Here is a 223,501-nt window from a genome sequence, read left to right on the forward strand (position 1 = left end):
ATTGACAATCCTAGATAAGCCATCAGTTACTTATCTTTCAGCCTGAACTGAGGAAACCACAGCCACAGATTGCCTCCAGAGATAGGGAGGAGTACACATGGCTATCTTGAAATCTCAGTCACCAAGAAGCAAGAAACAGATAAATCTGGGAACCTGGCCAGCTCAGGCTGTCAGGCAAGCGTAGACCTTACGGAAGCCACGAGCCCCCAAACCCACGGAAAGACAGTTGCCTTAACTCAGGTCTTCTGGTCTCATTGCCTTTTCAATATAACATATACTATCTCTATCAGAAACGGGGAATTCTTTTTTCTTTTTTTTTTGAGAGGAGTCACACTGTCGCCAGGCTGAAGTGCAGTGGCGCGATCTCGGCTCACTGCAACCTCTGCCTCCCGGATTCAAGCAATTCTCTTGCCTCAGCCTCCCAAGTAGATGGGACTACAAGTGTGCGCCACCATGCCCAGCTAATTTTTGTATTTTTAGAGACGGGATTTCACCATGTTGGCCAGGAGAGTCTCAATCTCTTGACCTTATGATCCATCCTCCTCGGCCTCCCAAAGTGCTAGGATTACAGGCATGAGCCACTGTGCCCAGCCAAGAAACGGGGAGTTCTTTTTACCCTTTATTGTATCCTTTGTTTCCTGATCCTCACTTTCTTAATTTATTCATCAAGCAGGTATCTGTTGAACATTTTCTTTTTTTTTTTTTTTGAGACGGAGTCTTGCTCTGCCACCCAGGCTGGAGTGCAGTGTTGTGATCTCAGCTCACTGCAACCTCCGCCTCCTGGGTCCAAGCGATTCTCCTGCTGTAGCCTCCCAAGTAGCTGGTATTACAGGCGTGCACCACCACAACCGGCTAGTTTTTGTACTTTTAGTAGAGACGGGGTTTCACCATGTTGGCCATGCTGATCTTGAATTCCTGACCTCAAGGGATCCACCTACCTTGGCCTCCCAAAGTGTTGGGATTACAGGGATAAGCCACCGGGCCCAGCCATGAGCATTTTCCTTGTTTGTTTTCAGACGGGGTCTCCCTCTGTCACCCAGGCTAGAGTGCAGTGGCATGATAATTGTGGCTCACTGCAGCCCCAACCTCCTGGGCTCAAGCAGTCTTCCCGCCTCAGCCTCCTAAGTAGCTGGGACTACCGGTGTGTGCCACCACGCCCAGCTAATTATTTTTTTTTTGTAATTTTAGTATTTTTTTTTGTTTTTGAGACAGGGTCTTGTTCTGTCACCCAGACTACAATATAATGGCATGATCATGTTCACTGCATCCTCAGCCTCCCAAGCTCAAGTGATCCTTCCACCTCAGCTTCCCAAAGTGCTGGGATTACAGGTGTCAGCCCTGCACCTGGGCTGTTGAGAATTTGTTCTTTTATTATTATTATTATTATTATTATTATTATTATTATTATTATTATTTGAGATGGAGTGTTTCACTCTTGTTGCCCAGGCTGCTGTGCAATGGCATGATCTCAGCTCTGCAACCTCTGCCTCCCGGGTTCAAGTGATTCTCCTGCCTCAGCCTCCCCAAGTAACTAGGATTACAGGCGCCTGCCACCACGCCCAGCTAGTTTTTGTATTTTTAGTAGAGAGAGATTTCACCATGTTGACCAGGCTAGTCTCGAACTCCTGACTTCAGGTGATTGCCTGCCTCGGCCTCCCAAGTGCAACCATGAAAAGAGGACTCTAAGTGTTCCAAAATCAGACATTAATAACTAGTTCAAGATTCTAAGGAGGTGGGAATAAGCATTCAAAATGAAGGCCTGCTAGGCATGGTGGCTCACACCTACCTGTAATCCCAGCACTTTGGGAGGCCGAGGCGGGTGGATCACCTGAGGTCAGGCCTTTACTAAAAATACAAAAATTGGCTGGGCATAATGGTGCAACCTATAGTCCCAGTTACTCAGGAGGCTTACGCGGGAAGATCACTTGAAAGCGGCAAGTGGAGGTTGCAGTGAGCTGAGATTATGCCACTGCACTCCAGCCTGGGTGACAGAGTGAGATCCTGTCTCAGAAAAATAAAAAAATTAAAAAATTTAAAAAAAAAGGGGGTCAGGCGCAGTGGCTCATGGATGTAATCCCAGCTACTCGGAGGCTGAGGCAGGAGAACTTCTTGAACCCAGGAGGTGGAGGTTGCAGCTCCGAGCAGAGATCACGCCGCTGCACTCCAGCCTGGGCAACAGAGCGAGACTCGGTCTAAAAAAAAAAAAAAAAACAGTGCCTATCAAAGACTCAGTGTTGCAGGGTGGGCGCAGTGGCTCACGCCTGTAATCCCAGCCCTTTGGGAGGCCAAGGCGGGCAGATGACAAGGTCAAGAGATCGAGACCATCCTGGCCAACACGGTGAAACCCCGTCTCTACTAAAAATACAAAAATTAGCTGGGCGTGGTGGCGTGCGCCTGTAATCCCAGCTACTCAGGAGGCTGAGGCAGGAGAATCGCTTGAACCCAGGAGGCAGAGGTTGCAGTGAGCCGAGATTGCGCCAGGGCACTCCAGTCTGGCGACAGAGCAAGACTCTGTCTCCAAAAAAAAAAGACTCAGTGTTGCTCTCTGTTGCTGACAAGTTGGACATTCAGGGGCAGCAGTAGCTGGATGTACCTTGGTGAGTGGGAGTCCATGCTACTGAGCTCACATGGAACCTGCATGTCTGCTGCTATGGCTGCTCTGTTCACGTGCCCAGAATGTCGGGTCAGGAGGAGCTAGAGGCTAGCTCATGTGAATTGGCTGTGTCATTTTGCTTACTTGGTTGCTCAGTGCCTCTTCTATGGTGGAGGCTTTCTGGAGGGCATTATTAAGAGATACAAAAATCTTTATATATTGTACTCACCCCCACACGTTCATCCACATGCCTCTACTCCAGGCCAGGCCATTGGACTTTGTCCAGGAATCTGTATATATTCTCATCTTACATACAAAGTGGAATGACTAAGAGCACAGCCAGCATTTCCACTAGTTTGGAAAAGTTTTCACTCTCCACCATCTTTCAGAACCACATTTGCATTCTTTAGGTCTGTAATGGTGGCTCTAATCTTCACCAATCCCCATCCTCCCAATGGAACATTTTTTTTTTGTGATTAGTTATCATGAGCTTATTATAAAAGAGAGATATGGAGGCCAGGTGCGGTGGCTTACGCCTGTAATCCCAGCACTTTGGGAGGCCGAGGTGGGTGGATCACGAGGTCAGCAGATCGAGGCCATCCTGGCTAACATGGTGAAACCCTGTCTCTACTAAAAATACAAAAAATTAGCTGGGCGTGGTGGCAGGCACCTGTGGTCCCAGCTACTTGGGAGGCTGAGGCAGAACGGAGAACGGCGTGAACCCGGGAGGTGGAGACTGCAGTGAGCCGAGATTGCGCCACTGCACTCCAGCCTGGGCGACAGAGCGAGACTCTGTCACAAAAAAAAAAAAAGAAAAAGAAAAAAGAGAGAGAGATGGAAATTATTTACATGATGAAAGATTTCAGCTGGGTGCGGTGACTCACGCCTGCAATCCCAGCACTTTGAGAAAGATTTCAGAACTTCAGTGGAATGGGCAGCTTCATGTTGCTGCCATTTTCAATAGTGTCTTATTTCAGTCTACATACTTTCCAAGAATGTCACCATCTCTAAATAGGAAATAATCCTTGTCATCTAGAATTACTTTGGTGCCTCCATGTTCTGGGAGAAGAACTTTATCTCCAACTTTCATGCTAACTGGTTGAATCTCTCCACCTTTTCCTTTAGAACCCGATCCAACAGCGACTACTATTGCTTGCAATACTTTTCCTTGAGATTTTTCTGGAAGCATAATGCCTCCTCTGGTTACAGTTTCAGCAGCGCTCCTTTCAACCAGTACTCGCTCAAAGAGTGGAAGAAACTTTCTTTTTATTTATTTATTTTTTTTGAGACAGAGTCTCGCTCTGTCGCCCAGGCTGGAGTGCAGTCCTGCGATCTCGGCTCACTGCAAGCTCCACCTCCCGGGTTCACGCCATCCTCCTGCCTCAGCCTCCCGAGTAGCTGGGACTACAGGCACACGCTGCCACGCCTGGCTAATTTTTTGTATTTTTAGTAGAGACAGGGTTTCACCGTGTTAGCCAGGATGGTCTCGATATCCTGACCTTGTGATCCGCCCGCCTCTGCCTCCCAAAGTGCTGGGATTACAGGCGTGAGCCACAGCACCTGGCCGAGTGGAAGAAACTTTCTAAACGCCTGTCCTGCCATGACTCCCTCCACCTCAGACTTGTACTCTCGGAACACTGTTTTTGTTTTTTTTGTTTTTTTTTTTTGAGATGAAGTCTCGCTCTTGTTCCCCAGGCTGGAGTGCGATGGCGCGATCTCGGCTCACTGCAACCTCTGCCACCCGGGTTCAAGCGATTCTCCTGCCTCAGCCTCCTGAGTAGCTGGGATTACAGGAGCCTGCCACCACGCCCAGCTAATTTTTGTATTTTTAGTAGAGACGGGGGTTTCACCATGTTGGCCAGGCTGGTCTTGGACTTCTGACGTCAGGTGATCTGCCCACTTTGGCCTCCCAAAGTGCTGGGATTACAGCCACTGAGCCTGGCCTTGGAACATTGTTTTTAACGTACAATCTTAGCCACGGGTAGGGAGCAATTTCACAGATTTACATCTGGCCTTTCCTGCCCATGATAGTCCCTGCCCCACAGGCCAGAAATACAATGTGGGGTTATTCCAGGTCATTTCCAGTTATACATTTGGGGACTATGTAAATCTCTGGGTGGGTCCACACATCCAGTGAGCTGAGAGCCATACCTTACCACTTTAGGCAGGAGTCCATTTATTACCTGGCCCCTACAGGCCAGGGGGCTATAATGATGTTTTTGGCCTCTAATGATTGATTTCACCTTGAAGTCTGTGTCCGATAGTCTTGAAAATGTTCGGTTACTTCCCTTTTGCCAATGTACAGTCACCCAAGTAAGTAGCCACAAGTTCCTCTGGGGAAGGCCTGAGGGCCCTTGTGCCATGGTACGGCTGCCATGGTGTTGTAGGGTCTTTGGTGTTAGGCTCCTGGCCACCACTTTCATCAATGGATTCTGGATCTGAAAATTGGCTCAGATTGGGCAGGGAGCAGTGGCTCACACCTGTAATCCCAGCACTTTGGGAGGCTGAGGTGGGCGGATCATGAGGTCAAGAGATTAAGACCATCCTGGCCAACATGGTGAAGCCCCGTCTCTACTAAAAATACGAAAATTAGCTGGGTGTGGTGGCACATGCCTGTAGTACTAGCTACTCAGGAGGGTGACGCAGGAGAATTGCTTGAACTTGGGAAGTGGAGGTTGCAGTGAGCCAAGATCACACCTCTGCACTCTAGCCTGGGTGACCGAGTGAGACTCCATCTCAAAAAAAAAAGCCTCAGCTCTAGAAGCTGGGCAAAGGAGCATGACTTATTGGGGGTGACCACCCTTAGCCTCCTGTTCCTCCATTCTTGTGGACCTTATTGGCTATAGATGTTGAATAGTTCCCTTGCTGGTCTTGGGTGATGTTATCCTTTATTAACCATCTCTATACTCCCCGCTGGTCAAGACCCCTTGGTCGCTATTTTCTTATTATTTTTTGAGATGGAGTCTTGCTCTGTCACCCAGGCTGGAGTGCAGTGGCACAATCTCGGCTCACTGCAACCTCTGCCTCCCGGGTTCAAGAGATTCTCCGGCCTCAGCCTCTCGAATAGCTGGGACTACAGGCGTGTGCCACCACGCCCAGCTAATTTTTGTGTTTTTAGTAGAGACAGGGTTTTACCATGTTGGCCAGGCTGGTCTTGAACTCCTGACCTCAAGTGATCCTCCTGCCTCGGCCTCCCAAAGTGCTAGAATTATAGGTATGAGCCACCGCATCTGGCCCTTGGTCATCACCTTTGATCTTGCTGGTAATGGTGGTAATTGTGGTCTCCTGGCTTCTGGCACTTAAACATTGCCACCGGGTCTTTATTATTCTGGGGCCCTAGTCAGCCCCGTCTTACCACCTGTTTTCTTGGAACACTCCTGGCACTACTTGTGTGAGTCCAGGTCTGCCAGGAAGCAGACAACAAAAGGGGATTACCTATGCAAGAAATTTATTAGGGGCAACAGTTGTAGGAAAAATGAGGTGGCTGAGAGAGCCATGTGACCATGATGCTGGTCCAACACTGTGTGAAGTACAGAGGGAGGGAAGGAAGGACGGGAGGATTCGGTGGAAACATCTAAGACTCAACTTAAACTGAAATTCATTTCTAAGAAAGTCAGCCAAGGTCCGGCACGGTGGCTGACGCCTGTAATCCCAGCACTTTGGGAGGCCAAGGCAGGCAGATCACCTGAGGTCGAGAGTTCGAGACCAGCCTGACCAACATGGAGAAACCCCGTCTCTACTAAAAACACACAAAAAATTATCCGGGCATGGTGGTGCATACCTGTATTCCCAGCTACTCGGGAGGCTGAGGCAGGAGAATCACTTGAACCCAGAAGGCGGAGGTTGCAGTGAGCCAAGATCTCCAGCCTGGGCAATAAGACCAAAACTCCGTCTCCAAAAAAAAAAAAAAAAAAAGAAAGTTGGCCAAGGCCATAGGATAGTCCTCATGCAAAAGTTACCTGTCACTGAGTCTTCCAGAAATGGGCCTGCGTCAGTAGCCCTATCACTCTTAGTCAAGACTAGGAGGATCCTTGGGATGAATGCAGTTGTAGATTTCAGTGCTCAGCAGATCAAACAGAGGTCAATCATGTTCCCCACAGCTGGAGATCTGAGAGGCTCATTTTCAAGGTCACCACATCTGAGTAACTTCTTTAACTAGAGAATCTCTTTCATATAAAAGGCATAGCATGGCTGGGCGTGGTGGCTCACGCCTGTAATCCCAGCACTTTGGGAGGCCAAGGCGAGCAGATCACCTGAGGTCAGGAGGTGAAGACTGGCCTGGCTGACATGGTAAAGCCCAGTCTCTACTAAAAATACAAAAATTAGCCGGGTGCAGTGGCTCATGCCTGTAATTCCAGCACTTTGGGAGGCTAAGCGGGGCAGATCATGAGGTCAGGAAATCGAGACCATCCTGGCTAACATGGTGAAACCCTGTCTCTACTAAAAATACAAAAATTAGCTGGGCGTGGTGGCAGGCGCCTGTAATCCCAGCTAATTGGGAGGCTGAGGTACAAGAATCGCTTGAACCCAGGAGTCGGAGGTTGCAGTGAGCCAAGATCGCGCCACTGCACTCCAGCCTGGCAGGAGTGAGACTCCATCTAAAAAAAAAAACAAAAAAAATTAGCCAGGTGCGATGGCATGCGCCTGTAATCCCAGCTACTCGGGAGGCTGAGGCAGAAGAATCACTTGAACCTGGGAGGCAGAGGTTGCAGTGAGCCAAGATCATGCCACTGCACTCCAGCCTGGGTGACAAAGTGAGACTCAGTCTCAGGGAAGAAAAAGAAATTGTTTAGACTACTAAGCTAGGACATTGGTGACTTCATATTGACAAGACTTAAGGGATTAAAAATGAAATAACAGGCCAGGCGTGGTGGCTCATGCCTGTAATTCCAGCACTTTGGGAGGCTGAGGCAGTGGATCACTTGAGGCCAGGAATTTGAGACCACCCTGGCCAACATGGCGAAACCCCGTCCCTACTAAAAATATAAAAAAATTAGCTGGGCATGGTGGTGTATACCTGTAGTCACAGCTACTTGGGAGGCTGAAGTGGGAGGATCACTTGAGCCTGGGAGGCAGAGGTTACAGCAAGCCGAGATTACACCACTGCACTCCAGCCTGGGTGACAGAGTGAGACCCCATTTCAATTAAAAAAAAAAAAAAAGAGTAACAAGTAACATATTTCTAGACACCCCCACATTATCCAGCTAAGAGACCTGAACTTGTCTGTCACAGCAACCTCAGTGACTGTCTAGACGAGAATCTAAGACTCCTGGAGAAGAAAAACTCACCCAGCATTCTGATCTGTAGACAGTAGAGACCGGACTGTAGTTTGAATATTACTTCCTTTATGGCAATTTGCCAGTTTGCAGGAATATCATGTCTTTTGGAGAGGGTCTCAATCAGAGAAACAAATGTTAGCATTTGATATTTCGTTTACTTCCTTGACTCAAGGGCAAGTGACTCCTGTGAGCTGAGGGGGTAGCATACTGTTTGCCTAGTGAAATACCATCTCTCTATCTCAAGTCAGGACATCATCTTCAAGAGAGGAACTGGGGTCATCGCTAACTCTGGAGCTTCCACTGGGGTACAAGTGAGGTGTCAGAACTTCACTGAGCTTAGATTCCGTGGCAATTTCCCATCTTCCCCCCTACCCTGTCACCCTTTCTCATGTTAGGCCCTCATTGTTTCCCATATGTTCCTGCACAATCTAACCAGCAATTTTTTGTACCAGGCTTATGAGAAAGGAGGAAGCCACATCATCACTCAACACCCCCTCCATAGCTCAAGCCTGGGAATTCCCCTGGACCCTCCTGGAGGCACTCTTTTTAACTCTGGTGACATTTCTCTTAAATGGGAGGGTCTACAGGCATTGGAGTTTGAAGGCAGAGCATAACCATTTATCCAGGGCAGGCATCCCCTTCTTTATTCCAGGAAATAAGTGGCCTGCCAACTTCCCACTTACAACTTTCATTAACCAGCAGCTTATCCAACTGTTGGCAGCTCACACAGAGCTGGCTTAGGTAACAAAAGTGCCAGTTTTTTGTTTTTGTTTTCTTTTTTTGAGACAGTCTTGCTCTGTTGCCCAGGCTGGAGGGCAGTGGTACAGTCTAGGGTCACTGCAACCTCTGCCTCCCAGGTTCAAGCAATTCTCCTGCCTCAGCCTCCCAAGTAGCTGGGATTACAGGTGCCTGCCACCACGCCTGGCTAATTTTTTGTATTTTTAGTAGAGACGAGGTTTCACCATGTTGGCCGCGCTGGTTTTGAACTCCTGACCTCGTGATCCACCTGCCTTGACCTCCCAAAGTGCTGGGATTACAGACGTGAGCCATCGTGCCCGGCCATTTTTTTTTTTTTTTTAACCCAAGCATCTGTTCAGTGATGTCCTGAACTTTGTTTCCCCCTCAGCCTTCAACTCTCCCTTTATCCAAATCCAGATATTTAAGTTGGTACCTATGTTCAGCCTCTAAGGAAGCCTTTCTGCTGGGTGTCTGTAACTGGATAAACCTGTTATTACTCCTCAGGGACCAGCGTGGGTTCATGGCACTCCTCACATCTCGACAGTAGACTCCTTATTCAGCTGGCCCTGCACCCTGCTTTCTAGAGCAAGCCCAACAGCTCCTCCACCTTCCTCCTCTCTTCAGCTGACCTTTCCGATGACCACTGCTGGGCAGTTCTAGCCCATGTGTCATAGCCTCTTCTATGAACCCGTTTTTTCTTCTATTGGACAGTGGGGTTCCCAGCCTCAGCACCCAGAAAACTACTTGAAGACTGTAGTGCCACATCATGAGTATGACTGTCTGCTTTGTTGTAATTTTCAATGCAGAAGAAATAATTTGTGGGGGCTTAGCCTAGGGTGTTCTGGAGACAGAGCTATGAAGAGTGAAAATGAGCTTTCACCCAGGCTCTCCAACTCCTGCTTTGCTGTTGGTAACACAAAGTATAGACTGGGAAGACGAGGACATATAAAATTTAATTAAATACCATCTGTCATTTTCCTTTATTAGGATTTTTTCTTTTTTTTTTTTTTGAGGTGAAGTCTTGCTCCCGTTGCGCAGGCTGGAGTGCAGTGGCGCGATCTTGGCTCACTGCAACCTCCACCTCCCAGGTTCAAGAAGAAGCTGGGGCTGGGTGTGGTGGCTCACGCCTGTAATCCCAGCACCTTGGGAGGCCAAGGCGGGCAGATCACGAGGTCAGGAGATCGAGACCATCCTGGCTAACACGGTGAAACCCCATCTCTACTAAAAATACAAAAAAATTAGCCGAGTGTGGTGGCAGGCGCCTGTAGTCCCAGTTACTCAAGAGGCTGAGGCAGGAGAATGGCGTGAAGCCGGGAGGCAGAGCTTGCAGTGAGCTGAGATCGTGCCACTGCACTCGAGCCTGGGAGACAGAGCAAGACTCCGTCTAAAAAAAAAAAAAAAGAAGCTGGGATTACAGGTTTACGCCACCATGCCTGGATCATTTTTGTATTTTTAGTAGAGACAGGGTTTCACCATGTTAGCCATGCTGGTCTCGAACTCCTGACCTCAGGTGATCCATCCTCTTTGGCCTCCCAAAGTGCTGGGATTACAGGCATGAGCCACTGCACCCAAGCTTTATTAGTATTTTTAACCTGTTTCTTCCCCCGTAAGATAGAATAATAATATGTATTCCATAACATTAAGAATTACTTATTAGTAATATATATTTACTAAGATGTTACTTAATATATTAGTAAACCATAAAGAGATAAAACAGAGAGTGTTACCAACAAACATAAGTTGACTAAGAACAAGGACAAACAAATGTCTATTTTTAGAATTTTGGCCAGACATGGTGGCTCATGCCTGCAATCCCAATGCTTTGGGAGGCTGAGGCGGGAGGACTGCTTGAACTAGAAGTTTGAATCCAGTTGGGCAACAAAGCAAGACCCCCGTCTCTACCAAGAAAAAAAAAGCAAAAAAAAAAAAAAATTGGCTGGGCACAGTGGTCCACAACTACAGTCCCAGTTACTTAGGAGGTTGAGGAGACAGGATTACCTGAGCCCAGAAGTTTGAGGATGCAGTCGAGATAGGATAGTGCCACTGCACTCTAGCCTGGGTGACAGTGAGACCCCGTTTCTTAAAAAAATTTTTTTTCAGAATTTCACTTATAGTCAATCACTGACACGGAAAACAAAAAAAGGGTACTGTGAAAAACAAAAACAATGGTGTTGGGTTTTGTAATTTGGGGTTCACTTCTATCCTAGGACCTCTGTCATTTTCCCTTAGAGCACCAGGCTCCATGAAGTTAGTAAGCTTATACCTATGGATTCAGTTCTCCTGGAATCCAGTATACTCCATTTGCTGTTCAGCTGGAAACTGGAAAACATTTTCAGCCTTTCCAGCCTAATTCCAGAGCACCATGATTTATGGCAACGAAGATTCTTGAACTCAAACAGAACAAAGAAACTGAGGCAGGTGGCCAGAACTGTACTGAGCAGGAACCCTGAAACCCATACTTGCCCATTGCTGCTGCCACGGTCAGAAGTGCCACCAATGACTAAAAGAAATAAAGGGAACAAAAGTCCTCTCCTCCTCTCTCTTCCTCCCACTTTAAAGTCTCCTGGATTCAAAGAAACTAGCAGGAAGCCAGCAGACAAGTCTGGGAAATGTAGATCCCTAGATCTGAGAGTAAATAGACATAAGACCAGGACATTTTTTTTTTTTTTTTTTGAGACGGAGTCTCACTCTGTCACCCAGGCTGGAGTACAGTGGTGCAATCTCAGCTAACTGCAACCTCTGCCTCGCGGGTTCAAGCAATTCCCCTGCCTCAGCCCCCTGAGTAACAGGTGTCCGCCACTACGACCAGCTAATTTTTATATCATTTAGTAGAGATGAGGTTTCACCTTGTTGGCCAGACTGACCTTGAACTTCTGACCTCAGGTGATCTGCCCACCTTGGCCTCCCAAAGTGCTGGGATTACAGGCGTGAGCCACACGGCCAGGGCACAGGGTTCTTAAGAGGCAAACACATCGCTTTCCACTGGCAACAGCAAAACAGAACCGCAAGCTAAAGCCTCAACCACTTCATTTGTGTGAAAAAGAGAAAATCTATGGCTGGGTGAGGTGGCTCATGCCTGTAATCCCAGCACTTTGGGAGGCTGTCAAGATGGACAAATCACTTGAGGTCAGGAGTTGGAGACCAGCCTGGCCAACATGGTAAAACCCCGTCTCTACTAAAAATAGACAAATAAGCCAGGCATGGTTGCAGGCGCCTGTAACTCCCAGGTACTGGAGAGGAATGAGGCAGGGGAATCGCTTGAACCCGGGAGGCAGAGGTTGCAGTGAGCTGAGATTGAACCAGTGCACTCCAGCCTGGGACAACAGAGTGAGATTCAGTTAAAAAAAAAAAAAAAAAAAAAGGCCGGGTGCGGTAGCTCACGCCTGTAATCCCAGCACTTTGGGAGGCTGAAGCAGGCAGATCACAAGGTCAGAAGTTTGAGACCAGCCTGACCAACATGCTGAAACCCGTCTCTACTAAAAATACAAAAATTAGCCGAGCATGATGGCGCACACCTGTAATCTCAGCTACTCAGGAGGCTGAGACAGGAGAATCTCTTGAACCTAGGAGGCGGAGTTTGCAGTGAGCCAAGATGGCGCCACTGCACTCCAGCTAGGGCTACAGAGCAAGATTCCGTCTCAAAAAACAAACAAACGAACAAACCCGAGAAATCTACCAGGTTGGGATTATATCCCTCTCCCAAGAGGCAGACATGTTCCTGCCTCTAGAAGTGAAAGAGACAAAAGGCACTAGGAGCCATTATACATAGCAAATTCTTTATTTTCATATTAACAGTAAAACATAAAACAGAAACATTAAAACAGGGCATAAACAGAGTTCCCATGGCCCTGTTTTCAAAGCAGGGGCAAGAATACATACAATGACAAGACATTTTGAGTTCGTTTAACTCCAAATCCTCAAGTGGGGAAAAAAACTTAGAGGTAGTGACAAAGGAATATGGTGGGGCAGAGACTGGTGGAGCCCAGAAGACTAAAGCCTGGATTTATAAATGTGATGTCCTACAACGGGGACTGGGAATGGCATCAGGGTTTTTTTTTGTTTGTTTGTTTTTTTTGAGATGGAGTCTTGCTCTGTCACCGAGGCTGGAGTGCAGTGGCGCGATCTCGACTCACTGCAACCTCTGCCTCCCAGGGTTCAAGCAATTCTCCTGCCTCAGCCTCCCAAGTAGCTGGGACTACAGGCATGCGCACCACTGCACCCAGTTAATTTTTGTATTTTTAGTAGAGATGGGGTTTCACCATGTTGGTCAGGCTGGACAAGGCTTTTTTTCTTTGGAGAAATCACTCACGATCGTATGAATTTGCTTCCAAAACATCCAAATTTAATGTACTAATGCAAGGACTGGTAAGACTTAAGATTCACATAACGTCCCTCATAGTTAAGTCTCTTGCTTCCTACTATTAGTGGAATCAATCAGCATCAGGTACTTCAAAGAAAGTCAAATCCTAAGCCTGCCCAGGCCCAAAGACAAAGCCAGCCAGGACCTGACCACCTGTATCCTCTTGGTGGCAATCTGCTGAAGCCAGATGAGTTCTGCTTTTTAATTCCAATCCTATTCTGCCACTGAAACTAGGCCTGGGCAACCACTCTTAATCATTAACATATCAAAAGGAGTATCTCCTCTGAGAAAAGAGCTTTTCTCAGGTTCTAGAAGCTAGCTTTTACAAAAGACGTCTTCAAATAGGGGCCGGGTGCAGTGGCTCACGCCTATAATTTTGGCACTTTAGGAGGCTGAGGTGGGAGGATTGCTTGAGGCCAGGAGTCCAAGACCAGCCTGGACAACGTAGTGAAACATCTATTTCTACAAAAAAATTTAAAAAAGGAAAAAATTATGTCCTAAAATATTAAAGGGTCATTAAAAGGCACAACTAGAACTTGGAACTCTGGGGAAATCTAGTGCAACAACCCCTTGCCGGAGAGAAAGATCCTAGAAACAGCTCTTGAATTGACAGGTCAGAAGTGTTTTATAATAAAAACGATAACAACTCTTCAATAATCATTTGAGAAAATCAGACTGTTAAGCCATTTTCTCCCATGAACAGGACACTGACCTGCCCACATCTTGAAGCATATTCTGTTGTGGAAGTGGGTTGGCAAAGTAGTCTGAGGCAAGGCAAAGAAATACAAACTGAGCCCTAGAAAAGGTTAGGGAGGCAAATCAAAGGAAACTGGAATCAAACATCAGCTTCACATGGGGAAGGCTTTAACTGGATAACTGGAATGTATAAAGAACACTTAAGAACAGCCCCTCAGTCTGAGGAATTGGCTTTATTTAGATAGGAACTCTCAAAATGGGAGACAAGTTCTTCTCATGTTTTCAATAGCAGTCTGAATAGCTTTTGTAAATTCTCTTATGTCTTTTCTCCTGATCTCTGACACTAGGGGAGACTCAAGTAAAAGCTTTGACCTATCACTCATCTTTTCCTGGCAAGAGATAGTGTTCTTCAAAGCACTAGCTTGGATAAAACCAATCCTGAGATCCTAAGCTGGCTAGAAAAAACAAAATCTTCCCCACCGCTCAAACAACTGGCCTCTTTCCTTACCTTTCGCAAAGCAATGAACTTAATGCACTAGGCATTAGCAAAGGGAATCGTTCACTAGCTGCTTCCATCACTGGGCCTGCCAATGTCCCAGCACTTCACACCTGGAACACAAGTGTTATTGCCACAAAGCACACCCAGGTGTGCTATCACACACTTGTGTGGAGATGAGACAAGTTACTAAAAGATTGTCAGCCTTCAAGGTCAGAAATAAACCGGACACAAGGTTCTACAGTGCCCTCTTGTGTTCAACTGAATAATACTCTTTTACATCTACGTTGCATCAAATCAGTACCAAGACGATGGTTAGTCCCTTCAAGGATACTTAAGTGACAGGACAACTCAGATGGGATGTCATATTCCCCAGAAAATGCTTGATGCCCACTCACATCCTAGATGATGAGAGGACACTCTCTAAGGTCCAGAAAGTCACACAGAAAATAAAGAAAATAAGAATTTCCAACATACAATAATGGTTAATGAAGGCTTTAAACCCAAGAAATGGATAATGTAGATAAAGTACCCATCAATTACTCTTTTAGTGGACATAACAGATACACAATCTGTAGTGTCTCAGTGACCTAGGGTCCTAGAATCATACTAATGCAAACAAACCATGATTCCCAATGTTCTAGACTGCAGACAATAAACAGGGATCTTGCTTGGGGCTGCTAGGCGCTAGCAAACAACATCTAACCAGCAGCATGCCTTCAAGGTTTCGAGACCACAGTCACTCCCACTTATAGATGTGGACCATCTTCTCTGTTAAGGTAGCCAAGTAGCTGTTACGGTTCACCTCAAATGGGCAGATGTCCAACACAGGCTGATCGGTCTGTAGGTCCTGGAGCAACGAGCCACTGGCAGCATCCCACAGCTAAAGAACACAAGCAGAGGGAAGGGTCAGGAGTCAGTCAGTACACGAAGGGACTTCCATTCTTCATCATCTAACAAGTCTGAAAGGCTGCAGAGAGAACACTACCTGGAGAGCAAAGCAGGCTGTCCCTAACCTTTGCAAGGTTGTTCAAAGTCAGCACACCTGACATAGTTCAGGTACAGCCTCACCTACTGTAATCAGCAATTAGTCTACCTGTAAGTGGACCTGAAATAAAGCCCAGCTTCCATTCATTCAATGTGCCAGCCTCTTCTAGGGACAGAAGGGTCAATAAGATAAAGTCCCTGTCTTTGCCCTCATGGAACTCACCCTTTTTTTTCTTTGAGACGGAGTCTCACTCTTGTCACCCAGGCTGCAGTGCAGTGGCACGATCTTGGCTTACTGCAACATCTGCCTCCTGGGTTCCAGCGATTCTCATGCCTCAGCCTCCCAAGTAGCTGGGATTACAGACATCCACCACCACGCCCGGCTAATTTTCTTGTATTTTTGGTAGAGATGGGTTTCACCATGTTGGCCAGGCTGGTCTAGAACTCCTGACCTCAGGTGATCCACCCACCTTGGCCTCCCAAAGTGCTGGGATTACAGGCGTGAGCCACCGCGTCTGGCCTCTAAAAATTTATTATTGGCCAGGCATGGTGTCTCACACCTGTAATTCCAACACTTTGGGAGTCTGAGATGGGAGGACAGCTTGAGGATAGGAGATTGAGACCAGCTGGGGCAATACAGCAAGAATCCAATCTCTACAAGAAAAAATTAGCCAGGTGTAGTGGTGCATGCCCGCAGTCCCAGCTACTCAAGAGGCTGAAGGAGGATTGCTTAAGCTGAGGAGTTTGAGGCTACAGTGAACCATGATTGCACTACTGCACTCCAGCCTGGACCGAGTAAGATACTGTCACTTAAAAACAAACAAACAAACAAACAAAAAGAAATGAAAAATATTTTGAAGTATTAAAAAGTAGAGCTAGCCGGGCATGGTGGCACACACCCATAGTTCCAGCTACTTGGGAGGCTGAAGCACAAGAATCACTTGAACCCAGGAGGTGGAGGTTGTAGTAAGCCAAGATTGCACCTCTGCACTCCAGCCTGGGCAACAGAGCAAGACCCTGTCTCAAAAAAAAAAAAAAGTAGAGAGGGACAGAAAAAAAAAGGTAGAGAGCACGGTGGCTCATGCTTGTAATCTTAGTAGTCTGTGAGGCTGAGGTGAGAAGACTGCTTGAGCCCAGGAGTTTGAGACCAGCCTGGGAAACATGGCAAAACCCTGTCTCTACTAAAAATACACAAATTAGCCGGGTATGGTTGGTGTGCACCCAGCTACTTGGGAAGCTGAGGCACAAGAATTGCTTGAACCTGGGAGGTGGAGGTGGCAGTGAGCCGAGATTGCGCCTCTGCACTCCAGCCTGGGTAACAGAGCGAGACCGTCTCAAGAAAAAAAAAAAAAGGACAGACCAGGCGCAATGGCTCACGCCTATAATCCAACCTTTTTTCTTCTGCCATTGACTTGTTGTGGAAGCCAGATCAGCTGTCTTATAGAACGCCCACAACCCGGACTTGTGTATATGCTTTCTGTGCTATCATTAAACTTGTTCTCCTCTATTCCCTGCAACTCCAGTCAATGAAAGTTAGCGCTAGCTTCTAGAGTGGCACTATACAATATGGTGGCCTCTAGTCACACAAGTTTATATTTAACTTGATTAAAATTAAACATTAAGTTCTTCCTTGGCACTAAGCACACTTTAAGTGCTCATGTGACTAGTGTGACTGTACTGGACAGTGCTACTCTAGGCCTTAATCAGACTCAGGTTCAAGAACATCTCAGCTGGGTGCAATGGCTCACGCCTCTAATCCCAGCACTTTGGGAGGCCAAGGCCGGCAGATCACTTGAGGTCAGGAGTTCCAGACCAGCCTGGCCAACACGGTGAAACCCTGTCTCTACTAAAAATACAAAAATCAGTCGGGCATGGTGGTGGGGTGCCTGTAATCCCAGCTACTCAGGAGGCTGAGGCAGGAGAATCACTTGAACCCAAGAAATAGAGGTTGCAGCAGTTCAGTCAAGATCTACAAAGCAATACGGAAAGCACGACTCATGGAAACCAAGCAATCTCACATACACACATATGCGGATATGTGGGATTACAGAGCAGAACTTACACTTTTTTGCTATATGAGCTTCTGTAAAAAAAGTTCATGTTTTCCCTTACCAATATTTTAAGCAAAACTACTTTTTATATGAAAGTAAAAAAGTAACAGGCTCACCAGGGCAGAATTTGCTGCTTCATCCCCAGTACACACCAGGATGTTGCCATCATTCTCTGGGCTTTGGAAAATGGCATTTTTGGTCAATAGTTTGCAAGTAGGTCCTCCAAAAAATGTATGTACAGGCTGGCAGGAGCAGATTGGATTTCCAGTGTCATCCAGTCGGTAGGACATTTCCATCAGCACACTTCGTATGGTGGTGTGATTTTTATCTATGGGACAGAGAAATCAGTGCTGCACCATGGGGACGCTACACAAAAAATTAACCAAGTACCCAAACCTCACACGCTTACAACCTAGTTGGATGGAAAAGCCATAAATGCATTAAACCATCAAGAACAGTTACAAAACAAATGAAAGAACAATATCACAGCATCAATGAAATTTAGAACCGTAGGCTAGCATCAGTGAAATTTAGAACCATAGGCTAGGAATCAAGTTATCTACAATAGCTTTTTGCTTAAGAGAAAAACAATTCTGTGAGTTGTCTGTTTTAGTAAAATCAGTCTCCTGCCAGACCTCTGCTAGGGGATTTCTCTCTCAAGAATTCTCAGTAAAAGGTTTTTCCCTTCCCCCAGTGAGAACCTCATTAGCCCCTGGGACTGCACATTTTTATAAAGTGAAAGCATGCTATTACAGAAAGGGAAACATGTATCTGAAATTCTGCTGGGAGGCAAACAAAAGCAAGATAACAAAATAGGACCCCCAGGCTTTGTACACCAGTCACAACAAATCACAGTCTTGGAGACAGCCGAGCTGTGGGATGATGAAGAGCCAAAGGGTCTGAAGTGGTACTGGGATGTTTCTCAGCTCAAACAAAACTTAAAAACATGAGTAGACCCACCCACAACTAGCAGAAGTGTGAGCATTTAATGACTAACTCTGACTATACATCTGCCTGACTGTTACAAATGTGTTTAATACAGTTGTTACCTCAGCATCTGTTTTTAGGGCTAGCATAAATTATTTGAAACCCAGATGTACCCTGTCAACTTTGGCCTAGTTAAAACATCCCTTCCCTGAGCAGAGGTTTGAAATATAGCCCACTTGTCCCTCCCCTCCACCCCTACCCCACCCCTAAGGGAGCAGGCCTGTCCTGGATGGCTCCCCCTTCTTCCCATTGGCCCCTGAAGCATGCTGCCCTCTTCTCTGTGGGATCTGTCAAGTAAGCTGATTCCGTTATTTCCTGTGTTTTGTGCACTGCCTCCTTTGTGTCTCACCTGACCAACACACCTGAACCTAACTTGTTTCCTAGTCAGGGCTCTTCTAGAGAGTCACTATCTCAAGGGAAATGAACTAGACACAGTTCAGACAAGAGCCACAAGGGTACCTGCCAGTACAAACAAGTTTCCTGTGAGAGGGACATCTGGTCATGGGTCAGGCAGGCATTAGGCCATCTGCCAGGACAGAGGAGTATCCTGTGAAAGGCAAACTATGAACACCCACAACGAACTCCCTAGTGTTTGGCAGGACAGGGCTAGAGTTTATAGCCACTCTCCTGACAGAGACCTCAAGACCAAATTAGAAAGAAAAAACCTAGAACACTGACCATCAGTACAGTTTACCAGGAATTTAGATTCATGCCGCTTAGCCTAGAAAGAACCTGTGAATGAAGCACAGTCTGCTGTTATGCGTTCCACCTCTGATTCCAGAGGCAGAGATGTTCAGCTGGCTGGGCACACACAGCCACTGTTGTCCATTTCAGTATGCCAGCCGGGCTACTACATGGCTGCCCTAATCTGGGCCTTTCTCTCAGGGGAAGTAAGAGGCAGGCAGAAGATACGAAAGTGATCTCAAGGTGGCTCAATGACCTAGAGCTGGCCCCCTTGTTCCACTACTGTTCTAAACTGTAGGGGCTCCTAAGTGGCTAATTCACTTCCAGGAGTACCTGGCAGAATATGCTCCAGTCCTCACACGTAAGGAGCAGGGAGGCAGGCTCTGTGGGGGAGCTTGGAGCCACCATACTCCCTGTAGTAGCAAGAGCTACAACACACCTCGTTAGCCTGTGAGCGGTACCACAGCCACCCAAAGGGTAGGATCAAACCCTCCTTCCCTTTTCTCTACCACTGTGCTCCCAAATAAGCTATGGGAGACCCCAGCACTACTTACCAGGCCTGTAGGTCACAAGACAGTGCCGGGAGCTGTTCTCTGTCTGAAAGTCTATGCAGCCCCCTGGCTCCAAGGGCAGCACATGAGGCCAATGAGAAAAGTCCATTTTCTGTTCCCAGAATGAAGCATCCTCCAAGGTTCCAGCCAGCACCCCACCATATGGAAATGCAGCTGAGGCAGCTCTGGGCATGTATGACAGGGAGACCAGTGGGCATCTGAAAGGAAAGTAAGGAAACTGTATCTCACACTCCAAAACTCGGACGGCTCCAGACCCCACTACCAGACCTCAAGCACATTCCCACCTCTGCAGAGGAGGTTAAACGCCTTTAGTCACTATCCTCTGATATCTGATAAAAATTATCAACCCTCTCTGTAGAAACAAAAGGACATACATATAATATTCTGCAACTAATTTCAGGTGAGATACCAGATGCTCTAAAAGAAAAGGAAAAAAAGAACTAGGAAATTTAAGGGATACAAGATCACAATTACTATGAAGCTTGACTGATGTGAAGCTTCTGGAAATGGGTTTAGCCACATAAGAAAAGTCAGAAAAGAAACAAAGCTTATATACATAACAAAATAAAGATCCCAAGTTGTAGTTGACAGACCCCACAATTAAAATACAGCTAAAAGCAGCTACATTTTAATTCAGAAACAGGACTGTTTTAGGTTTTCTAAATTTCCTTCTGCAAGCATATGACCAGGACTATGCGCCAAGAATTCTCTCAGAAATATCATCCTTCCGACTGTGTTCCTATCAACTCATTTCTGCTATGAAGTCGTTCGTGCCAAAGTTGCCAAAGTGTCTACTTTGCCTGTTTTATTTTCCCTGTCACAATAAAGGTAATCAAAGTAAACAAAAATAAAAATGAACATTACATACAAATATTCTTTCCTTGCTATTTTAAAACTTGCTGTGTTTGGCTGGGCATGGTGGCTCACGCCTGTAATCCCAGCACTTCGGGAAGCCGAGGTGGGAGAATCACTTGAGGTCACCGGTTTGAGACCAGCCTGGCCAATATGGTGAAACCCCATCTCTACTAAAAATACAAAAGTTAGTCAGGTGTGGTGGCACACGCGTATAGTCCCAGCTACTCGGGAGGTGGAGGATGCAGTGATCCAAGACTGTGCCACTGCACTCCAGCCTGGGTGACAGAGTGAGACACCATCTTAAAAAAACAAAACAAAACAAAAAAACCACTACCACCAACAAAAAAAAAAAACCTTGCCATATTTTACTGTCTACTCTATTTGGGCCTAGGTTTCAGTAAAGAATTATTACTTTAGTGGTATCTTTATGTTTGGCTCTCCTTGCTCTTTTTAATATATCCAGTTGGAAACATAAATTATCTGTTAAGATACTTCAGATTTTGGCCAGGTCACAGACCCTACTCCCTTTTTGATAACTTTATACCTACAGGGCAGCTCAACACATTCTAAGACAGAGTGGTGCTGGTGGCCATCCATCCTCAGAACTTGGGCTCACTTTATAAACTTCTCAATCTCATAACTGGATTAAATGATAAATAATAATAATATGGTATCTTCAAACAAGTTGGTTTAGCTTTGGATTAGGGAAGTTTTAAATCACTTTTGATTAGGTTACCCTTAACTGATCTCTTCCTATGTGCTAGACATGTGGCTATTTTTTTTTTTCTTGAGATGGCGTCTCACTCTGTTGCCCAGACTGGAGTGCAACGGCGCAATCTCGGCTCACCGCAACCTCCGCCTCCGAGGCTCAATAGATTCTTCTGCCTCGGCCTTCTGAGTAGCTGGGATTACAGGCGTGTGCCACCACGCATGGCTAACATTTTTTTGTATTTTCAGTAGAGACGGGGTTTTACCACGTTGGTCAGGCTGGTCTCGAATTCCTGACCTCCTGATCTGTCCGCCTCGTCTTCCCAAAGTGCTGGGATTACAGGCGTAAGCCACCGCACCCAGCGACATGTGGCTATTAAAGCAAGTCTACATTGACCAGATTTTACAGATTAAGCTCACAGTGGGCCAAGAAAATACAACTAAGGTCACACAACTTCTAAGTAGTGGAGCTGGGTTCTGAATATAGATCTGACTCTATTTTGCCATGTTAGATGATTACTATGAACCTGGCTATACTTGTACCAGAACTCTCCATCATATGAAATAGCATGAATACAAACTCTTATTAATAAGAATGTTATTGATTCTGAAGTGAGATCAAGTGGATCTTCAAAAAATTTGTGAGGATTTCTGACTAACTGTGGAACACCCACTGAAGAGACGATTAACACAATAATAAGCCAAGAGAAAGCTGCTACCACCAGGAAAAGAGTGAGTGGCTCCCTACCTGGCTTTCTGAGCTACTAACTCCTGCACATGACTGCTCGTGTTTCGCACGTCATATACCAGAATTGAACCATTGGCCAGTCCAGCATAGATGTAGTTAGCCTCATCAAGACACCAGCAACAGCTCCAGACAGGACGTCCAGCATTATAAGTCTGGACCACGGTATTTGTCTCCAGGCTGTGGAGTTACAAAAGACTTTTACAACTGCATTAAGAAAATCAAATACATGACAAAGATGTAAAGATTATCATTTAAATGATCATTAATCCTTACTGAGAACACACTCATACTCCCAAACTATCTGGATTCCCTATTTTTTCTAGAATCTGCCCAGGTAACTCCTTTAAATTCCATAACATTTGTTTTGGGGGCCACAGGTTTTCCTCTTGAGTTCTAAGGAAATAAAATAATAAATTAAAAGGGCTGGACATGGTGGCTCATGCCTGTAATCCCAGCACTTTGGGATTCTGAGGCAGACAGATCACTTGAGGTCAGGAGTTTGAGACCAGCCTGGCCAACATGGCGAAACTAAAATACAAAAATTAGCCAGGTGTGGTGGCATGCACCTGTAATCCCAGCTACTCGGGAGGCTGAGGCAGGAGAATCACTTGAACCCTGGGATGCGGAAGTTGCAGTGAGCTAAGATCATGCCACTGTACTCCAGCCTGGGTGACAGAGTGAGACTCTCTCTCTCTCTCAAAAATAAATAAATAATAACCCAACCAACACTCTGGTATGTAACATTTTTCTACCTTATTTTTAAAACAATACTTATAAAGGCACGGAGCACACTCACATCTGGTTCACAGTACTCACAGAGCATGTGACAGATAAAACGCTGTGACTAAGGGTATAAAAGAAGTCATCATGGTACTCAAGGGCAGTGAGTGCTTGGTGAACATCTCTGTTACACAGAATTATCCAGGTAACAGACCAGGACCAGGAGTAAACAGTACCAACCTGGTATGGCGACTCTGATGTCAGGCACCAAAGCTTCCTCCATCCTGTCATTCCACAAACTTTAAAGACGGGGTTTCACCATGTTGGCCAGGCTGGTCTCAAACCCCTGACCTCAGCTGATTGCCTGCCTCGGCCTCACAAAGCGCTAGGATTACAGGCGTGAGCCACCACGCCTGGTCTCCACCAACTTTAGAGTTTTATTCTCATCTCCTTAAAATATACTTAAGACATATTTTGTAATATACATAGTTTCAAAGAAACAGGAAACATACAGTTTTGTAACCTTCTGTGCCCACTTCTAAAAGCAATATATTTTAAATGGATCTCAGAAGACACAGTCTCAGACCAAAAAAAACAGAGCTAAGGTCGGCTGGGCGCAGTGGCTCACGCCTGTAATCCCAGCACTTCAGGAGGCCGAGGCGGGCGGATCATGAGGTCAGGAGATTGAGCCCATCCTGGCTAACACAGTGAAACCCCGTCTCTACTACAAAAATAGAAAATATTAGCCAGGCATGGTTGCAGGCGCCTGTAGTCCTAGCTACTCGGGAGGCTGAGGCAGGAGAATGGCCTGAACCCGGAAGGTGGAGCTTGCAGTGAGCCGAGATCCCACCAGTGCACTCCAGCCTGGGTGACAGAGCGAGACTCCATCTCAAAAAAACAAAACAAAACAAAACAACAACAACAACAAAAAACAGAGCTAAGGTCATCATAACACCGATACGAATTCCATGCTACTCAACACCAAAGAGCCCAGTCTCCACCTACTTCCCCAAATCACTCACCTGGTCAGTTTAATAGTGTTGTCTAGGGAAGCAGAGAGTAGCAAGCCTCTGAGGTAACTGCTAAACGCCAGTCCACGGATCTGTTTGCCATGCATCGGAATGTACTGACTGCTCTTCATGTTGGCAGTACTCAACATCTTAACACCAAAGCCTGAAAAAGGCAAAATAGTATGAAATAGATCACTGAAAGTGAACCTAGGGCAATTCAAACTAGTTTTTCAAGTAGCTCCTTCGTCCACCTTTCTTGGCGTATAAGTCCTTGGGAACCAGCTGGTCAAACAAAAATTCTCTAGTGTTACAATTTATTCATTTATTTTTGAGAGTTGGCCAGGCTGGAATGCAGTGGCGTAACCTCAGCTCACTACAACTTCTGCCTCCCGGTGATCTGCTCGCCTCAGCCTCCCAAAGTGCTGGGATTACAGGCATGAGCCACCACACCTGGCCTATGATTCATTTAAAAAAGTACAACCCAGGCCAGGCATGGTGTCTCACCTCTGTAATCCCAGCACTTTGGGAGGCCGAGACAGGTGGATTACCTGAGGTCAGGAGTTCAAGACAAGCCTGGCCAACACAGTGAAACCCTGTCTCTACTAAAACACAAAAAATTAGCCAGGCGTGGTGGCAAGTTCCTGTAATCCCAGCTATTCAGGAGGCTGAGGCAGGAGAATCGCTTGAACCCAGGAGGCGGAGGTTGTAGTGAGACAAGATTGCACCACTACACTCCAGCGTGGGCAACCAGAGCAAAACTCCGTCTCAGAAAAAAAAAAAAAAGAAAAGAAAAAAAAGTACAACCCATGCTTGCTTCATGACAATGAAGAGAAGAAGAAAAAAAAAAAGAAAAAGTATAACCTACTCCAAACATCCAGGTAAATGGATAAACAAACCTACTGTATAAACATGTGATGGAATACCACCCGTTAAAAAGGAATTAACTACTAATATATACAATAAAAAATTATGCAGCGAGAAAGAAGTCAGACCAAAAAATGGTAACACTATATAATTCCATTTATGTAAAATTCTAGAAAATGCAAACTCATCTGTAGTGACAAAAAGCAGTGACTGCTGGGGATGGGAGAGGAGGGAGGGGCAGGTGAGATTATCAAAGGCCATAGGGAAACTTTTGCGGTAATACATATGTTCATGGCCAAGCATGGTAGCTCGCGCCTGTAATCCCAGCACTTTGGGAGGCTGAGGTGGGTGGCTCGCTTGAGATCATGAGTTCGAGACCAGCCTGGGCAATATGGTGAAACCCTGTTGCTACAAAAAATATGAGAATTAGCTGGGCGTAGTGGGGCGAGCCTGTAGTCCCAGTTACTCAAGAGGCTGAGGTGGAAGGATGACTTGAGCCCAGGAGGCGGAGGTTGTAATGAGCTGAGATCACACCCCTCCCTGCATTCCAGCCCGGGAGATCACACCCCTCCCTGCATCCAGCCTGGAAGACAGAACTAGATCTTCTGTCAAAAAAAAAAAAAATTAAAGTTATCTTGATTGTAGTCATGGTTTCAGGGGTGTATTACATATGTTAAAAGTCATCAAATTGTATACTTTAAATATGTAGTTTACTCTCTGTCAATTCTACTTCAATAAAGCTGTTGAGAGACAGAATATTTCACCAGAACCACAGACACTCCAGATGCAGAAGGAATAGTGAACAATAGAGAATGAAAATAAATAATTTGTCAGTCAAGATATGTCACATCTGTCTGAAATGAAATGAAACAGATGACATTTCAAGTACCCACATTACTGAAGTGGGGGGAAAATAACCAACAAAAACCAATAACCTTTTAAAACTTCTTGTTACTCTGTTCTCTTACTAGGCTATGATAACATTTATTTTTTACTAAGTACTTTATATATATATATATATATATTTTGAGACAAGGCCTCACTCTGTCACCCATGCTAAGGTGCAGTGGCACCATCATGGCTCACAATAGCCTCGATCTCCTAGGCTCAAGCGATCCTCCCAACTCAGCCTCCCAAGTAGCTGGGACCAGAGAGGTGTGCCACCACACCAAGCTAGTTAAGAAAAATTTTTTTTATAGCGATGGAGTCTCACTATGTTGCCCAGACTGGTCTCATACTCCTGGGCCCAAACGATCCTCCCGCCTTGGCCTCCCAAAGTGCTGGGATTACAGTCATGAGCCACTGTGCCCACTTGAGTTAAATTCTTTAAAAATACGTCAAATCCTAGATTCAAGATAGCTTCAGCTTCTCCAGGGAACCAAGCACGTGGCTTACTGTACTTTCTTCTAGCAGAATTAAGACAGCCAGAGAGGAAAAAAAAAGGGGGGAAGGGGGGCGCAGGTATAGGCTTTAAATCAACAAGGTGGCCAGGCATGGTGGCTCATGCCTGTAATCCCAGTACTTTCGGAGGCTGAGATGGGTGAATCACCTGAGGTCAGGAGTTGGAGACCAGCCTGACCAAAATGTTAAAACCCCATTTCAAATACAAAAATTAACTAGGCATAGCCGGGCGCGGTGGCTCACGCCTGTAATCCCAGCACTTTGGGAGGCCGAGGCGGGCGGATCATGAGGTCAGGAGATTGAGACCATCCTGGCTAACACGGTGAAACTCCGTCTCTTCTAAAAATACAAAAAATTAGCTGGGTGTGGTGGCGGGCGCCTGTAGTCCCAGCTACTCAGGAGGCTGAGGCAGAATGGCATGAACCCGAGAGGTGGAGCTTGCAGTGAGCCGAGATAGAGACAGCGCCACTGCAGTCCGGCCTAGGCGAAAGAGCGAGACTCCATCTCAAAAAAATAAAAAAAATAAAAAATAAAAAAAAAAATTAACTAGGCATGGTGGCATGCACCCGTAGTCTCAACTACTTGGGAGGCTGAGGCAGGAGAATCTCTTGAATCCAGGAGGCAGAGGTTGCAGTGAGCTGAGATCAGGCCACTGCACTCCAGCCTGCGCAAAAGAGTGAGACTCCATCTCAAAAGAAAAAAAAAAAATCAACAAGGTAACAGAAATACACACCGAGTTAATCATTAAGGGGAACAAGGACAAATCAACACCAGCACACTATCAAGCGGACTGGAATGGACACGTTAAGAAAAAAAGAACAGAACACATTCCCAATTTGGGGAACATTAGGAAATAGCTATTTTTCCAATTTGTTGGTTTTATTTGATGATAAATCTTTTTATTAAAAACTTAGATGGGATAAAGGAACATTATATAACCATGCTAAAGCAAAGGGGTCTTGCAGTTGGCAGAAATCTTATGCTAAAGACAGCAGAAAGAAACATCTGCAAGATTTAGAAATGATTTAATTGAGCATTTGAAAAGACTTGGTTTTCAACATTTAGAAAACCTAAAATTAAGCTTAAAAACACAAAACATGTTGAGAGAAAATTAACCTAGTATTAATAAAATAATCAATTTACTCCCTAAATTCTCTTATTTGGAAATTGTTAACTTGAACACTATTGTAAGTAAATATTAAATTTTGTTTCACCTTGAATTAACCCTTAGGGCTGTGTTTTGTCAAACATTTCCAGTCTAAAATGCATCTGTAAGTTGAGGACATATAAGTCCTTCTTGGACTATATCAGTAACCTACACTTCCAAGGACCTCACCATCTGCTTTATCATGGTTATCAGTATTTCTACCCTCTTGGTTAATAAATTTACAGAATGAAGTCAACAGACAGTAAAGACATCTTTGCAGCACCCTGGGGTACTTGCATTAACAAGGAACTAATAGGGAAAGGTGATTTGGTAACCTTTGAGTCTTGAATTTTCCAAAAGGCAAGGAAATAAATATATGGAGTCTAATAAAGAACATGAAAGCTGAGGTTCTAGACTCTTTACCTGGAAGAAAAGAGGCCTGAGGAGAAGGCTGTGATATCACCAGGCAGCTCAGAGCATCACAGTATGCCATGATCCGGCAGTTTCCTGCCTGAGATACTGTGAAGGTCTTTTGGAAGTGGTACTTGTGCTTGTGCTGGCCCTGGCTGGAGGGTGAGCAGCTCAGGACCCATGCTTGGGAGCCCCTGGGTTGCTGTAAATTCTGACTTTGATGTGACGTAAGTTTTTGCAAGTCCTAAAATGAAAAAGATTTTATAAATACAAAGCTTTTTAATTTGATATTCCCCTCAAATACAATTCCTTGATCTTTTACAGGAAGATTTTTTATCCATTATATGAAAGTGTTAACATGAATCCTAGAGAACTGCAGAGTTTTTGTTTTTTTTTTTAAGACGGAGTCTCACTCTGTCACCCAGGCTGGAGTGCAGTGGGACCATGTTGGCTCACTGCAACCTCCATCTCCTGGGTTCAAGCACTTCTGCCTCAGCCTCCTGAGTAGCTGGGATTACATGCACCCACTACCATGCCCGGCTAATTTTTAAATATTTTTAGTAGAGATGGGGTTTTACCACGTTGGCCGGGCTGGTCTTGAACTCCTGACCTCAGGTGATCCACCCGCCTCGGCCGCCCAAAGTGCTGGGATTACAGGCGTGAGCCACCGCGCCCGGCCAGAACTGCTGAGTTTTTACAGTATTTCAACAAGCAAGTGAAATAAGGAGAGCACAGAATCATAATATGAGGGTTGAAAGTCCTTAATGGTGGTTTCGTTTAAAGTCCTTTAAAAAAAAAAAAAAAAAAAAAAACAACTTAAAAGGAGACAGGGTCTCACTCTGTCATCCATGGCATCCAGGCTGGAGTGCAGTAGTGCGATCACAGCTCATTGTAACCTTCAAACTCCTGGTAAAGCCCTCATTTTACTAGTAGATTTAGGAAGGTAAAATTACTTAAACAAGTTTGGAATTCTTGGTTGGCTATTTAATTTTTTCTAAAATTCAGATTGTAAGGCCAGGTGCAGTGCTCACGCCTGTAATCCCAGCACTTTGGGAAGCCAAGGCAGGCGGATCACCTGAAGTCAGGTGTTCAAGACTAGCCTGGCCATCATGGTGAAACCCTGTCTCTACTAAAAGTACAAAAATTAGCTGGGCATGGTGGTGGGCTCCTGTAATCCCAGCACCTCGAGATGCTGAGGCTGAGGCAGGAGAACCGCTTGAACCCAGGAGACAGAGGTTGCAGTGAGCCGAGATCACATCACTGCACTCCAGCCTAGGTGACAGAGTGAGACTCTGCCTCAAAAAAATAAAAAATAAAATTCAGACTATAGTAGACCTCATCATAAAGTGTGTAGTAAGTTTTGAACAGATGCCCTAATCAGAAATAAAATAAGGAGTTGGTCATGTTCATTTCCTAAACAACTTGGCAAATCCTATTTGTTTCTGAGATGAACATAACTAACATTAGCTTCCTCTTCCATTCCTATTCCAAAAGTTCTTTGGATTAGAAAGGACAAACGTACCTGAACACGCCTTTGAAGCCTAGTGCACTTATCAGTGAGGACCTGCAGTTGGAGTCGGCACTGTGCTGATTCTAACTCGGCCTGTTTCCTTAGCATCTGTTCCTTCAGTAGGGAACTAGAGGGGGAAAGCCAGCAACAAGTGGGGATTAGGAAGGCTACAGAAGACTTCCCATCCAGGTGGCAGAGTTAAGTTCATGCTATGATGCACGTTCTTTGCTGTAAATATGTTATGATAGTGAATAAAATATAAAAAGAGAAAAATCTCTCCAGAAACAGGTTTTAGGGTAAGCAGGGAGTGATGGTCAGGAATTTGACTATTACTAGAAAATGGGGACTAAAAATGCCACAGGCAAAACGAGAGAACAGAGCTAATCTAGTGTTCAGCTACGGCAAATTGTAAAAGATTAAACTGACATGTTAAAAGGCCAAGGTTACTGGATTAAAAAGGAAACAGTAAGCTGTTGGTTGTTCATGAGATACTCAAATAATATAACCCAAAAAAGAATCTGAAGTTAAAAAGAGCAAAAGTAGACATCAAGCAAATATTAACAAAGGAAAGACCAATTAGAATTAAGGAAAAAGCATAAATAGGCATAACGAGGAACAATGTATCATAAAAGGACACATTCACCAAGAATAACAAATATATATTTGTATGTACCTAAAAACAGTCTCAAAATATGAAATGCAAAGACAGAATTCCACTCCAGTAAGATATGCAAGAAAAAGATGAAAATTGGAAAAGATAAAGCTGCCCTTATTAATTTTTATGGCAAATTTAAGAGAACCCCCAAAACAATTACAGTTTAGCAACGCTGCTGGACTCAAGACCAAAAAAATTAGATCAACAGCAGTCCTCATCAGATAACTGATTAGTAAATGTAATTTAAAAAATTCATTCACAACAATTTTAACAGCAATCTAGAAATACAGTCATGTGCAGCTTAATGATGTGGGCATGTTCTGAGAAACATGTTGTTAGGTGATTTCGTCATGTAAACATTACAGAATGTACTTACAGAAACCTACACAGTATAGCCTACTACACACCTAAGCTATATACTGTTGCTCCCAGGCTACAAACTTGTATAGTATGTTACCATAATGAATACTATAGGCAATGGTACTATAATGGTATTTATGTATCTAAACATAGAAAAGGTAATGCATTGAGCTAAGACTTTTTTTTTTTTTTTTTTTTTAGCCCGAGTCTCACTCCATTGCCTAGGCTGCAGAGCAGTGGCGTGATCCAGGCTCACGGCTACCTCCGCCCCCCGGGTTCAAGAGATTTCTTGCCTCAGCCTCCCAAGTAGCTGAGATGACCGGCACCTGCCAACACACCCAGCTAATTTTTGTATTTTTAGTAGAGACAGGGTTTCACCATGTTGCCCAGGCTGGTCTCAAACTCCTGGCCTCAAGTGATCCACCTGCCTCAGCCTCCCAAAGTGCTGGGATTACAGGTGTGAGCTACTACACCCAGTGCGCTAAGCCATTTCAATGATTACAACATCACTTACGCAACAGAATTTTCAGCTCCATTATAATCTTATGGGGCCACCATCGTATATGCAATCTGTCATTGACCCAAAGGTCATTATGCAGCACGTGACTGTAAAGTAAAAGGCTAGGCAGGATCTTTATGAAGCAAAATACACTTGTGAAAGACACAAGAAAACAGTGAACAAATGGAAGGATATTACATAATGTTCATGACTGAAAAGACTATCACAAAGATGGTACTTCTCAAGTTACCCTATAATAATTTTTAATGCAATTTCAATCAAGATCCCAAAGGTGTTTTTCATGGAACTTAACAAATTAATTTTAAAAAATTAATATGAAGAACAATGCCAAAAATAGCAAAAAAATACTTTTGCAGAACAAAATGGGGGAACATATATTAAAGCTACAATAAATTATAGCTTGGAATATGTGAGAAAGAATTAACAAAAAGACTGTGGAACAAAAGAGTACAGTGTCTCCTTATCTAGTTTCATTTTCCATGGTTTCTGATATCTGTGATCAACCACAACCTACAAATATCGAGATATGTTGAGAGAGAGATGGAGACCACACTCACATAACTTACTATAGTATACTGGTATAATTGCTCTATTTTATTATTTATTATTGTTAATCTCTTACTGTTCCTAATTTATAAATTATCCTTTAGGTTTGTATGTATAAGAAAAAACATACTACGGTTTCAGGCATTCACTGGGGGCTCTTGAAATGTATTCCTTGTGGCTAAGGGGGGACTACTGTAGCCCATTCATACATGGAAACTTAATTTTTTTTTTTTTTTTTGAAACAGTCTTGCTCTGTTGCCCAGGTTGGAGTGCAGTGGCGTGATCTTGGCTCACTGCAACCTCCGCCTCCTCCCGAGTTCAAGCGATTCTTCTGACTCAGCATCCTGAGTAGCTGGGATTACAGGTGTGTGCCACCACGCCCAGCTAATTTTTGTATTCTTAGTAGAGACACGGTTTCATCATGTTGGTCAGGCTGGTCTCGAACTTCCGACCTTGTGATCCGCCCACCTCAGCCTCCCAAAGTGCTGGGATTACAGGCGTGAGCCAATGCGCCCGCCCGGAAACTTAATTAAGGATAGAAGTAGCAATGAAAATTTGTACAGAAAAATATACTATTTAGTAAATTATAAGTCAGGTGTGGTGGCATGCGCCTGTACTCCCAGCTACTCAGGATGCTGAGGTTGGAGGACTGCTTGAGCCTAGGAATCTGATGGCGCCACTGCACTCTGGCCTTTGTGATAGAGCAAGACCCTGTCTTTAAAAAAAATTTTTTGGCCAGGCGCAGTGGCTCATGCCTGTAATCCCAGCACTCTGGGAGGCCGAGGTGAGTGGATCACGAGGTCAGGAGTTCAAGACCATCCTGGCCAAGATGGTGAAACCCCGTCTCTACTAAAAATACAAAAAATTAGCCAGGCGTGGTGGCGGGTGCCTGTAGTCTCAGCTACTCGTAAGGCTGAGGCAGGAGAATCACTTAAACCCGGGAGGTGGAGGTTGTAGTGAGCTGAGATCACGCCACTGCACTCCAGCCTGGGCGACAGAGCGAGACTCTGTCTCAAAATAAATAAAATTCACAAAGGTATGAAAAAATGAGAAATCTCTCCTTTTTTTTTAAACAAGAAAAGTTTAAGTTAGAAAAGTAATTTGACAATATTTAGGTAAAGCTGAAATTAAATGTGCCCTATAATAAAGCAATTCCATTGCTAGACCTCTCTGCAGCATGGCTAATATTAACAAGTGGAGACAACCTAAATGTCTACCAATGTAAAACACAAACAGATAATTTTTTTTTTTTTTGAAGACAGAGTTTCGCCATTGTTGCCCAAGCAGGAGTGCAATGGTGCGACCTCGGCTCACCACAACCTCTGCCCCCTGGGTTCAAGCTATCCTCCTGCCTCAGTCTCCCGAGTAGCTGGGACTACAGGTGCGTGCCACCATGCCCGGCTAATTTTTGTATTTTTAGTAGAAATGGGGTTTCACCATGTTGGCCAGGCTGGTCTCCAACTCCTGACCTCAGATGATCCGCCCACCTCAGCCCCTCAAAGTGCTGGGATTATAGGTGTGAGCCACCACGCCTGGCCTAAACAGATTAATTTTGACTAGAGAACTAGAATATTATCAAGAAATTGAAATGAAAAAAACTAGAGTCCCATGTATCAACTAGGATATACTCCCAAAGCATAAAATTAAGCAAAAAAGCAAGCTACAGAAGAAAAAGTTATAATCTAACATAACATTTGCATACAGTATAAAAACTTTCTGGCCGGGTGCAGTGCCTCACGCCTGTAATCTCAGCACTTTGGGAGTCCAAGGCAGGCTGATCACGAGGTCAGGAGTTCCAGACCAGCCTGGCCAACACGGTGAAACCCTGTCTCTACTAAAAATACAAAAAAAATTAGCTGGGCATGGTGAAAGGCGCCTGTAATCCCGGCTACTTGGGAGACTGAGGCAGGAGAATTGCTTGAACCTGGGAGGCGGGAAGTTGTAGTGAGCCAAGATTGCACCATTGCAATCCAGCCTGGGCAACAAGAGCAAAACTCCGTCTCCAAAAAAAAAAAAAAAAAAAAAAAAAACCAAAGAAACCAAAAACCAAAACAAAACTTTCTATATCATACTATGTATAATTTACAAATACATATATAGCTAATCAAATACATAATAACTCTTGGGAATGCTGAACACCTAATTCATGAAAGTAGTTCTCTATGGAATTAAGAACTTAGTTCACAGGAAGACTTCTAGTGTACCTTTTTAAATTTGACACAGAGTCTTGCTCTGTTGCCCAGGCTGGAGTGCAGTGGCGCAATCTCAGCTTACAGTAACCTCCGCCTCCCAGGTTCAAGCGATTCTCGTGCCTCAGCCTCCCGAGTTGCTGGCATTACAGGCACGCACCACCACATCCGGATAATTTTTTGTATTTTTAGTAAAGATGGGGTTTTGCCATGCTGCTCAGGCTGGTCTCAAACTCCTGAGCTCAGGCGATCTGCCTGCCTCAGCCTCCCAGAGTGCTAGGATTTCAGGTGTGAGCCACTGTGCCTGGCCCTTCTACTGAATCTATAATTAACTTCTTCTTCTTTAAAATTTTCTTTCCTTTTTTTCCTTCTTGACCTGGTCAACAGATTTATCTTTATTTTTTTGAGACAGGTTCTTACTCTGTCACCCAGGCTAGAGTGCAGTGGCATGACCATAGCTCACTGCAGCCACAACCTCCTGGGCTCAAGAAATCCTCTCTCCTGAGTAGCTGAGACTACAGGTGTGTACCACTACACACGGATAATTTTTTTCATTTTTATTAGAAACAAGGTCTCACAATGTTGCCCATGCTGCTCTCAAACTCCTGGTCTCAAGCAATCCTCCTGCCTCGGCCTTCCAAAGTGCTGGGATTACAGGCATGAGCCACTACACCCAGCCTATTTATTTTCAAAAAGGCTCAAAGCAATATGGCAAAACATTAAGATTTGATAAAATTGGGTAAAAGGCTGTTCGTTTTATTAGTCTGTATCGGCATTTTGAAACTCTTCACTTTTTCTAATGAGGCTGGAGAGTATACTAATTCCTTATTGTAATCAGTGAATTGTTTTTAAATATAATCACCCATTACAGCCACACGTATAGATTTTGCCTTTTCAACAAAATTCCTCTCTGTACACATCTTCCATTATTTAAAAACGCTACAAGTGAGCATTGGTTGGACCAAATGAGTAAAAACAAGGAAGAAAACTAAAATAATCTGTACAGTGACTACCTATAGAGCTTTTTTTCTTTCTTTTAAAAAAAATTTTAAATACAGATAGGATCTATGTTGGCCAGGTTGGTCTTGAACTCCTGGTCTTAAGCAATCCTTTTGCCTTGGCCTCCCAAAGTGCTGGGATTACAAGAGTGAGCCACCGCACCAGCCTTACTTTTTTTCTAGTTCACAAAAATGCAATCATACTAATAACATGCTTCCACAGGACAACATATGCACATTTCAACATTGTATTCTGTTCATGCATACACCACCGTTCATTCAACTAAGCAATCCCCTTGCCTTAGATTTTTAACAATGCTAAATGAAGTTTCATTAAGTAAATCTTGGTACACAGCCTTCAATGTTTCTTTAGAATGCCTGAACAATTACTAGATCAAAGGCTTTAGAGACACATTTCCAAGGATGTCTCAAAATGATTTTGCCTGTGTACATCCAAACCAGTAAAGTGTGAACCCATGTCACTGTACCTCTCTCTCAATGGTGTGTATGTTCTTTAATATTTTTGAAGCATATACTGAGTGGTGTTACTAGCAACTGTTTTTTTTTTTTTTTTTTTTTTTTGAGACGGAGTCTTGCTCTGTCGCCCAGGCTGGAGTGCAGTGGTGCAATTTCGGCTCACTGCAAGCTCTGCCTCACGGGTTCACGCCATTCTCCTGTCTCAGCCTCCTCAGTAGCTGGGATTACAGGCGTCCGCCACTATGCCCGGCTAATTTTTTTGTATTTTTTAGTAGAGACGGGGTTTCACCGTGTTAGCCAGGATGGTCTTGATCTCCTGACCTTGTGATCTGCCCACCTTGGCCTCCCAAAGTGCTGGGATTACAGGCGTGAGCCACCATGCCCGGCCCTAGCAACTGTTTTGTGCTTCCGAAATCCTGGTAATTTTTTACATTGCACTGCATGTGCAAAGCTTCACTTATGAGTTTTCTGTATGGAGAACTGCTGTGGCGGGGGGTGGTCAGGGATATGAGAAGCAAAAATGGCAACAGAAGTAATGTGCCAGATCCTTGTGTTTAATGCTCTACATAAGGCAAACGATGCAGACTTCCTTAAGAAGATGATCAGACATGAATTATAAATAACAGTGTAAGACAGACTGCCAATGATCCCCAGAGATCCCAAGTCACAGGTCAAGTAAAACCTCACTACGAGTGACTCATAACTTCTTTTTCAGATGTGCCTACAATGAACCAAAAGGGAACATTCCAGCCAGGCATACTCTTACCACCTACCTTTTCATGCGCTCCTGTTCACTAGTGTCCAAAGCTCTCAGGGTTCGGGCATAAAGGACGACAATGTCACTGTGCCTGGCTTTCTTGTTGCACTAAAGAACCCAATAGGACATAATTAGAGTGGTTCTAGGAATCTGCCTGACTTAACATGTTAATGTGTCCTTACCTATGGTCCTTACCTGGGGACATTTTCGTACTTGTCCTTTAAGCCACGTGGAAATGCACCTATACCCAAAGAGATGCCCACAGCGTAATGCTGAGAGCCGGTGGTCCCCAGCATTGGTCCACTGTTCCAGACATATTGTACAAGTGTCCCCTTCTTCCTCATCCATAGAAGCAGAAGGTAGCAGAGGCTCAGACTTCTGGGGAGATGGCTAGATGGAAAGCAGAATATATTCAAATTAGAGAAAATGTAAAATCAATCTTGAAGAAGATGTGCAACTAAGAAATTAACAGAAGTGCAAAAAAAATGATACAATCAAAAGGGCTACAGAACACTTGTAACACCTATGAATCACTTGTCATTCTTTCTAGAATGCAATGTCACAAAATATAAGCTATGAAAACTATACTACTCTTAAATCTTATAAAATTCTTGGATACTTTTTCCTTCACTCAAAGGAAGAAAAGCAGCTATCCATATAAAGAATAGCAGCTATAAAATATTTAACTCATGTGTACCAGAGGGCAAAAAAAGAAAACAAAGGATACAAATGCTTACAAGAAAACACAATGGTCAATAAGTGTTTGCTTATAATTAAAGAAATGCAAATTAAAGAGACCATTTTTCATCTATCAGACTGGTATAAATTGATGTCTGATGACACCAAGCACTGTTGTGGGTAAATGAGATATGGACATGCTTATATACTGTTGCCTTAAATGTAAAGTGGCACACATTTCTGGAGCACCATTTGGCATTATCCATGAAAATTAAAACACATATATCTTTCCTTTGGCATAGCAATCTCTCTGCTAGAGATACCTCATGGATATATAGTCATGCATTGCTTGACAATGGGAATACATTCTGAGAAATGCGTCTTTAGGCGATTTCGTCATTGAATGATCCCAGAGGTACTTAAATAAACCTAGACGGTGTAAACTATTACATACTTAGACAACAAACCTGTATAGGATGTTACTGTACCAAATACTGTAGGCAACTGTAGCACAGTGGTGGGTTTCACCATGTTGGCCGGGCTGGTCCCGAACTCCTGACCTCAAGTGATCCGCCCGCCTTGGTCTCCCAAAGTGCTGGGATTATAAGTGTGAGCCACTGCGCCCAGCCTGGTATTATCATCTAATGGGACAACCATCATACATGTGGTCTGTCATAGACTGAACTATTATGCAGCCCATGATCATAGTCACAAATATTTTCTTTTTTTTTTTTTTTTTTTTTTTTTGAGACAGACTCTCGCTCTGTCGCCCAGGCTGGAGTGTAGCGGCAGAATCTCGGCTCACTGCAAGTTCCGCCTCCTGGGTTCACACCATTCTCTTGCCTCAGCCTCCTGAGTAGCTGGGACTACAGGCGCCTGCCACCAAGCCCGATTTTGTGTATTTTTAGTAGAGACGGGGTTTCACCGTGTTAGTTAGGATGGTCTCGATCTCCTGACCTCGCGATCCGTCCGCCTTGGCCTCCCAAAGTGCAGGGATTACAGACGTGAGCCACCATGCCCAGCCAGTCACAAATATATTCTAAGATAATTATATAAGATTGTTCCAAGCAGGCCAGGTGTAGTAATCACACCTACAGTCCCAGCTTATTGGGAGGCCAAGGCAGGAGGATTCCTTGAGCTCAGGAGTTTGAAACCAGACTGGACAACATAGCAAGACCTTGTCCCTGTTAAAAATTTAAAAAATTAGCCATGTGTGGTGGCACATGCCTGCAGTCCCAAGTAGTCAGGAGGCTGAGGTAGAAGCATCACCTGAGCCCGGGATATTGAGGCTGCAGTGAGCTATGATTGTGCCACTGCACTCCAGCATGAGGGACAGAATGAGACCCTGTCTCAAAAAAGTTCAGTGTAGCATGATTTATATAAAGAAAAAAAATATTATTACCCTCCCAAGTAGTTGAGACAACACAGGCGTGTGCCACCATACACCAACCATGCTTTACATGATAAGAAAAAGAATTAATTCGCTGGGCGCAGTGGCTCACACCTGTAATCCTAGCACTTTGGGAGGCCAAGGCAGGCGGATCATGAAGTCAGGAGATCGAGACCATCCTGGCTGACATGGTGAAACCTCGTCTCTACTAAAATACAAAAAATTAGCCAGGCATGACGGCGTGTGCCTGTAGTTCCAGCTACTCGGGAGACTGAGGCAGGGGAATCGCTTGAACTCAGGAGGTGGAAAGAAAAGAATTAACTCAAAATTTATTTGTATGATGGAATGCCACGTAGCTATTAATAAGAACAAGATGAGACCAGGCATGGTGGCTCACGCCTGTAATCCCAGCACTTTGGGAGCCCGAAGCGGGCGGATCACCAGGTCAGGAGATCAAGACCATCCTGGCTAACACGGTGAAACCCCGTCTCAACAACAACAACAACAACAACAACAACAACAAAATTAGCCAGGTGTGGTGGCAGGCGCCTGTAGTCCCAGCTACCGGGAGGCTGAGGCAGGAGAATGGTGTGAACCTGGGAGGCGGAGCCTGCAGTGAGCCGAGATCATGCCACTGCACTCCAGCCTGGGTGACAGAGCGACACTCGTCTCAAAAAAAAAAAAAGATTCAATTTTATGTACTGATAACAGAAAGCTCTCCAAGATGTACTAAGCTGGGAAAAATGAGCCAGACTCAAATAAAAACACAAAGAGCACATAGAAATATGCAAAAAATGTTAAATGATGTTTTGACATTGGAAGAATTCACAGCAGATGTAAATTACTCATACTGAGGACAATGATGTATAGGTGTTATTTTTATTTTTTTTTTGACATGGAGTCTTGGTCTGTTACCCAGGCTGGAGTGCAATGGCACAATCTCGGCTCACCACAACCTCCGCCTCTCAGATTCAAGTGACTCTCCTGCCTCAGCTTCCCGAGTAGCTGGGACTATAGGCACGCACCACCATATCCGGCTAATTTTTGTATTTTTAGTAGAGATGGGGTTTCACCCTGTTGGCCAGGCTGGTCTCAAACTCCTGTGCTCAGGTGACTCACCCACCTTGACTTCCCACAGTGCTGGGATTACAGGTGTGAGCCACTGCGCCCGGCCAACATTATTATTACTATTCTTTGAGATGAAGTCGTGCTCCGTCTCCCAAGCTAGAGCGCAGTGACGCTATTTGGGCTCACTGCAACTTCTGCCTCCCAGGTTCAAGCGATTCTCCTATCTCAGCCTCCTGAGTAGCTGGGATTATATGCGCCTGCCAACATACCCAGCTAATCTTTGCATTTTTACTAGGGATGGGGTTTCGCCATGTTGGCCAGGCTGGTCTTGAACTCCTGACCTCAGGTGATCCGCCCGCCTTGGCCTCCAACAGTGCTGGGATTATAGGCATGGGCCACCGCGCCCAGCCCATTATTTTTAAAAATAAAAATTATCACCTACTAACCATATTCTGCCTGATTTTTTTTTAATTTTAATTTTTTTATTGAGACAGGGTCTCACTCTGCTGCCATGGAGTGCAGTGGTGCAATCATGGCTCACTGAAGCCTTGACCTCCCAGGCTCAAGTAATCCTGTCTCAGACTCCCTAAGTAGCTAGGACTATAGGCGCATGCCACCACACCTGGCGAATGTGCTTAATAATTTATAAAGCACATTTATGTCTATTTTTTCAACTGATACTTAACCTTGTTGGCTAGACAGGACAGGTTATCCTCAATACTCCTCCCTCCCCATTTTTAAATCTAAGAGACAGCAGTCACACAAATAATGAGTAACTGGGATAGGATCCACACCTGGACCTCTTGCCTACAAAGCCTGCAAGCTTCCCATTTTAACCTGCAGCCCCACTTTGGTTAGAGACTAGGTTTCACCATGTTGGCCAGGCTGGTCTCAAACTCCCTACTTCAGGTGATCCACCCGCCTTGGCCTCCCAAAGTGCTGGGATTACAGGTGTAAGCCACCGTGCCCAGCCAAAAACCCAAACCTTTTATTTAAAAGGATATTCAGAGGCCAGGAACGGTGGCTCACACCTATAATCCCAGCACTTTGGGAGGCCGAGGTGGGTGGATCACAAGGTCAGGAGTTTGAGACCAGCCTGGCCAGTATGGTGAAACCCCGTCTCTAACTTAAAAGACAAAAATTAGCTGGGCGGGGTGGCGTGTGCCTGTAGTCCCAGCTGCTCGGGAGGCTGAGGTAGGAGAATTGCTTAAACACGGGAGGCAGAGGTTATTGTGGTGAGCTGAGATCGCACCACCGCACTCCACCCTGGGCAACAGAGTGAGACTCCGTCTCAAAAAAAAAGAAAAAAAAGGGGATATTCAGGTTGGGCATGGTGGCTCATGACTACAATCTCAATGGTTTGGGAGGCCGAGGCAGGACGATACCTTGAGCCCAGGAGTTCGAAACCAACTGGGTAATATAGTGAGACTCTGTCTACAAAAAATAAAAAATGTAGCCGAGTGTGGTGGCATTACCTGTAGTTCCAGCTATTCAGGAGGCTGAAGTGGGAGGATCCTTTGAGCCCAGGAGTTTGAAACTGCAGTGAGTTATGACTGCACCACTGCACTCTAGCCTGGGTGAGAGTGAGACCTAGTCTCTAAAAATAAATAAATAAATAAATAGATTTTTTTAAAATGATGTTCATATTACCTGTTTGGGGAGGGTCTTGCCTCCATCGATACATGTAACTTCTTGCTCTGCTGAGACACCTGCTAGTTGCTCTGCCAAGTCATTTCCAGAAATGACAGGAGAGGTAAAATACAAAATAAGATATGTCAGGTATGAGAAGCTAGCAGGAGAGAGCCTGACTCACTACAGCTTCCCATTTCTAACTGACAGTGTTCCTGCAAAAAGGATGACAACTTCCCCAGGTACCATCAGTGAATTTATTTTTAAAAATTTAGTTTGAATATTCTCAAACATACATAAAAGTACACAGAACAGTATAGTTAAGCCACAAGTACCCATCACTCAATTTAAAAAATAATCAATATTTTGCCAATCTTGTTCCACCTAAGCCCCCATTCCATTATTTTCTTTTGGTTGGAATACTTAACAAACCTTAAAATGTCATTATACTTGCAAAAACTTCTGCAACACTGATAAGAATTCTTTTTTTATATAAACACTGTGTAATTATTATACCTAACAATATTAACAATAATCCTCCAATACCACTAAATATCCAGGCATCCAGTTCATATTCAAAATTTCCCAATAGTTTTAAAGCTGCTCTTTGCAGATTTATTGCAATCAGAATCCAAAAAAAGTCTCCATAATGAGCTTGTGATGTCTCTTAAGTCTTTTTCATTTTATTACAATTCCCCCTCACCCATTTTTTTCCCCTCTGTTTGTCATTGATTTGTCAGGTCATTTGTCTAATGAAATGTCCTACACATCCTGGATTTGGCTGACTGCTTCTTCATGAAATTAACTTTTATATATAATAAATTGAGCATTGTGCAACCACCACCATAACCCAATTTAAAATATTTCTATCAGCCCACAAAGATCCTTTATGCCCATTTAGAGTCAATCCACATTTGCATCTGCAGCCCTGGGCAACCACTAATATTATCTCTGTAGACTTGCCTTTTCTGGACATTTTATGTAAGTGGAATCATAAACTATGTTGGTTTACTGTTACATAAAACATTAAAAATTGTCCCCACTGATTTGAGATATTCCCTTCACAATATGTTAAATTTCCATATATATTTAGGTCTAGAAAGATGTTCCATTTGTAGACTGTTCTACATTTTTAATTTAAATGATTACATCTCTGAGGTATTATTTATCTTGTTCCTCCACCCCCGTTTCTACAAACTATGCAAACTGGTTGTTAGAAAACAGTCTTGAGTAGATTCAGGGCTTTTTTTTTTTTTTGGCAATGGGGGTGGGGGGCTGGTGTGTGTGTGTATACAGTACTTCCTAAGTGGCATGAGTATTTCTGATTGCAGCACATTAGAGGCACATATGGTCTTGCTGTCCTATTTTTTTAAGATGCTAAGATTGACCAATGGGTTCAGGTGGTATCACCCTGGTCCCTGTATTAAAAGGAATCCCATCAACCCTGCAACCTAATGGTTTTAGGATCCACTGATGATCTTTGCCTAGATATATAATTTAATTGGGGGTCACAAAATGATGACTTTTCTATCGTTCCTGCTGCAATTAGCTGAAATTTTTCTATTAAAAAAACCTTCAAGCCTGGACAACATAGGGAGACCCCACAGCTACAAAAAATTAGCCAGGTGTGGAGGCATGCACATGTAGTCCTAGCTACTCAGGTGGCTGAGGCGGGAGGATCGCTTGAGCCTGGGAGGTCAAGGCTGCGGTGAGCTGTGATCGTGCCACTGCACTCCAACCTGGGGGACAGAGTGTAACCCTGTCTCAAAAAAAACAAATGAAAAAAAAAACAACAAAAAAACCCACTTCATCAACTATCTGATTGTCCAAAATACAGTTTATACAGGAAGGCAAAATATTAATATATTCCTGACCCTTTATTTACTAGTTTTTGGAGTAATTAGTTGGGGTTCTAACAACTTACGATAGTGATAAATGAGGTTTTGGAAAATTATATAAATATGAACTTAAAGATTTTCATTGATTTATTATATTTCAATTCATAATCCAAGAATATTCTTTCAGTGGTAAAATATACTGAAAGAGCGCCCTCTGGGGATCAGAAAGTTTTTAACATAAGCAGGACATCTACTTTAGGGGTCTCTGCCTACGACTATTAAATAAAGTTCCACTTGCATAACACATAACATTATACTAGGACTTGAAAGTGTCAGCCTAGACAGGGTGCTGAATTTACAAAACTTTTCTTTTAAATAAAGAATCTAGGCCGGGTGCAGTGGCTCATGTCTGTAATCCCAGCACTTTGGGAGGCTGAGGTAGGTGGATCTCTTGAGCTCAGGAGTTTATGACCAGCCGGGGCAACATGGAAAAACTCTGTCTCTACAAAAAATTTAAAAAATTAGCCAGGTGTGGTGGTGTGTGCCTGTAGTCCCAGTTAGTGGGGAGGCTGAGGTGGGAGGATGGCTTGAGCCCAAGAAGCGGAAGTTGCAGTAAGCTGAGATTGTTGTCGCTGCACTCCAGTTGTCACTGGGGGACAGAGCCAGACCTTGCCTCAAAAAAGAAAAAAAAGAATCTACTTTCTCAGATGTCTGAAGAAGTGAAAGAGAATACAAAATGCCACTACAAAGTGACTAACTCACTGGGTCACAAATTACATTAAGCTGTAAGTCAGATCAAATCCTCTCTACATAATTATGGCCAGTGAAGGCTCTATACTATAAAACAGGAATCCACAACATTTAGGGGAGAAAAGGGAAAGTGTCAAAGCACAAATCTAGTTTCTAGCCTTCCGAAATTTAAGCTTCATGGATGTTAGCCTTGTGAGTCCAAACCTGGGTAAAATACTGACCTTCTAAAATGACAGCTCCAGATTCCTCTGCCTGGTCAACAACCCCTCCATACTCTGCAGAGCTGTCACTGTCAGAATCAGAACTACTAGACACCTGCAACTCTTCAGATACAGGATTCCTAGTCTCTGAATCATAAGTGGTAGCTGGCAAGTCAGGCTGGGTCCTGCTCACCTGAAAGTAAGCATCCAATGGTGCTCTCAACCTATGTACACAGAAAGACAACGGAATTATAGTACAATGAACTATCATCACAAAAACAATCTATAGTGATTTGAAGTAAATCCTATCACTTCAACCCATCTCCAGGCCATTAAATGCTGCCTTTGAAAGCTGAAGCAGGTATAGCAGATAAGGGGGGGAGACTGGCCTCCTAGATATTATTTTTTACCACTCAACCACTGCTACATTAGCCCACAAAGGAGCTTGATCCTTCCGTTAAAAGCTAATTCTATTTTACTGGCATCTGGCCATATTGTCAGTATCTTTAAAGGACAAACTCAGCAATCTGTATGCTGGTATTAGGTGGCTGAAAAGGGAGGGTTAGCAAGAAGAAAAAGGGCTTTGTTGCCCAAATATGGCCTCATGGGATTTTGCTATTGCAGTCACCCAGACCAAGGTATTTTGGAGTACAGTACAGGGTCTGGCTTCTGTAATTTCTTCATCTCTCATTTTAGGATAGTATTTTTCTTTTAAAATTTAAATAATGTTAGTTTTAAGATAAAAAACATAAATGATAATATGGCATCAAACAAAATAACTTAGAATGATGAGAAGACCTGGGGCCAAATCTAACACTCCAAATATATCTTGGCTGGCTGAGTTTAAAATAACCACTACTGTACCTCAGTTTCTCTAACTCCTGGAATAACAAGGCATACTCCAGTTTGAGCTGAGGAGTTTGAGGCCACTTTTGTCACAGAATTAATGAAACTTTATATTTAGTAGAGACAGGGTCTTACAATGTTGGCCAAGCTGGTCTCCAACTCCTGACCTCAAATGATCCACCCACCTTGGCCTCCCAAAATGCTGGAATTGCAGGCATGAGCCACCACACCCAGACAAATTAATAAAACCTTATACTAAAAACCAGGAGTTCCTGAGGAAGGATCTAGGGACACACACACACAGACACATTAGGCTAGCTGCGATGACTCATGTCTGTAATCCTAGCACTTTGGGAGGCCAAGGTGGGTAAACTGCTTGTGCCTAGGAGTTCGAGACCAGCCTGATTAACATGGTGAAACCCCATCTCTACAAAAAATACACAATATAGCCAGGCATGGTGGTGTGCTCCTGTAGTTCCAGCTACTTGGGAGGCCAAGGTGGGAGGATGGCTTGAGCCTGGGAGATTGAGGCTGCAGTGAGCCATGATGGTGCCCATACTCCAGCCTGGGTATCAGAGTGAGACTTGTCTCAACAACAAAAAAACAAAAAAATGACACCCAAAAAACTTGGGAGGCTGAGGCAGGAGGATCACTTGAGCCCGAGAGTTTGAGGCCACAGAGAGTGAGCGAGCTATGGTTGTGCTACTGCACTCCAGCCTAGGTGGCAAGAGAGAGACTCCATCTTCAAAAAAAAAAAGAAGAAGAAAAAATAAAAATTTAAAAAATGGCTGAGTTTGGTGGCTTACGCCTATAATCCCAGCACTCTGGAAAGCCAAGGCAGGAGGATTGCTTGAGGCCAGAAGTTTGAGACCAGACTAGCCAACAAAGTAAGACACCATCTCTATTAAAAAAAAATTTAAAACAAAAGGGCAACTAAGTATTACTGACAGGTGACCTACTAGAAGTTTTAATAATTATGACATTAAATAAAATATTGATTATTACCCAGAAACATTGTTGAGGACTGCTTACACAGAAAAATTTTATTCCTAATAGTTTGGCTGCAATTTATTGATGAATTAGGGCTTTGACTAAATGCTAACTAGAACAAAATAAACACTACTCAGTGTCCAACTCAATAGACAGAAGATTTTTTGACCTCTTAAAAAAAGAAATGTCAGTAAACCAAAAGGAGAAATAGCAATCAAGTTGCTTTTCTTTTTTGGAAATTGAGATATAATATACTATAAAATCCACAATTTAAAAGTGTTCAATTCAGTGTTGTTTTTTTTTAGCATAACCACAAGGTTATGTAATCATAATCATAACCATTATCTGGTTCCAAAACATTTTTGTCACACCTAAAAGGGACCCTGTATCCACAAGCAGTCATTTCCCCTCCTATTTGGTAGTCATGTCCTCTCTTTCATTCTTCATTTTAGTATTTTGAGTCTTCTCTATTTCTTGGTTGGTCTAGCTAAAAGTCTGTCAATTTTGTTGATCTTTTAGAAGAACCAACTTTTTGATTCGTTCATTTTCTCTCATTTTTCTATTCTCTATTTCATTTATTTATATGCTAACCTTTATTATTTCTTTCTGTCTGCCTGTGTTGGGTTTTGTTTGTTCCTCTGTTATTTAGGAGTGTGTTATGTAATTTTTACAAGTTTGGTGTGCAAGAATCACACCCATATAAGATGGTGAACTTAATCAGTAAATGTTGTGTATGTTGACTGCTCCACCCACCAGCCATTCCCCTCCCTCCCTCTCCTTGGGATTCCTTATTCCCTGAGACAAAACAATACTGAAATTAGGCCAGTTAGTAACTCTACAATGGCCTCTAAGTGTTCAAATTAAGGGAAGAGTCAGGCATCTCTCACTTTAAATCACTAAGCTAAAGTGATTAAGCTTAGTGAGGAAGGCATGTCAAAAGCTGGGATAGGCCAGAAGCCAGGCCTTTTGCACCAAACAGCCAAGTGGTGAATGCAAAGGAAAAGTTTCTGAAGAAAATTAAGCGCTACAACAGCGAATACATGAATGATAAGACAGCCTTATTGCTGATATGGAGACAGTTTTAGTGGTCTGGAAAGAAGATCAAACCAGCCACAACATTCCCTTAAGTGAATCCCTAATCCAGAGGAAGGCCCCAACTCTCTTTAATTCTGTGAAAGCTGAGAAGTGAGGAAGCTGCAGGAAGTTGGAAGAAAGCAGAGGCTGGTTCATGAGGTTTAAGAAAAGATACTGTCTCCATAAAGTGCATGAAGCAGCAGCAAGCGCTGACATTGAAACTGTACCAAGTTATCCAGAATATCTAGCTAAGACAATTGATGAAAGTATCTACACTAAAAAGATTCTCAGTGTAGATGAAACACCCCTCTATTGGAAGATGCCACGTAGGACTTTTGCAGCTACAGAGAAGTCAATGCCTGGCTTCAAGGCTCAAAGGACAGGCTGACTCTCTTGTTAGGGGATAATGCTGCTGGTGACTTCAGTTGAAGCCGATGCTCTTTTTTTTTGAGACAGAGTCTCACTTTGTCGCCCAGGTTAGAGTGCAGTGGCGTGATCTCGGCTCACTGCAAGCTCTGCCTCCCGGGTTCACGCCATTCTCCTGCCTCAGCCTCCCGAGTAGCTGGGACTACAGGCACCCGCCACCACGCCTGGCTAATTTTTTTTTTTTTTGTATTTTTAGTAGAGATGAGGTTTCACCCTGTTAGCCAGGATGGTCTCGATCTCCTGACCTCGTGATTCGCCCGCCTCGGCCTCCCAAAGTCCTGGGATTACAGGCATGAGCCACCATGCCCAGCTGAAGCCGATGCTCTTTTACTGTTCTGAAAATCCTAGGGTGCTTGAAAATTATGCTAAATTTATTCTGTCTGTGCTCTCTCTCTTTTTTTTTGAGATGGAGTCTCGCTCTGTCACCCAGGCTGCAGTGCAGTGGCGCCTGGCTAATTTGTTGTATTTTTAGTGGAGACGGGGTTTCACCGTGTTAGCCAGGATGGTCTCACCCATCTCCTGACCTCGTGATCTGCCCACCTCGGCCTCCCAAAGTGCTGGGATTACAGGCGTGAGCCACCACACCCGGCCTATGTCTGTGCTCTCTAAATGGAACTACAAAGCCTGGATAACAGCTTATCTGTTTAGAGTATGTCTTACAACTTATGCCCACTGTTGAAACCTACTATTCAGAAAAAAGGATTCCTTTAAATATATTACTGCTCATTGACAATGCACCCAGTAAACCAAGAGCTCTGAAGGTGATTAATGTTATTTTCATGTCTGTTAATATAACATATTCTGCAGCCCAACTTTCAAGACTTATTATTTAAGAAATAAGGCCAGACACAGTGGCTCACACCTGTAATCTCAGTACTTTAATGAAATAACATCTCTACAAAAAACAGAAAAAATTAGCTGGGTGTGGCGGCTTGTGCCTTTAGTCCCAGCTACTCTGTAGGCTGAGGCAGGAGGATCGAGGATCACCTGAGCCCGGGGAGGTTGAGGCTGCAGTGAGCCATGATCACACCACTGTACTCCAGCCTGGGCAACAGAGTGAGACCTTGTCTTGCCAAAAAAAAAAAAAAAAAAAAAAAGAAAAGAAAAGAAATATTTTGTTGTGACTCTTAGCTGTGGGGAAAAGCTTTTTTTATTTTATTTTTTTTAATTTCTTAAGATGATAGCTGCCAGTGATTCCTCTAATGGATCTGGACAAAGTAAATTGAAAACCTTGAAATGATCCACCATTCTTTTTTTTTCTTTTTGGAGACAGGGTCTGGCTCTGTCACCCAGGCTGGAGTGCAGTGGCATGATATTGGCTCATTGGAACCTTTCACCCCAACCTCCTAAGTAGCTGGGACTACAGGCATGCACACCATGCCCAGCTAATTTTTGTATTTTTTTGTAGAGACAAGGTTTCAACATGTTGGCCAGGTTGGTCTTGAACTCCTGAGCTCAGGCAATCTGCCTGCTTCAGCCCCCCAAAGTGCTGGGATTATAGGCATGAGCCACTGTGCCTTGGGGATCCACCATCCTTGATGCCCCTAAGAACATTCATGATTCATGGGAGGAGGCCAAAATATCAACATTATCAGGAATTTAGAAGAAGTTGATGTCAACTCTTATGGATGACTTTTGCCGGGCTCAAGACTTCAGTTAAGAAAGTAACTGCAGATGTGCTAGAAACAGCAAGAGAACTAGACTTAGAAGATGTGACTGAATTGATCTCATTCCTAGATTTTCCTTTCCTTCTTATTGGTTAGTTTATTGCTTATCCCACTGAATATCCATTACCTCAGGCAGGCCCCAGGGAAAATGATTTAGGCTTTTCACACTCTGCATTGCTCAGAGTCAAGAGTAGTCTTGCAAATGGGGTTTTCCAGAGAACCACCAACAGGTCATATAAAGATAATTCTCTGGGAATGAGGCTTTGAAGGTGCTCCAATCCCTCTGGTGCCTGCCAGGCTGTTGGTTTTTACTATGATTACAGGCAGATGCTTTTCACAACTATCAAGGAGCTGGAGAAGGTGACAAGAATAAGGAATGCCATAGAGCTCAATGAGATTCGGCTGTTTTTCTTTAATAATCACTCCCTGGATTGCTATAAGCATTTGGTCAGTTTCCTGAATTATGAAAAAGTTGATCCTGACAAATTCTGCCAGTTGTTTCACTACTTCCATGGAGATAATTCTCTGTGGTCCTTACTCTGCCATTTTCACTGACATCACCCAGGTTTTCTTTTTCTTTTTTTTTTTTTTTGAGACGGAGTCTCGCTCTGCGGCCCAGGCTGGAGTGTAGTGGCGCAATCTCGGCTCACTGCAACATCCACCTCCCGGGTTCAAGCGATTCTCCTGCCTCAGTCTCCTGAGCAGCTGGGATTATGGGCACCCGCCACCACACCCGACTAATTTTTGTATTTTTAGTAGACAGGGTTTCACCATGTTGGCCAGGCTGGTCTCGAACTCGTGACCTCAGGTGATTCGCCTGCCTCAGCCTCCCAAAATGCTGCGATTACAGGTGTGAGCCACTGCGCCTAGCCAGGTTTTCTTTTTAGACAGTGCTAAGCAAGTTTACCAACTCCATTTCTTGAGATTCTAAGTGAACAGCAGCTATAGCTACCATGAGACTAAACACATAAGAAAAGCATTTCATAAGAAGATTTAATCAAATACATACTAGAGTTAGGGTGTTGACACGTATATCAATAGAATTCTACATAGAACCCAGTAAAAAAGTGATAGACGATTAAAAAAAATCACTCTTTAATATTGCTTTTATGTAGCAAAGAATTTCCAAAGTCAGGCAAGAACACAGGAAAGGGGAACTGTGAAAACCAACAGGAAGCAGTGCTAGGGTTTCTCTTTGGGAGCACAGATTTAGAACCCAAGAAATTCTCCTCCTTCCCTGCACTTACCAACTTTGAATTTTGCTCCTTCCCTACTCTCTGTAGTCCTAGACTCCGTATGCTCCAGGAAAACAATATTGTGATCTGTGTTATTCACCAATATATCTAGGGCAAAGTTTAGTCTCTCACACAGAGGAGTGTTATCAATATTTGATGAATGAGTGATGACCCCCACTGCCAGAATGAAACCGCCCCAAACAAATCAGAAAGGAGTTTGTGACCTCAGCTAAGCCTGTTGGGAAGAATAAGCTCACTACTTAGCTTTCCATAGCTTTGGCTTCTTGGCTGACTGTGAGTCAAAAGCTGTTCACCTTGGCCCAGGCTTTCAACACCTGGCCCAGGGACAGTCTGTCAGATGAGTAAATGTCAAACACCACACTGAGAAATTCATCTCAAGAAATTCAGAAGTTATAAGCGATTAGTCCTGGGAAAGGTCATACTTCAGGGAAAAAAGTTTTAATCACATTTACCTGGCTCCAGAACTGATGTAATTTCCACTGAACTGCACACTTCCTGACCGTTTAGGTTATTCCCTTTGTGGAGACAGATTATGGCTGCCAAATAGCTTGACTGACATCTTTCAACATTTAAATTCTGTATAACTCATTCCCTGAGCAGATTCTATAATTTTTTTTTTTTTTTTTTGAGACAGAGAGTCACTCTTGTCACCCAGGCTGGATTACAGTGACAAGATCTTGGCTCACTGCAAGCTCCGCCTCCTAGGTTCAAGGAATTCTCATGCCTTAACCTCCCAAGTAGCTGGGACCACAGGTGTGTGCCACCACGCCCGGCTAATTTTTTGTATTTTTAGTAGAGATGGGGTTTCACCATGTTGGCCTCGAACTCCTGGCCTAAAGGGATCCGCCTGCCTTGGCCGCTCAAAGTTCTGAGATTACAGGCGTGAGCCACTATGCCCAGCCACATCAAGCAATTTTCTCACTAGAGTTTGGCTTCTGTTTGGCTCTCTAGTGGTTCTGTTTTTCTTTGTAAGTTGGCATCTGGTTTATAAGTGTCACCCTTAAGTTGGTTAATACAAGTCACTGTGCTTGACCAAGAGGAATCCACTCTGCGTCCCCCAACAAGAATGAGTGCATGGATAAGCAAGACTGAGGACTTGCAAGAGGCCTCCTGACAGTCAGCCAGCTCCTGGAAACACCACTCACAACTCTCAACCATGGAAAGTTAGCCCATTTACTTTGGGAGGGTCCCCAAATTACACCATAAGGTGCCTTCACCTATAACACAAATGTATGAAATCTTACCCTGCCTTTATAACGTGAGTAATGACATCTTAAAACAACAGACTATAGCCAAGCCTGCTGGTGCACGCCTGCAATCCCAGCTACTTAGGAGGCTGAGGCACAAGAATCGCTTGAACCCGGGAGCCAGAGGTCCTGGTGAGCTGATACTGCGCCACTGCACTCCAGCCTGAGTGACAGAGCAAGACTCTTGTCTTAAAAACAAAAAAAAAACCCAGAGTAATATGCATTTGCAACTCTTGTCAACACAGAACTAGGCATCTGTCATCCTTGATGGGCACTACAGACACTGGAGCCACAGTCATGGCAAGCCCCAACATTAAAATCAGCAGGATCCATGAAAAAGAATGCTGAATCCAGATACAGAAGGCACAATTCCAATTCCAGCCTTATCACAACCAAATCACAAATTATCCCATCAGCTTCCTCATTTGTAAAACATGGGTAATAGATGACCTAGCTACCACTTTTTAGTATCATCTCAATATTTTCACAGTGTTAGAAAACATCGGCATGGTTGCGTATGCCTGTAGTCCCAGTTAATCATCAAGAGGCTGAGGTAGGAAGATCGCCTAAGCCTGGGGAGGTCGAGGCTGCAGTGAGCTGTGATTGCACCACTGCACTCCAGCCTGGGGAGCACAGTGAGACCCTGTCTCAAAAATAACAATAATAAAAACAAGAAGAAAGAGAAAACAAAGGGATTTCGTCGAAGCTTCCTCCATCTGCCTATGTAGAAAACAGGGCAGATCCAGGCTCCAATATCAGTGCTAACTCCTCTATTCTATAGTTATGAGACCCTGAACAAAGCCCTCTCTGAGCGGAGATCGCACCACTGCGCTCCAGCCTGGGCGACAGAGTGAGACTCCATCTCAAAACAAAACAAAACCAAAAACAGACAGGTTTAATTAGTTAGGTGTGGTGGCACGCGCCTGTAATGCCAGGTACTGGGGAAGCTGAGGCAGGAGAATCGCTTGAATCTGGGAGATGGAGGTTGCAGTGAGCAAAGATTGTGCCACGGGAATCCAGCCTGGACGACAGAGTGAGACGCTGTCTCAAAAACAAAAACAAAAAACCAAAAAACGGACAGGGTATAGGCAATTGTTATTCTTCATAATAACCCTGTCAAGACTTGACAGCTAAGCCCTTCAAGAGGCAAGTTCAAACCAAGACTATGAAAGAAAATTAATTAATTGTGCCCCCAGGTGGAATGCCAGTGAATAATGAATTTGGGTGAGTAGAGACTTGCAAGTGAAGAAAGAATTTTTGGTGTACAAGACACAATCTGAACAACAGCCAATCTCTACAGAGATTGCCAACAAACTACCACCTAGTTTTCAAGGCACAACAGTTTAACTTATCCCTTCATTACTTTGTGAAGTAAGGCAAGCACTTTTATTTCCACCTATGAGGAACTGGGGGTCAGAAGTTACCTGACTTGCCAAAAGTCACACTGTCAGTCCTTGAATGGCAGAGCCTCAGTTTCATAATTTCTAGTACAGCAATGATCACAGACTTATCCATATATTTATTTACCTGGCACTGTCTGTCCTCTGAGACCCTCCGGCTCTTGCCCTCCGTGAAGCAGATACCCTCCTTCTTGTTCTCATTGGCCCTACACTGTGGTTTGAAGATGAAGGTCTCAGGAATTCCAGCATGCCATGAAGTCTCTGCAGTCCGCTGATGAAGTTGGTCATTGAATGCAACGAAGATGCTGGGATGGTGTGATTACCATCAGATCCCTGCCTATGTTGTTCTGAAGTTCTTGGATTGATGTTCTCCACAGTGTCTTCTCCCAAGACCTCCACTTCTGTCAGGTCAACAGACAGTTGCGGAGCAGGCTGGAGCAGGGGTGGTGTCGCTTGGCTGCTGATCACCTCAGCAGGAGCTGGCTGGAGGATGGATGGTACCCCCTGGCTGCTGACCACATCAGCAGGAACAGGCTGGAGGAGGGCTGGTCCCCCTTGGCTGCTGGCCATGCCAGCAGGAGCTGGCTGTTGTTCGGCATGATTTAACTGCACCTGAACATCATATTCCATTGCTTCATGAGCCATCACTAGAGAAACAGTATTTGTAAAAAGTATTAATAAAATAGATAAAACATGCTATGTAGGTGACAGAATCATATTTAATCTTTCTGATTTTATGTTTAATATCATTCTTAGCAAGACTGAGAAGCTTCAAGAGAAGATTTTAACTACTTAAGTCAGAAGTGTTTGGTAATGGACTTTCCTCTCTATAACAAGCATTTATAACCAGTTTTCCGGTTTGCCCTTAGAAAACATGAAGTCCTGTGATCATAGTAGTATCTTCCAAAATAGAAAGATCTATAAACCAAGGAGATTAAACTACTGGGTCTAAAAGTAATCTCTCAGACACTTTGCAGTTCTCTCAAGCTGAATATGGACATTCACCAAAATCAAATGCATATAATGCAGTATCTAATTTTAGCAGGCAATATTAATCTTTCACAGCATCAACAGTTACAAGGGATAAATAGAGAAAGGACATTTTTTACACTTGCAAAATTAACTGTTACTAACTCAAAATGGAAACTTACCTAATGTTTCCAAAAAGGCTGAGCAAACTTTATCCTATCCCTTTCATTATTTTTGTTTTCCATCTCTAATTCCATCATGTTAGCGTATTCAACAAATATTTATTAAGCACCTATGTTCTTTTCATGTTTCCTATCTTTAATTCCATTGTATCAGTTTGAAAACTACCACCTAGTTTTTAAACTAAAAAAAAAAATTTTTTTTTGTTATATAGATGAAGGCTTCCTATGTTGCCCAAACTGGTCTTGAATGCCTGGCCTTACCTCCTCATGCATCAGGACAACAGGACTGAGCCACTGTGCCTCCCTACCACCTAGTTTTTAAAGTACATCAGTATAACTTATCCCCTTAATTACTTTGTGAAGTAAGGCACGTGCTTTTATTTTCATCTGACTTATGAGGAAATGGGGGTTCAACTAATAGTTATTAAGCACCTGTTATGCAGACAAGACACCCTAGAGGCAAAAACAGATAAGACCCCATGTATCAGAGTTTAGATTCTAGCAAGTAAGATGTCAATAAACAAATACATGAAAAAAATTATAGATTATGATGTTTGGGGTTGAGGAGACAAAGAGGACCAACTAAGACACAATTGTGAGGGAAGTACTCTTTTAAAGAGTGAAAATTGGGCTGAGGCATGAAGGATTAAAAGCAGCTGGCTATGCAAAGAGCCAAGAAGAGTCTCAGAAGGAAATCAGTGCATAGGTCCCTGATGAGCATGGGTTTCACTGATGAACAGGACACCATTATTAAAGGGCCTATGGGCCTTGGTAAGGAGTTTCTTCTATGTTAGGAATGCACTGTAGGGGTGCAAGAGCATAAGCTAGGTGACCAGTGTAGAGGCTATTGTGGGAGTCCAGACCAGAGGTCAGAGAGACCTAGGCAAGAGTGGTAGCAGTGGAGATGAAAACAAACAGACAGCTTTAAGAATCTTCAGAATGGTCATGCTTCTTTTTTTTTTTTTTTGAGATGGAGTCTCGCTCTGTTGCCCAGGCTGGAGTGCAGTGGCGCGATCTCGGCTCACTGCAAGCTCCGCCTCCCGGGTTCACGCCATTCTCCTGCCTCAGCCTCCCGAGTAGCTGGGATTACAGGTGCCTGCCACCACGCCTGGCTAATTTTTTGTATTTTTAGTACAGCCGGGGTTTCACTGTGTTAGCCAGGATGGTCTCGATCCCCTGACCTGGTGATCTGCCAGCCTCAGCCTCCCAAAGTGCTCGGATTATAGGCATGAGCCACCGCGCCCGGCCAATACTCATGTTTCTTAAAATCATCAAAGCAGATTAAACCACCTGAGGAACAGAATGACAGAAGAGGGCTGAAGACTAAAGTCAGAGACACTACTGTTAAAAGTACAACAGAGTAAAAGAAGCCAGTTAAGGAAGATTATAAAGTAGGAGGAAACATGGGAATGTGGTGTCTTGGAAAAACAATGTTTCAAGGAAGGAACAATTGAGTGTCAAGTGCTACTGGGGGGAAGAACGGCCGCTAGATTTGGCAACATGAGGATGACAGGTGACCTAAAAAAGCAGTTTCCCTGAAGTGGTGGGGTCAGAGGCCAGACTGGTGCAGGCTGAATAAATGGAAGGAATTCTAATAAACATAGTGGACGAAGTACATATATGTATCTTTCTCTCTCCACTCCAGTCATTCCTAAAACCCACGAACATGACCCCCACAACCTGAGACATTTTTTTAAGAAAGGATAAATTAACCAGGACGACACAAATGCAAACAGGGTATGATATGCAAACCAGTTTTTTAAGGCCATAAAGGAGAAACTGATGATTGATGACTGCTTAGCAGAGCCAAAAGATAAAACTCAAAGCCTGCAAAGGGCACAGTGGTTGGGGTGAGGTGTGTTATTGAGAAGCAAGCTGATTCCCACTAAAGGGACTGTAAAAACCAGGTACCACAAAAGGCAATATTGAAAGATGGCGCTAAAAGAGAAGGGCTGGTTAAAAGCCAGTAAAGCAGTTAGCTTGACTCCTACTCAAACACCAGCCAGCTAAAACAAAACACAGAACAAAGCCCTTCTCCCCCTATGCACGAGAAAACTGGAGGTTTGAACCACACAGGCTTACACTCAGGATGGAGAGTGGCACAGTACTGAAAATAAGTGGGAAAGAAAGTCTGCAAACTGAACAATGTGAGATACTTCAAGTTTTAAACATTTTTTGTATAGATGGGGTTTCCCACGTTGCCTAGGCTGGTCTTCAACTCCTCGGCTCAAGCAACCCTTCTGCCTCAGCCTCCCAAAGTGCTGGGATTACAGGAGTGAGCTACTGCAGCTGCCTAACTAAAAGCTTTTAATGTTTCTAGGGTACAACGACAGTCTCCCAAGAATTGTGTGTCAGAACATAAGGCCCAAGCTACTTCTAGATGTACTCAAGAGACATTAAGCAACTCAGCCTTCAGGAAGACAAAGGGGAGAAATGGACTAAAAAGAGCAGAATCTAGGGGGCCGCACTGTCTACTCCCATATGGTTATTTAAATTAAATAAAAATCAAATTCGGCCAGGAGCTGTGGCCCACGCCTATAATCCCAGCACTTTGGGAGACTGAGGCAGGTAGCTGGAGACCAGGAGTTGGAGACCAGCCTGGGCAACACGGCAAAACCCCGTCTCTACAAAAAATACAAAAAAATTAGCCAGCCGTGATGGTGTGCACCTGTGGTCCTAGCTACTTGGGAGGCTGAGGCAGGAGAACCCCTTGAACCCGGAGAGTGGAGGTTACATTGAGCCGAGATCACGCCACTGCACTCCAGACCGGGAGAGAGAGTAAGACTCCGTCTAAAAAAAGAAAAAAGAAAGAAATAAAATAAGTTCCTTTGTCGTGCAGGTCACATTTCAACTGCTAGAAACACACATAGGGCGGGTGACTCCCATACTGGACAGCAGAAATACAGAACACTTTTCTCGTCGCACAAAGTTCTATGGAACGGTGCAGTTCTGGAGCTGAAGCTTCCTAACCACTGTAGGCCAGTCGGAGGTGCCTAGAACGAGAGACCATGGGCTGGGCACCCCAAACCTTGAGGATGTCACACAAACGCTGTTTTTTATGTGTGCTGTGAGCGGTGCTTAAAATGTCAACCTCAGACTTGTCATCTTTGTTACTCAGGTTTCAATCAATGGCCACAACAGGCAGGACGAAAGCCCCTCAATTAAAGGTTGAGAAGAGGTGGGCGGGGGAAGTGTTCAAATCTTTGCTCTGGCCGGTGCAGAGGGTCACGCCTGTGATCCCTGGACACTGAAATGCCCAGGCGGATGGATCACTTACGCTCTGGTGTTCCAGACCAGCTTGGGCAACACAGTGAAATTCCCATCTCTACCAAAAAAGAAAAATAGAACAGGTCAGGCGCGGTGGCTCACACCTGTAATCCCAGCACTTTGGGAAGCCGAGGGCAGACCACTTGAGGTCGGAGTCCCAGAATGGCCAATATGGTGAAACCCCGTCTCCACTAAAAATACAAAAACTACCCGGGTGTGGTGGCGCATGCCTGTAATCCCAGCTACTTGGGAGGCTGAGGCAGGAGAATCGCTTGAACCCGGGAGGCAGAGGTTGCAGTGAGCCGAGATCGCACCACTGCACTCCAGCAGGGGCAACAAAGCGAGACTCTATCTCAAAAAAAGAAAGAAAAAAGAAAAATAAAACAATGAGCCGGGCGTGGTGGCGCGCACCTGTGGTCCCAGCTATTGCGGGAAGCCGAGGTGGGAGGATCCCTGGGGCCCGGGAGTTCGAGACTGCAGTGAGCTCTTCCAGCCTGGGTGCAACAGGGAGACTTTTCTTTCTTTCTTTCTTTCTTTTTTTGAGATGGAGTTTCACTCTTGTTGCCCAGGCTGGAGTGCAATGGCGTGATCTCAGCTCACTGCAACCTCGGCCTCCCGGGTTCAAGCGATTCTCCTGCCTCAGCCTCCCGAGTAGCTGGGAAATGGGGTTTCTCCATGTTGGTCAGGCTGGTCTCGAACTCCTGGCCTCAGGTGATCCGACTGCCTCGGCCTCCCAAAGTGCTGGGATTACAGGCCTGAGCCACCGCTTTTCTCTTTATAACACCTTTTTCTCTTTATAACAGGAAAAAGGGAGGAAGAGAGAGGGAGAGGGAGAGGCGGAGGGGGAAGAGGAGGGAGAGGGAGACGGGAGGGGAAGGGAGAGAGGGAAAGAAGGAAATTAAATCCCTGTTCTTTTACTACATGGGGAAAGAAAGACATAGATAGATTAGATAGACAGATTAGATAGATAGATAGATAGATAGATAGATAGATAGATAGATTGATTAGATACATAGATATTAAATCCCTGTTCTTTTACTACATGGGGAAACTTTGGGCGGGTTTCCTAAACTCGGCTCAACTTGTTCTCCTGTAAAACAGGGATAATACAAGTCTTTACTCCACAGTTTCCGTGATGAAATTAAAAATGAAGTTCTTCCATCAACTTTAAAGTGATGAAGTAATCGGCGCTCAGAGCGGGCGCAGGCAACGCCGCTGAGGAGCCCGAGGCTAGGCTCTCGGGGGAAGGGCCGGGCGACCTCCCACCCCGGCCAGGGCAGGCCCCGCAGCAGCGAACTCGGCTCCTTCAGTGATCGCCCCGAGCTCTCGCCTGCCCAGCCCCCACGCCCAGCAACCCAGATACGCGCGGGGGTTCGGGCTCCTTAGCCCCGACCACTGGCGCCGCCCCGAGGGCCCGAATCCCCTCAGGCCGCCGGGTTCCAAGCCCGCGTGCAGCCCACCTCGTGGGGTGTCTCCTGAATCCCAATCCAGGAATCAGGCGTGGGGAGGTTTATCCCGAAGCTAGAGGCCCAAGGCCTGAGGAGAAGCAACACCCCTCCTCACCTGAAACCAGCAGGCCGCGGCCGGGCTCGCGAGCCCGCCGAAGACTCGGTAGTTACCTCGGCCGCACTCCGAATGCACCTACGCCAACTGCCACTTCCGGAGCCGCTCAAGCTCCCGCCAGAGCCGCCGGCAGGCATGCTCCTATTGGACAGAAGCCCTACGCTGTGGCCAATACCCACTCTTCTTCTTCAATGGGTCCCCCGATAGCTGAAGCAGCGGTGCTCTCATTGGCTGGTAGTTCGTCCTGACGAGGCGGGACCGCGCTTGAGGAAGCCTCCTACAATTGGCAGGAATCTACGTCCGTCACCTTGCACCCGCCCCGGAAAAAATGGGAGGTTTTTTTGTTTTTTTTTTGTTTGGTTTTTTTTTTTTTTTTTAGCGCGTTTTATTTGAACTTTCTGGCGGGAGAAAGTTATATGATTTCTCGGTCCATTTTGGAATGGGGATGATGATATTAAAACTGACTCCTGCTGCTTATCCCTAACGCTTTAGTGAAGGAGTTATCTGTATCCAAAGGATAGCAGCTAATCGAATAATTTCAAAATATTTCAATATTTTGAATTTCGGAGCCTGTAAAGAGGCGTAGGACAGTCCAGTTCATATGTATCCTCTCATGGGGTTGAAGAGCTCACGCAAAATACTTTGCCTACATAATCTCTTCAATCTCAAACCGCTGCAAGGGATCTGAGCTACTGAACAGTCTCAAATCACTTGTTAGGGCCGCCGCTCGCCGCCAGCGCCAAAAGAAAGGGGCCCCCGGAATTCTCCAGCTACGTACGAGGAGCGCGAGCCCACAGCCGTCTCGGCTCCGAGCCCGCCGCCGGCAGGAAAGCCACAAAGAAAACTGATAAACCCAGACAAGATGATAAAGACGATCTAGATGTAACAGAACTCACTAATGAAGATCCTTTGGATCAGCTTGTGAAATACGGAGTGAATTGTGGTCCTATTGTGGGAACAACCAGGAAGCTGTATGAGAAATAGCTTTTGAAACTGAGGGAGCAAGGAACAGAATCAAGATCGTCTCCTTCAGCAACAATTTCTTCTTCAGCAGAAAATACAAGGCAGAATGGAAGTAATGATTCTGACAGATATGGTGAAAATGAAGAAGACTCTAAATTGGGCTCAAGTTTGAGAAGAGAGAACCGCTAAACAGGGGAGTAAAGACTCCAGTAACCCTCAAGCAAAGAAGAGTTGAGCACAAGGAGAGCTATTCTCAAGCTGGAATAACTGGGACTGAATGGACAAGTGGATCTTCAAAAGGCGGACCTCTGCAGGCATTATTAACTAGGGAATCTACAAGAGGGTCAAGAAGAACTCCAAGCAAAAGGGTGCACGCTTCAGAATATTTTCGTATAGATGGAGCAGTAATTTCAGCGAGTACTCCCATAGCTGAAACTATAATTGCTTCAAACAACGAATCCTTAATTGTCAATAGGGTGACTGGAAATTTCAAGCATGCATTTCCTATTCTGCCAGTCACTGAATTCTCAGACATACCCAGAAGAACACCAAAGAAACCATTGACAAGAGCTGAAGTGGGAGAAAAAAAACACAGGAAAGAAGAGTAGAAAGGGATATTCTTAAGGAAATGTTCCCCTATGAAGCAACTACACCAACAAGAATTAGTGCTAGTTGCCGCAGAACAATCAAAGGAGCTGCAGGCCGGCCATTAGAACTCAGTGATTTGAGGATGGAGGAGTCGTTTTCATCTACATATGTTCCTAAGTATGTTCCCTTGGCAGACGTCAAGTGAGAAAATACAAAAAAAAGGGACGCTCCATTCCTGTATGGATAAAAATTTTGCTGTTTGTTGTTGTGGCAGTTTTTTTGTGTGTGTTTGGTCTATCAAGCTATGGAAACCAACCATGTAAATCCCTTCTCTAATATTCTTCCTGATGACTCTAGAAAACCCAACTGAATGGTATCTCTTTGGCACATTCAACTTGGTCTTGTATTTTTAGTAACTGTGTTGAAGAACATTCGTGTACGCTTTTTGACTCCAAGAACTAAAAATAATGTGATTTTGCCTCAATAAACGTAGTATTCCATTGGAAAGCAAACAAAAGATATATGAATGGACTTTATTAAAATGTTTTTGAACTTTGGACTAGTAGGAGATCACTTTGTGCCATATGAATAATCTTTTTTAGCTCTAGAACTTTTTTTTTTTTAGACAGGGTCTCGCTCTGTTGCCCAGGCTGGAGTGCAATGGCATGATTTCGGCTCACTGCAACCTCCACCTCCTGGGTTCAAGTGATTCTCCTGCCTCAGCCTCCTGAGTAGCTGGGATCACAGGCACGTGCCACTACGCCCACCTAATTTTTGTATTTTTAGTAGCGGTGGGGTTTCACTATGTTGGCCAGGCTGGTCCTGAACTCCTGACCTCAGGTGATCCACCCGCCTTGGCCTCCCAAAGTGCTGGGATTATAGGCGTGAGCCACCGCGCCCGGCCATAATGTTCATGATCTTGATAGAGTTTGGATTACTCATATGTATGCATTTGTCAAAACTCATCAAATGCTATCTTTAAGATTTGTGCATTTCACACAAATTTTTCACAGCAAAAACTTACCTTCCCACCCCCCCGCCAAAAAAAAGCTCATAGAGAGATAAACTCCAGTTAATGGCATAAATGCTGAAGTGTTTAGGAATGAAGTGCATAAAAAATCAGGATGAATTAATGGCTAGAAAGAGGCACAAGCAGATAAATAGGTATGTGATAAAACAAATATAATAAATTGTTAGTTGTAGAATTTAGGTGGTAGGTATATGGTTGTTCAGAGTACAATTGTACTGACTTTTCTGTGTATCTGGAAATTTTCATACATAAGTGTTGGGAAAAATCAGGTACAGGGCCTTGGAAGGCATCCTGTGCAAGTAAAAGGCCCTGAAGATTAAGCTTTATCAGGCTTATAGTAAATTCACCTATAATAATTGTGGGTCTGCCAGAGTATGAATAATTCATCTACCAGGGAGAATTTTCACTGTAACTCCTACAGTAAATAGAACAAATGATTTTAAAGATGAAAACAGTGGCTGGGCATGGTGGCTCATGCCTGTAATCCCAGCACTTTGGGAGGACAAGGTGGGCGGATCCCTTGAGGTCAGGAGTTCCAGACCAGCAGACCCTGCCTCTGAAAAAAAAGAAAAAAGAAAAAAGGAAGGAAGGAAAATAGTAAAATAGTAATACCTGCCAGTAAGTTCTACAAAATAATCATATTAAGTTTATATTCTTCTGCATTTTTTATTTATAGAAAAAAACCATGTTCTAGGTTTTAAAAAAATCAAGGATAAGTAAAAGATAAAAACATAAGGCCGAGTGTGGTGGCTTATGCCTGTAATCCCAGCACTTTGGGAGGCCAAGGTGGGAGTATCACTTGCGCCCAGAAGTTCAAGACTAGCCTAGGCAACACAGTGAAACCCTGTCTCATAATAATAATAATAATAGTAATAGAAATCAGCCATAATTTTCTTCACCAGAGATGATTACTAGAATACAAGACCCAAATGTATTTTTATTGCTGTCTTCTCAGTGATTGAAACAATGGACAGCACATTTGCTGTTGAATGATTTAGAATGAGTTCTGAAAAAAATGTAACTTTAAAGACAGGGATTAGTGTATCCTAGGCAAAGCACACACCATGAACAAAGGTATAAGATCTAAAATGAGACCAGGTGTGGTGGCTCATGTCTGTAACCCCAGCACTTTGGGAGGCCGAGGTGGGCAGATCACTTGAGGTCAGGAGTTCGAGACCAGCCTGACCAACATGGTGAAATGCTGTCTCTACTAAAAATACAAAAATTAGCCAGGTGTGGTGGCACACACCTGTAATCCCAGACACTTGGGAGGCTGAGACAGGAGAATCGCTTGAACCTGCAAGGCGGAGGTTGCAGTGAGCCGAGATTGCGCCACTGCACTCCAGCCTGGCCAACAAGAGTGAAACTCTAGGCCGGGCGCGGTGGCTCACACCTGTAATCCCAGCACTTCAGGAGGCCGAGGCGGGTGGATCACCTGAGGTCAGGAGTTCGAGACCAGCCTGACCAACATGGTGAAACCCCCATCTCTACTAAAAAATACAAAAAGTTAGCCGGGTGTGATGGTGAGCACCTGTAATCCCAACTACTTAGGAGGCTGAGGCAGGAGAATCGCTTGAACCCAGGAGGCAGAGGTTCCAGTGAGCCAAGATTGCACCACTGCACTCCAGCCTGGGCGTGACAGAGCAAGACTCCGTCTTAAAAAAAGAAATCTAGAATGAAAGCACCACAAACATGGGTTTGAGTCTGGCAGGGATTAAAATCTGGCAGCTCCTATGTGGACATATTTTGTTTGTCTTATCAGCATTAAAATAATTTTTTTTTTGAGACAGGGTCTCACTCTGTCACTCAGGCTGGAGTGCAGTGGTGCAATCATGCCTCACTGCAACCTCCGCCTCCCAGGTTCAAACGATTCTCATGCCTCAGCCTCCCGAGTAGCTGGGATTACAGGCATGTGGCAGCCACACCCAGCTAATTTTTGTATTTTTAGTAGAAACAGGGCTTCACCATGTTGGCAAGGCTGGTCTCGAACTCCTGACCTCAGATGATCCTCCCGCCTGGGCCTCCCAAAGCGCTGGGATTTCAGGCATGAGTCACCGTGCCCAGCCTAAAATAATTTTTAATGAGATACTGACCTTTAAAAATAAGGACATCACAGAAAAATCCAACTTTCTAGCTCTTTTGACAAAATGGAAAGCTCTAGAAATGTTGGGATCCCATTCTATGTGACAAAGTATAGACTGGAGTTGAGGAGACGCTGTTCTTGCTCATCTGCCCACTGAAGCCCCCTCCAGGTTCAAATCATTCATTTAGTTTCCTTCCTAGGCCCTATGGGTATTAGAGTTTGCAATCTCTGGTAGGAGAACTCTGGCATCTGATTGGAAAGTCAGGTTGGAAAGTATGGTATGGGGGATATCCATAAGGCTATGGATATCCAAATAGGAAGTTTGTACTTGATTCCTTGGGCAAGAGGAAGAATTGAACAGTTTCTGCCTAGTTACTTCTGTTGTGTAAAAAACCACCACAAAACTTAGTGTTAAGACAACAGTAATTTATTTAGCTCCTGATTGTGTGAATGGGCAATTTGGGCTGGGATCTGCTTGAGTGGTTCTTCTGGTCTTGATTGGCCTCATTCATGTGTTAGCTGCCATGTTGGTTGGGCTAGTATGACTTCAGCTAGGAAAGCATGTTTCTGCTTCATGTGGTCTCTCATTCTCCAGCATGCTCACTCAACATGTTCATGGCTGGGTAAGGTTCCAACAGACATTTATAAGGCCTCTTGAAACCTAGGCTTGGAACTGGCATACAGTCACTTCTTCCACATTCTATTGATCAAATCAAGTCACAGTGCCAGCCCAGATTCAAATGGTGGGGAAAGAGACTTCATTTATGGAAGGGAGGAGCTGCAAATTTCATTGCCAAGAGGTGTGGATACCCAGAAAGATACATTTGACAAACCATCTATCAAAGTTACTGTCAGAGGTATGTTTTTGGAAATATCATTTGGAGTGGGATGTGTCCTGTATGACTGGAATCGTTTTCTATTTGTAACAGAGAAGCGTGCCCACTCCTTGCACCCATAGATAACCCAATGCCGAAGGATATGAGAGAGAGAGATGTCCAGTTTGTGCCTCTCCCAGCTTCTTGTCCAGAGACTCCTTGGTTTAGATTTTGATACACTACTTAGAAAAGGTGGAGAGTTTCTTTAAGATTTCTGTGGATGAATGAACAGAAAATTAGACCAGGGTAGGCAGCTGAGAGCCAAGTTAGAAACACAAAGACATTTCTACATTGCACAGTCATTTAGAAACTGCATTCCCCCTGGTCTGGCTGGTGCCTGAACCACCATCAGCACTCACACATTTGGGATATAAAGTTCTCTTACTTGATCAACTTTTAAAACACAAACACCTCACAGGAGGGGGTAAACTCACATCTTAGTATGAATTACTCTCTGGTGTTAGATTCCTTAATACTAGGAGGACCCTAGGTTGTAAGGGAGCTTGGTAGAAGAAGAAAGAAGACAGAGGAGAGAGTGTAGTGGAGGACAGCATTGTATAAATCACTGTTGGCTTCTCATCCACCCCAAAGACCAATTTTTCAGAACACATCATTAAGTCTGCGCTTCTGCTCTGTGGTGGTGAAGAGAAAGTTTCAGACAGAAACTATGCCGTGACTTTGATTCTTCATTCTGAAAGGTAGGGATGTGGATGAAGGGAGAGGAGAGATGACAGATGAGACCCTCTCAGGTAGTGTGAGAGGTTTTCCCAACAGACCATCTGTGAGAAGGCCTTGAAGAACAGTCCTCATGCTCAAGACTTCTGTAAGCAGACAGAACATCCTTGGAAGCTGCCTCAAAAGTCTGGACTCATGGCTCTTTAGTTCCTTCTTCTTTTCTTTCTTTCTCTTTTGAGACAGAGTCTTGCTCTGTCACCCAGGCTGGAGTACAGTGGCGCGATCTTGGCTCACTGCAACCTTTGCCTCTGGGGTTCAAGCAATTCTCCTGCCTCAGCTTCCTGAGTAGTTGGGATTACCGGTGTGTGCCACTATGCCCAGCTATTTTTTGTATTTTTAGTAGAGATAGGGTTTCACCATGTTGGCCAGGCTGGTGTTGAACTCCTGACCACAAGTGATCTGCCTGCCTCAGCCTCCCAAAGTGCTGAGATTACAGGTGTGAGCCACTGCACCCGGCCCCTTCTCTCTTTTGTCTGGGCTTTGTGGAAAGTCTGGGAGATTTAGGTCTAGGGTATGAGAGAGAGATGCTTCCAGGGAGGGAGACAGTGTAAGGAAGCTATGGAGAAGCAGCTGATGACATGGTGAGATAAAAGTCTGCATCGAGGAAATAATCCCAAGGATGCTGAAAAAAGGAAGGAAGGCAGACAAGGAGGGAGGAAAAAAGGAGAAAGATAGTCAAAAATAAAACAAGAGAGAGGAAAAAGAAGAGAGATAGAAAGACAAAAAGACAACAAGATAATGCTGCTGTGGTGGTGCCTGTTGTCCTAGCTACTCTAGAGACTAAGGCAGGAGGATCACTTGAGCCCAGGAGTTTGAGGCTATAGAGTGCCATGATCCTACCTGTCAATAGCCACTGCACTCTGGCCTGGGCAACATAATGAGACCTCCTCTCTAAAAAAAAAAAAAAAAAAAACCATAAATAGGCAGACAGATAAATAAAGGAAGGAAATAGGCAGGAAGAAAGTAATCTGCCTTTCCAACCCACTTTGGATAAAACAATGCCCTCTGGAAGCCCTTACACTATTGACATTGGGGCTGCCAGAGAGTTCTTTGTGTGGTGGGCTGTCCTATGCGTTGTAGGATGTTGAATAGCATTCTTTTTTTTTTTTTTTTGAGATGGAGTCTTGCCCTGTTGTCCAGGCTGGAGCGCAGTGGCGTGATCCTGACTCTGCAACCTCTGCCTCCTGGGTTCAAGTGATTCTCTTGCCTCAGCCTCCTGAGTAGCTGGGACTACAGGCATGCGCCAATATACTTGGCTAATTTTTGGGTTTTTAATAGAGACGAGGTTTCATCATGCTGGCCAGGGTGGTCTCAAACTCCTGAGCTCAGGCGATCCACCCACCTTGGCCTCGCAAAATGTTGGGATTATAGGCATGAGCCACCGCGCCTGGCCAACATTTTTTTTTTTGAGACGGAGTCTTGTTTTGTCACCCAGGCTGGAGTGCAGTGGTACAGTGGCGTGATCTTGGCTCACTGCAACCTCCCAGTTTCAAGAGATTCTCATGCCTCAGCCTCCTGAGTAGCTGGGATTACAGGCATGTACCACCATGGCTAGCTAATTTTAGTAGAGATGAGGTTTCACCATGTTGGCCAGGCTGGTCTCAAACTCCTAACCTCAAGTGATCTGCCCATCTCAGCCTCCCAAAGGGCTAGAATTACAGGCATGAGCAACCGCACCCAGCCATCATCCTTGGCCTTTATTCACTAGATGACAGTAGCACACTCCATCCTACCTCCCTGGCCTTATGACAAACAACAATGTTTCAGACATCACTAAATGTTCCCCGGATAAAACCACCCCTCGTTGTAAACTACTGCCTTGGAGCTGGTGAAAAGGAAATCTTTCACAAGTGTGAAATAATGATGGGGCTCACGCTCTTTACACCAGAAAGAACCCTACCATCCACAGAGGGCCGCACAGAGGGATCATGGGCCCGGCACTCATCAATGATCTCCCGCAGCTCTGAAGGGCAGTCTTCACCCAGTGGCTCCTGCTGCCGCTTCACAGCCACCAGCTTGCGGATCTTCTCAGAATTACAGCCTGGAAATGATAGCATGAGAGCCTCAAAAAATTGCTCCGCTACTCGTACATCTCTCTGGATGCTGATGGCTGGCATCAGAACTAGGGACTCTGAGTATGGAAACAACAAGAACTTCCAACGATTCCACTGACCAGCCCAGGCAGTTCCCACATTAAACAACAAATTGCCAGGGGCAGCACTGATGGGGAATTTCTGGTCTACTGGAAGGGGACCCAACCTCACCACTGGCTGAGCCAGTCTTCACATTCTTCACCTTGAAACGGGATATCTCCAGTGGCGATTTCCCAGAGGACGATTCCAAAGCTAAAAGAAAACCAAGAAACTGAACAACCATAACTAGTCTCCCCTTTCCCCTGTCCCTCTAGCCACTGCCAGAAAACTCAGTGAATTTTTTGATTACTACCCAATTTCATTCAACAGAGTTGAGTTTAGGTGGTCCTTGGAGGAGTTTGATTTGGGTTTTCCTATTATGCACATCTGAGTTAGAATCTGTACCAGAACGTGAGTGTACCTGTATATTTCAGACTTTACATCATATTGATAAAATACATCTTCCAGTTCCTGAGGTGAGAGATATGCTGTAGATTTGACTCTGTCTGTCTTTTCTCTCGTAGTTCCCAAACTCATGGAAGTCTGTGTTTTCCTCAACTCAAATCCTGCAAGCTAGATAGAGAGGCAACTTAGAAAGAAACAAGCAAGATCTTGGGTAGAGGAGTAAAGGGCAGGGATTGTTGCTACACACAATTGCCAGGGAATTGTCTTTTACCTTAGGGATTTATTTCCTGTCGTGACTTCTGTCTGTGTGGCTACTTTATTGGTTAACATTATGGGTTCAACTTATCACAGTGCAGTGACCAAGAGAAACACAAAGAGATTTCTTCTGTATAAAATGGGGCGATGACAGGGGGGATTACTTGAGATAATGGTTATAAAGCACCAGTAAGACCTGCTAAGTTGTAGTTGTTGCCAGTATGACTATGTTAAAATGTAGGGGTTTCTCAGTTGAGGACTGAACTCCACTCAGTGAGAGTGGAGAGGGGTCATAGAGCCACTGCCTGGCTCGCCTTTTCCCAAAGAAGCAGATGGAAAAATGGCATGGGGGCATCCCCTCTGTGCTATCTGACTTTATGGGGGGTCAGCCTGATCCTTTGGCTTTGGCGTGACGAGTGTGAGTCATCCCCCCAGGCCTGCGCGGTCACCTGGTGTTCTTAAAGAAACTGTAGCACAATCATGACAGCATATGTTCTTGTCCCATGCACACCTGCCATTGACACCATTGGTGTGCTGAAGGCTGCCAGCCCCAAACTCAGCCAGGTACCCAAATCTAGGGGCAATGTGAGAAAAGGGATAAGGCACTTAGATGGCTCATCCCCCTTTCATTCATTCATTCATTCATTTGCTCACACGTTTCCTGAGCACTGACATTCTCTTACATCTAGCGCCGTATGGGATACCAGGGATGAAAGGTGGAATAGCGCATCTTATAGTCAGGCTGCATGAAGAGCGTGAGAGTAGTAGAAACAGTGTTTTGGGAGTACTTATATCACCATCGCAGAGGGGGAAAGGCATCTGAAAGGCAAAAAAGGCCTGTCTGCTATTATTTGAGGGCTGTCTCTGACACTCGTAGGACTGGAAGAAAGAAAACCGTCTATGGATGACAAAGAAAACTGCTAAAATTCTTTTAGCATTTGGGAATTGTGGACACTGAGTTCACAAAATCTTTTCCTCTTCTGTATGAAAATCTGACTTCCAGTGAACTTCTTAGCTCTGTTCCCCTGGAAATCTGATACAGGTAGACTGTCACCTATGGCTCTTAGTAACATTGCTGATGATGAAAATAAAAATGACTGCTGATTGTTAGATTGCTTCTGGGCAGGATCAAGGGGGTAACAGGACTACACAGTAAACAGCTGATGGGAATGCTTTGTAGCAAATTTTTCTTATTTATTTATTTATTTATTTATTTTTTGAGACGGAGTCTCACTCTGTCGCCCAGGTTGGAGAGCAGTGGTGCAATCTCAGCTCACTGCAAGTTCTGCCTCCTGGGTTCATGCCATTCTCCTGCCTCAGCCTCCGGAGTAGCTGGGACTACAGGCACCTGCCACCACGCCTGGCCAATTTTTTGTATTGTTTAGTAGAGACAGGGTTTCACTGTGTTAGCCAGGATGGTCTCGATCTCCTAACCTCATGATCCACCTGCCTTGGCCTCCCAAAGTGCTGGGATTACAGGTGTGAGCCACCGCGCCCAGCCTCTTTTTTATTTTTTGAGACAGGGTCTCATTCTGTTGCCCAGGCTAGGGTATACAGTGGCGTAAACATAGCTCCCTGCAGCCTTGACCTCCTGGGCTCTAGGCATCCTCCTCCTGCCTCACTCTCCTGAGTAGCTGGAATTACAGGTGTGCACCACCATGACTGGCTGATTTTTAAATTTTTTGAAGAGGGGGAGGTCTCACTGTGTTGCCAAGGCTGGTCTTGAACTCTTGGGCTCAAAGTGATCCTCCTGCCTTCCCTTCCAAAGTGCGGGGATTACAGGCATAAGCCACCATGCCTGGCCATGTAGCAGCTCTTTTCTTTTCTTTTTTCTTTTTTTTTGGAGATGGAGTTTTGCTGTTGTTGCCCGGGCTGGAGTTCAACCACGCGATCTCGGCTCACTGCAAACCTCTGCCTCCCGGGTTCAAGTGATTCTCCTGCCTCAGCCTCCTTAGGAGCTGGGACTAGAGGCGTGCGCCACCACACCCGGCTAATTTTTTGTATTTTTAGTAGAGACAGTGTTTCACTATGTTGGCCAGGCTAGTCTTGAACTCCTGACCTCAGGTGATCCACCCGCCTTAGCCTCCCTAAGTGTTGGGATTACAGGCGTGAGCCACCATACCCAGATGTGGCAGCTCTTAAAACAGCAACTCACATGTCACTTGCAGAAACACTGGAAGGCATGCCTGCAGAGTTGTTACCAGAGATGCTGACTCCTGCAGGTCATGGGCTTCTAAGCCTGGATGACCCACACCCACCTAATGGGAGCCTCTTTCTCCAGCACCTGTGGCTCTGACAAAGAGAGTATCTCCTGGATGACTGCGAGGACTCACCCTGGAGGGAAAGGTTTGGCGCTGCTGACATCCTTCTAAGTAACTGAATGACAAGTGTGGCCTAGACCTGTCCTGTGAGTCTGAGTCCTTAAACCTAACAAGATCCCCCATTGTATGTTGTAGGGACATAGAAGTGGTGTCCAGGCATCTAAGGGGAAATGACTTGTAGCCCATCCCTGCTAAATGGGCAGTGAGGGAAGGCAGTCATCAGAACAGGCGGCATAGATGGAGACTGTTGTGTGGTGGGCACACAGAAAGTTGAAGTTAGTTCTGAAACTAAAAAACTAAAATTGAACTCAGTTCTAAAACCAAGGCAAGGCCGGGCATGGTGGCTCATGCCTGTAATCCCAGCACTTTGGGAGGCCCAGGTGGGCGGATCACTTGAGGCCAGGAGTTCAAAACCAGCTGGCCAACATGGTGAAACCCTGTCTCTACTAAAAATGCAAAAATTAGTCAGGAGTGGTGGTGCATGGCTGTAATCCCAGCTACTTGGGAGGCTGAGGCAGGAGAATCGCTTGAACCTGGGAAGCAGAGGTTGCAGCGGGGCGATCTCGCTCACTGCCCTCCAGCTTGGGTGACAGAAAGAGACTCTGTCTCTAAATAAATAAATAAATAAACTAAGACAAGAATCAAGCCTTTCTGAGACACTCGTGCCCCTCTCATAGCACCAGTCATGCAGGTTTGACCCAAAGCGCCCCCGCAAGGCACACTCACCTTCACTTGGTAGCCTTGAGTTACCAGGAAGTTTGAGCTTCTGATTTTTCCGTGGAGTTCAGGTGCTTCTGAATGGTGTAGCCTGACACAGCCAAAGGCGGGGAGCATAAGTACCTTTGCCCAAACTTTCTTTGGGGGACTGACAATCATAACTGGGCTGATGAGGCTGGACAGTACCATGGGTGCCTGTCCACAGTTACACAGGAAAAACTGGGATGTAGAGGCAAGGTTTGAGAATCACAAGCCGTGAGTATAGAACAGAGATGAGATTCATAGCACAAGGGGGCATGACAGCCCTTATGAAGTGCATGCAATCGGGCATCAGGGGTGCCTTTAGGTAGAGAAGGACAACGTTGCCTCTGTGTTGCTTTGCCTGGGAAGTGCTGGGCAGATCCGAGAGCTCAGAGGCATGGCTGGGTGGCTGGACCTTGCTGGGACCCTTCAGGTCAAAGCAGAATGTGAAGCTGGGGTCCCGCTGACTTCCAGACAAGGGCTTTGGTTTCACAAAGCCCCTGCGTCCCAGGTTGGGTTGCACTCATGGTGTCTGCCTGAGCTCAGATTCTCCCAGAAGCAGATCATGAGCCATGATTTGGGCACGAGGGATTTGTATCAAGAAGGTGCTCCCTTGACCAGGCATGGTGGCTTGCGCTTATAATCCCCACACTTTGGGAGACCAAGGTGGATGGATCACTTGAGGTCAGGAGTTTGAGACCAGCTTCGCCAACATGGTGAAACATCATCTCTACTATTAATAAAAATACAAAAAAATAGCTGGGCGTGGTGGCATGTGCCTGTAATTCCAGCTATTCAGGATGCTAAAGCATGAGAATCACTTGCACCCAGGAGGTGGAGTTTGCAGTGAGCCGAGATCACGCCACTATACTCCAGCCTGGGCAGCAAAATGAGGCTCTGTCTCAAAAAAAAAATAACTCCAAAAGTCCCCCAAACAAACAAAAAGAAGGTGCTCCCAGGAGAAATGGTTGAGGGAGTACAGGAAGTAGGATGGCGAAGGAGAAGAAATCAAGCAAGAGGTTGATTTCAGGTGAAATCCCAGGCTCAGGTGGTCTCGCGGAGACCTGTGGGCACAATTACACCTCAGAGTGTGTCCCACAGGAAGCAAAGGAACTGGACTTTTATACTTACACCAGTCAGTGGTTATGGACTGTGTTGGGGAGGGCAGGGACAGATGGATATAAAACTCGTGGGCACTTTCAGCTGTCTATAAGGGTGAAAGGGCTCCAGTGCCCACAGGCAATCCTCTGAAGATTGCAGCTGTGAACTTTCAGCAGCAAAGCATGCCGAGAGGGGGATGGGTAAATAGAGCTGGTAAAAAGGATCAGAGGTCATTTGGAGGGGATATTAACAGTGTCCCCTACAACATCCAAAAATACTTCTCCTTAAACTCACTAGTTTAGGGAGTTGAGAAGAAACAAACTTAATTTCAAATTAATAGCTAAGACAGTGTTTCCAAAAGTGTGGGATAAGGTGGTATGCAAGATTATATAAAGGGAAAATTACTCTCCTTTCAGTTTGCTCCAGTCTTTCTGATTACATCAAGAAGAAAGTCTGCGTTTGGTATTTTTTTTTTGTTTTTTTGTTTTTGTTTTTTGTTTTTTGTTTTTTTATGAGACGGAGTCTCGCTCTGTCGCCCAGGCTGGAGTGCAGTGGCACAATCTCAGCTCACTGCAACCTCTGCCTCCCAGGTTCAAGCGATTCTCCTGCCTCAGCCTTACGAGTAGCTGGGACTATAGGTGCGTGCCATCACGCCCAGCTAATTTTTGTATTTTTAGGAGAGACGAGGTTTCACCGTGTTGGGCAGGATGCTCTTGATCTCTTTACCTTGTGATCTGTCCGCCTCAGCCTCCCAAAGTGCTGGGATTATAGACGTGAGCTACTGCGCCCAGCCTTGGTGTTGGGTATCCTTAACTCTGCCAATATCTCCAATATCTCCATTGTACAAAGAGAATGTGGGTTGGATCACAGAGCTTCTGGCAGGCAGCCTCATCCAGCCAGAATTTAATTACATTGTTTTGGTTTCATTTGTGGTTACCTATTTTTGGCAAGTGACACTGGTTTTCAATTTATGGTAGTAAGAGAAAGTGTCCTTTTTAAAAGCTTTATTTCAATTATTATTATTATTTTTTGAGATGGAGTCTTGCTTTGTCGCCCAGCCTGGAGTGCAGTGGTACGATATCAGTTCATTGAAACCTCCGCCTCCTGGGTTCAAGTGATTCTTGTCCCTCAAGCCTCCTGAGTAGCTGAGATTACAGGCCTGTGGCACCATGCTGGGCTAATTTCTGTATTTTTAGTAAAAACAGGGTTTCGCCACGTTGGCCAGGCTAGTCTCCAACTCCTGACCTCAAGTGATCCACCTGCCTTGGCCTCTCAAAGTGCTGGGATTATGGGCGTGAGCCACTGGGCCAGGCCTTTATTCCGATTTTTAAAAAGTGAGTCAATGTAATGAAAAATGTTAAGTAAATAACACTGGTAGTAGTATAGTTAAAACCCTGCAGATGGTTTGTGAGTGACTAACCTTTGGGGACCCTTGGGACTAAGAATCCATAGATTCTGCAGGTGAGAATAGGTAGAGTTGCCAAATAAAACACAAGACACGGCCGGGCGCGGTGGCTCACACTTGTAATCCCAGCACTTTGGGAGGCCGAGACAGGTGGATCATGAGGTCAGGAGATCGATACCATCCTGGCTAACATGGTGAAACCCCGTCTCTAATAAAAATACAAAAAAATTAGCCAGGCGTAGTGGCAGGCACCTGTAGTCCCAGCTACTCGGGAGGCTAAGGCAGGAGAATGGCATGAACCTGGGAGGCAGAGGTTGCAGTGAGCCGAGATCGTGCCACTGCACTCCAGCCTGGGCAACAGAGGGAGACTCCATCTCAAGAAGAAAAAAAAAGAAAAGAAAAAAACACAAGACACTCCATTAAATTTGAGTTTCTGATAAGCAATGAATATATAGATTCACGTACACGCATATATATATGTACAAGCATGCCCACAAATTGTATAGGACATAGTTGTACTAAAAATAAATGTTTATCCAAAATTTGAGACTGGGTGCAGTGACTCATGCCTGTAATCCCAGCACTTTGGAAAGCTGAGGCAGGAGGATTGCTTGAGCCCAGTAGTTCGAGACCAGCCTAGGCAGCATGGCAAAACCTTATCTCTACAAAAAATATATATAAAAAAAAAACTGGCTGAGTGTAGTGGTGTGCGCCTGTAGTCCCAGCTTCTCAGGAGGCTAAGGTAGGAGAATCCCTTCAGCTCGGGAGGTTAAGTGATCTGTGATCATATCAGTGCACTCCAGTCTGGGCAAGAGAGTGAGACTCTGTCTCAAAACATAAAATAAAATTTGATATTTTTGATATTTAGTATAAGTATATACCATGCAATGTTTAGGATGCACTTATACTAAAAAATGATTCATTACTTTCCTAACGTTCAAATTTAACTGGATATGTTCATTTTTATGCTAAATCTGTCCACTCCAAAATTAGGGCTCATCCAACTCTATAAGTGCAGTGTGGACATCAATTTCAACCGTCAGTTCTGGGAGCTGGTGTTCCCTGGGTTAAGCCTCTTTCCTCCCTCCTATCTGTAATCAGAGTAAATAGTAAAACAGTGTATGGGAGGGAGACTGTCTGGGGCGTCTGGCCTGTTCTCTCACCATCTCTGGGAGTATCAGGAGTGTGGACAGACCCATCCAACCCTTAGTGGCGCCTTTTCACCCCGTCTTACCGGTATAGGCCTCGGGCTGCCCCCAGGACTAGGACCATGCGCTTGCCAAGTGTGAGGTCTTTTTCCCTATCCAACAGCTCCCTCAGGGTCCCGAGTTCACAGTACTCCATGACAATGGAGAATTGAGGCGGAGTCACTGGTGGAAAGGAGCCAGACACTATGAGGACCCGCCCTACTTGAAGCTTCCCATGTCTGCAGCCCACCTCTCCCAGCCTCGGTACAGATACAGACTTGGCTCTGCTGAGTCCCATTTCTCCCCCAATCCTCAGCCCACAGTTTTGGTCCCCGGCCTCCTTGAATGGACCAAATATGCCCAGAATTCCCATCCTCTTCTCCATAATACTTGGCTTGTCGTAATTCTACCTTAAAAAAAAAATTGGCTGGGTGCGTTGGCTCATGCCTGTAATCCCAGCACTTTGGGAGACCAATGTGGGTGGAACACAAGGTCAGGAGTTTGAGATCAGCCTGGCCTACGTGGTGAAACCATGTCTCTACTAAAAATACAAAAATTAGCTGGGTGTGGTGGCAGGTGCGTGTAATCCCATCTACTTGGGAGGCTGAGGCAGGAGAATCACTTGAAGCTGCGTGGCAGAGATTGCACCACTGCACTCCAGCCTGGGCAACAGAGTGACACTACATCTCAAAAAAAAAAAAAAAATGTTCTGCCAGGTGTGGTGACTCACGCCTGTAATCCTGGCTCTTTGGGAGGCTGAGGCTGGTGGATCACTTGAGGCCAGGAGTTCGAGACCAGCCTGGCCAACATGATGAAACCTCGTCTCTATGAAAAATGCAAAAATTAGCCAGGTGTGGTGGGACATGCCTGTAGTCCCAGCTATTAGGGAGGCTGAGGCAGGAGAATTGCTTGAACCTCGGAGGTGGAAGCTGCAGTAAGCATATTGTACCACCGCACTCCAGCCTGAGTGACAGAATGAGACTCTGTCTCAAAAAAAAAAAAAAAAAATTCTTTTTCTTTTTCTTTTTTAACTTCTATCTCCCTTTCTTGGTATAATTCAAAATTTTCTTGAGCAGTTATTTGGCGAATGTCTTCCTCACTCAACTGGATTCCCAAGAAGGCAGGAAATGTGTCTGTCTTGTTCACATGGGTGCTCACAAGAAGCTTCGTACATCTGTGTGGGAGGAATGAGTAGGGCACACATGGCAGGGGCGGGTGAGGACTCAGACAAGAAGTCGACTTCCCCATTCATGGGCCTGAGCTGCAAAACTGACATGTGACTGAGCCAGGCACCTCAGCGGTCCCCAAGGAGAACAAACGTTGCTGAACATTTGTCTTTATTTTTTATTTTTTAATTTTTTTGAGACAGAGTCTAGCTCTGTCACCCAGGCTGGAGTGCAGTGGCATGATATTGGCTCACTGCAACCTCCGCCTCCCAGGTTCACGCAATTCTCCTGCCTCAGCCTCCCGAGTAGCTGGGACTACAGGCACCCACCACCACGCCCAGTTAATTTTTATATTTTTAGTAGAGACAGGGTTTTATCATGTTGGCCAGGCTGGTCTCAAACTCCTGACCTCAGGTGATCCACCTACCTTGGCCTCCCAAAGTGCTGGGATTACAGATGTGAGCCACCGTGCCTGGCCTACGTTTCCCTTTAGATTGGGATTCCACACTCTGAAATCAAGTTGGCCTGAGGCTGTGGAGCAACTTCCAAAGGGGATAAGACAGGAGTTGCTCTGTCCAATCTCTAGGCAAGACGGCAGCAAAACATGACCAGCAGGAGGGGTCATTCCATGAGAGAAAATGCAGTCACATTGGGAAAAAAAGAAAAAAAAAAAAAAAAAAAGAGCCTGTCACATAAGGCTCTTGGTAGAGGGGTAAAGTAATGGTTTTTTTTTTTGTTTGTTTGAGACAGAGTCTCACTCTGTCACCCAGGCTGGAGTGCAGTGGCATGATCTCGGCTCACTGCAAACTCCGCCTCCCAGGTTCAAGCAATTCTCCTGCCTCAGCCTCCCGAGTAGCTGGGACTAGAGGCATGTGCCACCACATCCGGCTAATTTTTTGTATTTTTAGTAGAGACGGGGTTTCATCATGTTGGCCAGGACGGTCTCAAGCTCCTGACCTTGTGATCCACCCACCTCAGCCTCCCTAAGTGCTGCTGAGCCACAGCGCCTGGCCAGGTAAGTTAATTTTGCTTTTAGATTTGTTCTATACTAATGATGACCAAGGGTGTTTTCCTTCTTTGGGTCAGACAGCTTTATAATTTATTTTTATTTTTGAGACGGAGTCTTGCTCTGTTGCCCAGGCTGGAATGCAATGGTGCACCCTCAGCTCACTGCAACCTCCGCTTCCCAGGTTCAAGCAATTCTCCCACCTCAGCCTCCCGAGTAGCTGGGACTACAGATGCCTGCCACCAGACCCAGCTAATTTTTGTATTTTAGTAGAGATGGGGTTTCACCATGTTGGCTGGGCTGGTCTTGAACTCCTGACCTCAAGTGACCTGCCTGTCTCGGCTTACCAAAGTGCTGGGATTACAGGTGTGAGCCACTGCACCTGGCAGCTTTATAATGTTTTAGAGCAACAAGATGCACCCCTCTTCCAGGCTGGCATCTAAACATGCACCCCCTTATTTCCCAGTGGGCTGAAAGGAGAAGATGTGGCCATGTTAGTGCAAACCACCCCTCAGCCTTCAGCCCTGCCCTCCTGAAAGAAGATGAGAACATGCATCTTGGGATGAAAAAAAAAAAATTAACATTGATAATAATCACACTTTGTGGATTCCACCCTTTGTGATGTTCTTTAAAAAAATGCAACACATTAAAACACAGGAGGTGTGTTCTAGGCCATCCAAAGCTTGACCAATCCTAGAAGCATTCCTTACCTGTTTCATCAATGCAAATCCCAAATATACGCAGGATGTTGGGAGATTCGAATTTCTTCATGGTTTTGATCTCCTTATTGAAAGTCTGCCTCACTATTCTATAAGGATTAAAGAGAGAAATCAGGATTTCAGAACTGGAAGGTTCCTTAGAGAACATTCAGTGTGGTGACCCTCTGTGTATGTGGGGGCGGGGGTATCAGCATCTGGGGTGAGAACTGGTGCCAGGATGAACTCAGCTACTGATAACAACATGTGGAACCCCTCAGGTGCCTGTGGCAGCACAATTAGTCCCTCGGGGTCTGTCAGATATTAATGGGACTTGCTAATATCTTTTCAGTAGTTCAAATAGTCTGATAGAATTGTATTTTTATGACCTACAGGGCTTTACTAGGCAAACTAAAAAGTCAAGTATTTGTTACTGTTTTTAGGCTGTAACCTGTTGTTTAGCATATACTCTGACAGATTGTGGTGTGTGTCTTTTTTTTTTTTTTGGAGACAGGGTCTTGCTTTGTCACCCAGGCTGGAGTGCAGTGGTGCGATCTTGGCTCACTGCAGCCTCCACCTCCCAGGTTGAAGCAATTCTCATGCCTCAGCCACCTGAGTAGCTGGAACTACAGGTGCGTGCCACCATGCTTGGCTAATTTTTGTATTTTTTTTGCAGAGACATGATTTCACCATGTTGGCCAGGCTGGTGTCAAACTCCTGGCCTCAAGTGATTTGCCTGCCTACGCCTCCCAAAGTGCTGGGATTTCAGGTGTGAGTCACCGTGCCCAGCCCGTGGTGTGTGTCTTTGATGAATAAAAATAATGATACTAGGCCGGGCGTGGTGGCTCATGCCTGTAATCCCAGCACTTTGGGAGGCCGAGGCAGGTGGATCACAAGGTCAGGAGTTCGAGACAATCCTGCCGAACATGGTGAAACCCCGTCTCTACTAAAAATACAAAAAAATTAGCTGGGTGTGGTGGCGGGCGCCTGTAGCCCCAGCTACTTGGGAGGCTGAGGCAGGAGAACGGCGTGAACCCAGGAGGTGGAGCTTGCAGTGAGCCGAGATCACACCATTGCACTCCAGCCTGGGTGACAGAACGAGACTACGTCTCCACACACACACAAAAAAAGATATTTATTAAGTGAAATCTTATAACCAAAATTCCTTCCAAAACGTGGGCCTTAAAAAATGTAGGCAGGTAAATTATTAAAGAGGATCACTGGAACCACCAACTCAATCCAATCTGTTCATTCACTCTGAGTCTTAGACTCAAAGGGCAAAGGAGGCTTGTCCAAGGTCTGTCAGAGAATCAGGGCAGGTTCAGAGCCTATAAAAATCAATTGTATTTCTATCTGCTAGCAATTAACAATCAAAAGATTAAATTAAAAATTTTCATTTCCAATAGCATAAAGAGAATAAAATACTTAGGAATAAATTTACAAAAGAAGTGCAAGTCTCACCCTGAAAATTTTGTACCTAAATTGTTGAAAGAATTTTGTTTTGTTTTGTTTGTTTGTTTTTTGAGATGGAGCCTCACTTTTGTCGCCCAGGCTGAGTGCAATGGCATGATCTCGGCTCACTGCAACCTCTGCCTCCTGGGTTCAAGCAATTCTCCTGCCTCAGCCTCCCGAATAGCTGGGATTACAGGCGCTTGCTACCATGCCCGGCTAATTTTTGTATTTATAGTAGAGGCGGGGTTTCACCATGTTGGCCAGACTAGTCTCGAACTCCTGACCTCAGGTGATCCTCCTGCCTCAGCCTCCCAAAGTGCTGGGATTATAGGCATAACTCACTGCACCCAGCAAGAAATTTTAAAAGATCTAAATAAATGGAAACACGTCCCATGTTCTTGAATAGGAAGACTTTATACCATTAAGATGGTAACATTTTCCAAATTGACCTACAGGTTCAATGCAATCCTTACCCGATTTGTAGTTGGCTTAAAAAAAAAAAGCAAAAACAAAAACTGAAATTGACAAGATATTCCTAAAATTTGTGTGGAAATGAAAGGAATTCAGGATAGCCAAGACAGTCTTGCAAAAGAAGAACAAAGCTGGAAGACTTATACTTCTCAATTTCAAAACTTATCACAAGGTTACAGTAATGAAGACAGTATAGTGCTATCATAAGACTAGACAAACAGATCAATGGAATAGAATTGGGGGTCCGGAAATAAACTCATACATATAAAGCCAGTTGATTTTTCACAGTTTTTTTTTTTGGAACTTGCTCTGTCACCCAGGCTGGAGTGCAGCGATGCAATTTCTGCTCACTGCAATACCTGCCTTCTGGGTTCAAGAGATTCTACTGCCTCAGCCTCCCAAGTAGCTGGGACTACAGGTGCCTGCCACCACGCCTGGCTATTTTTTTTTGCGATGGAGTCTTGCTCTGTCAAGCAGGCTGGAGTGCAGTGGCGTGATCTCAGGTCACTGCAAGCTCTGCCTCTCAGGTTCACACCATTCTCCTGCCTCAGCCTCCTGAGTAGCTGGGACTACAGGTGCCCGCCACCACACCTGGCTAATTTTTTGTATTTTTAGTAGAGACGGGTTTCACCATATTAGCCAGGATGGTCTTGATCTCCTGACCTGGTGATCTGCCCGCCCTGGCCTCCCAAAGTGCTAGGATTACAGTCGTGAGCCACTGCGCCCAGCCAACGCCCGGCTAATTTTTGTATTTTTAGTGGAGATGGGGTTTCGCCATGTTGGCTAGGCTGGTCTCAAACTCCTGACCTCAAGTGATCCACCTGCCTCGGCCTCCCAAAGTGCTAGGATTACAGATGTGAGCTGCAGTGCCAGGCCAGCACAGTCTTTTAAACAAATGGCTCTGGGACATGTGAATATCAACATGCAGAAAAATGAAGTTGAATGACTACCTTATACAATACACCAAAATTAACTCTAACTTCGGAAACCTAAATATAAGAGCCAAAAACTATAAACTCTTAGAAGAAAACACAGGAGGGCCAGGTGCAGTGGCTCAAGCCTGTAATCCCAGCAGTTTGGGAGGCCAAGGTGGGTGGATTGCTTGAGGTTAGGAGTTTCAGACCAGCCTGGCCAACATGGTGAAACCCTGTCACCACTAAAAATACAAAAATTAACTGGGCCTGGTGGTGCATGCCTGTAGTTCCAGCTACTCGGGAGGCTGAGGCATGAGAATTGCTTGAACCTAGGAGATGGAGGTTGCAGTGACTGATATCACACCACTACACTCCAGCCTGGGTGACAGAGCAAGACTCCATCTCAAACAGAACAAAACAAAAAACCCCCAAAACCTGTACATGAATGTACACAGAAACATTATTCATAATAATCAAAAAGTGGAAAAAACACAAGGTCCTTCAATTGATTAATGGATAAGTAGGATATCCATACAACAGACTATCATTCAGCCATAAAAAGGAATGAAGAAATGATACTTGCTATAATATAGATGAACCTTGAAAATATCATGCTAAGTGAAAGAAGCCAGACTCAACAGGCCACATATTGTATTATTCCATTTACATTGAAGATTCAGAAAAGGCAAATCTATAGAGACAGAAGGTAGGACTGTTGCCTGGGCTCAGGATGGTGGTGATAGGGGTGAAAGAGGAATGACTGCTAGTGGGTATAGGGTTTCTCCTTCCTTCCTTCCTTTTTTCTTTTTTTTTTCTTTTTTTTTTTTGTTGGAGTCTTGCTCTGTTACCCAGGCTGGAGTGCAGTGGCACGATCTCAGCTCACTGCAACCTTGGCCTCCAAGGTTCAAGTGATTCTCCTGCCTCAGCCTCCCAAGTAGCTGGGATTATAGGCTCATGCCACCATGCCCAGCTAATTTTTGTATTTTTTAGTAGAGACGGGGTTTCACCATGTTGGCCAGGCTGGTCTTGAACTCCTGACCTCAGGTGATCTGCCCTCCTTGGCCTCCCAAAGTGCTGGGATTACAGGCGTGAGCCACTGCACCTGGCCTGTAAATATATTTAAAGCCATTAAATTGTACATTTTAAATAGGTAAATCTTACGGTATGTAAAATATATCTCAATAAAACTGTTAAAAATACAGTCTCAATGAAAATCTTGATGTGTATTTTGAGGAGTGTGATAAAACTTTCTTTGATATTTATTCAGCTAAGTCAACCTGAAAAAGAAGAATCAAGAGGAGGAAGTTCTTTACCAGATATCGAAATTTACTGCAAAGTCATATGAAAAAAACAGTAACAGTGTGTTACTGGTACAAAAACAGACAAATTGATCAGTGGGAAAGATTAGACAGATCAGAGTCAGATCTATGTCTATATAAAAACTTAATATACAATAAATATGGTACCACAAATCAACAGGGAAAAGACAGACGACTTAATAGATGGTATAGAGAAAACTGACTTACTATGTGGCTAAAAATAAAAGTTGACCCTACATAACGTCACATACAAAGGTGGATTCTAGTAGGATTAAAACCTAAATATAAAAAATAAAACTGGAAAGTTAAGAGAGGAAAATATAGAATGCCTTTAAGATCTAGAGGTGGAGCAGGACACCTCCAGAGCACAAATAAAAAGCTTGCAATGTCTAAAGCTGACAAGTGCTTTATTTCCACAATATACAAAGATTTACAAACAGACAAGACAAAAGCAGCAACCGTGATGGAAAAAAGGGCAGAGGATATGAACAGGCAATTTATGGAAGAGAAAACCCAAATAACTAAAACATGTAAATAAGGGCTTGAATTCATTAGTAAAAACAGAAATGCAAGTTCAAATAACTACAAGATATTGATCACTTTATAACTATAAAGATGAAAGTAATCAGAAAGCTGGATAACACTAAGGGTTGGTGAGGTTGCTTGTGGGAGTGTAGGCATAGACACTGTTCTGAAGAGTTGCCTGGTAGTACTTAGTCACTTAATATACACATATCCCATGGCCCATCATTTTCTCTCCTGGTGCTATATCCTGAAGGATTCTTATACAGGTCCCTAAAGGGAAACTAAGTATGGCATCTTTTTGGTGGGGAAAAGTTGGAAGCTGACTAGGTTCCATCACTGGAAAAAAAAAGAGACAAAATATATGGCTCACGCCTGTTATCCCAACATTTTGGAAGGCTGAGGCAGAAGGCGCTTGAGTCCAGGAGTTCCAGACAAGCCTGGGCAGCACAGTGGGTCCCTGTCTCTACAAAAAATTTAAATATTAGACAAGAATGGTGGTGCACACCTGCAGTCCCAGCTACTTGGGAGGCTGAGGTGTGAGGATTGCTGGAGCCCAGGAGGTTAAGGCTGCAATGAGCTATGATCTCACCACTGCACTCCAGCCTGGACAACAGAGTGAGACCTTGTCTCAAAAAAAAAAAAAAAAAAAAAAAAAAAAAGGCAAAATGTGGATCTTCACCATGGATGGCAGACAGAAATTAAGGAGTCCAGATATGGAACACGTTTCATGATGTTGAGTGAAAAAAGTGAGGAAAGGAGGCAACAGACACGTAACTCTACCAGTTGTGAACATGAAAAATGTATGCATACATTTTACAAGAACACATACAAACAAAACACACTAGAACTACTGTCTGTGGAGGGGATGAGCAACTGGGAAACAAGGTTGGAAGGGAAAGTTGTTTTTTTTTTTTAAATATATATGTGGACAAAGGAGAGAAGACCTAGAACTGAGGTGGAAAGATGTATTTAAGTCAAGACTCTGCTCCTTAACAGTGGAGAGCACATAATTTAACCCTTTAGGGCCCAGGCTTCCTCATCTAAAAATGGAGACGATATCCCTCTCTCCTTGGAGAGTTAGAGTAAGTATTGGTACACACGAGAGAACCACACAAAACAACTTACGCAATGCTGCCAGCCTGGAGTTTTTTGAATACTTTTATGGCCACTGGAGCTCTGTGGTATTCTCCTTTATAAAGTGTGCTGACTTCATTTTCCCTTAGCAGAATCCACGGGGATCCTGAAAGCTGCTCCTTCTTGATCTCCTTGATTTGCTCTTGCGGGATCTCCTGCATGCATTTTGGTGGTAAATCTGACCTCACCCCCGAGAGGAAAGAAGACAAAAGAGTCAATGAGCAGAGGAAGGGGTCCTAAGGGAGGTGGCATATTTGTGATGTGTGAGTGGGAAGCTCTACTACATGAACCAGAGCTGGTGGTGGCTGGGGCTTCTGATGGACTCAGCCCAAGGGAGCGGCTCCCGTGCCTCTGAGTGACCAGTAGAGACACAGCTGGACAGTTAACAGAATGTGTCATCCACTTCCTTTCCCTCCTCTTCAAATCCCGCCTGTCCCTCCAGCCTTAACCCTCATCCAGACTCATCTCTCTCATCCTGGAAGGATGTCTATTCCTGTTACCCAGAGCTTGGCACTTGAGCATCTGGCATCTGGCGTAGTCATTTCAGATCTAGTAGTTAGGGACATAGTTCAAGCTCAGTAACCTTGCTGTTGTGTGTTCACTGTCTGTCTTTCCTCTTTCCTCCTCCACCCCGTGAGCTCCTGGAAGGCAGTGTCCTTCTCTGCATCTTAGTTACCTCTTTGCATGGCCTCTGGCATAAACCAGATACTCACAGTTTTGTTGAATGAATGAATGAGTGGGCATTTTAAATTTGATTTGAATTTCTTCTTGGAAATTCAGCAACTGAACTGAAGCTTTGATTCTATTCATAGAGGTTTTTAAGTACTTTGACAGCTGCTAGAAGGTATCTTACTGGTCAAGAAGCTCTCTCCACATGTTATTCCATGGACAGAAGCCTGGGCTAGCCATGAATGGATCCCCAAACCTGTGGGCTGCTTCCAGCCATCCAGCACAGAAAATGGACAAATGCAGGGGTAGCGGGAGGCTGGGGTCCCAGTAAACTGATGACTTCTAGTTTGGGGGCCATCAGAAACAGCAGGGCACATGATAACTTACACTGCCTCAAAGTTTCCTTGATTTCTTTCATGTTGATTTCTAATCGTCTCAGTGAAGCTTCTATTTTTTCATTATCTGCAGGAAAAAAGGGCAGTATATGCTCAAAATAGATATTAAAATCACACGCCAATCAAAACTAAAATGCTAATTAAAACTGTTGAGATATCATTTTTTACCTATCATATTCATTATGGTAGGGATTACTACTGATCACCAATATTCAGATTTCTACTTCTGAGCACATAGGAAATGCATTAAAGCATGGCTGGGTAACTTGCTTTGGCTAAGAAATGAAGAAAAGAGATGTCTGTCACTTCCCAGAGGGAGCATTTAACTGACTCTGCATAAGGTTCCAACCTGGCTGCTTTGGAAGTGAGGAAAGTTTGCGTCAACGCAGAAGTGCTATACTATTGAAAGTATCCTGGAAGGAGGACATTCACCTTGGAGAGTCCCCTGGACTTTGCCTGAATGAGAAATAAACTTGTTTCTTTAGAACACTGAGTTGTTGTTTTTTAAACCACAGCATAATCAAATCAATCCTGATTTATATACTCAGAAACATGTTTGAAAATTTATAACACACTATTTACAGTGGTCAGCCATCCCTGTCTGCCCAGGACTGAGGAGCTCTGGGGACATGAAACCCTGACTACTAAAAGTGGGAAAGTCTCTTATGGGAAAAGTATAGAGAAGCAGATAACTCATGCATAGTTGGTAGAAGTAATATCTGTGCAACTTCTATCAAAATTTGAAATGCCTACAGTCTTTGACCTAGTGATTTTACCTAGCAATTCCACTTCTGGGAATTTCTCATAAAGATATCTTGAAATAGGCCAGGCGTGGTGGCTCATGCCTGTAATCCTAGCACTTTGGGAGGCCGAGTCAGGCAGATCACTTGAGGTCAGGAGTTTGAGACCAGCCTGGCCAAACTGGTCAGTAGAGATAGTGAAACCCCGTCTCTACTAAAAATACAAAAATTAGCCGGGTGTGGTGGCACATGCCTGTAATCCCAACTACTGGGGTGACTGAGGCACAAGAATCACTTGAACCCAGGAAGCAGAGGTTGCAGTGAGCCAAGATCGTGTCACTGCACTCCAGCAAGACTCTGTCTCAAAAAAAAAAAAAAAGAAAAGAAAAAAGAAAGAAAGAAAGAAAGAAAAGAAAAAAAAAGTTCTGGTGATGGATGGTCGCGATGGTTTCAGAACCATGTGAATATACTTGATGCCACTGAACTGGCATCTAAAAATGGTTGAAATGGTAAATTTTTTTTTTTTTTTTTTTGAGACGGAATCTCTCTGTCGCCCAGGCTGGAGTGCAGTGGAGCGATCTCAGCTCACTGCAGGCTCCGCCCCGCGGGGTTCACGCCATTCCCCCGCCTCAGCCTCCCGAGTAGCTGGGACTACAGGCGCCCACCACCTCGCCCGTCTAATTTTTTGTATTTTCAGTAGAGACGGGGTTTCACCGTGTTAGCCAGGATGGTCTCAATCTCCTGACCTCATGATCCGCCCGCCTCGGCCTCCCAAAGTGCTGGGATTACAGGCGTGAGCCACCCCGCCTGGCCGAAATGGTAAATTTTATGTTATGTATATTTTATCACAAAAAATGGGAAAAAATGATGGGTGTATGTATTGGGTTGTTTTTGAATTTGTGTGCTGCTAGTATGATCATAAAACAAAACAAAACAGTAGGGTAGATGCCAAGTAGGAAAACAAGCTATATAATTCAATGGATATTTACATGGGAGGATATTTAAGATTATTTAATGAGAAAAGAAGAAATAGAACAATGTGCTTGGCATGATGCTGACTGTGTGACAACAACAATAAAATATATATACTTAAATCTCCAGAAGGGTATTCAAGAAACTGGTAGATTGTGTGATTGTATCTCAGATTTTGATAAAGGTTGCACAAATATCCTACCAACAATGGATGAGATTATCATTTTGTCTATATGGTTTCCATCAGACTTCCCCAGTTTTAGTACTGAAGGTCTCATGTCCTCAGAAAGGGAAACAGGGGCCCCTGAGGTCAAGGAGGGAGATTTACTTCTCACGCCGGCCCCCTCCATCCTTTGTTTTTGGAGACAGGATCTCGCTCTGTCGCCCAGGCTGCAGTGCAATGGAGAAATCGTGGCTCACTGCAGCCTCGACCTCCTAGGTGCCTGTAATCCCAGCACTTTGGGAGGCTGAGGCAAGAGGATCACTTGAGGCCAGGAGTTCTACACCAGCCTGGGCAACATAGTGAGACTCTCTAACTACAAAAAATAAAATAAAAATTAGCTGGGCATTGTGGCGTGCACACCTATAGTACCAGCCACTCGGGAGCCTGAGGTGGGAGGATCACTTGAACCTGAGGCTGCAGTGAGCTATGATTGTGCCGCCGTCCTCTAGCCCGTGCAACAGAGACCCTGTCTCAAAAAATGAAACAAAACAAAACAAAACTCCTCTTCAACGCTGGCTTGCCCAAATTTCACCAGCCCCCACCATATATCTGGGCCAAAGGATGTTAGGAGTTTTGTTTGTTTGTTTGTTTGTTTGTTTGTTTTCTGAGGCAGAGTCTCGCTCTGTCGCCCAGGCTGGAGTGCAGTGGCGCGATCTCAGCTCACTGCAAGCTCTGCCTCCCGGGTTCACGCTGTTCTCCTGCCTCAGCCTCCCGAGTAGCTGGGACTACAGGCGCCCGCCACCATGCCCGGCTAATTTTTTGTATTTTTAGTAGAGACGGGGTTTCACCGTGTTAGCCAGGATGGTCTCAGTCTCCTGACCTAGTGATCAGCCCGCCTCGGCCTCCCAAAGTGCTGGGATTACAGGCGAGAGCCATCGCGCCCAGCTAGGAGTTTTGAGGTACAAGTATATTACAACTGCTCAAACTTCATCATTGCTGCTCCTTTGGTAAATTAAAGTGAGACTAAAATGCATTCAACTGCACTCCCACTCCCCACCAAAGACCCAGCTTGCCTCTTCTTAGCATCTGGAAAGCTCGCCTGTCTTCGTCTGCATCCTGCTGATCTTCCTGTGCCCAGGACGCTCCTTGGCTTATGGGTGAAACAGGCATGCGTTGCTCAACCTGAAGTAACAGCGAGAGCTCCTTCCAGACATCACTCAGCTTCCTGTTCACGTCCTTGAAGAGTATTTTGTCCTGGCTTGCTGTTAGAAACCTGCAGATATTGGATCTATTGCTGAACTTTTCTATCTCCCCATTAGCCTCCTCCAGGGCAGCCTTGAAGCGGTTCATGGCTGTGGTTAACTTCTCAGAGGGCACGCTCCTCTTTCCTTGGTCCTGGAGCATCTCCAGAGGCTTGATCAGGCCGAGGACGCGGTGGCCCAGGCGCCGGCACTGTTTCTTGCAGTATTTCATCTCTTCACACCGTTTGTGGATGACCTGGCCAAGGGTGATAATATGCTTCAAATTTTCCATGCCTGGAAGAAATGAATGGAATTTGGTGAAATCCCCAAATCTCCTGCATATTCACTACTTGGCTAAGAAAGAATCAAAGCGGTCTGTGACTTAAATGCCTGAGGAGGTCTCCCCAGCATTTTCATGCAAGATAGAGATGGTTTGCTACCCACCAAAATCTGTTCTGCCCTTGCACAATAATAGAGTTGTAGCTGGGAAGAGCTGGTCCAGCCGGAACTACATCTCCCAGCCTTCCTTGCAACTTGATGTGGCCATGTGACTAGTTCTCACCAATGGGGTTTAAGTGCATGTGACCTGCTCTACTTCGGACTGGGGCAGCTGTGCCGCCTCCTCACACTCTCCCTTGGTTGGCTGGATGCGTGGGGTGAAGCGGCCCTGGGGTGGTGGAGCCCCAAGAAGAGTCCTGAGTCCCTGGATAATCACTTGGAGGAGAGCTGCCCACAGACCTGGAACGTCTGTCATGGACTGTTAAGTGATCAAGGAATAAACTTGTATTGCATGTAAACCGTTAATATTTTCAGGTTGATATGTTTATATCAGTTTCGTCTATTACAGATATATCCTGCTAAAGCATAGAGGTTTCAGGGGCCAGGCGGGTAATTCAAATGAGTGAAGTGAGCTGAGGTAGTCTTTACTGCCACAGATAAATATGTTTCTTTCTGTTTTTTTTTAAAACATGTGGACTATCTTTCATTTTTCCTACAAAAAATTGTTCAGTTTCTTCCTACAGTCCTTTAAGAAAAATGCAGCTGGGCGAGGTGGCTCCCACCGATAATCCCAGCACTTTGAGAGGAAGAGACAGGAGGATTGCTTGAGGCCAGGAGTTCCAGACCAGTCTGGACAGCAAAGTGAGACCCTTTCTCTACAAAAATAAAAAAAATAAAATAAAATAAAATGAAATAAATAAAATATAAAATTGGCTGGGCGCGGTGACTCACGCCAGTAATCCCAGCACTTTGGAAGGCTGAGGTGGGCGGATCACTTGAGGTCAGGAGTTGGAAACCAGCCTGGCCAACATGGTGAAACCCCGTCTCTACTAAAAATACAAAAATTAGCTAGGTGTGGTGGTGCATGCCTGTAATCCCAGCTACTCGGAGGGCTAAGCCAGGAGAATTGCTTGAACCCAGGGGGTGGAGGTTGCACCATCTCAAAAAAATGTAATACATTACATATATATAGTAATATATATAATATTACATATATATAGTAATATATATGTAATATTACATATATAGTAATACATATATATAATATTACATATATATAGTAATACATATATATAATATTACATATATATTATATATATAAGTTAGCCTGGTGTGGTGGCACACACCCGTAGTCTCAGCTACCTGGGAAGTTGAGATAGGAGGATTCCTTGAGTCCAGGAGGTTGAGGCTGCAGTGCCAGCTTCCTACTCTTAACCTCTCTCTCTTCTCTGAACATGAGTGAGGAAGCACAGAGCCCTGATCCTAAAGCTTGGAATGAGGCTAACCTGAGCATGGTAGAATGGAAAGGGAGAAAGAATCTGAGTCTTTGATGACAACATTGAGCCACTGGTTTGAACTGACATGAAGTGTACCCCATCCCCTAACTGCAGGTTTCATGAACCAATAACCTCCCTGATTGTTTAAGGCAGTTTGAATCATGTTTGCTTTATTTGCAACTGAAGCCGACTGCGTTCAGCAATGAATGATGATAATAATTATGACACTAGATCTCTCAATTCACCTACTACATCCTAAGTGCTTTGGAACCCCCAGCTCTCCATGGTTATTTTCATTTAACAGATGAAGATACCATCTGGGCACAGTAGTTCATACCCGTAATCCCAACATTTTGGGAGGTAGAGGTGGGAAGATTGCTTGAGGCCAGGAGTTCCATTCTGGGCAACACAGCGAGACCCATCTCTACTAAAAATACAAAAATTAGCTGGGACCTGTAGTCCCAGCTACTCAGGAGGCTGAGGCGGGAGAATCGCTTGAGCCTGGGAGGTTGAGGCTGCAGTGAGCTATGATGACACCACTGCACTCCAGCCAGGGAAACAGAGAGACCCTGTCTCGAAAAAACAAACAGGTGAAAAGTGAAGATGCTGCGGTTCAGGGAGGTTGCATTCAAATAATCACAAGGCCATGGAACCAGTTTTCAAAGTATTTAAAATAAAGTTAGGGTAGGGTGTCATGACTCAAACCTGTAATCCCAGCACTTTGTGAGGCTGAGGCCAGGGGATCGTATGAGCCTGAGTTCGAGACCAGCCTGGGCAACATGGTGAAACCCTGTCTCTACAAAAAAATACAAAAATTTGCTGGATGTGGTGGTGCTTGCCTGTAGTCCCAGCTACTCTGGAGCCTGAGGAGGGAGAATTGATTGAGGCTGGGAGGTCGAGGCTGCAGTGAGCCATGATTGTGCCACTGACTCCATTCCAGCATGGGCAACAGAATGAGACAGTGTCTCAAAAACACCACCACCACCACCACTAACAAACGACAACAAAAAACAAAGTTAGTTTTTTTTTTTTTAACAGCTCAGTGAAATAGGTAGGTTAAGTATTATCGCCAGTTTATGGATTAATTAGCAGCTTGGAGAAAATAATTGGCCTGGAGCCCAAGTATGGCTTTAAAACATGAGTAAGGCACTGGCAGAAGTGAAACTAAATAAATGAGCAATCGATATAGTTGTGTTTTTGTTGCCTGAGAGTTACAGTGATTGGGCAAGGGAGGTAACAGTTATTAGGGCACTCCTAAAAAGACTAGTGGATCTCAGACTACCCAGCTATTCCCACGTGCTAAGCAGATATCTTCAAGGCCATTTCTTGGGAATTGTGAGGGCAAAAGGTTTTACACTTTCTCTGTTGCACCAGAAACAGAAGCAAATGTGGCAATGTTGTTCAAGGAATCTTGCAAATTGTAGCTTCCTAGCTCTAAGCTCCAGTTATCTTACCAGCAGCCTCATCAGAAAGCCATATCTCAGCACTGAACTAATCAGAAAGGAAAATGGGGAAAATATCCCACCCATAGAACTGACAAACAATTTCAAATAATAAATTATACAGTGGTGGCATGGTATGAAGAAAATTGCAGCGGTCACATTGGCTCATGCCTGTAATCTCAGCGCTTTGGAAGGCCGAGGCAGGTGGATCACCTGAGGTCGGGAGTTTGAGATCGCCCGGCCAACATGGTGAAACCCCATCTCTACTAAAAATACTAAAATTAGCCAAGCATGGTAGCAGGCGCCTGTAATCCCAGCTACTCGGGAGGCTGAGGCAGGAGAATTGCTTGAACCCGGGAGGTGGAGGTTGCACTGAGCCGAGATCACACCACTGTGCTCCAACCTGGGCAACAGAGCAAAACTCCGTCTCAAAAACAAAAACAAAAACAAAAAAAAAGAAAGAAAGAAAATTGCACAAAACAAAGCTTGAAGAAAGGAGGAAAGAGAAGTGTTATATTTCTGGCTGGGAAGACTAAAACAGACCAACCCAGCAATCCTTCCCAAATTTAAATCCAATTTAATGCAGTTCCAATAAAACATCTACTGACATATTTTGGCATTAAATCAAAATGATCCTAAAGTTCATTTGAAATGGGAAATTAGTAGGGATAACCAGGATTTTAAAAAATAAAGAAAAGGGGACTTGCCTGTATGAAATTAAAATATATTAAAAACTGCAAAATATTGGGAAAAAGCACCCTACAATAACTTAAATTGTTTAAGGTCTTATTAAGTATATGATCTACAAGGGAAGAAAGGGAATATACATATATACACACTTAGACTGGGCAATTTGAATTTCTAGGAACTTATGATGTAGAAAAGCTTGTGTTTGTAGATAGATGGCTACCGAGATGTTCACTGCAGTGCTATTTATAATATGTAAAACAAACAGCTAAGAATATGTTCAGGCCAGCTGCAGTGGCTCACACCTGTAATCCCAGCACTTTGGGAGGGTGAGGTAGGAGGATCACCTGAGCCCAGGAGTTTGAGACCAGCCTGGGTGACAAAGCGAGACCCTGGCTCTACCAAAAAATACAAAAAAAATTTAATTGGGTGTGGTGATGTGCACCTTGTAGTCCTAGCTACTTGGGAGGATCTGGTTGGAGGATCACTTGAGCCCATGAGTTCGGAGGCTGCAGTGAGCTATGATTGTGCCACTGCGCTCCAGCCTGGGCAACAGAGGAAGACTCCATCTCTCAAAATAAATAAATAAAAAGAAAAAGGGGATTATGTTCATATGTTACGATGAGAAAACAGGTTACTAATTTTAAAAGTGAAAAATCTTTAAATGGTAATAACAATGCAAATTCACCTCTTCCCTCCAAAAAATAAAAAATAAAAATAAAATAAAATAAGTAAAGGTTATCAGGCATTTCCCTCTTCTCTCTCTCTCACTCTGTCTCTCTCTCACGCCTTCAGCCTGCAAACCTGAAGACTTCCTTTTTCTGAGAAGACATCAGGTAACTTGTTCCCGTGCCCCTGCCCTCCACGACCCCCACTGCTACTGGGCGTCTCGCTTTGGCGGAAGGTAGTGCGAGATCCGAGCAGGCAGCTCCACCATCAGAGCTGAGGAAATGAAACCAACTCGGTCCTGAGTTCCAGGAACTCGGACCGGGCCACCCTCACCCCTGGTTCTTCCCATCACCGTCCAGGAATTCGGCTGCAGCCCCTCGGCCCCGCCGCCTCCTGGGAAGACCCCATGCTCACCTTCGCGCCTCCCGAGGGGTGTGCGTCCAATCTGTCCCGTGCACAGTTCCAAAAAGCTCGCTCTTCCACCTTCTTTCCCACGACCGCCTCCTGCCCAGGCGAGAAGTTTGCAAACGCGAGGCCCGCGGGAGTTCCCCTGCGCCCCCTTTCCTGGTGCCCGCACCCTGCACTCTGCTGACTGTACCGGACGCCACACGTGGCTGGCGGCGACAAGGCGCCCCGATCCCTACCTGAGGGAAACCCCGGCCACTGCAGCTGCACTTGAGCAGGGTCCCTCCACTCAGCCACTTGGATGGCTGTTTCTGTCCAGTGCCCTCCGGAGGCCACTGCCTCAGGTCTGTGATGCCTGCAGAGAATGCTGCGACACTTCCCCCTCCGACGTGGCTCCAGCTGCCAACCACCAGGCTCACGGTGCCCTGGCTCCCTGGAGCCGCTTTCTAGGCAGCTCGGAGCCACGGCCCCTCCCTTCCTTCCTCCTGTCCTTTCCACACTCTTCCTGCCTTCCCCAAAGTCACTGGGTAACTACGCTGTACACGTCAGTACCAAGCCTTCTTTAGGGGCTGGGGATTCAGAATAGAATAAGGTCCCAGCAACTATTATAACCAGGACACAGTATGAGAAGGACTGGAAGTTTAGAGAAAAACTGAAAGTTGGAGAGAAGCTTCTGGTGTTTGCTTCTCTGTGCTGGATAATATTGGCGGGGTGGGGAGGGTACGAGGGAAGAGACACCAAAGTGGGAAAAAAGTCACTTCCTCTTCTAAGGTCATTGCAGAACATCCTGTTACAGTGTGAGTCAGGTTTTCTTAAGATTAACTACATCTTCAGCTAGAAAGTCTAAGTAGTGTTATGCATTTACTCAACAGACTATTTGCCTCTAAAAGAACAGAACTGGGAGCTGGGTGTGGTGGCTCATGCCTGTAATTCCAGCACTTTGGGAGGCGGAGGTGGCCAGATCACCTGAGGTCAGGAGTTCAAGACCATCCTGGCCAACATGGGGAAACCCTGTCTCTACTAAAAATACAAAAATTAGCCAGGCGTGGTGGTGCATGCCTGTAATCCCAGCTACTCGGGAGCCTGAGAGGGGAGAATCGCTTGAAGCCGGCCTTGGAGATTCATTTCTTCGCCTTGCTATTGTTCTTCGTCTCCTGCATCATCAGTTTTCTTCCTGTCTTAGGTGAAGAGATTGAGGTGAGGCAGGAGAATAGGGTCTGCAGGCAGGGAACATAAAGCTGATTCACGCTGACTTCTTAGAACTAAATAAAATGGACACATTTCAGCTATGACAGGAAATATTTTCTTCATTTACATATGGCGTTCACTGAGTAAGTGACTGAGCAACTTCACTTCATCTTCTTCATTTACATAGGGTGTACACCAATTAACCAATGGGAGCCTCTAGAGGGTATTTAAATCCCAGAAAATTCTGTAACGGAGTTCTTGAGCCCCTATGCTCACGCTGGCTCCCACCCTGTGGAGTGTACCTTTGTTTTCAATACATCTCTGCTTTTGTTGCCTCATTCTTTCCTTGCTTTGTGCATTTTGCCCATTTCTTTGTTCAAGATGCCAAGAACCTGGACACCTTCAACAAGTAACACAGGTGCCTGTGATTTATTGAAGGAAGACTCTTAGGAGAGTGGTGGGTATGATAGGGCAGAGGAAGAAAAAGTGAAACAAGTATGTAGTCAGTGGAGGCTCCATGGGGAGGTCTGGAATGTGAAGGTCTGGAACAAGAGGCAGCCTCCTTTCTGCCCAGGGCAATTCTTCTGGACGAGGGGGAAGCTGTGTGAGTGTTTAGCTGTCAACACTCATAGCAGCTGCAGGATGGGTATACTGATCTGCTATAAACAAAATCATACAATGTATAACCTTTTGGAAGTTTTTTTCTTTTCTTTTCTTTTTTTTTTTTTTTACTGTCCCACCATCAATGTACAAGACATTCAGTTTCTCTGCATCCTCAGCAGCATTTTATTTTGTCCCTGCCTGAATTTTTAGCTATTCTAACAGGTGAATAGTGATATATCATCATGGTTTTTTGTTTTGTTTTGTTTTGAGATAGAGTCTTACTCTGTTGCCCAGGCTGGAGTGCAGTGGCGCCATCTCAGCTCACTGCAACCTCCACCTCCTGGGTTCAAGCGATTCTCCAGCCTCAGCCTCCCAAGTAGCTGGGACTACAGGCGTGCACCACCACACCTGTCTATTTTTTGTATTTTTAGTAGAGACAGCGTTTCGCCATATTGGCCAGACTGGTCTCGAACTCCTGACCTCAGGTGATCCACCCACCTTGGCCTCCCAAAGTGCTGGGATTATAGGCATGAGCCACTGCGCCTGGTCTCATCATGGTTTTAATTGGCATTTCTTTAGTGCCTGGTGATGATGGACATGTTTTCATGTGCTTGTTTGCCATCTGTATAGCCTCATTGGTGAAATGTCTGTCCATGTCTTTTGCCCATTTTTAGTTGAATTCTTTTTAAAAAACTTGAGTTTTGAGAGTTTAAATATTCTAGATATTAATCCTTTGCCAGATAGGTGGTGTTCAAATGGTGGTGGAGTAACTGAACAAAAAAATGAACTTCACCTAAACCTCATATTCTATGCAAAAATTGCCTGAATGGATCAGAGATTTAAATGTAAAATGTAAAACAAGGAACCTTTTAGAAGAAAGCAGAGAGAACTGTGCAGAATGAAAGGACATTTCCTGTTGAGAAAATGTAAATGTTTGAAAAAAGTTTAGGGCCGGTCGCAGTGGCTCACGCCTGTAATCCCAGCACTTTGGGAGGCCGAGGTGGGCGGATCACGAGGTCAGGAGATTAAGACCATCCTGGCTAACACGGTGAAACCCCATCTCTACTAAAAATACAAAAAAAAATTAGCCGGATGTGGTGGCGGGTGCCTGTAGTCCCAGCTACTCGGGAGGCTGAGGCAGGAGAACGATGTGAACCCAGGAGGCGGAGCTTGCAGTGAGCCGAGATCGCGCCATTGCACACCAGCCTGGGTGGCAGAGTGAGACTCCGTCTCAAAAAAAAAAAAAAAAAAAAAGAAAAGAAAAAAGTTTAAATGAGCCCTTTAAAATGTTTTTATTTTTAGTAGAGACAGAGGTCTCCCTGTGTTGCTGAGGCTGATCTTGAACTTCTGAACTCAAGCAATCCTCATGCCTTGGCCCCCCAAAGTGTTGGGATTACGAGCTTGAGCCACCTTGCCTGGCCAAATGAGTCTATTTAATAAGAATGGCTATTCATACTAAAAATTGTACAATATTAAAAATAATTCCCAGTTTCTTTGGCTTTATCTTGGAGTTGCCATTTGAAAAAAAAAATCACAAACATTTGAAAAAAAAAAAAACTTGTAGAACATGTAGAAGAAAATCTTCAGAACCTAAGGCTAGGCGAAGAATTCTTAGGCATAACATCAAAGCCATTATTATTCTTTCTTCTTTTCTTTTTCTTTCTTTTTTTTTTTTTTGAGACGGAGTCTCCCTCTGTTGCCAGGCTGTAGTGCAGTGCTGTGATCTCAGCTTACTGCAACCTCCACCTCCAGGGCTCAAACAATTCTCCTGCCTCAGCCTTCCAACAAGCTGGGACTACAGGCATGTGCCACCACGCTTGGCTAGTTTTTTTTTGTATTTTTAGTAGAGATGGAGTTTTAGCATGTTGGCCAGGCTGGTCTCGAACTCCTGACCTCAAGTGATCTACCTGCCTTGGCCTCCCAAAGTGCTGGGATTACAGGCATGAGCCACTGCGCCTGGCCCCAAAGCCATTATTCTTAAAATTAAAAAATGATAAATCAGACTTGATCAAAATTTGAAACTTGCTCTGCAAAGACCCTTTTAAGGGGATGAAAAGACAAGTTACAGATTGGGAGAAAATGTTTGCAAATCACATGTCAAATAATATGCTTCTAAATAATTCATGAGTCAAAAAGGACATTTTCTCAAGAGAAATGAAGATATATTTTGCTCAATAAATTTAAACAGATCAAAATCATACAAAGCATCTTCTTTGACCACAATAGAATAAAACTAGAAATAAATAACAGAAAGAGAACTGGAATATTCACAAATATGCAGAAATTAAACAACATACACTTAAACAACTAGTGGGACAAAGAAGAAATCACAAGGGAAATTAGAAAATACTTCGAGACAAATAAAAGATACAACATGCCAAAACTTAGGGGATGCAGCAAAAACAGTTCTCAAAGGATAATTTATAGCTACATGGCTACAAAAGAGAAAAAGAGAGAGGCCTGGTGCCGTGGCTCATGCCTGTAATCCCAGCACTTTGGGAGGCTGAGGCGGGTGGATCACGAGGTTAGGAGTTCAAGACCAGCCTGGCCAACACGGTGAAACCCCGTCTGCTAAAAATACAAAAAAAAAAAAAAAAAAAATAGCCCGACGTGATGGCGGGCACCTGTAATCTCAGCTACTCAGGCGGCTGAGGCAGGAGAATCGCTTGAACCCAGGAGGCAGAGGTTGTAGTGAGCCAAGATCATGCCACTGCACTCCAGCCTGGGTGACAGAGTGAGACTCCATCTCAAAAAAAAAAAAAAAAAAAAGAGAGAGAGAGATCTCAAATCATTATCCCAACTCTACCCTTTAAGGAACTAGTAAAAGAAGAACAAATCAAACCCAAAACTAGCAGAAGGGAGGAAATTACCAAGATCAGAAAAGAGAAAATCAATGAAACTGAAAGTTAGTTCTTTGAAAAGATTAATAAAATTGACGAATCCTTAGCTAAACTAAAACAAAAAGAAGATGAAAATAACTTAAATCAGAAATGAAAGTGGGGACCTTACTATCTACCTTACAGAAATAAAAAGGACTATGAGAGAAAACTATGAACAATTGTTTGCCAACCAATTAGGTAACCTAGAGGATATGGACAAATTCCCAGGCACGCAAAATTTACCTAATTCACTCAATGAGAAATAGAAAATCTGAACATACCTACAACAAGTAAAGAAATTGAATTAATAATCAAAACTCCTCCAAACAAGTAAAGTCCAGGCCTAATAGTTTTACAGTAAATTCTACCAAACATTTTTTTCTTTCTTGGAGACTTTTATTTATTGTATTTATTATATTTTTTTATTATATTTTAAGTCCTGGGGTACAGTGCAGAATGTGCAGTTTTGTTACATAGGTATACACGTGCCATGCTGGTTTCCTGCACCCATCAACCCGCCACCTACATTAGGTATTTCTCCTAATGCTATCCCTTCCCTAGCCCCCACCACCTGACAGGCCCTGGTGGGTGATGTTCACTTCCCTGCGTCAATGTGTTCTCATTGTTCAACTCCCACTTATGAGTGAGAACATGCGGTGTTTTCTACCAAACATTTAAAAATAAATTACCACCAATCATTCTCAAACTCTTCCAAAAATAGGAGAGGAGGAAACACTTCCTAACTCATTTTAAGAAACCAGCATTACTCTGATACTAAAGCCAGATAAAGACACAAGAAACGAAAACTACAAGCCAATATACCTTAAGAATCCAGAGGCTAGCTGGGCGCAGTGGCTCATGCCTATAATTCTAGCACTTTGGGAGGCTGAGGCAGTTAGATCACTTGAGCCCAGGAATACGAGACCAGCCTGGCCAACATGGTGAAACCTAGTCTCTACCAAAAATACAAAAAAATAGCCAGGCATGGTGGTGTGCGCCTGTAGTCCCGGCTACTCGGGAGGCTGAGGTGGGAGGATCACTTGAGCCCATGCCACCACACTCCAGCCTGGGCAACAGAGCAAGACCCTGTCTAAAATAATAATAATAATAATAAAAAGCAATACAGAAAGTTACATGGATGTAAAAACCTTAACCAATTTAAAGCTCAGTTTTCCTGAGTAACTGAAACCTAATAAAGACAACATAGGAAATTGTCTTGGTAAAACATAAATTCTTTGTTTTTTTTTTTTAAGGCCAGTTACCAAAAAGATTAAGAAAAATTTCCTGTACTGTGATTGCTTCTCTTTATAGGAAGGCTGTTTAGATAACCTGAAAGTTACACCTGATGAAAAGAGTAATAAAATTTAATCAGACATAAGAAGAATGTGTCCAAGGTTATGAGGGTACACTGTATTATAGAAGAAAGTAGGCCAGGCATGGTGGCTCATGCCTGTAATCCCAGCACTTTGGGAGGCTGAGGCAGGAGGATAACGAGGTCAGGAGATTGAGACCATCCCAGCCAACATGGTGAAATCCCGTCTCTACTAAAATACAAAAAAATTAGCTGGGCATGGTGGTGCACGCCTGTAGTCCCAGCTACTTGGGAGGCTGAGACAGGGGAATCGCTTGAAACCGGAAGGCGGAGGTTGCGGTCAGCCGAGATCACACCGCTGCACTCCAGCCTGGGCGACAGAGCAAGACTCCATCTCAAAAAAAAAAAAAAAAAGGAAGAAAGTAAACAAACAAGAAAACTTGTACCTTGATAAGGGGAATAGGTGATTCTTAGCAACAGGATGGGAAGTTTTCTGGCAAAAATTCAGACACATCAAGAGTAGCCAAGAGTACAGAATCAAGGTATAGTGAAAGAAAGCATTGTTCTTCCAGGCCTTTAAGATAAACATTTCAGTGTCAGGCTATAAGGGCAGAGTTAGACTGGAGAAAAAAAAGTTATAAGAGGTGATGAAAAGGTTGAAGGAAAGAGTCACTATCCCAGGCAAGGTCTTGCTCTATTGCCCAGGCTGGAGTGCCGTGGTGTGATCATAGCTCACTGCAACCTCAAACTCCTGGGCTCAAGTGATGCTCTTGCCTCAGCCTCCGAAGTAGCTAACACTACAGGTGGTGTACCACTACACCTGGCTAATCTTTAAATTTTTTCATAGAGAAAGGGTCTTGCTATGTCGTCCAGGCTGGTCTTGAACTGGCTTCAAGTAGTCCTCCTGGCTCCCATTTCATAATTTTTAAAAACATGTTTTTCCATAATAAAATTTTTGGATGTATTAATAGACCCAATAAATGTAATCTTTTACAAAATGTAAGCATCAAAGAACACACTTGTATTTATATTCAGTAATTTTGTTCATTAAAAAATAATATTTTTCATATGGTTCATAAAAAATAATGTGTTCTTGTATTTCATTAAAAAATACTATTTTTTAATGAAACAAATTGACCCAGACATTTAACGAATATCTATTATTTTGTTTAACCTAACATAACTTCAAAATTTCAAATTACATGAAAAGTTCATTTATAGACATTTATCCTATTACATTTACCTAAGTTATTTATGTTTTTTTTTTCAAGACCTCACTCTGTCATCCAGGTTGAAGCGCATTGCCGCAACCTCGGCTTACTGCAACCTCCGCCTTCCTGGTTCAAGCGATTCTCCCGCCTCAGCCTCCCGAGTAGCTGGGACTACAGGCATGCACCACCATGCCTGGCTACTTTTTATATTTTTAGTAGAGATGGGGTTTCACCATATTGGCCAGGCTGGTCTCGAACTCCTGACCTCGCGATCTGCCCGCCTTGGCCTCCCCAAGTGCTGGGATTACAGGCGTAAGCCACCGTGCCTGGCTAGTCTTTGGAATTTTACCTGCGGGATTTTTTTGAGGCCTGAATTGAAGATACATTTCTCCATAAAACAATTTTAATTGCTTCCTCTGAGAGCCTTGTGGCTCCACCAACCGGGCTATTTTACATCACAATTTTGGCTTGAGGTGTTTCAGATCACCCGGTTTGCACGAATTCAGGCTTCAGACCTCAGTGAGGACTCTCCTTGTGGCTCTGCATCCTCAGCCTTTACCCACTCCACGCAGGAGATTTCACTTGCAGTGCCCTGGGGAGGTGGGTTTCCTCTTGGTTCACTCTTACATTGAGGATATGACCCTTTGGGGTCTGTAGCAAACACATCTGTTCCTCCTCATCATGCCCCCTCTGTCTGCCTCTGGTCTTAGCCTCAATTGCGGTGGAAGGTTCTGTGTGAACTCTGTCTCAGCTTTCATTTCAGCCACAGTTCCAGTGGCTAGCTCCTGCCTAACAAGCTCATACTCAACTTGTACTGATAGAATCCCACTACAAATGCATACCTCTATGTTCCTGCTTTTGTCCAAGGACTTTTGCCAAAGCCAGCATCTGCTTGGCTTGCATGGCTGGGAAGTCCCTAAGTGAGGGTGAATCGATGTCACTGAAGACAGTCCTCACCCATAGGAGTGGAAGCTGGTGATAAATGCTCCAGCCTCCTGTCCTATTGGACAATTCCGATACATTTTCTCTGTGCTTCTCAAGATGCCCTTACAGAATCTGTAGGAGAACCTCACATACTCAACCTTACACTGCTCCTCCAACTTCTCCCTTTCTAGACCTCCCTGGTTCTCGCTCTTTATTTCTGCAATCACCTCCCAAATAGACTGCCTGCATCCATGTGCTTGTTTTAGGTTTTGATTTTTGTTTGTTTGTTTGTTTTTTTGAGACAGAATTTTGTTCTTGCTGCCCAGGCTGGAGTGCAGTGGTGCGATCTCAGCTCACCACAACCTCCGCCTCCTGGGTTCAAGAGATTCTCCTGCCTCAGCCTCCCAAGTAGCTGGGATTACAGGCATCGGCCACCACGCCCGGCTAATTTTGTATTTTTAGTAGAGACGGGGTTTCTCCATGTTGGTCAGGCTGGTCTCAAACTCCCAACCTCAGGAGATCTGCCTGTCTCGGCCTCCCAAAGTGCTAGGATTACAGGCAAGAGCCACCACGCCTGTAATCCCATTTTTAGGGAACCTAAAAGAAGATATAACCCCACTGCTTTTGCCAGAACAAAAATTTTTTTCTTCTTTTAAATTTCTTCCTCTCCGCTATAGGTGTCTGAGATGGGACAGACACTTATGAGATGAGAGTCCTGGAATTTTCCAAATTTTACATTCATCTTGTGGCATTCTTTATAGATAACATTTATTCATTGGAGCCTGGTGTGGTCTTTGGGCAAAACACCTAACTGTAAAGAAAACTCCAGTTGAAATTTTGCAACCATTATGGCTTTTTTGAAAGTTAGAACTATTCATATACATATTTCCAACTTCCTCTCAAAAATGGCAGATGAGTCAAGAATGTAAGTCAACAGAACGGGTAAATTGGGAAAGGCTAGAATTTTGAAATCACAGATACCTGCTTCCAAAACAGTCCCCGCGAGGGCAGTAATAATGGAGTAGGGCTGCATGCTGCCACCAGAGGGCAGCAGAGGCCGGGAACAGGTGGAGAGGCAAGGCCCAGTTATTCTTACCGTCTGAGATCTGATGCAGACAAGACAAGCATTTATTGGGCTCTGTTACAAGTTGGTCATTGTGCTGGGCACAATAAAAAATCACACAAAGTTCAAAGGCAGAGATCAGAGGTCAGAGCCAACGGGGGAGTGGAACAGAGCAGAATTAAGAGGGCTGTTCTTCAGATCAACTAAGGAACTCCCAAAGACAGCATGTCTGGAAATACAAACACAATACCAGAAATAAATATGATGGCTATTTTTTGGTCTGTTCTTGACCATGGAAGCTGGGTCATCCCTGGAGAATCAGGCGAGGCAAATTTGTAGGGCCACTGAGGGTCAGTCAATCTGCAGATTTACTTTATGCTGATCAGAATTTAAATGGCCCTCTTGGCTGGGTGTTGTGGCTCATGCCTGTAATCCCAGCACTATGGGAGGCTGAGCTGGGGGGATTGCTTGAGGCCAGGAGTTCGAGATCAGTCTGAGTAACATAGAGAGACCCTGTCTCTACTTAGAAAAATTAAAAAATTAGCTGGGCACGATGGCACATGCCTGCGGTCCCAGCTGTTTGGGAGGCTGATGTAGGAGGATCTCTTGAGTCTGGGAGGTCAAGACTGCAGTAAGCTATGATCGCGCCACTGCACCCTAGCGTGGGCAACAGAGTGAGAACCTCTCTCTATAAATAAATCAATAGCTACCTCCCTGAGCAAACATAAAACTTTTTTGGTTTAGTGTCTCTCCCACTGCAGGAATAAACACAATCCCACGTCACAGGTCTAGGCTTTTCCCATCAGGCCAGATGTGTTGGCATTTTGATAATATCCTGTGCTTGCTCTAACATCTAATCTTTGACTCTTACACTTGATGGCAAAATCCTCCAGCTCCCCTAGATGCTCACTGAGGTGGGGGCTGCTCCGTGAGCACTAACTGCTTGGGGATTGCAGGCCTCGTGGCCTTCCTGTATTTTGCCCTGCTGTGAAAACGCAGGCAATATGGCCGGGTGCGGTGGCTCACTCCTGTAATCCCAGCACTTTGGGAGGCTGAGGTAGGAGGACTGCCTGAGCACAGGAGTTTGAGACCAGCCTGTGCAACATGGTGAAACTCCATCTCTACTAAAAATACAAAAATTATCAGGTGTGGTGGCGCGCACCTGTAGTCCCAGTTACTTGGGAGGCTGAGGTGGGAGAATGGCGTGAACCCGGGAGGCGGAGGTTGCAGTGAGCCGAGATCGCGCCACTGCACTCCAGCCTGGGCGACAGAGCGAGACTCCGTCTAAAAAAAAAAAAAGAAAGAAAATGCAGGCAATTACTTCTGCACTCTCAAGTCCCTGTGAGGTGGGACTTGCTCTCTCTCCAAAAGGCCTTGTGGATACTCCCAACCCCACTGGACAGTTACAGCGGTGCAATGGGGAGCTCTGGGAGAATCTGTCAGATTTTCACCAATTGGACTTTTCATTAATAGGTGGGCTTGGTTTCGTGTTGTCACTTTTTTTCTAAATCTTCTCATTACCATGCTAGAAACTCACTTTATTTTTTGGCCTTTCTTATTAGTTTTGTTTTACTTCCTTTTTTTTTTTTTTTTTTTTTTTTTTTTTTTGAGACAGGGTCTCACTCTGTTGCCCAGGCTGGAATGCAGTGGTGTGATCACGGCTCACTGCAGCCGCAACCTCCTGGGCTCAAGTGATCCTCCCACCTCAGCCTCCCAAGTAGCTGGGACTACAGGTGTGCACCACCACACTCAGGTAATTTTCTTTATTTTTTGTAGAGATGGGGTCTCACTGTGTTGCCCAGGCTGGTCTCAAATTCCTGACCTAAAGCGATCTGGCTGCCTTGGCCTCCTAAAGTGTTGGGATTATAGGCATAAGCTTCCATGTCCCGTCTGTTTCACTGTTTGTTTGTTTGTTTTGTTTTGTTTTGTTTTGAGATGGAGTCTTGCTCTGTTGCCCAGGCTGGAGTGCAGTGGCACAATCTCAGTTCACTGCAGCCTCCACCTCCCAGGTTCAAGCAATTCTCCTGCCTCAGCCTCCTGAGTAGCTGGGATTACAGGTGCATGCCACCACGCCCCCCAGCTAATTTTTGCATTTTTAGTAGAGATGGGGTTTCACCATGTTGGGCAGGCTGGTCTCGAACTACTGACCTCAAGTGATCCGCCTGCCTCGGCCTCCCAAATGCTAGGATTACAGGTGTGAGCCACTGCGCCCGGCCTGTTTCACTCTTCTTAAAGAAAATTTTCAATTTTTTTTTTTTTTTTGCTAAATCTTGCTCACCTTAGGCTTTTTCTCCTGCTGTGGCCATGTGTGTTTACACTTGCGGAGCTCCTCCTGTGTTCTTCCTCTGCCTCCCTCCCCCTGGGTGTGATGGTCTAGGGTGAGCTGCTCAGCTCCATCAGTAAATGAAGGTTATGAGTTCTGCTGCTTGGACGGGCTGGGTTCCGGTGACAGGCTTCAGGGACTCGAGTGATGGGTGGCTCCGACGGGTCCTACTTATCTTCGGGCTGGGAGCTGCAGGCATAAAGCTGCCCCTATGACTGCCAGAGCAGGGAGACACAGCAGAGTTCTGGGCTCCCTCCGAGGCTCCCCAACATCAGCTTGCTTCCGCTTCCGTGTCCTCAGACAGGTGAGTCCAGGGCCTACCCCCCTGGACCTACTGAACTAGACCCTGAGTGCGAGGCCCTGGAGCTGCACTTCGACAGCTTCCTAGGTGGTTCCGATAGGGCAGCAGAGAAAGACAAGCAACAGTTTCACCGAGACTGAGCTGCTTGAGGTTCTAGTTCCCACTATGGGCATTTGTTGCTGGAGCCTTTCTCCCTCTGTTTTAGGAAAGTCGACTGGAAGCTCAGTTGGGGTTAGATAAACTCCAGAAGAGATCCCTCCCCATTGGCGGATCAAAGTGGTTTGTGGGCACAATGCATCCCAGGTGCAGGCAATAAGAGGAGATGCTGTCTGCAGAGAATTTAGAAACAGAATAAAGCTGAGTGAGAGAATAAGAGTCAGTCAGCTTTCTCCTTTTGTTTTGTTTTCTTTTGTCTTGTTTTCTTTTATTTTTAGAGATGGAGTTTTGCTATTTTGGGCAGGTTCGTCTTGAACATCTGGCCTCAAGCGATCCTCCCACCTTGGCCTCCCAAAATCTTGGGATTACAGGCATGCACCATCGCGCCCAGCTGAGAGTTGGTCAGCTTTTAATCATCACCATGCCCCAGCAATTCTACCCACCCTGGTCAGGGCTAGAATCTCCCTCCCTGGGGACCAATCCTCTGCCCCTCTATCCCTCCCCACACCACTGCCCCTTCCCAACCACGAGGGAGTCTGATGAACAACTCATTTTTGTTGGTTTCTTTTCAGTGTTTTATTTTTCAAAATATACAATTTAAGTTTTTATTTCACAACCGTAGTTTTGTATATTTATTCCAAAATCTTTAAATAGCTCCGCAGCAAACAGTACAAATCACAAGGTCCGTCAAACTGCTTCTCTTTAGCCTTTACACTTGGCGAGTTTTTTAAGTTTCAAGTAGTAATGGTTTGTGGGTAAGAAAGGAACCAAAAACAGGAGGAAACAACATTTTTTACATAAGCTCAACATGTAGGATTAGAAAGGGCCGTCTGACCAGCTCCTTGGTCTGGGACCAGACTAAGAACATGTATCTGGTTTATAAATAAGACCGTCCTGGGAGCAGTGAGGGTTTTGGTTACGAGGAGGAAGGGGCAGGAACCTCATCTGCGGAGGCTGGGAGGCAGGGGGAGGTGAGGCACTGAGAGGTGGCTCCTTCTGGGAGCGCCCGAGTAGGGGCCTGAGCGGGGTGGAGGCCAAGAATGGCCAGGGACGGGGTGGGGCTGCCACTGGTGGAGAAGCCTCCTCAGCCTCCCTTGGGGAGAAGGGCTGTGATTCTGGAGGCAGGGGAGGGACGGCAAGAAAAGCTGCCAGGTCCTAAAGCAAGCAGCTGGGACTCCTGCCAGCCACCCTGGGCCCAACGACGCAGGCAGCTGGCAGGGCCAGAGGGGCTGCCCCAGGGTCTGGGGTGGACTGTGGGAGGCATCACGCTGTCTCTTCTTGCGAGAGCTCTTTGTCCACCTCAGAGCCACCAAAGCCTCCCCAGAAGGGACAGCAGGGAGGACAGGGACCACAGATCCCACAGACCCACTTCTGACTGTGAAAGCGAGCTGTGCCGTGCAGGCAGCTCCTAGGCAGCCCATGAGGCTAAGGCACAAGGGTGACACAGGTGGCCACGAGGGCTCAGTTTTCTTCATTTCCCCTTGCGGCTGCTACCTGTGGCCACGGCCTGAAGCAGTCCTGTGGGCTGAGCTCTAGGCAGGGACGCTCCAGGAAGAAGTGGGTCACCAAGGGCCACCTGGCCACCAAGTGGATGTGACCCTCCTACCAGGGGTCAGGAGGGCGGTCCTGCCTCAGGGCCCCCTCAGCACCTTCCACTAGGCTGCAGGGCCGGACACAGCCCATCCTGCCTGGCCAAGCCAACCTTCTTAATGGGGTCTGAATGGCGGGTGGGGGTCGGGAAGGGGCCAGGGCCGGGCTGAGGGCAGGACGGAGGGGGTGGGAGTTGTCACTGCGTCTTCAGGTGGGGTTTCTCTGGAGTGAGGGTGTGGAAACAGTAATCCCACAATTTAGTGCTGATACCAAATCCTAGAGAGGGAGACAAACGGGGAGAAGATGAGGCATTGAAGGAGCAGGCGTGCGCTGGCTTGGGAAGGGTGCCAGGGTAGGGATAAGAGGTGGAGACAATGTCAATATCTGTCCCCTTGGCCTTCCCAACTCCCGAGGCCATTCTGGCAGAAGTCAAGGGTGGGGAACCTGTGTCTTTTATTGTCCCCAGCATGAAGCTGGAATAAACCCTAATTCCTTATCTGGCCTTCGTTTCTAGGCTACGTGGCCCCCTCCCACCCCCCACCTCCATCTCCTTCCCCTTCCTTGGGGCCCAAGTTCATTCCTGCCTCAGGGCTTTGCACCAGTCGCTCTTGGGACGCCAGATGCTGATTTCTCTTCATTAGGGTCTTAGCTCTAATGGCACCTCTGCAATGACACCTGGACCATTTAATCTCTTTGCTGTCCAACTAGCCCTTAGCCACACATGGCTACTGAGCACTAGAAATGTGGCTAGAGCTCCAGAGAAACTGAATTTCTAACTTCATTTAATTCTGATGAATTAACATGTCAATGTAAAAACTGATGCTTGATTGAGTTACTGGAATTTTTTTTTTTTTTTTTTTGAGATGGAGTTTCGTTCTTGTTGCTCAGGCTGGAGTGCACTGGTGTGATCTTGGCTCACTGCAAGCTCCGCCTCCTGGGTCCAAGAGATTCTCCTTCCTCAGCCTCCTGAGTAGCTGGGATTACAGGCGCGCACCACCATATCCAGCTAATTTTTTGTGTTTTTAGTAGAGAGGGGGTTTCAACATGTTGGCCAGGCTGGTCTTGAACTCCTGACCTCAGGTGATCTGCCCGTCTCGGCCTCCTCAAGTGTGTTACCGGAAAATGTTTAAGCATGTTTGGAGCAACTTACCTATGTGAACTACTGTTTGCAAATTTTATAAAATCTAGATATGGATCTAGTATTTCTAATGAAACTTTAGTATCTGAATTGAGATGTGCTGTAAGTACAAAATACACCTTAGATTTCAAAGACTTAGTATAAGAGTTGCTAATTATTTTTTTTTAAAGAGACTTTACAAAAAGGGTCTCACTCTGTCACCCAGGCTGGGGTGCAGTGGCATGATCATAGCTCATTGCTGCCTCAAACTCCTGGGCTCAAATGATCCTCTTGCCTCAGCCTTCTAGGTAGCTGAGATTACAGGTGCATATCACCACACATGGATAATTAAAACTTTTTTATGTAGAGACAAGGTCTTGCTATGTTTCCCAGACTGGTCTGGAACTCCTGGCTTCAAGCAATCCCCTGCCTCCGCCTCCTATAGTGCTGGGATTATAGGCCTGAGCCACTGCGCTCAGCCATTAATGATTTTTTAATGTTGATTACATGTTGAAATAATAATTTGCTTATGTTAAGTAAATGTTATTAAAATTCTTTTCATCTGTTTATTTTCATGTCTTAGTGTGGCCACTAGAAAATTTAAAATCACATATGTGGCCCACATAATATGTCAGTGGAAATCGCTGGACCCTCCCCCACCTATGTGATATTCCATCACCTTGCTTTACTTTCTTCTTCTTCTTCTTTTTTTTTTTTTTTTTATAGACAGAGCCTTGCTCTGTTGCCCAGGCTGGAGTGCAGTGGTGCAATCTTAGCTCACTGTAGCTTCTGCCTCCTGGATTCAAGCTATTCTCATGCCTCAGCCTCCCAAGTAGCTGAGATTATAGGTGGGCACAACCACACCCCGCTAATTTTTGTATTTCTAGTGGAGACAGGTTTCACCATGTTGGCCAGGCTGGTCCCAAACTCCTGACCTCAAGTGATCTACCTGCCTCGGCTTCCCAATCCCCTCGGCTGGGATTACAGGTGTGAGCCACCACACCCAGCCCCTTTATTTTCTTTATGGCATTTATCACAGTTTGAAATCTTTGCCATTTATTGATGTCCTTGCCTGTCTCTGCACAGCTGTCTGCACCAGGGAAGAGAGTAGAGGGAACCCTCTGTATATGCCCCGTACATGGAACAGTGCCTTGCCGTTCCCAGGAGCTCGATGGTAGTTGGCAAATAAATCAATGAACACACATAGGGGGCTGGGAAGCACAGGCCCATCCTCACCTGACTTCTGATGTGCAAAGTGGTGCTTGACGTGGTGGGCCTTCAGGCTGTACAGGTAGGAGCCCTTGTGCGGCGAGCCAAAGTGCAGGTAGTAATGGGTCATGTCATAGAGGACGTAGCCCAGGAGGCCCCCCGCAAACACAGTGCCCCCTACTGCCTCGGGCAGGATGAGCTGCATGCACAAGTAGAAGACGCCGATCACCAGGGAGGCTGGCACAGGGGGGAAGACCAGGCGGGAGCCGTCGAAGGGTGCCTGCAGATGGAGAGGCTTGGGCATCAGGAGGCAGCCAGGGGCCCCGGCAGCTGGCCAAACCCTGGCCACTCCCTGCAGAGGACAGGGGCACAGCGGCCCAGACATTCCACTGCGTAGGCTTGGCACCTTTGGTGGCTTTGGGGAGGGCGGGCCACCACGTCTGGAAGATCTGGAGAGACTGTCTTACTTCCCATTTGTGAGCCAGGAAGGGACCTGGCAGATTGCAAAGGAACATGGGATGGGCGGGATGGGCAGGATGGGCAGGATGGGTGGGGTGTGCTGGCGGCTCAGAGCCCATCTTATAGAGGCCACTGTGACTCTGGAATTTGTCAGGTGCTAGACAGGTATCCCATCCCTAAATGCCGTGCCCCTGGCTAGAGGGGCATTCTGGAGACAGGGCACCTAGACTGAGGCCTGATGTTGTCTGGGAGAGCAAGGCACTGAGGGCAACTGAGGTTAATGCAGCCTCTGTGGCGGGATGACCCGGAAGTGTCACTAGAGGTGTCCTCCCCACCCCCATGTCCAAACAGGAGGCCTTTTTTGTTCCAAGGGGGTGTCGCCACAGTGAACCAGAGAACACCGCTTCACCGTGGCCCTCGAGCTTCAGAAGCCAAGGGCCTGGCATAGAGGTGAGATCTTAGCTATGGCTTGGTGAGGAGTCTGAGAAGAGAATCCTGCAGCCTCTCTGGGCTGGAGGAGAGAGAGAGAAAGCAGGTGACAGTGACACAATGAGATGCTGGCGTGGGCCTCCCTCCCTTCAGACCAGGAACAACAGGACCAGTGATGTGCTGGAAAACCAGCTCTCAGGAAAAGGAGGAAGGGAGAGAGCTGGGGAATGAGGGAGGGGGAAATAAAGGGAGGGAGGGAGAGCCCTGATTGGTAGTGTTTGCCAATTCCTGCAGTGTGAAAACTGCCCTGGCGCTTTCAAGCGCTGAGGTGGCGTCACTGGAACAGAAACAGGAAAGGATGTGCATGGGTGCTCTTGTGAGCTGGTATGGGCCAGATCCGGGTCACAGCTGGATCAGGATCCTTAGATGGATAGGTCTGGGGATCTGAGAACACGTTCCTGATTGGAGCCCACGTGGCTACAGGCCATACAGTCTCCTCGGGTCCTCATGGTGTGGCAGCAGGGGACTGGACAGACTGGGGTGGAAGTGTCTCAAAAGAGGGAGCCTGAGACAGCCCCTGGGGCCCCAGAATGGCCTGAGCAGGTTCCCAGAAGGTTCTGGTGTCCCCTGTGGATGGGAAAGATAGCGGACAGGGCAGTGGATCTGAAAAGGCTTCACAAACAGGGCAAGGGACACAGAAGCAGATGCAGTGAGCTCTGCAGAGCAGAGGCCAGGTGAGGCTGGAGGACACAGGCCAGGCCTGGGCTGCGCTACCTCTGAGAGCATACCTGAGAGACAGGTTGGCCCAGGACTGGGCACCCACCCTGATACTGGCCCCTAGGAAAGCCCCCTAGGATGCAGATCAACTCTGGGGAGAGCCGGGAGGACCACAGCCAACCAACCTGAGAACTGTCCCAGGCGGCCGATCAAACCCCGAATCGGCTCATCGAGATGAACCGGATTAAGTTGCTGCTGGGAAACCAAGGTGAAACCCACGTTCAGTATCAGCGACATCAGGGTCTAAACTGGTGTCCCGAAAGTATCATATCTGCCATATTTTCTCTGATTTATGCCCAGCAGAGAACAGAGTGTGGAGACGGGCTGGGGAACAGCCTGGGATGGGCCAAGGACAGCACAATGCAGGGACAGAGAAGCAGCGGGGGGTACAGGGGAGGTAGCTTCCTTTGGGCAGACCTATCTTCTCGGGCCAGCTTCTGGGACTGTCGTGGAGTCCTTGAAGGGCCTCAGGGGAAGGGTGATTGAGAGCGCAGACTCTGGAATCCCCAGAATGGGGTACGACATCCTGGCTGTGCCAAGTGTGACCTGGGGCAAGTTCCTTAGTCCTCCTAGGCCTCAGTCTCCTGCTCTGTGGAACGGGGAGAACCATGGGGCTGTTTTCAGCACAAGCTCCAGGAGCGCAAGGCTTTTTGTTGTTTTGTTCAATGATGTCTAGAACAGTGTCTCGCACACAGGAGGCACTCACTGGGCATTTGCTGAATGAATGAACGAATGAATGAGTTGTTTTGAGGATTAAAGGTGATGCGTAAACAAGGGTGCAGAGGGCCTGGGGTCAGCTTGATGCTGCACACCCACGCTGTCCCCGCCTGGCTTAGGTTCGGATGCCCAACCCAGTTGCCCCGTGAGTCACATCAAACGTCCCGTCCCTCCCAACCCACAGCCAGACTCCCAGGAGGCTCCGCAGCACCTGAAGCTGCGGCTGGCTGCCGGGCCCTCTCGGGCTGCACATGCTAGGTCCGGGCTGGGACCCCGCCCCGCTCACCTTGTGGTGCTGGCCGTGCATGACGAAGTGCAGCATGATGAGGTAATAGCTGTCGCTGGGGGGCTTCATGTGGAACAGGAAGCGGTGGATGAGGTACTCGATGAGGCTCCAGAGGAATGTCCCCAGCATGAAGAGCCCGGGGAACATGGACTTGGGCACTGCCACCGTGTACTCTGCAGGGTGGCAGGGAGAGCGAGGTGAGGACCGGTGCATAGCAGCCTGGTAGCTCCAGGTGTCCCTGCCTCACCATCCCCATCAGCTCGGGAGCTGCTGCCCTCTGTTGGACAGCTACAGGGCCAGGCCATACTGCTGGGGTCCTTGAGTCAAAATGGGAAGGAGGCTGTAGGACTCTGGTCTGGGTCTGGGAAGTCCTTTACAGGAGTGATGGGCCACTGGCTGGAGGCCTGACATCCTCCTTACAGAGGCTGTGGGAGGAGTGGCTGTGGCTGGGGCTGGGCCTTTACCTGGAAGGGTGACCTTGCCCCAAGGACATTGGAGAAGAGAAGGCGACACTCCTGAGCCAGGGCGTTGTTATTATTATCTTGAGACAAGGTATCTCTGTGTCGCCCAGGTTGGAAGACTGGAGTGCTGGAGTGCTGGAGGGCAGTGGTGTGATTACAGCTTACTGCAGCCTTCCCTTCCTGGGCTCAAGCGATCCTTCCACCTCAGCTTCTCAAGTAGCTGGGACCACAGGTGCATGCCACCGCACCCAGCTAATTTTAAATTTATTTTTTATTTTTATTTTTTTTGTAGAGACGAGATCTTGCTATGTTGCCCAGGCTGGTCTCAAACTCCCAGACTCAAGCAATTCTCTCGCCTTGGCCTCCCAAAGTGCTGAGATAACAGAAGGGAGCCACTGTGCCTGGCCTCCAGGGTGTTAATGATGGGAAGTGTGACCCACCAGGGACCATGGGGCAGGAAGGACAAGAAAAAACAAGCACCGAGATCTCAACAGACAAGACCTGAAATCATAGCACAGGAGGAAGATGTGAAAACACTGAAGATGATCAGCCTAGGTGGAGAGGAGAAGACTGGAGACAGGGCACCATCTTCAAGCACATGCTTCCCACCACCCTCCGGAGACAGCCTGCAGTCCTAGCGGCTTTCAGCTCTTTCCTCCACCTCATTCATTCTTTGACCTCATGGAGATTTCAGCTCTCATTCCTGTTTGCTCCATATATTCATCCTCATCCTTTTTTTTTTTTTTTTTTTTTTTTTTTTTTTGTGAGATAGAGTCTTGCTCTGTTGCCTAGGCTGGAGTGCAGTGGTGTGATCTCAGCTCACTGCAACCTCCACCTCCCGGGTTCAAGTGATTCTCCTGCCTCAGTCTCCTGAGTAGCCGGGATTACAGGTGTGTGCCACCACACCTGGCTAATTTTTATATTTTTAGTAGAGAGGGGGTTTCACCATATTATCCAGGCTGGTCTTGAAATCCTGACCTCAAGTGATCTGCCCTCCTCAGCCTCCCAAAGTGCTGGGATTACAGATATGAGCCACCGTGCCCAGCCCATCCTCATCCTCTTATCTTTGTTTCTTTTCTCTACAAACCATAGCTTTGGCCATATCTTCTCTCTTCTTAACGGCTTTATCTAAATCTAATTCACATCCATATAATTCATCCAAATAAAATATATAATTCAGTGCTTTTTAGTACACTCACAAAGTTGTTAAACCGTCACCCCAGTCAATTTTACAACATTTTTATCACTTCCCCGCCAAGCCCCTGTACCCATTAGCAGCCACTCCCCATTTCTTCTCAGACCCTCCCAACCCTAGGAAGCTACAGGTCTACTTCCTCTTTGTTGGATTTGCCTATTCTGGACATTTCACGTCAATTGAATCATATGACATATGGTCTTTTATGACCGGCTTCTCTTACCGAATATGTTCAACATTCACCCATGTTGTAACATGTATTACAACTCCATTCCTTTTTAAGACTGAATGATATTCAAACTTTATTCATCCATCCATCAGTTGAGGGACACCTGGGCTGTTTGTAGCTCTTGGCTATTGTGAATAGTGCTGCTATGCACATTCGTGTAGAGGTTTCAGTGTGAAAAGATGTTGTCCTTTCTCTTGGGTACAAGCCCAGGAGTGGTACTGTTGGTTCATATCATAACTCTATGTTTAACCTTTTGAAGAATAGCCAGACTGTTTTCCAAAGCTAGCCATTCTCTCTCTCTTTTTTTTTTGTGAGGCAGAGTTTCGCTCTTGTCACCCAGGCTGGAGTGCAATGGGACGATCTCGGCTCACTGCAGCCTCCACCTCACGGGTTCAAGTGATTCTCCTGCCTCAGCCTCCCGGGTAGCTGGGATTATAGGTGTGCGCCACCATGCCCAACTAATTTTTGTATTTTTAGTAGAGACAGAGTTTCAACATGTTGGTCAGGCTGGTCTTGAGCTCCTGACCTCAAATGATCCACCCACCTTGGCCTCCCAAAGGGCTGGGATTACAGGAGTGAGCCATCATGCTTGGCCTAGCCGTTCTCTTTTAACCCTTACTCCATCTCCCTCACCTGCACCCATGAACCCTCACCCCTGGGTCAGCGCAGGAACCTGCCTTTGTACCCCATACCCAAGCTGCTGAGCATGGAGACTCACACAGCTGTGGGTCTGGCACCTTTAACCTCTGCAAGACCCTAGACACAGCCTGATGGATGATCCCTGTGCATCTTCAAGTTCAGCTCCCTCCCCACTGCCCTTGAACACGCTCTACTCCCCTTTACTGCCTCTCCTTCCACCCAGCTTCCTACTTCACAGAGAAGAGAGGCCCTGGGGTTGGGGAGGAACTATCCCCTCCACATACTTCCCCCAACTTCCAAGCACACCACATTCTGCCGGTACCCTGGCGCATCCTCCTTGCTTCTCAGGGAAGAGGTGTGCACCGGCACGCGGGCGCTGGATGATCAGAGCAACAGTAACGGCAGATGTGTCCTGACTGATTCCTGTGTGCCAGGCACCGCCCAAGGGCCTTCCATGGATTACTTCCTATTTCATCTCACCACAGCCTTACAAGGGAAGCCCTGCATTGCCTGCATGATTGAGGACGTGGAGGCCCAAAGTCCATGACTTGCCAGGCTCCCCCTGCTCGGCAGTGCAAAGCCCTCAGCCGCCTCCTCCCACCCTCCCTCCCAAGGGACTCCTCTGGGCTCCTTCAGTCTCTCCTTTTCTCCTGGCTCTTCTGCTCATCTTTCTGAGGTAGGCAAGACTTTCCCATCATGGACTCAGCCCCTTCATCATCAAGGCTCCTAAAAAGTCAGGCTAGGCTGAACATGGGGGCTCATGCCTGTAATCCCAGCACTTTGAGAGGCTGAGGTGGGAGGATCGTTTGAGCCCAGGAGTTTGAGGCCAGCCTGGGCAACACAGTGAGACCCCGCCTCAACAAAAAGTAAAAAAATTAGCTGGGCATGGTGGCTCATGCCTATAGTCCCAGCTACTGAGGAGGCTGAGGCAGGGGGATCACTTGAGCCCAGCAGTTCAAGCCTGCAGTGAGCTGTGATTGCACCATTGCACTCCAGCCTGGATGACAGAGCAAGACCCTGTCTCAAAAAGAAAAAAAGAAAAGAAAACGTAGGTTGGACTCATGGCTCCACTTTGCCACTTCCCATTGGCTTGTCAAGTCCTTAAAAATCTGTCTTCTGGGCCGGATGCAGTGGCTCATGCCTGTAATTGCAGCACTTTGGGAGGCTGAGGTGGGCGGATCAGCTGAGGTCAGGAGTTCGAGACCAGCCTGACCAACATGGAGAAACTTCCGTCTCTAAAAATACAAAAATTAGCCGGTCATGGTGGTGCATGCCTGTAATCCCAGTTACCTGGGAGGCTGAGGCAGGAGAATCGCTTGAACCCGAGAGGCAGAGGTTGTGGTGAGCCAAGATCGTGCCATTGCACTCCAGCATGGGCAATAAGAGTGAAACTCCATCTCAAAAAAAAAAAAAAAAAAAAAAATCTGTCTTCTGCCCCAAACCACCAGAACTTCAAAGGCTATTCATGATGTCTTTCTTGCCAAATCTAAGCATATTTTTTAGTCCACCTCTAAGCTGGCTGTGGCATATGACATTAGCTCTACTCTCTTCTTCAATCTGCAGCTGCCTAGGCGTTTAACCTGAGGCTTATGAATATCCGAGGGTACTACGTTGGATTGCAGAGTGTCTGTGAACTTGCTAATATATCAAATTGTACACCTATGGGCATTTTTTCTCTGTACTGTGTCCACAGTTTCTCAAATTCTCAAAGGATCCGGGAGCAATAAGGTTGGAATCCATAGCTCCCCCTTCTGCCTGCCGCCACACTTGGCTTTTCTCCTCTTCCCTGGATCTCCCTGCTCAGGCTCCATCTTGGAAACTCTGCCCTTTGTCCCCAGGGTCCAAACCTGGACCCTCTGCCTCTCAGCTCAATCCCTTCCTCTCCCACATGCTGACGACCGAAGCTCTACACCAACTCCACCCTGGGTGGCCACGCCCTACTGGACAGCTCCATGTGGTTGTCCACAGTCCCCACCGTGAACACCTCCCAAATGAGGCCAACCGTCTTCCTCCTTCTTCCCGCCCACCTCCTCTTGGGTTTCCTTCCTGGGAGGCTGTGGTTACTGACATCCACATATTACCAAAGGAGTCAGGTTCAAGTGACCCCTCTCCCATGGAGTCTTAGCTGGGCTGGTCTGGTTGGTGAGAGACCCTGCTTCCAGAGAAACCCTGATACCTCTGGGGTCCATAAGGTCATTCCGGTGAAGTGCAGAGAGCACAGGCATTGGATTTGCAGACCTGGATTCAAATCCTGGCTCAGCACCGCCTAGGTGTTACAGTTTCCTCAGGGAAACACCCTACCCATCTTGGAGGGGTGTAGTTAGGATGGAGGTAACAGAGTATCTGATTATATGATGAGTATATACATTGTATTATATAATAATATTAATATTATATTTTCTTTTTTTGAGACGGAATCTCACTCTGTCATCCAGGCTAGAGTGCAGTGGCATGATCCTGGCTCACTGCAACCTCTGCCTCCTGGGTTCAAACGATTCTCCTGCCTCAGCCTTCCAAGTAGCTGAGATTACAGGCACACACCATCATGCCTGGCTAATTTTTATATTTTTAGTAGAGACTGGGTTTCACCATGTTGGCCAGGCTGGTCTCAAACTCCTGACCTCAGGTGATCCACCCACCTCGGCCTCCCAAAGTGCTGGGATTACAGGCGTGAGCCACCGTGCCTGGCCTTAGCTCTCTTGTTGGTAAGGAAAGGACTGGACGTACGGGAGCACTCTCCGGCGCAGACTAAGGTCCTGGCCTCTGCCGGGCCCCGCACACCACCCCACTGGAAGCCTGCCTCCCCTCCTCTCAGGGATGCCACTCGCTCTAACGTGCTCTCAGAAGCTGCTCTGGAGCCATCCTGAGTATGCAGCGCCGCCCCCTTTCCCCCGTCTCCTCAGCTTTTGAAAGCATTTTCATGTGCGCATCTAGGAATGTCAGCCTTGAACTGGTGTCTGCGTTCAGCTTCCACTGCTTCTTGGCACCCTGACTCTTCTGTATTGATTCCAGTGCGTCCTTTGTCCAGCAGCTGCACTAGGATCCCGCCGAGTCTCCCCTTGCCTTGCTTTGTGGGCTCTTATTTTCTCTGCCTGTGGCTTGTGCCTTGCATGACAAGCTGGGGGCTGAGGGAGGCACGTGGAGACGTTATCTCTCATGCCCCCATCACTGGCATCATGGTCACAGGCTTACTAACCCTCTACACTGGACCTTTATAAGACAGGCACATTTTAGCTCTCTGCCAAGGCCGTGTGGCTGATAGAGCCCTCAAATCATCCTCCCTGCCATGCAGGAAAGACCTCTCCTATAGGTCAAGCCTCTGCCCGCCCCCTCACCCCAGCATCACCCCTGTCTGCCCATCCGGCCGGAGCTGGTACTGAGTGGCATCTCTGGAGGAATCCGGCGGAGGGACCTGGGCCAAAGCTTCAGCATCCCCTTCCCCCTCCGGCTGCCAGCCCTGGCGGCCCTGCCACTGTTTGTGATTGTTAGGGGAGTGCCGGGCGGACAGTGGGTGATTCAGCGAGCAGGCCTTCTGAGCAACAAGCTCCGTGCTGTGCCTGAGCTATTCAGCGTGAGCAGAACAGGGCAACCATGGCTCGAGGGATGCCTGCAGTAACCCTCGGTGACCGGGAGGAGCTCTGGGCTGGATTTGGGGGAACTTCCTGCAGCTCGCTCACCAGACTCATCCTGGGTCAGGTGGATAAATGAAGTTCCTGATGCCGTGACCATGGCCCCTCTCATGTCAACCATTCAGGCACTTGACTTGCAGAGTGCAGGGAAAAGAGCTTCCCCTGGCAGAGTGAGGGCAGCTCAGGAAGCTCAGAGCCAGGACAGACAGACCACAGGGCAGGTGGCATGTACCTGGAGGCCCAAGGTAGGCAAGATGCTTGTGGGGCTGGCTGTCCCAGCGGCTATACTTAAACCCACAGTCATCCTAAACCCCAGTCTCATAGGCTCTTTAGACACTGCCCCATATCAGCCTGTCTTTTCATCCTCTGCCCCCCAGCTAGAAGCTGGGGCGCACCTGGTATCCACATCCTAGCCACACGCCTTTCAGCTACTCCCTTGATATCTCTGAGGCTCCATTTCCTCAGCTCTAAAAGGGGATAATGACAGGACCCTTCTTATGGGGCTGCTGGGAGGGGTAAATGAGGCGGTCCTGGGAGAACACGTGGCCCCGCACATGGCAAGTGTCCCATAGAGGTTAGTGGGCCATTACTCCCAGTCTGGGGGTCTGCTGCCTGAGCCTTTGCCTTGGACACACTCTAGGACACTCCCAGATCTTTCTCTCCCAAGTTCTCTGCTAATCTGTGCTGGGTTCATAGGCCAGTCCGAGTCTAGCTCTCAGCTGTGTCACCCGATGAAGTGATTTCATTTAGTTTCTTAGCAAAGAATCCCACATCATGTGTCTTTTGGTGTGACACTCAATGAGAGGCACTCAATCTCTCTCTCTCTCTTTTTTTATTGCTATGCCACCCGATGATTCCATTTAGTTTCTGCTGATGTGTTGTTGGGTTTTGTATCCATTTGGGGGGTAGATGGGAGTCAGACAAAATTCTTCTTTGGAAGACTATTTCTACAGAGAGGCTTCACCAAAAATGTCTGTGATGTAGTTTGGGGTTCTGTGCTCTCAGAAACTCTGGGCCAGGGAAAGCACTGAGGTCTCCTCCCTCTAGGATCCTCAGGGCAAGTCAGGAAAGAAACTGGCATTACCTGTTGTAAATGACGTGAAGAGTCGGACGTTGCCCTGGGCAAAGGTTCGGTAGTAGGACCAGCTGAGATACAGCACCAGGGGCACCCAGATGATGGGGACACTGTACCTGCAGGAAGGCCATCAGGGTGAGAGAGATACATGCACAGGAGCTTGACAGAGTACAGCTTTCTTTTTTTTTTTGAGACGGAGTTTCACTCTTGTTGCCCAGGCTGGAGTGCAATGGCGTGATTTCGGCTCACTGCAACCTCTGCCTCTGGGGTTCAAGTGACTCTTCTGCCTCAGCCTCCCAAGTAGCTGGGATTACAGGCATGTGCCACCACACCCAGCTAATTTTGTATTTTTAGTAGAGATGGGGTTTCACCATGTTGTCAGGCTGGTCTCGAACTCCTGACCTCAGGTGATCCACCCACCTTGGCCTCCCAAAGTGTTGGGATTACAGGCGTGAGCCACCATGCCCGGCAGGGTCCAGCTTTCTTAGAGACACATAACTCAACTGGATTGGGGACAAGATGACACCAAAGCATATGCAGAATGCCTATGGAGACCTGGGGTCAAAGGGACACTGGTACAGGGAGTGGGGAAGAGAAAAGAGGAGAGAGGCTGTGAGTCCATCTGCCTCCTGTCTCTGAGATGAGTTACTGGCAGAAAAGAACTGTGTCCCCAGGGCTACTGACTCTATGCAACTGGTCAGATGCTGACCTCTTGTGGCAGAGGAGCTAATTGCAGGCAAAATTGTTCCCATGCGCATCGTGGGCAAGAAACTCCTCATAAGAGTCTGGAATAGACCAGAGGTGGCATTCAATGTAGTTTCTGGCTACATGCTGGGTTGTGACCCACCCAGTGGACAAAACCATGCATAGGGATGAATTATTCCCATGGCATGTTCCTCCCTCCCTGACAGCTTTACAGCATAGACCTGGGCTCTGGGGAGGGACTCAATTGCCCCCTCCCTTTCCATATCTGATTGGCACCGTCAGAAGAGAGGGACAGCCTGCCACAGGCTCAGGGAAGAGCTCACCAGACAGTCTTAGAGAGGCCCTCAATGAGGTCTGAGTGGAAGAGGCGGATGGGCCTGGTCACCGGCTGGTGAACCCACTCATCGTACTTCTCTCCCAAGTGGCCCACCTGCCACAGGAGAGGCTTTCGCCAGTCCACCAGGTCCTGCAAGAGATGAAGCCAAGTGGACGTTTGATATTCACGTCTTCCCATATTCGTTCTCCCATTTCCTCGTTACAGCATCCCAATCCCCTGCTCCTACCTCAGCTCCTGTGATCTGTGTGGGGCCACCCACCCTCCTGCTTCAGTGATCAAGAACTGACCAAGCTGCTCATCCCAGCCCCCAGCCACAGCAATAGGATCCGGTAAAGGTTTGCGACCTAAGCTGGTGTGATGAGCCATCAGATGATCCCTCTTTCTGTTGGAGGTGCTAAATCGGCAGGGCATGAGCCTGGATTTACTAGCAGAGCCTGCCTGAAGATGCCACCAGCACAGAAGATGGCCAAACCAAGAGCTAGAGAGACAGAATCTCAGTGATGATATCTGAGCATCCAGATTCAGCCACATCTGAAGTTTAAAGTCTTGCTCAGGACTCTTGAGGTACAGGAGGTAATACATTTTGTATCAGGAATGAAGTGGGCTCTTTTCCCCAGGCTTCTTGGTGTTGGCCTGGGTAATTAATTCATTCAATCATTTATTCAGCAATTTATTTTTTATATATATATTTATTTCTATGCTAGGTGCTGGGAAGAATCAACAGGAATGAAAGAGGCCAACCTTGTTTCATGTAGCTTAGTGCTTACAGTTAGACTCGGAAGTCAGGCCTGGGTACAAATCCATTTGCCATTTACTGTGTGATTTCTGGAAAATTACTTAACCTCTCTGAGCCTCAGTTTCCCCAGCTATAAAATGGAAGTAATTGTTGGTTGCAGTAGCTCATGCCTGTAAACCCTGCATTTTGGGAGGCTGAGGCAGGATAACTGCTTGAGGCCAGTAGTTTGAGACCAGCCTGGGCAATAGTTCGAGACTCCGTCTCTTCAAAAATAAAAAAATAATAACGGTACCTGCATTAAGTGCTCAATGAGATGTGGCATGCCAAGCAGGATAGTTTAGTGGAGATACAAAGCAGGCTGAGATCCAGAGGCAGAATGGCTGGTACAAATGCCCGGGTCACGGTAGGCGAGGAGGGCTTTGCAGAGGATCTGGGTTTTGGTTTGGAGTTCATCAACATGGGGGATTTGACAAGGGGGAGAGAGGAAAGGATGACAGGGAGTGTGGGCACAGATGTAAAGTTGAATATGGTTGTGGCCTTTCTGGCACCTTAACAGTGCTCTGTGGGCAGCAGGAAAAAAGCTGCTGAAGGCTTAGATGATAGAACACCCTGTACCACATCCAGGAGTTGCTTATTCTCCAGGCCTGTTGTCTCCAAGGCAAGGATGTACGTGTACTCCATCGGTACTCACAGGCTAATCCCCAGAGGCAGGGAGAAAATATTAACGACCCTATTTCTATTGCTATTATTTCTATTTATTTGTGTTTGTAATATATTTATCTCTTTCTTTTTTTTTTTTTTTTTTTTTGAGACAGAGTCTCGTTCTGTCGCCAGGCTGGAGTGCAGTGGCATGATCTCAGCTCACTGCAACCTCCGCCTCCTGGGTTCAAGTGATTCTCCTGCCTCAGCCTCCTGAGTAGCTGGGACTACAGGCACGCACCACCACGCCCAGCTGATTTTTGTATTTTTAGTAGAGACGGGGTTTCATCATGTTGGCCAGGATGGTCTTGATTTTTTTTTTTTTTTTTTTTTTTTTGAGACAGAGTCTTGCTCTGTCACCAGGCTGGAGTGCAGTGGCACGATCTCAGCTCACTGCAACCTCCGCCTCCCGGGTTCAAGTGATTCCCCTGCCTCAGCCTCCCAAGTAGCTGGGATTACAGGCACATGCCACCTCGCCCGCTAATTTTTTGTATTTTAGTAGACAAGGGGTTTCACCATGTTGGCTAAGATAGTCTCAATCTCCCGATCCTCGTGATCTGCCCGCCTCGGCCTCCCAAAGTGCTGGGATTATGGGCGTAAGCCACCACACCCGGCCTCTTATTTGTTTTATTAAGAGGTGGGTCTTGCTGTGTTGCTCAGGCTGGACTTGAACTCCTGGGCTCAAGCGATCCTCCTGCCTCAGCCTCTTGGGTAGCTCAGACTACAGGAGCGTGCCACTACGCAGGCTTTATCTCACCTTTACACGGCATTTGAATGTTTTCTAATGCACAGACTGTGAGAGTACATTAACACATGCAAATACTTTAGAAATAATTTAAATGGACACATAATGGAGAGTGTGTGCAGAAAGTTTCACTCATAGGGATGCAAGCTCAGAAAAGTTTGCAGGTTTCAGCTCCAGGCAACTAGAAGCCCTTGAGGATTTCTGACAAGCCAGTGCTGGGTTAATCTGGACCGAATCCAGGAAAGAACAATGAACCTGGAGTCAGGGGAACACCATTAGAGCCTGGCTGTGCCTTTGACCAGCTGTGAGATCCTGGACGTGCATCTTTTCCTCCCGGAGCCCCTCAGTGCCCTCATCTGTGATGCTGGTGGGCCCCAATCTGCCACACACAATCGGAGTGAGGATGAGGGTGTCTCGGTGGATGCTCAGCCAATCTTCAGCACGGGGAGTCAGGCAGCCACTGCAGGTGGGAAGTAGGGGAACCACAGGCAGGGAGAGGAGGGGAGAGGAGCAAGGGCTGCACGTGGAAGAGCTTGCAAGCCTGGACGAAACAGCCATCAGTGATTCCAGAAACCTCCTTCCCCTGGCCCTGGCTGCAATCTCATCCTTGTACAGGCCTCTCCACCAAAGCCTGCAGCCACAGCGGGTCTTCCAGGAACTAGCCCTTACATGCCCCCCAGCTGCTCTGGAGGTGGAGCTGGTCTCGCCCATCACAGCCTGGGAGCAGGGGGGTGGGGGTCCTGGGAGCAAGCAGGCAAGGCCACTGGGTTTCTCTCTGTGCCTGTGACCAGGGTGAAGGGCCCAAAGGAAGCTGTGGCTTCTGCCATGTGAACTTGGCAGGTCCCAGGTACTGGCTGCCTTCCTGTGGCAGGGGTGGGGGTTGGGGGGTTCACTTCCTGCTTCTCAGGCTGGAAGATGATCCAAGTCAGCCTGGAGCTATCCCGCCCTGGCACTAACTAAATCAAGCAATCATCCAAACTCCACCTAGTCGCTGCTCCCTTCCTTACCCCAGTCTCCTTGACCTCAGCCCTTGAGTCTAGCAGCAAGTGGAGTCATTGGAAGTGTGCTGTCTCATTCCCTCCAGTCCTCTGCCCTAGGTCTGTAAACACACACACACACACACCCTGCACCACCACAACCGCTACCACCACCATCAGGAAAAAGAACTGGAGGAACCAGCTGGTGGCCTGTGTTTACACCTTATCTTGCGGCAGTCTGCAGAGCCCCACCTTAGAAGAAGTTGGGCCAGGGTCAAGGCGAGAATGTAAGGCTTTGTCCCAGCTACAGTAGCACTCAGAGCTAATCCCCATGGAGCCCTGGTTATGTGTCAAGCATGGTTCTAAACACCTGACACAGGTTCAGTCACTTGATCCTCGCCATACCCCTAACTAGGCGTGTATTCTAACTATTGTCATTTTGCAGTTGGGGAAACCGAGGCTGAGTAATCTGCCCAAGGTCGCCCAGTTATGTCTCCTTGATGAGTTGGCCCCTTTACCACTGGGAAAGAGCCATCTTGGGCCCTGGAAATACTCCTTCTCCCGAAGTCCGCTTGGGTATTAATAGAATCACACTGGTTTCCTGAAGCTTGCTGTGCGCAGGATCCCTGTTTTCCCATACTTTTACTTTCAACCTGTGTATGTCTTTACATTTAAGGTGCATCTCTTGCAGACAGAATATAGTTGGGTCTTCCTTTTTAATCTAGTCAGACAATCTCTGCCATTTTTTTTTTTTTTTTGAGAAGGAGTTTCACTCTTTTTGCCATCTCGGCTCATCGTAACCTCCGTCTCCTGGGTTCAAGCGATTCTCGCTGCCTCAGCCTCCTGAGTAGCTGGGATTATAGGCGCCCACCACCACGTCTGGCTTTTTTTTTTTTTTTTGTATTTTTAGTAGAGATGGGATTTCACCATGTTGGCCATGATGGTCTTGAACTCCTGACCTCAGGTGATTCTACCCGCTTCCACCTCCCAAAGTGCTGGGATTACAGGCATGAGCCACCACACCCGGCCATCTCTGCCTTTCAATTGAAGCATTAAATCTATTTACATTTAATGTTGGAGTAGGTCTCCTCTGGTTTTCTTTTCTCATTCTTTCCTTCTTTTTTTGAGACAGGGCTTGCTCTGTCACCCAAGTGGGAGTGCAGTGGCCCAATCTTGGCTCGCTACAGCCTTGACCTCTGAAGATCAAATAATCCTCCCGCCTCAGCCTTCTGAGTAGCTAGGACTACAGGTGGGCGCCACCACACATGGCTGCTATTTTCTATTTGTCTCCTCTGTTCTTCCTTTGTCTTGTTTGTATGAAATATTTAACAATATTCCATACTATCTCCTCTATTGACTTTTTAGCTATGCTTTTGGTATTTTCCTTGCAGTTGTTGCTGTAAAGATAATAATACACATCTGTAGCTTACGACCATCTCTCTCAAATGAATCCCCTGGTCCTTTCTTTTTCTTTTTGAGACAGGGACTTGCTCTGTTGCCCAAGTGAGAGTGCGGTGGCATGGCTGTGGCTCACTGCAGCACCAACCTCCTAAGCTCAAGCAATTCTCCCACCTCAGCTTCCCGAGTAGCTGGGACTATAGGCTCACGCCACCATGCCCAGCTAATTGTTTTTTGTTTGTTTGTTTGTTTTTAGAGACGAAGTATCACTATGTTGTGTAGGCTGGTCTCGAGCTCCTGGGCTCAAGTGATCCTCCCGCCTCAGCCTCCCAAAGTGCTGGGCTTATGAGCATGAGCCACTGTGCCTGGCCAGCGCCCCTGGTTTTTCTATGTCCCACTTTTGCATGTTACACATGACAGATACTGCTATCCTGTGATTCACTTGTGCACTTTACACAGACTGAGCGATCTTGAACTATGATCTTTTCCAGCTATAGCACAGGGATGTGGCCAGGGGGCCCCTCTCTCAGCCTAGCAGTGGTTTGGGCAAATTTTAATCTATTGATCTATTTTGTCTTTATTTTGTGAAGCAAGTAGAAAATGGCATAGGATTCTTTTTCTTTTTCTTTTTCTTTTTTTTTTAAGATTGAGTCTCACTCTGTCACCCAGGCTGGAGTGCAGTGGTGTGATCTCGGCTCACTGCAACCTCCACTTCTCCGGTTGAAGTGATTCTCCTGCCTCAGCCTCCTGAGTAGCTGGGACTACAGGCATGCACCACCATGCCTGGCTAATTTTTTTGTATTATTAGTAGAGATGGGGTTTCACCATGTTGACCAGACTGGTCTTGAACTCCTGGCTTCAGGTGATCTTGCCTCGGCCTCCCAAAGTGCTGGGATTACAGGTGTGAACCACTGTCCCCAGCTGAAAATGGCATAGGATTCATACGTTGAATTCAGTTGAACCACAAGAAGAAATGTCTAGGTAAGCTATAAGCAGGGACTTCAGCCTAGATCTCACACCTGGATGTACAGGAAACAGAACAAAAGCACAGAACTGTCGTGGAAACCGGAGCTAGACCGTGGAAGATGTGTTTACAGGTGTGGTGGGAACAGAGCCCCAGCACAGGGGTCTGTCATTTGATGTCATTGGATTGACCTGATTTCAGTTACTCCCTGGGTAGACCCGCAAGCACTGCCACCTGTACACATGGTGGACTTGTGCTTGAGAGTCAGTCCCAAGCTGCCTCTTGCCTGTCTGGGGCCGTGGAGGGCCTCACACCCGAGCTCTGTATCTAGCCTACGCTGTGTCTCCACGAGGAAGCCCACCTGGGTGCCCAGGGAAGGTGCCCACTTCACTCTGGGGCTGAAGGACCACCCTGGAGGAATCCCAGGGAGGCCTCGCTCTCCCTTCTGTGAACACCCGCCTCAGTCATCAAAGGCCAACACCTATAGTTCTATGACTGGGGCCTCAGTCTCGCTATTCCAGGGGAAGCCCCGTGAGCCTTCCAGATAAGCACAGAAATTCAGGCCCGCCGACCCCCGACCCAATTTATAGATGAGGATATTGAGGCCTGAGAGGTCAAGCGGCTCTTGAGATAGGATTGGTTGGGCCTGAAGTGGAAGCCTCCCTCCCCCTTCCCCCAGCTTGTAGCAGCCTCCACACAGTTTCCCAAGAGCTGGGACTGGCACCCTGTGCACTTGACCTTGATTTAGGTGGTACATGCACTGATAGGGTGTCCTTTCTTAATCATCTTCCAGTCGTGAGCACTGAAGGAGAAAGGCTCAGCTGGGTGCTGAGAGGTTCCAGGCCTCTCACTTGCTGGTCGTTTCCAACATGGCAGTTGGCGGGACCGGGTTTTGAGATGGGAGGACAGCAGACGATGACGGCTTGGGATCCAATGAGATGGGAAGCGATGCAAGACACATTTCGCTTCCTGCTCTACCTGACCAAACAATTGCCTTAGCTCATTGCCATGGGGGTGGGCAGCGCTGCTGACACTGAGCAGCTGCCCCGTCCCCCGCCTGCCCCCGCTCACCACATTTGCCACCTTGGGGAGCAGATTCTGGACACACCCTTCCCCAGGAAAGCGTCCTATGCCACCTGGCCCTGTATTGCCTGGGAGGAGGGGTCCTGGGGAGGCAGAGGAGGAAAGCAGGGAAGGCCCCCTTCTACCTGGGCACCACGCCCTTCCACCCACCCTCTTCTACCTGACCGAAGACCCCTCTCCTACTCCCACCACATTAGTGGGTCTCTTCCTTCCAGCTCGTTCCTGGTCCGGGCCCCATTTACTTCTTATGTCCCAAGGCTCGGGGGACAGAGGGAAGGCATGGGTCTGTGGGCTATGTACGTGGCTCGGGTGGGGGAGAAGGGGAGATCAGGCCACACTGATGATGCCTCCACTTCCCAGGCATCTGGGGGCTCCCACGGCTCCCCCTACAGTAACAAGTCCCCTTTTACAGCAGTGGAACCCGACGCTAGAGAGGCATGTCCAGCACTCAGGGCCGTCCAGAGGAAGCTGGCCTGCATGGGCGACAGCACGGTTATGCCCGAAACTGCTCTGGAATGAGCAGCTCATTGGGGTGGAGGGATTTTTTGGTGATTCAAAGACCCGACCAACGGGCCGGGGCCCAGGAAGCAGATGCAAGGGGGAGTGGATTCGGCCAAAGCACCTTGTGCCGACTGTGTGGGGTCCATGCCCCTCCCCCAGCCTGCTCGGTCCCTGCCTTAGAGAGAAGGGGAGGGCTTCTCCCAGGCTATGCCAGGAATGTGGCCCACAGCAGCACGGCAGGGGGAAAGGGCAGCCTGCTGCCCAGAGGGTGGGCGGAAGGGCATGGTGCCCCGGTAGAAGGGGGCCTTCCCTGTTTTCCTCCTCCCCCTCCCCAGGACCCCTCCTCCTGGGCAGCACAGGGCCAGGTGGCATAGGACGCTTTCCTGGGGAAGGGTGTGCCCAGAATCTGCTTCTCCCTAAGGTGGCAAATGTGGTGAGCGGGGGCAGGCGGCGGGGGCAGGGTAGCTGCTCAGTGTCAGCAGCACTGCTCACCCCCACAGCGATGAGCTAAGGCAATTGTTTAAAGAAATGTCCACCCAAACTCAGGCATATTGCCCCAGGGCAGCTTTCTGAGCAGAGGTGGAGACAGGCTTCCAGGCAGCCGGGGCTGCGGGAGAGGAGTGGGGGCCGGTTGTCTGCAACCTGGTCGCTGGTCAGCTGGGGCTCAGGCCTCACATCCCCTATCCTTCATGAGCCTTAATTCTGGGAGTTGGGGCCGATGATGACCTCTTTTGACAGATGAGAAGACAGGGTCAGATGTTCGGCTGCATATGCTGTGGCAGGGCCTGGACTCGAGTGCCCCACTCACAGCCCAGGCTCGGCCAGGAGGCCTCCTGTCAGCCAGATTGGGATCCCATGGCTGTGACTTCCTCAGCACAACGGCTGTGATTCCTCACAGCCAGCAGCGGTCAGTGGGGGCAGTGAGGTGGGGCTCTTGGTGGCGTTGCCGGAGTGGCTGCAGGCCCGTCCTGCGCGGTCTAACTGGGACAAGCTGAAGTCCACAGAGGTGGTTCCGGATCACCTGCCTCCTCCCCCTGAGCCCTATGACCCTCCCGTCACCCAGGGGATGTGAGGACAGGGAGGTGGCCTCAGGCTCACCCCACGAGGATTCAGGCAGCGGAGAGTGGATAGGGAGCAAAAATGCCAGAGACACAGGGAGAGATGAAAGACAGCTTGAGCGCTGGCAGAAAGCAGGCATGACCTCTGCCCTTAGGGCTGAAGACGAGCGAAGGGAGCCTGCCCAGGGGCCCCACCCCAAAACCAGGTAGGGTGGTCTTTCCCTTGCAGCACACTTTCTGATATCCTTTAGTACATTCCACTAGATCCTCCAGATAATCCTACGCAATAATAAGATGCAGGGTTGCAATCCCAGCACCTTGGGAGGCCAAGGTGGGAGGATCACTGAGGCTGGGAGTTTGAGACCAGCCTGGACAACATAGCAAGACCCTATCTCTACAAAAAAATTTAAGAAAATTAGCCAGGCATGGTGGTATGCACCTGTAGTCCCAGCTAATTAGGAAGCTGAGGTGGGAGGATGGCTCAAGCCTGGGAGGTTGAGGCTGCAGTGAGCTGCAATCTTGCCACTGTACTCCAGCCTGGGTAACAGAGTGAGAACCTGTCTCTAAAAAAATAAAAAAGATAGAGGGAATAGCTTTCTGCATCATACTGGAACACTGTGGCATCTCTTGCCTCCCAGCCTGCCCTGTCCACTGCCCTCCCAGGGTGTCCTCTAAGACCCACGGAAGCAGAGGGCAGTGCCCAGCCCACCTGCCTGCTTTCTGCCTTGGGGTATTTTTTGAGCACCGCTGAGCTCCTCTGAAGAGGGGCCAGGAGCTCTGAGCAAGGAGGCAGGCAGAGAGGAGACTCAGGGACTCTAAGCCCAGTATGGACAGCCTTGGGGAGGCCCTTTGGATGTTGGGCCCTCCAGACCCCTACTCTGGCTGGGAGGGATTATAGAGAGAAAGGAGGCCCAAGGGGACCCAAGGCGACTAGGCAGGCAGGGTGCCTAGAGGAGAGCCAGGCCAGTGCCCACAGTGCCAAGGCTGGTCCCCCCGAGAGTGTGTTGGCCAAAAGGGCCCTTTCTCTGATCTGGATGCTATCTTCCTGAGTTCTCAGTGACTGATCTGGGGGTCCTAAATGGGCAAAACACTATGGCCAACTTCAATAGCCTTTCCAGGCCCTGGGGACCCTGGTGGTCTGTGTTATGTCAGGCAGGGGGCAGGGACAGGGAGTTTGGGGATGCCTGCTGGATGCGTCTATCTGTCCCTTGAGGGAAGAGGCTGATCACACCCATTGGCCAGCCCCAGCAGCTGGTTATGCCAGCATCTGGCTTAGCCTGAGGAAGGATGGGGAAGAGGATGTGGCTGGCTTGGGAGACACTGCTGGTATCTGCTCAGCCTCCTCCCTCCCTCTGCCACTCCCTCTCCTACTCACCGGCCTCAGGGTCTTATTCATGGTCAGCTGTTGGGGTGGGAAGGTTCCAGGACCTTGTGGAGGGGAGGGGCCGCTATCTGGGCTGCTAGTGTGCCCAGAGGTGACTTTGGGCGGGAGATTTAAGCTCTTCCTTATCAGTTAAATCAGGATAATTATAATCCTTATCCCTCGTGCTGTCAGCAGGATTAAAGCAGATAACCAATAATACATTGAAAGCGGCTGGCACACAGTGAGGGCTCAGTACAAGAGATGTGAATTCAGGGCTAACTCCGCTGCTGAGCATCTGGGCAGCGAACTTCTGCAAACCCCTCAAATCACACCTGTTCTTGCCCCCTCCCCAAAGGGAGGCTGGTCCCCCGGGTGGAAAGGGTGGAGAGGGCTCCCAAGGGAGGGCTCCGAAAAGGACATGGCGAAGTGGCAAAAAGAGGCTGCTGGACCAGGGGGACACGTGTGTCCAGGAGCTGAGAGTGGTGGGCAGCTCTGGCCACCTCACCTGGCTGTGTTCTAGAAACAGGGAGGGATGTGGAGGGTGAGAATCCACAACCTGGCTTCTTGTCCCATAAGGAAGCCTGGACCCTGCCTGGCTGGGTGACTGAAGGGATGATTTAGAAACTGTTCTGGTAAAATTCCACACAGAGCCCAAAAGTAAGACCATCCCTCACCTCTGAGCAGAGCGGGGCACCAGGGTTTGCTTCCTGGCCCTTCTTCCTGTCTTTTCAGATCCTTCTAACTCTGCCCTGGCTCCCCTGGCCTGTTGTCCTCTCACTCTTCCCAGCATTCTCACTCACCCCTTCTCACACACACCTTCCCACTCTGTCCCCACCTTCTAGGGCCAGGGAAACTGGGCCCCGGGAGGCCAGGACTCCAGTCTTTGGCAGCAATCACAGTACTGAGCTTGGAGGTAAAGCCAGAAGAGTTAACACCAGCAAGCCCTTCTGCCCCAGGGGCAGGTGTGCAAACCCACCCCAGGCCTGGGGACCCTCGGCTGAGACAAAGCTGCCACCTTCATGGCCTCTTTCCCAGCTCCTCCATGTCCCGATCCAAAAGACCTACCCCAGCCCCCGCTGCCTGGGTCAGCAACAGAGAGAGGGCTCAGGTTGGAGCACCGCGGGCTCCCCCAGCCTCTCTGTTCCCACTAACGGAGCTGGGATTGCCCGTGAGGTGAACGAGGCAGCAGCAGCACCCTTTTTTGGAAAGTCAAAAGTGAAAAGAAAAGAAAAAAGCAGAAAAGCACCCTCTGCCCTCCTGGGAAGCCCTGCTCCCTGTGCTGATTTTCTGGGGCGCTGAAGGGGTTCCCATGCACACCCGGGCAGGTGGGGGCTCCGTCCAGAGTAGGCCTCCACATCCTCCCAGGGCCCAGCCCTCGCCCTTCCGTCTCAGCCCAGAGACACAGGAGGAAGGGGAGGAAGAGTGAGTGTGTAGAGAGAGAATGAGAGAGAGGTGGGGAAGGTGAGTCAGGCTGCTTGGACAGCTGGCCCGGAGCCAGGCAGGGAGCAGTCCATGGGGGAGGAGGGGCCCCTCGTCCCCTTGGGTGTGGTCGTGGTGACAGCATAGGTGACGGTGGCACAGCCTGGGTTAATCCTCCCCTTGCCTCCTGCAGTGATGGGGCCGGGGTCAGCCCTGAACCACAGCTCGGGGAGACTGGGAGGAGCTGACCACAGAGCTGGCAATGTGGGCTGGATCTCCCGTCCCCAGCCAGCCTCAGACCCCAGCTCCTCCCTCCAGGACAGTTTTGTTCATGTCACATCACCCTGATGGCTGCCACATTTGTTCAGTCCCGGTCAGCTCTTTTCAGAATTCAAGCCCTAAGCCAAGCTCACAGATGCCTCTCTCTGCAGCTCCTTCCAGTACCATCCACTGGCCACTCAGGACAGGACCCTGAGCCAGGACACACTGTAGCTCACCCTTTGGTCCCCTCATCAGTCCCCAAACTCTCCCCATTCCCCTCCGATCTCCCCCTGTTCCAGACTGAGGTCCTGACCCTGCCAGTGCCCAGGGCCCAAGCTGGGGGTTGAGGTTCGGAAACCAGGTCCCAGCTCGCCGGCTGCATGGCCGGGCAGCCTTTCCTCTGGCTGGCCTCCATCTTGCCCTGGGTTCTGCACCTCTCAGGAGGGGACATGGCACAGCACAACTTCCTTCGGCCTCTCTGGTTGGATCCTGAGGCGTCTGTGCTGTGGGCGGATGGGTTCTCCCAGAGGCGGCTGTGATCTCATGCGACAGGTGGGATCTCTGTGTTCCCAGTGTCAGGGCCAAGGGGGCCCAGCAGACAGTCAGCTTTGTGGGGTCCCCACCCCACTCTGCTCACCTGTGTTCCTTGGGCGAGCATCCCATGCCACCTCCTGGGGTAATAACTCTTTATGGCGGTGGTGGGGAGGGGTTACTGTCCCCTGCACCAGGCTGTGAGCTCTCGCAGGGAGGGGCCTGTCCCATTTGTTTCTGTGTCTTTGAGGCCCAAACTAGGCAGAGGGCATGCAGGGTAGGGGTTTATGGACATGCACATTTGTGTCTGTTCCTAAGCTGGAAGGAAATGGCACCAAGCCCAGCTCCCTCCAGTGACCCCCTCCAGTGACCCCCTCCAGTGACCCCTCCAGGCAAAGCTGCTTCTCCCCTGCCGCTGAGTGACTCCTTTTCCACCGTGACCGCTCAGCTCCTCCAGGGCTCATCTCACCAGTCTATGGGGTCTGCTCAGCCATAGCAAGGCACTGGCCTCTTGATGCCAAAAGAGGCTTATCCTAAGACTGCAGGCATCTCTGACTCCTCCCAAACACGGAGGATGGCTTCAGCGCTGTCTCCTGCTGGACTCAGCAGTCTCCTGTGCCCTGCACTGGCCAATGTCGCTTCCACATGGCTGCAGGTGCCAGGGGCAGCTCTACCTTGTGCCCTGGTCAAAATGGGCATGTCTGGGCCTGCCAAGCCTGTCACAGCCCCTTCTCAGCTTCAGGGGTCCTGGCGGGAGAATTCTTCTTCTCCAGGGGTGTCTGGGATCTGGTTCCATGCTCAGAACTTGTCTGCTATTTTTCTGAACTTTCCACCAGTGAGGCACCCCCACACCCCTGCCGGAGTTTGCTGTCCCAGGTCATGCCTCTGGGCTGTGGACACCTGCTTCTCCTTCCCCTTCTCCCCTGGGCACACGTCATGCCCACTCCCAGCTTTGGCTCCACACACCCTCTTCCTCTCCTCATTCCCGCCAGCCCCCAGTCATCACCCCACTCCATCCTATGCCAGGTACCTTGTCCCAATCCACCACTTTGAACCGTGGTTCCATAGCAGGATCTGTCTTCTGAGTTTCCTCAAGGGCTACAGGCTCGTTCTCCATGGAGCCCTGGAAGGAGAAGATACAAGAGGATTATACACAGTGGGTGAGGGAAGAGGGCAGAGCCCCGAGCTGCCCCGAGAAGAGGCAGCCAGGAGTGGTGAGAGCCCCGTGGGTGGGGCAGGGTGGTGGAGATCAAGGACGCTGGGTACTTTGGAAAACAGAGAGACCCTGATGTGAGCATTGTTATTCTCTGTATTTTACATTTCCCTTAAAAAAATAATTTCCAGCCGGGCGCAGTGGCTCACACCTGTAATCCCAGCACTTTGGGAGGTCAAGATGGGTGGATCGCCCGAGGTCAGGAGTTTGAGACCAGCCTGGCCAACATGGTGAAAACCTGTCTCTACTAAAAATACAAAAAAAGTTTACCAGGCGTGGTGGTGCGCCCCTGTAATCCCAGCTACTCAGGAGGCTGAGGCAGAAGAATCGCTTGAACCCGGGAGGTAGAGGTTGCAGTGAGCCGAGATCCAGCCTGGCACTCCAGCCTGGACGACAGAGCAAGACTCCATCTCAAAATAATAATAATAATAATAATAATAATAATAATAATAATAATAATAATAAAATTTCTGCATAAATAAAAGAGGCAGAAAGATCTGGGAGAGGAAGTGAGCCAGTGGAGAGACTGCAGGGAAAGAAGCTTGCTTAGTGGGAGCCCTCCGGGAAAGGGGTCCCTGCCGGTTCTCCTTCAGGTCCCTGGCAGGTGCCAGGCAAAGGGAGTCCCAGGGTAGCGCCCAGGGCACCTGGTGGGGCTCACAGGGCCACACTGATGAGTCACAGGCTGTGGCTTCTAGGGCCACATACCCACAAGAAAGAAAGGCAGCAGGGAGCGAGGGAGGCTGTCCCTGCAGCAACACCCGAGTGCCAGTCAGCAGCCACACGTGGGGTGGGATTGGCAGAGCAGTGCCCAAGTGGGCTCAAGGTTAAATCGAACTCACAAAGAGGTAAAGTCAGAGGGAAACGGGATGTGCTGGGAAAAGCACACAGCCCCAGCCAGCTCTGACGTCACGGAGGGTGAGGCCAGAGACAGCAGGCTGGCACGTAAGTGAAACCCATGCTGCCCCGAAGGAGGGGCAGAGAGAGCGCTTGCCTTCTCTGTGTCCTTGTGACTGAAGGAAGCCATGGTGCTGGTGGCCATGGCAGGGAGCTGGAAGCTGGGCATTGGCCGGCGGCCAAGAGGCTACTGTCATGACTTGTACATTTTTGTTTCCAAACGGACCCAAGAGAACCTGATGGTGACAGTGACTATTTTGGCATTTTATGGGAAAACCCACACGTAACCCAAGTAAAAGTCGGCTTTTGTGGTCCTTTCTTAGTCTGTGTGTCTCAGCATATTTAGTCTGTATCATCAAGCTAATATCTGAATTTTTTTGTTTATTATTTTGAGACAGACTCTTGCTCTGTCACCCAGGCTGGGGTGCAACAGCCCATGCCACCTCTGTCTTCTGGGCCTAGGCCATCCTCCCACCTCAGCCTCCCAAGTAGCTGGGACTACAGGTGCACATGACCACACCCAGCTAATTTTTGTATTTTCAGTAGAGATGGGGTTTGGCCATGTTGCCCAGACTGGTCTTGAACTCCTGACCTCAGGTGATCTGCCCACCTCAGCCTCCCAAAGTGCTCGGATTACAGGTGTGAGCCACCGTGCTGGGCCAACACCTGATTAAATATATATATATATATATATATATATATATATATATGTGTGTGTGTGTGTGTGTGTGTGTGTGTATGTGTGTGTATGTGTGTATGTGTGTGTGTGTATGTGTGTGTGTGTGTATCATGCTGTCTTGAGTACAAAGAAGAGTAGATTTTATAGCACATCATACATGGAAATGCCTTAAATATCCAATATAAATGTCCTCCCTCTTCCCGTGACAGCAGCTCAATAATCCTGTTCCAATTCTGTTTAACCTCAAAATACTCCAGTGGTGTGATAGGTTCCAACAGGCAGGGACCTTGTGGATTTCTGTTTCCTGTTTCCAGACCCACGCCTAGCACGGGTCTTGCAAATACCAGATGCTCCACCCACATTTCCCCAGTGGGTCGTGTTTCAATGCTGGGTCTCTGCAAGCAGCCAACGTCTTCCAAGACTCCTGCCATGTGGTGGGCCTGGCTGTGGGGGCGAAGCCCTGAAGCTCTGCAGGACTCACACTCCTTGGGGATGTGAAACAAATGGAGTGGGTGCATCTGCCCACCCTGCCACGTGGTGGGGAAATACGGCTGTCTGCCTGAGGGGGTGGGCCAGGACACAAAACATGCATCTTGCACTCTGGGCTGGATAGGACAGTGCCCAGATAAAAGGATCAAAACTCCAACAACCTAGATCATAGATTCTCAGTGCCCTTCGGCCGAGTACATAGGACAGGCACGAGCAGAATGAAAAGTATATAAGACTGGTATGAGATTGCCAGCGTTTTATTTTGCCAAATAAAAATATTTCAAAGGCAGGCACGGTAGCCGATGCCTGCAATCCCAGCACTTTGGGAGGCTGAGGTGGGAGGATTGCTTAAGGCCAGGAGTTCGAGACCAGCCTGGGCAACAAAGCAAGACCCTGTCTCTATCAAAGAAAAAATAAAAAAGCCAGGTGTGGTGGTAGTGTGCGCTTGCAGTCCTAGCTACTCAGGAGGCTGAGGGAGGAGGATCATTTGAGCCCAGGAGGTTGAGGCTATGAGTGAGCTATGATTGTGCCACAGCACTCCAGCCTGGGCCACAGAGTAAGACCTTGTCTCAAAAAAAAATTTTTTTTTTAATTTACTATCAGCAACATTTCATAAACAAGAGGAAATTTCAATACCAAATATATAGGAAGTATGTGTTTTCAGGATAAAAGGCAGTTCTTTCCAAGGAAGGCAGTTGGCAACTTTATACTGACATTTACCAAAAAAGGTTCTATTTTATTATTTTTTAATTATTTTCTTTTTATAGATATAGGGTCTCTCACTATGTTGTCCAGTCTGGTCTTGAACTCCTGTGCTCAAGTGATCCTCCTGCCTCTGCCTCCCAAAGTGCTACGATTACTGGTGTGAGGCACCATGCCCGACCTCTATTTTACAGTATTTATGAATGCAGAACAATTACAACAACATTCTGTTTTTATGAGCATTAACTACACATAATTGTTCTTTTGGCTCAAGCTGGTTGATGTGGGGCTCGATGATCTATCTGTAACAGGAAGTAAATCAAATGTTCACCATGTCCTGGTTCTAAGGTTCTACTTCAAAAATTACAAAAATCCTGTTTCTTAGAGAGATGCTGGCTAAATAGAAACAGCACATTGAAAGCTTCATTCAACTGGAAGTATCCTGAGTGACATGAAGAAACCGGAGGAGTCCCTGCTCTGTGGATTTCTGTCCTGCTCCTGGGAGACAGGGGGAAGGGCAGTGGGTCATGCCTCGAGCGGCTCCATCCCCCGCACAGAGGGGCCAGGGATTCTCTCTCCAGAATTCCTCTGAATCATGGACCAGCACCAGTCAAGGGCTGGAAGAGGGGGCACCCTCTCTATGGAGGCTGAGGAAAAGAGGGACAAAGGGGAAGGGGGTCGGCATGGCCTCTTTCTATCCTCCTTCCTGCTTCTGCTCTCGGGTCCTAGGGCCACCCCAGGGAGCAATGTCAGGACTGATATGCTTCTGGCAAATAAGCCCCAGACTGACTAAGCAAGGTGCTTTCCTGGGTGGCTTCATTGGGACCACACCCCTCCTTGGCAGAAGCCCAGGTTCTTATCACAAGATGGGACACACCTCCAACATGGGAGGAGACTCCAAGGAAAACCAGAGCCAGCGTCACGCGGTGTCAGTAGCAGGAATACTCCTAGGTACAGGGACACGTCCTCCGGTGCATTGTTCATTAATCGATTTTCTCAAGTCTAGTTGTGAGATTCTAGGTCTAAAAACCCTCCCTACACACAGCTAAGACAAAGACCCTTCTGAAGAAGGTCTCCCATTCCCACCTGGGGCACGCCAGGACTCCAGGAACTGGGTCCTGCCAGGAGCAGCTGTGCCGCACGCATGCCACACACGTTGATCTGGGCCACGTTTTCCAGACTCCCGCCCCGGTGTTTATTTTATAGTTGAGCCAGCTCACCCTTGAATTCCACAGGCGAACACCATCCATGAATCAGGAGTGTGTAGAGGTCATTCCTGGGAACTAGGGTACAACCCCAGCTTTAAAAGGCTTTTAGAAAGTTTCTTGGAAACTTTCACATTCATTATTTAAAAGGTTCTCCTGGTCCTGGAAGCAAGCCAAAGGGTGGTTTTTAAACACTTTAAAAACCAAAAAGTGCCTCAAATGAAGATATGTGTGCTTTCTTTTTTCCAGTATTTGGAAATTATTCCAGATGATGCCTTTTTTTTTTTTTTTTTTTGAAACAAGGTCTCAGTCTGTTACCCAGGCTGGAGGGCAGTGGCATGATCTTGGCTCACTGCAGCCTCAACCTCCTGGGCTCAAGCAATCCTCACACCTCAGCCTCCCAAGTAGCTGGGATGATGGGTGTTCACCATCATGCCCAGCTAATTTTTAATTTTTTTGTAGAGATGGGGTCTTGATCTATTGCTCAGGCTGCTCTTGAACTCCCACGTTCAAGTGATCCTCCCACCTCAGCCTCCCAAATAGCTGGGACTATAGGTGTGCACCACCATGTCCACCAAATTTTTTATTTTTTATAGAGACGGGGTCTTGCTATGTTGCCCAGGCTGGTCTCAAACTCCTAAGCTCAAGCAATCTGCTCACCTTAGTCTCCGAGAGTTCTGGGATTACAGGTGTGAACCACCACGCCTGGCTGGTGATGCCTTTGAACTGGGTAGGTTTCAGTATTTGGTAAGGGAAGTGAACAATTTTGTAGTTAGACCCACACTGGCTTTCACAGGAGTGATCAGCACAAGTGTTGATGAGTGTGGCTTGACAGGGGGTGTCCAACCCATCTGTGTCAGGTGATTGCTTTCTTGTACCCTGAGGCGAACGAGACTGTCCCAGGGCAACAGTCTGGTGCTGAGGACAGAAGCCCTCATCCCAGTCCCTCCAGGCCTCTCTGCCTTGGGAAGGTAGGCAGAAGAGACAGCTTGACACTCTTGTGTTCAGCTCCAGGGCTGTTGAGTGGCAAGGGGGCACCTGGCTCTCCTGATACCGCATTTACCTGTTGATTGTATTCCAAGCTAGCCCATAAGCACCGTGCACTAGAGACCCCACTCAATCTTGCTAACTGCTCACTCCCTAGTCCCCAGCACAGGCTTGGCCCTGCCAATACTTGCTGAGTGATCCATTAGCGAGCAGGTGGGTGGCCTGGGTCGACTCTGAGAGCCCTCCCCAACCCCCTGCCCCAGGCCTGGAGAGGCCACCGATGCGTGGGGAGGGCAGGCAGGAAAAGAGCCTTCCATAGCCCACGTCTACTTGGAGAGAAAAGGATGGGCACAAGCAATGGCCAAGGTGCTCTGCCAAGGAGACGGGGTCAGCAGGCACTGCTCATTCCCAGCCAAGAGCCACTGGACGTGCCGGGCAATGGAGGGTAGGGAGGGCACTTCAACCTCCTTAGAGCCTTCCAGCCACAGTCCAAGGCCACACAGGAGAGAAGCCTTTGAGACAGAAGTACCAACCCTCACTGCTCCCAGCACAACGCCAATTCCTGGCTCATCACCAGGCGTTATTTCCTCTCTGGTCAGTCCAAGCCACAAGGATGGTATCGAGTCACTGTCAATGGATTTTTTTTTTTTTTTTTTTTTTTTGAGACAGAGTCTTGCTCTGTAGCCCTGGCTAGAATGCAGTGGCACCATCTTGTCTCACTGCAGCCTCTGTGTCCTGAGTTCAAGCAATTCTCCTGCCTCAGCCTCCTGAGTAGTTGGGACTACAGGCATGCACCAACATGCCTGGCTAATTTTTTGTATTTTTAGCAGAGACGGGGTTTCACCGTGTTGCCCAGGCTGGTTTTGAACTCGTGAACTCAGGCAATCTGCCCGCCTCGGCCTCCTTGGGATTACAGGCATGAGCCACAGTGCCTGGCCTGTCACTGCATCTTCGTATCAAGGAGGCTGCAGGGAATGAAGCAGACTACAGTGAAATAGAGGGGCCACACCCTGTTACAAGAGGGCAGCTCTGACTTAGGTCCAAGTCATAGGAGGATGGGGACCAAGGGTTGTCAGACCTTCAGATTTCTTTTCTTTTCTCTTTTTCTTTTCTTTTGACACAGGGTCTCACTTCGTTGCCCAGGCTGGAGTGGAGTGGTGTGATCATGGCTTGCTGCAGCCTTGAACTCCTGGGCTCAATTATTATTATTATTATTATTTTTTTTTTGGTAGAAAAGGGGGTCTCGCTATGTGGCCCAGGTTAGTCTCAACCTCCTAGCCTCGAAATCCTGGCCTCAGGTGATCCTCCTACCTTGGCTTCCTAAGGTGCTAGGATTACAGGCATAAGCCACTGCGCCTGGCCCTGATTTCTATGAAAAGCTGGAAAAATATATTTTTATGTAAAATCTCCAGATTTTAAAATTTGACTTGCATTTAAAACAAATGATGTGGGCCGAACCAACACATATGAATATAAATGTGGCCCTTGGTTTGCCAGTTTGAAACTCCCAGGCAAGCTGCAGGCCTCCTGCTCCCTGGGATGCCCTGTCCACTGAGAAGGATGAGCAGAGACAGACGAGAGCAGGGGTTTTCTTCTCTCTGTCAATTCCCAGAACAGGGAATTCCAATGGGGAGCCTGGGCTATATAGCTTCATGGGGCAGGCATTCAGGGCCAGTTGTACCAAGGCCCAGGTGGGGTCAGGGCAGGTAGGCACCAGAGGGACCAGAGTCCCAGCAAGGTCTGATGAAGGGCAACCTCAGGTGGGGACTGGTTTCTAGAGGAAGCAGCGGGTCAGGGAGCAGAAGTGGGGGTTGGACCTGGTTTTTCCCGGTTCTCCTCCCCTTATGTCTAGAAAGGTGATAAAATTAGCCAGGCATGGCGGTTCATGCCTGTTATCCCAGCACTTTGGGAGGCAGAGGCAGGTGGATCACCTGAGGTCAGGAGTTTGAGACCAGCCTGGGAAACATGACAAAACCTCATCTCTACTAAAAATACAAAAATTAGCCAGGCATGGTGGCAGGCACCTGTAATCTCAGCTACTTGGGAGGCTGAGGCAGGAGAATTGCTTGAACCCAGGAAATGGAGGCTGCAGTGAGCCGAGATCTCGCCACTGCACTCCAGCCTGGGTGACAGAGCAAGACTCCACCTCAAAATAAATAAATAAATAAATAAGAAAGAAAGAAAGAAAGAAAGAAAAGTGACAAAATCTGTGAGGGGTAAGGAATCACAGTAGAGTCTCAGGCCATGCACCAAGGGCGTTACCTCCAGGGTCTCGCTTCCCAGTGTAGAGGTTGTGGGTTGAGCTATGCCAGTCCTCACAAAGAACTCTATGCTGAAGTTCTAACCCCCAGTGTCTCAGAATGTGACCTTCTTTGGAAACAGGGTCATTGCAGATGTAGTTAAGATGAGATCATTACGGTGGGCCTTATAAAAGGGGTGATTTGGACACAGACACACACGTGTGAAGATGGAAGGAGAGATGGGAGCAATGCCTCTCCAAGCCAAGGATGGTCAAGAGCAGCTGGCAGCCCCCAGCAGCTCAGGGGAGGGCTGGAAGGACTGCCCCTCAATGTCCTCAGAAGGAACCAACCCTGCCAACACCTTGCTCTCAGACTTCTGGCCTCCAGAGCTGCGAGACAATACATTTCTGTTGTTCAACCACCCACTTTGTGACAGTTTGTTACAGCAGCCTAGAAAACCTGTAACAAGGCCTGAATCAGCTAATCAGTTTCATCTGGGATCAAGACCGCCACCAAAGGAGAGGGAATCCAACCAGAAGAGGGGACAACCGAGGGAGGCATCCGAGGAGCCGTGGAGCCAGGAGTCTGCCCCTCATCCTATGCTGAGGACGCGGCAGAAACCAGGCTCTTTCAGTCAGCACAGCCTTGCCACCCAGCCCGCAGGGGCAGGCCACACAGATGGCCCCGGGGGGACAGGCATTCAAATAGGACAGGCATTCAAATAGGTCCGTTCCTAGCCCACTGCTGCCCATCTGCAGCCAGGGGCGGCCTTGTTCCCCTTCTTTAGGGCCTGAGAGGTCACTTCGCAGTTTTCGCTACATGGAAACGCTGCGCGTGGAGCAGTGAAGCAAACGCCGCCCTCTTTAGTGCAAACCTTGTTCTATTCTGCACTTCCCCCACCCCCCACGTGGCAGCTGGAACAGCCCTGCCATCTCCACCACAAGCACCTTCACCGAGGCGCACATGTGGCGGCGTCTCACTGGGGCGGACACAACTCTCCCTGAGAGACTGGCAGGAGGCATTCCACACACGGGGGAAACTGAGGCACAGGCGGCCCGAATGACTTATTCAAGATCTCTCAAGTGATTGCTGGACGGGCGGGGGGAGCACACAGCAGCCCACTCCGAGGGCTGTTCCCGGGAAGGTTCCTCACAGTAGCCTCCTTTCTCCCCTCGTGGAGGACTCTCTGGGAGGTCCCCAAGCCCCCAGCTTCCTCCAGGGTCCCAGACCCTGTCCTCCCTAGAGAGGGTTTGCTTGGACGGCGCACGGGGGAGAGAACAGAGAAGAACAACAGAAAGTCTGCGCTCTGCACCACAAACAAACAAGTCCACCATAGAGGCCGCGTGAAAGGAGGCAGTGTGCGGCGGGCGGGGGCTGGGGGCGGGGGCGCCGGCATAAAGGCATGTTGTTCGGGAAAGCTGGGGCTGGGCACCGCGGGACGGACAGATGGCCTTTTATCCCATAGCCTGGATTTTGCCTGAAAACCCTTTTTCTGAAAGGGAATGGTTGCCTCGGGCCTTGGGTCCAGCTGCCCCCACCCCATGGAGGCCCAGGGGGAAGGTGGGGGGTCCAGGTGTCGCAGCGCCCCTGGGTGGCACATGGCCCCTGGCAGCTAGGAAGGGGCAGGCCCCAGAGGGAGATGATGGTGCCAAGGCTGTTCCAAGCCGTTATCTGTATCTGCAGCAAGAGCCTTTCTTGGGGAGGAGCCTTTTGCATTAACAAGCCCACCTCTGCGGCCCCCAGGGAGCAGTCCCCTTCGAGCTGGTTGTTTTTGGTAAAAGCTTTCGGCTGAAATGAAGGCAGCGGATCCGCTTGCTTCCATCTTTAATAAGCTGCCCTCTGCCTTTCTAGATCCAATCCAGGAGTCAGGACCGGCCAGGAGCTGAGCTCTGGATGCCTGTGGTGGCCTAAGAAACCATATCTGGCAAGTGAGAAGCCTCAGAACCCCCGAAGCCCACCCACCCCTCGCCCTCCCCGCAGTCATTGCAAGGCGATGGGCCCTGCAGGCCACCGTCCTGGTATTCACGGGAGCAAGAGGAAAGGAGGAAAGAAAACCAGCAGGAAACCTGTGCCTGAGCTGTGACCAACTCTCCAGCTCAGGTGTGTGGAGAACAAAAAGACAGTCTTGGGCCCTGGGGCGTTGACTCTATTCACCACGGACCCAGCATTGCTTCTGCTCGTGAAGTGAACTCCCTCTGATGCCATTGCCAGCAACCTCGACACCGGAAGCCTAAGCCAGCACAGGTGGGCAGGCAACCCAGGACGTAGGAAAAGGGGCCAGTGGTTTGAAAAAATGAAATTACCACTCGCTAGGATACCCCCTGTGGGTTTTCAAGCCACTAACTCCATTCTTTACCAAATGTTGCCACTGACTGTTGGCAGCCACCGGGATCCTTAGCCCTCCAGCCTCTAACCTCGGATTAGGGCAAAGTTTCCAAGAATGCACTGAGTCAGGGAGACACGTGGGTTTTTCCAGTGAATGCTGGACTTGGGGATCTGGAGAGGCCCCCAGGGAAAGTCTCCGTGCTGGGAGCACAGCTGGAAGGGACGCGGCCAGAGCTTGTCAGGGTAAACAAGAGGGGCTTTTGGAGGCTTCCCTTCTGGGTCTTTCCTTACAAAATCCTGCCTCTTGCTGCACGGGTAAAATGGGAGGATCTGAGTTTCAACTCCAATGAGCAGCATCAACAGCTCACAGGACATGAGTTCCTTAAAACATGTCCTTTTGCAGACTTGCTGAGACCACTTCTGGACCGTAGTCTCTCAAGACTGAGACCTCAAGCCACCTCAAGTAGGTTTACAGGATGTGCATTCCACAAGGAAAATACACGTACGACACCTAAAATATATTATCTCCTCACTGACCCAACTAGTATAATAAAACAAATTTCAGATCTATTGCACAACACTCCAATCTAAGAATTATCCTGTATTTTGCTATTTTTAAAAGGAGAATCAAGACTATTGATTTACAAACAACCTCATATGCCATTATTCCAGAAACAATATTTTGAAATGCGTCTTTTATTATCTAATAATTTAAGAAAGAAAAATATTGTTCTTGCCACTGTTTACAAAATGGCAAATGATTATACTACGAAAAACAATAATAGTCACTGAACTGTTTTATTTAAAAAACCCAAACAACAAGAGCAGCAACAACAACAACACCCTCCCTCATACCTCCTACTTCTTTTTGCTGATTCAAGCAATTCCCTCTCCCCATGCCTGGCCATGCAATCTCCTCCCTGTGCAGTTAAGGATGTTTATGCTTAGAAAGATTGGCTGACTTGTCTCAGGTGGCATGGTGTGTTCTAGAAGACAAGTCCATTGGATTCAGGCCTATGTCCTCTTTTTTTTCACTGTGTGTGTGTGTGTGTGTGTGTGTGTGTTTAAGAGACAGGGTCTCGCTCTGTCAGCAGGCTGGAGTGCAGTGGTGCAATCATGGCTCACTGCAACCTCAGCCTCGAGTTCCTGGGCTCAAGCAATCCTTCTACCTCAGCCTCCTGAGTAGTTAGGACTATAGGCACATGCCACAATGGCCGGCTAATCTGTTTATTTTTTTTTAGAGATGAGGTCATGCTATCTTGCCCAGGCTGGTCTCAAACTCCTGGCCTCAGGGGATCCTTCTACCTCAGCCTCCCAAACTTCTGGGATTACAGGCATGAGCTACTGTGCCTGGTCCCACTGTACATTTCTTTTTGTTTGTTTTTTGAGACAGAGTCTCGCTCTGTCACCCAGGCCAGAGTGTAGTGGCTCAATCTCGGCTCACTGCAACCTCTGCCTCCCGGGTTCAAGCGATCCTCCTGCCTCAGCCTCCCGAGTAGCTGGGATTATAGGCATGCACCACCATGCCTGACTAATTTTTTGTATTTTTAGTAGAGATGGGATTTCACTATGTTGCCCAGGCTGGTCTTGAACTCCTGACCTCAGGCGACCCACCCGCCTTGGCCTCCCAAAGTGCTGGGTTTATAACTTTGAGCCACTGCGCCTGGCCCCATCACACATTTCTTCAATTAGCAAAGTCTACGCAGTGAGTCCTAGAATTCATGACAACTGGTGACGCCTGGTGGGTATAGCCTCCATTCTATGTGTTACACTCGTCACCATAATGATGCTTCAGCCCCAGGAAGTGACTTCCTTAAATGACCACAGGGTAAATTGTCTTTCTGGGAGGTCAGTGCCTGCCTGACATGGCCACAGGTAAGGGACAGCACTGAATACACATTCTGGTGTGATCAAGCAGAGAGGGCAAGAAAGAGCCATTTGCAAATGACACACGGACAGCAGCTTCGTAGACAGCACCATCAGATTGGGTGCCATTATCCCAGAGAGAAATGCCTATGGTGCTGGGCTGGGACACAGCTCTAGACCAGTGCCACCCGGCAGGATTTTGTCCAGTGATGGAAATGTTCTATATGTGTGCTGTCTAATATGGCTGGTGGTTCCCACCTTGGACAGCTCAGCTCTGGACTCACATATTCAATCAGTATTCAAAATCTCTACTGATGTTTCCCTGGCATCTCAAACCTGGCCCCGGTGAGCTTTGATAGTCCTATCCCAAACATGGACACCCACCCCAGTATTAATCATTTCCATAAATCAAATCGCCCAGTTGCTCAAGCCAAAACCTTGGTGTCATCCTCAACTTCTTCCTTTCCCTCGCTGCTGACATCCAATGCATCAGCAAGTTCTAATGGTTCCATGTCCACGACAATTTCAAATTCTCTCCATCCTCACAGTCACCAATCCAGGCCACCCCCATCTGCCACCTGGACAATAGCAATGGCCTCTTAACTCTCTTGCTGCTTCCACTCTTGACTCCCCCCAAGCCCAATCTGCCCTCCACATGGCAGCCAGAGCTAACTGATCAAATGTAGAGAAAATCTGTCAGTCTTCTGCTTAAAATCCTCCAGTGGCCGCCCTTGGTTCTCAGCATAAAATCTAAATCCCTGGCCATGACCCATGAGCCCCACCAAGTAGGGCTCTTGCCCACCTCCTTCCACTTCAGCCCCCACCAGACTCCATCCCTCCCCATGCTCCAGCAATGCCAGAGTCTCCTCTCGGTCCTGTCATGCCTCAGGGCCTTTGCACCTGCTGTTCCCTCTGCCTGGAATGTTTCTGACCCAGGGTATTGGTCCATACAGAATGTTTCTATTCTATTGCATCACTTGCTGCCACCTGTAATTATCATGTCTGTCTCACTCCTCTGAGGTAATCCCCATGAGTGTCTCAGCCAGGTGTCTTTTTGTCCCCAGCACCAAGCAGGGTGCCTGGCACAGAGGAAATATTAGCATATTTGCGGCTGAATGGAGGAAGGGATGGTGGGGAGCAGGAGGCAGCCCCGTGAGCCCCCAAGACAAACTGGGGCCTTGGCCAGCCTCACCTTTGGGGACTGTCCTTCCCTGACCAGGGTAAGTGTCCTGGGTATAGTGCTGCACCTGTCCAGGTGAAGATGGAGTGAAGGCGGGAGGCCATCGCAGATCTCCCTGGCCAGGCCTGGAGGGATGACTCAGAGAGACCAGAATGTCACATTCTCCGGCTCCTCCAGGGGTGCACAGTCCTGCCCAGGAGGGTCCAAGCACACAGCAGCTCAGGTTCTGAAAACACCCGTCCCTCACCACCTAGCAGAGACCCACCCCTGGTTAGCAGAAGCTGGAGCTGAAGGGACTCCTTGCCCTCCTGTGTGGGTGTGATCCCTGCGTCCTGTTCCACAGCTCTCATATTATCTCACTGTAGCCACACAGAATCCTGCAGGGGAGGCAGGGCGTGAGGAACACACTGCTCAGAGAGGTTGATTAACTTGCCCAAAGTCACACCGCCAGTTAGATACAGAGCCAGAACTAGAGCACAGTCTTAGGCTCCAGATCCTAGACTCCCTCCTCTGTCTCAGAGGGCAAGAGCATGGGCTGCCCGGTCAGTGTCCACAGCTCAACTGCTCCGCACCAAACGCTACGCACCACGACAAGAGCTTGAGGATGTGGCTTCTTTAATAACCCCACGAACAGCAGGGCGAGGTGGCTCATGCCTCCCAGCACTTTGGGAGTCCGAGGCGGATGGATCATGAGGTCAGGAGTTTAAGACCAGCCTGGCCAACATAGTGAACCCCGTCTCTACTAAAAATAGCTGGGTGTGGTGGCACGCACCTGTAATAATTCCAGCTACTTGGGAGGCTGAGGTGGGAGAATCGCTTGAACCCAGGAGTTGGAGGTTGCAGTGAGCTAAGATTGCACCTCTGTACTCCAGCCTGGGTGACAGAGCGAGACTCCAGCTCAAAATAAATAAATAACCCCATAAGCACTGCCTGCCAAGCCACACCCAGCACCTCCAATTTCCCCATCTCCATTTTTCTTCTGTCCTTATCCTTCTAGGACAATGGGTTACAACAAACTTCATGGTGCTCCGGAGTCACAAAGGGTATTTACAAAAAATACAGATTTCTGAGGTCTTGACTCCAGAGATTTACATTTTGTAGGTTTGGAGGGTGGCCTTATAATCTTTTAAAAATATAATCTACGCACATTAATTCTTTAGTTACACACGGATTTTTTTCACTCAAGTGAAGCATCAAACTTTTCACATGAGTCTTCGACATTGAACTCTCTGTCTTGGAGTCATTTTTCTTCAATAGACCATAGTTCTCCAATGAGCATTCATATTCACTTTCATCTAGGTTGTTTGAGTGGCAGAAGTTGTTTAATAATAACTGTATTGGGGCCAGGCACAGTGGCTCACGCCTGTAATTGCAGCACTTTGGGAGGCCAAGGTGAGTGGATCACTTGAGGTCGGGAGTTCAAGACCAGACTGGCCAATATGGCAAAACCCTGTCTCTACTAAAAATACAAAAATTAGCCAGGTGTGGTGGCACGTGCCTGTAGTCCCAGCTATGTGGGAGGCTGAGGCAGGAGAACTACTTGAGCCTGGGAGGTGGAGGTTGCAGTGAGCCAAGATTGGGCCACTGCACTCCAGCCTAGGTGACAGAGCAAGACTCCATCTCAAGAACAAAAAACAAAAAACAAAAAACAAAAAAAATTTACTGGGAGGAATAGTGTTCCTCCTCCAATTCCCCCTGCCAACTCATGTCCGCCCAGAGCTTGTGAATGTGACTTTATTTGGAAACAGGATTTTTATTTATTTATTTATTTTTGAGACAGGGTCTGGCTCTGTCACACAGGCTGGAATGCATTGACGTGATCTCAGCTCACTGAGACCTCTGACTCCTGGGCTCAAGTGATCCTCCCACCTTAGCCTCCTGAGTAGCTGAGACTACAGGTGCACGCCACCACATCCGGGTAATTTTTGTATTTTTTATAGAGACAGGGTCTCCCTATGTTGCCCAGGTTGGTCTCAAACTTCTGGGCTCAAGTGACCCTCCTGCCTCGGCCTCCCAAAGTGCTGGGATTACATGCCTGAGCCACCACCCCTGGTCAGAAATAGGATCTTTGATGTAATCAATGTAAGATGAGGTCATGCTAGATTAGGGTGGGTTCTAACTTCAGTATGACTAGCATCCTCCTAAGAGGGGACTGAGGAGACATTGACATAGAGCCACCCGTATGGGAAGAACACCCATAAAGATGGAGGCAGAGATGGAAGCGATACAACTACAAGCCAAGAAACACCAAAGGACAGCAGCCCCCCTAGAAGCCCGGAGAGGGGCTTGAAGTGGATTCTTCCTCGCAGCCTCTAGAGGGAACCAACCCTGTTGAAATCTTGATGTCCGCTGTCCAGCCTCTAGAAGTGTGAGAGAATACATTTGTGTTTTTTTTTTTGGCAGGGCTGGGGGGTGTTGGTGGGTGGGGATGGAGTCTTGCTCTGTCACCCAGGCTGGAATGCAGTGATGCCATCTCGGCTCACTGCAACCTCCACCTCACAGATTTAAGTGATTCTCCCACTTCAGCCTCCAGAGTAGCTGGGACTACACGCATGTGCTACCACACCCAGCTAATTTTTGTATTTTTAGTAGAGACGGGGTTTCGCCATGTTGGTCAGACTGGTCTCAAACTCCCGACCTCAGGTGATCCACCCGCCTCGGCCTCCCAAAGTGCATTTCTGTTGTTTTAAGCCATCCTGTGTACGGTGCTTTGTGATGGCCAACATAATATCACTGGAAATGTGATCCTTTGCTGCATATAACCATTCATGTGCTGTTATTTTATTTTTCTACTCATTCTTTAAGAACACGTCTGTGAATGATTTCCACAGGGTAACTACTTAGTATTTTGTCCAACATTTTGTTAGGAAAATTTCAAACATACAGCAAACTGGGAGAATCTCACCAGGAGCACCTGCATCCCCTCTAACCTGGATTTCACCATTCACATTCTACTTTTTCTTTCCAAAGCAGTCTTTATAAGGCTTGTGTATACCAGCACTAACTCTTGCAAATGTGAGGTCACCTGCTTAGGAGTGACTATAAAGCTGGTGTTAAATTTATTTGGCTCTCTTTTCCCCCTACTAAGCGTAATTTTCATATAGTTAAAAAAAAATCAACCGTAAGGGTATAGTCTGACAACGATATGCCTCCTTACAGCCAATGCCCAAATCAAGATACAGACCAGTTCCATCTCCCCAGAAAGTCCCAGGAATCTATTTTAATATGCTCCTCATGCAATTCTGATGAAAGGAACGAGGAGGAGATGCGGAATACATGTCCAGTTCCCTCGGCCAGAGGGAGAGTAAAGTTTGAGATTCAAGTGGCTTTCCAGTAGAGGTGCCATGTTCCCCCTAGCAATCATGGCTGCCCCTCTGCCGTCCTAGCCTTGGTCATCCACGCACACGTGGAATCTGGCCTGCAGGCCTCCCCTCTAACCACAGGCTGTGAACACAAAGCAGGAAGAATAAGCAGGACCCACCTGAATGCTGAGTTCCAGGACAAGCTGCAGCTACCTGCTCCTTCCACACCCCTCCCCATGCCCGCATCCCCTGGCTGAAATCACTACTATTCCATCACTGCTTGGACGGACAACCACTGTGGGCCACACACATGCTGCTGGGGGCTGCCGCTTGCAAGGGTTTCTCCAAAGTGGCTTCTTATCTGCTCCAGCCACATGACCTCAGGGCCCAGGGCAAGCCCGGCAGCCCTAGCCTTTGAAAGTCAAACTTGACTGTGTTCGCCAAGGCTGGTGACAGGCTCCAGAATCACTCCCACCTCCTGTTCCTTTTCTTTCTCTAGCGGAGCAGAGTCTTGGCTGCAAGGGAATGCAAGGAGGAAAAACGCAAATGGCTAAAACCTAATAAAACAGTAGTGATTTCATTGGTATAGAATATAGTCCAAAAACAGACCTAAATAACTATATATGTAAATGACTGATATGTGAAAAGAGTAGGTTTTTTAAAAAAAATCAGTGGAAAAAGATAGATCATTCAATAAATCTACTGGGAAAACTGGTTAGTAATTTGGAAAAATATAAACCTAAAATAATACCTATTTTTTTCCTTACACCCCATCCCTCCAAAAAAAATTCCAGGGAAGCAAAATATTTAAGCAAAAACAAACACAAGAAAAACACTAAGCATACAATTATTAGTAGGAAACTGAAATATTTTGTTTTTATGTATAAAATCTTAAAGTAGGGGCAGAACCTTCTAAGAATAAAACCGGTGTCTTTTACTACAAGGAAATTTAAAGGTTTTGCGTTGAAAAAAAAAACATTAAGCAAGGCAAAAGGCAAATGAAAAGTGGAAGAAAAATAGTAACACAGATGCCAAAAAACAGGCTAATACCCTTTACCTCTAAGGAGAGATTATAAATCAGTAAGAAAAAGACAACTATCAATAGAAAGATGGATAAAGGACATGAAAAGGCAGTTTACTAAAAACGTGCAAAAAGTTCAGAAACATGGAAAGACTCAGAACCTCCCTTATCCTTCATATAAATAAGAATTTAAACAGGGAGCAATTTTTTCATCCATTGACAATGATTGAAAAGACTGCTAACACACAGAATTGGTGAAAGTGTGGAGAAACAGGCATTCTCACACGTTTTTGGAGGGAGTTAAAATTGGTACAACTGTTTTGGGGGCAATTTGGCACTATCTATTAAAATATAAGATGTGTATTATTTGGATCCAGAAATTCCAAATCCAGGACTCTGTATTATGGTTGATTTGCATATATATGCAAAGGGATTGTGTAAGAATGCTTCTTGTGACACTGACGTAATAGATAAAAGCATCAATAGGAACAGCTGTTAAAAAGAATGGAGTAAAATTATATTGCTGATATGGAAAGAGGTACAAAATATGTCATTGGGTGAAAAAGACAGCAAGTTGTCAAGCAGTCTGCCTCATATGATTCCTTTATGTGAGAAATAAAAAGATAATACTATATGTGTGGCTGGGCGTCGTGGCACATGCCTGTAATCCTGGCACTTTGGGAGGCTGAGGTGGGTGGATTGTTTCAGCCCAGGAGTTTGAGACCAGCCTGGGCAACATGGCAAAACCCTGTCTCTACAAAAAAAATACAAAGACTAGCTGGGAGTGGTGGCTTGTGCCTGTAGTCCCAGCTATTTGGGAGGCTAAGGTGGGAGGATCACCTGAGCCGGGGAGGTCAAGGCTGCAGTGAGCTGAGATAGCACCACTATACTCCAGTCTGGGTGATAGAGTGAGAGCCTGTCTTTAAATATATATATACGCATGTATATGGGTAGAATCTCTGTGAGATTACACAAAAAATGATGGTATTTATAGAGGGACTAGAGTGAGAGGGAAACAATTCTTTTTTTTTTTTTTTTTTTTTGAGACGGAGTCTCGGACTGTCGCCCGGGCTGGAGTGCAATGGTGTGATCTTGGCTCATTGCAACCTCCGCCTCCTGGGTTCAAGCAATTCTCCTGCCTCAGCCTCCTGAGTAGCTGGGATTATAGGCGCACACCACCACACCCGGCTAATTTTTTGTATTTTTAGTAGAGTCAGGGTTTCACTATGTTGGCCAGACTGGTCTCGAACTCCTGACCTCGTGATCCGCCTGCCTCGGCCTCCTAAAATGCTGGGATTACAGTCATGAGCCACCGTGCCCGGCTGGAAACAATTCTTTTTTGCACGTTCGTCTTAACTATTTAAATTTTTATGAACTATATTAATATGTAATTATTATGATAGAAAAAATCTACTCTAATTTTATTCAACTATCCTATCCATTCCCTGAACAAACAGAATACTGCAGAATGTGATAAAACTTTGACATCAATCCTAACGAAATGCCATTAGAGAGTATTAATTAATGTCGATTAGAATGAGAGTTTCTAGGCCAGGACGGTGGCTCACACCTGTAATCCCAGCACTTTGGGAGGCTGAGGTGTGCAGATCACTTGAGGCCAGGAGCTCGAGACTAGCCTGGGCCACAGAGCAAGAACCCCATCTCTACAAAATATTAAAAAATAATTTAAAAAAATGCAAGTGTCTAGGACACAGTGGATTTGAAACAGTCCAGGAAAAATCTCCTTCCCAGCCCTTTCAGCAGGTACCGCTTCCTGTATCTAGAACATTCCAGGGGAATCCTCCTGAAGGCCTTGGGATCTTGGCTGCATGCAAGGCTCAAAGCCAGGTAGCTGCCTACAAACTATGCTCTCATCATGGCTGCCTGGCTCTGCACTAAAGTTCATGAGTCACCTTGGTCCCCTGCCTTATCAGGTCACGTCCCACTCTGTTGCACCTGGCAGGTTCTCCCTTAACACGGGTCTAGACTCATGACATCTAGTCTGGGACATTCTTTATACTCTTATCCTGAAGGAGAAGATACTTAGGTGGGACCAGCAATTAGAACTCCAGGATTCATTTATTTCTATAAGGGAACTTCGATGTCAGTCTTCAATGTCTTTAAATGTGCACCAACATACTACACACGTTTCATTCATGACACATCTATCTTCCTCCATTTTCCCAAGTCAGACCAGCCACTGCCGTAGAGAAGGTCTGATGTGGAAGGCCCTAGGTCTTACTGCTGAGATGGGCTTTTCCTGGCTATGAGGTAGCAACATGCCATCGGCTGATTGGCTGGGATCAGCTCCAACCCACTCAGGGTGCAAGGTGAACTCACCTTTGTGGGTGAGATCAAGAGTGGTGGAGGAAGTAAGAGTTTCCCACTCCTTTTTCCATTCTTCCCACTAAAGACCCTTCTTAAACCTGTTTGTTGAGCACACCTGTGTCACCCACATGTACTTCCTTGTTTTCTAAACAAGAGAAACCTAGATAGAAGGAGCATTTAAAATTCCCTTACTTTCCCCGGGAAGGTCACCTCTGCTAGCAAGACACTCCAGAGGTAACAGCAATCCTGGATCAGGCTGCTTAGGGAGTCACAGCCATGCTGGCTGGAAGGCGAGGTGCTGGCCTGAGGCTCTGTCTGCCTATGGGATACTGTCTGGCAGTGCAGCCAGGGCCTCGCCTGCCCTATTTCACCTGGACAGGACTTGCATCTTGGACAGGAGAAGCAGCAGCCACCTCCTAGGGGTCCCCTCTTCCTCTCCTGGTGTCTGCTGGAGCACTGATGGACATGGCACATTGCAACCCCATGGCAAGTTTTTTTAGGAAGGAGGTGAGGATCTACAAAGTTACCTTGTCCTGGACAGCCCCTCCTTAGGCATGCAAGGACAAAGGGACAAGAACCTTAGCTTAGCAGCTGCCTTTCCTGACCTAGCAACTCCTCTTCCATGTGTGATGGTACAGATGAAATCCCTCTACAGGGATCATCGTTATCCAAGTGTTCTTTATCTGAGTTCCTGAAGAAAGTTGCAAATGACAGGAGAATTGCTTGTCCACTCCCCTGGACACCCACTACGCTGCCGCTGCAGCTGAGCCACACACCAGTGACCTCCGGGCAAGTCAGACCAGCCTCCAGGACACCAGGCCCCCGAGGGAGCATGCTGGGAGCCACAAATCATTATTATTTCAGGTTTCCCATGTATTTGGGGTGTTTTGCAGGCCCTAATGCTCATAAAGGAAGTATTCTCTAGACTGGCTAAACTAAAATTGTCTAAATTAAAGACTTTGGGATACAACTGCAGCAACCAGGCATTTCCTAAGCGCCTGTGATGGCAGGTAAAGCTTTTCAAGCCAACACATCATCCCAGCTTACACTCTGACCCACACTCCCTCACCCCATGAAAGGGCAGCTGCCAGGAAGCTGGAGTGATCCGCTGATTGATCAGTAACTGAGCGTGCAGGGAGTCAATGACACGTCAGAGGAAGGCATGCCTGCTCCCCCCAGGAAATCCCCATCACATGAGTATACTCATTGCCTCACGTCATCCTAGAAGACAAGTTTATGAAGTCTAGAAAGCAAACAGCTTCCGCCTAAGGATCCTTCTCCTTCTGTCTTCAGAGGCCTGACTTCAGCCCAGTCAGAAGGATCAGAGGTGACCTTGGATGGTACCTCATCCCTCCTAGATCTGAAAGAAATGTATTTGGTACCCCTCGGCTTAATCTCATGTCTAAGATTTGTCCCTAATGAGTATGCATTGAAAATACTGGGCACTTGGAGACCCATATTGCAGGATCTCTCTGAAATACAGGTTCCTACATCTACTCCACCCACTTTAAGAGTTCAAGTAGAAATCTATGGGGCGGGGTGGGAGGAGGGAGAGCATCAGGAAAGACAGAGAATGGATGCTGGGCTTAACATCTAGGTGATGGGATGACCTGGGCAGCAAACCACCATGGCACACGTTTACCTGTGTAACAAACCTGCACATCCTGCACGTGTACCCCTAAAGTTAAAATAAAAGTTGGAAGGGAAAAAAAGTCTATGGAAAAATACTTTGAAAAATGTAGATAGGGTCGGGCGCGGTGGTTCATGCCTGTAATCCCAGCACTTTGGGAAGCCAAGGCGAGCAGATCACCCTGAGGTCAGGAGTTCGAGACCAGCCTGGCCAACATGGTAAAACCCTGTCTCTACTAAAAATACAAAAATTAGCCGGGCATGGCGGCATACACCTGTAATCCCAGCTACTCGGGAGGCTGAGACTGGAGAATCGCTTGGATCAGGGAGGCAGAGGTTGTAGTGACCTGAGATCACGCCACTGCACTCCAGCCTAGGCAACAGAGCAAGACTCTGTCTCAAAAAAAAAGAAAGAAAGAAAGAAAGAAAGAAAGAAAAACGTAGATCACTATATACACTTAAGGTGTGTTACTATTAGCTCTACAGGGATCATCGTTATCCAACTGTTCTTTATCTGCGTTCCTGAAGATTCAAGTTGCAAAAGACAGCAAAAATCATGTAGATATTTATGAGTCAGTTGTTTAATAAATTTGGCCCTTGCTCAAATACTGACCACCTCCTACCCCAACTTTGCCCTGCCCATCTAGGCAAAGTGTTCTCTCTTTGATGGTTAGAGGGTGCTATCATCCAACAATATGCAATGTATCAAAATGCAAAGTAAGATAAACATCCATGCAGAAAAAAAATAGAAAACTTCATGAAGTCACTGAAAGCAGTGGAGAACTGTTTGACTCACAACTCCATTGCCAAATAAGGAGGCCAGTATTGAAAAAGGGGCAATGAATGAAGGAAGAAGCCTTTCAAAAGAGATAGACCTGTTAAAGGATGAAGAGAGACCCTTAGCCCTTAAATACACTTGTTAATAAGATGACTCATTTAGGAGTAAGCTGTGAATGTTCAAATTGGAGTTTATGGCATGTCACATTGTGCTTCCACACAATTTTTTTTTTGAGACAGGGTCTCACTGTCACCCAGGCTGGAGTGCAGTGGCGTGATCTCGGCTCACTGCAACCTCCACCTCCCAGGTTCAAGTGATTCTCCTGCCTCAGCCGCCTGAGTAGGTGGGACTGCAGGTGCCCACCATCAAGTCTGGCTAATTTTTTTGGATTTTTAGTAGAGACGGGGTTTCACCGTATTAGCCAGGGTGGTCTCGATTTCCTGACCTCGTGATCCACCCGCCTCGGCCTCCCAAAGTGTTGGGATTACAGGCGTGAGCCACCGTGCCCGGCCCATACAATTTTTTTGGAAAAACCACACATGTGCACAAAACCAACACGACTTGACTCATTATTTGCTCAACTAAAAATCAGTGCAACACTGCGAACTTTAAGTCCTTTTCAGTTTCTTTTTTAAAGATAATCAATTTCCCTCTCCCAACCCCTTGTCCTATGTCTATGAAATATTGGTCTTCATTTAGAATAGAGTAACTTTTTTTCAAGATGGAGTCTCACTCTGTCACCTAGGCTGGAGTGCAGTGGCACGATCTTGGCTCACTGCAACCTCCGCCTCCCTGGTTCAAGAATTTTCCTGCTTCAGCCTCCCGATTAACTGGGACTACAGGTGCATGCCATCACACCCAGCTAATTTTTGTATTTTTAGTAGAGATGGGGTTTCACCATATTGGTCAGGCTGGTCTTGAACTCCTGACCTTGTGATCCACCCACCTCAGCATCCCAAAGTTCTGGGATTACAGGCATGAGCCACTGCACCCGGCCTAGAGTAGAAAAACTTAAAAAAGTGGCCTTTTATTAGGATTCAAGGACTCTTCTACTTGGGTCTAAGGAACAACTGAATTTTTTATGGCACCTTGTCTCCAACCAGCAGAAGTCATTATGGTTGTTTCCAGAAGACCTTGCCTGGCACAAGAGAAAGCAACCATGAAACCAAGCTGATCTGTCCTTTTCCCTGTTTGGGGGCAACACAGGATCATGGAAGCTGGATTTATTCAGTCCAGCGAGGTGCTCCTTATTCCTCCACAACAGGGTCCCAAAGTGTAGGCCTTGATCAAACTGACTTTAAAATTTGAGGTCTTTCTTTGATCTTTGTGAGTAAACGATGCCATTTCATAGATTTCTGTTATTACCTAAGACTAGGGGCTATGTACAAGTACCTAAGTGGGTTATTATAAGTTATTAACGTTTGGAATTTTTTTTTGTTTTTTTTGAGACAGAGTCTCATTCTGTTACCCAGGCTGGAGTGCAGTGGCGTGATTTCCATTCACTGCAACCTCAGCCTCCCAGGTTCAAGCAATTCTCGTATCTCAGCCTTCCGAGTAACTGGGATTACAGGCACGCACCACCACACCCGGCTAGTTTTTGTATTTTTAGTAGAGACGAGGTCTCACCATGTTGGCCAGGCTGTTCTTGAACTCCTGGCCTCAAGCGATCCGCCTTCCTCAGCTTCCCAAAGTGCCGGGATTACAGGCGTGCGCCACCGTGCCCGGCCTGGAATTTATAAACTAAAACCAGCCATTTCTAGAGATCCCTAAAAACTCTAATTCCATTTCTCATTAGGTAATCTGAACATCATTCAATGCTAAGCAACACTGGAAAGGTCCTACTGGGCACAAGAGAACACAGAGAACTAGAATTCTACTCCCCCTCTTAAAGGAGAAATTACAACTAATTTACTTAGGTAATTTTCAAGCAAGTTTATTGCAGGTTGCATGGTTCACTCTAAGTATATAATGACATACTTTCATGAATGAAATTGGTGGCTACTAGTTTTACTGTAACAGGATTTTAAAAATACTTTCTATGCATCAGACTTCAAATATGTTAAAGCAAATCCCACCACCTTCAAATTTGCTTGCCTGGTATTGCTGTTTAAATACTTTGCAATATACCATCAAGGTAAGAAACTGAAGTTATTTGGATAATAGTGTTTTGGAGGCAGTGTTTCACAATATAAAGTACTGAGTTGGAAGTTCATATTTCTCAGTTATAAGCTTTATGAGTGTTGCTAGCATCAAGTTTGTTGTTCTCGAATTTTGTTGTTGTGGCTGAGCTCTTTTTCCATCAGAGAGAAAGAGCAGGTGGGGAAAGTGGTCATTAGAGTCTTCTGCCCACCTTACAATACCATGTCACCCAGCAATCCAGTTACTGGGTATATACCCAGAGGAATATAAATCATTCCATCACAAAGACACATGTACATGTATGTTCATTGCAGCACTGTTCACAACAGCAAAGACATGAAATCAACCCAAACGCCCATCAATGGTAGACTGGATAAAGAAAATGTGGTACATATACACCATGGAATACTATACAGCCACAAAAAAGAACGAGATCATGTCCCTTGAGGGAATATGGATGGAGCTGGAAGCCATTATCCTTAGCAAACTAAGTCAGGAACAGAAACCAAATACCACATGTTCTCACTTATAAGTGGGAGCTAAATGATGAGAATTTATGGACACAAAGATGGAAACAACAGATACCTGAGGCCTCCACCCGAGGGTGCAGGATAGGAGGAGGGAGAGGAGCAGGAAACATAACTAATGGGTACTAGACTTAACACCTGGGTGACAAAATAATCTGTACTACAAACCCCCATGACATGAGTTTACCTATTTAACAAACCTGCACATGTATTGCTGAACTTAGAAGTTTAAAAAAAAAAAAAGAATAGGAGCAATTAGAGAAGATTGAGAACCACTGTTCTGAGTCTATGTGCTTTAGAGAATTTTGCATGAAAAGACACCAGAAAGAGTAAACAGGACTAGAAACCCAGGCAACCTGGGACATACCTATGAGTGTCACCCAGGTACTTATAGCTACATGAGGACTGGGGGGGTCTTAACCCTGAGAGCAATGTGGGTCTTGATTGAGATTTTCTATGGTTAACTTCACTTCTAACCCCTGAAGGAGACTCATGGGACGGGTAGACTGTAAGAGCCTGCTAAGGGAGAGGTTTTGCTAACTCTCTCCGGCTGCAAAGAACCGAGGACAAAGGCAGAAATGAGTGACTTGCTTGATGGTTCTCCATCCTTTCCATCAACTCCCAACCTTTTAACAAGACACAGAAAAGAGATTTTTCTTAATCTTTTTTTTTTTTTTGATACAAAGTCTCGCTCTTGTCCCCCAGGCTGGAGTGCAATGGCGCGATCTTGGCTCACTGCAACCTCCGCCTCCTGGGTTCAAGCGACTCTCCTGCCTCAGCCTCCCAAGTAGCTGGGATTATAGGCATGCGCCACCACACCTGGCTAATTTTTGTATTTTTAGTAGAGACGAGGTTTCACCATGTTGGCCAGGCTGGTCTCGGACTCCTGACCTCAGGTAATCCGCCTGCCTTGGCCTCCCAAAGTGCTGGGATTACAGGCATGAGCCACCGTGCCCGGCTATGTTTCATTCTTAAAGTATCTTGCATATGCTAATATTTCCTTTTCAATTATGCACGTACCTCAGTTTTCCAAGCAACTCATTCATCCACTTATTCAAACATTTATTTATTCATTCATTCATTTTTTTGAGACAGGGTCTCACTCTGCTGCCCAGACTGGAGTACAAATGGTGCAGTCACGGCTCACTGCAGCCTTGACCTCCTGGGCTCAAGCAATCTCCCAAATAGCTGGGACTACAGACACATGACCACGCCTGGCTATGTTGGAAAATTTTTTTGTAGACCTAAGGTCTCACTATGCTGCCCAGGCTGGCCTTGAACTCCTGGTCTCAAGCTCTCTTTCTGCCTTGGCCTCCCAAAGTGCTGTGATTACAGGTATGAGCCCATACCCAGAGCATTCAAATATTTATTAGTACCTATTGGTATGTACCAGTGGTGCCTGTGTGTGCTAGAGAAATCCAGGTGAACTAGACAAGTCCAGTCCTTGGGGAGTTTACAGATTAGTAGACAAAACAATAGGGAAGACAAGAGCCACAGTGGAAATATGTTAAATAAGAAAGAATGTTATCTGCTGGGTGTGGTGGCTCACACCTGTGATCCCAGCACTTTGGGAGGCCGAGGCAGGTGAGGTCAGGAGTTCAAGATCAGCCTGGCAAACATGGTGAAACCCTGTCTCTAGTAAAAATACAAAAATTAGCTGGGCATAGTGGTGGGCACCTGTAATCCCAGCTACTCGGGATGCTGAGGCAGGAGAATCACTTGAACCTGGGAGGCAGAGGTTACAGTGAGCTGAGATCGTGCCACTGCACTCTAGCCTGGGGCCGGGGGAACACAGCAAGACTCTGTCTCAATAAAAAAAAAAAAAAGTTATGAATGCTGTAAGATAGGTTCAGGTAAAGAGCTATGAGAGTCTGAGTGAAGGGGAAAAAAGCAGATATAGGTGAGGAGGTAAGGAGAATCTCTGTGGAAGAAAGAGGATTCAAGCTGGACTTAAGGGATATGGCAATAGGGAGCCATTGAATACTTAGGAGCCCTGCCATAACATGATCAAGTTCTCTTCAGAAAGGTTCAGAGACAATGGGGAACAGAGGAAGACCTGCCCAAGAGACTGCGACAATAGTGAGTGTAGCGAGGCTCTAGCCAAACTAGGGCAGAAGTGAGGGGAATGTTCCAGAAGGAAAACTAAGGGGGGGGGCTCCTGAAGATCAACAGGTGGTCCAAGCCATTGGCTCTTCTTGCTCCAGTTACTCCCCATTTTCTCCCTCTGCCTATGGATTCTCTAGGACAGAGTAGCCAATGGAAACGATTACTGTGAAGAGTAAGAAAAACATCAATAATACCCCAGACATAATACTGAGTGAAAGCAGCCATCAACAGAGTGCATGATGCCCATATAAACATGAGGGATTCACAAAACTATCCTATGGGGATAGAGATTAGAACAGTGGCTGCCTCTGGGAGGCGCTGTTGCCTGGGAGGAGGCAGGAGCCTGTGCTAGGTGCTGGAAGAGTTCTAGGTCTCGATCTGGGTGGTGGCAACAGAGATGTTTACCTAGGTTAAAAAAAAAAAATTGGCCGGGCATGGTGGCTCACGCCTGTAATCCCAACACTTTGGGAGGCTGAGGCAGGCAAATCGCGAGGTTAAGAGATCAAGATCATCCTGGCCAACATAGTGAAACCCCGTCTCTACTAAAAATACAAAAATTAGCTGGGCGTGGTGGTGTGTGCCTGTAATCCCAGCTACTTGGGAGGCCGAGGCAGGAGAATTGCTTGAACCTGGGAGGCGGAGGTTGCAGTGAGCCGAGATTGTGCCATTGCACTCTAGCCTGGTGACAGAGGGAGACTCATAAAAAAAAAAATCACTGAGCTGTATGTTTAAACTTTGTGCACCTTTCTGGGAAATGAGAAGTGAGAGAAACTAACAATGGAGACTGAGAAGTCACAACCGGGGTCTGGATGGTGTGTGAGCCACAATCTGTGAATATGCTACCTGACTTTTCAAAAGGGACTCTGCAGATGTCATTAAGTGAAAGATCTTGAGATGAGATTATCCTGGATCATCTAGGTGGGTCCAGTGTGACCCCGAGTGTACTTCTAAGTGGAAGATGGATGTAGGAGCATCAGTCGTAGGAGGAGACGCAGCAACAGAGGCAGAGGCTGGCATGATGAGATTGCTGGCTGGGCCAAGAGCCAAGGAATGCAGGCAGCCTCCAGTAGCTGGAAAAGGCAGGAAAAAAGAATCTCCCCTAGAGCATCCAGAAGGAATGCTTCCCTGCAGATTCATTTTTTACTTTGGAACTGTAAGAGAGTAAATGTGTGTTGCTTTAAGCCACCGAGTTTGTGATAATTTGCCAGAGAAGCAATCAAAAATGAATTCAGGTGGAAAACTAAAAGGGTATGGCATCCAGCAGCCAGGTGAAGAAAGTGTACTGGAGGGGAGGAAGGGTGATCAATGGTGTCACCAGTTGCTGCCAGGCCATGCAAGGTAAGGTGAGCACTGACCACCGGGTGGAGGAAGGCGAAGGTCCTGGTAACGCCAGCAAGGGCTGTTTCTGTGATGTGGTGGGTTTCAGAGCGCATGGGATGCTTATCACCTGTCTAAATAAATGAAGACTACATACAGACCAATGAGGAGCATGTGTCATAAGAAAAAAAATAAGCGAAGATGATGAATGCTGTTGCCGAAGCATCAGTCTGGGTTATTTCCCGGGAATACTTCCAAAGACAATTACTCTCATGTATTTCTAGGAATCCTGTTTGTTTCTTTTTATTTCCTCCAGAGAATCCTAATTTTTGACCCTCTTCCCAATTCTGGGTCTCAAAGCCTCTTTATTCACTGAATTGTGGGGTGACACCAGAGAGCACTCCTGGAGCTTGTGCTGACCCTGGGGTGGCCATGGAACTGCAGTGACCTGGGCCCTGGATGCCCCACCAGCTGGCCCTAGCTTCGTCCTCCAGGTGAGACTCGACTGGCACCACAGCAGGCCAGAGTGTAGAAGCCCCTGCAGGTGGTAGAGGGCAGTGACTGTTGATTGCTCAGGCAGGCTCCCCTGGGATGCCCCCTTAGAGGCCAAGTGATCTCAACCCCTCCAGTAAGTCGACTTCTCGGCTCTACTCTGCTCAGAAGGTGGCGGCAGTTCAGCAAATTCCCCAAGCATCAGTTTTTATCAGACCGGCTTTCCAAGATGGGCTGAGCTCAAGATGTTCCCGGTCCTGGGTAGGGTGGAAACTCCAAGTCTTTCTGCACTTAGATCTCCTCCTTATTGTCCCTCCCCATTTAATTATTCAAGCCCTTAAGCTCTGAATGGCCAGAGCCCAAAGTCTTACAGACCCATGTGTGGCTGAATCTGTGGACTTCTCAGCCATGCTGAGACAGACAAGCCCTGTGGAATTAAAACATGGCATCGAGACCTTCACACATCAAGGTTACCCCAACACTAGTGGCTGACGAGTCAGGCTTGCCTTCTCCCTAAAGTCTTCTCAAGCAGAGGGCATGGTCAGCTGGCATAGTCAGATATCTGCCAACGGTAGGACCTCTCCAGGATTGGTGGGGCATGGGGGAGTATGAGCCACCCTCTGGCAGTTATCATCGCTCTGGGTGGCAGGCTTGGGGCTCAGGAAAAACCCCAGTTCCATATTCACTTTATTTATTTATTGAGACGGGGTCTCCTCTGTCACTCAGGCTGCAGTGCAGTGGCATGATCACAGCTTATTGCAGGCTCAACTTCCCAGGCTCAGGTGATCCTCCCACCTCAGCCTCCCAAGTAGCTGGGACCACAGGTGCATGCCACCATGCCTGGCTAATTTTTGTAATTTTTTCTTGTAGAGATAGTTTTTCACCATGTTGCCCAGGCTGGTCTCAAACTCCTGGGCTCTAGCGACCTGCCCACCTCAGCCTCCCAAAGTGCCTGGATTACAGGCATGAGCCACCGTGCCTGGCCCCCATTCCCTTTAAAGTGCACGTAAAAGCTTTGATTTTACTGTTATTATCGCCAAGCATGAGTACATGGAAAAATAAAGTGGGTCAATTTAAAGATAAATATTACATTATGACAGTTCAAGTGGTACACCAAATTGGTAAAAGGCGAAAGACTTATACAATCTGAAGAGTAACCAGAGTATAGTACACCAAACTGGGGGGAAAAAAACCTGGGGTGGTGATTCATGGATGCCCAGAGTCTGGGAAACACAGTAATATAGCCTGGGAAGGAGGTTTAGACCTAAAGTCCTTTCCTTGTCTATTTCTTTTGTGAAAAATGCCGGTCGCAGCTCAATAAGTGGACTTCATACTCTGCTAACATGTGGCTGCAGCTGGCAGAGCACTGCTCTCGCCTGAGCTTGGGGTGAGGCTCTTGACCCCACCGCCCTGAGCTCCTTCCCTGCTCAGCCACGGCTCTGTCACTCGCTCAAGGTGGGCAGCTTGGCTTCACCATGTCCAAGGCCGTGGCAGGCAGCATGTTGGCTCAAACAAGTTGGACTTGTTTTGTGAATGTGCCTTCGTGTGAGTGTGAATGTGTGTACCTACAGAGGGTGCAGCAAAGTGGGGTGCAGGGGGAACAAACGGGTCCAGGCCTTCTCCCTGGGGGAAGGGCCAGGATGCTCCCATCCAAGGGCTAAACCAGCAGGACAGGGCCCTAGGAGGGGCACCATTCAGAAACGAGCCCCAAACAACAGAGCTGGTTCATGGCACTCCCCTTCCCCAGCAAAAGCCTCCTGCTCCTCCAGAGACAGGGGGCTCTAACCACAAGGGTGTCAGCATCCCTGGTCCAGCAGGAGAGGAGGGAAGTGCAAAAGGCAGCTTGAGGCTTGCTAGAAGGGCTTAGCTAGGGAGAAGAACAGAAATTGTCTCCAGCCAGGCATCTCTTTGAAAGGATATCCCACCCCCAGATTTCTCCTTTGACAACCTCTCCCACAAGTTTTTTGTTTGTTTGTTTGTTTTTGAGACAGGGTCTTGCTCTGTCACCCAGGCTGGAGAGTACAGTGGTGTGATCTGGCTCACTGCAACTTCCGCCTCCTGGGCTCCAGTGATCCTCTCACCTCAGCCTCCTGAGTAGCTGGGACTGCAGGCACGAGCCACCACACCCAGCTAATTTTTTGTAGAGACGGGGTTTCACCATGTTGCCCAGGCTGGTCTCGAACTCCTGGGCTCAAGTGATCCACCCACCTTGGCCTCCCAAAGTGCTGGAATTATAAGCATGAGCCACTGTGCCCAGCCTTCCTCTCTCTCAATTTAAAGACAACCCTGTACTAGTTCTTAGGTTAGAACTCTGAAGGCAGAAGCTGGCAGCCCAGTGGAGGGCTGGGCTAGTGTGACCATTGTCAAGTTTGGGCTATGCGTCTGCAGATGCATTGTTTTGAGTTTTGTTCCACATGCTCAGGTTGGGGCCCAGAAGTAAGGATGTCTGCAGCATGGCCCGCCCTCGGGCTCTTAGGCAACAGATGAGCATACAGGTCAGAAGCACATGTGAGACTGGGTCCCTGGGTCCCTCTCTAAGCATCAGACAAGGCAAACCATGGTGCTAGGTGGTTAGCAGAGCTGGGAGGTGGGACCATCCAGGGCAGCTGGCCAGGGGTGGCTGTAAGCATACTCAGGATGGTGTTGCGAGGACGAGCCACACCCTAAGGCTCCTTTCTAGAGGATACAGTGACAACACAGGGCGGGCCCATGAGCCACCGCAAACCTGTCAGTCTCAACCTCTCTTATTTCCTGCACTCAGTTTTTCTTTTCTTTTCTTTTTCCTTTTCTATTTTTTTGTGACAAAATCTTACCTGTCACCCAGACTGGAATGCAGTGGTGCGATCTCAGCTCACTGCAACTTCTGCCTCCTGGGTTCAAACGATTCTCTTACCTCAGCCTCCCGAGCAGCTGGGATTACAGGCATGCACCACCACGCCCAGCTAATTTTTGTATTTTTAGCAGAGATAAGATTTTACCGTGTTGCCCAGGCTGATGTCGAACTCCTGACCTCAAGTGATCAGCCTGCCTCAGCCTCCCAAGCAGCTGGGAGGGCACCACCACACCCAGTGCACAACCACACCCGGCTAATTTTTTGTATTTTTAGTAGGGACAGCGTTTCACCATGTTGGCCAGACTGGTCTCAAACCCCTGACCTCAAGTGATCCACCCGCCTTACCCTCCCAAATTCCTGGGATTACAGGTATGAGCCACCGTGCCTGGCCTCCTGCACTCAGTTTTTCTTATATCTTCTTCTAAACCCTTCAGCATGAGCCGACACCAAACACCAACCTCTCAGATTAAACTGGGCCCTCACCACACAATGCTGAGTCCCAGCATATTGTCTAGAGACTCTCCCGAATTCATCCCCCTTCCCCCCATGGTCACAGCCACTGCAGTGGCAGCCATGCAGCAGCATCCTGCCTGATCTCCTCACACCCACTTAGGCTGTCTCTGTTCCTCCTTGAAACTGCAGCCAGCGTCCTCTTCTAAAGATGCAAATCTGACCATGAACCCTGCCTGAACCTCTTCCCTGGCTTCCTTTTTTTTTTTTTTTTAAGATGGAGTCTTGCTCTATTGCCCAGGCTGAAGTGCAGTGGCGTGATCTTGGCTCACTGCAACCTCCACCTCCCGGGCTCACCTGGCTTCCCATTTTTGTTAGAGTCAAGTCCCAAATCCTGACCACAGCCTACGAAGCCCCGTGTGATGTGGCCCCGGCCGACTTTTGGCCTCCCCCCACATCCCTGTCTTTGCCCATCAGCCTCTGGCCACGTTGGTTTTATTTGCAGTCTTTTACTATGTCAAGCTCTTCCTGCCAGAGCCTTCACACGTGCTGTTCCCTTTGCCCAAAATATTCTTCCTGCTACATGCCACCTGGCTAAGCCCAGCCTATCAATCAGCTCTCAGTGTCAATGTCGCTTTCTCAAGAAGGCTCTCTATGCTCCTCCCCTCTAGATCCGTACTCTGATACACCATTAATTAAGCAACTATCATGTGATCTGTGTGTTCCCTCTCCTTCCCCATTATCCCATTAGCTCCATGAAGACAGGAACCGAATTCGTTTTGTTCATTGATATCTCCCCACACCCAGCACAGTGCTGTCAACCCATTAAGGAACCAGTTCCATGACTGAATAAATGATGGAGAAATTAGGCAGGATGACCCAATGAAAAGCCACCTGAAACAGTGGGTGCTAAGTCCTTTCAACCAAAGATCTAAGAGTAGTTGCTGGGCTCATCTTGAAAGCAAGAGTTAGAAGCAGGGGACAATTGTTGGTTTTCAGGAGTCCCCCTTATCCACGGTTTCACTTTCCATGGTTTCAGTAACCCACGGTCAACCTGGGTCCAAAAACATAATTAAATGGAAAATTCCAGAAATAATTTATAAGTTTTAAATTACTTTTCAATAGTAGCCAATGCCACATCACCACACCTGTCATTCACCTCACTCCAACCCATCATGTAGGCATCTTATTATCTTTTTTTTTTTGAGGTGAGCTCTCACTCTGTTGCTCAGGCTGGAGTGCAGTGGCATGATCATGGCTCACTGCAGCCTCCACCTCTCAGGTGATCCTCCCACCTTAGCCTCCCAAGTAGCTAGAATTATAGCCACATGCCACCACACCCGGCTAATTTTGGTATTTTTTGTAGACACAAGGTCTCCCTATGTTGCCCAGGCTGGTCTTGAACTCCTGGGCTCGAGCGATCCTCTTACCTCGGCCTCCCAAAGTGCTAGGATTACAGATGTCAGCCACTTTGCCTGGCCTCATGTTATCATCTTACATTATCACAAGAAGAGTGAGTACAGTACTATAAGATGTTTTGAGAGAAAGGGACCACATACAAATAGCTCTTATTACAGTATATTGTTGTAACTATTCTATTATTGTTGTTGTTAATCTCTTCCTATTGTTCTTAATTTATAAATTTAACTTTATCATAGATATGCATATATGGGAAAAAACATAGCATATATAGGATTCGGTACTATCTGTGGTTTTAAGGATCCACTGAGGGTCTTGAAATGTATCCCCTTGGACAAGGGGGAACTACTGTATATCTAAGCATGATGGCCCCATACCAGTCCCAGAGCCAGGCCTGGGGAACATCAAGAGAGTCGCTTTGCCTCTGGCCTGAGCCTACCTGGAATCCTGTGGACTAGGTCTGTCTCCTCCACCCGAAGACTTTTGGGATGGAGCCAGCATTGATTTTGGAGTCAGATACATGTGGCTTTCCCACTATTTAGCTATTTGACCTTAGGCGCATTAATCAGAGCCTCCCTGAGCCTCAGATTCCATATCCTGAAATGGGAATAACAAAACCTGCCCCAGGTTGAGTTAAGGACTTAAATACCATCGGGAGCTGGTACTGCACAGAAGCGTGCAGCTCAGCACACAGTCTGGTCCAAAGTGCTGGTCCCTTTTCCTTGGCAAAACTGGCTCATGCCTTTCATTTCACTCTTTTGGAGTCCCAAGCCAGCGTGTAGGACAAGAATATAAGGGAAGGTCTGAGAGGTTGGAGGACACAGTCCACCCCAGACATGGCCCAGGCAAGGCCAGGGCGGCACCAGGAAACCCAAGCTAGTGAGAAGAGTTACTGATCTGTGCCTCTTTGAAGCAGAAGTGAGGTGGGATGGGGAGGTGGGAACAGGTTGAGCCCATTATCCAAACAGAAACGGAGAGTGGTTGCAAAGAGGGAGAGGCCGATAAGTGAAGAGGAAGGAAAGCCGAGGCGTATGGGGGGCTGGGGACAGAAACGGGAATCCAGGTTGTCGGAGGGCAGGGGCTGCAGAAGGAACACGCTGGAAGGAGGGGTGCTGGGGAAATGGGAGAGCTGGCACGGAGGCGGGCCAGGCGGTAAGGGTGGAAAGGAAGAGCAAGTTCCTGGAGAGAGGAAGGAGGGGTTGGAGGGGACGACAGTGACCTGTTGCCTGGAGAGAAGAGAGGGAAAGCGAGGGAAGGGAGGGCAGAAGCTGTCACCTTGGGTCCTGCTAGAGGGCAAGTGAACGGGGCTCGCCCGGGAGTGGAAGGCTGACGGAGGCCTGGGTTGGGGTGGGGGGCCCCGGCCCGGCTGTACCTGCTGCTCCCCGCGGAGCTCTCCCACGTAGTACTGCTCCAGCCAGCGGCGCGCGTTGGCCGAGTGCCTGTGCGGCGGCCCGTCCAGGTCGGCGCTGATGTCCTGGCCCGCCCTGGCCCGCAGCAGCTGCTCGCCCCCCGGGTGGTGCCGCACGAAGCTGGAGAGGTCGTAGAGGCGGGCCCCGCGGCGGACCCAGCACGCGCCGGCCGCCAGGCGCCGCTGGACCTCGGAGGGCGAGAAGGAGGCGGCGGGGGGCGGAGCGGGGGCCATGGCCGGAGACCGCAGCTCCCAGCGCGCAGCCCGGCGTCTGCTCTGCTGCCACCCTGAGCGCCTCTAACATCCCGGGAGCCCCGCGGCCGTTCCGGGCGGGCCGCCACCGCACCTGCTCATTTGCATACCGCGCTCCCATTGGCCGGCCGGGAGCCCCGGCAGAGCCGCGAGGGGCGGGCCCGGCGCCGGGAGCTGCGCGCCAGGTGGCCGCGGACAGGGAGTGCCGCGCCCGCCAGGTGTGTCCCGCGCGGGAGGAGGGTGGGCGGACACAGGCGGAGCGAGTCTCCCCGTCGCGGGTGGTTGTCTGGGCGGACATCCTCGGTGGCCTGATCGCTGCTGGAATAACTTCAACTGCTTCCACGGAGGAGCTGGCCGCATGGGACCCTCTGGCTCCAGGAGGTGCCCGAGAGAGCGAGAGGCGAATGAGGTGCTCGCCTCGGGTGCAAATATTTGTTTGTTTTTAAAATTTCAGTAGCTTTTGGGGTACCAGTGGTTTTTGGTTACATGGAGGAATTGTATAGTGGTAAGTCCTGAGATTTTAGTCCACCTGTCCCCCGAGTAGTGTACATTATACCCAATGTGTAGGGTTTTGTGTGTGTGTGTGTGTTACACCCCCTCCCATTCTCCCTATTGTCCATTATATCACTCTGTATGCCTTTGCGTCCTCATAGCTTAGTTCCTACTTATGAGTGAGAACATACAGTGTTTGGTTTTCCATTCCTGAATCACTTTCACTTAGAATAATGGCCTCCAGCTCCATGCAAGTTGCTGCAAAAGACTTCATTTCGTTCCTTTTTATGGCTGAGTAGTATTCTATCGTGTATATCAACTACATTTTCTTTATCCACTCATTGGTTGATGGTTATTTAAGTTGGTTCCATATCTTTTCGATTGTGAATTGGGCTGCAAAAAACAAACATTCGTGTGCAAGTGTCTTTTTCATATAATGACTCTTTTCCTTTGGGTAGATACCCAGTGGTGGGATTGCTGGACCGAATGGTGAATCTACTTTTTCTCTCCTCCCCTCCCCTCCCCTCCCCTTCCCTTCCTTTCCCTTCCCTTCCCGTGACAAGGTCTCACTCTGTCACCCAGGCTGGAGAGTAGTGGTGCGATCTTGGTTCACTGCAGCCTCGACCTCCCGGGCTCAAGCAATCCTCTTACCTCAGCCTCCCAAGTAGCTGGCACTACAGGCATGCACCACTACGCCTGGCTAATTTTTGTATTTTTTGTAGAGACGAGGTTTCACCATGCTGCCCAGGATGGTCTCAAACTCCTGGGCTCAAGCGATTTGCCTGCCATGGCCTCCCATAGTGCACTTTTTTTTTTTTTTTTTGAGACAGAGTCTCACTCTGTTGCCCAGGCTGAAGTGCAGTGGCACAATCTCAGCTCACTGCTACCTCCGCCTCCCGGGTTCAAGCGATTCTCCTGCCTCAGCCTCCAGAGTAGCTATGACTATAGGCGCGTGCCACCACGCCCGGCTAATTTTTTTGTATTTTTAGTAGAGACGGGGTTTCACCATGTTGGCCAGGTTGGTCTCGAACTCCTGGCCTCTAGTGATCCTCCCGCCGCAGCCTCCCAAAATGCTGGGATTACAGGCGTGAGCCACCGCGCCCAGCCCCAAAGTGTACTTTTAGTTTGTTAAAGAATCTCTGTACTGTTTTCCAAACAAGTTGTACTAATTTACATTCCCACCAGCAGTGCATAGCATAAGCATCCCCCTTTCACTACATACACGCAGACATCTACTGTTTCTTGACTTTTTAATAATGTTCGAGGGCAAAATTTAATGGGGCACCCCAAAACTCAGTCATCACTATATCTAATACCTGAACGTAATATTTAAAAAATTATATTGTTGGCTGGGTGCGGTAACTCACACCTGTAATCCCAGCACTTTGGGAGGCCGAGGTGGGCGAATCACGAGGTCAAGAGATCGAGACCATCTTGGCCAACATAGTGAAACCCCATCTCTACTAAAAATACAAAAATTAGCTGGCTGTGGAGGCACGCATCTGTAGTCCTAGCTACTTGGGAGGCTGAGGCAGGGGAATCGCTTGAATCTGGGAGTTGGAGGTTGCAGTGAGCCGAGAACGCCCCACCACACTCCAGCCTGGCGAGAAAGAGAGACTCTGTCTCAAAAAAAAAATTATTTTGTTGCACAATGTGAATGTTCTTAATGCCACTGAACTGTACACTGAAAATGGTTGGAATGGTAAATTTATATTATGTATATTTTACCGCAATACAAAATATTTAAGAATGTTTTAAAAAATCACATTGTCAAAAGACAGGGGTGAGGGGTGGGGTTGGGGGCGTGGCATTGGCCACCTGTTTTTGTAAATAAAGTTTTATTGGAACCAGGGCCAGGGATTCCTGAGACAGGGATGTGAAAGTGCAGGGTTAGCTCCTGTTTTTATTTAAAATTTTGATATTTTGTCCATCATGGATTTTTTTGCATTAATCTTGAAGTTTTACAATACTGCATTAAAATATTATTTATCTTGGTTACTTTTTTTTGTTTGTTTTTTGGCATGCCTGTAGATTTTGCTCTCAGGGTTAGTGCCTCACTCCCTCACTCTAATCCTGGGCCCTGGGGAAGGACCTGAGGGGAGAACAGAGAACACTGTCTCCATTACAGAAGGGGAAGTAGGGGCCTACAGGAGTAAAGGCTGGGGGTGATGCTGTGTGGAAAGGAGGACTGAATTTGTTCATCACAGTTTTGTTTAGAACAGGAAAAACTTGGTTGGACATGGTGGCTCATGCCTGTAATCCCAACCCTTTGGGAGGCCAAGGCAGGAGGATCGCTTGAGCCCAGGAGTTCAAGACCAGCCTGGGCAACAAAGCAATACCTCGTCTCTACAAAAAAATTTTTTTTTTAAATTGAGGCCAGGCCGGGCGCGGTGGCTCATGCCTGTAGTCCCAGCACTTTGGGAGGCCGAGGTGGGCGGATCACCTGAGGTCGGGAGTTTGAGACCAGCCTGACCAACATGGAGAAACTCTATCTCTACTAAAAATAAAAAATTAGCCAGGCATGGTGGTGCCTGCCTGTAATCTCAGCTACTCAGGAAGGCTGAGGCAGGAGAATCATTTGAACCCGGGAGGCAGAGGTTGCAGTGAGATTGTGCCATTGCACTCCAGCCTGGGCAACAAGAGCGAAACTCTGTCTCAAAAAAAAAAAAAAAAAAAATTGAGGCCAGGTGCGGTGGCTCACACCTGTAATCCTAGCACTTTGGGAGGCCAAGGCAGGCAGATCCCCTGAGGTCAGGAGTTTGAGACCAGCCTGGCGAACATGGTGAAACCCTGTCTCTACTAAAAATACAAGAAAATTAGTCGGGCGCAGTGGCATGCCCCTGTAGTCCCAGCTACTTAGAAGACTGAGGCTGGAGAATCGCTTGAACCCAGGCGTCAGATGTTGCAGTGAGTGGAGATTGCACCACTGCACTCCAGCCTGTGTGACAGAGCGAGGCTCCATCTCAAAAATAATTGGATAAATAAATAATTTAAAAAATTAGCCAGTTGTAGTGATGCAGGCTTATCGTCCCAGCTACTGGGGAGGCTGAGGCCAAAGGATCTCTTGAGTCCAGGAGTTTGAGGCTGCAGTATCCTATGACTGCACCACTGCACTCCAGCCTGGGCAACAGAGTGAGCTCCATCTCTTAAACAGAAAACAAAAAGCAGAAAAGCCACACCCAGCTTTACTTGCTCAGCCACAGGGGATCCCACTTGAACTCATGATTTGTAATCAAATGCTCCTGGTACAGAGGCTAACCCATCCAGCTGGCTTTGTCTCTTTCAGGAAAGATATTTTAAGGATCATCTCCATTTGTGCCCTTCTGGGGCCAGGCATCTGTGCTGGGCCAGTTCAAGTATGGGAAGCCTGGCCCAGATGCCTCAGGGGTCCCCAGGTCAGAAGAGCCGCCCCTCTTCCCTCTCCCTTCTCTTCGGACTGACCCTCAGGGAGTAGGCGAGAGTTTTGCTGTCTGTGGGTCTATGGAGCACCTGTCCGTCAGGCCTAGAGGCCTCACATCAACAGAGTTGTTGCTTTTCTCAAGCGGTGAATGCATAAGTAGTCACCTTTACCCAACTTCCACACCTACTCTGCTGCAAATCCCGTTCATGTGCCAAAGCAGCCAAGCGCACAGTCGCAGGTGTACTCAGGCACTTCTTGCTGACAGTATCTGTGGGCACTCCCATTTGGATTTCTCACCATGGCTGTGAACTCCCAGTGTTTACAGTTGAACAAATGATTTGGCCATCTGTTCAGAATTGTAACACTCACAGTTCTTGCCCTAGTTATTTCCACTTCTAGAAATTTAATCTTACAGATATACTATATCAAGATGCATGAACAATAACATTAATTGCAACCTCATTTATAGACTAGAAATGATCAAATGTTCATCATGAGGGAGGACTGATTAAATAAACTATGGTATATTCAGACAGTGAAATACTATGTAGCCATTAGAAAAAATGAGGTAGATCTATGTGTACTAATTTAGAATAATCTCCAGAGTATTGTAGGGGAAAACAACAGGAATGGTGTGTATGGCATGCTAAAAACTAGTTTGCTATTTTTAATTATTTAATCTTTAAGATATTTTTATGAAAACAAAAACATATATGTAATTTTTAAAGCAAAAAGTTTCCTTAACTCCTTGAATCTTCCTCCTAACTCAAGAGCTAGGACATTACCAAAAACTTGCACCTACTACTGTACCCCAAACCTTTCACCTCTCTGCCTATTGGTTACAAAGACATAAAATTTTCCCTGATGTTTATGCTCATCCTTCCTTTGAAACAGAATTGAGTCCTGTCCCCAGGCTGGAGTGCAGTGCTGTGATCTTGGCTCAGTGCAACCTCTGCCTTCTAGGTTGAAGCAATTCTCATACCTCAGCCTCCCAAGTAACTGGATTACAGGCTTCTGCCGTCACACCCAGCTAATTTTTTTATTTTTGTAGAGATGAGGTTTCACCATTTTGGCCAGGCTGGTCTTGAACTCCTGACCTCAGGTGATCTGCCCACCTCGGCGTCCCAAAGTGCTAGGATTACAGGCGTGAGCCACCGCGCCCAGTCTGCTTTTAGTTTTAATATTTTTAGCACACCTAAGTGTGTGCCTATAGAATGTATTATTTAGATCAGCTTGGTTTTGATTTTATGAAAATCATGTGATACTCTATTTAGCTTTATGTGGCCGTGCATGCTTTATTTATTTGAAGATTCATCCGACACTCCATCCAGTGTTGAGGATCACTTTTTTTTTTTTTTTTTGGAAACAGAGTCTTACTCTGTCGCCCAGGCTGGAGTGCAGAGGTGCAATCTGAGCCCATTTCAACCTCCGTCTCCTGGGTTCAACCAATTATTCTGCCTCAGCCTGCTGAGTAGCTGGGATGACAGGCACGTGCTACCACACCAGTTTTCACTGCTATGTCATATTCCACTATATGAATTTATTCATTTCCCTTTTCCTCTTCAAAGGAATTTTAATTGTTTCTTTTTTTTTCTATTGTGAAATTTCTTATACCTATGGGTGAGACTTTCTGTAGCCTATGTACCTAGGAGTACATCCTAGAGTACGCAAGTGTTCAAATTTGCAAGAGAATGTAAATTGACTTCTAGGTGGATATACTATTTTACATCTCCATGAAAGATGCATGAAAATCTCTAGCCCTAATATTAGAAACAAGGCAAGGATGGCAGTCTTATCACTTATATTCAACATTAGCAATGCTAGCCAGTGATGTAAGGCAAACAAAAAAAAGAAAGCCATAAAAAGAAGAAATGAAGGAGGAAAACTTTCTACTTGCAGAGACCATGATCGTTTACATAGAAAATCTCAACCAATTTGCAAAACAACCAGAACTAATAAGTAAATTTAGCAAGTCCATAGGATCCAAGGTCAAAATACAAAAATCAGTCATATTTTAATTACTAGCAACAAACAATTGGAAAATAATGTTTTAGAATTTCATTTATAATAGTGGCAAAACCCATAAAGTATGCAAGGATAAATTTGACAAAAATTATCTAAAACCTCTAACTGAAAACTACAAAAATGCTGCTGAGATAAATGAAAGAATATCTTAACAAATGGAATTCATAGATATACCAAATTCCAAGTTCATATATTGCATAACTCAATATTAAGATCTCAATTATCTTCCAACTGATCTAATGATTCAACACAATTCCAATCATAATCCCACTAGCCACTAGTTTTGTGGTTGTTTTTTGTTTGTTTGTTTGTTTTTTGAGACAGAGTCTTACTCTGTCACCCAGGCTGGAGTGCAGTGGTGCAATCTGAGCTCATTGCAACCTCTGTCTCCTGGGGTTCAAGTGATTCTTCTGCCTCAGCCTCCCAAGTAGCTGGGATGACAGGCACGCGTCACCACACCCGGCTAATTTTCATACGTTTAGTAGAGGCGGGGTTTCACTATGCTGGCCAGGCTGGTCTCGAACTCCTGACCTCAGGTAATCTGCTCGCCTTGGCCTCCCAAAGTGCTGGGATTACAGGCATGAGCCATCGTGCTAGCCCACTAGTTGTTGTTGTTGTTGTTGTTGTTTTTTAGAACTTTAACTTGCTTTTAAAATGTATATGGAAATGCAAAGGACCTAGAATATTGAAAGCAATCTTGAGAAAGAACAAACTTATGGGACTTACACTTCCTGACTTCAAGCCTTGGTATAAAGCTACATATTCAAAACAGTGTAGTACTTGCATAAGAAGCAACAAATAGATCAGTGGAACAAAACAGAACAGAAAGAGACTCAAACATATAAGGTCATTTTGTTCTTTTATTGAGATTATTTACATACAATAAAATGTGGCCTTTTTAGTGTACAGTTGGGGCACCTTCTATATCCTTTTTTTTTTTCCTTCTATATCCTTCTAAAGGTCAGATTTGTCTCTCCCTTTGCTAATACATTGTCATTATTGTAGCTTTAGTAATAAGTCTTGATATCTGATAAGGCTGATACCTACACCCTGTTCTTTAAGAGTGTCTTTGTTTATGCTCAGATTTTTCTTTTTTTCATATAAACTTTAGAATCATTTTGTCAATGTCCATGAAGAAGCCTATTGGGATTGTGAAAACAATTTTACTGAATCCATAGATTAATTTGGAGAGGATTAATATATTTGAGGCCAGGCTTGGTGGCTCACACCTGTAATCTCAGCAATTTGGGAGGCCGAGGCAGGAGGATCGCTTGAGCCCAGGAGTTCAAGACCAGCCTGGGCAACAGGCAAGACCCCATGTCTACAAAAAAAAAAATACAAAAAATTAGTTGGGTGTGATGGTGATGCACCTGTGGTCCCAGCTACTCAGGAGGCTGAGGCAGGCAGATCACTTGAGCCTGAGAAGTTGAGGCTGCAGTGAGCTATGATCATGCCACTGCACTCCAGCCTGGGTGACAGAGTAAGATTGTGTTAAATGAATTCCTAAGTATCCTATATTGTTTTTCTATTATAAATAATTTCTTTTTTCTTTTTCTTTCTTTCTTTTTTTTTTTTTTCTGAGGTGGAGTATTGCTCTATCACCCAGGCTGGAGTGCAGTGGTGCGATCTCGGCTCACTGCAACATCCGCCTCCTGGGCTTAAGCAATTCTCTGCCTCAGCCTGTGAGTAGCTGGGATTACAGGCAGGTGCCACCACACCCGGCTAATTTTTGTATTTTTACGGGGTTTCACCATGTTGGCCAGGCTGGTCTTGAACTCCTGACTTCGTGATCCACCTGCCTCGGTCTCCCAAAGTGTTGGGATTACAGGTGTGAGCCACCGTGCCTGGCCAATAATTTCTTTTTAAATAAGCTTTTTGTTGATGTATGACATCCATAGAGAAAAGTACACAAATCATAAGTGTACAGCTCAATGAATTTTCACCAAGTGAGCATACACTTCTCAGGAAATAGAACACTAACAGCCCCACAGAAGTCTCCCTCAAGCCTTTTCACAGTTACTGCCTCTTTCCCAGAGAAAACCACCATGTTGATTTCCAACCCCATACGTGAGTTTTGTCTGCTTTAGAATTTTATACAAATAGGATCATGCAGTGTATATTCTGTTTAACTGCCTTCTTTCACTTATTCTTAGGTTTGTGAGATCCGTTTATGTTGTTTGGTATAGTAGTAATTTGCACATTCTTATATCTGTATAGTATTCCAGTATATGAACATGCCACACTTAATTTATCCATTCTATTATTAATGGACTTTTGGGTTGTTTACAGCTTGTGGCTATTGAGTGCTGCTATAAATTTGCTTGTACATGGTTGTTTTTTTTTTTAATTTGAATGCATTTCCGTCAGGTAGATACCCAGGAGCAGACTTGTCTGTGTTCAACTTGAGTAGGTAATGTACCAAATTATACTCCCATCAGCAGTATATGAGAGTTCCAATTTTCCCACATCCTTGCCACACTCAGTTTTATTAGCGTTAAAACAATTTTTTAGCCATCCTGGTGGGTAAATATTGGTATCTCATTGTGATTTAAATGCGCGTATCCTCAGTGACTGGGACTGAATACTTGTATTTAATTGGTTATCCCTATTGTCCATTTTTCTGTCAATTTTTTTTTTTTTTGAGACGGAGTCTTGCTCTGTCGCCCAGGCTGGAGTGCAGTGATGTGATCTCCGCTCACTGCAACCTCCGCCTCCTGGGTTCAAGTGATTCTCCTGCCTCAGCCTTCTGAGTAGCTGGGATTACAGGTGCGCGCCACCATGCCCAGCTAATTTTTTGTATTTTTAGTAGGTGGCCAGGCTGGTCTCGAACTCCTGACCTCGTGACCCACTCACCTCAGCCTCCCAAAGTGCTGGGATTACAGGCGTGAGCCACTGCACCCGGACTTTTTTTTTTTTTTTTTTTTTTTTTGAGATGGAGTCTTGCTCTGTCACCCAGGCTGGAGTGCAATGGCATGATCTCGGCTCACTGCAACCTCTGCATCCTGGGTTGAAGTGATTTTCCCGCCTCAGCCTCCTTAGTAGCTGGGATTACAGGCACCGGTCACCACACCCAGCTAATTTTTGTATTTTTGCAGAGACAGGGTTTTGCCATGTTGGCCAGGCTGGTCTTGAACTCCTGACCTCAGGTGATCCGCCCACCTCGGCCTCCCAAAGTGCTGGGATTATAGGCGTGAGCCACTGTGCCCAGCTGAGGAACATTTTTTTTTTTTTTTTTAGACGGAGTTTTTGCTCTTGTTGCCCAGGCTGGAGTGCAATGGTGTGATCTTGGCTCACCACAACCTCTGCCTCCCGGGTTCAACCAATTCTGCTGCCTCAGCCTCCCAAGTAGCTGGGATTACAGGCATGCGCCACTACGCCCAGCTAATTTTTTGTATTTTTAGTAGAGACAGAGTTTCACCATGTTGGTCAGGCTGGTCTTGAACTCCTGACCTCAGGTGATCTGCCTGCCTCAGCCTCCCAAAGTGCTAGGATTACAGGCGTAAGCCACCGCACCTGGCCTTTAAAATTTAAAGTAGTTTATCAGTCTTTTAGTTTATGATTATGGCTTTTGTATCTTAAGAAATATTTGACTACCCCCAAATTATAAATATATTCTTCTATATATTCTTTTCTTCTGGAAGCTCTATTTTTTTACTTTTCATATTTAGATCTAAAATCAACTTGGGATTGATTTTTTTAGTATGGTGTAAGATATGGGTCGAGATTAGTATTTTTTTCCATGTATATATCCAGTCTATTCAGCAACACTTGTTGAAAAGACCACACTCTTTTCTACATGGCTCTGAGGTATCACTTTCACATAAATCAAATGTATACAGTCATGTGTCACTTAATGGCAGGTATACAGTCTAAGCAATGCATCATTAGGCTATTTCATCATTATATGAACATCACAGAATGTGTGTACATGAGCTGGGTGTGGTGGCTCACGCCTGTAATCCCAGCACTTTGGGAGGCCGAGGCGGGTGGATTGCTTGAGTCCAGTAATTCGAGACCAGCCTGGGCAACATAGCGAAGGCCTGTCTCTACAAAAATTAGCTGAGCCTGGAGGGACACGCTTGTAGTTCCAGCTACTCAGGAGGCTGAGGTGGGAGGATTGCTGGAGTCTGGGAGGTGGAGGTTGCAGTGAGTCGAGATCATACCACTGCACTCCAGCCTGAGCAACAGAGCCGGACCTTGTCTCAAAAACAACAACAAAAAACTTGCATTAAAGTTCACAAAACATAAAATTCATCATTTTAACCATTTTAATACATACAACTCAAGGGCATTAGTACAGTCACAGTGCTGTGCAATCATCTTCTCCAAATATTTTCACCACCCCAAAAGGAAACCCCAGATCCACTGGCAGTCCTTCTCTATCCTGTTCTTCTCCTAGCTCCTGGCAACTACTAATCTGTTCTCTGTCTTCATGGATTGTCCTATTCTGGATATTTCATAGAAAAGGAATCATACAACATGTGACCTTTGTGCTGACTTCTTTTACTTAGCACAGCATTTTCGAAGTTCATCCACGTGGCAGCAGGTGTCAGTACTTCATTCCTTTTCATGGCCCAATAGTGTGCCATTCTATGGATATATCCCATTTTGTTTATCCATTCACCGGGTGACTGACTTTTGGGTTGTTTTTACCTTTGGCTATTACGAACAGTGCTGCTGTGAATATTCAGTTTCTTTCTGTATAAAATAGGGATCAAAAATTGCTGTCCTGGCTGAGTCAAAGGCTGTCAGGAAAGTCAAATGAGATAGCACAGAAGAAAGTTTTCTGTGAGCTGCTTGGCGTCGTGCAAGTGTGGAGTGGAATCTGGTGTTGTTATTGTTATGGTTAAGATCATGATCATGGTTATGGACATGTTCAGCTATCCTGGCATCAGGGAGGAGAGGAAAGGTCCCAGGCCTGAGCTCTCCCTCAATGCCAGCTTGTCACCCAGTGCCCAGTGTTGGTCCGTCTGGCAGAGGCCAGCTGCTCACAAGTTATATTAGTCCATTTTCACACTGGTGATAAAGACATACGGCTGGGTGCAGTGGCTCATGCCTGTAATCCCAGCACTTTGGGAGGCCGAGGCGGGTGGATCACTTGAGATCAGGAGTTCGAGACCAGCCTGGCCAACATGGTGAAACCCAATCTTTACTAAAAATACAAAAATTAGCCAGATGTGGTGGCAGGTACCTGTAATCCCAGCTACTTGGGAGGCTGAGGCTGGAGAATCGCTTGAACCTAGTAGGCAGAGGTTGCAGTGAGCCGAGATCACACCACTGCACTCCAGCATGGGCAACAGAGGAGACTCTGTCTCAGAACAAAAAAAGAAAAAAGAAAAAAAAGACATACCCAAGACAGGGTAATTTATAAAGAAAAAGAGATTTAATGGACTCACAATTCCATGTGCTTGGAGAGGCCTCACAATCAGAAGGTAAAAGGTGCTTCTTACATGGCGGCAGCAAGAGAGAAATGAGAGCCACACAAAAGGAGTTTCCCATTGTAAAGCCATCAGATCTTGTGAGACTGATTCATTACCATGAGAACAGTATGGGGGAAACCACCCCCATAATTCAATTATCTCCCACAGGGTTCCTCCCACAACACATGGGAATTATGAGACACCATTCAAGAATAGATTTGGGTGGGGACACAGCCAAACCATACCACAAGTATATCTAGATATCAGTGCTTGGCCATTCGGAGATAGCAATCAGGGAAAAGGGCCAGTTAACAATAACTTGCCTTGGAGTTCTGCATCATTATTTGGTCTTGTTGCCTGTGGACTTGAGTTGGACGGAATAACTTTTGAACAAATCTGCTGGGTGCATTTAGACAGGTAAGACAGGCAGTGATTGGAGTTACTGAGAAACTCCCTAGTGCTCTAGGCTAGCTATTACCACAGTGCAGAGTAGTTTCACTTATTTACTCCCTCCATCTTTTTCAAATTCCTGCTCTCTGTCTTGAGCTGGGAACATAAAGGAAAGGGAAGACATCATTTATATGCCCCAGATTGAGGAAAAGAGCATGTGAAGCTGGAGGGCATTTGTAAAGCAACTCCCTCCAAAAAATTACCTAAACTGCCATGGTGCAGAGAGGCAGAGGGAATATACACATATTTAAAAAGAGAGGGTTTAGTGAAATTAATAGAAAAGTCTCCTGGGAAGTGAGTACCCTGGTGACTATTAGAAAAGGGAAGGCTGGGCCGGGTGTGGTGGCTCAAGCCTGTAATTCTAGCACTTTGGGAGGCCACGGTGGGTGGATCACTTGAGGTCAGGAGTTTGAGACCAGCCTGGCCAACATGGCAAAACCCCATCTTTACTAAAAGTACAAAAATTAGCCAGGTGTGGTGGTGCACACTTGTAATCCTGGCTACCTGGGAGGCTGAGGCAGGAGAATTGCTTCAACCCAGGAGGCCAAGGCTGCAATGAGCCAAGATCATGCCATTGCACTCCAGACTGCACAACAAAGTGAGACTCCATCTAAAAAAATAAAAAAAGAAAGAAAAAAAAAAGAAAAAGAAAAGGGAGGACTACAGATGGGTATATACTACTCCAGCAATCCCAGAGTCTCTGCTTGGGGGATCAGGGCCCACATCCCATCTTTTGTGACATCTACCCACTTGCTGGGACATACTATGGTGTGTGGGGTTGGAGTGTTGCTCCCTGTCTGCCAAGTGGCAGTCCCATCTGCACAGCCAAACACTGCTATACAACCCTAGAGCCTTCTTCCCCCTGTTCCCACTCCCACCCCCAGATCACATGGAAGAGAGCAATCGAGGCCAGAGCTACAGAGACTCAGGTCCTTGCAGAGAGTTGGGGGCTGCTGTATTTTCACTTCCTGCTTTGACCAGCTCTGGCCCCAATGTGTTAATGGGAGTATATTCAACGGCATCTTAATTATCCGGGCTGTCATTCTGTCATTGCTCTTAGGTTGTTGAACATAACATACAACTTCCTTGTGGATCCTGACTCTCACTCCCCTAAATCTTTGCCAGCCTTTGATGGCACCTTCTTCCATCACTAGCATATTTTCTTTTTCCTGCCTCTAAAGAGGAGATATTTCCCAAGGTCGCCCGCGACACTCCACTCTTCTGCCTGTACTCTTCCCCTTGGTGACAGTGTACACTTCCTCTACCTCAACAACCATCTCTAGCTGTTAAACTATACACCCGTAGCTCCCTCTCTGACCCTCTTTCAAGCTCCAGAAAGGCATTTCTGATCACCGTATGACAACCATATCCCAAACTCAACCTGGCACATCCAAACCCATTATCTTGTTCCTAAAATGAGCTTTTCTATTTCTGCATCATAAAACTTTAGATACTCAGCAAGGAACCTCAGAATCCTCTTTTATTTCTCCTCTCCCACCCTTCCCAAACCAATCCACTGCCCACGTGTGTCAATTCTACCTCTGAGATGACGCTCATGTTCACCCCAGCCATCAGATGTAGATCCTTAACGTTACCATAGACCTGTGAGGACCATAGACCTCACGTGATTTCATTCAGTAAAGAGTGTTTAGTTAACTAGTTGATTACCAGGACAAATTAAAGTATGTAATACAGTCAGTCTGGCTCTGACTCACCATGAATTCCCATATTGGGAGGACTGCTTGAGCCCAGGAGCTTGAGGCTACAGTGAGCAGTGATTGTGCCATTGCACTCCAGCCTGAGCGACAGTGAGAACCTGTATCAAAAAAAATTTTTTTTTGGGCCGGGCATGGTGGTTCACGCCTATAATCCCAGCACTTTGGGATGGTGAGGTGAGCGGATCACTTGAGGTCAGGAGTTCATGACCAGCCTGCCCAACATGGTGAAACCCCATCTCTACTAAAAACACAAAACTTAGCCAGGCCTGATGGCGCATGCCTGTAATCCCAGCTACTCAGGAGGCTGAGACTGGAGAATCGCTTGAAGCCAGGAGGTGGAGGTTGCAGTGAGCCAAGATGGCTCCACTGCACTCCAGTCTGGGTGACAGAGGGAGACTCCATCTCAAAACAACAACAACAACAAAAATTTCCCACACTATTCTCTGAGAACAGAGAATGTTCTAGTTGTCCTGGACATTCTTCTCCCTTTTTAACCTGTCTTCAGTTGGAGAAGTAGGAAGCAGACGTACTAGAGAAACATGGCAGAGCTGCCTGGTTCTTTCGAGTATCTATTTGAGAAAGCTGGAAGAATTTGCACCAAGATGTTATTGGAAGTCACCTTCCTTTTCCATACCTATATTTCCTGCTTTTTTCCCCCATAAAGAGCATGTGTGGACAGTGGGGTGAGAAAAAAATAACCTTTTTAAATATATTTATTTATACAAGCAACACATAGATATATTGTCACTGTATAAAAGATCTGCAGATCAGGGGCAGGGGATGACCACAAGGGGTCATGAAGGACCTTTCTTGGGGTAATGGAAATATTCTATATCTTGACTTTGATTATAACATGATGGTACATATTTGTCAAAAGTCATAGGACTATATACCTCAAGGGGTGAATTTTACAGTACATAAGGTATATCTCAATAAACTTGACTTAAAAGAAAAGAGTTATACTATAGAGAAGTTTACAGAGTGAGTGAGGCATGTCCTCTCACAGCCCTCCCTGCCCAGCTCAGTCTCCCCAGTTCCATTTCTCTGACAAGAGGCAACCGCAACTCACAGTTTAGCATATTTCCTTCTGGTCTCGCCCACCCATCCCAGCCCCACACAAATTTTTTAACTACAAAAATTTCAAACTTAAAGGGAAAGTACAAGCATAACACAATGAATACCCTTAAACTCTGCACCTGGATTTGCATGATTGTTAACCTTTTTCTCTGTTTGCCTCTCTCTCTCTGTCTCTCTGACACACACACACACACACACACAGAGATAGACACACATCTATGTACATACTTTTTTTCCGAACCATTTTGAGTAAATTACAGCCATTGTACACTTCACCTCTAAATACTTTAGCAGGTGTCTCTTAAGAACCAGGATGCTTTTTTCCATAACCACAATACAATTGTCATTCTCAGAAAAATTTTAACATTAGTGTGACATCTCATATATAATCCATATTGAAATTTCATCCATTATCCAAATAATGCCTTAAAAAAAAAAAAGCTGGGCCAGGCATGGTGGCTCACGCCTGTAATCCCAGCACTTTGGGAGGCCAAGGCAGGCAGATCATGGGGTTGGGAGTTCAAGACCAGGCTGGCCAATATGGTGAAAACCTGTCTCTACTAAAAAATACAAAAATTAGCCAGGTGTGGTGGTGCATGCCTGTAGTCCCAGCTACTCGGGAGGTTGAGGCAGAAGAATCGCTGGAACCTGGGAGGCAGAGGTTGCAGTGAGCTGAGATAGCTCCACAGCACTCCAGCCTGGGCAATAGAGTGAGATTCTGTCTCAAAAAAAAAAAAAAAAAAAAAAAAAAAAAAAAGCTGATTTTGCTTTAAAGTCCAGGGCCTTATAATAAAAGATCCACATTGCATTTAGTTGTCATTTCTCTTTAGTTTTATTTAAGTTAGAAGAGTTTTTCATATCCTTCTTTTGTCTCTTGTGACATGGACATTTCTGAAGAGTCCAGGGCATTTCTGAAGAGTCAAGGTTGTTTTGTAGGAGGTAGCTCAATTTGGATCTGCCTGATAGTTTCCTTATTACTAAATTCAAGTACAACATTTTTGGCAGGAATACTACATAGGAGATGTTGTGTCCTTCCTGGTGCCTCATATCAAGAGGCAGATGAGGTCAGTTTGTTCCATTATTGGTGTTTTTCACCGTAATCATTTGGTTAGGATCATGTCTACCAGATTTCCTCACTGTAAAGGTATATTTTCTCTTTTGTAATTAATAAAAAATATGTGAGATGATAAGTAAATATCATCTCACATAAAGATATTACTTATCAGATCACAGATTTTTTTTATCTTACTAGGAGACTTAGTAAATATCCTATAATAATGTTCTTGCCTGAATCAGTTATTTCTGATTGTAACATGGTGATTTTCTATCATGTTTTCTGCATTTATTTGCTGAAGTTATTTTATTGGAAAAAAAAACCCTAAAACTTTCTCTTGAATATGTTATAATCCATTTCTGCCATTATTCATTTTGCCACTCAAGTTAACCCAAATTTGGCCAGTGGGAGCCCCGTCAACCTGGCTGTATTCTTTTGTCAAGTCTCTACTGGTTTTTTTTAACTTTTCTTTTTTTTTTAGAGCTAGGGTCTAACTATGTTGCCCAGGCTGGTCTCAAGCACCTGAACTCAAGCAGTCCTCCCACCTTGGACTCCCAAAGTGCTGGGATTATAGGCATGAGCCACCGCACCTGGCCATCTCTACCAGTTTTTAAGCACTTCCTTACTTTCTGGCATAACAAGATATTATAGACTCTCCTTGTACTTTCTCTGTCCCAGCTCTGGACTCTTCCACTTCTTCAAAGAACCTTAGTTTCTTTTACTAGGGAGTGGGATTTCAAAAATAAGATCAGACCATTATGTGTGCTCATTGCTAGTGGAGTGTCATTGCTTCCTGGAGCTTTCAATGCTCCAAGCAAGAAAATGTATTTCTTAAAAGATCATGAGTTCACACTGATCCCTGTGGTTCAAATCCAATACTACTGGATTCTTCTTCTCCTTCTTCCATTCCATATTTTTATCTACCTTATTCTACAATGGTTTCCAACCAACATCAGCATACGTACTTATTTGCATAAGCCTGCAATGGACACAAGATATGTCCAGAGTTGTTACACAAGTACTACGACAAACATACTACATCAATTTCAGAAGTTTTGGGCAGTTCTTGTCATCAGATATATCCATCCAGAATTGTATAATGACTTTTGGGGCCCTTTCTCTATAAGGAGACATTAAATATTATATTTTATGACTATATTGTTGTAAAGAATATAATCTAGACTGGATTCATCATTATATAGTAATTATTATCATGTTTCTTGTTTTCTTCTGAGTTTTTTGGATGCATGTAGCCTGTTATTTTGGCCTGTATTTTTTATTGTGGCAAAATATACATAGCATAATATTTATAATTTTAACCATGTATAAGTGTACAATTCAGTGGCACTATATACATTCACAATGTTGTGTAACCATCACCACTGATATGGCTTGGAGTTGTGTTCTTGCCCAAATCTCATGTTGAATTGTAATCCCCAGTGTTGGAGGAGGGGCCTGCTGGGAGGAGACTGGATCATGGGGGTGGATTTCCCCCTTGCTGTTCTCGCGGTAGCAAGTGAGCTCTCATGAGATCTGGTTGTTTGAAAGTGTGTAGCACCTCCCCCTTTGCTATCTGTCTCTTGCCTGCCATGTAAAGACTGCCTGCTTCTCCTTTTGCCTTCCACCATGATTGTAAGTTTCCTGAGGCTTTTCCATCCATGCTTCCTGTACAGCCTGTGGAACCATGAGCCAATTAAAACTCTTTTCTTTATAAATTACCCAGTCTCAGGTAGTTCTTTATAGCAATGCGAGAACTGACTAATACAACCACTATACCTAACACCTTTTCGTTTTCAACAAAAACTCTGCACCCATTAAGTAACAACTCCCCTTTCTCCCTCTCCCCAGCCTCTTGCAACCCTCTTCTCCTTTCTGCCTCTATGAATTTGCATATTCTAGGTACATAATATAAGTGGAGTCATACAATATTTGTCCTTCTGTGTCTGGCTTATTTCACTAAGCATAATGATTTCGAGGTTCATTCATGTTGTAACATACATCAAACATTTTTTTCCTTTTCATGGCTGAATAATATTCCATGTATGGCTGTGCCACATTTTGTTGATCCATTCATCTGTTAATGGACACTTGCATTGTTTCCACCTTTTGGCTATTGTGACTAATGCTGCTATGATCATTGGTGTACAAGAGTTTGTTGAAGTCCTTGCTTTCAAATCTTTTAGATGTGTGTCTAAGACTGAAATTGCTGGGTCAGTAGTCCTATGTTTAACCTTTTGAGAAACTGCCTGTTTTCTACAGTGGCTGCACCATTTTACATTCCCACCAGCAGTGCACAAGGGTTCCAATTTCTGCACATCTTCACCAATAACTGCTATTTCTGTTTTAAAAATCATAGCCATCCTAGTGTCTCTTATGATGTTAAAGAAAGTAAAATTGGCTGGGCACGGTGGCTCATGTCTGTAATCCCAGCACTTTGGGAGGCCAAGGCAGGTGGATCACCTGAGGTCAGGAGCTCGAGACCAGCCTCACCAACATGGTGAAACTCTGTCTCTACTAAAAATACAAAAATTAGCTGGGCATGGTGCTGCATGCCTGTAATCCCAGCTACTTGGGAGGCTGAGGCAGGAGAATCACTCGAACCCAGGAGGCAGAGGATGCTGAGAGCCGAGATCACTCCACTGCAGTCCAGCCTGGGCAACAAGAGTGAAACTCTGTCGCAAAAAATAAAACAACAACAACGACAGAAGGAAAGAAAGTAAAATTAACACCTGTTCGTGGCTCTTAAAAGTATTGTGAACTGGGGCCGGGTGCAGTGGCTCACGCCTGTAATCCCAGCACTTTGGGAGGCCAAGGCGGGCAGATCACGAGGTCAGGAGATCGAGACCATCCTGTTTAACACAGTGAAACCCCGTCTCTACTAAAAAAATACAAAAAAATTAGCCGGGCGTGGTGGCGGGCGCCTGTAGTCCCAGCTACTCGGGAGGGTGAGGCAGGAGAATGGCGGGAACCCAGGAGGTGAAGCTTTCAGTGAGCCAAGATTGCGCCACTGCACTCCAGCCTGGGCAACAGAGTGAGACACTGTCTCAAAAAAAAAAAGGTGTTTTGAATTGGACTTGGTGGTGCATGCCTGTAGTCCCAGCTACTGGGGAGGCACAGGTGACAGGAACTCTTGAGGCCAGGAGTTTGAGTCCAGCTTGGGCAACATAGCAAGACATCCAATTCCCCGACCAAAAAAAAAGCATCATGGGACCTGCCTGATGAAGTTAGTCCTACATGTCACTGACAGTACCTGATAAAGTACAGTGCTCAAAACAAATACTGATTCACTGTTTCTTCAGTGTGGTTGTCATCAGTTTGGTATACATACAGTCCTGTGTTGCTTAACAATCCGAATACATTCTGAGAAATGCATTGTTAGGTAATTTCATCACTGTGTGAACATCACAGTATGTACTTACACAAACCTAGGTGGTGTAGCCCATTACACACCTAGGCTATGTGGTAGGAGGCTGTGAACTTGTACAACATGTTACTGTACTGAATGCTGTACACAATTGGAATACAGTGGTAATTATTTGTGTATCTAAACATAGAAAAGATACAGTAAAAATATGGTAAAATCTTATGGGACCACTGTCATACATGCAGCCTGTGGTTGACCAAAATATGTCAACTTCCATATGTAGTACAAGACTATACTTAGTTTCCATTGTTTCTGTTGTATTCAGTTTTAGGGATTTCCCTCCTATGCTTGTGAATTCAATATTATTATTATTGGGTTTTTTTTTTTTTTTTTTGAGACAGAGTCTCTCTCTGTTGCCCAGGCTGTACTGCAATGGCGTGATGTCAGCTCACTGTAACCTCTGCCTCCCGGGTTTAAGCGATTCTCGTGCCTCAGCCTCCTGAGTAGCTGGGATTACAGGTGTGCAGCATCACGCCTGACTAATTTTTGTATTTTTAGTAGAGACAAGATTTCCAGTGGAGACAAGATTTCACCATGTTGGCCAGGCTGGTCCCGAACTCCTGACCTCAAGTCATCTGCTCGCCTTGGCCTCCCAAAGTGCAATATTATTTTTAAGTATGTAAAGAATTAATCTGGTTCAAGACTATACTTAAAAATCCCCTCAGCAAAGTCCATTCACTTCACTTCCCTATACCTTCCACCCTGTTCCATTTCCCATTGTAGTTAAACTGAATTCCTTAGTTTCTGGCTTATATTCCCTGTGTTTCATCTTGTTATGTATTTGTTATGTAATTATATGCTAATAACAAGCATATTTATATATATATATATATATATATATATATATATATATATATATATACACATATTCTTATTTCCCTTCCTTTCTTACACAAAAGAGTGGCTACTATAAATATTCTTTTGTACTTTTCTTTTTCCTCCGAATGAGTTAGATTGTAAGTCACTCCATGTTAATTCATTTTCTCTCATAGCTTCATGGTATTTCACTGTGTGGATACAACATAGTTTATTAAACCAATCTCCTCCCTGTGTATGTACATTTAGATTAGTACTGGTATTTTGCAATTGTAACTTATTCCAGAATAAATGTCATATGCATATGATTTTCATATGACTTTGATGAGTATCTTCAGGGAAAATTCCTAAAAATGAAATTGCTGGATTAAGGGGTAAATGCATGTATAGTTTTGTTAGACACGGCCACATACCCTTCCTTAGAGGTAGTACCCTTTTGTATTCCTGCCAGTAATATATGAGAGTCCACAGAGTATGTGGTTAAGCTTTAGAATGCTTGTCCATCTGATAGGGAAGAAATCGTGTTGCCTTAATTTGCCCTTCTTTTATTATGAATCAGATTTTAATCTTTTAAAAGCCTTTCTGCTGTGAGTCTCTTTCTACTTAAATACATCCTTCATTCTGACTGTTGCCAAGTTAAACATATTTTAGCATTTTCCTAAAGCTTTCTGCATCCCTCCTTGTAGCATCAATTTCCTCTACCATCTGTCACAATCCATATTTCAACTATATCTCCAACTCTTGTCCATGTATCAGAAGAGCAGACCGATTCAATTCATTACCCCTAAATACACTCCACCTTTTCTTGCCTCTGAGCTTTTGCCCATTTGTGGTAATGCCATCTTTCTGGGATGGCAAATATTCTATTTTCATGGGTTGATATTTTGTCTATATTTCGGGGTCCAGCTCAAACATCCACCCTGATTTTCCCATTGATATTTGTTTTATCTGTGTACTCCCTGTCAGACTTTAGATGCTATACCAATGACTTTCTCTAGGGGAAAGGGGACATATCAAATCACTCGAAGAGGACTTTTCTTTTAACATACATGCTCATCAGTTTGACTCATCTCTCAACCCCAGGTGTATAAATGTTTCTGGAGCAATTTGGCATGTTCTAGGGGATGTGGTGAGGAAAACAGATAAATTCTCTTCTAAGGAGCTTAAATTCTTGGTGAGGCAATTGATAAATAAATTAGTAAATAAACAGGAACTTAGGGAGTGAAAGTCACCAGAGAATTTAAGCAAGGTGAGATGGTGACTTTCTTTTCCATTCAAGATGGAAGAGAACAAATTTATCTTTCTGCATGAAACAGCCAAAATACTGGGCAAAATGCATGAAACAACGGCCTCAAGACTTTGGACATCAGGCAACCAAAGGCAGTGATCCCTGAGAAGTGGGGTAATAAATGAGGTGAGCTTCTTGATTGACCCAGTTTACTGCCTGGAAAGAGTTTCCAGGTCATAGTGCATGGGTGGGGAAGTGAGGTTTGGGATGGGGAATATAGGCAGAGTTCAGTGGTCATCCTCAGTTGAAGAGATGGAGCTGGGAGTTGGGGGACACTCAGGTGGCTGGAGTTCTCAGGGGAAAATACCAGAGTGGAGAGAGATGCACAGAGAACTCCAGAGATCTACAGAGTGTTTCCCTCAAGTATTTAGCTGATATTGATGAACACATGTGGGTGAAGAAACTACTGAGAATCAGTAAAAACCAACTGAAAGTGTTAGAGGGAACAATCCTGGAAGCTCACACAACCCAACATTCCACTGGCCAGACTGGAAAATCTCATAATTCTCAGGACATTGGGTTGAATACTGAAAGTGCTTTTACCTTAGTTGTGGAAAATAATTAGCTTCTCTTGTCTCTACTAAAAAACCTTAAAGGCAAGACCCCCAAAGGACAAAGAAGCAGAAAAATACTGCCTCTTTGGCAGTATTTTAACAGGATATTGGTAAACAATTATGAGAAAAATTAGAAACTGTCCCACAAATGACAAATGACAAAGCCGACAGAATCAGTAGAAAGGGGCATTAAAACTGTTATTGTAAGTGTTCTCACATGCTCAAGAAGCTACAGGAAAGACAACATCTTAATTAGACGCAATGAAGACAGAAAAGAAAATATCCAAATCAAACTTCTGAGATGAAGTTTGTATTTGTCTGAGATGACAAATACACTGGAGAGGATGAAGGACTGTTTAGAAATTGCAGAAGAAAAAAGCAGCGTTCACCAAAGATACATGCTTCACTATGCAGCTATAGCAATAGAAATTATCTAAAATGAAATACAAAGAGAAAGAAGACAGAAACAAAATCAGTAGAGAGTTGGTGAGCTGTGAGACAATTTCTAGCAGGCTAATATATGTGTAATTGAATTCCCAGAGGGAGGGAGGGAAACAAAAATATTTGAGGATATAAAGGCTGATAGTTTTCCAAATACGATGAAAACTATATATTCCCAGACCCAAGAATTTCAACAAACCCCAAGCACAAGAGGCATTAAGAAAATTACATTAAAGAACATTATAAGCAAATTGCTTAAAACTGGCAATAATGAGAAATATCCTAAAAGTAGCTGCAGAGGGGAATGGGCAGGGGGACCCATTACATACTAAAGCAGCAGTCCCCAGTCTTTTTGGCACGAGGGATTGGTTTTGTGGAAGACAATTTTTCCACGGACAGGAGTTAGAAGGATGGTTTTGGAAAGAAACCGTTCCACCTCAGATCAACAGGCATCAGTTAGATTCTCACAAGGAGTGTGCAACTTAGATCCCTCACATGCACATTTCACAATAGGGTTCAAGCTCCTATGAGAATCTAATGCTGCCACTGATCTGACAGGAGGAGGAGCTCAGGAAGTAATGCTTGCTCACCCACTCACCTCCTGCTGTGCAGCCTGGTTCCTAACAGGCCACAGACCAGTACCGGTCTGCAGCCCAGGGGCTGGGGACCCTTGTTTAAAAAACAAAGATAAGGATGACAAGAGATTGCTCATTGAAAACAATGCAAGCCAGAAGACAATGGAGCAACATCTTTAAAGCACTGAAAGAATAAAGCTTGTCAACCTAGAATTCTATACTCAGTGAAGATATATTTAGAGAATAAAAAAGAGTAAACAAAGACCTTTTCAGATATAAAAAAACTGAAGGAATACACTTATAGCAGACCTATACTATAAGAAATAAAGTCTTTCAGACAGAAGACAAATGATACCATATGGTAATACTGATCTATTTAAAGAAATGAACACCAGACATGATAACTATGTTGGAAATTAAAAAAATATATATTATTATTTAAGTATCTTTTAAAAATATTGTTTAAACAAGAAAAATAGCAATGTATGTTGGGGATTATAACATATGTATAAGTAAAATATATGACAAAATGAATTTTACGAAGGCAGGAAGAGGAGAAATAGAAAGATACTGTTGTAAGGTTCTCATAGTATACGTGAAGGTTCATAACATCACTTGAAAGTAGACAGTTAAATATGTATTCCATAAATTGTAAAATAACCACTAAAATAACAATAATAACAATATGAAGAGTTATAGATAATAAGCTAAAAAAATGGGATAAGTGGAAACATAAAAAACACTCAATTAGCTGGATGTGATGGCTCATGCTTGTAATTCCAGCAGTTTGAGACGCTGAGGTGGGTGGATTATTTGAGGTCAGAAGTTCAAGACCAGCCTGGCCAACATGGTGGAAACTTGTCTCTACTAAAAATACAAAAATTAGCCAGGCGTGGTAGTGCATGCCTGTAATCCCAACTCTTTGGGAGGCTGAGGTGAGAGGATCACTTGAACCTGGGAGGCAGAGGTTGCAGTGAGCCAAGATTGCACCACTGCACTCCAGCCTGGGTAAGAGTGAGACTGTCTCAAAAAAAAAAAAAACAAAAAACAAAAAACAAAACACGCAATCCAAAAAAAGTCAGTAAGATAACAAAAGAGGAACAACAAGCAAATAGGACAAATAGAAAACAAGGAGCAAGATGGTAACCCTAAACCTAACCATATCAATAACCACATTAAGTGTAAATTTCATCTGGGTACAGTGACATACTTGTAATCCTAGCACTTTGGGAGTCTGAGGTGGGAGGATTACTGGAAGCCAGGAGTTTGAGACCAGCCTGGGCAACATGGTGAGACCCCCATCTCCACAAAAAATAAAAATAAAAATTAGGCAGACATGGTAGCATGCACATGTAATCCTAGCTACTCAGGAGGCTGAGGCAGGAGGATCACTTGAGCCTAGGAGATTGAGGCCGCAGTGAGCTATAATCATGCCACTGCACTCCAGCCTAGGCAACAGAGCAAGGCCTTGTCTCTAAAAAAGAAAAAATTTACGAGATTGGGTAGTTAAAATCCAACTATATGCTGCCTACAAGAAATCTCACCTTAAATATGAAGACAAAAATAAATTCAAAGTAGAATGATGGAAGATCTACCACACAAACACTAACGACAAGTAAGCTGAAGTGGCACTATTGCTATAAAACAAAATAGATTCCACAGCAAAGAATATTACCAAGAATAAAAAGTAATCATAATAATTATTAATATATATGATTAAAACAATAAAGTAGCTAATAATCAAGGGACCATAATCTTAAATTTAAAAGAGTAGTAAGATACGCATAACATAAAATTTACCATCTTAAATATTTTTAAATGTACAATTCAGTAGTGTTAAGTATACTCACCTTGTGCAACCATCACTGCCATCCATCTCCAGAACCTTTTCATCTTGTTGCCCCTACACACCTGTGGGTGTTTCTCGTAAGGTGGGACGAGAGATTTGGAAAAGAAAAAGACACAGAGACAAAGTATAGAGAAAGAAATAAGGGGACCCGGGGAACCAGCGTTCAGCATATGGAGGATCCCGCCAGCCTCTGAGTTCCCTTAGTATTTATTCATCATTTGTGGGTGTTTCTCGAAGAGGGGGATGTGTCAGGGTCACAAGACAATTGTGGGGAGAGGGTCAGCAGACAAACACGTGAACAAAGGTCTTTGCATCATAGACAATGTAAAGGATTAAGTGCTGTGCTTTTAGATATGCATACACATAAACATCTCAATGCTTTACAAAGCAGTATTGCTGCCCGCAGGTCCCACCTCCAGCCCTAAGGCGGTTTTTCCCTATCTCAGTAGATGGAGCATACAATCGGGTTTTATACCGAGACATTCCATTGCCCAGGGACAGGCAGGAGACAGATGCCTTCCTCTTGTCTCAACTGCAAGAGGCATTCCTTCCTCTTTTACTAATCCTCCTCAGCACAGACCCTTTACGGGTGTCGGGCTGGGGGACGGTCAGGTCTTTCCCTTCCCACGAGGCCATATTTCAGACTATCACATGGGGAGAAACCTTGGACAATACCTGGCTTTCCTAGGCAGAGGTCCCTGCGGCCTTCCGCAGTTTTTGTGTCCCTGGGTACTTGAGATTAGGGAGTGGTGATGACTCTTAAGGAGCATGCTGCCTTCAAGCATCTGTTTAACAAAGCACATCCTGCACCGCCCTTAATCCATTCAACTCTGAGTTGACACAGCACATGTTTCAGAGAGCACGGGGTTGGGGGTAAGGTTATAGATTAACAGAATCTCAAGGCAGAAGAATTTTTCTTAGTGCATAACAAAATGGAGTCTCCTATGTCTACTTCTTTCTACACAGACACAGTAACAATCTGATCTCTCTTGCTTTTCCCCACAGTTAAGTATACTCACCTTGTGCAACCATCACTGCCATCCATCTCCAGAACCTTTTCATCTTATAAAATTAAAACTTTATACACAATAAACACTTATGTTTTTCTTCTTCCCTCAGCCCCTGGCAACTGCCATTCTATTTTCCGTTTCTATAAATTTGGCTACTTTAGATGCCTCATATATGTGGAATCATACAGTATTTGTCTTTATTTATCTGGATTATTTCAGTAAGCATAATGTTTTCATGGTACATTCATGTTACAGTGTACATGAAAATTTCATTCCATTTTATGGCTGCATAATATTCCATTGTATGGATATACCACATTTTATTTTTGATGAACATTTGGGTTGTTCTCTCCTTTTGGCTATTGTGAACAATGTTACTATGAATTTCAGTGTAAACAATCCTAAATTTTTATATCCATAATAGCAGAAATTCAAAATACAGGAAGGAAAAGTTGACAGAACTGCAAGGAGAACAAATTCATAATTTGTTCATAATTCAAAAACCAATTCATAATTATAGCAAGAGACTTCAGCACCTCTGTCTCTCAATGATTGATACATTATGTAAACAAAATCAGTAAAGGTATAGAAGACTTGAACAATGTTATAAAAACAACTTGAACTAATTGACATTTATGGAACACTCTATCACACAGCAGCAAAATACGTTTTTTTAAAGTTTGCGTGAAACTTTTATCAAGATAGACCATATTCTGGTCCATAAAGCAAGTTCAGTCAATGTATAAGGACTTAAGTCATGCAAAGTATGTTCTCTGACCACAATGGAATTAAATGAGAACTCACTATCAGAAAAATATCTGAAAATACCCTAATATTTAGAAACTAAATATGCTTCTAAATAACTGATGGGAAAAAAAAGAACTCAAAAGGGAAACTAGAAAGTATTTTGCATTGAATGAAAAAGAAAGTATAACTCATAAAAATGTGCTAGATGCAATTAAAGCAGAACTTTCAAGTTTATAGCACCAAACACCAAACATCAAACACCAAACACCTGCACTGGAAAACATGAAAGTTCTCAAATCAATGACCTCAGGTTTAGGAAAGTAGAAACAGAAGAGCAAATTAAACTCGAAGAAAATAGAAGAAAAGAAATATTAAAGATTAAGGCAGAAATCAATGAAGTAGCAAACAAAATTTAAAACAGAGACAATGAAACCAAAGTTAGTACTTTGGGAAGATCAATAAAATTGGGAAATCTCTAGCCAGACCAATAAGGAAGAAAAGAGAAAAGACATAAATTACCAATATCAAGAATGAGAGAGGTGGCTGGGTGCTGTGGCTCACATCTGTAATCCCAGCACTTTGGGAGGCTGAAGTGGGCAGATCACTTGAGGTCAGGAGTTCAAGACCAGCCTGGCCAACATGGTGAAACCTCGTCTCTACCAAAAAATACAGAAATTAGCTGGGCGTGGTGGCATATGGCTGTAGTCCCAGCTACTCGGGAGGCTCAGGAAGGAGAATCGCTTGAACCCAGGATGTGGAGGTTGCAGTGAGCCAAGATCACACTACTGCACTCCAGCCTGGGTGACAGAATGAGACTCCATCTCAACAAAAAAAAGAAAAAAAGGGAGAGGAGAGATCAATAGAATCCGTCATTGTTAAAACATTAGTAAGGGTATATCACAAACAGATTTTTCTCCAATAAATTTGACAATGAGATAAAGTAGACTAATTGTTTGGAAGACACAAACTACCAAAGCTTATTCAAGAAGATATAGATCACCTAAACAGCCCTATAACTGTTAACAAAATTGAATTTATAGTTTAACATGTACACACAAAAGAAATTTTAGATGGCTTCACTGGTTAATTCTATGGAATATTGGCTTCACTGGTAGTTTTACCAAATTTTTTTCAATATCTCTCATAAGGAGAAATACCAAATATGTAAGGAAGAAATAATACCAATTCTACACAAACTCTTCCAAGATTCGAAGAAGTAGCAATACATTCCAACTCATACTTTGAAGTCAACATTACTCTTATACAAAACCAGAAAAAAAAAAAAACATTTTAAAAGGCTAGGCATGGTGGCTCATGCCTGTAATTCCAGTGTTTTGGGAAGCCAAGGTGGGAGGGTCTCTTGAGGCCAGGGGTTTGAGACCAGCCTGGGCAATATAGTGAGACCCTGACTCTATAACAAGTAAAAAAATTAGACAGCTGTGGTGGCACATACCTGGTGTCCCAGCTACTTAGGAGGCTGAGGCAGGAGGATCAATTGAACCCAGGAATTTGAGATTATAGTGAACTGTGATCATGCCACTGCACTCTAGCCTGGGTGACAGAGCAAGACTTTGTCTCTGAAACAAAGCAAAACAAAAAACATTACAAGGAAGTAAAACTATGGACCAACTCATCAACATTATTGCAGAAATTCTTAACAAAACTTATGCAAGTAAAATACAACAATATTTTCAAGAGATAATACATCATGAATTTCAGGAATTCAAGCTTGGTTTAACATTAGAAATTTAATAATATTCACCATATTAACAAACTAAAAAATGTAAAACCATGCAATCCTCTCAATAAGTACAGAAAAAGCATTTGACAAAATCCAGTCAAATCCATTTCCATCATCCAATCATATCTAGTTATCAAAGGAGGAATGGAAGGGAACATCTTCAACCCAATAAAAGATATCTACAAAAATCCAATAGCTAATATCAAATGTAATGGTAAATGATTGAATATATTCCCCCTAATTTCAGGCAGAATGCAAGGATTTCACTCTTACCACTTTTATTCAACATTATACTAAACGTTATATTCAATGCAATGGGCAACAAAAAGAAGTAAAAGACACTCAGATTGGAGAGAAAGAAGTCAAATTGTCTTTATTGGGAGATGACATGACTCAGTCTTTCATGATTAAGTATGATATTAGCTGTGGGATATCTGTAGAAGTCCTTTATTAGGTTGAAGAAATGCTCTTTTAATCCTAGTTTGTCAAATGGTTTTATCATGAATGGTATTGAATTTTGTTAAATGCTCATTTTGCATCTACTGAGTATGTGTTTTTTTCTTTATCCTATTGATATGATATAGTATTCATTTTCAAATGTTAAATGAACTTTACATTCCTAGGATTAATCCCATTTGGTTGTGTTGTATAACCCTTTTTAAATGCTGCTGGATTTGGTTTGCTAGTATTTCATTGAGGTTTTTGTTTATAAGTTCATAAGAGATATTGGTCTATAATTTTCTTTTCTTGTGATGCCTTTGGTATCAGAGTGGTACTGGCATCATAATGAATTAGAAAGTGTTACCTCCTTCCCTATTTTTTTGATGAATTGCAAATAATTGGTATAAATTCTCTAATTGTTTGGCAGAGTTCACCAGTGAATCTGAGCCTAGGCATTTCTTTGTGGATAGTTTTCAAAATTACTAATTCAGTACCTTTATCTATTGTAGGTCTATTCAGATCTTCTATTCCTTCTTGAGTTAGTTTTGATACTTTGTGTTTTTCTGGGAATGTATCCATTTTATATATGTTATCTAATTTGTTGGCATACAGTTATTCTTAGCATTTCCTAATAGTCCTTTTATTTTATTTCTGTAAGGTTGTAGTAATGCTCTCTCTTTATTACTGATTTTTGTAATTTGAGTTCTCTATCTGTCTCCCTCCCTCCCTCTTCAGTCTAGCTAAAGATTTTTGTAATTTGAGTTCTCTGTCTCCTTCCCTCTCTCTTCAGCCTAGCTAAAGATTTGTCCATTTTGTTGATCTTTTCTAAGAACCGACTCTTGGTTTTGTTGATTTTCTCTACGGTTTTTTATTCTCTATTTCATTACTTTCTACCTTAATCTTTATTATTTTCTTCCTCTGCTTGTTTTGGGTTTAGCTTACTCTTCTTTTTGTAGTTTCTTAAGGTGTAAATTTAGGTTATTGGTTTGACATCTTTCTTCTTTTTAAATATAGGTATTTATAGCTATGAATTTCCCTCTAAGCACTGTCTTCACTATATCCCATAAGTTTTGAGATGTTGTGTCTTCATTTTCATTCATTTCAAAATATTTTCAAAACACTATGTACCCCATAATATGTACAATTGTTGTATGTCAATTAAAAAGAAAAGAAAAAGATACTAATTTCCCTTGTCATTTCTTAATTGGCCCACTTGTTATTTAAAAGTGTGCTGTTCAGCTGGTGCAGTGGCTCACACCTGTGATCACAGCACTCTGGGAGGCTGAGGCAGGAGGATCACCTGAGGTCAGGAGTTTGAGACCAGCCTGGCCAACATGGTGAAACACCGTCTCTACTAAAAACTACAAAAATTAGCCTGGTGTGGTGGCGGGTGCCTGTAATCCCAGCTACTTGGGAGGCTGAGGGAGGAGAATCGCTTGAACCTGGGAGGCAGAGGTTGCAGTGAGCCAAGATCGCGCCACTGCACTCCAGCCTGGGCAACAGAGGGAAACTCTGACTCACACACACAAAAAAAGTGTGCTGTTCAATATCCACATATTTATGAAGTTCTCAATGTACTTTTTGTTGTTAATTTCTTTCTTTCTTTCTTTTCCCTTCCCTTCCTGTCCCTCCCTTCCCCCTCCCCTGTCCCTCCCCTCCTTCTCCCCTCCCCTCCACTCTCCTCTCCTGCCCTTTCCTTTTGAGATAGGGTCTTGCTCTGCTACCCAGGCTGGAGTGCAATGGCATGACCATGGCTTACTGCAGCTTCAACCTCCTGGGCTCAAATGATCCTCCCACCTCAGCCTCCTGAGTTGCTGGGACTACAAGCACATGCCACCACCCCAGGCTAATTTTTAAAATTTTTGTAGAGATGGGGTCTCACTATGTTGCCCTGGCTAATCTTGAACTCCTGGGCTCAAGTGGTCCTCCCACCTCAGCCTCCCAAAGTGCTGGGATTACAGATGTGATCCACTGCACTGTTAATTTCTAATTTTACTCCATTGTGATTAGAGAACATACTTTGTATAATTTCAATCCTTTGAGAAATTACTGAAATTCTTTTTATGACCTAACATATGATCTGTACTGGAGAATGTCCCATGTGTACTTGAGACGAATGTATATTCTGCTGTTGTTAAGTGGAGTGTTCCAGGTATGCGTCAGGTCTAGTTGGTTTATAGTATTATTCAAGCCTTCTGTTTTCTTGTTGATCTGCCTAGTTGTTATATCTTTTGTTGAAAGTGAGGCATTGAAGGCTCCAACTATTATTGTCGAATTATCTACTTATCTCTTTAATTTTTTAAAGTTTTTGCTTTATATGTTTTGGACCTCTCTTATTAGGTGCATATTTATTTGACTGACTAATAAAATTGTATATATTTATCATGTACAACATGTTTTGAAATATGTATACATTATTGAATCACTGAGTCAAGCTAATTAACATATGTATTACTCACATACTTATTTTTGTGGTGAGAACATTAAAATCTACTCTCTCAGCAATTTTAAAGGATACAATACATTGTTGTTAACCATAATCACCATGTTGTACAACAGAGCTCTTGAATTTATTTCTTCTATTGAACTGTAATTGTATACCCTTTGACTAACATTTCCCCAACTGTTCCCCTACCCTAGCACTTGGTAACAGTCATTCTACTCTTAATTCTATGAGCTCAACTTTTTTAGATTCCACATATAAGTGAGATCGTTTAGTGTTTGTCTTTCTGTGCCTGGCTTATTTCAATGAAATAAGTCCTATTTCATTGGACTTTTCATAGTGTCCTCCAAATTCATCCATGTTGTTACAAATGACAATATTTCCTTCTTTTTAAGGCTGAATAGTATTCCAATATGTATAAGTACCACATTTTCATTATCCATTTATCTGTTGATGGACAATTAGGTTGATTCCATATCTTTGCTATTGTGAATAATGCTGCAATGAACATGGAATATATAAATGTTAGGCCTTCCTGATGGATTGACTGATTTTTAATTGACAAATAAAAATTGTATATATGTATGGTGCTATGAAAGGAAAATAAATCTTGGGGCCCCCAAATCACTAAACTAAAGGGAAAAGTCAAGCTGGGAACTGCTTAGGGCAAACTTGCCTCCCATTGTATTCAAATCATCCGTCTGCTCACTGAGATAAATGCATATCTGATTGCCTCCTTTCGAGAGGCTAATCAGAAACTCAAAAGAATGCAACTGTTTGTCTCTCACCTACCTGTGACCTGGAAGTCCCCTCCCTGCTTCGAGTTGCCCTGCCTTTCTGGATGGAACCAATGTGCATTTTATATATATTGATTGAGGTCTCATGTCTCCCTAAAATATATAAAACCAAGCTATGCCCCAACCACCTTAGCCACATGTCAGGACCTCCTGAGGCTGTGCCATGGGCACATGTTCTCAACCTTGGCAAAATAAACTTTTTAAATTAACTAAGACCTGTCTCAGATATTTGGGGTTAACATTTATGGTAACCACAAAGGAATTCTGAGTGGAGATGCCCCTGACCTTTGACAAATCTCCTATTGGTGCTTGGTATCAGCTTGAGCTATCTTTATGGCTCAAACCAATAGGACAATTTGCTGAGGCCTGGAAGTGTTATGAGATCTTTGGGGTGTTGATTTTTCTTTCCAGAAACCTCTGTGGCTGGTGACGCTTTTGCCCGAGTTTTTGTCCTGCATCCAGGAAGAATGAGGTATGCAGAGAAGTGAATGGTGATGAAGATGAAGAAGAATTTTATTTAGTGTTAGAATGGCTCAGAAGAGACCGGAAGTGGGTAGCTCCTCTCTGTAGGCAGGTCATCCCATGGAGTGTTCAGCTGTCAGCAAAGAGGAGGCCCTGGAGGGGGTAGCTCTTCTCTGCCCACTGGTCATCCTGCTGTCTGCTGTTCTCAGCAGAGAGGAGGCTCTGAAGAGGGTGGCTCCTCTTTGTAGGCAGGTTGTTCAGATGTCTCTGCAGGCCTCTGAAGCTCTCAGCAAAGAGGATAGCTCCTCTCTGCAGGTAGTTATCCCCTTCCTCTCTCTGTCCTCTGGTCTTTGCCCTGCTGTGGCCGAGCCCAGGGCTTTTATGGACCTGAGCGGGGAGGAAATGCATGCCAATTGGTGGATGCGCAGCCATGGGCAGGCCCAGAGGAGGCGCTTCAAGTCCCTACTCTGGTCTGTGTGACTGGCAGCCTGCCCCCAGCTGTCAGGCCCTCCCTGGTCTGAAGGTGGGACCTTACTGGGGATCCGCCTGCTTCTGCCCAGGACTCTGCCTCCCGCTGCCATTCAAGGCCCCAGGGCTCTGCTCCAACCCTGCTCCAAGACCAGTGCCCTCCCCAGGAGAGGAGAGAGGCCAGGCAATGGGAGTAAACACCCGCCAAGACAGCAGGGAGCACAGGAGGGTGGGCCTCCTTCCTGATCCATAGAACAGGAAGGCCTAGGTCTGCAGTTTGGGTGGCTGCAGCGGCACCCAAGGAGCTCCTGCCCCAACTCAGAAGGAGCGGGGTTCCCATGGGCTCCATGGAGTGTGCAGCCCCAGCCAGCCTCCCTCCTGCAGCCACTTAGAAGCACCTCCTCCAGAGAATCCCTGATCTCCCAAAATTTGGTCAAGATCTAAACTTTATTTTTCTGTACAACTCCTTTTTTTTTTTTTTTTTTTTTTGGAGTTTTACTTGCTTTTAACACAAGGAAGGCAAGTTTTTCCTGTTTCCATGACAATGGACGGCAGGTAATTCCTTTATGGAGTTTGAACTCGCTCCCAACAGGGAAGACGAGTTTGAGTTTTTCCTGCTTCTAGGATGGTAGAGAGCAGGCTTTGGCCTGAGACCCATCCCTACGTAAATAACTGAATTGGGGTTTGCCTTGGCTAAAGTTAAAATTAACAACCAGCTGGTCTTAATTTCTCCTTACCATTAGAGCGCTCAGCAATCATGTAAGTTGTGCAATCGTTTGTTTCGCTTAACTTTTTCTGTTGTTTGTTTGTTTTTTTGTTTCTTTTGTTGTTGTTTCAGTCTTTTTCCTATCAGGTTTGACCAACTCTATCCAACTTGATCATATCTGAAGGAAAGTTCCAAATTATGGGGAACAAGGCCTTTGAAGTGGCTAAATTCCCCCACCCACAATAAAAGGTGGTGTGGTGGGGGGAGAAAAGTGGCCAGCAAAAGGGGAAAAAAGGGAAAGATTTTTTAATTTTGACTACTTAAGGCTTTCTTTATTTACATAACAAGGCCTAAAGGAAATGTTTTCTTCCAACATAATATTCTGTGCACTGCAGAAGGTCTTTTCTTTGGCCTTTTGATAACTGGCCTAACAGATTTCATGTCTTATCAAATAATTCTTATCCCATTATTATTAAGTTTTGGTTTGCTTAGAAAAAACAGATCAAAAATTTTTTTCAATTAAGGTTATTACCTCCATGTATTTTTCTGTATGTGCTTTTAAAGTCCTTGTAACATTGAGTTGCTGGGCTTTGACTCCTGGGTCTAAAAAGGACACCAAATCCTGCTAACTCTTAAACACTGACAGCAATTAAAGCTTCGTATTCAGGTCTGATAGAAGATGCCAATCAAAATAAACTGCATTCCTAAGACACAGGGCCAGAAATTAAAGCTATTCAACTCCTCAAGGTCCAGGGAGTATCACAGAAGAGGCAGGTGCATGAGATTGTAAGGGCCAATTTTGAGAGATAAAGGAAGTTCAGTTTCTCTATAAATTAACCATTAATGTCAAAGGCATACTGATGCAAGACCAGCACATGAGGCCCTGTGTCAGATTAACAAGGTTTTCTTGAAGTATTAACCAACTCCTTATTAAAGGTTATAAAGGCTATAAAAAGACTTATGGAAGTTATATGTTATGGTCAAAATTAACATTTTAGAGATTGTTTAAAAATTTTGAAAAACAAATTTAATTGGCTTCATGCTATTTTTATTAGGGCTTATTGTTTGGAAAATTAAGTCTCCTCTCTCAAAGAATGAAGGTTGTCACCTTTTTAGAAAACCCTTGAGTTATCACTTTGGTTAAATGAATCACTTATTTTACAATGAACTGTGATCCTATTTTGTGATATCAAGTGTTTTAAACCTTTGATATTTGACAAACTTTTCAAAATAAAATTACACGTCTTTTTATGACCTAATTAATCTTTTTAGATATTAGGTTCCCTAAAGCCCAAAAATGACATATTTGGCCTATTTGGTATAAAAATTATACAGGAAGCATTGTCAAACATGAAATGGTTTGGTTTTCTTTGGGCTATATTTGTATAAATATGTTATTGGTATGTGTTCCAAAATTATGGGAACTCCTATAATTCTGATATGACTTAGTGTACATAGTTAGTAGTAATAATAATAATTGTTATGTTAAATTTTTGTGTGCCACAGAGGTAACAGATTTCCTTGTCAATTGTGTCTTTGACTATAGCTGCCCTAAAACATTTTGTCATCCATGGACAATTGTTGTCTTGTTTTGGTTCTCTTTAGAAGGTGGTTTTATAATCTACTATAAAACTCTAATAGGGGCTCCTGAATGGAGGTTTCTGATAATTTTGGAGATGGTGACATCAGAATAGAGGAAAAACTTTCAGGACTCATGGAGAGCTGAAATGTTCATGAATTTCAAGCAGAACAGGAATTAACTACAAAGACTGAAATAATAGATGACTGAAGTAATCTTTTTGACTTTTTGCTTAAAATGTTACTGATCTTTCAATTTTCAGAGTCAAGGAAACTTTTCTTTTGTGCTATTGACAGCTTTTAACAACTAAGTATACTCCTACCAACAAAATTTGGAGTATATTTGTTTCTCTCCACCTGATTTCTCCAGAATTTGGAAACTATTTTAAGTATTCTTAACTTACGGCTATATAGTTATTTGCATAAGTGCAATAAGAATCTGTTTTCATTTGTAACAGGACATGACTGGAGCAACTGGTTATTTTACCAAGTTTTGACTGGAATGGTTTACTTTCCTTTAAGGAATCAAAGTTGTCTTTTAGAGCCAATAAAAGCCCCTTGGGAAAACTGGCCTCATACCTTATCTACACAGTCCCTGTACACGGTTCTTGACCTGTGATAAGAAATGAATGTCACTTTCTGACTGGCCTGGGAACCCCAAGTTATCTTGAGACCTCAAGGGGAGAGGAATTCACCCAACTCATAGGTATTTGATGGTACAAATCCATGGCTGGGCTTGGCTTTAAAAAAGTCATATCTGAGATTCCTTCTATGGAACAAAGTTCCATCAAAGCCAATTTAAAAAGCCTATGTGAAGAATAATTATTCTAGCTGCACTTTATACAAATAATTTGGCCAAGTATAATAAAGCAAATTGGTCCTACCATGATTTGTCATGATTTTTAGTAAAAATGGGAAACTGGAGAGAGAAAAATTGTTTCAAAAACTAAAGTACACCTGTTGTTAGATTCTAGTCTTGCCTAATGTTTTTCTGTTTTTATTATTTTCTACAGACTGGACTGAATTCTAACTTTTCCTGGCTACAAGTCTCCAAAATAATGTTTTCATTTTTTTCTTTCTTTTCCTTTTCCCTACATTTTTCCTAATTTGAAATCACTGAAAACTAAGCTATGCTTTCTTAAAGCCCTGCAAACTGAAACTAGACAACTTAAACTTCAAAAGAAAATAACAGCAACCTTTTACATACATAAGCCACTTTTATACCTGCCTACTGATGTATGGACTACAGAGTAAGGTGGTCTATATCAGTTTTGCAGGATTGTTCTTTTGTTTGTTGTTGTTTTTCTCCCTTCTTTCTCCTATTTTCTCTTCATAGGACATAAGACTTCAGAACCTGCTAAAAATGAGCTTTCCTAATAACTTGGAACTTATCTGTCTAGGAATAAACTGTCTTAGCTGTGAGACAGCAGATGAAACCTGAGACCAGGGACTCATTTTCTTCCGATAATGCTTTCTCCAAAAGATTTTAGAAACAAAAGGGGGGAAATGTGAAAGGAAAATAAATCTTATGACCCCAAAATCACTAAGCTAAAGGGAAAAGTCAAGCTGGGAACTACTTAGGGCAAACCTGCCTCCCGCTCTATTCAAAGTCACCCCTCTGCTCACTGAGATAAATGCATACCTGAATGCCTCCTTTGGAGAGGCTAATCAGAAACTCAAAAGAATGCAACCATTTGTCTCTCACCTACCTGTGACCTGGAAGCCCCCTCCCTGCTTTGAGTTGTCCTGCCTTTTTGGGAAGAACTAATGTTTATCTTACATATACTGATTGATGTCTCATGTCTCCCTAAAATGTATAAAACCAAGCTGTGCCCTGATCACCTTGGGCACATGTCAGGATCTCTTGAGGCTGTGTCATGGGAACATGTCCTCAACCTTGGCAAAATAAACTTCCCAAATTAACTGAGACCTATCTCAGATATTTGGGATTCATAGTGTACAATATGTTTTGACATGTGTGTAGACTGTGGATTGACCCATCTCATATTACAAAATGTCCTTCTTTATCTCTAGTAACATCCTAGGGACACAGCATTATGCTGTTAGAAGCCATACTAGTATTTCATTTAGGTGCTCTGCATTATTTAGTGCAGAGGTTTGTACAAAGTTCTTATGTGTGAAGTGTTCTGTAGTTCTTAACACACACACACACATGCTTGCATTCTCACTTATTATCTTAGCTTGCCCTCTAAGCTACCAGATCTGTATTCAAATTCTTTCTGTCCTTTGGAAATCCTATGGGTAAGTCTTAAACAGAGCAACATATAACCCTGAGGGCCAAATCCTGGCACAGACCTCAAGACAAGTGCCTGCTGAGGAAATATGTCGTCCACACAATGAACTTGTGGGCAGGATGCCCAGTACCCAGACAAGATCACGGCCTTGCTCCTTCTATCTGCTACCACACCCAGCTCTGTAGCTTCCCTGAGCCCAACTACAAAAATAACCTGCCACTTATGCAGGGGGTACACCAAGTGGCTTCCCCACTGAAGCTGAGGAAGGAGAATCTCCAGATCCACTTGGAGGAAAGGAGAAGTCCTCCAAAATGCCCATTGAAAGTAGAGCCTATGAATAACCTGTCCCTCCCAGCATCCAGAACACCTACCCCAGGGCCTGGCCTGCATTGCCAGCCTCCCAAGGTGCGGTTATTGAATACTGAGAAGCTGCCAAGGACTCAGCCTCATCTCCCTCAGTGTTCTCCAAATGGTGGGATGATCTTCGTGTAATAACATTGAATGCCAAAGTTTAAAAAAGCCATCCCCTTTTCAGTTTTTTCCCCCAAGTCATTCCAATCATGTCAAACAGAAAGCCTTTGTTTGATGCTACTAAGTCTTTACGCCTAGCTGGAACTGATTAGCAGTAACAGAATTGTTTTGTCTTTGTTGTATTTGTCTTTATAGTTACCTTATATTTGTGGCAAAGTATACTGGGTTTTCCATTTGCGATAGGGATGTAAACTTTCCATTTTATATGAATTAATTTCAGGTAAAAAGTGAGTTCCTTAAAGAAAGTTATTGCATATTTAAATAATAATGGGGTGGCAAAATTCACGAGGGTTGTGTTGACTGTGCTCAGAAATCAAAGCTGGGCGTGGTGGCTCAGGCCTGCAATCCCAGCACTTTGAGAGGCTGAGGTGGGAGGATCGCTTGAGGCCGGGAGTTTGAGAGCAGCCTGGGTAACACAGCGGGACTCCATCACTACATTTATAATAAAAGAAAAAAAAAAGGAACGCCCCTAAATATGACATGGGTGAATAGTTCCCACCAAGTGATCCTGGCCATGTATGCCTGAACCCGAAGAGAGTTGCAAAGGAGGACATTTAAATTTGGGGCTCTGCCAATGTTCCTCCGTTTAGGGGGGCCTGGGAGCAGGTGTCGGAGTGAGGGCACAGGAACAGCAGCCCGCTGTCTGCGACACCTGGGCTGGCTGTGACACCTGGGCTGGGCCTGGGCCTGGGCCTCGCCAAGGCTGCGGAGCGCAGCGCCGCGCTTCACCACTAGGTGGTGGACGTACGCTCCCAGTATGAGCGGCGCTGACCCCGGGAGCAGCATGGCCCTTTGCAGCCCGAGCTGCTGGAACAGGCTGGGACACGCCTGCCCTCTCGCGGCCCCCTGCCCGAGGGGCCCTGCACACCCGGAGCCGGGCTTGGCGAAGTCAGTCTCAGACCCCCTCAAAACCAAATCTCAGAGCTGCTTGAGCCACAGGGAAATGAAATAACCCCTAATGGAGACTCTTAACCTTACTTTGTACACAGACTGGTTACCCTGTGGCGCTCCTCTCAGAATAACCTTTTTAAATGCGTGAACTAGATGGGAATAAATAACAAGATCTAGGAATTTGGAAAAAATGAGCACAAGTGACTTTTCCAGGTCACTGTAATGACTGTAATATGACATGAACATACCTTCCATTTCTATTGGCACTGCTAATACCACTATGGTTTATTTGCTGCCTGCATTCATAATTGAAGAAAATCCCAAGTATCACTTAAAGGTGAGTGAGAATAAGTATTTAATTATTTTCCTTTGCAAGTTCAGGGACCCCATAAATTCTATGCCCACGGTTAAGAAACCTTTAGTGTCTGGCAGTTTCCAGATGGGGCGAAAAAAAAAAGAAAAAAAAAAAAAAACACCTTAGTGAAAATCGAGGCAAGATGGAAGACATTTAAACAGCACAACAGACTTCCCTGTCCATTTCCTGTTTTGCCCCAGCTTTAGTGCTCAGGGTCTCCTCAGTATCCACTCTCTGCCTTGACCGTCAGGAGCTATGAGCAGCACGGGGCATGCATGATCGTAGGGTAAGTGGGGAGTGGGAGGGGGCTAAGATATCATCCAGGCTCAATTGTTCAGTTTCCAGACACTGAGACAGAGAAAGGAGTCGGCACCTAGCATCTCCTACTCATTCAGGTCAGAGCTAAAGATCCACGCTCCATACCCATTTCCCCATTTCAGCCTGGGGGACAATTGGGAGGGGACTGGTAAGCCTCCCCAAGAAAGTGACACAAACTAAGACTTGGAGGAGGCATGTGGATCTCAGGGGAAGAGCATTTTCCTCTTCCCCTGAGAAGAGGAGGCGTGGTGGGAGCCATTCACTCAGGTCATATATAGAGGCCTTGCTTTTTTTCTTTTATACAGAGATGGAGTCCCACTAAGTTGCCCAGCCTGGTCTCAAACTCAGCCTCAAGCGATCCTCCCACATTAGCCTCTGAAAGTTCTGGGATTGCGGGTGTGAGCCACCATGCCCAGCTGGACATTGCTTTTGATTTCTGAGCACAGTCAACACCACCCTCATGAATTTTGCCACCCCATTATTTTTATTTATCATCATTTTTTTTTTTTTGAGACCGAATTTCACTGTGTCGCCCAGGCTGGAGTGCAGTGGCGCGATCTCAGCTCACTGCAACCTCTGCCTCCCAGGTTCAAGCGATTCTCATGCCTCAGCCTCCCGTGTAGCTGGGATTACAGGCGTGCACCACCACGCCCGGCTAATTTGTGTATTTTTAGTAGAGGTGGGGTTTCACCATCTTGGCCAGGCTAGTCTTGAACTCCTGACCCCAGGTGATCCATCCGCCTCAGCCTCCCAAAGTGCTGGGATTACAGGCATGAGCCACCGCGCCCGGCCCCATTATTATTTAAATATACAATAACTTTAAGAAGAGGCAACAGCTGGTGCAGCAGCCCTGGTGGATAGGCCTGGCATGCTTCCAGAAGGAAGCCGTGTAGCTGAGGCGGAGTGAAGCATAAATGAGGTCGGAGAGGTAGCTGGAGACCCGATCTAGAAAATCATCCTCTTAGAAGGACTTCAGCTTTTATGCCGTGTGAAACGTGGACCTGGCATAGAGTTGCTGGTGTTTGAATGTGTCTCCCAAAAGTCCATGTGTTAGAAACTGTGCCCTCATGAATGGGTTAATGGATTAATGAGGATTCTGCTCTCATGAATGCATTCATGTTGTCACCATCAGGGGAGTGAGTACTCATGGGAATGCCTTTGTTATCAAAGTGAGCTCTCTCTTGCACATGCTTCGTTTTGCCCTCTTGCCATGTGGTGCCCTCTGCCATGTTAGGATGAAGGTAAAAGGCCCTCACCAGATGCTGGCACCACGTCCTTGGAATTCCCAGCCTGCAGAATTGTGAGCTAAATAAACTTCTTTTGTTTATAGATTACCCAGTCTGTGGTATTCTGTTACAGCAACAGAAAATGGACTAAAAGAGGGTTTTGAGCAGAGGAGGAACGAAATCTGACTTAGTTTTAATCAAGGTGATCACATGTTCTGGTTTGCCAGGGCCAGTACTGGCTTACTCCTGTTATCCATTGTAATTATCAATAGCATTTCTTTTTGCCTCAAAGGAGTCAATTATGGTTGCTTTAACAGCATGGCCTGGCTACTGTACTGAGAATGGACTGGAGGGGGCAAACATGGGAAGAGGGAGACTAGTCAGGATGCCATGGCAAATGATCCACACAAGAGACAACAGCAGCTTTGACCAGGGTGGCCGCAGTGGAAGTGGTGAGAAATGGAGAGAGTGCCAGAATTTAGCTTTTGTGATGTGAATTCAAGACGTCGATTAGACTTCGAAGTAGTAGCCATTGGCCAAGAGGCAGATGCTGATTGTCCGTGATGAGCCCCTGGTTCCTGTGCTCTGTCCCTTCTGCCTGTTACTACCTGGCTGCCACACACTTGTTGAGGATGCAGTTGGATGTAGGGGAGAAATGATGCTACAATCTGGAGATGATGGGGACAGACCTGGCTGTCCTACCCAGAGCCTGGACCAGAGACTCTCATGTCTAATAGAGACCCAGCTCCAGGGAGCTGTACTCTCCCATCATTTTCCTGTCCCAAGCAGAAGCCCAGGGTTTAGAGCGAACAGTATGTGGGGCAAGTTGTGTTCATAGTTCAATATGCAAATGTTCTCTATAGCCTTTTGCTAGGATTTCACACACCATATATCCAGGATCAGATACATAATTTGCAGGGCCCAGTGCAAAATCAAATTGCAGGACCTTTTCTTCAAAAATGATTAAGAATTTCAAGATGGGGACAACAGAGCATTAAACCAACCACAGGGACCTGTGTGATTTACACAGGTCACACATCCACAAGCTCAGCCCTGCCTATAACTGAAAGATGTTTCAAAATCACTTCTGGAGCTTAGGAGCGAAGTTCCTGTTGTCTGTGAGAAAGAAGAGGACATAATCCTAGATTAACAGAATCTTAAATGACAATTTCCACTTCTACCACCTGAATTGGAAATACTTATTTGTCTGGTGGACACCCTGATGAAAGTGGATATTATAAGAAAAGACTGCCAGAGCCTTCCAGGTGATCTTGAAATCTGGGTCAAGCAGTATTCCCGGATAGGATGCCTACAGAAACCCTGGGGCAATGCATGAGGAAACTGCTGGAAGGAGAAAGTTCTTTGTGGCAACCCAGGGACAAACCAAGAGAAGTAACCGGGTGATGTGCCAGGTAGTAGTGTTGCAGCAATGAACAAAGTGCCAGCAGCCCCCACACTGAGCTAACCCAGTCTGATATGGTGACCACAAATAAGTCCTGTGAGGCCTGAGGGTGGGAGGAGATGAACAGTGACATAAGTGTGCAGAAATGAGGACAAGACAGGGTCCTGCCACAGGCGAAGGGGTGGGGTTTTAGGGATGCTGCCTAGGAAGGGACTGGAGGGACAAGATGAGTTTGGGGGTCTTGTAGAGGATTTGATGCTGAAAATAACTCTTTAGAGATAGTAATCCTTTCAGATGCTTCCCACAGTCCACATGGGATTCTGTCTCCCAGCCAGTCAAATCTGGCCTGACCCTCTCCATTTTTTCCTTATGATCTTTGCCCTAGTCTCTCCCATTTGATCTGAGGTCCTCCAGAAGCCATCCATGGCCCCACTGAGCCCCAGGAAGCTTTGAATTGTTTAGTAAGCATATCAATCATGGTCCATTCAGGAAAACAGCAACCACAATAGTTATCTTAGCAGAGAGAATTTAACAGAGAGAATTAACAAATACTGGAGGAAAGGACAAAAGACAGACATTGTAACTTCAGGAAGTAACTCCCACCCCAAGGACTGGGAGAACAAGGGGGAGAGGTGGGTTTATTAGAACCTAGGAATAGATAGGGGAGTCTAGGGGGAAACCTCAGCTCAGGCTTCCGAGGAGAGGGCACTGCCAGGCGGGTGCTGGTGCCTTAGAAGGTGGATGGATGGTCCTGAGAGCCAGGACCCAGATCCTTATGGAGTGGGCACTGCCTGGCTGCTGCTGCTTTCTCTGATGGGGGTGATGAAGCTGGCTTGGGGAGCATAAAAAGTGTCACTCTCAGAGGGCCAGGCACAATGGCTCATGCCTCTAATCCCAGCACTGTTGGAGGCCGAGGCGGGTGGGTTGCTTGAGTCCAGGAGTTCAAGACCAGCCTGGGCAACATGGCAAAACCCTGTCTCTACAAAAAAACAAAAACAAAAATTAGCCAGGCGTGGTAGATTGGGCCTGTGATCCCAGCTACTTGGGAGGCTGAGGTGGGAGGATCGCTTGAGTCTGGGAGGTGGCTATAACCGACACAGTGCCACTGCACTCCAGCCTGGGCGACAGAGCCAGACGCTGACTCAAAAAAAAAAAAAAAAAAAAAAAAAAGTGTCACTCTCAGGGTAAAGAACAGATGCTGTGGTGACGTTGGCGGGAATGGAGAGCAGAACAGGATGAAGCTGCTGCCTTCTCCCATCTTCCAGCATTTCAGTCTCCCTCTAGTGCCACTTAGTGGTGCTTGGGCTCTGCCGAGAACCCAAGGTGGAGCCGCTGAGGGCAGAAACGTGGATTCCAGAGTCCCTTGATCTTGATCTGAATGTGCCCCATGCCCCTAGCTGAGTGCACATCTTCTTGTCCTCTCTGATAGCCAGGGCCACACAGCCGCTAGTTCCTTATCCCCCACCCCAAGAACTCCAAGCATTACTGCCTGCCCTGCTTCCAGAAGTAGCACACCCAAGAAATTCAAGCGAGAGCCCCTATCTCTAACAGACCCTGCTCCGTCCCTATTTTGGAGCACTGAGAGTTTTTCTATTCCTCCCCCTGTTCCTTCTAAACCAAAAAAGTTCATGGTCTTGTTGAAAAGCCCATTTCCCTAAGAAACCTCCTCTACTCTATATACACACATTGGTCCTGACTTCATAGTCTAGTAACCTCAAGATGAAGTTTCCCCTTCATCTTTTTTTAAATTAATACATAATAATCCTATTTATGAGGTACATAGTGATGTTTCAAACATATAATACGTGGTGATCAGATTAGGATAATTCCATATTCCACATATCCATCATCTCAAGCATTTATCTTTTATTAGTGTTGTGAATATTCAATATCCTCCTGGCTATTTGAAACTACGTGTTCTTGTTAACTATAGTCATCTTACAGTGGTTTATTCAGAGAACTGATGAACTTTCCCTCCTATCTAGCTGTAATTTTGTATCCTTTAACAAAGGTCTCCTTTTGCCACCCTTTCCCCACCCTTCCCAGCCTCTAGTAGAAAGTTTTACTTTCAACTTCCATGAGATCAACTTTTTTTTAGCTTCCACATGAGTGAGAAAATGCAGTGTTTAACTTTCTATCCCTGGCTTGTTTCACTTAACGTAATGTCCTCCAGTTCCATCCATGTTGCCACGAATGACAGGATTTCATTCTTTTTATGGCTGAATAACATTTCATTGTGTACATACCACATTTTCTTTATCCATTAATCTGTTGATGGACACCTAGGTTGATTCCATATCTTGGCTATTGTGAATAGTATTGCAGTAACCATGGGGATGCAGATCTCCTTGATAGACCGATTTCCTTTCCTTTGGATAAATGTCCAGTAGTGGGATTGCTGGATCTTATGGTAGCTCTACTTGTGGTTTTTTGAGGAGCCTCCATACTGGTCTCCATAGTGGCTTTACTGGTTTACATTTTTTTTTTTTTTTTTGGAGATGGAGTCTCGTTCTGTCACCCAGGCTGGAGTGCAGTGGTATGATCTCAGCTCACTGCAACCTCCACCTCCCAGGTTCAAGCGATTCTCCGGCCTCAGCCTCCCGAGTAGCTGGGATTACAGGAGCTTGCCACCAGGCCTAATTTTTTATATTTTTAGTAGAGATGGGGTTTCACCATGTTGGCCAGGCTGGTCTTGAACGCCTGACCTCAGGAGATCTGCCCGCTTCGGCCTCCCAAAGTGCTGGGATTACAGGCATGAGCCACTGTGCCCGGGCTTACTGGTTTACATTTTCACCAGCAGTGTATAAGAGTTCCCTTTTCCCCACATCCTTGCCAGCATTTGTTTTTTGTCTTTTTGATAACAGCCATTCTAGCTGGGGTGAGATGATACTCCACTGTGGCTTTGATTTGCATTTCCCGGATGATTAGTTACATGGAGCATTTTTTCCATCTATTTGTTGGCCCATTTGTATGTCTTCTTTTGAGAAATATCTGTTCAAATCACCATTTTAAAATCAGATTTGTTTTTTGTTTTTTTGCTGTTGAGATGTTTAAATTCCTTGTATATTCTGAATATGAATCTCCTGTCAGATGAATAGTTTGCAAATATCTTCTCCCATTCTGTAGGTTGTCTTTTCACTCTATTGTTTCCTTTGCTATGCAGAAGCTTTTTAGTTTGATGTAATCCCATTTGTTTATTTTTGCTTTTGTTGCCTGTGTTTTTGAGGTCTTATTCATAAAATATTTCCGCAGACTAATGTCCTAAAGCATTTCCCCTATGTTTTCTTCTAGTAGTTTTATATTTTGGGTCTTACCTTTAGTTCTTTGATCCACTCTGAGTTGATTTTTGTATAGCATGAGAGATGAGTGTCTAGCTTTGTTCTTCTGCATATGGATACCCAGTTTTCCTGGCACTATTTATTGAAGAGATTGTCCTTTCCCCAGTGAGTGATCTTGGCACCTTTGTCAAAAATCAGTTGGCTATAGATACATGGATTAATTTTTGCATTCCCTGTTCCACTAGTTTGTGTCTATTGTGCTGTTTTGGTTACTATAGCTTTGTAGTATGTTTTGAAGTCTGGTAGTGTGATACCTCCAGCTTTGTTCCTTTTGCTCAGGATTGCTTTGGCTATTTGGGGTCTTTTGTGATTCCATACAAATTTTAGGATTTTCTTTTCTATTTCATTGAAGAATGTCTTTGGTATTTTAATAAGAATGGCACTGAATCTGTAGATTGCTTTGAGTGGTATGGTCATTCTAACAATATTGATTCTTCCATCTATGAGCATGGGAGGTCTTTCTGCCTGTTTTTATCCTCTTCAATTTCTTTCATCAGTGTTTTGTAGTTTCCCTTGTAGATGTCTTTCACCCCCTCGGTTAAATTTATTCGTAAATATTTTAATTTTTGTAGCTACTGTAAATGGGATTGACTTCTTGATTTATTTTTCAGGTAGTTTGTTGTTTGTGTATAGAAACACTACTGGTTTTTGTGTGTTGATTTTTGTATCCTGCAGCTTTAGAGAATTTATTTATTAGTTCTAAGCGTCTTTTGGTAGAGTCTTTAAGTTTTTCTATATATAAGATTACGTTGTCTGCCAACAGGGACAATTTGACTTTATCCTTTCCAATCTGGATGCCCTTTATTTCATTCTCTTGCCTAATTGCTCTGAATCCTCTTCATCTTGATAAGGTATCTCCAAGATAATTTCTCTCTACCTTAGAGATAAGGAAAATGTGACATGAGAACAGCCAGATGAATATTTGTCCAAAGAGTAGTCTGATTCTCATGCAGCCTTGGGGAGAAGCCATAGACAGGACTGAGGTGCCATGCTGTCTTTCCCAAAGTGTGACGGTAGCAGACCTGGTGCCCTGCCCGTATTTTCTTTCCTGGGCTGGTACACCTTGCCCTCTAGCTCCTGGGTGTTGCCACTGCTCACACCTACCTCTTTCTCTTGCTCTTGGTGGATAGAGCGCCTTGTCTGGAGATGCCTTGAAGGTTATGCACCATCTTCAGGGCGCAGCCTGTGGCCAATGACTAATGGAGGTGGGTATGTAACAGCCCAGCCCCCTTATCTTGGCAGGGGTACAGGGGCAACCTCTGTAGTAGAGTTTATTATACTCCAGTGGTCCCTGTGGGGTTGGGCTAAGGCTAAACTTAGCTTGAACTTGCATCTTTGCTTGGCTTATTCCCTGCCCTATACAAGTTTCTCCAGAGATCCCTCCCTCAAAAATCATGTACACAAGAATCACCATTTCAGGTCTTGCTTCTGGAAAACCCAAACTATAACAGTGTCCCGTCCAACACCAGTCCTCTGAGATATTGATGAGAAATAAATTTAATGGCCAAGTAAATTTGAGCAACTCTGCAATTTTATTCTTCTCCTAGAGAGTCAAAATACCTATTAAAGGTCCTGAAAAATCCTGCAATGAAGAAACCTGCTTACCCTTGTTCCATCCTACCAACATCAGACACTTTAGGGAGACCCATCCAGGCAATGTGCCTCAAGGAGCCAGTCAAGCTCAGAAGGAGTAGGAGAGGGGATAGGAAAGGGGTATTGGGCAGAATCACTATTCTAGAGTATTCTAAGAAAAAAGTCTATTCTAAGACTGGCTTTAAGGTTTGGGTTGGGTTTGGTTGAGGATTAGAGAGAGGGTTTGTTCTGTGGCTGGCCTGTAACCCTGGGGAAGCTTCCAGACCAGTGGTCTCTCAAGTCCAACCCTGAACACAAATGATGAGGTTAGAGCCAGCCCAATCCCCAGCATATGGGTGTGGAAGCCTCATGTGTCCTGGCCTGCTGGCTTTACTGTTAACCATTGTTATGACTCCCTCAGACCTTACTCTGCCCAAAGACTACACAGCATGACCATCTCTCCTCCTTTCACTGCCAAGCTGGAAGAATATTGTCTGACTAGAGAAAATTGGTAACTTTTTGTTAACTGACAAAGTCCCAGATCCAAATTCAGTCTAGGAGACCAGTTTATCCTAATCCAGCTTCTCTTTTCTCTTCTCCATGAGGGTGTATGGGACTTAGGGTCTATTGACGAAGAGGGTTGACAGGTCCGCGGTGATGGGGAAAAGTGATACCAACACAAACATGGCAGATCTGTTCATCGTGGTAATCAGGTCACAATGTACACAAATGTCAAAACATCATGCTGTACACTTTAAATAAATATATACAATTTTTATTTGTCAGTTATACCTCAAGAAAGCTGAGGTGGCTGGGCGTGGTGGCTCATGCCTGTAATCCCAGCACTCTGGGAGGCTGAGGTGGGTGGATCACTCAAGCCCAGGTGTTCGAGACCAGCCTGGCCAACATGGCAAAACTCTATCTCTATAAAAAATATTACAAATATTAGCCGGGCATGGTAGCAGGTGCCTGTGATCCCAGCTACTTGGGAGGCTGAGGTGGGAGGATTGCTTAAGCCAGGGAGGCATAGGCAGAAGCTGCAGTGAGCTTAGATCGCAGCACTGCACTCCAGCCTGGGTGACAGAGTGAGAACCTGTCTAAAAAAAAAAAAAAAAAAAGGAAAAGAAAAGAAAAAGAAGCAAGCAAGCTGGGGAAAGAATTTCACAATTCCACTTAAGATTATAAATCACATATGAAGTTTGCTTGAATAAGCCAGCTTATACTTCACAAATAGTTGAATTATCCCCAGATATTAAAAAAAAAAAGCCATGAGAATCAGTGGCTTGGATGTAGGAAAAAAATGTCCAGAAAGAAAAAAATAAAGGCCAGGCACAATGGCTCACATCTGTAATCCCAGCACTTTAGGGGGCCAAGGCGGGTGGATTACTTGAGGTCAGGAGTTCGAGACCAGCCTGGCCAACATGGTGAAACCCTGTCTCTACTAAAAATACAAAAAATTAGCATGCACCTGTAGGCCCAGCTACTATGGAGGCTGAGGCACGAGAATTGCTTGAACCCAGGAGGCGTAGGTCACCGTGATCCAAGATTGCACCAGGGTACTCCTTACTCCAGCCTGGGTGACAGAGTGAGACTCTGTCTCAAAAAAATAAATAAAGAAAATAAAGAAAAAAATAAAAATATACTTGATGAGAATACAAGCCCGTGTTGACTGATGCACTAGCACAGTGAACTTGAATCATCCTGATTTTTGTAAGTGTGAGATGACCGATTGCCTAGGGCAGTGCTTTCAGAGGCCTGAGACCAAGAAGATGGGAGTACAAGAGGAAACCTGTGGTGTGGACATGGAGGCCTGTATGTACTGGAGAAGACTTATTGCGTGGACATGAAAAGCTTTGTGTACTTAAGAAGACCTGTGGTATGGATGTGTGAACCTTGGGGACCAGTGGTATGGACAGGGAAGGCTGTGTGCTTCTGAGGGAACATGTGGTTTGTTTCCAGAAGGCTGTTAGACGCAAGGAGACTTGTGATGTGGATACGATGTTTGCCTGTGACCCGAAGACCTGACAGTGTGGACACAGAAGGCTGTGAGCACCTAGGGGACTGGTGGTGTGGACACTGATGGTTAGTGTGCGGAGGGGAGACACTTGTGCTGTGGCCACAGAAGACAGCATGTGTTTCAAGAGGACTTGTGGTGCGGGCAGAGGTGCCCTTATATCCCTGAGGGAACTTCTGGAGTGGAGGTAGGAGGCTGTGTGTCCCTAAAAGGACTTGTGGTTGTGAAAGTAGAAAGCTGTCCATATGTGAAGTGACTCGCCTGGGCGCAGTGTCTCATGCCTGTAATCCCAGCACTTTGGGAGGCCGAGGCAGGTGGATCACGAGGTCAGGAGATCGAGACCATCCTGGCCAACACCATGAAATCCCGTCTCTACTAAAAATACAAAAATAAGCCAGGCATGGTGGCACGCACCTGTAATCCCAGCTACTTGGGTGGCTGAGGCAGGAGAATCGCTTGAACCCAGGAGGCGGAGGGTGCAGTGAGCCGAGATTGCGCCACTGCACTCCAGCCTGGCGACAGAGAGAGACTCCGTCAAAAAAAAAAAAGAAAGCTATCCATATGTGATGTGACTTGTGGTGCAGACACCGAAAATCGTGTGTTCCTGAGGGGACTTGTGATGTGGACAGAGAACATAGAAGGCTACATAACTTGAGAGTACCAGGGACTTGGGAGTTTAAAAAAACAAGGCTGTGTGAACTTGAAGGGACTTCTGGTGTGGACCCTGGATGTGGACCAAGAAGGCGGTATATACCTGCAAGGGGTTGTGACGTGCACACCAAGGTATGTAGACTCAAGACAACTTGTGGAGTGGATTAGAAAGCTGTTTGTTCCCAGCAAGACTTGTAGTGTAGACACAGGAGGAGGTTATACACGAGGACGTGTGTGATGTGGCACAAAGGCTGTGTGCACCTGAGGAGACTTCTTGTGTAGATAAAAGGCTGTGTATGCCTTAGAGGCTTGTGGTGTGGACATAGCAGTTTTGTGACACTGAGGAACTTGTGGTGTAGACCAAACAAAAAAAAAAAGACTATGTGCATCTGAGGGGACTTTTCATGTCCAGGGGAATTGTGGTGTGTGTGGGTTGGGTAGGGAGGCTCTATGCATCTGAGGCCCCATCTGTGTTAGACGAGAAGGCTGTGTGTATTGGACGCAACTTGTAGTGGGAGGTAGAGCTCCTGTGTACCTGAGGTGCCCGGTGGGGTTGGTGTGCAAGATTCTGTATACCTGGGAGGGTTTGTGCTGTGGACACAGGAAGCTGTGTTAACTCAAGGGACTGGTGGCGTGCACCCAAAGGTGTGTGTGCCACAGGGACATGTAGTGAGGAAGTTAAAAGCATGAGGGAACTTGTGGTATGGACACAGCTCTTTGGGATTTTTTTTTTTTTTTTTGAAACAGAGCCTCACTCTGTCACCCAGGCTGGAGTGCAGTGCCACAAACATGGCTCACTGCAGCCTTGACCTCCCAGGCTCAAGCCATCCTCCCACCCTCAGCCTCCCAGAGTGCTGATATTACAGGCATGAGCCACAACACCCGGCCTGGACACAGTTCTAATAAAAAGAGAGATAATAACAAGTGTTGGCAAGGATGTGGGGAAATGGGCGCCTCTTATGCTGCTGATAAAGTATATTGTACCAGAAATTAGGTGGGAGCCACAAAACATAAGCGACTCATAGAAACTTAAATTTTCTTGTAACCACATTTAAAAAGGTAAGAAGAAACAGGTGAAATTAATTTTAATACTATATTTCATTTAACCCAACATACTCCAAATATGATCAAGGCAATATGTAATCAATATAGAAACTACATTTCACTAAACTATAGAAACCTTATTTCACCTGACTTGGAGCTCGCCCTATAGGGTAAGGTAGGGGGAGCCTTTTCCCCAAGTGCATTTGTCGATAACATTTAGAAGCAATTGCTTGATTTCACAGCTGCCTGAGATCATGGTGAGAGATTTGATTTTATTTTTTAATGAAGACTTTTTTTTTTTTTTTTGAGATGGAGTCTCACTGTTGCCCAGGCTGGAGTGCAGTGACATGATCTCAGCTCACTGCAACCTCCACCTCCCGAGTTCAAGCGATTCTCCTGCCTCAGCCTCCCAAGTAGCTGGGATCACAGGCCAAATCCATCATGCCAGGCTAATTTTTGTATTTTTTAGCAGAAACGGGGTTTTGCCATGTTGGTCAGGCTGGTCTCGAACTCCTGACCTCAGGTGATCCACCTGCCTCAGCCTCCCAAAGTGCTGGGATTACAGGCATGAGCCACCGTGCCCGGCCCTAAATGTAGTAAGTCTTTAGAACCCAGTGCATGTTTCCTTTTACGCTTACAGCACATCTCAATCCAGATAAGCCACATTTGTAGTGCTCAGTGGCTACCATATTGAGCAGCACAGACTTAGGGCATCTGCAAAATACAGTCGTTATCATGCTGAGCCCTTTATACCCACATCCTTGTGACACAAACGATTAGAATCAGCCTGCTCTGCCTGCCTCGTGCTTCTGCCACCCTAGGTGATCCGCTAAAGGATTCACTGGAGTATTGTGTTTAATCTTCCCAGCAGTCCTGTAAATAAACACCATTATGATACTCACTTTCCCCATGAAGACACTGAGGATTAGAGATATTAGGAAACTAGCCCCAAGCTGCATAGCCACTGAGTGAGGTAGCCAAGCCAGAAAGCCTTAGGCAGAAACTTTTCCCACAAACCGCCTCCACATGGTTTCCCCAAAGCCCCACATGCACCTTCTAAAGCAGGTTCCTATTACAGGGCATTTTGAAATAGAAGCCTATCTGTACCTTCTTTCAGGGTGAGTTAATAAAGATTTAGCTCTAAATATGCATGCATTTTGGCCAAGTGAATTCTCACCACCACCACATCACTGGCTGCTTAAAATGTTATTAAGAAATCAGGTGTGGGCTTGATTGCATCCATCTATCCACTTTTAGTTCAGAAGTTAAAAGACTGTAATTTACTTTCCTATTGATTTGATTTATGATTTCCAGTTATGCAGGCTGTTGTTTTTCAAGCAGAGATCAGAACAGGAAATGGCTGTTTCGACTTCTATCCATGTTTTGCAATGTGATTTAAATGGTTCTGAATTTTTGGCTTAGATGTGCCAAACTGCATTACCTTCAACCTTCTCCAGTAGCTTGCAGGGTGCTATAGAACTAGCCACAAGCAGCGTCGTTCAGAAGCAGTTTAGGGAAAGCAAGGACCCCAAGTTCTTGTGGCAATTTCTATGCTATCTGGCCATGGGATTCCTAAGATTAGCATGTTTTCTGTTTGCTTTGGGAAGGGGTAGAGAAAGCAAGGAAAAAAGTGATATGATCCTTGTCTGCAGATTCTAAAGGCCTTAAAACTTCTGGTATCATGTAAATTCTGTTGTTTTGCTGGCTCAGTAAGGTTGATTTTTTAAATGTGGCGACCAAACAATGACTTTAAGTAGCAGTTTCTCAAATTTTAGGATTTGGTACAAATCACTTAGATGCTTATAAAAATACAGATTTTTCACTCTAACCCTCTGGAATATTGATTCAGTATATTTGAGGTGGGGCCTAAGAATCTACAGAACTTCCAAAAATTCTGTTCTCCATAGGGCAGTGAGAAAACTGGCAAAAATCATCAGGATCAACTTTTTTTTGGAATTCTAGAAATTAACCAAATGGTTGCAGCAATCCAGGAAGCATTTATTCAAGAAAAATGGCTCTTGGTAAGGACAGCTAGCATTGTGGTGTTTTTACTTGCTCCAGTCTTAACCCCTTCCCTCCAACTCCATGGTAACCTTGAAAACCAACAGCTTGCACTCATGAGGAAATCCAGTGGTCCGGCAGCCACCAGAAGGGGCTGAGGTTGGAGCACCTTTGAAGTCTATTTCCCAGAGAATTCTCATCATTTGACCTATCTAGTTGTTCCCCGGAAAACCACTTGCAAAGCTTTCTTTATTTCACCTGACTTGGAGCTCGCCCCATGTGGTAGGGTAGAGGGGGGCCTTTTCCCCAAGTGCATTTGTCAATAACATTTAGAAGCAATTGTTTGATTTCATGGCTGCCTGAGATCATGGATAACAGCCAGGTCAAACAACAGGCTTAACAAAAAGGCTTAAGAGGAAAAGCCTGGGAATGAGATTTTCAGAGAGCTTTGATAAGCTCTGATATATTCCCAGGAATCTAGAAGGCCAGGCATGTGTAGAGTTGTGTCCATGCTCAAGAATGACATGAGAAATCCCTAGGTTGTCACCTCTGGCTGACTTTGAGGCTCTGCACAAATGGGAAGTGAAGGCTAAGGTGGAGTTGCCAATTGTACACTCCACTGATTATTGAAAGCACACTCCAACATGCACACAAAACCCCTTAACAAAGACTTACTGGTTCCAGTTATTTAAGGAAGTCTCTGTCCAATCACTAGTTAACCACTAAACAAACCACATAGAAGCTTCAGTGGCTAACACAACCAAGGAATACAGACTTTATAAAATTACTTCAGAAATGTCATTAAACAAATTAACAAGAATAGCAGCAACAACAAAATCTGGTGGGAGAGTGAAGAAAGATCTTATTTCCAGAGTTGCCATATTATGTTACTTAAAATATCCAGTTTTCACTTAAAGATGAGACACACAAATAAACAAAAAAGTATAATCCATACACAGGGAAAAATAATCAATAGAAATTGTCCCTGAGGAAGTCCAGATGTTGGACTTACTAAAGATTTCCAATTATTTTCCTTCAACATGTTCAAATAAATGAAGGCATTTACAATGAACTAAAGAAAAGTTTGAGAATAATGTCTCATAAAATAGATACTATCAAAAGATAAAATTATAAAAATAACCAAATATAATTTCTGAAGTGGAAAAGCACAATAACTGAAATGAAAAATTTACTAGAGGAGCTCAACAGCAGATTTGAGTAGCCAGAAGAAAGAATCAGACAACCTGAAGATAGATCAATTGAGACTATCCAGCCTGAGGACAAGCAAGAAAAATGAATGGAAAGAAAAATGAGCAGAGCCTTGGAGACCTGTAGAACACCGTAAGTATCCCAACAAACACATAATAAGACCCAGAAAAAAGGATAGAAAGGAACAAAAAGAATATTTGCAGCCTGGGCAACATGGCAAAACCCCATCTCTAAAAAAAAAATACAAAAATTAGCTGGAGGTGGTAGTGCACACTTGGGGTCCCAGCTACTTGGAAGGCTGAGGTGGGAGGATTGCTTGAGCTCAGGAAGCAAAGGTTGCAGTGAGCCAAGATGGCACCGGCCTTGGTGACAGTAAGACCTTGTCTTAAAAATAATTTTTGAAGAAATAATAGCCGAAAACGCCCCAGTTTAAAATTTACACATCCAAGCCTAACAAACTCCAAGTAGAATAAACAGAAAAAGAACCACACCAAGACACATCATAATCAGATTGTTGAAAGACAAAGCGAGAATCTCAAAAGTAGCAAGAGAAAATTGACTCTTTACATTCACAAGAGCCTTGTAATATCAATAGCTGATTTCTCATTAGGAACCACAGAGGCCAGACAAAAGAAAAAACATTGTCAACTAAGAATTCTATATCTGACAAAACTATCTTTTAAACATGAAGGAGAAATTAAGATGTTCTCAGATAAACAAAACCTCAAAGGATTCATTACTAGCAATCCTGCCCTATAACAAATATTAAGAGAGTCCTTTAGCCTGAAATGAAGACTCTAGACAGTAGTAACTTGAATTCATTTGAAGAAATAAGAGCATTTGTAAAGAAAACTGCTTAAACATAAAAGGCAGTATTAATGTGTTTTTGTTGTAACTCTATCTCTTATCTGAAAAGACAATTGTGTAAAGCAAAATTATAAATCAGTGTTAATGTGCACATAATCTATAAAGATATAATCTGTAAGACAATAATGACACAAAGGAGGAAGGGGAGAATAAAGATTTTGTGTAATACTGACATAAAGATGTATTAATCAGATCTAGATTCCAATAAGATGTTCATTATAATTACCGGGGCAACCAACTCAAAACATATAGAAGTGACAAAAGAATTGAAATGGCACATTAGAATATATCTATTTAACACAAACAAAGGCAGTAATGGAGATGTGTTTGAGTAAGCAGACCAAGGATCTTGGGGAAGAGAACGTGCAGCGTGAGAAGATAAGTAGGAGATTTGCGCAACATTCTAATAAATCAGACCCAGCCTTGTTAGCTAAGGCAGGGAGTTTGGAGTCTGTTCAAAGGGCAAAAGTGCGATGGATTCTGTTGTCTCTATCTCTGTGTCTCTCTCTAATCAAGAGAATGAACAGCAGGCAGAGTCTTGAGTGTATCTCCTGTCTTCTAGAGACCCCCAACTGATGCAAGCATATTTCTTAATGTTATTTTAAAAATTATTTTATTTCATTTTTTGAGACAGGGTCTTGCTCTGTTGCCCAGGCTGGAGTACAATGGCACAATCACAGCTCACTGCAGCCTCAACTTCCTGATCTCGGGTGATCCTCCCACTTCAGCTTTCCAAGTAGCTGGGACTACAGGGACACACCACCATGGCTTGCTAATTTTTTGTAGAGATGGAGTTTTGTCACGTTGCCCAGGCTGGTCTCCAACTCTTGGGCTCAAGCGATCTCCCCGCCTCGGCCTCCCAAAGTGCTGGGATTACAGGTGTGAGCCACCACACCTGGCTAATTTTGATAGAGATGGGGTTTCACCATGTTGCCCATGTTGGTCTTGAACTCCTGGGCTCAAACGATCCTCCCACCTTGGCCTCCCAAAATGTTGGAATTACAGGTGTGAGCCACTGAGCTCGGGTCTGATGCAAATATAAACAAACAGTGTGTAGAACCAAACTAAGAAAGTCCAGCTTGGTTTAGACCATCAAATAATTATTCAAGGAAGAACAACTTCTTTGAATGCATAAGAATAATTTATAATGAGCTACTGTGGTATGTTTTTAGAGAGGTGAACCTTTTGTTTCTGTGTAAGTTTCAATGATTTTCCTGCATTCTTGCTCACACTGTTCGTTTATTGATTTGCATTTTGTGTGAAGTCAAATGTCTACTTGGATTTCCTCTGGATTATCACAGTGCTGAATTAATGAAGCTTAACTTCATAAAATACATCTTGCTGATGGCCTGACCCAGGATTTATCCTTTCTTAATCTCTTGGTGTGAGTCATCAAAGATGGAGCCCCACTAATCCTTGCTCTTCATCCCTGTTGCCAGAAGCAGGCACATGGGGCAGGTTCCTGCAGGCATGTCACCCTGAGTGCTGAATAACTAACGACCTGGACAGGGAGAGGGTTACCATGCTTGAAAAGCAGTTGTGGAAGGACTCACAGTGGAATTCATAGGAAGCTCCCGAGAGAGTTGAAGGCTTACACCTCACACTTCACAGGGGGATATCCCTTTCTTTAATCACACTTCTAAGAATGAAATTTCATTTCCCATGCCCTGAATTTTTTTTTTTTTTTTTTTTGAGACAGGGTGTCACTCTATTGCCCAGGCTGGAGTGCAGTGGTGCAATCATGGCTCACTGTAGCCTTAAATCCCTGGGCTCAAGTGATCCTCCCACCTCAGCCTCCTGAGTAGCTGGGACCACAGGCACACACTACCACACCGGGCTAATTAATGTTTTTTTTGTTTGTTTGTTTGTTTTTGTACAGAAGGAGTTTCGCCACATTGCCCAGGCTGGTCTCAAACTCCTGGGCTCAAGAGATCTGTCTGCCTCGGCCTCCCAAAGTGCTGGGATTACAGCTGTGAGCCACCACTGCCTTGCCTATCAGAGCTTCTTACAAGCACACCTAGCAAGTGAAAAGGAGAAAAATTTAATGGGAAACTTCCTCTCCACCCCACTTTCTACAATTCTAACATATTGATTTTCCTCCTATTTCCCACTTTTAGTCTTTCCTTCTATAAAAGGTATGTTGACCGCTTAAAAGTTTTCATTTATTTGTTCCTTCAACAAACATTTACTAATGCACCACCCCACGCTTTGGGTATGCAAAGATGACTATGTTAGTCATAACTCTTGGCCTCAAGCCGCAGAAAACAACTCTACACAGAAAGGGAATATTCTGGAAGAAGCAGATGGGCGTCAAGGGCTTGGAAAATGATCAGGAAACAGGACTGCGGCAGAGGACTAGGGAACAGGAAGATAACCACTATTTTTCAGCAGAAGCCATTTGGTCAGGATGCTACTACCAATGCCACCACAGGGTACCTCTGCTGGACACCACCATCCCTGTGAATGATGCCCAACTGTTTGTCTTTGTGCCACTTGTTCAAGATTCTGTGCCCCAGGAAGGAGAAAGTGATTGGCCAAGCCAGGACCCATGTCCACGCCCTGGTCACTTGAGACAGGGAAAGGGTGTTTCTTATCCTTTCATACTTCAAAGGTGGGAGGGAAAACATACAGTGGTGGGGGAGCTCAAATTTAGGAAGGGAGGCTGGGCGCGGTGACTCGTGCCTGTAATCCCAGCACTTTGGGAGGCAAGCGGATCGCTTGAGCCCAGGAGTTCAAGACCAGACCAGCCTTAGCAACAGAACGAGAATCTCTACAAAAAAAATCTCTACAAAAAAATACAAAAATTAGCTGAGCGTGGTGGCATGCACCTGCAGCCCCAGCTACTCCAGAGGCTAAGGTAGGAGGATCACTTGGGCCCAGGAAGATGGAGGCTACAGTGAGCCATGATTGTGCCACTGCGTTCCAGCCTCGGTGACAGAGTGAGATCCTGTCTCAAAAAAATATAGATAGATTAGATAGATAGATAGATAGATAGATAGATAGATAGATAGATAGATAGGAAGGGAAGTTTGGAGGCTTGGCAACCAAAAACAACAATGACACATTTCAATAAGCATGGCACTGACCTTGTCCTTGAAAAGTGC

General features: G+C 45.8%; 3 protein-coding genes and 2 pseudogenes across 29 annotated transcripts, besides 20 other annotated features; 1 reads left to right on the forward strand and 4 right to left on the reverse strand.

Moving 5' to 3' along the window:
* HSPE1P7 (heat shock protein family E (Hsp10) member 1 pseudogene 7) lies at positions 3,065 to 4,223 on the reverse strand (annotated as a pseudogene).
* Positions 11,735 to 12,234: an enhancer, noted in NCBI's record as "H3K27ac hESC enhancer chr16:74654659-74655158 (GRCh37/hg19 assembly coordinates)". NCBI's record gives its function as "activates a minimal SCP1, AML or CMV promoter by ChIP-STARR-seq in primed H9 embryonic stem cells {active_cell/tissue: H9 hESC(primed)}" and the evidence as "EXISTENCE:reporter gene assay evidence [ECO:0000049][PMID:30033119]".
* RFWD3 (ring finger and WD repeat domain 3) lies at positions 12,373 to 57,851 on the reverse strand. Of its 15 annotated transcripts, none has more exons than NM_001370537.1 (14): positions 57,760 to 57,851; positions 51,906 to 52,425; positions 42,894 to 43,096; positions 40,106 to 40,176; positions 36,465 to 36,638; positions 35,515 to 35,709; positions 35,336 to 35,427; positions 28,830 to 28,944; positions 27,320 to 27,551; positions 23,497 to 23,647; positions 21,755 to 21,931; positions 19,426 to 19,640; positions 17,317 to 17,528; positions 12,373 to 15,045 (listed from the first exon to the last, which is right to left on the reverse strand). In NM_001370537.1, exons 6-14 carry the CDS (start codon positions 35,665 to 35,667, stop codon positions 14,902 to 14,904), a joined length of 1,491 nt encoding a protein of 496 aa, NP_001357466.1. In that variant the 5' UTR covers positions 35,668 to 35,709; positions 36,465 to 36,638; positions 40,106 to 40,176; positions 42,894 to 43,096; positions 51,906 to 52,425; positions 57,760 to 57,851; the 3' UTR covers positions 12,373 to 14,901. The 15 variants fall into 15 exon arrangements, with proteins under 15 accessions (NP_001357466.1, XP_016878880.1, NP_001357471.1 ...); XM_017023391.2 differs by lacking the exon at positions 36,465 to 36,638 and adding an exon at positions 55,664 to 55,719; NM_001370542.1 differs by lacking the exons at positions 36,465 to 36,638; positions 40,106 to 40,176 and adding exons at positions 39,931 to 40,052; positions 55,598 to 55,719.
* Positions 57,381 to 57,530: a silencer, noted in NCBI's record as "silent region_7699". NCBI's record gives its function as "represses an Ori minimal core promoter by ATAC-STARR-seq in GM12878 lymphoblastoid cells {active_cell/tissue: GM12878}" and the evidence as "EXISTENCE:reporter gene assay evidence [ECO:0000049][PMID:35858748]".
* On the forward strand, positions 58,478 to 59,877 carry TMPOP2 (thymopoietin pseudogene 2; annotated as a pseudogene).
* A 2,951-nt stretch (positions 59,878 to 62,828) lies between these two features.
* Positions 62,829 to 91,836, reverse strand: MLKL (mixed lineage kinase domain like pseudokinase). 11 transcript variants are annotated; one of them, XM_005255834.5, is made up of 12 exons: positions 91,657 to 91,836; positions 91,427 to 91,516; positions 86,272 to 86,733; positions 83,316 to 83,390; positions 82,251 to 82,437; positions 76,460 to 76,557; positions 73,625 to 73,760; positions 69,873 to 69,954; positions 66,587 to 66,738; positions 66,329 to 66,378; positions 65,934 to 66,074; positions 62,829 to 63,512 (listed from the first exon to the last, which is right to left on the reverse strand). In XM_005255834.5, the coding sequence occupies exons 3-12, from the start codon at positions 86,729 to 86,731 to the stop codon at positions 63,478 to 63,480; spliced, it is 1,416 nt and encodes a 471-aa protein (XP_005255891.1). In that variant the 5' UTR covers positions 86,732 to 86,733; positions 91,427 to 91,516; positions 91,657 to 91,836; the 3' UTR covers positions 62,829 to 63,477. The 11 variants fall into 11 exon arrangements, with proteins under 11 accessions (XP_005255891.1, NP_689862.1, NP_001135969.1 ...); NM_152649.4 differs by having other exon boundaries at positions 91,427 to 91,836; XM_047433704.1 differs by lacking the exon at positions 62,829 to 63,512 and having other exon boundaries at positions 65,985 to 66,074; positions 66,298 to 66,378; positions 91,427 to 91,836.
* Positions 73,041 to 73,239: a silencer, noted in NCBI's record as "fragment chr16:74715965-74716163 (GRCh37/hg19 assembly coordinates)". NCBI's record gives its function as "represses an EF-1alpha promoter that drives an FKBP-Casp9 reporter gene in an ReSE screen in K562 erythroleukemia cells {active_cell/tissue: K562}" and the evidence as "EXISTENCE:reporter gene assay evidence [ECO:0000049][PMID:32094911]".
* Positions 85,269 to 85,438: a silencer, noted in NCBI's record as "fragment chr16:74728193-74728362 (GRCh37/hg19 assembly coordinates)". NCBI's record gives its function as "represses an EF-1alpha promoter that drives an FKBP-Casp9 reporter gene in an ReSE screen in K562 erythroleukemia cells {active_cell/tissue: K562}" and the evidence as "EXISTENCE:reporter gene assay evidence [ECO:0000049][PMID:32094911]".
* Positions 91,290 to 91,739: an enhancer, noted in NCBI's record as "active region_11108". NCBI's record gives its function as "activates an Ori minimal core promoter by ATAC-STARR-seq in GM12878 lymphoblastoid cells {active_cell/tissue: GM12878}" and the evidence as "EXISTENCE:reporter gene assay evidence [ECO:0000049][PMID:35858748]".
* FA2H (fatty acid 2-hydroxylase) lies at positions 103,943 to 165,794 on the reverse strand. 3 transcript variants are annotated; one of them, NM_024306.5, is made up of 7 exons: positions 165,460 to 165,794; positions 130,997 to 131,089; positions 118,218 to 118,360; positions 117,199 to 117,305; positions 109,962 to 110,134; positions 107,321 to 107,573; positions 103,943 to 105,243 (listed from the first exon to the last, which is right to left on the reverse strand). In NM_024306.5, exons 1-7 carry the CDS (start codon positions 165,727 to 165,729, stop codon positions 105,164 to 105,166), a joined length of 1,119 nt encoding a protein of 372 aa, NP_077282.3. In that variant the 5' UTR covers positions 165,730 to 165,794; the 3' UTR covers positions 103,943 to 105,163. The 3 variants fall into 3 exon arrangements, with proteins under 3 accessions (NP_077282.3, XP_011521621.1, XP_011521619.1); XM_011523319.3 differs by lacking the exon at positions 165,460 to 165,794 and adding an exon at positions 135,164 to 135,208; XM_011523317.4 differs by lacking the exon at positions 103,943 to 105,243 and having other exon boundaries at positions 107,422 to 109,547.
* Positions 111,567 to 111,736: an enhancer, noted in NCBI's record as "experimental_44395 CRE fragment used in MPRA reporter constructs". NCBI's record gives its function as "activates a minimal promoter by MPRAs in K562 erythroleukemia cells, with activity observed for the introgressed 16:74754576 variant allele {active_cell/tissue: K562}" and the evidence as "EXISTENCE:reporter gene assay evidence [ECO:0000049][PMID:34662402]".
* Positions 120,490 to 121,015: an enhancer, noted in NCBI's record as "H3K27ac-H3K4me1 hESC enhancer chr16:74763414-74763939 (GRCh37/hg19 assembly coordinates)". NCBI's record gives its function as "activates a minimal SCP1, AML or CMV promoter by ChIP-STARR-seq in primed H9 embryonic stem cells {active_cell/tissue: H9 hESC(primed)}" and the evidence as "EXISTENCE:reporter gene assay evidence [ECO:0000049][PMID:30033119]".
* Positions 121,016 to 121,540: an enhancer, noted in NCBI's record as "H3K27ac-H3K4me1 hESC enhancer chr16:74763940-74764464 (GRCh37/hg19 assembly coordinates)". NCBI's record gives its function as "activates a minimal SCP1, AML or CMV promoter by ChIP-STARR-seq in primed H9 embryonic stem cells {active_cell/tissue: H9 hESC(primed)}" and the evidence as "EXISTENCE:reporter gene assay evidence [ECO:0000049][PMID:30033119]".
* Positions 124,469 to 125,028: an enhancer, noted in NCBI's record as "H3K27ac-H3K4me1 hESC enhancer chr16:74767393-74767952 (GRCh37/hg19 assembly coordinates)". NCBI's record gives its function as "activates a minimal SCP1, AML or CMV promoter by ChIP-STARR-seq in naive H9 embryonic stem cells {active_cell/tissue: H9 hESC(naive)}" and the evidence as "EXISTENCE:reporter gene assay evidence [ECO:0000049][PMID:30033119]".
* Positions 128,271 to 128,978: an enhancer, noted in NCBI's record as "H3K4me1 hESC enhancer chr16:74771195-74771902 (GRCh37/hg19 assembly coordinates)". NCBI's record gives its function as "activates a minimal SCP1, AML or CMV promoter by ChIP-STARR-seq in naive H9 embryonic stem cells {active_cell/tissue: H9 hESC(naive)}" and the evidence as "EXISTENCE:reporter gene assay evidence [ECO:0000049][PMID:30033119]".
* Positions 138,749 to 139,414: an enhancer, noted in NCBI's record as "H3K4me1 hESC enhancer chr16:74781673-74782338 (GRCh37/hg19 assembly coordinates)". NCBI's record gives its function as "activates a minimal SCP1, AML or CMV promoter by ChIP-STARR-seq in naive H9 embryonic stem cells {active_cell/tissue: H9 hESC(naive)}" and the evidence as "EXISTENCE:reporter gene assay evidence [ECO:0000049][PMID:30033119]".
* Positions 139,415 to 140,078: an enhancer, noted in NCBI's record as "H3K4me1 hESC enhancer chr16:74782339-74783002 (GRCh37/hg19 assembly coordinates)". NCBI's record gives its function as "activates a minimal SCP1, AML or CMV promoter by ChIP-STARR-seq in naive H9 embryonic stem cells {active_cell/tissue: H9 hESC(naive)}" and the evidence as "EXISTENCE:reporter gene assay evidence [ECO:0000049][PMID:30033119]".
* Positions 143,813 to 144,312: an enhancer, noted in NCBI's record as "H3K4me1 hESC enhancer chr16:74786737-74787236 (GRCh37/hg19 assembly coordinates)". NCBI's record gives its function as "activates a minimal SCP1, AML or CMV promoter by ChIP-STARR-seq in primed H9 embryonic stem cells {active_cell/tissue: H9 hESC(primed)}" and the evidence as "EXISTENCE:reporter gene assay evidence [ECO:0000049][PMID:30033119]".
* Positions 150,977 to 152,176: an enhancer, noted in NCBI's record as "BRD4-independent group 4 enhancer chr16:74793901-74795100 (GRCh37/hg19 assembly coordinates)". NCBI's record gives its function as "activates an origin of replication core promoter dependent on BRD2, P300/CBP, MED14 and CDK7 cofactors, and independent of BRD4, by STARR-seq in HCT116 cells {active_cell/tissue: HCT116}" and the evidence as "EXISTENCE:reporter gene assay evidence [ECO:0000049][PMID:35650434]".
* Positions 161,976 to 162,055: an enhancer, noted in NCBI's record as "active region_11109". NCBI's record gives its function as "activates an Ori minimal core promoter by ATAC-STARR-seq in GM12878 lymphoblastoid cells {active_cell/tissue: GM12878}" and the evidence as "EXISTENCE:reporter gene assay evidence [ECO:0000049][PMID:35858748]".
* Positions 162,851 to 163,140: an enhancer, noted in NCBI's record as "active region_11110". NCBI's record gives its function as "activates an Ori minimal core promoter by ATAC-STARR-seq in GM12878 lymphoblastoid cells {active_cell/tissue: GM12878}" and the evidence as "EXISTENCE:reporter gene assay evidence [ECO:0000049][PMID:35858748]".
* Positions 165,431 to 165,480: a silencer, noted in NCBI's record as "silent region_7700". NCBI's record gives its function as "represses an Ori minimal core promoter by ATAC-STARR-seq in GM12878 lymphoblastoid cells {active_cell/tissue: GM12878}" and the evidence as "EXISTENCE:reporter gene assay evidence [ECO:0000049][PMID:35858748]".
* Positions 165,521 to 165,890: a silencer, noted in NCBI's record as "silent region_7701". NCBI's record gives its function as "represses an Ori minimal core promoter by ATAC-STARR-seq in GM12878 lymphoblastoid cells {active_cell/tissue: GM12878}" and the evidence as "EXISTENCE:reporter gene assay evidence [ECO:0000049][PMID:35858748]".
* Positions 165,901 to 166,030: a silencer, noted in NCBI's record as "silent region_7702". NCBI's record gives its function as "represses an Ori minimal core promoter by ATAC-STARR-seq in GM12878 lymphoblastoid cells {active_cell/tissue: GM12878}" and the evidence as "EXISTENCE:reporter gene assay evidence [ECO:0000049][PMID:35858748]".
* Positions 166,041 to 166,100: a silencer, noted in NCBI's record as "silent region_7703". NCBI's record gives its function as "represses an Ori minimal core promoter by ATAC-STARR-seq in GM12878 lymphoblastoid cells {active_cell/tissue: GM12878}" and the evidence as "EXISTENCE:reporter gene assay evidence [ECO:0000049][PMID:35858748]".

The sequence above is a fragment of the Homo sapiens genome, chromosome 16 (assembly GCF_000001405.40).
Source record: "Homo sapiens chromosome 16, GRCh38.p14 Primary Assembly".
In the NCBI taxonomy this organism is placed as follows: Eukaryota; Metazoa; Chordata; class Mammalia; order Primates; family Hominidae; genus Homo; species Homo sapiens.

Excerpts from the sequence above, each read along its gene's own strand:
- FA2H (NM_024306.5), bottom strand. The coding sequence starts at position 165,729 with ATGGCCCCCGCTCCGCCCCCCGCCGCCTCCTTCTCGCCCTCCGAGGTC. Across the intron at positions 117,306-118,217 it reads GGCCTCTCTAAGACTGTCTG|GTACAGTGTCCCCATCATCT; the intron begins GTGAGCTCTTCC and ends GCCTTCCTGCAG. Across the intron at positions 105,244-107,320 it reads CTTTGCACATCAGAAGTCAG|GATTTGGTATCAGCACTAAA; the intron begins GTGAGGATGGGC and ends CTCCCTCTCTAG.
- MLKL (XM_005255834.5), bottom strand. The coding sequence starts at position 86,731 with ATGGAAAATTTGAAGCATATTATCACCCTTGGCCAGGTCATCCACAAA. Across the intron at positions 82,438-83,315 it reads CAAGGAAACTTTGAGGCAGT|ATTTACCACCAAAATGCATG; the intron begins GTAAGTTATCAT and ends GGGTGAGGTCAG. Across the intron at positions 76,558-82,250 it reads CTCCAGGCTGGCAGCATTGC|AATAGTGAGGCAGACTTTCA; the intron begins GTAAGTTGTTTT and ends TAATCCTTATAG.
- RFWD3 (NM_001370534.1), bottom strand. The coding sequence starts at position 52,423 with ATGGCTCATGAAGCAATGGAATATGATGTTCAGGTGCAGTTAAATCAT. Across the intron at positions 43,097-51,905 it reads CAGAGGACAGACAGTGCCAG|GTTGAGAGCACCATTGGATG; the intron begins GTAAATAAATAT and ends CTGTGTACATAG. Across the intron at positions 23,648-27,319 it reads TCAGGCCTCTTTTCTTCCAG|GCTTTGGTGTTAAGATGTTG; the intron begins GTAAAGAGTCTA and ends TGCCTTTTTCAG.